This window comes from Labrus bergylta, chromosome 9 (genome assembly GCF_963930695.1).
Source record: "Labrus bergylta chromosome 9, fLabBer1.1, whole genome shotgun sequence".
Classification (NCBI taxonomy): Eukaryota; Metazoa; Chordata; class Actinopteri; order Labriformes; family Labridae; genus Labrus; species Labrus bergylta.
The window spans coordinates 3,668,771-3,957,128 of NC_089203.1; the positions used below are offsets into that span (position 1 = coordinate 3,668,771).

Sequence of the window (288,358 nt, forward strand, 5' to 3'; positions counted from 1 at the left end):
CTCCTTCAAGAAGTTCAAAGTCCACAGACTCTGACTCTAAATTTCTCGTTTATCAGTCTGAAACAAATAAATATAGGAATGGACTTCTGAAGAAGAACAGTGGTGTAAAGCAGATGATCCGATGGACAAATAGAGTGTTTGTGTTCAGGCTGATGTTGTTGCCTTGCAGATTTCTATTTCCAGACCAAAGAAAAGAAGATGCTTCAGCCAGAGAGACATTTTCTGACTTGCACTGCTTCATCAGAAAGCAACATTTACTTGTGTTTATTTGTGTTCTTTTTTAATTCTTATTTTTAATACTTTATTAATCCCTGAGGGAAGTTCTGGTTTTCACTCTGTTATTGAGAGACATGCTTCTCACACACAGGTATGAAATACACACATGCACAATCAGTACATGCATTAGTGGAGAGATGTCAGAGCGGTGCTTCTACACACCGTTATGCAGGGAGTGCACCAGGGCTGTTGGGGGTTTGGTGCTTTGCTCAATTACACCTCTGTAGGACTCTGGAAGTGCTCTGGCACCTCTCCAGGTACCAGACCAACTTCCATTTTATGGTCTGCACTGGGACTTGAACCGGCGACCCTCCAGTTCCCAGTTCCAGACCGGAGTTTGCAGTTTATTACATGAAACTTTTACAGCTATTTCAGAGTCAACATGCCTGATGTTATTATTCAAATTTCTATTTTTCTAATAACATTATGGTGTGGTCAGTTCATACAGGTAGAGACTCTGCACAGGACTTAAAGGGGACATATTATGAATAATTCACTCTTACAATGTTTTTGAACATATATTTGGTAACCTGAGTGTCTACTGACCCACAACATGTGAACTAAACCCATCCAGTCCTTTGTTTGTTGTCTGCATAAGTCTTACAACACAGAGAAAAATGTTCTGTTTCAAATGTGCTCTCCTTGGGATGTCACAGTGGGACAAAAAAAAAATCCCCTCACCTCCCCTGACATCTCCAGCCATTGACTCCATCCTCAGCCTAGAACAAAACTTTTGGGCAGGTCCGTCATTTTTATTCTCACTACAGAGGAGTGATGTCTACTGGGAAAACTCAGGGGGGGCTCGTTTCATTTAAAGAGACACACACACCAAAACGGAGCATTTTATACAGGGTTTATACAGGGTCACAAACCTCCTCTGGTGCTTGATTCATGTTATATTTTGAACAAAGCACAGCACAGATGTTTCATTTAGACCACAGAGGACTGTTTGAAAAGGTGGAGAAGGGGGATGGTATATCCTCTTTAAGGCATATACTGACAGCTTTCAGGAAATGTAAGAACAAGGCGGATGTTATGTGCAGTTAGAAGTCTTTTATTAAAGAGAGGGTTTTTTATTATTTCTCTTAAATGTTCTTTTCTTTCTTTTTAACAAAACAACAGAACATTCAGACCAGACATGTACAACCCTAAAGCTGCATAATGCCACAAGGACAATAATCTGTAACCATCGAAGGCATGCTCAATATCTTTAGTTTTAAATCAATATAATGAGAGTAAAATCTATAAGCACTATAAGTAGATGATGATGACTAGTCATTTGTGTGAGTTTAGTTTGGCATCATCATATTTGACTTTAAACCGTATCAGTTTATAAGCTTTCTGTACTTTGTCCTGACTGCCTGAGGAAATGTTGTGAACGACAGCTGCATGGTCTCCACAGCTCTTCAAGAGGACAATCCTCTACACACTGTATGCACCCCTCAAATAATAGATCTGATACAGTCTTTGGCCATGACTTGAATATGTCTAACATGATTGGCTTTAATTGTTTTCGGTGGACTCATCAGCTAGTTTTGCAGCCTTACAAAACACCTTGTTTAAAAAATAATGTAGAATTTTGCACTGTGCTTTTTAAAGGCACTTAACCAGCAGGATTGTGCGTCATGATGAGCTCCTTTTTCCTCCCACTAATGGTAGCACTCTAAAAGAATATTACCTTCCCTGCCACACTTTTTTGTCTTCCAAATCTTCCTCTTCCAAGGTAGCCTTTAATTGTTGCTCTTTTGTCATTTTGCCTTCTAGCTTCCTCCTAAGTGAGGGACAACAAGTTCGGATGCTGTGCTGTGCCTAACCCTCTGCTCTCTGTGTGCATCTGTGTGGGCATGTCAACCAGGCAGAGCAACAATACAGGTGAGGTATGAAGAAAGAAGTGAGTCATCTTCATCCTCAGCCCATTTTGCAAATCAATTCAAAGACACAGCTTGTAGGAGGGTTTCTTTTTTTCTTCTCCAACAAAGCAATCCCACAGGATAGATCCCTGTCAAAAGGTTATTTATCTATATATAAAAAACAATATAAACTGTATCATGGTTTTACTAATTGAATGTCAGTTTTTCTCTTTTCTCTCCCATGTGTGATTTAAAAAACACCATAATTGAAACTGTTCACCTCACACAGCATACACACTTTATTTTATTAACCTCTGAACAATCTGTGTTTGCTCTCATTATTATACTGTTTGAACTGTCTCATGCTATAATGAGAGCAGCAAAACAGACTAGCCATCGGCTAGTTCCCATCATTAAACCTCCGTCTGAGACACAAAAGAGCACACAGGGGCGTTATGGAATCAAACACCCACATTAAACTAAACTTTCTCTCTTTATGACTCATATCTGTGCGGATGAACACATCTATTAGGATAACTTTCTTGCACTAAGTTTTAAGGTTGCTGCTGTTTTTTTAATAGTTGTCATCCAGGGAACTTTTTTTTTTTTAGCTCTGTTTGTTGTTGAAAGATCAATTTATGTTGAATAGAAATGCAGGCAATTTAAGACTGCCTTGTGTGACACCTGCAGGGTAAAGATAGCATGTTGTAAAAGAGCATCTCCCTAACGCAATTACTGGAGCACTCTCCAATTTGAGAGCTTCACTCAGGCATATATTCATAGTTTGCGCATTAAACAAGCTCTCTGATTCAGAAACTGAAAGTTGTTCCATAGAATCGGCAGGTGTTTATGAGTTAAGAGTGATGTTATGTCTCAAATCCTTGAATTTTGCCTTTATACAGTCCATGCTAAAAATGTACACTATGTACATGAGCCCCTCTGACCTACATACACTCATCACGTGTGCACACAGGAGCATTTTCCTGAGGTGCTGGTTACCTGAAAGTGTTGTTGTATAGTAGTTCATAGTTTAGTTTCAGACAGCAGGAACTCAGCAGACCAGCCAGACCTGTTCACACCTTTCTATTCCTGCCTGCTGGCTCCTCACATTCTGTTCCAGGTCATAAAGCTGAAGTGGAGCATTCAGACAGAGGTGCTGACTGACAGATATATTCAAGTCAATAAAACACTGAAGTCAGACTGTTGACTGTTGGATCCGCTTCTGTTGTGGAAATGCACGTGAACAGTGTTAAATTACTGCGTCTCACTTTTAGAGCATCAAAGCACTTCAGTGACCAGGTGCTGATGTCATTGCTGCATCTGAGGACAACTATTCCTGTTAGACATTTCCGTTTACATTATCTGGCCTTTTTAAAATACTGTAATATAAGGACCCTGAACAAGTTAAAATAGACAAATGTAGACAATGTAATCAGAGAACACATTTTAGTCACAGGGCCTAGTTGTATTTTTTCACTAAAAATAAACCGTTAAACCTTCTTCTAAAACTATCCTCTAAAAACTGGCTTTCAATTCTCAACCTATGCTGTTTTTGTACATTTTAATTCTACTGTATGTTACTGCAGAGGTTTAAAAATGTAGAATGTAAAATCATGTGAAACTAAATTGAACTAAAAACTAAACATCATGAGAAACAAAGCAAATAGGACGCATTTATACCCGGAGAAAAGTATACAGTCATTGTCGTTTGTATCATGTGATACCCGGGAAGTAGCCAAAGGTATAAATAGTCTGTCGGTCGGTCGGTCTGTGGGTCATTTGGGACCGTGTTGTCCTGCCATGAACTGCCAACTATCACTGGAACACTCATGGGTGAACAGGGTTTGATTTCATCAAAATGCATACGGTGTCTGCGAGTGACGTATTGGAATAATGTGCTCACAGGAAGATAAGTGCTACGCACCACTCAGATGCGCACATGCAAAGTCATAGACATACCAACACCCCGGACACAAAGCATGTGTGCAGGATTTGAATGAGAAAAAACAGACAGCTCTGTGTTTCTGAGTTTAATATGACTTATTCAGCTGCACATGCAGATCTGGTTTTTAGTGACGGTTTTCCTCCATCGGAACCCACTGGATCGGTTTCTGAATTGTGAGCGCAGCCAGACTGAATTTGTTTATCTGCTTGCTTGATCGGCTTCCTAGTTTAAACTCCATTATACTGTAGTTACCCAACATGAGCAGTTCCTTCTTTGAAACCAGCCGGACGGTTCATCATATTCACTCCTTCTTCCAGGAACTGAATGCACAGCATTTGCCCCCTGCATCTCTCTTTTTCACTCTGCCCTTTCTCCCTTAACAGAGCTTCTTTCTCCTCTCTTTTCACACCCAACTGGTCCCCTTCACCCTTCTCTCAGACAAACTGTCCATGAATTCCCTGAACAAAACCTGCATAGACACCCCATTACCAGAGAATTCATTAAAAGCTGCCCATCCATCTGCCTTTGTCCTTGTTAATGCTCTATGGCACATCGTTTTCACCAAAAGTTCCCCCTCATGTTCAAAGGGAAGACTGATAAAATAATTCAGGCCGGTAGTTTGACTTCATCCCAGGTCAAATGGTGGAAATGTGTCATAAAACTGCATTATAATGACATTTAGTAGTGCTGCAGAGATGCTCTGATCTGCAAATGTTGTTCTCTGGATAAAACATGTTGGTTTGGTAAAGACATCAAAAAAATGTCACAATGCCTCATCCACTCTAATTGTGATTGCAATCATAAAATCCATTAAAAATAAGTGTGATATGAGTTTTTGACCATATCGTGCAGCCCAAATACAAACTGTGCATAAAGTTGGAAATCTGGATTTCTGGTCAGATATAGCAGTAGAAAAACATTCCACCTCTGAGAAACAACAATATTTTATATGTAAATGTTAGTTTTTCATGTTCTCATAATGTGCATCATTCTTCCTCACGTCCAGTGTTATAATGCTGCAGCAGATGGGGCTGTTGATCCTTGTCATTGATCCCAGAAACGTTGTGATGAAGCTACTGATTCATTAATTAGCTGTAGCATGTTTATGCACTTTCATTAGCTTGTGCTTTTTTTTTACTGGTTGAAACACATTGCCTTCAATGTTTAATGATCGCTCTGTTGCACTAATTATTTGCCATGTTTAATTCACCCACAGAGAGACGTGCTCACTGTGTAGCCTACGGACAGTTTTGTCTCACTGTGATTAGCCAGGCTACTAAGCTAGCCATGCTAAGTATGCGTAGACTAACCTGGTCCCTCAATGCCGAACTTGTCACTTGTTTTGAAGCATTTCACTGCATCTGTGGCGAGGGCCTTTCTCGCTCTTATTCTCTCTCTCTCTGCTTCACCTTCCTTTTTCTTGGGTAACTCCATTTCACCTGGTGGTAATGTTGTCAGTGTCATGTTGAGGAGCAGCAGGTAGATGGTAAGTATGTGCGTTGTGAGAGACGCTAGACGTCATTTTTTGCAAACTGCGGCAAGTACGCAAAACCAGCTGTGAGAGTATCACTAGTATATGATGATTCGTGCATTCAGAGAGGTCTCTTCACTCATTCCTGCTGTTCACATTGACATGCTCACGGCTGCTAATAGACCCTCAGGCCTTGGAGAAATGTCCCGGTGATCCCAAATTACAATCTGTGCCTGCTCATGTTCAGGGTGCAACTACAGAACAATGTCTATCTTGTGTGTAAGTATCTGTATCTCTAGTTCTGCCAACCTTTCTATGGAGAAAGTAAATGTAGTGGGATGCAGGGTCATAGCTGTGATTCAGCCAAATAAAACAACCCTACAGTGATCCAATGACTCACTTTAAACCAGAATCCAATTAGTGACGGACCTTGTACTCTTGTCATCGTGTAGGTTGACAGACACGACCGCACACTTACTTCATGTAAGCGAGAGCCATATTACTCTTCTTTTCTGTTCAAGGTTCATGTGTTCCGCTAATGGTGAGCATCCATGGGAAACCAGCGTCACAGGGACCTAGTGAGGTATTCAGGGGCCAGTTGAACACTTCCATTGATGGCCAGGGCTGTTGTGATAATTACATCTCCAGCTTGGACAATCTGGAAAGGTTATTTCCTTCTGCTGAAAGGGCCTGTGGGCGTACTTCCTATTGGCCGGGAAAAAAAAGATAGAAAGATTTCCAGAAGTGACCCAGTGTAGAGAAAAACACCACAATCATATGCCCCTCCAATGATTACTGGTTTGTGACATCATGGCATTCAAGGAGTTGTTTTAAATAATTTAAACTAAAAGGTCTGAACATGAATCATCTTTAAACATGTTTACAAGTTTCAAAGCAATCAACTGACATTAGCATGACTTAATAACTAGTTTAGATTACAATGCTACTAAAAAGAAAGCCAATACATGAGCATTTAGTTTAACCATATTAGAATTATTTGCTAGGCTTACAGTTAAGTAAAATTTGTTTTAGCAGCTTAACATTGTTGTTAATGTTGGAGCACCGGTATACCTAGTGGTTAGAGCGTGACCAATGTACTGAGGCTATAGTCCTAAAGGTGGGCAGCCCAGGTTCGAATCCGACCTGTAGCTGCTTTTCCGCATGTCACCACCAACTCTCTCTCTCCAAAGTCGTATCTCTAATTGAAGGCATAAAAAGCCCAAAAATAAACCTTTAAAAAAAATGTTTGACTGCAATGTGAGCAAAAGAGCAGCATGATATCCTGGACATCATTTGAAATTATTCTGCAGGTTTAATTACATTTTTATTCAGGTTAAACCAATTTCTTTAAGGAAGCTTTTGGACTTCTGCATTGGCTTCATTATTCAACACTTGAGGTTGCAGCTTGGTGAAGAGCCCTGACACTTAAGAGTGCCTCTTGTTTACCAGCTAACATGGATCAGTAACTTACAGAAGATACTGTTAGAGAAATGTGTAAGGTTTTTTTTACATTGAAGTTGACATTTTGCAATAAAGTCAGTGAGACTGGGCAGATGGTTATAAATGGTTGTCATGTTCTGATAATAAATGTAATGCCTAATTCTTTCCTGTCAATATGAAGTTGACTGGCTGTTTGACCCCTACAGGCCTGGACCTCTTTGTGATGTATGTACTTTCATTATTTTTTAATGGGTTAATGTGGCTTTTTCTTTGCATTGCTGATGTATTTGCAATGCATTTCACTTTTATGCATTGGTTTGAGCATATTGCATGTGTTTTTGTGTTTGAGTGTTTTCTTAATTAGCCAGCCTGTTTCTCCTAATAGAACCCTTCTGAGCTATTGAAGCACTTTTCTCCTGCTGGACACTGTTCTCAGTGGATGGTCAATTAGCTGCCTTTTCAAACCCTGAAGCAAAGGTTGGAATGAGCCATGCTGTGGGCTATAAACTGCTACTAGTTCATTTAGTATTTGGGCCTCTAATTGTCCACCTTTTAAAAGCTACAAAACCTACAGCCAGAGGTCTATACTCACTACCTCTTCAAATGTTGTTTGTTTGTTGTTTCTTAATATGCACCTGTGGAAACTTTACAACCCAACATGAGTTTGGGTTGTATATATGACCACAGGCTATGGAGTAAACATAGACATAACAGGCCCACAGTCCCACTGACAGGACTGACCAGCAGCACATTAGACATGCAAGTTGTAGTTTTATTGACTAGGAGTCATAATGAGTTCCCAGACTAGCTTTTATTCACATGAACGTTAGCGTGCCAGACGAACATACTCAAGCCATCATAACTATTACGTTCTAAGTCCCGTTTGTTCTTACCAAGTCTCACGAGACTTACACTGAGTATGGCAACACTCGAGGGTCACAACAGTACAACCGTCTACACAAGCTAACAGAGGACATTCATAATTTATGGCCATCAAACCTAAAATGTACACTACAGAAACTGAATGTGTATGTATATAAGGTCTTTAATAACACTCCGTATGGTTTAACAACACATGGCTTTGAAATCGGATGGCTTCTTGTGATCCAACAGTTACAGCAGACAGTTTTAAATCAGGCAGCATTGAGACAACATGCTGACCTCATGAATAAAAGTAGAAAAGGTGGAGGAAGGAAATTTGCTGCCACTTGGGGTTTCATGGAATGAGCATAGGAACCAGGTACATTTTACAATTCACCAGGCAGCAACTGCTGCTTATCACCTTAATCAAATCAACTACCAAAATTAGGCAAGACAAGACAAGACAATTGATATAGCGCCTTTCAGACACCAGGCAACTCAAAGTGCTTGATACAGGCACAGACATAACATTTTAAAAAATTCTAAGAAGGCAATAAAAGTTAAGTTAAAAACAGTAAAAGAAGATTTAGATACAAATATGTTTAATAAATAGTAACTGATTCAATGAATACAGTAAAAAGTTATTGGTAAAAAATAAAGTGTTTCTACTTAAAAATCTTTGGGTAGGAGAAATCAAAGTCTGTAATAACGGACATGGTGTTTTACTCAAAAGCCAGATTGACCAGAAATGTTTTGAGCCCTGATTGAAATGTTTGAACTGTTTTAGCATTCACAGTTTCATTAATGCAACATGAAGTCATCACAATCATTCATCCATGTGTCCTATCAGTGGGATGTTACTTATTGAAGCTGGAATGAAAACTTAAAGACTGATTAACTGATTTCCTTTTCAGGATCATAATAATAATAATAAATGTATACTTTATTGATCCCGCGAGGGGAAATGCGTTTTTTACTCTCTGTCTAGTTAACATGCTACACAAACATAGGCTGAAATACTCAGAGTGAGGGGGCTGCCCACAGAGGGCTCTCCTGAGCTGGTGGGGGTTAGGTGCCTTGCTTGAGGACACCTCGGCAGTGCGCAGGAAGTGGACTGGCACCTCTCCAGCTACCAGGCCAATTTCTGAATTTGGTCTGTGCCTGGACTTGAGCCGGCGACCCTCTGATTCCCAACCCAAGTCCCTACAGACTGAGCTACTGCCGCCAGTAGGTGTACAGTGTAGATGCTTGAAACCCAGTCTATTTTATGATCACTTTTTATTGTCAACATAATGGTATTCATTGATTAACTATTTTAATTAAGTACATTTTCATAACATCTCCCAATGATAAGTAAGTGTAAGGTCTTAACAATAAACTTCTTGTCAGCTTGACGACGGCTTCCTATGTTAGAATATTCTGGTGCTATCAGTCTTCACAGGTATTGATCAGATAGTTCCCTCATCATTGTCCATCGCCATGCTGTGACATTTGCTGTGAGCGAGTGAAAAGGTTAACGACTCATAATAGAAATTGTGAAGTACCAGCCAACCATTTGATCGCCCATAACAGTGAGACAGTCTGAATTTTCCATTAGGCTAAAAAAATAAATAAACTGTAGTATAGAAAGAGATCTAAAAAGTCCCTGGTGCATTTAACCGCTTCATAATAATATATCATCTCTACATCAGAAGACAAGTCATGTCTTTTATACCACTGACATAAAGGGTTTGAAGGCAGTCATTTTCGTTTTACACTGGTAGTTTCCTTCTGCACTCTTCCTCCTCACAGTGAAATTGTCCATACATGACTGTACTTGTAATTCAGTGTATCTGATGCAGTGGTGCAGCTAGTGGATAATTGATTATAACCAGATTATTCAGAGTTTTCATTAACAGATTACAGATCTTCAAGTGTGAGACAACTGCGACAGATTTATCACCTTCCTCATTTTACATAAGTGTCCTGTTACCATGCCAGGGGACAGTCCCTCATTCTCAGCTTTCCAAGAACCCAGGGGCTCCGTTTGCCTCAGAACATTGTGTTCACACATTGTAAATTTTGGTTAGTTAAGACAGGGACTGTGATTCATGTTAACATGTCAAACATGGCTGATCAGACAAAAGCCCTGACATATGAGGTTGCATGGATCAATCGACTGTGGTTCTTGATGTGGCCCTCTAACTGTTTTGATGTGGCCTTTTTAAGGGACAGCATGAATTGAAAAAGCCCTCCTGGGATGTTTATAAGGACTGATGGATGGTTCACTAAAACCCAGGACTGTCATCAAGGATTTGAGTCCCAGATAGTCATAAATGAGTTCTTATAAGAAGCAGGCCTTTGTTAGTATACTTTAGTTACATAAAACATGCATGTTAGTTATGTCATATATAACTAACATATAAACATATATAAACATATATATATATATATATATATATATACATATATATACATATATATATAAATATATTCATTTCAGTTAGTTTAGTAAATACACAGTTTCAGTTATCCTATCGTTTTTATGTCCAGTTATCGTTGCTCATCCAAAACGCTGCATATCTATTACCTGCTGACCACTGCCAAACTGGCATGACATACTAGGAACTCGGCTTGTCATATTTTGAAGTCCAGGCTATCATATTTGCTGTTCCTGTGAAATTAAGTGATTAAACAGCCTTTTGTCTGGATTATCCAAACCCAGCTGCGGCTTTGAGGAATCAAAGCATCATGATTCACAACATTTAGCTGTTACATCATATCATGCAGCTGCTTCTTGAGCTGCCAGAGTTAGTCAAGGTTCATGTTGTGTTTCTCTCTCACAATGTCCGAGCAGACAGGAAGTGCGACCTGGTTGTTGAAGGCCAGAAAACAAGAGAAGAGGGTGGGTTAAGGAACTGACCATGGCCTCCAGGAAATAAGGTTATGGAAACGTTGATGAGAGAAAAATGGGGTCAATAACGGGGTGCAACCTGTTAATGTCGATGGGATAAACACACTTTAAAAGAAATATAGCAGCCATCCTAAAAACCTGAATCCCTAACTTTACATCACTGATAGGATAGATTATGAGTTTTGTTGATATTAATGGTGTCATTTGAGTTGAAGCATTCCCACATGTGCTGAGATGTTCCTACTCTTTCCATCCCCCAAAAAATATTTTGAATGATTTGCTTAATTTAGTCCTCAAGGATGAGTGGCATTAGGATGAATACATTGATTGGGAGCTGTATCAGTAAATATGAGGCTGTCACTTATAACTGAGAAAATATGAACAGAGTTCATCATTGTGATTTATTATCTGCGTATATATATATTATTTTTAGACATGTTTTGTTTTAAAAACAAGTTCACTTTTAATTATTTTGTGCTAGCCACCTTGTTCAGAAACTAGTGAAATGTTATTTGCACAGAGGCATGAAGTAGTTTGTTCCACGAGCTAACGTGTGGCCGAGAGTGTGTGACTGACAAGCATAATCTTTCAGACAAAAATGCATGTTAACAGCAGCGGCAAACATTGACACATCCAAATGAGGCATGTACCAGACTAGAAAAGGTAGACGCAAAGTCATTATGTTTTTTTCTGCTCAGGCAGGAAGTAGCACATTTTCTGAAAAGTACAGAAAAAGGAATACAACTCTGGTCACAGGAAGTGAAAGTAAGATCATGTCTTTTATAGTGCAATCAAGCTAGCAAGCTGTCACATTGTAAGGTGAGTCAAATATTGTAAAAAAAAGTTTTAAAAATAAATGGCTTTGCAAAAAAAACTTAGAAGTTAAGATCCTTTTCTTTACTTTGCTGGCCTCAGTGGTAAGACAGATGTGAATGGCTGCATCGCCATTCCATCAATCTGACTTAACCAAAAGGTTATTAATAATATCTTCCTCTGTAAAAAGTGGGTGGTTGGGGTGGGGTGGGGGTTTCAGTGAAAGAATGTCTACACCTGTAACACCCACTGGTGCGACGTGAATACAAATCATCACCACCATATATTTAAATCTTCTTCAGGATTCTCACAGATCTTCCTCTCTGTCACATGTTGTTGTGGTGTTTTAAGAACCTTAACAAATAAAACATACAGGTGCAGCTTCTCACAGCTCTGACATTCCCCAGATTCATGACCTCTAATGTAACTGTAAGGTCTTCATTCCACAGTCACACAGAGTGTCTGTGGGGGACAAAACGTGAAAGATGACATGCTTGGATAGTGTGAAAAACATGAAGAACCTGCTCCAATGAACTATACGTCCTGTCCAAACCTCAGATTAGTTGTCAAAGCTCCCTACTGTATTACTTTACAATAACCTAGACAGCATATATGGGTATCAACTACAGTTTTTGATTTTACTAAACACTTTGGATTAAAATGTTATTTTCCATAATTTCTCTGTAGGTGCCTTTGAAAGTGATTTCATACAGTTAGGGCTATATTCTTATAGATATGGATTGTTATCTTGTGTAGTTTTTCTAAGAAGCACTGATGTTATAAGTCGACGTATCTGACAAAAACTGCCATCATTGAGTCCATCCTCTCCTCCTCCATCACAGCCTGGTACGCTGCAGCCACAGCAAAGGACAAGTGCAGGCTGCAGCGTATCATCTGCTCTGCAGAGAAGGTGATTGGCTGCAATCTACCATCTCTCCACGACCTGTACACCTCCAGGACCCCGAGGCATGCAGGTAAGACCCCTCTCGTCCCGCACATGGACTGTTTGAGACTCTCCCCTTTGGTAAGAGTCTGCGGTCAACCAGGACCAAAACCACAAGAACAGTTTCTTCCCCTCTGCTGTCAGCCTGATGAACAATGTCCCTGCCCCCTCCTCCCCCCACATAACACAGAGACTCTCATCACCCCCACAGTCAGAGAGCATTACAGTAATGTGACGGCTGAAACTTATGTGTAACATTAACGCTCTAGATTAACACTGGAAGTTATCTGTACTGTAAATCATGAACATACCTGCACAACTCATCCACTGCACCTTTTGCACATTTTGAGTTTTTATATTTTTATACTCTATTTTATATATTTTTATAGTTTTTTATATTTTCATATTTTTTTATTTAAGTTGTCAGCAGGAGTACTGCTGTTGTCATATTTCCTTTGATAATTGTTTTGCACCAAAACACTGAGTCAAATTCATTGTATGTGTAAATATAGTTTGCAATAAAATCGCTTCTGATTCTGAAAAAACAGAATGATGTGTGTGCCCACATCTATGGTAACTATAACATATACAAACACAAACCATGCTACGTTTTTAAAATCTTAAATAATACTGGATGATCAATTGTAAAAGGGCTTTTTGGGGCTGTTTATGATAAAGATCAATGCTACAACCAATCAATAGAAACGTGAAACTTATGCAGGAGCTCAATGAGGAGGGATGATTATTTTAATAGGAGAGGGGAGGATGAAAGACCAGTCTCTTGTATCAAGGCTCAGTCTCACAGAGCAGTATTGATTGTGTCAGCATGGTATAAAGAATGATTTCTCGTCTCTCAGTGGTAAAACCACTTTACTCCACTGTTCCTTACAAAACCACACCAGACCAATCTTCAGCCTGACCACTCTCAGTGTGGCAGAGCGAGGTCAGAGGAACCAAACACAAGTGGGTTGCTTGTAATTAGTTGAAGCTCTGTGTCTCGTCTACAGCAGGAGGATTCCTCTTTGTTAATTAACATCAAAATGTAAATCAAACCATAAAGGACATTTTCTCTGAGTCCCTGAGGAGCAGTCAGCTACTCAGAAAAAGGGATGTAGAGAACCTCTTACTCTAACAAAGTGATTGTAACACACTGCACAGCGTGATGAATGGTGTGTTTGAACAGCAAGTGCGACTTCCTTGTACACAGTTGTGACAAATGAATGTCTGAAAATTACAGTGTTTTAGAATCTGCTTTAGAAGCATAACTCTGTAAGCTACCAATTACTTCACGCTGAAAGGAGAAATCAAACTACAACGAACCATCAAACAAAGAAATGTACATTTTTTGTTAAATACTTTGTTTTTCTATACTTTATTTTTTTTATTTTTTCCAAGAGTTGATTCATTCATATAGTTAACATTTCATTCCAACAAACATGTTTTCAACATAAAATGTAGAAATGTGGAAACCTCAGATTTGCATTGAACATTATTGTTTTTGTTTGTGTGTATGCCTGTGTATGTGTTTCTAAAGATGTTGCTGCTTTTTTTTTGGTAGTTTTTTCCTCCATTCGACATTTTTGTTTAACAAAAAAGAATCATGTCATCTTCAGATGTTGCTTAATTGAAGTTATTGCAAAAAATTCAACACGAGTTCAAATATTTTAATTATTGTTCTTCAGGCTTAGATTTTGGAGATTTCTGTTTTGCGGCTGTGTGAGCAACACACAAAGGTCAAGTATAGTGGTGTTAGTTTCAGCAGCTCAGAAACAAAAATAGCAAAACAAAGATTCAGTTCTTGAACTTCCTCACAAACATGAAAGTCGCTGAACTAGAAACATGATATTGCAGAATGTTGTGAACTGCGTGTTGTGGAGTTCCACAAGAGGCCAATTTAGTGTCTTTAAATATTGATATTTTCATTATTTAATTTTTTTAAGTTCCTTGACTTGGTGTTTATTTTCTGGATGAGTACATTTATTTAACACATCAACATGCCAATACATCAGCAACATCTGATGGAAAGTTAGCTCATGTAGGTAAAGATGTATTCTCAATTCATCTGCTCATCGATGATTTTACAACAGGATTAAATATGCTACACAAAAGTTGTCTTACTTGTTCAGAGGTAGTAGGGCATGCAGTAGATGTAATTACTTTCTTTATGTGCGTATAAAAAAAGACAGACTGACCGAAATCCTAATCTGTGTTCCTCTCCAAGCAACACATAACATTTAGGATCACTTATAAGGTCCCTGAGGAGGATTTACTCCTGTGTGTGTGTGTGTGTGCTGGCAGTCGTGTGAATATTTCCCACTGCTAGGCCAGTCAGCGATATATACAGTATGTGACCATTCAGCTAAATGAGGTTTCCAATTACACAGGCTGTTGGCTGCAGTCAAAGTTTAGCGTGTGGCTCTTGCCTGCATCCTATCGCTCTGCAAACAGGAAGTGTAATCAACACTGTGACCAGCATGCAAATGGGAAGGACAGAGGAAGACAAAAGGGGTAATACAGTTAAAGTATGATAAATGTACAGAAAAACACAACTATGACAGGTATTCTCTTTCTTCCCCGAGGAGTAACAATTCATCACATGCTACCCCTGAGTATAAACACCTGACATGGGTCACAAGGCCTCTCTGTTTTTATCTTTGCAACTCTCTTTGTGCTCGCCCTACACACACACACACACACACACACACACACACACACACACACACACACACACACACACACACACACACACACACACACACACACACACACACACACACACACACACACACACACACACACATTATAGCTACACACTTAAGCCAAGAGTTCCCAGGCTTCTTAGTCCTCTTGTAATGCCAGGGAACATTTCTCTGCTGATTAGAGAAGGAATAGTTGTGCAGAGCTGTAGAAACGATAGTGACAAAACTAAATGGGAAGCTTAAAAACCCAAACATCTTCCTAACAGGAAGGAAGACACCAAGAAGAGATTGCAACAGGAGTAGAATTGCTCAATTTGAATGTTGTTGGAGATGTTGTCAGATAAAACAGCACAGAGTTAATTGAAAAGTTGTCTGAGACTGAATAAAGTTACAAAGTGTATAATCTGATATTCCCAGTTGACACTACAACCTGTGCAGCTCAGTTCAAGTAAACTGTATTTCACTGTTCTCCTAAAAGACTGTTTTTCTTGCAAACCTTTTCTGACTCAATGAAGTGCGTCTTAATTAAAGAGAAAACTTCAGAGACGCTAAACTTGTCTGTTCATTCTCACTTTTTATCTGAGAGCAAATTTGTGCAGTTTGGAAAAATGCACTGCTGAAAGAAGATCAGTCAAAAAAACACACAAATTCATCGAGCATTTGGCTCTACCGCCTCTCGTACAGAACACTATATGGAAGAGAAGAGAGAACTAAAGGAGAAGAGAAGAGATGCTTTGTACTTGATTTAGTAGCTCATTTCCATCTGTTTTTCCTAGGCAGGTGATGGAAAAAGTAAAATACAAATCAACCAGTCATGCACACACAGATATTAAAACATTATGTACAAGTTTCCCTGAGTTATAAAAAGTTGTTAAGATGACACATTAATGCTGACGAGGACAAAACGTTCAGTTTAATACATGCAGAAACACACACACTCACATGATCTCATGCAACAGGATTGTATTTCTAATAAATCGTATCCATAACTATGTGTGCTGCTGACAATAAAATCCACAGATATGAACACAGACAGCCCAGTGTCCATTACGCAGGCATTAGAGAATATAAACAAGGATTCCAGTTGAGAAACCACGGACATAAATGTTCATAGCCTGTTTGATGATGAGCACACAGAACATTAGTTATCCACTCTGATCCTGTGGATGTGTCTGAAGATTTGATTTAATATTGAGGATATGCTTTTGAGCCTCAGGCAGAAATGTTAACTCTGTCTTTCTGATGTTTCGGGAAGAACTTCTGTAACTGCCTCTCATGTTTAGTTTTTGTTTGTCCAACCTTTTATTATTGTAGTTCCATTCTGCAGTCATTGAGGCGGAACTAATTATTATTGATTGTTCCGCACTGTCAGATGCACCTTGACAGACATGACACAGGATGAAGAGTGGAATAAAACTTAAGAAGTTAACAAACATAAAAAGATAAACTTAAGGAGAGTAAAGAAGAAGAAGCGGTCCAGGATTAGCCCCTCTTAGATAATAAGCAGCCTACGAGGTATGTGTGAGTTTTATTGCTTTGTTTATGTCTGTAAATTAGCGATGACACGCAGGAATTGTTATGCTAATTAGCTTGTATGAAAGTGTGTTATCTACGTTGTCTAAATGTAAACTCTTTGATTTCCTCTCTCCTTTCTCAATCTCAGTTCAATCAAGACCTCGTGATTCGTGTTGTTATCTGAGGGAGCTATAGTGAGAACTCGACTGCTCTGCATGAGTAGATGAGGAGAAGACCGTAGTGCAGCGATCCATTGGTGGAAGGAGCCATTTACGGAGAGCAGCCAAGCTACCACCGTCCACACAGAAAGGTTGAGGTGCAGCTAAGAGAGTTGTCAGCACAAGAGACTGAGATGTTTTATTTTCTTAAACGCATTTAATGTTGTTTACTTGCCTGTTCTAATGGAAGTTTATTAAGGTTGTTCGATATTTACATTGTTTATAGATATGTGTGCTGTAGATATTCATTAAGAGCCAGTGGTGCTAAGAGTTATGCTGAAGAAGTAATTTGTGTATTTAAAGGTACATACCTAAAAGTGTTTGATAGAAGTTCAAATAAGAGTGATTCAAGAGTTAATATTTCTGCTAAGTTATCACTTGTAGTGAGGTAAGTCAAATTGACATTTAGACTACAAAGATAGGTAAAATAGCATTACTTAAAACCATAAAAAAGGGTTTACAACTCATCAAAGCTTAAGCTACATTTAAACTAAATTAAGTAGCTATTCAGCAAAGAAACAGGTTCAATTTAAACTTACCTTAAATAAACTAAGGAAAATGTCAGAGTTTGAGTCTTGCCATGGCAAACAGGAGGTTGAAGAAGACATGCAACCACAGGCGTTGGAAAACGAAGAAGCTGATAACCCCACTACCTCACTAATTCCACGAAAAAGCCAAAGAGTCCGGAAGTTAACGGAAAAGGGCCAAGAACTGCGCGATGAGCAAATAAGAAGATCTGCACATCGTTTCAGTGTGAGCTATGAGAAGTGGAAGGCTATTGCTAAGGATGCCAAACAAGCAATACGTGGGTCATGCTCTTCCAGCCTGCTTCAAGAACATGCCACAAAGGTAGAAAATGCCTCAAAGGATCTGACCGCTGTTTATGAAGAACTTAGAGAAATCCACATTCCTGATCATGACGTACGACGCAGGATTGACACGTGCGAAGCAGTAACCAGGTCTGGATTGCCTGGATACAAGAAAGGACAAAGAACAAGATGGTAAGGAGACAGAGTCTATTGTGAAGTCTACATCCTCAGACAAAATAAGCATCCCATCTCACCGCTCAAAGTCTTCAGTTCAATCCCTCTGCAGCTCAAAGATTATATCCAGACATTCAAGCATATCTTCTGCTAACAGACAAGAAGCCGCTGCAGAAGTTGCTGCAAATGAGGCCACCTTAGAAGTTTTGCTAGAGCAAGAACGTCAGATTGAAGAGCTCCAAACACTTGAAGCTGAAGCTGCAGAGAGACAAAGAGTTGTAGAAGCCAAACAGAGACAATTAGAAAGATTAGAGACAATTAAGAAGTTGAAGGCTGCTAAGGCGCGACAACAAGTTTATGAACACAGTAAATGCTCTGATGAAGACATGAGTGAGCTTCGTCAACTCATCATACCAAAGGAGAGAGAGGGTGTCAAGCATGAAAATCCATCGCGCTGTCACTCTCCACCAAAATCTGTGACCCACCTAAAGCAAGAAGACAGCACTGCAGTGCTTGTCAGAGCACTTGCAGAGTCCATCAGTGCAAGTCGCCTTCCAATACCCGAACCTTCAACTTTCACTGGTGATCCACTAAAATTCAATGACTGGAAGCTGTCATTTCAGACACTCATTGACAGGAAAAACATTCCATCTGAAGAAAAGATATATTATCTATGAAAGTACGTGAGTGAAGCTGCTAAGAAATCCATAGAGAGCTACTTCCTGCTAGCCACTGAATCAGCCTATTATGCAGCATGGACTATCCTCGAAGAGAGATATGGCAATCCATTTCTCATAGCAAAGGCCTTCAGAGACAAGCTTGATAGTTGGCCCAAGATAACTTCTAAAGGCAGTGTTGAACTTCAGGAACTTGCAGACTTCCTTCGTAGTTGTGAAGCCGTTATGTCTGAGATCAGAGGTCTTGAAGTACTCAATGACTGCAACGAGAACCAGAAAATCCTTGCAAAACTTCCAGACTGGCTGACCTCAAGACGGAATAGGAAGGTCATTGAAGTTGAAGAACAAAGTCACAGGTTCCCGAGCTTCAGCGAGTTTGTCCAGTTTCTCACACATGAAGCTAAAATCGCCTGTAACCCAATCACATCTCTACATGCTTTAAAGCCAAGTGAAAGTGAGAAGTTAAAGGTTTCAAACAATAGAGTTCCTGGAGCTAAAGTGTTGGCAACAAACTTAGATGAGAAACCTGTTGTCACAAGTTGTGTCTTTGGTGAGAAGAAAGGTCATGGTCTACACCAATGTCATAAATTTATGAATGATGCCATTTCCGAGAGGGTGAAGTTCGTTCAAGAGAAGAAGTTGTCCTTTGGATGCCTTAGGTCTGGCAATCGCCCCAAAGAATGTGAAAATAGGCAGATCTGTAAAACATCCAACTTGCCTCCATGACAATCGCACCAAAGAAAAAAGGATGTCTACCAGGTCTGAAAGAGCAAAAAACAGTTACAGGTCTAAAGAAAGGTGGGTGGATCGCACACAAGATAGAGTACTAACAACATTGAGTGAGGCAACATCCAATAGAGTCATTCAAGATGTCAAGAACACACACACATCCACAATTATTCCTGTGTGGGTCTCAGCCATAAGCGAGCCAGATCGTGAGGTTCTTGTGTACGCACTCTTGGATACACAAAGTGACAGAACCTTTATTCTTAAAGACACAGCAGGGGCTCTCAATACAAGGAATGAACCAGTTCAACTAAAGCTGTCTACAATGGCGTCAAGAAACACAATTGTCTCGAGCCGGAAATTGACTGGTTTACAAGTGGGAGGATTTAACTCGGACAGAATAATTTGTCTACCAGTGACATACTCAAGAGAGTTTATCCCTGCAAACAGAGATCACATTCCCACTCCAGAGACTGCAAGGGCATGGCCTCATCTTGAACACATCACAGATGAGATTGCTCCTCAACAAAGTTGTGATGTTGGCCTACTAATTGGATATAACTGTCCTCAAGCTCTCTTGCCACGACAAGTTGTACCTGGTGAAGAAAATCAGCCCTTCGCACAGAGAACAGACTTAGGCTGGAGTGTAGTTGGCTATGGAAACCCACGTCTTGACTATGGAGATGAGTTTGGAATAAGCCACCAGGTTATCGTGAAGCAAGTGATACCAGGTCTCCTGTCTTCTTCAGATCTCACAGGTGAAGTGCACTATGTCTGCAGAACCCAGGCCATGGAAGCAGCCACACCGACAGACATCATCAAGGTGCTGGAGTCTGACTTTGTTGAAAGGACTTCAGATGATGATCACATTTCTCAAGAGGATCTCCGATTCATATCAACAATGGAAAGTGGCATCAGACAGAAAGAGGATGGCCACTTTGAAATGCCACTTCCTTTCAAGAAAGAAAGACCAAACTTACCAGAAAACAAGGTTTGTGCCATCAACCGCCTCAAATGTCTGGAAAGAAAGTTGAGAAGAAACTACCAGTACTACAAGGACTACAAGAAGTTCATGGACGAGACCATAGCACGTGACGATGCAGAAAAGGTTTCATAGACAGAAGCTGGCAACACTCCAGCATGGTTCATCCCACACCATGGGGTGTATCACCCACAAAAGCCTGGGAAAATATGCGTCGTCTTTGACTGCTCAGCAAGGTTTCGAGAGACGTCCTTGAATGACCATCTACTAACTGGTCCCCTGTTGACAAACACCTTGGTAGGAGTCTTATGTCGTTTCAGGAAGAGCCTTGTGGCAATCATGTGCGACATAGAACGCAAGTTCCATCAGTTCCATGTGAAAGCAGAAGACCAGGATTATCTACGATTCCTGTGGTGGGAGGATGGAAACCTTGAAGCCCAACCTTCAATCTAACGGATGAAAGTCCACCTGTTCGGTGCAGCCTCTTCATCAGGTTGTGCAAACTACGGGCTCAAGCACCTCGCTGCGGAAGGACGAGGACACTTCAGTGAAAACATTATCAAGTTCATCCAGAAGAACTTTTACGTTGATGATGGCTTGACAAGTGTGGCATCTGTAAGTGAAGCAATCCAGCTTGCAAAGGAAGCAAGAGAGCTCTGTAGCACTGGGAAACTGCGACTGCAAAAGTTCACCTCAAACAGCAGTCTTGGCAACGATTCCAAAAGAAGAGTGTGCAGATGCTGCAAAGAATCTTGACATGGCATTGGGTGAACTACATGTGGAAAGAGCACTCGGTGTACAGTGGTGTGTGGAGTCTGATGAATTCCAGTTCAGAGTGGTCGTCAAAGCAAATCCACTTACCCGAAGAGGAGTCTTGTCAACAGTTGCTTCAGTGTATGACCCACTCGGATTTGTTGCACCGTTCATCCTTGTGGGAAAGCAGATCTTGCAGCAGATGTGCCGTGATAAGCTCAGTTGGGATGATTCCTTACCTGATGACCTTCGACCCCTTTGGGAATCTTGGCTCCTAGATCTGCAGAACCTGGCTCGTGTTAAAATCCCAAGATGTTACATTCCATCAGGCTTTGAAGTCCAATGTTATGAGCTCCACCATTTCTCTGATGCCAGCATGTCAGACTATGGAGAGTGCTCATACCTTAGGATGGTCAGCACATCAAGCGAAGTACATTGCTCCTTAGTTATGGGAAAGTCAAGGGTGGCCCCGACTAAGGTGACAACCATACCAAGGCTGGAGCTATCAGCAGCAGTGGTAGCTGTCCGCACCAGTGACATGCTCAAGAAGGAGCTGGAAATGGACTGTGACCAAGAATTCTTTTGGACCGATTCCAAAGTCGTTCTTGGATACATCAATAATGAAGCGAGGAGATTTCAATTCAATTCAATCCAATTTATTTGTATAGCGTCAACTCATAACAAGTGATATCTCAAGACACTTTACAAAAAGCAGGTAAAATACCTTACTCTTTGTCTGTTAACATCCCGGCTCATGATGAAACAGCCTTCACAGGCTTAGACTGCGCCGGGGTTGGAAAGGGATAGGGGGAGAGATGGGATAAGATGCAGGAAGAGGGATAGGGAGCAAGGGGGTGGGGGGAGGCAGACCGTCCATCAACAATCTGGTGGGGGGGGTTGTTCTGGCAGGCCGTCAACCAAAGATCCGGTGGGGAGGGGGTAGGGGTGGGGTGGGGATTGTTCTGGCAGGCCGTCAACCAACGATCTTGAGGAGCCTAAGAGAGCTCAAGAGCTCTCAGGAAAGTAGGTGGTTAGATTGAGATTTACAGATAGATACATGCAGTAATATGATGTACTGTATATGCACAGAGAGAGAGAGAGCGAGGAGCTCAAGGTGCCAGTTCCCCCGGTAGTCTAAGCCTATAGCAGCATAAGTAAGAGCTGGTCTACACCAGCACTAACTATAAGATTTATCAAAAAGGAAAGCTGGACCCCGGCTGGAAGGCGGTTCCAGAGGAGAGGAGCCCGATAACTGAAGGCTTTACCCCCCATAGTACACTTAGAGACTGTAGGTACCACCAGCAGGCCTGCACTCCGGGACCGCAACACTCTCGAGGGACAGTACGGCACTAGTAGCTCCTTAACATAAGATGGTGCCTGGCCATTTAGAGCTTTGTAGGTGAGAAGAAGGATCTTGAATTCTATTCTAGACTGTATGTAGAGCCAGTGCAGAGAAGCCAAGACAGGAGTGATGTGGTCCCATTTCCTGGTTCTGGTCAGTACACGAGCTGCAGCGTTCTGGACCAGTTGAAGAGTCTTTAGAGACTTGCCAGAGCACCCTGACAAAAGAGAGTTACAAAATTCCAGTCTGAAGGTAACAAATGCATGAACTAGTTTTTCTGCATCATTTTGCGACAGGATATTCCTGATCTTGGATATATTACGAAGGTGAAAATAGGCTGTTCTTGAAACTTGTCTGATGTGAGAGCTAAAAGACATATCTTGATCAAAAAGAACTCCTGGATTCCTAACAGTGGTAGCTAGATGTCAGGCTCACTAAGGACAGTCAAATCACTAGAAAAAGTCTCTCTGAGATTCTTAGGGCCTAGCACAATAACTTCAGTCTTGTCTGAGTTAAGTAGCAAAACATTTCTGGTCATCCAGGTCCTAACGTCCTTAAGGCACGTTTCTAGCTGACATAACTGACTGGTGCCATCGGGCTTCATTGATACATAAAGCTGAGTATCATCTGCATAACAATGAAACTGTATGGAGTGTTTCCTCATAATATTTCCCAGAGGAAGCATATATAATGTAAAGAGAATTGGTCCAAGCACTGAACCTTGTAGGACTCCATGGCAAACTTTAGTGTGCATAGAGGACTCATCATTAACATGTACAAACTGAAATCGGTCTGATAAGTAGGATTCAAAGCAACTTAAAGCAGTCCCTGTAATTCCAAGCAAATGCTCCAGTCTGTACAACAGGATCCGATGGTCAATGGTGTCAAAGGCAGCACTAAGATCTAACAAGACGAGCACAGACAGAAGTCCCCTGTCTGAAGCTAGAAGTAGATCGTTTGTAACTCTAACTAGTGCAGTCTCAGTGCTATGGTGGACTCTAAATCCTTAAATAAACTGTTGTCATAGAGAAAGTCGATTGGAGAAAAACAGTCAAGACTAATATCTGGTCCTGGAACTGTCTCTGCCGTATCAGACGTATCCGCACCAGGTAAGGGCAGGAGGTTACCAATTTTGTCTCTGATGTCTAGAATTTTGTTATTGAAAAAGCTTAGGAAATCATTACTGCTGAGGGCTAGAGGAATACAAGGCTCAATGGAGCCATGACTCTCTGTCAGCCTGGCTACAGTGCTGAAAAGGTATCTAGGATTGCCTTTGTTTTCCTCGAATAGAGAGGAGTAGTAGGCAGCACACCTCTTCCAAGCAGAGATAATTCTGGTAGGGCAAAGTCGAATGTAATAAAAAAATGGTCTGATAGAAGAGGATTTTCTAGGAAAACTATAAGGTTATGGATTTCAATGCCATAAGCTAAAACAAGATCCAGGGTGTGGTTGAAACGATTAGTAGGTTCGTTTACACCCTGGGTGAAACCAATAGAGTCTAATAGTGACATGAAAGCTGTGCTCAGGCTATCATTATCAACATCCACATGGATACTGAAGTCACCTACAACAAGAAGAAAAATTCAGCTTTGGTCGAGGGTTAACTGGAAGTCCAGAATTAAAAATAGCTGCTACTCCACCACCTCGTCCGGTGTCTCGAGGTATATGAGTACAAAAATGACTGGGAGGAGTGGATTCATTCAAGCTAACATATTCATCTTGACACAGCCAGGTTTCAGTCAAAAAAAGTAAATCAATATGCTGATCTGATATCAGATCATTCACTAAAAGAAATTTGGATGCTAAGGACCTAATGTTCAAAAGTCTACAGTGAATCTTTTGATTTTTTAGCAAAATCGTATTCGTAGTCTTGATTCTGATGAGATTTTGAAGATTTACGCCGTTTGGATGACTTATAAAAACGGGATTTCACGTGTTTGTTACAAACCGTGTGGAACGTATCAAGCAAAGCACAAAGTCTTCACAATGGAAGTACGTGACATCTGAGGAAAATCCAGCTGATCACACCTCAAGAGGGCTCTAAGCAGAGCAACTTGTAGTTTCAAACTGGTTCACAGGTCCAAACATTCTTTGGCAGAAAGAGCTACGAAGCGAAGAAATCATGGTGGGAGAGATTCCAAGCAGTGACCCAGAGCTGAAGAAAGTTCACGTTCTTGAAACAAAGGCAAAGGAAGTAAGGTCACGTTAGATCATCTTCAGAAGTTCTCCGACTGGTCCAGAGCTGTGAAAGCTATTGCGAGGCTAAAGCGACGGGCAAGGGTGACTAAGGGTCTCAAGGCAAGGTCTTCTGAAGCCATTAGCTTACAGGAGAGGAGAGAAGCAGAAATCGCTATAATTAAGATGGTTCAAGAAACCACCCTCTCCAAAGAGATTTGGTGGCTCCAGCTGCACAAAGAGGTGCAACACAGAGACAAAGCCAACAAGCTACACAAGTTAAGTCCCTTCCTGGATGACCAAGGCGTCCTCAGAGTGGGAGGTCGTTTGACTCATGCTGCTTTACATCCACATGTGAAGCACCTTGCGGTTCTTCCAAGAGACAATCACGTCATCGCTTCTTGTCAAGCACCATCATGAAAGAGTACTGACAATGAATCCATTATGATCAAATGGCATATGGATTCTGGGATGCAGCAAGGCAGTGTCATCTCATATACACAAGTGCGTTAAGTGCAGGAAGTTCAGAAGATGCACTGAAACACAAAGGATGGCAGACCTCCCAGAAGAGCGGATGGAGACAACCCCCCCATTCACGTACTGTGGGATGGATTGTTTTGGACAGTTCTACATAAAGGAAGGAAGAGCTTAAGCGTTATGGACTATTGTTTACCTGTATGTGTTCCAGATCGGTGGACATTGAGATGCTTGATGACTTGAGCACTGATGCTTTCATAAATGCTCTACGTTCATTCATCGCCATTCGTGGAACTGTCCGCCAGATAAGAAGTGATCAGGGAATGACCTTTGTCGGTGCAAGACACAAGTTTGTGGAAGCATTGAAAGAGATGGATCAAAGGGAACTTAAAGGACTTGGATGTGAGTTCATTCTGAACACCCCAGCTTCAAGTCACATGGGTGGAGTCTGGGAAAGGCAGATTCGCACCATCAGAAGTGTCTTGACGTCCATTCTTGAACAGTCATCCAAACAACTTGACTGCTCCTCACTGCAAACATTTCTGGATGAAGTCATGGCAGTAGTGAATAGCAGACCTCTGACCACTGACCATCTCACTGATCCATCAAGTCCAGAACCCTTGACACCAAACCACATACTTACCGTGAAGTCGACGATCATCTCTCCACCTCCTGGGAAGTTTGTAAGGGAAGATCTCTATCTCTCTATCTGCGCCATCTCAGGAAAAGATAGCGCAGAATGCAACTCTTAGCCAACAACTTCTGGTCACGTTGGAAGAAAGAATACCTCCTGAATCTTCAACAGAGACAGAAGTGGACCAAGGACCGCAGAAATGCGAAAATCAATGATGTTGTTCTCCTGCAAGATGATGCTACGCAAAGGAGCCAGTGGAGGCTAGCAAAGGTTGTTGAAGTGTTCCCTGGAAAGGATGGAAAAATAAGAAGACTCAAGTTGCTTATCAGCAACTCAACTCTGGATGGAACAGGAAAGCGCATATCCATACCTGTTTACCTGGAGAGGCCTATTCAGAAGACAGTTACACTGTTGGAAGCAGACTGAAGATTTCATTATACAACACTCACTCTGATAGCACAAAGTTAATTCATAGTTGGATATGCTTTTGAACCTCAGGCAGAAATGTTAACTTTGTCTTTCTGATGTTTCGGGAAGAACTTCTGTAACTGCCTCTCATGTTTAGTTTTTGTTTGTCCAACCTTTTATTATCGTAGTTCCGTTCTGCAGTCATTGAGGCGGAACTAATTATTATTGATTGTTCCGCACGTAGCAGTTTAACCGACGCACCTTGACAGACGTGACACAGGATGAAGAGTGGAATAAAACTTAAGAAGTTAACACACATAAAAAGATCAACTTAAGGAGAGTAAAGAAGAAGAAGCGGTCCAGGATTAGCCCCTCTTAGATAATAAGCAGCCTACGAGGTATGTGTGAGTTTTATTGCTTTGTTTATATCTGTAAATTAGCGATGAAACGTAGGAGTTGTTATGCTAATTATCTTGTATGAAAGCGTGTTATCTACGTTGTCTAAATGTAAACTCTTTGATTTCCTCTCTCCTTTCTCAATCTCAGTTCTCACGGGTTGGTCTGGAGGACTAAATAAACCTTGTATTTTAATCAAGACCTTGTGATTCGTGTTGTTATCTGAGGGAGCTACAACTTCAATCCGGCATCACCATATTTCATGCAGAGTCCTGCGTTCAGTGTGTTCAGGAGGAAAGGCACGGCACAACGAAAGGAGAGAAGTTAAATGATCTGGCTTGATCTTTTGGTCTATTGAAGAATAAGGACTGAAATCGACTGTGTAAAAGTCAAGGTCCACCGATGTGGATTTTGTGGGGCCTATTGGGGAGAAAACAATCAGATACCGATATATATCAGCCGATATCTTTCTTAGATCTATGTTCGATTTGTAGATATAGATGAACACATTTATTACTTTGATCCCTCAAATGTTGTAATCAAACACTTGTGGAAAAGATTTATAATGAAGACAAGATGGTGACTCAACTGGAAAGTAACTGAGCATGTACACCCGTCACCGCTCAATACTGCAGCGATAAAACTTGCTGTAATCCATATAGCGCCCTCTGCTGGTGAAAGATAACGGCTAGAGTAATACAATGAAACTCAAATGAAATGCTATTTGACTGGTGAATAAATCGAGTAATACTGTGACAAAATGGGTGAGATGCTCTTTTGTTATTCACCACTTGTCACCTAAATCTTCATTTAATATCAAATCAGTTTATTCTTTAGAGTTGTGTATTTTGCTATAATGTATTTTTTTGCTTGTGTAACATTGCAGCACTTACTATCCTGGGTTTGTGTGTGTTAGCATTAAGTTACAGGTCACATCAAAGTATAAATCAACTTAAAGCAAACACACAGTCTTGATTTAGTTCAGTCATTTTTATTTAGTTTCTACAGTATATCACTGTTTGTCTCTTATCCATACTTACTTTTGTTTGTTCTGTTGTCCAGTTCTCCATGTGGTCCCATGCAGTTAAAGGGGCTGGCCCAGCACTTCCTGGGTATTCATAGGGTTAATGATGTCATTGCTGACATCACTGGGGCAGACCATCTGAAATACCGTATTGGCCCGAATATAAAACGGCCTTTTCCCTCATCAAAATAGGTCCGAAAAAGTCGAGTCGTCTTATATTCGGGGTCTAGTATTCAGAGCGCAGCTCTAATTGTTTGCCTGTCCCTTTAAATGTCACTACACATTGTGGCCCCAGATGGCGCCAAAAATCTGTCAAGCGAGTGTTCCAGGAAGAAGCAGTCCAGCGTCCTTAGCAACCTTAGCAAAGATGGAGAGAAAGTCTGATCATTTAGAGAAAAGTGGCTCAAAAGTAGGTCAAGTCAATCAACAGCAGCGGAGGAGTTATGACGCTAATTTTAAAATCATGGTCGTCAATTCAGCCGAGTCAAGTAACAACTGTCAGGCTGCTAAGAAGTACGGCGTTACAGAGTGTAACGTAAGAAGATGGCGAGCACAAAAAGAACGTCTTAAAGACGCTAACAGCCAGCGGAAATCGTACCGTGGTCCTCAAAGTGGCCGTTTCGGCGAGATTGACCAGAGAGTTTTTGAATATGTGAGGGAAAAAAGAAGTGAGGGAATGTCCATCACCAGAGCTGTTATCCAGCTTAAGGCCCTGGAAATCGCCAGAGAGCTCAACATCAGCGAGTTCAAATCCAGCCTCGGCTGGTGCCGTAGGATGATGTGGCATAATGGACTGGCACTGAGACGGAGAACAAGTTTAGCCCAACACCTAGACTTCGGAGAGAAGCTTCTGTCATTTCAGCGCTTTGTGATTAAGCTGAGGAAGAAGCACTCTTACCCGCTGCATCAGATAGGCAACGCTGATCAGACGCCCGTTTACTTTGACATGCCAACGTCAGTGACAGTGAATAAGAAGGGAGAGAAGTCAGTGTTGGTGAGATCAACGGGAAACGAGAGGAGCCGTGTCACTGTCATGTTGACATGTCTCGCTGATGGCAGCAAACTCCTCCCATATGTCATTTTAAAGCGTAAGACAGTGCCAAAGGAGCCAATGCCAGCTGGCATTATCGTGCGCGCCCAGGAGAAGGGCTGGATGGAGACAGGGCTTGTTGTGGACTGGCTAAAGGTTGTGTGGGGCGGACGGTACGGGGGACTGAGGAAGAAGAGGAACATGCTAGTTCTAGATGCGTTCCGCGGACACCTCACTGAGCCAGTAAAAAGTTAGGTGCGGGCGATGAACAGTGATCTTGTGATCATACCGGGGGGGATGACGAGCCAGCTACAGGTGTTGGATGTTGTGGGCAACAAGCCGTTCAAGGACAACCTGCAAAAGAGCTACACAAGAGTGGCTCCTGTCTGGAAAGCACGTGCTCACACCGACCGGGAAGATCCAGAAGCCGTCAGTCCGTCTGCTGTGTTGAATGGATCCTGCAGGCATGGGATGCAGTTTCCTCACAGAGCATCATCCGTGGCTTTAAAAAATGCTGCATCTCAAATGCCTTGGACGGCAGCGAGGATGACGCGCTCTGGGAGGAGCAGGGGAGTGATGACAGTGAGAGTGAAAGCGAACACAGCGGGGCGGAGGACGTTTGCGAGGAATAGGAGACATCAGGAGAAGTTTGGCAAGTTTTAGTTTAGCAGTTTAGTTAAAAATGTTACCTGTATTTCCAGTTATTTAAAAATGTTAAAACATGTTGATAAAATATAATATTTGTTAATCGATTTTAATTTTGAATCATACTGTACATAGTTTGCCCTTGTGAAACACTTTGTTTTGAAAAGTGCCATAATTCAACATGTTTTTAATATTGTTATTTTCAAATAAAGTTCTTTAAAAAAAGAAGATCTGGTCTGCAAATCTTTTTTTCTAAATGTGAGTGTTGAAAAATGGGGGTCGTCTTATAATCAGGGTCGTCTTATATTCGGACCAATACGGTAAATGTTTTCTGTCTTATCATTTCATTCAAATGTAAGTTACAGGTAAAATATAATAAATAAATAAGTATTTTAAGTTCAATTAGTTGACTAAATGATCTGATGTTAAAGGTAAGGGTTTATTTGTATTTCTTTGAGGTAAGAGAAAAGTGAAACTCTCTATGTGGCCACACTAATGGGGCAGTCTATAAAACCAGGAGACATTTGTTCCTGCGGGGAGAAGAGGTGAGGACGTGTTGCCTTTAACATGGTACTTAATCTGATTTAGGTAAGCGCTAATTTACCTGATTTTTCATTGAACTTTTGTTGTTTTTATGAAACAGGCCGTTGTATAATCAAGTGACATTGTCATGATTTGGTTTCATATTTTGTAGATTTTCAGAGTTTAGATTTTCTTGTTTTTAGTTTTCATTCTTACCTGATGGTGTTTCCCTTGTGTGTTTTCTAGGTTAGTCTTTAGTGTTTCATGTGTTATTTTGTGACTTCGTATCCTAGTGTTCATGTTCTAGTGTGTTTTGTTACATTCTTGAGTTTTGTGTGTCTTTAGTGTTTCATGATTTAGTTTGTAGTTGTCCTCAGTGTTTCTTGTTTTCTTGCCTCTGTGTGTTTCCCTCCGTGTTGATTGCCCTCCTTGTCTTCACCTGTGTTATTAGTGTCACCTGTGTTTGATTATTCCTGTGTCTATTTAGTCTCTGGCTGTTTTTGAAACCACATACTATACTACTAGTACATACTGATTTGGCCAAAATGCAGCATGCAGTATGTGAACAACTGCGAGATCTGCAGTATGCCAAAAATACCAGGATGTCATACTGATTCGGGAAAATTGTACAGTATGCATCGGACCAGTCTACCTCGAGTACTGTTCCCCACAATGCAAAGTGCCAGGTCAGAGATCAAAATGCCGGAGCGCAGCTGTTTGAACTCGTCGGTGACAGTGACTGAATATCTTGCCACATTATGAACCATTAACAAATATGACATGTTCGTATATTTATTAGTCTTACCACCTCGGATTTTCCTGCTTTGTAGACTGTACAGTGCCACAGATGGACAAGCAGCTGCAATTACAGGGTCCTTGGCTTGCTCTATTACTACAAATTATTCACAGCTGAGTAAAACCAGTTTAACCGGGGCCAAGCATACTGCAAAATAACTGACGACTGGCAGTCATACTACATACTACTGTTGAACTCAATATGCAGTATACAGTATATACCGCATACTGATTTAGATTGTAGTATGCGGTTTCGAAAACAGCCTTTGTGTTCCTTCCCTCGTGTTGTAAGTAGAGTGTAGTTTGTCCGTCTGTCAGAGTTTCTAGTGTTTCCTCGTGGCTCCTTGTTTTCCCCTTTTGGATTTTTGTTGAACATTTTGAATTAGTGAGTTGTGTTAGCCTTTGGCTTTTTGTTTAATAAATTTAGTTTTCTTTGTATCTGCAATTGGGTCAACCTCTGTTTCTTCAGTCAATCGTGACAGACATATTCCAAAGAGCAGATTGTACACCTTGTAACTGGAAGAATGTAGATGGACACGCCCCAAATGACTGTGTGCCACGGTACACATCAAAGTAGGGCCCTTAGTCTCAGTCAGGCAATAAGAGAAAACATTTGATCAATTTGAGATTTTCTAGCACCAAAACTGTAAAGATAACACCCTTACCACAAGACAGCAGCCGTTGAAAACCTACAATACAAGAAACACACATTTCATACCATAATATCTCTGTAAAACCCATGCAATACATCTAGACTTCTATGATACTTCATGCCCCGCTCACCACTAACGTAAGTTAACCGTACCTGGACACAAGTGACCGAGCAACCTGATGAAAGTTTCCATGGAACATGAGGTCGACATCTATAGAGCAGCAGATTTAAAAAAAAAAAAAAACATAATTTCCTTCACTAATACTTCACACAGCACCTTTAAAATTGGACTAACACTCATGTATATGAATTGTTTCATAACTTTATTCTTATAAAACGTTAAATAGAGGTAAGAGCAGAGGTCCTTGTGCGTCCGTGTGATGGCATGCATACATTTCATTCTCCCCAAGTGTCCTTTAGAAAGACGTTAAATTCTCATCAAACAATGCCAGTCCTTTGTCTCATCCCTGGGCTTCGACCATGGAACCTGACAGGACAGGATGTCATCATGGGATCAATCGAGCTGTGTTTCAATGTTCCAGAATGTTCAAAGTTACATGAGCACATAGCACATTCAATAAGATTATTGATGAGGAACACCAGTGATGCAATAAAGGAACGAGTGTGATCGTCTCTGTTTTAATAAGAAAACAGAATTAATAGATATTGGGACCTGTGATGTTGGTAGTGTCCGAAAAAAAATGACTAACTGGGATAGGAAGCTAAAGGTCATTTCAAACAGAGAGATGATGCACAGACACTCCTCTGACAAGCAGACCATTTTTAATACTTAGTATTAACAACTGTTAACTGTGAGCTTTAGTGCTCTATAAATAAGAGATTTCACAAATCGACTTCACTTAAATGCTTTTTTTTTTATGAGGGGATGTTGAACTCTAATAAATTTTGAGAAGTGCATGCTTTGTAATTGAGGTCAGGGTGTTCCTGTTGTGTGACATGTTTTATTCTTCATACAGAAGTGTGTAAATGATCTTGCATCTTTATTTGGGTGAAGAGCACAAAGTCCAGATGCTGAATTTGTCAGACTCCAAACACTCAAACCAACTTCAGAATGTCCCCCTAATATATATTATTTAACATCTATTATCAGTTTTTACTCAGACCTCTCAGATCTACAATGCAAAAGAAAAATGGGTGATCGAGACTGGGCGGGTAGCCAGTCACTGACCTCGATCATGCAATCATCAAGTGGTTACGCAACCTCAATTTTCTTCTTCCTCTGGGTGGTATCTGATAAGTGCTGAACAGTGTGTCTCTTGGCAGCAGAAAAGAGGAACAAGAAGTAAAGGCGAGAGCAGAAAACACCAAGAACACATCCCAATGACACGATTAGGCTGCCTAAGATTAGCAATCAACACTTCCGGAATTTGCTTTTAGAGAAGAAAAAAAGTTTATTTTTATTGCTATGTTATCAATCATACTGCTGACATGTCAGATCAGAGCAGAGTTTAAATGACACTGAACCCTGAGCTTAAGCCAACTCTGGTCATGATTAATACAAAAAAAGTCAGCAAAACTAAAAGAACATCCAACTAAAATCACTTGTCCCTGACCCATCCTTAACTAGAACCAGAAGCAGGAGTTCTGAGATGCACCCTGGATTTTCTAGTCCTGGTCTTGCACTTTAAACGTCCATCAACCACCTTGACCATCTTCTGTATCTCCAGATTGATATTTAAGTGCTTCATTGACAAAAATCAATGTTGCCCCTGAACATAGTCCACAACATGATCAGAAAAGCAGTTAAGTTCATCACATATGCAGTTTCTAAGGGACAGGGTTGCTCAGTTATACAATGCTCTTATTTTGTTATTGTCATTTACTGTTCCTCTTTATGTTGGCCTACTCATTCTTTTAAGACTTCCTTAAACCACCTACCACTAAGAGAGTGCCGAGTACAGCAGAGAATTACTTTCTATAATGCCTTATGTTATTGCTTTTCTAAGAGGCCGTTATTATAAATCTTGCTCCTTAAGTTTATTGTTAATTAAAAAAAACAAAAAAAAAAACAGGTTCAGACAACCATGTACAAAGACTTTGTATGCTCCATTGAAGGTAGAGTAAAGGTGTCACGCTTCTGTTAACGTGTGTTGTAAGCTCTAGTCTTTTTTTTTTTTTTTTTTTTTTTACAGATGTGATGAATGCATTTGTGCTACAGCAGGATAATAAATCACAATTTTGTTTGGCAGAATGCAGAAAGTGGCACCCACCTGTGTCAGGAAAGGGGGAAGTGGGACACGGGTGTGGACCCAAGGGTGTTTTAAAGTTACTCAGGTACGACAACCACAAAAACCCCAAGCGATGGATTGGAGAGAGGGAGGGACTAAGAAACAGTATAGAGCCAAAACCCCCTTCTAAACTAAATAATGCACCAAACATGATTAACAAACCACTGCCGCCAAGCAGCTGACTCAGAACTAGGCCCTTTCCGAATAGCCACAGTTCAGTAGGCAGTACGTACTATTCAGTATGGAGTTTCAGTATACTGAACTTTCGTGGTCATTCAGTATGCATTTTTTATGTCCACCTCAGTATACTGAACATTTCAGTATGGATACTAACTCCCGGGTTTCATGCAGTATGGATCGGATGCGTGCTTTCAGGAAATGAATTGTATTTTACCACACACAATGCTGTGCGAAATTAAACTTAAATCGTCACGTCCACCTCCAAATCAAAACAAACGAGCGTGGATTAATTTAATCAATTTTTAATCTAGAGTTAATGTCCCGACTGAAATCACTACTTTTAATTAACAAATGTATACAGTATAAAACCTTTCCCCTTCTATTTAAATAATGATTTCACTATTTAAATGCATCTTTATTTCACTGTCTCTTATTTGTACTTTTCTTTATGAAGGCTACTGTATGTTATTTAATCTACCTTTTACTTGATTTACATTGTGATATTGTTATTTGTTTACCTAACTGTATATGCGCATTACTCTTCTTGAATAAAGCTAAACAAAACCGGGTGAATGCGGCCGGTTCGGGAAACATAAATGACGTCACTTCCATACTGAATGAATTAGAAGAATTGGGAACAAATATCTGCCTACTGTGCGCGCCTACTAGGTACTAAACACTATACAGCATGGATAGTAGGTACTAGGTACTGCCTACTGCCTACTGACAGATAGAGTAGGTACTTGGCAATTTGGATTGTCCAGGAGACCCAGAAAACAAGTCACAAATAGAAAGGCTGCCACGGAGGCCTTACCATGCAAAACAAAAGGCTGGGGTATATCAACCAAACGACCCAGCACCCAGAGTTATTTACTGAGAGACCAGCAATGGACACAAACACACAGACAGTTATTGGTTTGTGTTTATGAACACACAGACAACAAGCGCCACCACAGGGAGACCAGCTCACTACCTCTGAAGGTGAGATAATGAGTCAGCACAGAGGACTGATGTCCAACAGTATATATAAGCTCCCCACACCTGGTTTTAATCACGGCCAATCAGCCACAAACACACCTGACTCCTCAGTGAGAAGCTGGAGAGTGTGCCCTCACAACCTGTGCCACATTTGTGTTTGCTCAGTGTTCTCTATTTAATACCATGATACGTAAGGTTGTAAGATGAAAACACATTTATGGTTTTCTCCTCTAAATAGCGAGTAAGGTTATTTGAGACAGAGATTTACCCTCCTCATCTCTGGTTCAACAACTTTTACAAAAAAAAAATCAAATCCTCATCAGTGCCACCATAATCCAAGAATGAAAGCTTAGTGAAAAGGTTGTACAATAAGAACAGTTTTGTATAATTTACCATGAGTTATACTCATAGGCCCTTTCCGAATAGCCACAGTTCAGTAGGCAGTACGTACTATTCAGTATGGAGTTTCAGTATACTGAACTTTCGTGGTCATTCAGTATGCATTTTTTGTGTCCACCTCAGTATACTGAACATTTCAGTATGGATACTAACTTCCGGGTTTCATGCAGTATGGATCGGATGCGTGCTTTCAGGAAATGAATTGTGTTTTACCACCCACAATGCTGTGCGAAATTAAACTTAAATCGTCACGTCCGCCTCCAAATCAAAACAAAGGAGCATTGATTAATTTAATCAATTTTTCAATCAATTTTTCAATCTATCCCGACTGAAATCACTACTTTTAATTAACAATAGAAAATATAACAAATGTCTGCCTTATTATAAAACCTTTTCCCCTCTGATTTCACTATTTAAATGCGTCTATATTGGTTTATTTTACTTTATATTCTGTATATTACTGTCTTTCATTTGTACTGTATGTTATTTAGTTATTTAATCTGTCTTTTACTTGATTTACATTGTGATATTGTTTTTTGTTTACCTGACTGTATATGCGCATTACTCTTCTTGATTAAAGCTAAACAAAAATACAAAAAACAGGTGAATGCGGCTAGTTTGGGAAACGTAAATGACGTCACTTTCTTACTGAATGAATCAGACGAAGTATGAACAAATATCTGCCTACTGTGTGTGCATACTGAATAGTAGGTACTAACAGAATACAGCACAGATAGTAGGTACTGCCTATTGAAAGATTGAGTAGATACAATTCGGATACAGCCATGGTAAATAAATCTTCTTTACAGGGACCTGGTATCAACACTAGCTGTAAAGCATAGCTTTTGAAAGCCATGTTTCCATTTTCCAGAGGCCCAGACGGTCTTTTTGTCCTTAGAATAACAGTGCAGTGAGTGCACACAGGTTCGTCTGTGTGTCCACTGGCAGATTTGCAGAACAGGGTCAAAGATTAATTGTTGAAGTCTGTGATGTGAAAGACAACGCACTGTTCTCCTCTTTAGCACCGAAGACCAAATGAAAACAAGTTGACTATTTTCCAGACAGGAAATATTAACATACATTTGCACAAATTAACTGCACTTGTGTGAAAAAAATAAATAAATCCAAGGACACGAGCTCTGCTCAGTTTAACCTGTGATTTTTGTCCATTTGCGAGGTTGTGTTATTGTCCCATAAAGTCATTAATGTGATAACGACCGCTGATTAGCCTCATCCTGCAGGCTTGTCCCATCCCTTTCAAGCCCAGATCACAGAGACTCATCACTGGGAGAACAGTTCCCTTACGTTCATCTCCATTAGGTTTTACAGACAGAGATCTAGAGAAGGATCCTCAAAGACAATATGAGGCTGTAAAGTCTGGCTCAGTGTGGATTTATGCAGGCTGACGCAGGATTCCGACTGCTTTGAAGCATGAACGTGCATATCTTCTGTTAACCTGGTGCTGGTGAACATGGAGTTGGTAGTCAGCTGAGGACAAATGATCAATAGTGCAGAAATCATTTCAAGATTTAGATTAATTCAAGATGACAGTAGCTGTAAAAGCACAGATGCACAGACAGATTGTCTTAGCGGTTTTGTCTTACCTCCTCACATAAGAATAAATATCACACAATGACTAAATGTTCTTGTTGCATTTTTTTTCTATTTTTGCTACCAGAGATTATTACACTTTTAGATAATATTTTAAATGACATTTTGCACAAGTTGACCAGACTCGAATGACAAACTGTGAGAGTTGTGTTATTTCACACTTTCACGCTTGTGTTAACCACTTCTTGCTCTGCAAACGACAAAGATAAACTCCTGTCCCTGTGATCAGCACCACGGTGAAAACAATTCATCACTCAATCATCACAGTGTTTATGGTATGATTGATATTTCTATGTTGCTCAAACAGACATCATAAGAAGCATGTCTGTCAAGAGGGGGGTCGGAAATGGAACATTTCACTTTATAGCACAACAATCTCAGTTCTGCAGCGCAACTTTGGTCACTAGAACAACTGAACAATGAAATGGTAAGGCTAAAGTTTAGTGAGTCCAACACATGAAGAAACCTTTATACAGTATATGGTACAGACTCATGTGGTATTAAAATATTAGATAACACTTTACTTTACAGGTCCGCAAAGTTCGTTGTAATTAGGTGCTAATTAGACGATAATTAGACAAACTTTTTTTTTATTTCTTTGAAATTACCCCCGAATTGCTTGACAATTGGGTAAAAATTAGTACGTAACTTCTTATATAATGTGTGAAGTGAAACATAACGATCCTCTCCAAATGATTAGTGTTTTGTCCTTAACATGAACCTTATCCATAGATCAGTTTCATCACTCACACATCCTCCCTTTAGCACAGCACAACTTCCTGATCTGACAGACAAGTTCCATCACACTGATCCCTTCAGTCGTCCTCAGGAAATCCTCCAAAAGCAAAACGGAAAGTGTTGGTTTGAATATTATTGAAAACTGATGCACAATAACTTCATGATGACCAAAGGCTTTATACGACACGACTTCCAGAACATCAAAGAAATGTATGTTACGTTTAAGGAGACTTGAATTAAATATTGAAGGTCTCAGCCGTATCTGCATCAGATACCGAGGAACAAATGTTTTATGACAGTCTTTGGGAGCTTTGAGAGAAAGAAAAGTCCTAATCTTCCTAAGACAAGAGTTAGAGATTCAAATGCTTCAATTTGATTGGACAATTTAATTTGGATTAAGTTGCTGTTCCTTAAAGGCTTTATATGTAATTTTTCATACTTAAATGTAATATAAATCAAGTATATCCTCTGAAAATAACTCTGTGAGTCATGACTGTCTACAATGGGTGTAACACCCGAGTCCCACTGTCTGTGATGTTTTCAAGCCGTATCTACATCGTTTTTACATCGCCAGGACGGCTGGCTGACTCCTCCCCTCGTGTATAAAAGTTGTTTAATTGAGGGACTAGAGAAAAGAAGAATAACATACTGTACTCACTGCTTAACTGTGTTTCTAGATCACGCTCATTTCAGGTCAATTTAAATGCAGTGTGAAGATACCAGCATAATAAAGATCGCTAGCATTAGCATGCTAACACAACAATGCACCGCAAGTTGTTTTGGTTTCATGCTGGTGCTCAAGGGCGACATCTGCTGGATCAAAAAATCGTATATTCTTCCTTTAATGTTGAGTATTGCTATCTGTGTTATTCAGCAGTGTTAGCATGCCAAACGGCTTCCACGACAGCTGCTTAAATCGGTTGGACTGATCAGATAAATGCTCACAGTAAAAATGTCAAAACTGAACACAACCTTTATGCAGGTTGTACTTATCAGACAGAAGACTCATCTATGATTCAGTCAGTGTTGCTCTTGAGAAGAAGGCTTACATCCCTATAAATTTACGAGGTTCATGCTTCTTTTTGATGCGTTGCTCTTCATTAAAAATAAATGAATTGACCGTCTGCACCCAATTTCAGGCTTCACTGGTATGAAGTGCAAAGTCAAAGGCTATACGTTTACTGCGCTTTAAAAAGGGGAAGATATCAGTTCAATGGCTTCTATAGAAAAATGCAATTGATTAGTGTTTTGTCCTTAACATGAACCTTAACCATAGATCAGTTTCATCACTCACACATCCTCCCTTTAGCACAGCACAACTTCCTGATCTGACAGATAAGTTCCATCACACTGATCCCTTCAGTCGTCCTCAGGAAATCAAACCTCAGACTCACAGAGTCTTGATTACCTAGAAACTAAACTAGGCCAGAGATGAGGAAATAACATTTTCAAATGATTGAACATTGAAGCTGATGATGCTTAACAGATCAGTCCATTAAGATTTGTCGTTGTAGTTGTTGACATGTACATGTTTACAAAGCAATATAGTGTTATATGAATTCAGTTTAATGTGTGCTATAGGTCACACATGCACATATACTCGATCATTTATTGTAAGAGCCAAAAAATGGACCCAAATTGGCCCTGGTGGCCTCGTGGTTAGTTTGTGCAGAGACAACAGTCCTCAAAGCAGACCTGACATGAGGCTCCTTTGCTCCATGTCATTCTTCACTCTCTCTCTCTCTTCCTGATTTCTGACTCTACTGGCTGTCCTGTACTCCAATTAAGGCATAAAAGCCCACAAATTGACCTAAATGTTGTGCCTGTTCATCACTTTAAGAATGGTCTCACATGAAAAGCATGTTCAAACACCCTGCCTCACGTCTCGTCATGCAGCCCTCTGAATTTGAAACTTGAATAAGCACAGAAGTGTTTCCCCTCACATTCTTTGGCCACAAGGTTCACACTCTGCTCATATACAAAAACTCCCACTGATACTGATTTTACATGTATACTTTTATCTTTATTAATGGGGTTTATTCTAACAGAATAATACGTGAATGAGCTTGTTTAATGTGTATCCATTTATCTATTTTCAGATGAAACACTGCCAAATAAAAAGCCATCCCTCCTTTAAAGTGTTATCTTCCAAACACAGGGATCCCATCGTGACTTTTAAACTGTGTCCCTCCCTCCCTCCCTCCCCTACAATAAATACTTCTTGTGTCTCAAGGCAGACACAAACCATTCAGGACTGCAGCTATTTATACAGGCTGGATGTCTGCCCAAGTCACGGCAAATAAATCCAGAGACAGTCATTGGTGTCAGATCTCTTTCTTTGTTGTGGAAAGGGTCAAAAGTTGAGTTTTTTTGCTCCGACTAATTTCTTTAACAGAGGTCTGATGTTGAAACAGAAAAAGGCGAGGAGTCCAAAGAGGAAGTGAGAGAGGATGTTAGAGTTGGTAGTTGCTTCCTTATGAGGCAAAGGGAAAGAAGTCAGCCCATGCCCTGTTTATTGTCACAATAATTAGTGCAGTGGTGGGAAGGAACAGGGACTGTAATTCCATCCAGAATTTGTTCTTTCTTCATATCAGTTTTTAATAGCAAATGATCTGGGGTCATTACGATCACACATAAAGCATACAGTGTGCAAGAAAGAAAATGCATTGTTATTAAAATTCCATAAACACAAGTTGGTCTTATGTGTACATTATTTAGTCAGCTCCTGTCAATCAGTCTGTTTGGGGAGCTGTTAATTTATTTATATCTCTATTAAGTGTACAACCATCACCTGACATCCTCACTGCCCGAGGCCATCAACAGAAAATGAGACGACACAACAATTAGGATTCAAGTGGAACCAAGATCCCAGAGCCCGACCAACAGGATGCTGTAGAAACTGAGCATTAGGCAAAAAGAATATATATTTTTGTATTTCAGGGTGAAATCAGTGTTGTTTTAAGGCAAAGATGGATTCTAATTCCCCACTGTGCTGACTGGAGGACCACAGGGACTGTTTTTTTTTTTTTTTTTTGCTGAATTAGACGGATTTGTTCACACTAATGAAATCTTCACAAGGACAGTGTTGCATTAGTTTCTTCCCATATGATTAAACACAGGTAATAACTCAGCTCAGGCCCTGACCAACTACAGTAGTTCACACTGTAATGCTGCTGTTAAATCCAGAATCAAGGCCGACTTGAAATGTAGTTAAATTAATAGGTGGTTGGGTTTAACTGGGCATTCAACCTTTTGCTCCTCACAGAGGAACGTCCTCTATGAGTGTTCCTCTTTAATCAATAAGACACCCAAATAAAGTCCTTCCTAAGAGACCTACAATTTATTCTGCAAGGCACATAGTGTAGAAAAAGCCATGTTTGTAGAGATTACAGTACCTTTGTATGGACATTACTTTCTCTTTTCATTAGCATGATCTCTCTTCCTTTGTTTTGAGAAAAACGGGAAGAGATTTTGGGTGAAAATAACTTAATCGTCTGAAATGCGATGATTTACATTCTACACTAAAACTCATGAACATCAAGTGTGATCTACTGTAGGTGTTTCAGTGGTCAGACCCCCATAACAACATTTTTTTATTTATCTTTTGTATCTGTTGAGCTCTGCCTGGAAGCCACAGCCCACAAGTTGATTAATAGCACAGTGGAGTGTTTTTACAACCTCTTCCTCCATCTGAACTTTATCAGCAGCAAACTGAGTGAATAATGTCTCAGAACCTGCTGAGTTCATATATGGTCGGATAGATTTAAAATAATAATGTCTGAAACACACTTTAATTACTCTCCACTTTAAAGAGTAACATATATTTCTCCATGTAGTATAGCAGTGCAAACAGATTTTGGTATTTTATTTTGGGGTGGACCTCACTGTCCCTCAGGGGCCTTTACCACAAACCAATCAGTGGTTCAGTTTCTCGTTTAATCCCAAGGGGAATGTCTTTGTTCCAGTGGGTTAAATGTGAGGAGTTAGACAAATACATTTGCTGTTTCCATTCGTTTTGTCTTTATTTTCCTCTAAGGTTTGTAGAGTAGAGAAAATGATGGCTGCAAAGGCATGCACCAATATTTAAAAGACACATGAAAGTATAGAGCAGTGGTTCTCAACTGGTGGGACTCATGAATCGCAGTTCTGGTTTCAGTGAATCACTAATGTGTGCATGATAAAGTTCTGTTATATGTTTTGTACTGTCTGAGATCCAAACTGCACATTAAATAAATCTGATTGGTTGAAAAATATCAGTAATTTTGGTTTGATTTTGGTCCTGAGGAGATGAGCTGGTAAGAGGTCTACCAAAATATTGGATATGAATATAACAAGTAATCAACTTTATAACTTTGCCCCAGGTGCAGAGAGGCCAGGTTATCTTATTATATTATCTAAACTGTTGATGTGAGCAAAATCAACTCCCATGCACTTAGTTATTGTTAAGCTGTGATGCGCAGTCTTCTAGTTGCGTATGGAGAATAAGCAGACTTGACTCTGTGTCTTCTCTTTAGCCTTTAGGCTTGTTTATTCGATGAACACATGCATGCCACTCATCCAGACTGAAATAGAACAACATTCATGTCATCCGACGACTGACACGCTGCGTACTGTAAACGTGATGACATCATAGCAGAATTTACTGTAAATACAGTGTGTAAAGGGCGCCATCAAATAACAACATTTAACACTCCCACTCGCTCTTAGCTCACTGAGTTACCTGAAAACAAAACAATAACAGAGTTTTCCCCTTTTTGCTTCAGCAATGTAAACAAACACACTTTTACACTTTTAATTACCAAACATGTATTGAGCAAACCTCTTTAACTTTAGCTTATTGGTTGGCTTTGTCATGACACACCTTGATCCACTATCCACATTAAACATCAACAAAAGAATTACTGAACCATACAGTTCAACATTTGTAACTGACAACTCATTTATTCATGAGTCAGACGTAAAAACAATTCTAACTTTGTACTTAACACCCAGGGTTTATAAACTCAGTCCATTACCAAATGTTGGCACACTATTGGAGATCATTTGAATCCTATTTTTATTGTTCGTCAGTACTCAAGGCTTCTTTGAAAGAGGGTTTGTAACCGGTTCAAGTGTTCCTGCAGCCATCCTCTGCAGAAACGAGTCCTGTGCTTCACAGCACCGTCATGGCAGGGCAGCAGATCCAAGCGTTCTGTTCAACTTCTGCACATCCTCACTCAGATATTCACATGAGGTATTTTTATACACAGTCCATACTCACTCAGAAACTCCTGCAGAAGTCTAGTTTCTTCCGTACACACAATCCTCTCCCTATGCTAGCGTCTGCATTCTCTAATTAGCATCAGCTCGTAACAGGGTCAAAGCGTAAACTTTACGAACGTAACTTTACCGATCAAAACGGATTCCAAATAGCTGAGTCTTCAGTACAGAACAAAAAATAAATTATTTAGTCAGAGGTACTTCAATAATCATCACAAACTTCACATATTTAACTCTCTCTGTTTCTTCCTTGTGCCAATCTCCCGTATCTCTTCTCCTGTTATTCTGCCACCCCACCCCCTTATACCCGATAGGTTAGGAAAAAGGCAGGCGACAACCTCAGGTCTTGAAAAATGAAGCCAATGTGGAAAGTGCGAAATCCTGCAGTTTGTTGAGTGTCCACTTGAGGCTGGCTCCAGGAACACCTAAAGTCACATACACATGACTGTCAAAAAAGCTGTTTTTAATCGCATAAATAAACATGTTTACAGCCTGGTTAAAAAAACAAAATAGGTCTGATTATGTTATTGTCATCACTGGAACACACTGTACGGCGGGTGAATTTATTTTTAACAGCTCTGTTTTGATTTCAAAAACGATACGGCTGAGATGATTGACAGGTGGGCGCGATGTAGCTTCAAACCCGCCTCAGCTCCAGCTCTCAACCTGTCTTTAGGTTGACTGAAAGTTAGACTGAGACAGGATTTCCAGCATGGCGGCTGCTGCTGATGAGCCTCTTTCCATTAGTATTTACAGTCTATGGGAAAAGGTAAGTGACCACTCTAACCTAATGAATGACATCTGTCTAACCCAGTAAATAACTGTAAGATATCTCGGAATTGACAGCTTTTATAATTACTTCACAAGTATTATTCCTAACTGATATAAATGTCACAATAATATAAAGAATACACTTTGGAACTTGTTTTGCACAAAAGTATGCATTTTAAACACGTAAATGCAAATAAGGAAAATAGAAGCAAAATGTCGATTGGCAAATGACTAGCTACATTAAATCATTTGTTTTTTGGTTCTGCACATGGGTCCTTAATACCCTTTTTTTTTTTTTTTTTCCCTAACATGACAGACAGAGCCAGGCCATATGTTTACACATGAGTTTGTCTTTATACTAAACTAAGCTTAATATCCACCAGTTTCATGCAAACTACTCACAGACCCAAGAATGAGATCCATCTTTTCATGGAACTCTCACACTGCATAAATGTTTCTTTTTCTGTGTATTATTGCAACCTTTAACAATGTGTCATAAGGCCTTTGTAAGAGACTACCACTACAGCAATTTGACATTTAAGAAAACAAGTGAGGTAGACTGTTTGTTAGCGCTCTCATTTCCTCTCATGCTCCTGAAACCTCTCCCTATAGAGGAACAATGCCTCCAGGTATTGTTCCTCCCAGATTACAGGAAAAATATAGTGCGGGGAGGTGGAAGGCCGGTGCAGGTGGGGTCATCAGGTCAACGTTTTTTATGAAGAAAAAAAAGGAAGGAATCCCAGAGGACGTGGTGTAGAGGGGAGACAGTTTTATTATGACATGTTTGACTTAAACATTGTACAATATCTAACTGTGTACAGAATTCAAGACGCTTACAGGGTTATCCAAATGTGAATTGGCTCTGTCAGAGAGTGACAGGATACAGGAAGACAGATGTCACAGACTGAGGAAACCAGACATGATTAATCGAACACGCAGACAATCGGTTTCCAAAACAGATCCACAGAACTGAAATGTAATTTACATACCATTCAGGGGGTGAAGCTCTGAAACAGAGAAAACAAGTGTGAAGCTAAGTTTTATCAGAGATGCAAAGTCTTCACAGGAGGTGATCCACAACCTTCAAAGTATGTGCTGCTGAGTGTAGATAACAGAGCTTATCAGTGGGTGAAACATGTTCGATTAGTTCTGTATGTTGTGCAAGAGTCACATTGTGTAATGCAAATTTCATATTTAAGTTTATAGGTGCAGTGTTGACATATTCACCAGAGGTTAGCCATTTAAAAAATAGAAAAGTGATGTGCTCAGTCAGTTTCAGGGCAGTATTAGGAATTTAACATATACCGGACACAAGTGGAAGTTGCAGCCTGACAGTGGAGCTCAGTATCAGTAGAGTAGAGTCTAGAAGTCCTCAAAATGTTTACACTTATTCTGAGAATATGAATATGCTTGTCCATGAAACAAAGGGTTTAACTCAAACACAGGATTAGAGCATCACATAATTTGGATGAAGCAGATGATATGAATTATATCTGCTGCAAAATGTACAATACTCTCCTCTTAATAAACATGTTCCATGAACTAAATGGATACATGGATTTATCTCAGTGCGGAGGGCTACAGATTAGAATGAATGCTGAGTATTGATGTTGATTACGAGGCAGTTTGTTCTACGTCATAGGGTCATGAAAGAAGGCTCACAGTGAAGTGCAGAACATGGATGATGCACAGTGCCTGTGGTGTCAGCATTCATTCATGGTCCTAGCTCTGGAAACTTTCATCTCTCTTCCCCTGAGGTGGTGACAGACCTGGTGACAGACCTGGTGACAGACCTGAACACACAAACATAGAAACACTTGAGATCTAAACACATCTTCTTTTCTCATGGCCTGTTTATGACCCACGCAATTATAATGGTTTTATGATTCACAAACCCACTCTGACTTCTTAGAGAACTGTTTTATGCATCTTCATGTGATATGATGTGGAGAACTCCTCCAAAATCAGTGAAATACTGCCTGAACAATGTGTTCCTATTGACCAGGTGTGTTACCTGAAAGAGCACTGATTATTTCTCTCTAAGACGCATTAAATCCAGCATGACTCCATTCTGTAATCAGTCAATACTGAATCAAAAGATACCACCTATAGAAAACACCTATCAGAGTCTTGTAGTGTCAGGAACTGTACCTGCCGTCCACACTCTTCAATGTTCCTGTTTTTAAAACCCTTGCTAAAATTTGACTGTGATGTGCAAGCTCTCACGGGCACTCTGACTTTTCTGGATTATTATTAAAGTTTGTTGTGTCCAGTAGGGTACATTTTTAAGGTCTCAGGTCCAGATTGATATAAGAAATATTGGAGGGTTTGTTTTTTTAGGTTTAATCTTAAGATATTCATAAACGCAGCAGTGCATAAACCCAATTTATTTTATTCCTTTTGCAAGGATTCAACTCATTTTTTTGTTTATGCTTTCATTTACATTTTTATGTTTTCATGGCAGGTAAAGCAAATTACCCAAACACGCTGAGGTTTCCTCAGGACAAAGGAAGACGTCATGCGTCAAACTGCATTATAAAACACAGACTATACAGTTTGGTTCCAAGTGTGGTTTAACTTGCCAGTTGGATTACATGCACAACCAAAATTCTCTTCTTTTTACAACGACTCAAAGAATGTCTTCACCTGTTTTTAATCAGATCCAGACTTACAGGCTGTTACAGCTGCAACATCCCATATTTTACTTATTTTAAATTAACACACAGTTCTTGCATTAAGAAAACTTTTGAGATATTTTATGCATTGTTTTGAAAGATGAAGAAAAAGGTCTTCTTTAGTGTCTGCAGCTCTTCACACATGCAGCCCTGCAGCAGGGACAATGTGTTCAAACTCTCCGGAGCTCTCAGCACCCTCTGCAGGCTGGCTGCCTGATTGGCTGAGCACTGACCATGATGTCATCACTGCACGTTATAAGGGCTCTGACAAATAGCTTGGGAGAGCATTAGAGGGAAGACGGCTCAACTGAAGGACTAAGTGAGTGAGACACACGGAGATCAAGAGGAGTAGACAGTACACAGAAAGGACATGTGACAGTGAATACTTTTCAGGAACTCGGTGAAAACTACTTTGTATGGGTGGCAGGAAACAAAAAAACAACCTGTGGAGGTCTGTACTTTTATTTTTATTTGGAGTGTTTATGTTATTGTTTAGTGTTGTTTGTGCCTTTTATTTAACTTGTTTATTTTTCAAAATAATATTAGCAACAGACTCATTAGTGCTATTTTGACATCAGTGTCATATGCATACATTATATCTCTATTTATTTATTTTCTTATCCGGCAAATGTTAGATTTAAACTGTGACTTTTTGTGTGTGTGTTTGTGTGTATGTGTGTTACCCATGAATGGTCGTCAGATTGGTAGTACAACCCCCCCCCCCCAGGAAGCCTCAATGTGAGCGCAGGGATGAACAACTCCTCCTCAGACAGCAGGGAGGGTTACAGCGAGGCAACAATGGTCCTGCTGGGCATGGTCATGTCCTTGCTCGTCTTGTGCATCGTCTTCGGAAACATCCTGGTCATAACGGCGATCGCCCGCTTCCAGCGTCTCCAGAATGTCACCAACTGCTTCATCACGTCCTTGGCCTGCGCCGACCTGGTCATGGGTCTCATCGTGATCCCGTTCGGCGCCTGTTACATCATCTTTAAGACCTGGCACTTTGGAAGTTTCTGGTGCGAGTTCTGGACGGCGACCGATGTGCTCTGTGTGACCGCGAGCATCGAGACCCTGTGCGTCATAGCCATAGATCGATATCTGGCCATCACGTCTCCCTTCAGATACCAGTCCATGCTGACCAAGTGCAGGGCTCGCATCGTGGTCGTCCTGCTGTGGGTGATCGCCGCCTTGATATCGTTCCTGCCCATACACATGAAGTGGTGGATATCGGATGATAAAGAAGCCAAGGACTGCATGAACAACAGTACCTGCTGTGAGTTCAACACCAACATGGCATACGCGATCACCTCCTCCATCGTCTCCTTCTACATCCCGCTGGTCATCATGGTGTTTGTCTACAGCCGGGTTTTCCAGGAGGCTAAACGGCAGCTTAAGAAGATTGACCAAAGTGTTGGACGCTTTCACAACAGCGGTGACAACAGCAACCTCAAATCTATCGAGGCTAACAACGGACGCGGCCAGAAGAAGGCCAAGTTTTGCTTGCGGGAACACAAAGCTCTAAAGACCTTAGGCATCATCATGGGGATCTTTACTCTGTGCTGGCTGCCTTTCTTCCTCTTCAACGTGATGGTGGCCATATGGAAGGAGCTGCACCACGACCTCACCTTCAGGATACTCAACTGGATAGGTTACGCCAACTCGGCCTTCAACCCACTCATTTACTGCCGGAGTCCTGAGTTCAGATACGCCTTCAAAGAAATCCTCTGCATGAAGAGGAGCCACCTCAGTCACTCGGGGCCTGTGAACGGCTACGTATACAGCAGGCACAGCTGGCAAAGCGAGCAGCAGGGGAGGAGTAAGGGCAGCTCGGAGGACATTGACGCCAATGAAGGGTGTCTGGGGAAGGGGGCGGGGGTCTGCAGTGCTGTGGACAGATCAGTGGACCCCAATGGGAACTGCAGCAAAGGCTTATCCACAATAACAACTGCCCTTTAGAAACTTGGCACGCTGAGAGTTGGGCAACCCAGACATGTTTACACTGCTATCAAAAACTCTTTTTTTCCAATTGAGTAATGTGGGTAGAGCCAGTCTGACTGACTGGTGGAATCTCTACAAACTGCTTTGAAGACGCTCAGCTGAGGGAAGTATTTCTCTTTATCTTTGACACAAGGACTCAACACTGTAGGTAGATCACTTTTTTTTTGTGACATTTCTTTTTGTGAGTAATTTCCATCTACCTCATTACTTCCTGTTGTTTCACATTTGTTTCTTAACTGTCTAAACAAGTTGGCGTTTACTCTCTGGCCCCAGGGAAGTATTGAAGCTGTTTATTAACTCTACTAACTGTCTGTGCATTATGTCACCGTTGATCTTTCTGAATTCCCTGGCACAATTTTGTTTTTAGCTCAGAGTCTTTGGCAAAATATCACACAGCTGGCTTAAAAACATCTTTTGAAACTCAAATAAAACGCTGTTGGAGGCTTTACAGTAAATTATATTCAGGCATGCCAAGCAAGCATGGATACTGAGTTCTTTCAGAAAATGAGGAGATTGGATCTGAGTGTCTTTTTGGTGCTTTGTTAAAAAGTAATACATTCCAAATTAACCAAAGTTATAATTTGGCTTTTTTTTTGTTTCCCCTTTTTTCTGATGGATTGCCTCGGTGTCAAAGATGATTTACAACAGGTTTAACCGAACCTGTCTCGCTTCTTTTTTCTCTCTCTGTCAGCCTGTCGCCTTACTGCTCAGAAATGCTGTGAGGCCCTGTCCCCCTGTGCTTTTACAGCCAGTTTCAGGGAGTTTCTAAATACTAGAGATATAAAATTATCTTTATCTCCCTGCTGCATGCTGAGTAACGCCTGAGGCCATCCAATTTAGGTTGTATGAAAAGCTGGCAAGTTTGTACATGTTGTAATAGCCAGTTTCTATTATCAGCCCTGAATATATTTAATATATTTAAGTGCAGAGCAGATGGAGTTATTGATAATTGGCTTAAACTTTGGTATTGACCTTCAAAGCTTACAGCTGATTACATTCAAATATACATTTTTGCTACTGTACAGTCAATCTTCATTCCACAGGGTGATTTGTGTGACATGTAAAACAGTTGTTGGTACTTTTTAAAAATATTTTGTAAGTGTAAGGTTTTTCTATCTTGCCCTCAACGTTTCTGTCAGAGGCAACAAGTTGTTATACAAGCCTTGTTTATTTACCCGGTTTTTGTGGTTGCTGTGTGTCAGTGTTTACTGAAACCAGAGACGCCGTTTCCTTAGCCATGGCACAAGCGGTACAAACCACCCACAGTAATAAACAGGGCGTTTTAATAACCGAGTGATAACATAGTTCCAGACTCGGGAACTTGTTGGTGGCGACTTCTCAGGCCTATAAACTGAGATGAGAAAAACCATCCTCAGCTGCACCTTTGTTGGCGCTCCTTGACATTTCCCAGAGTCTCCTCACTGTAAACATAGATGTGTATCTTTATGAAATCTCTCCAAGTCTCCTCACTGTAAACCAATATCTGTATCTGTATGAAATCAGTCTAACATTAGGATTAGTTATGAGTCCACTGAGCAGGCTCTCAGCTGTGACAGTTTTTTTTTTTTCTCACTCATCTTCTGCTGCCTGCTTCAGATGCTGCTTTGTGTGTAGCCTCAGCAAATGCAACACATCCAGCTGAACAAGACCCAATAAACACAAATCAATCCACCGTTAAGCTGTAGAATTCGATAAACCCCTGATCAAAGACAGCAGACAATTAGAAAGTATACATTTCTAAATTCTAAGTTTTAAATCTAAAGGGGCCAACCTGAAATGAACGTAAGGTTCATCTTTTGACTAATGGACAGTTTGCTCTCAGCATGCAGGGCTTGAATGGGGAAAAGTCACCCACATGTATCACACTAAACGGCTTGCTGGATCATTATGCTCAATAGCAGCATTAAAGATGCTCTGCAGACGTAACCACATCTCAACAGATTTGGCGTTCCCTCGTGTTTCTGATCAAAGTGACAGCATGCTAAATGTGGCTCCTGAAGGCAGACAGGGAGGGGGTGACATGGATTCTGTGCCCGTCTAAATCGGTATTAGTGACCTGTGTTTTAGTGCATGTAACTTCGCCTCTGGAGTTCAGTCAGCAGACTCTGTCAAAACTGTGAACTTTGTTCCCTCAGAGGAACCTCAATGTGCTGTACTGTATGTGTGGGTTTGTTCTGTGCTGTTGTCAAAGGCCTTAGGAGTAGACGTAACCACAGTGTCATCCTACGTCAATGTTTGCCATGTGAAAAACAAGCTCTTCACGATGGTGATCTTTCTTTCTGTTTTTTCTTGTTCATGGATTTACAGCAGTGTAAATCCAGGGGTTGAATGTCATTACAAATGTTCTCCAGGGAATTTATTTTTCAGCACTTTTAATCAAAACAAGCAAAAAGCACAAAACAGATAAAGATTCAAGATTTCAATATATGACCATTTTTTAACTGAATCCAAGCAGTGACTTTGAATTAATGAGACAATGCTTGATGGATAAAAAGGGGCCAGAATTCAACTCATCTGTCTAGGGTTAGGGTTAGTAATTGTTTGCATGTCTTCTAGCTGTTTGTGGTTGATGTGCTTGTGGCATGTGGTGCCATTTCCTTTTCATAGTGAGCTCTTTACGTCCAAGTGGAGCAGGTTGTGAGCTATACATCCACACTGCTCCCTCCTGGCAGTGGCCTCTCCCTGCACCGTAGCTGCCTCTGAGTCATGACCTCTTTCATGATACACCTTGAAAGAATGAGATTTATGTCTTCACGCTATAGGGACAGTTGAAATGTTTAGCTGACACGACTACATTCCAGGCTCAGCTGAGGGTTTGGGACCATACATCACATCTGCTGATGCATTAAATGAACATTCAGTTCCCTGGACAGACGTTCGACTAAGGTTACCAATCAAAGTAAAGCACTTTCATTCGATTTCATTGACTATAAATAATTTATACCTTGATGAAGAGTTTTTCCTCTTCAGATGTGCCATAATATTGTTACAGAAGTTCCATTTCCTGTTTGCAACTAAAAAAACGAGAAACATGAATGTGAGCACAGATGTTGTTGAAGGTTCTGAACAACTGATGCATGTGTATGTGCTAAATACTGATTCATGGTTCATACATCTATGTGAGGCTGTATTTTATTGCCAGAGTGAAAACCTGAATGTTTACTAAATGTCTGCCAGCTATTTTTCGCACAACTTTTTGTCACTGTTAAAGTAATGCCTGTTACAAAATGTGGTGTCTTGTGGTATTTATGACATGAAGCAAGTGAATGTGCTGTAAGATTTGTACTGAAATAAATGATGTACATGCTGCATGTCATGTCCTCAGTGATGTTTTTTTTTAAGAGCATTCAACAGCACTTCACTGAATACTAGTAAATATATGAAACGAAAGAAGAAGGTTGGATCTGAATGCACCGGTTTATTTCAGTATGTGGGGGGAAAAAGTCACCAGCATGTGATCCACATGAGTTATAACCAGGGGAGGGATTTGGATATTATTTCAATATTTTCCCAGAGCTCCATGTAATCATATTTTACAAAGAGCACTTAATTAAATCACAGGATCTAATAGAGGTGGACATTTATAATACACAGAGCCATAAAAGTATCCTATATATGGTACTTATCTGGAGTCTAAAGGATTTTTGATTCATCTGCTGAATGAAGATTAAGAGCTTTAAAGTGTAATGCGCGTTGAACACCATGACCAGGAACACACATTTAAAAGGTTTGGTAAGTCAGCACATCTGGGATTTCGTGATAAACAGAGACGTCGGACACTCACAGTATTTTTGAAATTAGATAATGTGCTTATAAATCAGGCACAGTCCTGTTTTCTCTTTTCCTTGTGTGACAGGGTCGGGGGAAAAATCAGGTCATTTAAGAACACATGATACATATGACAAGCCAAAGGCTACTTTGTCCTTAGTTTGACTGGATGGATCATATACAGGTTTTTGAAAGAGATATATGTTGGCCCCCCAGCATCCTTTTCTTTCACCCTTCATTCTGCCTGTGATGTCTACACACTTATTAAAACATATTACATCCACTTAGGAGTGTTTATTGAATGTGTGTGAGTGGTAAATTAAACAGCTAACATTAGCAGCTCTTTGATGCTGGTTGAAGGATTCAGTGTTGCATTTAACAAAGATACGGGTGCAGTTAAAGCTCATGAACAACCTTTCTATTTCAATGAACATTCTTTCTAATCATACCTGCACACTAACTAATTTTTCACTGTAACACAAACCATTGTAATGGATCACAAGCTTTTTATCTTGGGACCTGTTAGCTTTAGTTCTTCAGTCTGTTAGGCCGATATGAAGAATGTAGCCATCCATATTGAAGACCCTTTCACTTGAGGGGCTCAGCCAACAGTCTATTGCAGAAAGCCTGTGCATATGAACTCTTAACTGGAATCAGCCCTTGAAGCACTTCTGATTATCTAAACAGTTTAAGCTCATACTTTTAAATCCTTATCCTTGCCTTTATCCTGCAGGTGAATTCCACAGCCAGACATCAACATCAAGGCGTCTGAAGTGTAAAGCCATGGATGTTTGCACACAAGAACCGCCGGGTCCTCCTCTAATCTTTTAAAACTCAAGTTTCTCCCTGCAGCATCAGATTGTAGTTTCAGTTTAAGTCATGTCAAATGCTTCATGTCTCTCAGGGTTTGAGAAGTGCACGGAGGGCAATCCACAGGGATGTGTACTGACATAATCTGCCACATGCTCACTGGAGCTCGATGACACATTCTCTCAGACTGTTAGAGAAACTGCTGGAAGTTTGCACCCTGTTTATTTGGCCTACAGTCTGCTCAGCCTTCATAATTATAACAATAACATTTACACAGCACTTATCTAAACAGTGTGCTTCACAGAATCCATAGAGTAAAACAAAATTACATCATAGGCTGATTAAAAAAGAAATATTAGAGAAAAACCTGGGGAAATTACAAAATGATGAATAAGAGAACTAATTAAATAAAACACAGCAGCACATGAATTACCAATCAATCATTTCAAAAGGCCTCCCTATAAAAAACATGTTTTAATCAGAGATTTAAGAACAGGTTATGAGTTTGCCAGCCTAATTTCCTCGGGCAGGGAGTTTCAGAGCTTTGGGGCTCTGATGGTAAATGCCCGGTCGCCCTTGGTCAGCAGCCTTGACATGTAAGAACAAGTAATGATGGTACTTTTGAGGAGCCCATGCATGGTCATCAAGCTTTAATAACTGGGATCCTGAAGAGAAAAAAAGGCTGCATTTCCCATATCTAGACTAAGCATGTTTTTCTGAGTCACTTTTTTAATGCACCAGGGAGAGGAAAGGATCTTTTTTTTGGTGTGCCACGAGTATTTTCTCAGATATGTAAATCATGACAGTGATGTTCTGAATACAGAGTCTGAGTCCGTCCCTGATAGATCGATAAGTCCCCTGGTAGTCTAGTGACTACAGAGACTAAGGCACCATAATGTCTGCAGTCCCTCTCCATCCCAAGGGCCTCACAAGCATGTGTGTGTGTGTGTGTGTGTGTGTGTGTGTGTGTGTGTGTGTGTGTGTGAGTGTGTGTGTATATGAGTATGCTTTGAAACGTCTCAAATCATAGTTTGTGAACTTTTTGAAAAACTAACTCTGCTCGACCTGGGGTTGTAAAAGCAAATATGAACTCAAGAGATGCACTGATTCTGTTTTTAAGGCCAAAGAATATGAAATAAACCCAATTTAAATGTGTAAATATGTACTTCCTAAACATGCCATATTCTTCTCACATGTTAGCTTATCTGAACCATAAACTGAGCATAGCCTTCTTCTTTCTGTTCTCATGTTTGACTGTAAATCTATTTTGTTGTCTTTACTGCAGCTAACAGTGTAAGAGAACATTTCCGTTGATCTATATACTGTTCTATAATTATCAAACATTAAAGTTGAAGATTGTGGATTCTGCAGTTTCAGCTCTTTTTCTAGTACATTGGCAGGGAAAGAAGTCCATGTTCAAATCACATGAAGTGCAAATCCACATACCAAGAAGACGTAAATGACACAAGTGGTGTTACAGTAATATAAAGGTGAAGGGATAACAGCATAATGAATGACCACTCAAAAGCCCCCTCACTCACACAGCAGCCCACATGTGTTCCATGTTTGACTCCTAGGCTAATCCTTCTTCAGGGGCATTCACATCAGGAAGTGGTACACAACAAAATGTAAGTTTTCACACTGCTGTAGGGCTAACTGGTGAACTGTTTTAAGCTAATGTTCAACATGCTGCTAAGGAAGTCAGTTACAACAGCTCTAATAGGTCTGTTTACAAAGCCCAAAGGAGTGCTGCAGGAATTATATACTCCTGTAGGCCAAAGTTGAAATAGACCTGGTATCCTCCAAAAAGGCTCAGTTACAAAGTTTTCATTGAATTTTCTGTTGTTATGCGGCACAAAATGATATTTGTGATATTATGATAATCTCCACATGTGAAAAACACTCTTACAATAAAAAAAAATAAAAAAATGTAATACTCTTACCCCCCAACCCAAGTGACCAGACAGTATATTCGACTAAACAGAAAGAATTACAGAATAATATAGAAAACAAATTAATAATAATTTAAAAAATTGATATGTATAAAAGAAACTAAAAAAACCTTTATACATATATATATATATATATATATATATATATATATATATATATATATGTATTTACATTGTCTTACACTCTTGCACATATACATGTATATACATGAAAGGAAATAATAAGATTAATAATAAAAAGAGATATCAGACTTAACTTAAAAAACAACAATAACATAAAATATCATATGAATTCAGAAAAAATGAATAAAAATAGCTTCCAGCCCACCGTATGTAGACAAAAGAGTAGGATAACCAGTCATCAGCAGCCTCACCACGTTATGCACACTCTTACAATTTTTGATGCTCAAATAAAATTCATGAAGTAAAAAAACTAACCTACAAAAATATAATCGGTTAATCAAGTTCGACTGAATTAAAAGTCTTCCCCACTAAGTTTTCATCTTATCAATGTTCAACATGTTGAAGTTTAATGTCCCATACAACCCCTGCCTTTATTAAGACCGGTCAAAGATTCAGAACCCATCAGTGGATCTTTTCACATTTTCTACACCAAGGACCAAACAGAAAAATAATCACTGAATTATTTAAACCTTATTTCAGGCCTCTGAACCCATTCAAACATACCATTAACTTTAATGAATACATTGATTGGAACTGGGATTGCAAAAAATGATTATCCATTTCCAGGTTTAAGAAGATTCCTGCAGCAGCACACTACCTCTACTGGGGATGTAAGTCCTTGAAGTCAAATAAAAAGCCCAAAACAAATCTTTCTGAGCTAGAGAACCTGCTGCCATCACACCTCCTGACATGAATAAACGTTAAATCCTCCAACATCACTCCCCTTTGATACCCCAACTCTCTGTTCCCAAAGGTCAGCACTTTCAAGACAGCTTGCTAATGGGCAATTACTGGGAATCCAAGTGTGGGAGTGATTACTATGACTAGATTTTGTCATTTTAAATGCCACTGCTGGTGTGATCCCCATGTTCTTGTGCCTGCTTCTTCTGTCTCAAAACAGAAACGACTGTGATGGGTAAGTGGCCCTTGACTTTTTTCAATCACCCTCAGACCAATGGATGATAAAGCACAAGCTGTACTGTGTGCTGCTTGTGTACATCATGGACACAGCAGCTACAAACATCTGTTTGAGGTTTTCTATGGTGAAAGATTCATTCTGGCTTTTTGTTTACAGGAGGTCAAGTTAGCTTTTTTTAGTGAACGCAAAAGTGGTCGCACAGTCAACAGCTAGTGCTGTAATATTTAATTTCAATCGTCAGCCTCTGATTAAAGTTGTATTAATCTTCATCTGGAAGCTGATGGTTTGAATAATTGGGAACAGTGACACAGGCCAACGAGGGAGCAGTGTAATAAAACCATTTCTAATGTTCCTGCTGTCGTTTTCAAAGCTAATGGCACAATTATCTGATGAAATAACATTCATTATTGTCTGCCAAGTAATTGATTTATACTCTGAGCCAGCTGAAGCACATTGTATTCTTTATAGTGAGCTTTTGTTAATGTACTTAGAAAGTACCTTCATGCCTTATGTAATGCTGCAGTAATGTTCAGTTTGGTTTAAGTCCTCAGGGAAGATGAAAACATAAAGGGTTGATCTGTAATGTGTTCTTAGCTGCGGAAACATGTAATGACCAACACCCTCACTGCAGTATAACAGCCTTTAACAGTAAAGAATGTAAAAAAAGGAAACTTGGATTTAACATGTTGTCCTTCTTATTAAAACTCTGCTCTGATTGATTTTTTTGGAGCATCTTGACAAGAATTTGGCTTTAAATAGCATGTGAGTGTATTTTAACAGGTGGCTTCCATGATATCATGTTTCTCTTTTTTTTTTTCACAGGGTTAACATCATCCAAAAGAAACACAAACACAGGAAGGAGTGAGTGTCACAGTTTTCACGATGTCCTAACTACAGTGGAAATTCCCAGTTATGTCCTGTCAGGCTCTCTTTATCCTTTTGACACCAAAACACCAGCGTTGACTTTCAAGGTCCTTGTGTTTGTGAAAGATTTTGACAGAGATGCTTTTCAGTGGAGTAAATGGTAAATGGAAAGCAAAAGAGTGCAATGACTGAGTGCGGAGGAGACAGTGTGTGTTTGTGTTTAAGTGCAGACAGTCTACAAGGCTTACAGTATGTTCATGTCCAGAGGCATCAAGATCAAGATAAAGTGCAAGTGTCAAGGCATATTACAAAGTGAACTGCTGTGAGATAAGGCCAGTTCAAATGCAGGGAACCTCAAAGACCTGTTTTTGGGGAGAGAAAAAAAACAGATATGCATGACATTTACAACTTCATGTTTAGGTCATGAGCGTCACTGTAAGATGACAGCACATGAAGCTCCTCTGAACGGAGAGAAACCCTGAGTCTTCATCTTGACCTCACGGAGGTTACGAGAACATATTGACCGAGTGCATCACATCAACATGTTAAAATATGATTTACAATACGGCTGCAAAGACGCTTCAAGTACATTTACCCCTGGGTGGTGTCATCAGGAGGCACGGAATCTCTTTCCACAGCTATGCTGATGACACTCAGCTCTATGTGGCCGTGTCTCCTGATGACACCAGTCAAATTCACCACTCACTTTTTAATTGTATTTTAGATATAAAATCCTGGATGTCACAGAACTTTTTGCAGCTCAACCAGGACAAAACAACCAGGACAAAACAACCAGGACAAAACAGAGGTTTTAATCATCGGTTCAGAGAGAGAAACTGGCCCCCAAACTAAAAAAAAATAGGTCAAGTCAAGAAGCACGGAATCTTGGGGTGATCTTTGACTCAGATTTTAATTTTAAGGCCCACGTATAGGGTGTCACAAAGACAGCATTTTACCACCTGAAAAACATCGCCAAAAGTGAGGCCATTTGTCTCTCTGAGCCAAACAGAGAGACTAATGCACGCTTTTATTACTAGCAGGCTGGACTATTGTAACGCTCTCCTTTCTGTTCTTCCAAAAAACACAGCAAATCGGCTTCAGCTACTACAAAACTCTGCCGCACGAGTACTGACTAAGACCAGAAGGAGAGCACACATCACACCTGTTTTAAAATCTTTACACTGGTTGCCTGTTAGTTTTTGTGTTGATTTTAAAATTATTTTATTATTTTATAAAGCATTACATGGCCTTGCACCAGACTACCTGTCAGATATGATTTTAGCTTATGAACCAGTACGGCCCCTCAGATCCTCCAGTTCCTCTCTCTTAGTTGTTCCACAGAGCAGGACAAAAACCTTTGGCGATACTGCTTTCAGCTGTTATGCTCCGAGACTGTGGAACAACCTTCCTGAGGGTCTGAGAGGAGCCCAGAATATCGAGTTTTTTAAACGCAGTCTTAAAACTCATTTATTCAGTCTGGCTGAGTTATATCAATTCAAATCTTAACATTACTGTATTGTCTTTTTATCCTACTACAATTTTAAATATTTTCCTCTTATATATTTATTTTAATTTCTTGTTGCTTTTATGTGTTGTATTTTATTTTATTGTATTTTATTTTTATACATATATTTTATTTTTGTATTCTTATTGGTGTGCATTGGTCTCTCAATGATTTTATAAACTACTTTCTGTCAATAACTTTTCTGCACTCTTGTAAAGCACTTTGAACTGCAATTTAATTTGTCTGAAAGGTGCTATATAAATAAAGTTTGATTGATTGATTGATTTGAAACACACGTTTAGTTTTTCACAGGAAATAAAAAAACCTTTAACTTAATCTGGCTTTTTTTAAAAGGTGAAAACCACAAGGCACAAAATTGTAGATGTTGAAAAAAACCTCAAACTTTTATAAATCGTTTTGCACTTAGTTAACAGGACAAATATTTTTTTCATGTTTTAAATGAAGAATATTTCAAATAGTCTGTATGTCTCTTTCTTTAAAACTTGAAATGAAGTTTCTCTGTGTCTCTCATAATCTAAAAGCTTGACTGTGTGCCATGGTGTGCCCTTGGCTGACAGCGGCAGGATCAAAGTGTCTGTAGGGTTTGCATACTCCTGAATGATTGTGAAGTCTGTGAGTCCTCATCATTTATAAGATGCTCAACAGTACTTCAATAGTTGGGAAGCCTCACTGGTTACCTCCACATGTACTAATGAACACTTGAGACCCATTGTTTGTACATGAGAGACATGAAAGTCAACATGTTTATGTTCTACTTTATGGTGATATAAAAACTTCACCTCACATGCTCTCTGTTTGCACATACTGAATATGTTTGTGTTGCCTGTCACAGTAGAGGACTATGTTCCTCAGAAACAGCTCCCAGTGTTTCACACTGCTGCTTTTTATACTTTTAATCTCTCAATCTGATGAAAGGGCAAAACTCTTGATAATACGATTGGGTTTTCCATGTAGGGTAATGAATGAACTTTAGTTATTTGCTTGCTTTGCTCTCTATTTTAAGAGAGAAACAAAAGCCCAGCGCCCGTATTCACAAACATTCTGAGAATCTAAGCAAAGGTTTTTAGTCATTTAGGAACATTGTCAGGCTCTGAGCTCGGTAGAGACCGAAACTTTAATCTTAGGTCTAGTCCACACGTAGGTGTTTTTTTTTTTTTTGTTGTGGGTTTTGGTCTTTTGTAAAATACAAACAACGTTTTGGGTCACTGAAGACACAGCTTTTGTAAAACTCCTTCCAGGGTGAAGATTGTCAGAAACTCTCTTTAAAGTGTTTTTGGGTCATGCTGTGGGTCATGCTGTGCTCCGTTGGACATCATTGTGCGACGCTGTCACTTTTTGTTTACATGAGATTAGAACGACAGCAGACGTAAACAAGCTAGTGTTCACGCTATGTTGACGGGCAGAGGCGCCTGAATGGACAACTTTGTAAAATGAAATGGTCATTGCAGAGGAATAGTGAGAACATTTCAGCCTGTCCAGGAAGTCGTCTTTGACTTAACGTGCTCATGAAAGCTGTGACAAAGATGTTTTTGGGAATTTAGGGTTTGTGGACAGGATTACTTTTTCTTAAGGTGGGAGGAAAACCTCCACTTTATAAAAATACCCGCCTACGTGTGGACTAGGCCTTAGTGAGGAGGTGTGCTATTTTTTCAGAAGCTGTGATTGGTTGATCCAAGAAAATGGAGGAAAAAAAGTCAGACATTGTGTAATTATGAACACTATGGAATGAACATATTTGTGATAATTTGTAAGACGTCTTTTAAAGTATATAGCCTACAACATGTTTGAAATCAGACGCTCACTGCTGCAGCAGCTTCTTCACATGCTTATAGTTACATCAGCAGGTAAAGGGTCTTAATTAGTTATTGGATACACCTGTGGAGGTGAGCACATGGAGACAAACTCAACATGCATGTCTTACTATTCACTGAAATAAATCATAGATGCAATGACATTTTTGCATAAATCATTTTTGTCTGTTTGGCGCAACTTTGAGTGAAAAAGATGAATGGTCATGTAGTGTTTGAAGAAATTTTCTCTGTTTTCTCCTCAGCTTGAGAAACTCTTCATCCTGTTAAAAGTCCTCCTCACTCCTCACAGTTTGTCACCTTATGAGCTCTCTTTAGGGCTAGAAGCTGTGTGAATAACTTTCATCTTTACAGGGATCTAGTCCTGACTTTAAGGGGAAGTTCTTAGAAAATGTCCTGATTCTTAGAATTTTCTTCACTTTTTTGTCACTAACAGCTTTTAGTACTTTGGAGGCTTCGTGAATACAGCCCCAGGTATAATTACCTTCCCGAAGGCAATTGTATTTAATGCATTCAGAGTTATACATATTGTTTGATTTGAAGTTCAAGGTCACATGAGATCATTCAACCTTATGTTTTTATACTGTTGATACAGTTGAGCATCTGTTTTTTCACAAGTGAATATTCAGTGGAGTAATAAGACTCATAAAGTGCATTAAGAGTATTTGACCTTAACCCTATAGGAACAACAGCTCAGTGCTTGTTTTGTTACACCTGAACCTGTTTGAAACTTGTGCTAAACTCATGCCTGTGGGGGGGAAGGAAGAAGCCTCGCAACATTATTCAGCATCCAAACATTCCTTCTTCTGGCTCATAGCTGCACAGCAGTCTAGTTTGTTTGGCCTCACCTGTCCTCTTTCTTTAATTAACCTACTTTTCTTTGTATTAGTCCTATATCGTCCACTTAAAATTATTCATATCTTTTTTATTTTCATTTCAGAATGCTACTATGCGTGCTGTTTGCTTCAAACGAAGATTTTAATTTGAGCTGAACTACACGTGCTGATGACTCTATCAGTAATTCTAATTCAACATAAAATCAACGTCTCACTCTATCTCTGTGTCATATGAGGAATATTCCTGGACGTCATTATTAGATTTGACATGAACACAAACTCTAAATATGAACTACAAACTCTTTTCTAAGCTCAGTTTGCGCTGCGTCCATGTTCAGAAACATGAACCTATACGTTTGTTTCTTTCTCTCACCAGTTTAAAGTTTCTGCAGCAGCTGCTGAAACACAGCTGCAGACAGAATCTGTCCTTCACTGCCCTCTATTGGCTGCTAGAAGGAATAACACAACAACGTGTTGGCATTTACAATAAAGCAAAAAATCAAGATGATAGCTCCCTTTAGTGGTGGCTTGTAGAGTAGCAAGAGTAGCAGTGCACTAAACAAATAACACGAAAGAATCATGAATCCTTTACAAAAATCCAAAGTGTTTGAACAAAGGCTTCTTCATTCAAGAGTTGTGGCTTCAGAGGCACATATAGTATATATAATATAAAGTGGACACCATGGGAATACATTCTAATCGATTTCATAGATCTGTGATGAACATTTTCTTCTTCTTATTATTAGAAGAATTGTTCAGGCCTTAACATCATATTTATTGAAAATGAATATTTGTTTTATTAATTCCTACAATAAACATGCTAGCTCACCAGATGCCTGTGTTATATTCTTCTATTCACAGAAGAATAAAGTTCCAAACAAATGCAACATTTTAAAGTGTCAGGACTTCATATAAAGAAGTGAACCATTTAATGAAGTTCCTGAGACACTTAAAAATAGTTATTCATGGGGTGCTGGTATCCTAGTGCATGTCCCCCTTGTACGGAGGCCATAGTGGCTCCCCCCCCCCCGCCTACCCCCTGATTTCGGACTCTATCCAATGTCCTGTCTCTAAATGAAGGCATACAAATCCCCAAAATGTGTTTAATAAAAAAAAAATATATATATATATATATATTTACATCAAGGGACGCCTCCCTTTAGAGGTTTTCCAGGCACGCCCTGGGAACACCTCGGAATCCCCCAGGAGGAGCTGGAAAGCGTTGCTGGGGAGAGGGAAGTCTGGCTTGACTTACTGCACTTGCTGCCACCGCGACCCGATCTCGGATAAGCGGAAGAAAATTGATTTTTATTTATTTTAAAACACACAATTCATAAATATATTTTTGTCTTTACTTTTACAGAAAATGTTTTATTTTAATTCGTCATTGTGTTTTTTAATTGTTCATGTGTGCTTTGTGTCATGTTTTTGTGCTTTCCATGCACCCCAAACAATATTTTTTTGACCTAATCACAAATAAAAACTCAGCAGTCATATAGCATTCTTTATTCTGAAGTTTGTCTTCCAGAGATACAAAATACACATTTAAAAACATATAATACACACACAATGCATCAAACAGTGTCATATCCTCTGAAGTGACTGTACAAAAAGGCCCATGCTGCAAATGTCATACATCTCAGTATTAACATCTTTTATACAATAAGTGCTGTGTGGCTGGAACGTTGGAGTCGGTTTGCTGGTCGACAAACATGTGACCAGACTGAGGAAAGTCAGCGAAGAATACTACGTGTTTCTGGACTTAACTATGAGTGGACATGATCTAAATCCATGTGTGTGTCATCAGATTGATCTTCATCTGTGGTTACAACAACAGTCTCTGTGTGGTCAGTATCACACTGATTGTCCTTAAGACTAACATCTCTTTCAACAGAGTCTGCATGAGTTTCTCTTGTTGCTGTGTTTTGTTCATCCTGTAATTCAGAGTGAGTGTGTGTGTCCTCGCTGTGTCTGGTAATGTCACCTGCATGTTGGACAGGTAAGTGACTGTGCACTCTGTGTGCAGTGTCAAAGCTTTTCCCGTCTGTTTGCAAAGTGTCTGTGGAGCTGCTGGAGTCTGATATCTGCTCCTTAGCAGTGTCAAAGGATTCAGTCAAAATACTGTCACTGTATGAATGACTGGCCACGGTTTCCATCTCGGAGGCGTCAACGAACGGGCCGTCCACATCAGGAGGATCACCTTCAGCACCTTCTTTATCTGCAGTAAGTCCTGAAGTAGTGTCCATACATCTATCATCTGTGTTTCCATTGATTAGACAAGGTTTTGTAAATGAGTTTTCTTCATGTTTCTCATCTTCAGAAGTCAAAGGGAAACTGCTTCTTCTCTCTGTACATTCCACATCAGAGTCTGTTTCCTGTCTTTGGCCTGGCTCCGTGTCTGTAGCGTTTTCCACGTCTTCCCTTCCCACAGCAGCACCTTCCCCTCCAGCCAGAACTCTCTTCAGACTCCGGGCTCTGTCTCTGTAAACTTGGCACAGCTGAGCGTCGGGCATGTGGTTGCCGTGGATCTCGGCCAGCTTCATGTACACCACGTAAAGAGCCTCGGGGTTGGCCTGGTCCTCCATAGCTGCTGCGAGAGCCAACTGGAAGTATCCCACTGCATCGAACGCATCCTGGAGAGTGCACAGAGCAGAGTTTAAGAACAGGGATCATCCCAATTAAGTGTACTAGACTAAATAATGAACATTAAAAAGAAACATGAGCAGATGGTTCCCATGAGGAACAGCATTTACCTTCAGATTGTGCAGCGTAAGATTGCCCAGTCTGCAGTAGACCTTGGTGTAGAAGCGAGCCTCCATGGGGTGCTGCAGGACGAGTGGGCAGAGGGACAGCGACTTGAGGTAGTAGTTCTCAGCCATCTCATACTGCTGCAGGCTGTAGTAGACTGTAGCCAGCCGGTGGTAGGCTGTCCTCTCGTTCACAGACACAGCTTCAGAAATAAAACAAGTCATCATGCTGCAACTGCACGTTGGACATTGAAAAACTGATTCCACCAAAAGTACATGCTCATACTCTGCACCTGTTTTGTTGGCGATCTGAACAGCCAGTGTCGCGTACTGCAGGGCCTCCTCCTGCTCTCCCAGGTTCATTAACAGCTCCGTCAGTTTACTCAACAAACGGAACTCTGAGTCAATGTCCTTGATGCTCCGTGCAAATGGCAGACTGCCATCCTGACAACAAACATATGATAAAAGATCAGATGATAAAAAAATCAGGCTTGAAATTGTAGAATTGCAGATATAATATGAAAGTTGAGATTCTCATTTCCCACCCCCCCAAAAAATAAAAAGATAACCTGCAGAAAATAGATGAGTTTGTTGTTTTGAAACTTTCTTAAGACACAAACCAAAAGACACATTTGACAATAAGTGTTGTGCAGCTTTTAACAGTATGTGTTTCAACTCTCTGAGGGACTGCAGTCTGAAAGTAAACACTTCAATCTGTCACTGTTTGGCGAGTTACAAAATGCATCGCTATGCAAATCAAAGTTAGCTGTTAATTTAAGCAGGAAATGACACTTTTGTTTTCAAAACTTTGAATACAAATGCTTAACGATGACTTTGTATATGTGTGTACAACCGCCACTGAAATTAGATCATCAACATAAAGATCAGAAACTAAAACCAGCTAAATGAAAAACTTAAACAGCTGCATCCATCGTTGCCTGGCCCGAGAAGGCCGCTATACCTCTGGATGTACAGAGTCACAAAGCTGCCATGTGTCTTTCTCCAATTGCACTATAAAGAAACTACATCAGGTACTTTGTGTCGTCTCACCCTGTAGAAAGGAAGTGAAGCCATCCTGTTCCTGTGGCCTTTAAAGTAGACGTCTCCCGCCTCCTCGTAGATGCTCATGGCAAAGTGAGGATCTTTCATCCTGAGCGCTGTCTTCACTGCTGCCTGTCAAACACATGATGTCAAACAATATTGATTGAACAATGGCCGCTTGGGTGAGGATTTGATAAAGTTGTAACAAGGAACAAGGACTATACCAACCCAGAACAAATGACTGTTTGGCCAAGGTGCTCAAAGCAGAAAAAAGAATAATTGACTTACAGTAAATTGTTCAAGTCCCTCATGAAACCACTCTAACCCTAATTCTATACTGTAGACCTTTCTTCTCACCTGCAGATACATGTCAGCCAGCTCGTCCTCCAGGATGAGGTAATAGATGCGTCCCACCTGCAGCCACGTCTCTGATTCCTCTTCTCTCTTGCCCAAGTCAATAGAAATCCTCAGGCTCTGCTTAGTGTAGTCCAGAGATTTACGGGATGATCTGTGAACCACGATACAGAGGTGAGAAGAGAAAAAAAAGAGTTATTATAGAAATATGGACGGGGAATAAGAAAGAGTGGGACATGGAGGCAGAGACTGACTTCTCAGTGTTGAGAGAGAGGTAGAGGCTGCTGAGGATTTCCAGATACTCCCCCTCCAGCCTCTTGTCCTTCAGCTCTCTGGACACAGACACACAGTGCTCGTAGTAGACGATGCTCTGACCGTACAGCATTATGTCATTATACAGCCGACTCAGCACTTTGGCCACCACCATCTGACCTGGGAGAGAATACAGCGGATAGAAATACTGTCATACATGTATGCTTTTTCAGAAAGTAGGGTAAAATATTCAATGTGCATTGGCATGGCTAATACTGTTGGGTAATTGCAGCTTAGCAAAGATTTACTGGCAATGATGTTAGAATAAAAAAACACACATATGATATATTTGTTGACAGTATGACTACTGCTGTTTGAAAGCCCCTCACTTCCTTATACTACTTCTACTTCCTTATTCCACCAAAATACCAAATCAAATTCCTTGTGTTTGTAAAAATATTTGGCAATAAACTTGTTTACAAACATAATTGTCTTTACATAATGAATCCACCAGGGGGAACTTGGAAGAATGGTTAGGCTCTAATCACGGCAAACCTCTCAGACTTTTGTAACTTAATCAACATGCTAGCAGCCGAAAGCCGAAAATCCAGTTCTGGTCATTTAAATAAGTTTGATTAGAAGAAATGAAAATCTTTTTTTTAGCAGTATTGTTTTGTAGTTATTAATTGAAGATTATTCTATTTGAAACATTTAAAAGAATACGACAATGTTTTGAGAATTGAGCTAAGTCGCACTTTTGTCCAAGAGTAACATGAAAGACTGACGACCACACTCATGCCACAGTCGAGCTGCCAGTTAGCTTAGCATTGCCTGAAGACTGAAATAAAAGGGAGAGCAGCTAGCCTGAATCTGCACTAAATAACAACTTGTGGTTTTAGCTCTTTAACTTTTTGTTTGGATTAAAAATACGCAGATAAAACATGTTGATAACTAAATGGCCTGAAGCTTTGTTTGGACCATGTGAGAAAGTTGGATCCACCATTATTCCTCCTTTTCCAATCTTTGAGCTATTAGCTAGCTACCTGTAGTTAGCATGTGGTAATATAAGAGCTGATGTTCTCTTTTCTTCAGGAAAATGAAAAGCTATTCTTTTCAACCTGTTAATGTGTACTCACTGTGTAAATTTCTGGAATGCAGTGCAATTAGTAGCCCCATTTCATAACAAGCCCTGATGTCCTGACTCCTCCCTCTATCTTTGTAGCTCCGCCCCAGCCAAAGGTAGGTTTGAACATGCTCTTCATCTGTGGGGCTTTCACCGAGATCCATGAAAAGATGAAGGGATCTGATGAAAACAATGAATCAAGATGAATAACTTTCAATTTAAAAAAAAAATACAAAATGTCATAAGTTTCCTTTGGTGGAAAATGTTCAGTGAGAAGACAAATATCTGACCTGACCAGGAAGCGTTCTGCTAACAAAGACGCCCCCACATCCAGAGCCAAGCAGCCTAGGTTGGCCAGTGCTAGCGCCTGGTTCCTCTGGTTTCCACTCTCTCTGGAGATTACCAAAGCAGAGTGGAGATGCCTGCCTGCCTCTCGGATACAACCCTGTCGCCTCAGGCACAGAGCCAAGAGGTTGTGGATCACGCCTCGCTGCGTTGGACTGTCTGTGCCCTGGAGAAGCACAGATTTCAAATTAACATACGCAGGCATGTTAAAGCAAGCTCAGCTTTACTGAAAGTGGATGATTTATCAAGGTGAATAGCATTGTGTTCTCTTTACCTGTAGGGATGTGAGCAGTGGCTGCAGGACACTCTGAGCCCGCTCAGCCTGCCCGGTCAACACCAGCAGCCATCCGAGCAGCACAGACGCCTCAAACCCCTCCTCCTCGATGATGTGTCCTCCAGTTTCAACAGCCTGCTGAGCACAGTGAACGGCTTTATCCAGAGCATCATACTGCTGATAGACTGAAGCCAAGCCCAGGCACAGGTCCCTCTGCGTCTTCATGTCCTCTCCTTGCTCAGCTATAGCCAGAGCCTGCTGCAGGTAAACCACAATCTGAACAGGGAGCAGGGAGGTTCCTTCCTTCCAGCAGGGGTTCAGGCGTACAGAGTTTCTGATAAACAACTCGATCCTCTGGAAGTGATCTTGGAGGGAGTGGTCTTGTCTCGAGTCCAGGCTTAGGGAGGCTAGCACTAAGTAAGGCATGTATTTACGATGATAGAGCCAGCTTAAGAGCCAGTTGAGGTCGAGGAGAACTATCGGAGGCTCCTCAGCCGCCAGGAGAGTCACCGAGAGGAACTGGAGCCGCTCCACAAAGGGAAGAGCATCATCAGTCTTTTTAAGAAGCAGCAAGAGGCTGGAGATGAGGTAGCAGACACGAGCCTCCAGGTGTTTGTCTCCCATCACCACCGATCGCCTCAGGAGCAGATTGAGCAGCTCAGCCTCATCCATGGAGGTGAAGGTGTGGCAGGGCAGGCAGAGGAGCAGAGCGCTCGCCTTCTCCAGAGTCTGAGGCAGCTTGTCAGTCATTTTCTGCTTCAGGTAGACCGCAGTGAGGTTTGTGAAGAGAGCGACCAGGAGGGGAGTGTCAGAGAAACTGTCCACCTGAACACTCAGGGACTCCTCATAGTACACACGGGCCTGAGGAGAGAACAAACACACTTAACATCGACTATCTAATAATGTTATGATGGACATTTCAGATTCTTCACACACAATCTGCATATTATACAATTTATTATAATAGGTGAGTTAATGATAATAAATTCAGTAATACTAAACCCAGAACACAAAATGTATATTCTTATCATACATTCCTCTAAGTGGGTTTATTTGAACAAAACACTAGGTTTTGTGGGCAATTTCCTCCTTGTTTTTTTTTGTTTAAATTAAAGCTAGGTTTCCTTTTAGCATTAGCGTGAAAAAGAAAAGAACAAGAGTACTGTTTTCAGGCACAATGATCTGCATCTTAAAGAGCGGGAAAAAGGAACAGACTCTTCTATGACACATCATCTGTTGTGCAAATTTTTTTTTAAAGTTTTTTATATATATAAATACTTTATTAATCCCTGAGGGGAAATTCTGTTTTACACTCTGTTATTTAGAGACATGCTTCTCACACACATATAGGCACTAATCACACACATGCACAAACAGGACCTGTGGACATGCATTAGTGGAGAGATTCAGAGTGGGGCTGCTACACACTGCTATGCAGAGAGTGCATCAGAGCAGTTGGGGGTTCAGTGCCTTGCTCAAGGACACCTCGGCAGTGCTCAGGAAAGTGCCCTGTCACCTCTCCAGCTACCAGACCAACTTCCATTTTATGGTCTGCACCTGGTCTTGAACCGGCGACCCTCCGATTTACAACCCAAATCCCTACGGACTGACTAGCATTTTCAGCTACTAAAGATCAGCATCATTTTGCCTGTTACAGTCATCATCAGACAATAATGAAGTCAGATGTCACTACAGATTGAAATAGTAAAATCTCCATTTTTAAGTCAGAGGTCAGAGAAGATATACAATATTTGAAGTACAGCTTTGCAAATTTAAGATATATTAGGGTCATCTTTCAAAGGATGCTGCCAACACATGCATGCAGGCTTTTATTTGTCCCCCTGGGATTAATAAAGTATTTCTGATTCTGATATGTCTTATTTATCACATGTTGGGGGGAAACAGTCATTAAACCACTGGAGTCTCTCTGTAATCAAACCTTAAAAGGTGTTAATAAAACTATGCACTACCAACATTATAATGACATCCTTGTTAGTTCTAGTGAAGATGTTTGGTTGTTACCTAGAGAAGAATGGAGCCCGTTTGCATGCCAACAACCTTCATATGAATGCTGGAAATAAAAGACAAACCTGTGACAACTTTAACTTCCTGGCACAGAGTCTTCCCAGTAGGAAGCATGCCCGTCGATGTGCCCAGTGCATGCCCATTCTCTTAGCGCCCTCCCTGACGCTCTCTAGGTGCCCTGAGAGCTCGTCCTCAGTCTTCCCGCTGAAGGTCGCCCACAGGAAGGAGTAGTGCAGGTCGTACAGGGGCAGGAAGTCCTCCTGAGGAAAGAAGAAACAAAAGATTTGGCACGTCTGCTTCAACTTTTAAACTTTAGTTTACATAAAGGAATGTGTTGAGGTAGTAGTTGTGTTATCATTTCATGAAACAGTAAAGTAATGCTAAGATCTGGAGTTTCATTTCTGGTGGCCTAAACTATCCCTTTTTTGACAAACTGAAAACATTGACACCATTAAAATTATTTCAACCTGTTCTACCCAAGGAAGTCAGAGAAAAAAGCTTCTGTTCTTAGTAATCAATGATTAAACCGGGTCTCTTCTGACCTGAAAGTGTTCCTGGTTGAGCAGGGTCAATGTGGGGTCACTGGGCTCAGAGTCGTCCCCCTCCCAGCTGTTGTCTTCTAAGAAGAGAGGTGGGTCTTCCTGGAACTCGTCCATTTCCCTGAATGTGTCGTCCAGAGTGAAGGACAGGTGCTCTCCCTCCTGTGGCAGAGGATTGTGGGAATGATAGAGGGACAGACGAGGATGGGACTGAGAGACGGAGGTGCGGGGGGAGGAGTGGTACGGGGGCGTCCCTCCACTTGCTTCTGACATGACACTCAGACGTGTGCTTGTGGAGACTTTGTGATCTGAGAAAGAGTCAGATACAGTAAGTTGTCTTTTAAGCCCATTAACATCTGATTTCTCAATAAACTATAAACCATTACCATGTTTTGGCCGATTTCTGATGTACATGAAGTCAGTCTCATCCAGTCTGTCTGGAAACACACAAGGTAAAACAATTACAGTCTCAGATTTCCAGCTCAAGATGGAAACATACTTTTTTTCCAAGAACAACAAAGTTCAACTATTTAGGAAAAGGCTCGGCACATGAAACTAAACATGACCTACATTTCAGTTATGACTCCTAACTGACAAACGGTACAAATATCTCTATATCAGCCCCGTGGTCCGTTACCTAGCCTGTACACAGAGCTGATGTCAGATGAGAAGAGCCTCTCCAGCAGGCTGCTGTCACTTGGCTCCGAGCTGCAGGGGTTAACCTGAGCCAGGCCGGCCCGCTCCTCCTCAGTCAGAAAGACCAATTGTCTGTCTCTGTGTGGGCAAAACAAAGGCAGCATTATCTCGTCAGCTGTCTACAGCCTCCTCACCACATCCACCCTGCAAAAAACACTAAATCAGATTTCATAACAGCTCATCACAAAACTATAAACAAGAGGTGACTCTGGGATATGATCAAGATAAAGAGCATTACAAGTTCAAGTGACACACATCATTAGGCCTGTAAGTTCAAGCCACACCTTAGACAACACAACATGAAAAGCTGAATTTCTTACAGGGGTTTGATGTCCAGAGGTTTGACATGGGCCTTGTGTACAAAGCCAGTGTGACCAGTGGAAGTGTGTGTTCCTATAAAGACGCCCAGTCCTCGGACTAGCAGACCCTGGATCTCCACAATATCACCTTGACTTAGCTGAAGCTCATCTGGGCCCACTGGACTGTAGTCAACCACGGCTACACAGGAACCCGTCACTGAGAACAACAGAACAAGACACAGACATATAAACTATACATAAACAAAGTCTGATTATAAAACTGATCACACAAAATAATAAAACTGCAAAGCTTATTTGATGCAGTTTTTTTATATATTCTGCAAAGGGGTTTGACAGGATATAAAAGGTGAAAAACTCTCATTCACAAGGTGCATACCGAGCATGCTTGGACGAGCATAAACCTCAGCATATAAACATTGACCAACTGCAAGCTGTGCACTGCCCAATGTTCTGGTCAGCAGAGAGTGAAACAGCTAGATTTAATCCTGAAAAACTGTTAAATGACCGATTTAACATACACAATATGTAACTCTCAATATTTAAATTTGTCTTAATGTATTTCCTGATGTTTGTGAGGAACTTCCCTTTATCTCATGATTCATCCAGGGATTTAACCCTGTTCAGTTGACCTCAGCATTTAGCATTAGTTACTGTCATAGGTCATGAAGAAGGATGAAAGTCATTTGACTGTGAATAAGAGATGAAAGTACAATACATACAACCACCAACGGGGGGGGGGTCATTGTATTTAAAGAGACACACAACCCAAAATGGAGCATTCTGAGAGAGCTGGTTTATACAGGGTCACAAACCTCCTCTGGTGCTTGATTCATGTTATATTTTGACCAAAGCACAGCACAGATGTGCATTGAACTTACCTATAGAGTCCTCAAACGGTTCCTTTTCTGTTGGTGTGCAACCAACATTGCCTGGGTACTTCCTCAGGAACCACCTGACCAAACAAGAATTTAGATTCATAAAAACGTGGGAACTTAAATACATCATTGCTAGCAATAATCTGTGTATTTAAACAACAGTAAAAGAATGCTGTTCCTCTCATTGCATATAAAAGCATCTGTAACAGAATTTGAGGAACACACAGGGACTCACTGATAGAAAGGGTAAGGCAGAGGTTGCATGGCGTTGACTGGCACAAGTCCGTGGTTTCCTGTGGAGAGCATAAAGCCCTCCCACATGTTGTCCTGCCCCGTGTCCCTCACCATCAGCAAGTCATTCTTTATGAACGACAGCTGCTCTTCGTCATCCTCATCCTGATCACTCCTTGTGAAAAGTGCCTTAGCAAAGAAGGATCCTGCAAAGAAATCAGTGTATTAGTTGACAAATTCAAGCATAGCAACTCCATAGCCAAACATGTAGAGACAAACTAAGTAAGTAAAGTGTGCATCCAGACATGCAGAGTGACTCAGTCAGCGTTTTTGTTTTGGTAAAAATCAACACACTTAAGTTTAAGATCAGCAGAATTGCTACGGCTAGTGCGCCCTCATTCAGTCACTGGAAAATGATGGATGTTTTATTTCCCCCTCTATTACGTTAATGTAATTCTCATCACTATTTGCCAGCGCTGCAGTACCATTATGTAATTCCATGTAGCTTTCTGCCTGGGGGAAATGTCTAGTAGAAAGTAGAGTATACTTAGCTAGGGGAAATCAATATGCATTCCTGGAGGGAAGTGCAACATTCATTTTGCTTTAGCAGAGTATTTTATGAAGCATAACATTTTGACCAATGTGCGTAAAATCAGTGACATCCAAGTCCTACTTAATTCACTTTTAGGAGGAGTAAATTGACATTTATGGCCCTAAATAGACATGGGATTATAATTCTGACTTGTAATTATAAGTCCATTAAACTTAGTGGCTGTGTACAGTGACGCACATGAGCTCTTCTTATGGAAATAAAGAGTCTACTGCTCTGATTTGTTCAGTCATTTGGCAGCTTATTCCTCCGGCTGTCACAGTGTTAATTGGGGTCAGTGAAAGGGGATTAAAAGTAGTAGGAACAAATGGAGGCTGCCATTTGCTGCTATATAATTAAACAGACAAAATCCAAGCAATCCAGGCTTTAAACATTCTAACTATCAATCGAGGATAACATACTACATTTTGTATTTGAAGGATATGAAGATAAAGTAAAATAACTGTAGTCATATGCCTCAACGAGCCCTTACTGACCCTCCTGGAGTAACAGGCCCAGGTAGAGGGTGGCCAGATGTTCCTCGTCCACAGTGACATTTATCTCCAGGTCACTGAGCAGCTCGGGGTCCAGCCACACGGACTGATCACACAGGAAGTTCTCCAAGCAACGAGCCACATAACCTGTGATGTAGAACACACGCAACCTTTACTCTTCATGCTAACATCACCGCATCCTCAACACCAAAACCTTATCATCCAAATGTGATGCAAATTGGAGTTACAGTAAGCCAATACATGCATTAATAGGAAGATGAAAACTAGAGCCATTCATGTGTCTGTGACGTTATGGTCTATGTAAAACAGAGTCCTTGATGATAGTTAGGACGGTGTGTCTTCATGTTAAAATTGACTTGAATTTGTTTCTCTTTCTCTTAAATTTCATAGACTATAGCCACTGTTCTTGTCTTTGTTTGTTGGCCAGAATAACCCCTTAACTTCAGTGGAGATTCTGAAGTCTGTTGGGGCTCTAAGCAAAGATCACTAGGGGTCCATCCAAATCGCCATTATGTTAATCAATCTAATCAGAGACCAAGTGACTTGAATTGACAAACTTTAGTTTTCACAGGAATATTGAGAACCTTAGCAGTGCATTAACAGTGAGTGCTGTCAGATGGAGCCCCCGTAAAGAGGTTTCCTACTGTCATTGTAAAATTTGCACAGTTTGAGCCACTGCTTCGGTTTAAAGTTTAAAGTTTGTCAGCCACTTGTGGGCCCCCTGCTGGCCAGAGGCCCCAATCAGTTGCTTGCCTTGCCTGTTGACAAGCAGCATCTCTGCTTAACTTGCAGAGAACAGAGAAAAACAGTGTATTTCTTACCCCGGTAGAGTCTAGTGGAACCAGTGTTTATTTTTGCCCTATTTCTGCCTTTACCTTTATCTGATTCCAAGTATATAATTCTACAATTCATTTAGCTGATGCATTTATCCAAAAGTGGACAACATCAGAGAGTAAGTACAACACAAGCAAGAATCTAGAGAGGAGAAAACAACGTCAGTAAGTTCAGACAAACAGCTTTAAGTCTGATCAGACACACAGGTGCTGACAGGAAGTGACCAGAGGCAAAGCATTTATTTTTTTCAAATAGTAAAGTTAATATATCACCATCAACAACATCAACAGCTGTTCTTGAGAGTTCTAATATGCATCAATACCATCCCACATATCATCATCATCATCATCATCCTCAATATCTTGAAGGTTGCAGGTGTTCATAATAGAGTTGGATCTTTAGCTTTTTCTTAAAGGTGCAAAGGGACCTCAGATGAAATGGAAGCTAGTTGTTGTTGATAGTTTTGATTCAGGAGACAATGACTGAATCCTGATTGATGCCAAAATTAAATTGATTTTTTTCACACAAAGAATACACACACTTCTTTTTTAAATAACATAGAAAACACCCAAAAAATTAAAATGACTTTATTCAGAAGTTAGAACGAAATGACGTATTCATGTTGAAACCAATCAAGAATATAATTAAAAATATTCAGAGTGTCTTACCTAAAGCTAGGTATGTTGAAAACTTCCAGATCTCCTCGACAGTCTTGAATGTGAGTACGAAGCTGTCCTTCTCAGCATGGACAGACACCAGACGTGCAGACAAGTCCTGCAGAAACAAAGTTTTATGTTTCATTAACAAAACATCGTCCATGTGCCTTAAAGTGCACCGTATATCTATATCATTTAACAAAATATATTCAATTATCTGGACCCTTAATGCACCTTGTGTTTCCTTTATAAAGGTCTGAGTAGTGCATCAATGCCTCTGCAACGTCTGGGCTGTCAGCTCTGACTGTCACTCACTTTAAAGAGTTGGATGACGTCCTGGCTGTTACTCTCCACCACTCGCAGTCGGGTACGCAGTGCCTCCTGTAGCGCCCGGTCAGGATCCACACTGGAGCGCCTCCGCCCAGTAAACAACAGCACAATTTCTAGACAAAAGACAAGAAGAATGCTATGATAAATCACTCTTAGGTTCAGTTGCTGTAGATTAATAAGGATTTATCTAATCCAATGCAAATGAGCTAAAAAGAAAGATTTGACAGTAGCTTAGAGCGGACTTGGCATCCATTGTCTGCCAAAATGAACCAGCGAATAAATGGACAAATAATTCATTTATAATCCTTCTGCTAATTCATCACACTTGATCCAATAAGTTGTATTTGTCTGTCTGTAGTCAGTGATTAAATAAATACTAAAACTGCAATGAAAGGGCCTGATCTTATGCAAAACTTTCAAGAGTTCATTAAAGATTTTCTCCTAGAGCTCATATTTCAGTGAGACGCTCTGTGAGCACAACCTAAGTCCCCAGACTTAGCGAGGCAAAGCCATTACGGCCTCTTATTGGACTCTTAGTGTGGCCTTTTAAATCCATTCGAGAGGAAGAACCTGGGGAAGTGTGATAGATGGAGCCAAACTGCTGACTGAGTAAAACAATAGTAGACGGGGAATTCTGCCTCATCAGTATGCATGCATATAATATGCACAAGAAATGCTTCTCTGTGTAAAAGACAACTAGTCCAGACTGGTTAACGTGCAAACTTAACTTTCAGTAGTAATACACGTCAGGTAATGGAGGAAAAGATCATCAAAGGTACCTGAGGAGAATTTCTCTCCCAGCGACACTTTACTTCCTCTAAGGAAGGCCTCTTTCTTCTTCCAGTAGCTGTCAGTCTCCACTCCTCCATCAGCCGACTCCACCAGAGGACCATCCTCCTCTTCCCCTGAACCTGGAAGACGACACAAAGTCAGGACGAAGTGTTGGATTAAGATGAGATGGTCATGATTGATCTGATGTTGCACCAAAAGGAGATTATAAATGACTTTTCGTTCTTTTTTTTTCAAGGGCAGAAAACTAAATCAAGCGTTTTTTAAACCACTGTTTCTAAAACATTTTATTGTATTTTGGGATTTCTGTGTGATAAAGACAGGTGTGTATATGTGGAAAGAACTGAATCAAAAGGGTCAAAAGGTTGCTTTAAATCAAGCTGCTATCACAATGTGCATCCCTGCTGCTGACACAGGATGATAACCACTGTCTTGATGATTAAGGAGATTAGTCTTAGTTGTGATTTAAAGATTTGTGAACTAAAGCAGGGAGCTCACAACCTTTCTAGACTAAGTACCTCAAATATCCCTTCACTGACATCACTCAACATATTCTTAATGTGTTGTATTTAAGTCTTAACGAGCAGTGTGTTAATTCACAAACCCCTTCATATTTCTTTCACTGCTAAATTAAAATCTCTCGTCTCACCATCTGAGTTCGAGATGCTAATTCGTGCTCTTGTATCTTCCTGGCTTGAGTATAGCAATTCCAATTTCACCAGCCTCAACATGTCCCCCCCTTGACCGTTTACAAATTATTCAAAATGCTGCTGTCAGATTGTTAAGTAGGTCCAGCAAGGTTACTCATATTACAGCTATCTTATTGTCTCTGCATTGACTTCCAGTGAATTCCCGGATACATTTAAAGATCCTTGATTTTGACCCTCCATGATCAGGCACCTCTGACCTGCTCCATCCCTACATCCCCCCTCAAGTCTTCTGACCAGGGTTGTTGTCCCTCGTGTCCAACTGAAAACCAAAGGTGATCATGCCTTTGAATATATCCAACACTTTGAAACTCCCTTCATATGCACATATAATCTGCAGCTTCTTTGCTTAAAAAAAGCAGCTCCAGACCTTTTCAAACTGTCTTTTGACAATCGTTAATCTGGATGTATGTGATGTTATTTTTTACAAATGTAGTTTTTCTGTGTTCTTTTATGATTTTTACTGTTTTAAATACTGTTATGTTAAATACAGTATTTTGTGGAGGGCTAGTGCCCTCGCTCTAGTGAAAGGTGCAATACCAAATAAACTTTTCTTACTTACTCATTTAATGTAATCATAAACTGGATGTTATTTTACAGTTGTTAGTTATGTTTAAGTATAGCACATTTCATTCACCAAACCAGCAATTTAAAGTGAGTACAAAAAAAGGGGAAACCCTGCAATAAAAATGCCAATTGAAAGAACAGAAATGAATACATTTAAAAACAGAGTCTGCTTACAGGAAAGGGTAAGGATGGTTCATGGTGATTATTAAAGAGTGATAGTCAGTGAAGACCATACAAGTTTATAACCTGATTTCAAAGCTGGGTCAAAGTTAACACGTTTAATGTCTTCTAGGAGTGTCTGTGGTGCAAAGTTATTAAATGCTGCTTCTCCAAGTTTTGTTTCTCTCTGAGGTCATACTGTGACAGACCTGATGATCTGAGGGACCCAGTGGGCTCAAATGGTAAAAGACAATCAAAGCTGATATTTTGGTGCTTAGCTGTAGGACCTGTACATTAAGCTTGCTATTTTAACCCAGTACCCGTACTCTCATTTTTTCCTGAATAACCGTGCACTCAAAACTTCAAATATTCATCAAAGCTCTTTAACCATGTAGGGAAAAAAGTAGGTAATTATTTCAGCTGTTTATCTCACATTAATACACATGCGGATAATTTATTACTGATAGCTGTTCAAATTATCAATGCAATTAAAACTGAAGTGTACTTCTGAATTATTTTTTTTTTTAACTAAAAATAATTTCACCAAACCCATTTTTTTACTCTGTACATGTAAATACCTACTTGACTGAAACCATTTACTAAACATTTACAGTAAGTTATCTTTATAATGGCACATACGCAATAGTTTAGTGACCTTTTAATATCAGCCAGATGGATTCATAAAACAGCAGTAAAGTGGTGACGGGCTTCCCCTGGTTTGTTCCATTGTGCAGGGAGGATGTCCCCAACATTTCCTCCGTGTGTGACCACACAGGCAGCAGCACAGCTCTCTTAACAACTAGCATGATGTTGTTTGCCCTCCAAACTTACAAAGCACTCATGATAATAGATTATAGATTGATAAAGACAAAGTAGTCTACCTTGAGTCATGATGTCATTTCCTGAGAAGTGTTCACCCCCAAGAGTGTATGGAGGTTCCCTCCAAAGAGCATCCAGCTCAGCAGGAGAGATGTCTGATGAAAGGTGAACACATCAGTTCATGGATTAGAAAACAATGTCTCCTTGTCCCCTTTAAGATGACTTTTAATCAAAGGTTATCACCAACTTCTCAAACAGTTTGTTTAATCCAGCTCTGTCTTCACTTTCACATACTATTTCAGAACATTATAATGTATATAATGTTTGTCATTTTGAGCAATGAACTCATCAAGAGTTGAATGAGATTGATATGCCTTGAATGTGTGTTTGATAAAGAGAAAAAAGATGGACCTAGCCACTGGTTAGCTTAGCAAAAGACCAGGAACATGGGAAATAGCTAGCCTGGCTCTGCCTGCATTTTTTTTTTTGAAGAGTCAAGCAGCATTTTAAACCCTTCAAATTAACCTTAGTGATTAAAGTATTAAAACTAAATCAGGAAATGTGGGTCATGTGCCAGACTATTATCTTAGCTGAGAGGTGATGAAGGGAACCAGCAGAGACTCATTTAAGTCTACTTCTAGCTACTTCTAGGTTAGGCTACTGATGTAGGCACTTTTTTCTTGGATTTTTGTGAACACAACACAAAAAGTACAGTGCTTAAGATGTGCTTGTTTGACTTGATGGCACTCTAGCCGTAGTTTTTAGCTTATTTAAGCTAGCTGTAGTTTTTAGCTAACTTTCCACTGGAAGCAGTTGCACTCTACAAACTTGAAAGTGGTATCAGTCATCTCATCTCTGCAGAAGGCAAAATAAGAATATGTCACAAAAGGTTAAAAAAATCAAATCAAATCCCCAGGCTAGGGGAGAGTTAATGTCGCGGGGTGGGGGGTGTTCAAACAGTGAACATTAAAATGGTTAAGTTGAAGCCATTGGTTATTGAGGGAGTTATAAGGGGGGTTCAGGGGCAATACAGTGAACGTTGAACAGACACACACACAGCTGCACTGACATCAGAACAGCCTCAGGGCTCACACAGCTGCCCTGCCCCTGACTCCTCTACTTCCATGTCAGCACAGACACATGTTTTCAGACAGTCAGACACCACTTCAAATCAACAAGGAAGATACTGGGGACCAAATGGTAACAAAAAAAGTTATAAGTTTGATTAAAGCACACATCTTGTCGTCCATGCTTTGTCAGTGCAACAACATAGAAAAACAGTATTATCTTGTTGCAAAGCATTTCACAACAGCACAATAGGGCACACAACTTAGAAACACAATGCAATATGACATTAGGCCAAAGAGAACAAAAGCCTTTTCTTCATCCTACAACACTGAGCACAGTTAGCACTAACAGACTAACAGGTCTGCTTGAGTCGACACAAGCGTAGTCATGCTGGTACAAAAACAAAAACACTCCATGCCCTTTTTTACCTTCATGGCTAAGTGTGTTACCCATATTGTGTCTACACCTACGCTCCAGTCTATCTGAATGTATCGGTCCGTCTCATGACGGTGCAGAAGTAGTAGTAGCACAGAGTGGGCTGGGACAGACCTGTGAAGGAGGAGAGGCAGACTTTGATGAAGGGTCCACAGCAGCACGAGTTGAGCAGCGGTCTGCAGCAACAAGACGCCATCTGGCTCAGGAGCCGGCAACTCCCAGAGATCAATGCCATCCCATCAGTTCCCCCCCAAAAAACCTCTTTAACAACAACTCACTCTCTTCCTCTCTGCTGGACAAGCCCTGTTTCCCTTCCTATTTCTGTAGTCTCTTTCCTGCCTCTCTCTCTCTCTCTTTACACCACCAACTCTTTTACAGGATGTGTCTCACGTGTCCCTCTGAAGGCTTTATCTCTTCTTCTTCTTCTCTATCTGTCTGGGACTGCTGCTCTTTTTAATCCTTCTGTCTATTGCTGTCTCCATCTCCCCCCTCCTATCAGCCTCTCGCTCTCTCTCTCTCTCTCTCTCTCTCTCTCTCTCTCTCTCTCTCTCTCTCTCTGTCTCTCTCCAGTCTCTGCCCAGTCAGTCAGTGAATGCACAAAGCACTCTCTGCGATTGGTATGAGTGTGTGTGTGTGTGTGTGGGGGGGGGGGCATAGGCCTCCTTGAGAATATAGTATGTGTGTGTGAAAATATGCACAGAATGTGTGCCACCAAGACAATGAATGCATCTCTTTTGTGTGTGTTGCTGGTAGGATGGTTTGCTGAGCCACTGTAAGGCAATGCCACACAGGGACAGGCTGCAAGGTCACACCGAGGGGGGAAGAGAGTGGCCCAGTGGCATGGATCGAGGATCACTTTATACACAACACACAGTACAACACAACTATGCTCCCTGCCATCAGAGGGATGAAGGACGGATGATATGACATGCACAGACACTGATAACACCATCCTGCACCACCAGGTCACCGTTAAGTTTACAATGATGATCTGATAATAGATATGGAGGAGGTCCATCAAGGTTTTGATTATTCAAGGAAAGGTCAGGAACATTGACCTCTTGTGAACCATAGCATATGAGGGATAGATAGGTGATAATGGAGATTCAATGAGTGCATTTTTTAGACTGCAAAACCATTGGGACCTGTGTTATTGGCTTGAAATGACTGGCCCATTGCATACAATTATAATAATATGTGAAAGTTGTGTTTGCTGTGTTGTTCTCAATTTGTTTTACTTACAAGGCTACAAAATTTGAAGTTCAATCTGAGGTAAAGTAAATATCTGCCAAAAAAAAAAAAGGCAGCTATAGATAAAGGCAATTAAATCAAAAGAACAGCATGCCTTACCATGACATGTTAAGGGAACACTGTGTACTCAAAGAGAAGGTTTGTCATAGGATAAGATGTGTGGAAGGATCCCAAGAAGGAACTGAAATGCTGTACCTAATCTTTCAAATTCCTCTGCGTCATATAGTGCCACAAATGTGAAATTACATTCTAAAATAATACTGTTAAAGGCTAGTGCAACAATAGCTTATAGCCTTACTGTCACTCGTCGTTATTTATGCAACAATATCAAATACATATTGAGCTTCTAAAAAAATTCAATTTAAAGAAAAATATTTTTTTTAGTTATCACTGTAACTTTAATGGTTTTTCCTAAAACCATGACTTCATTTGATAAGTGTACAAGTTACTGATGATAACATAAACTGGTAAAGTGTTGTGTTAAGTGACACCTCTAGAACTGTACAGCTGATAGAAACTAGAGAATATGTTGTTTTTGTCTTTTTCAGATCAGTCTTTAAAAGGGGTACTGCAGAGATTTAGTAGTGCACTTCTTTAAAGCTATTTGTTAGAGAAACAACAGAAAATAAAAAACAACGGTGAATTTAAAAGATAGTGGGGACAGATGTCCTGGACAGGTACACGTTTCCCATGATGCAACCTGTTTGCATATTTTACCTGCATGCAATTTCCAAAACTTTTTTTTCAAGGTTTATTTTTGGGCTTTTTGTAACTTTATTGTAGAGATAGGATAGTGGATAGAGATAGGAAATCAGGGACACAGGTAGTGGGCAATGACATTGGAGAAAGGAGCCACAGGTTGGATTTTAACCCAGGCCGCCCGCTTCAAGGACCATAGCCTCTGTACATGTGACGCGCACCCTAACCACTCTGCGACCGGCACCTAAAAAAATTCCAAATCTTTGTAACTTCACATCCCATGTTTTTATACAGCCATCTTAAAACTGGAGGTCATTCAAGAGATTTTTCACTTTGGGAGGATTTCACTTTTTATGCTCACTATACACGTGACAAAACACAAAGCTCTGAATACTTTAAGAAAAGTGATGTCTCTTCCATGACCAGTAATTGCATGAGGGTGAACCAACTAACTGGATGTGGTCATTTGATATAATGACCAATCAAGGAAAACAGACGCATGCAATTTTCCTCATTCTTGATGCCCTGATCGTTCCCCTTCTTGGAGACCAAGCCTCTGACACATTGTGTGTTCATCTTGTTTATGTGTCGACTGAATGGTCAGGATTGAGTGTGTGCATGTGTCTCTTATGAAGCAGAAAGCTATAAACAAGCTAAAAGGCGTGTCAGGGCATATCCTGATACTCTTTAGACTCCCCCGCTTGTTTCTCATAGCGCAACAGATTCTGGCTAATCTAATAAACACAGGCTGCTCAAGGCTGATATTTGCTGTCACATGCTAGGTCTTTGTTTGCTTTGTGAGCTGCAGTTATCTCCATTGGCATCCACTTATAAAACATGCAGAGATTGGCCATAACATCTGATTCCTGGTGATGCTGTTGTTGTGTAAATATACTCTGTGCTGAACACCTGTTGATTTGTGTCCTATCAGCTGGACCATGGAGCCTATTCCTCATGTAAAAGACAACACACTGCAGACAGCATTCATATACTCTCATGTAAATAAAACACGTGCTTAAGAAAAAGTTCAGCCACAAACATGTTGGGTGTTGCCTTTAATGACAGGGGTTGAAAAGTCCAATGACCACATACCATAAATGACCCTTTACTCCCCGCACAGTCGGAAACCACAGCAAAAGCCTGAACTGCAATTGTGACACTCAGCGGCCCATGACAATAGCATTCAGCCATAATGAGAAACATATGGTGTCAGCAGTGTCTGGCTATGCTCAAATTCATGACAAGCAGGGGTTGTTTGTAGCTGTGTTTATGTGTGTGTGTTTGTGTGTACAATCTTAGCATGTAGATTTGGAAAATGTGGTAAAGGAGTTAGCAGTGTGAGAGTAACATGAGACAGAGGTTTTGGGCTCTAAGTTTAGCATAACCCCCTGTTAGCTCTCTCTCATGCCTGTGTCTGGGAGAGAGATCCCTGCAGGGAGATTCCAACACTGGTGCATAGCGGCATTTGTACAACCATGAAACACACACTGTGCTAGGGATAATTATAAATGTGTTTTTGGATAAATTAGGTTTAAGCTCATGTTCTGGGGTGTTTTATAAAATTCAGAAAAAGGATACATAAATCAGATGGATATGTTTATTTTTCTGCTCTTTGGGAGACTTTAGAAGTATTCACCTACATTATCACACCACTAGTGAACAAAATGAGGAACTGAAATCACTGCATGACAGTGAAGCTCCACTGCCCATGCTGTACCCTGTGGGCTGACAGCAGCTTTATGTGACTAAGTACAAAGTACAGCAGTGTTTGACCTGATACACAGAAGTCTTTAGAGCAGCTATAGACGTATGTTTAAAAAAGTAAAAAGAAGTCTTACCTCTGTGTTGCTTCCAGCTCTCACTTCTCAACTCATTCCTCATGTGCGATGAAGAAAGTGTGTCCTCATATGTATCTCTCAGTGTGTGTATGAGCGTTTTCACTGTTTCACCAGTGAGTTGAATCTCATGACAGCTGCTGAAAATGCCGTCATTCTCCCCTGTCAGCACCAAAAGCACAGGAGAGGAAAAACAGAAAAAGTGTGTAAGCCAGTGAGTGTGTGAGCCTTTGAGCGCTACAGAGGCTTTCCCAGACAGCATGTCACTGACTGAGGAAGTTTTTGCTGCTGTTAACTCCTCCCATTATTTCTTTGGGACAAGGGCACACAGCCTCCCCCTTTTCTCTCTCTCTCTCTCTCTCTATTTCTCCCTCACCCCTTTCCCCACACACACACACTCACACACTCTCTTTCTCTTTGAGCTCATAAGAGGGTTAAACCAGTATAAGGGGGTCAGGTAATAATTACATTTAAATCTATCTTTTAAAAGCTCTAACCCTGGTGTGACACCTCAGCACATTATAAGTCCTGTGTTTCCTCATTCTACAACACCAGTCACACCAGTTTGGTTTGACTGCACCCGCTCTCAGAAGATGACAGGCAGATTAAATGATCAGCTGGTTGGAACAATGCCTGAAAATCCCTCATCTTCATTTTAAAAGCCTTCATAGTCCTGCTCATACACTCACATAGCCGGTATTCCTTGAAGTGTACTTTAAGTGTGAAGTATTTATCGGCATGTGCTATGTGACTATACAAAAACAGGGCACATAATAGTGACCTGTTTATCACTGGCACATTATCACTTTCTGGCTCGTGTCATTTCCTATCCGTTTAAGGGGAGTTTACACTCCTCAGGCCTGTGTTGCTTTGGTTGTTTTTTTGTTGTTGTGCCTGCTTAGTTAAATATAAACTCTGAGACTGATTGTGTATCCCCCAGCCCCCAGTGCACCTTGACAAAGTCACCCTGAACACAGAATATCCACCCTGTGCTGCACATGTGATCATGTGATTTGCTATGCAAGACTGCAGTGTGTGTGTGTGTGTGTGTGTGTGTGTGTGTGTGTGTGTGTGTGTGTCTGTGTGTGTGGTCAGACAAAAGGCCAGAGGGTTACTGAAGAATGCAGCACACGACTGATCCCTCCAAAGATAGTGGACATGTGGCTTTACCGTGATTTACCCCATAAGAAAAACACTGAGTGAAAGATTCAAATGTACAATGGGACAACACATGAAGACTGCAAAAAAAAAAAAAAACACTAAATCATGTCTTCATCATGTGTTCAGCAGTTGGTAAAAAGCAGAACTTGTGATCTGTGTTGTTGTTTAATATCGCTCTGTTTGCTCAAGGAAAAGGAACAACGCGTGATGTCATCGGCGTGAAGGTTTATTCCAGTAATGATAAAGTACATAACAAGGGATGTTTGCTTTTACTGTCGATCAGAGGGCACTGACGCCTTTGCAGTCAGTGACAACAGACTGTTGACCTGACGGCTGCCTGCCCCGCTGCCTACAGTGTATGGGAAGGGCAGCTTCCTGTTTTTCTGCCCCCATCAGTTTGGAGCACAACACGGGGTTGACACAGCAGCACAATCAGCACCCGGCACACTTAAGGCGGACTTGACACCCACCTACATAGTGTCACACCAAAACCACACAAACACACACACATGATAGATACGGTTCATTTAAGTAAATCATTATCCTCCATAACACTGATAGTGATCACATTAAGCTATGACCTGCGGGCCGGATCAGTAAAGTATTTAGAGTGTTGTGTTTCATTCACAATTAAAGAAAGATACATTTTTGTCATTGAATATGAAAAATAAAACCTTTTACATGTAAGATTACATTATGATATAAAGTTTCTGTACAGAAGATAGATAAATGAGGTTATTGGGTTCAGACATTATGCTCTCTTTAAGTTTCAATTCCTCATCATTTGAGTAGTTTCTCTGTACTTCTACAAAGCTCTCTTTTGATACTGGGGTTTGTGTAAGGGGGGAAAGTAGATTAAAGGACAAAGAGAGAACATCTTGTACAACCGTTAAGCTTCAGAATTAAAAAGTTAAGACTGTGCGGAGAAGAAGAAGAGGGAGAAATAGAGAGAATATGTGGCGCCTCTTACATCCCACCATTGTCTGGCTTCCTCCAGGCTTCAAGAACCAATGCTTCCTCCGGGCAAGGGACAAGGCAGCCTCTTACTTTAATAAAAACAACAGGACACACCCAGCTCAATAAAAAAACAGCACAAATATACACATATAGTGCAAAGGGTCAATCATAACCAAAATATTATAGAGAGCTCGGTCAGACTCAGCCCTCTAAAGTTGAATGCTAACATATTATCATAAAAGGACTACAGTGTTTTTATTCAATATCCTTCTCTATGCTGGATTTTTTTAAATCACATTTGATCAACCTTATTTGCCTCTAAAGATAATTTCTATGACTGACACTGGAAACAGGAGGGTTAAATGTAGATCTTTCCACATATTTACGTATTAAACTATTGAAAGCAAACAAATAAAATGTGTCAGAGTGCATAGAAGCTCGTCTACCATTCACACAGAGTCAGAGTGATAGAAGCTGTGTGAGCTGTGATGTCTTACTGATTTACTTTACACGCCAATTAATGCAATTACTGTGTTTCTGCAGCTACACACAGCAGGTACCTCTGTCAGCAGATCGACAATTAACCCGTCGCCCTGAACACCAGCTCCACCGTAAATAATCCAATTAACTAATTTGCTTACGTCGACTTTCCAGAAGAGGGCGGTGTCATGACAGTTTTAGCAACAAGCCCAACCAGACACTACAACCAACAAGTCACACGAGTCGTAAATCCTCTCTAGAGACTTTAGATCAAATGCTTTGAATACATTTTTTTTGGTTCCATTAAAGGTTACTGATTCTGATCGGACTATTTGTAGGTCTAAATGACGCTGGCTTGACTTGACTTGAATTCTGAAATTAATTTAAAGCGCGTAACATGTTTAAATTCTCTGTCTCAGCCCTAACCTCGCGTGAAAAGTAGCTGAGGCCGAGAATAGTGACTTTGAAACATTTACCACTTCTTGCAGTGTGATGTAGGCTACAGGGTCCCCTGAGCGTTCACAGCAGCTCACAGTGACGTCGCTTAACCCAGGATGAAAGAGAGAGAGAGAGAGAGAGAGAGAGAGAGAGAGAGAGAGAGAGAGAGAGAGAGAGCGAGCGAGCTGTCAAGTCACCAACAGACAGGAAGAGCAGTACCGGAAGAAACATTGTTAACTTATACTTGGCATGTCTTTACTAATGTTCTTACTGAACATCATTATAGGACATTACAAGGCCAGCTGGTTGGTAACATGTATGTATATATGTAGGCTATAAGAATTATTATATCCTCTGAGTTTTTTCCCTGAGCATCTGCCTACAATCACAATCCTTTAGGCTTACCTTCAACCTTTCACTCGTGTTTTTATTTATTTTTATAAATTATCGGAAGATAATTATACCTAAGGATTTGACACTTTTATAAAAAACAATGGCAAATAATGTTTAGTTATTGTGATATGCGTAAAACATGAAGCCCTTAAAATCGAGGCTATTCGCTTTTAGAGGCTTGGGGAATAAGTGTACTTTAAAGGGGATTTTTTTTTTACATTTATTTAGGGACTCCATAGGTCCCTAATGAATACAATAAGTTAATACGATTTTTCTCAGATATATCAAAATAATGTTTAAATAAAGCCACAACAAAAAAATCCAATTTAAATATATTTAGGCTACCTAGTTAATTAATTGAGGATAATGTATTTGAACAGTTTGAATTGTGAATTCTTAATCACGTCAAATGAGTCCCTGGGAGTAGTGAGATTTGTTCTATTTTATTTTGAAAGTATAGACCGGAACGGGTGTGCTGTTGCTGTGGTGACAGAGTGTTTGAGAGGCGCGCGGTGACAGCAGCAGCAGCACACGGGCAGGGAGAGCGCGAGGGAGCTGGAATCAGCGAGGAGCGAAAATGTGAAGGTGGAATCCGACCGAGCAGCATAAATAAAAACACAACCGGCAATCCTACCGAGCAACACCGGGAGCTTTGTAAGGAATTAAAAAAAAAAAACCCTGGAAATATCCTCACTTTGTATTTTTTCTAGGTTTTTTTTATCTCTATTTCTGGCTCTGTATACCTTGACAGATAATTGACTGGGAGCAGTGTTGCGGAGAGTGAGAAGCATCTTTTATTTTCTCTGGATATTCTTTTTTTTTATGGACACCATTTGGATGGAGTAAAGTGTTCTGTGTGAAGATCTCCTCTCGCTTCATGGGATTGTTCTCGACGAGGGCGTTTTGTTTGAAATAAGAGCTCATTGGGCATCATGAGTTCCAGTGGTAAGTCCTTTCTTGTGCGCTTCATCCCCACACTTGACGCGCGAAGACAATACTCAAATGAGGTGAAAAGAACAGAGGGATAAGTGAACTACGATACAATATAATAGTAGCATGTATCTTTATGAAGTGACTACGACAGTGTCAAGTTAATTTTACTTGATGTTTAACCCATGAAATTTGACTGCAACCCAACTAATCATTGTATAAAAATGTAATGCTTTATTATGAAGTATCTCTAATGTTCATACAGGAGTCAAATGACTGAGAAAGAAGCCTCTGTAAAAAGTGTTAACCTAGCTCTGAGAATTAACTTAAAGGAGGTTTACACAGGATGGATAAGCTAATTATATCTAGAGGTCAAAATAGCATTTGCCCTGAGTTCATCCTTACAGGAGCATTTTTCAGATTCTTCATCCACATAATAACAGCTGTTGTTCAGACATTTCCAAAGTCTGTTTCTCTCCTGTCACTATTCTTCTCCTCGTCTTCATCCTCTACCTTCCACCAAAACCACAACTAGTACTTCTGCCCTCTCCTGGGAGACCACACTTACTCGCAGCTGTCCCCCCCCCCCCCCCGCCTGTCCACCTGTCTTCTATACCACGTCTACAGCAGGGGCAGCAGGAAACCCCTCGAGCTGGAGGTTTTGCGCTCTGACCCACAGGGCTGGTCTCGTGGAGTTTAGTTCAGTGTGATGCAGCACATGACAAACAAGTCTGACAGCCTGAGGGCTTGTGTCATACTTACAGTAGACTCAGGGCTCAGGGGCTGCTATGATGCTAAGCTGACCTTGTGTCAGCTGACTGTGACCCTGATCCTGTGTCAGCTGAATCAGAGCTTTTCCTTTGGGGCCTGCCGGATCAGCTGTGGGTGTGCATGTGAGCTTGCGTGTGCCTTAGATTTGTTTACAAGATAATACTGGTTGCTTAACCATGAAGACCACTTCAACAACAACGACAACAAAAAAATTCCCATCATTCCCTCAGCTGTCAGTGAGGCCTGTTGAAGTTGACGTGCACCACGTGCTCTTTGAACTAGGAGGTGTCATTTGCTTCCTGTCCTCCTTCCCCCTGTCCTCCATGTCTACATAAGGAACCGGTGATTACTGCATCATTCATAATCCGGCCTGTCATTGTGTGGCACTACATTATTCATCCACTGCTTTTAACCCTCTGGTACCGAACCTCTCCTGAATGCCAGATCCAGATCCAGATCCAGATCCAGATCCAGATCCAGATCCAGATCCAGGGCTGTGCTGTGCTGTGCTGTGCTGTGCCATGCTTGCCGGGAATGGTGTTGTAGCTGCTCGCTTACAGAGAAATTAGTAGAATTCTTTTTGTTAAGCTTGGAAATGCCTCTTTCTCAGGTGACAGGGAGGGGGGGAGCACATGGGAGCAGCATGCGGAGAGCTGTCACAATCCTTTTGTGATTTTATAAAGCATGTGGTCAAACAGGAGTGAGCACAAACATACACGTCGACAACATGTCAACCTGTGGTTTGCATGTGAGAGAACCTGTGAGTGCATTTAAACATGTGCATGTGTGTGTGCATGTGTGTGTTCGTGTGCATGTGTGTGTGTGTGTGTCACAGCAGGCAGATGGTGGTGTGACATGTGTCAGTAGTCTGGCTGTAGGCATAAAAACACAGCTGGCTTTAGAGCTGAGGAAAGGTTGTCTCCTCTCCTCCTCATCCTCTCATCCCTCCAGTCAGTCAAACATATGCTCCCCTCCTCTCTCAACACTCTCAAGGTTCAGGACATGAATGGGCCTGTGAGGCTGGGCTGTGCACACTGTTTTCCGCTGCATTGGGTGTGATAGCCCAGAGGCCAGCCGCACACTCGGAGTAATTACACACAGCTCTGACTGTCTGTCCTGATCTTCTGGGCCTTATATCTCTCATGGTCACTGGGTTTTGTGTGTGTGTGTGTGTGTGTGTGTGTGTGTCTTCATGTAAGTATGTGTGTGGGCAGACTCCTATTTTCTGCCTGGCTGGCAGACGAGTTAGGACTGCGGGTGCAGCAGGTTAGATGCTTGTGGAAAGGACCTTGAAATTTGTTTCTAAAGAGAGAGAGAGAGAGAGAGAGAGAGAGAGATATATATATAGTATATTCCCTCTCAGAAAAAACTGAGAAATGAGAGTATTCCTCAAGCTCAAAGAGTCAGTTTTACAAAATGTTCCTCCTAACTGAAACATCAGGACGTTTCTGAGATAGAGTGTTCACAGAGTGTGTGTGTTTCCAGGGAGTGATAAAACACATGTTGATCAATATACTGATCATTGAGCTCAGGGACCTAAGGGATCTGCAGAGCCATACATCACACACCTCTCCCCAACTCGCTCTTTCTCTCTGTATGGCAGTGAGTTCTCAAGTATCAGACAAACACATCCTCAGGGTGTCTTAACTTTAAATAAAAGATATGCAGCTTCACAAGATGCAACCTAAAATAAAGACATGTGATTTATGACATATGATCAATTTGTTCTGGCCACTGCCAATGAATAGAAATCCTTGCTGAAAGTTCACCTCTTTGTTCCAGGCTGATATATGATGACAGGTGGTTATATTTCTATGAAATTTGCCAGTACAATTGCAAATATGTTGCAAGATGATTCAACTATACAGGTTCATTTTAATCTGCAATCTCTGTATGAAGTCTAAAAACATTCAAACAAAGCGTAAAAACATAAAGATATGCAACAACCCATCAATGACTAATACGGATTAGCAAATGTAAAGCTGAGGCAAAGCTAGTACGGTTGCTTTCTACATATCAGCATGTTAATTCTGTCTGTGTGAGCATGTCATCATTTACCCAAGTGCTTTTAAAGATTTATTTTTTTGGGCTTTTCATGCCTTTAATGCAGAGAGAGGACTGTGGACAGAGCTGGAAACCAGGGAGAGAGAGTGGGGAATGACATGTGGAAAGGGGCCATGGGTGGAAGTGAACCTGGACCTACTGCTTGAGACGAGAGCCTCAACACATGGGACGCATGCCCTAACCATTGCGCCACCAGCGCACCCCACCCAAGTGCTTTTAAAAGATGAAACCTTATGTACATTATTGAGTTGCAATAGGTGTTCGGAGATGTGTCCAAAGCAATGCGAGAGAATCAAGTGGATTTGACCACTTTTGATAAGGAATTCCAATTAGAGTCAGAAAGGTCTTGAAACAGAGTGATTTGCTTTACAGGACATTTTGTGTGCATGCCTGTGAGCTTTGGGATTTGGAGCCGACTGGCAATATCTTAAACGGAACCTTTAATAATTATTTAAAAGTCTACTTTAAAGTGTTGGCAGTAATACAACAACATTTAAAAAAATATATACCAATTGTCTTCCAGGAAGAATGCACACAATTAGTACAATATTGGTCGTGACCAAGTGGAAACCTTCAGCGTTAAAAAATGTAGCCAATGAGGTAGTGCAAAAATCTGCAGTGTCCACTTGAGGCTCGCTGCAAAAGTCCCAGAAGTCACATACTCAACATATGTAAAATTCCCATTTGTACACCTCAGCTCCTCTTCTTTGTCTGAAAACTGGTTTTGGACAGCATTTTCAACATCAACAACAACCACAGTGGTTTGGCTTCAAAATTCACCTTCAGTAACAAATGCTTGACTTCTTTGAGACTGCGTCCATAATTTATAGAGTCTGTGGTCTGGACCACAGTGTATGAAAAGAGATAATCCAATCACCTTCTGGGACTGTTTCCTCGTTATTTCTTTAGAAGGGAAATACACAACACTCTACCAGATTACATGATGGATATTTTCTTGACATGTGTTTTTATTTTATTTTATGGGAGGAACAAGTCTGACAGTGTGTAAACAGGGAGGGGGGGGAGCTGTATCATATATGATTCCTGCTCTTCTGCCTCATCTGGTGAGCAGTCCAAACCAGAGCCTAAACCATTTATCACTCCTGCTGCCAGACTCCTCAGTTCAATAACATGGAGAACAAAGGTGGGAGACAAAGATGCACAGATGCAAACACAGATGCTGGGGATGCACACATGAATATTCAGCTGGGTACACCGTCAGGTACAACTGCTCTATATTTAAAGACCAACATTCAATTACTCACATTTTTCTTGTTCGTTTGAAGCTTTTTGGTTGATTTCTAAAGACCTTGTGGAAAAGAAAATAATAGACTGTATGGAAAAAAGAACTGTCAGTTGCCATTAATCTAAAAGCCTCAAAACCTTTTTAAAATGTTATTAGAGTGAATAGAATAATATCATGATTCATTCAGCTCAAAGCTGCACATGGTGGTTAGATTGTATGATGCTTCTTCAAGGTTTCTGCCTTTGTGACCTTGGCTTCTGGAGGGATTGAGTGATCATTCACAGTGTCAGAAGCAGTCTGACCTCTCTCTCTCTCGCTCTCTCTCTCCGTTGAGTGGCTGTATGTTTGTGATACCACTGGACATTATCATTGCTCTGATGGATGCTCCAGGCCAAGGTCCTGACAGAGACGAGGGGTGATGAAGGGAAGGTAAAAGAGGCAGAGAAGGTGGGCAGAGACAGGAAGTCGGTACATCTGATCATTGGCTGTGTCGGATTGCTTACAGTGGTTTTTCTGCCAGGCCCCCCTTTGGCAGATGAAATTATTTTCAAGCCCCCTCCACCCCTCACCAGACACATTGACACCTATTGACACACACTAAACACACACTGTCAGTCACGCTCTTTGCCAATGAATTCCAATGATATCCCTTAATAATCCATGTTGGCAATCATTGGCAACATTTTGAAGTTTGTTGATTACACTTACAGCTTTGCAATAGTCCTTTCATTATTTTGCAGTTGTCTCTGCATTTGTTTTCTACCTTTGCAGCAGTTTTCCTCTTCTTTGAAGCTTATGCACATTTAACCTGACATGAAGTTGTAGCTTGGTGTGACAGAACTTACTCAGACAAGTCTAAAGTGAGCAGTTGGTGCATACTGGATCCTGATTTTAAGTTAATGAAAGTAAATTATGCAACTGATGAGCTTGTATGTATAACTAAAAACAGCTCAAGGATTTTGAACCAATACAGTTGACATGTATAAATTCATCCTAATAGACATTGTATTAGCAGTTCTCCTCATTGGTTCCTTGACTTATTCCTCACTCTTGATCTCCCAGCATTCCCTGGGACTGAGCTCTCGGCGTGTTGTTCCCGGGGCTGTCAGGTCAGGGGCAGAAATAGCAGCAACCTCTCCATCCCCGGGGACACTGTCAGCCTCTCTGGCCCTGTTCTTATCACCTGTCTGCCAGGGGGGCAGTATTCTCCCGAGGCCACTGATTCAAGAGTTAGTGGATTACACCTGTAGTCTGGTGGCTATCATTAGAAGAATGACTCCTCAGCATGGGAGAGGATGGAGGGCTGTTTGAGAGCGCTGTAATGGGTTTAGATGGGGACAGCTTGGCTGCATTCAACGAGAATGAACGCTCTGACACAATTTGATGCAGTTACATAACTATGCTTCAGCTCCTGAGCTGATTGTTCACCTCGATTGTCTTCCAAGGTGTGGCTTTTCGCTTTGCACATTCAAATCTTCAATCACCATTCATGTAATCATACTAATGAGAAGGAATCTTTACAATTTACATTTCCTCTGCCACAAACAATTCAGACCCTGTATAATTAAAATGTCTTTAAAAACAGTGTGCCAGAGGTTCGTTTTGGAGCATTTCCAGAAGGTCAGCACTGTAACTAATGTCCTGTGTGTGAAAACCTGGTGCAAGCTTGCATGTACACTGGCCACATTATCTCCCACTCACAACTGATTGGATCAGTGTTGCTGATTTTGTCTTATGACAAAATTGCTTTCCCTTTCTTTGGCTCGCACACAAATGTGCAACAACCTACTTCTAAGTGAGTGACATTATTTGAACTCCTGGCCGGGCACTTATCAGTCAGAGTGTTGGGTCCCAGTGGTGCTGCCAGCATTGTGAACAAAACAATGAACTTGAGTGTGGGAGACTGGGATTGAGAATTAATCATGCTTGCATATTTCTAGTGCCCACACTCTTGTCCCAAGCAGGAAAATATACCACAGTCATGCATACATTATTTCTTGCACCCAAGGATGTATGTATGTCCTCACACTTGCTGGTACACACATGCTGCTGCAGCATACACTATGCATACACTGTTGTCAACTCCTGAGCATGCAAATGGTGCTCAGGCTGTGAAGCGTGCAAGTCTGTTGGACTTTTAAAGTGCTGTGAGTCCTTCGGGATTCTTCCAGTGAAATGGAATCAGTGGCTCTGTCACGCCAGCACATATGCTCTGACTGAAGCTGCAAGGTCCTTCAGTGAGCTATTCAGGTAGGCAGGGAGGCCAGCTGGTTAGCCCCCCCCATTATACCCTCCACAGAGTGTAGGGCCACTCAGAAGCTCCTTAAGGAAGATGGAGCAAAATGAGAGAATGTGAAACCAGCTGTTCTGGCACATACCCAGTATTTGGAGGGCGGATATCTCTGGTTGTGGATGCAGAAGGATGTGTTTATAGCCAGATGGACTTTTAAAGAGCCTCTAATAGCCGGAGAGGCCCTATATAAATTAATGTTCTTAACTCATTCAAGATCTAATTAATTTATTATTTTGACCTTCATGCTTGTGATAGCATTTATTAATTTACTGTTAAGTATGTAGTGAGAGACTTTGATTTCCTGACTATGGGAAACTAGCTCTCAGGCCTCCAGGAGTTTGACATGTGAATGCATGATGAGTTAAGGGGATCCTTCCACTTTCTCACCTGGTGCAGCAGAGGATGCGTGGTTGTGTGTGCATGTGTGCGTCAGCCTGTATGATGACTGTGTGAAAAGTGGAGACAGTGGGAGAGAAAGCCTGAAGCTTACCCCGCTCACATAGGTGTCAGACCTCACAGCTTCAGAACGAGTGCTGACAGAGCTACACACTGATCTTATTGTGTGAAGCGCACACAGTACAGTCTGGAGTGCAGTCTGAGACTAAACTCTGCTGAGCCATTACTGGGTACATTTGAAAAACTTTTGAATATGAAAAGCACTTTCTTTGAGCATAATGCTGAAATTCATTAAGAAGTTCAATTAATACTAAAGTATTATATAACCAAGACACTCTATCCTCTGCTTTCGAGAAATAGTGATCGCCCATAGAGACGACTGGGCCCCTGTAAAACTTGGTGAATGGGATGTCATTTAATAAAATCGATAGATGTGTGTTGGATCAGCAGCTTTACCAACCTCCTGGCCTGTCGAGGACCAAGCAGTCAAGGCTGTAAGAAAAGCAAAACAAAGTAACTCAGTTGAAATGTAGAGGGCTTGTTAAGAGAGGTCAAAATAAAATAACTCTTCTAAAAACAATAGTGCTAACAGAACATGATATGAACTCACCTAACAGACCTAGTGAAATGAAAACTGAGGGGGATATTTAAATCAACTGACCAAACCAAAAAACAGCACACAGGGGAGGACTACACCCAAAATAACTCAAAGTTAACACTAATGAATCCTGATCCCCCCCATGCTGTCAGAGCACTTGGTATGGTCCTCTTTCAGAAAGCCAGGCTCCACCCTCAGCCTCATCATTTGTTCAAAGCAGGAAGGAGAGCACATCAGCCAAGGTAACTTCTGTTGTTAATCACGTGGGGTAAAAGTTAAGTTCAATGGACTGCCCACAGCGTTAAAGTTATAAAATAAAAGGGTCATCCCATTTTAAGAACAGGGGGATTCAATTTTGATACAGGCAATACAAAATGAAATGTGTCATTTTGTTGTGTTGATGAGTAATGGTGAGTATTGTGGTTAACATAAATGCTTATATTACTTATATTTAGGACGGACAATGATGTACCAAAACTTATTGGGCCCACTGGTGCAGCTGGTGGTTCCCCTCAAAGCTTAGCAGCCATAACTTTGTAAAGCAATCCTGTTGTACTTTAATCTCTGCATGTTGAGACAGTGTGCACCGGCCTGCAGTTACACAGAAACACAAAATCTTTGAGGAATGAGTGCAAATGTGTCGCAAAATTAGTATGTTTGGCTAACTGGCTTTCTGCTTAAATTAGTAAAAGAACCAATAGCATTACTTCCAAGGCCAGCTAAATGTCATATTGCTTAATGCTGCAGGGTTTTGTTCACTGCAGGATCCATTCATGACCAGTGTATCCGACCCTGAAAGACACTTTATCAGAGTGAGAACCAACATTATTAACTGTGTTTGGATTTATTTGGTGAGTGCTCCAGCAATAGTTAAAGTTGTTTTTGAAGTATTATGCTGGACTAAAAAAAACTGGGGAGTGACATTTAAATTAACATCCCTTTTTTCTTGCAAGTGTAAGTCCAATTAGCAAAGCAGCTACTATACGAATGCTAATGACTTTGTAGCTACTACTGCTTAAGCAAGTTTTATCAATTCAATGTGGCCATCAAGTGCTTTTGAGGTTGTTGTGAAGACTTCAAGTATTATAAATTAAGCAAAAGACAGTATTTGCAGGCTAGTTTTGTCTTAATTGCCTTAGCAGATGAAATGTGCCACATATTTTGTCTTTTCAAGCGTTAAAAAAATGTTGCAGGCCAGATATAAGAAGTGTTTTCTCTGTGAGTTGTGAGAAGGAACTCATTGTTTCTTGCATCTATTTATAAAGTTAGTTTTATTGTTCTGCAGGATATGCAGAAGAAGGGAAAGCTTGAAAAGTGAAATAATAGCATAGCGAAAGTTTCCAAAAAAGTTAATTGAACATATGAATACAAAACTAAAATGTGTCTTTTTTTTGTCCTCTGCAGCTTATCAGCAAGGCTCTCCGAGTGGTGAACGAAGCACTGGACCAATCCGGTGCCAGCGATGTCGGGAAGCATGCAAAGGAGAGGTGGTTCGAGTACAAGACACTCACTTTCATGTCAAGTGTTTCACCTGCACCGGTAAGCCGTGTGAACCTGATCCATTACAACACTGCAGGTGTGACTCCAGACAAACAGCCGTGTGGATGTTTTATAGAGTCTCAGGACATGGTGGGGGGGGGGGCTGCTCATAAATGTTGTTAGAGTTAAACAAGCTGAGAGTCAGATTCCAGGAGTAGAAACAAGTCATCTATCTTGGTCATTGCCCTCCAAACACACACACACACACACACACACACACACACACACACACACACACACACACACACACACACACACACACACACACACACACAGACACACAGACAAACGTGTACTGTATCCCCTCCATCATCTCACAGTGCACATGCTGAGTGCTACTATTAGCCTACGGAGGGGATTGGTTTGGATCAGAGACGGTTCCTTGCGGGGGACTTAGCCTCCTGCTAAGGTAGCTTGTTATTGCGCTGCCTACTTGGAGAGGATTTCCCCACGGTTCTTCGTTGTGGTCTAATGAGACTAACTCCACCAGCTTTGCCATGCTACGAGTAACCACTGCTGACCTACAAAAGACATAGCGCTGTGACATAACCTCATGTCCTCTCACTACAAAGACAGTGCAGTATGTGTTTTTACGTTTTAATGCTTTGAAACACGAAAAGTAAAAGGTACACATTTAAGAATATGGACCAAAATGATCTTATTACAAATAGCTGTAGATTATTTTTAGGCTGAAGATGCTACAAAAAGCAAACACACATGTTTAAAGTAAGATTTGATCCATTTCCTGCCTTGCTCACATGTTGGGCTGGCATAATATTCTGTTTGAATTGACAATCTGCTCAAAGAAGTTTGCATATTTAAAACAAGAGGATGCTGTTGATCTGATGAATGGAAGTAGTGTTTACTCAGCAAGATTACAGAACAAGCCAAGCCAGAAAAAGAAATTAGCAGAGTTAAAGGCACAAAAGTGTTTTTGATAGTCATGTATTTGTACACATGCTAATTAAATCAAAGAAACAAGGAACATTATTTGTCATGCTGCTGTACTGCCTGGAGCAAGCCAACGTTAATAATTCCATTTATAGAGCGAGGACAGTCATGGGTTTGTTTTTGTCATCTGCAGAAGACTTTGAAAAAGTCACCGTTAGATGTAGAGGAAATGTGTTCTCACTGTCACAACTATCCCTGTCAAATAATCCACTTATCATACTTTATTTCTCTCCCGCTTTGTTCACCAGCCATCTACCTTTCTGGTGGTCTTAAATGGATTGTTCAGTATTTTTGAAGTGGGGTTGTTTGAGCTACTTGTATTAGCCACAGGAGATGCTGGTCAGTGTGGCCCTTTTAAGGAGAAACTAGGCAGAGTGCAGGCCAGAAGTTGGGCTATACGGATATGTAAACGTGGTCATTTGCTCTACTTAATTTAGCAGTTAACTACGTTCCAGTTTATAAAATGGACAAGCAACATGGACGCCTCAAGGACTGCCTTTGTTTTATCTGACGATAACAACACACATGGTTTGCATGCAAAAGAAAAAATAAGGGCAGGACTGATATGGGATTTTGCCCGATATTGGGGAGAAAAAATATCCAATACATCAGCAGATATCTATCTTAGATCTCTGTTTGATCTGTCGAGATAGAATAATTGAGATATTTACAAATATATCTGTGATAAATTAGCCGATACCTAGGTCACTTGATATGCTGGAATATCAGTCCATTAATCTTTCGGGCTCTAGACAACATGTCTACAGATCAAACTTTCACAATACATTTGCTGTAATTGATAGATTAAAGTTGCTGATAAACACAATACTTAGAGCTGAAACTTTACTGTTTACATGGCTCCTAAAGCACGTAGGAGCCATGTTGTATTTTTTACTCTGACTACTGAAGTCGCTCCGAGTTTCTGTGTCAGAATCCGGACTTCAGGGGGCGTTCCTCATCCCGTATCAGACCGGTAACTTGAAATTTCCAACTTCCAGGATCAAATGTAACGCACCATTAACGTCCTTAAAGGGGCCACACTGACCATCATCTCCTGTGGCTGAACTACTACTGTTACCTCATACAACCCTACACTTCAAAAATACTGAACTATTTCTTTTACTAGATTCTTTTGATATTTTATCTCACAAGCGTCCTTATACAATATCTTAATCCCATGAACATATGTTTCATTTTGCAATCAGAAAACTTGAATCTATTTTGGGTTTAATTAGCATTGCCAATGGCAAAAAGTGTAATATTTGTACAACAATATAATTATAAGGATTTAAGTTTTTTTTAAGTTTCCTTTTTCACTTTTTCTAAATCATTTTTTGAACAAATTTGTTGACAAGTTGTCTCTAGTTATTATTGATTTCTTCATGATTACTTCTTAAGCAGCAGTTCTTTTGACATCCTATCAACTGCTGCTGGAGTAACATATCGAGTGTAACCTGTTTTATTACATAAACATTTCAAAAAAGGGGGGGGAATAACAGTTTTTTCAATTATTTTGAGAAACTTTTAACGCCCTGCCAAGAGAAAAAATTGACTCAGTGAGATGTACATTTTAGAGAACAAACTTCCCCGGCAATCTTTCAAAGCTGTGTTTTTAAGTCTGCTCTCCAGCAGCTGTTGTTGGGAGGTAGAAGCAGAGTATGTTGTGTTTGTGACTGTACAGGCAGCCCAAATGTCTCTACAGTAGATGAACTCATTGGAGGCTTGTTTCATGCTCTCTGCGTGTAGCCGTCACACACATGGAAACACATGTATACAGTGCGCACACAGACACACAGACACACACACACAGACACACACACACACACACACACACACACACACACACACACACACACACACACACACACACACTCGCACACAGGCACTCAGGCAAGAGCGTATGAGCGCGCACATGCTTACATGTGTGTGCACGCTCGCTGTGGTTGTGAGGGGTTGCTGTGGTAACCATGAGAAGGGGCACCCAGGCCCTGGTTGGTGGATATTCTCAGCATCTCTGTGGTGCTATTAACCAATGGGGAGGCTCTATTCTGTGCCCCAGAGAAAAAGGGGGGTGAACTCAGGAAGCGAGCAAAAAAAAAAGAGAAGAAGAAGGGGGGATGGGGGGGATATTTTTTTTTGTCGCCTAAACATTACATCATCACTTGAGTGTAATACCAATCTGATCCTCTCGTGCTCCTCGTCTTTTTCATTTCTCCCTCTCAGTCAAAGCAGCATTACAGTAATGGAAAACTGTCATGGAGGAGCATCATGTTAAACGCACCTATCAGACAACGCTCCCTTCTCATGTTCCAGAGAGCTCTCCACGTCCCATGAGGCAATGGGGCACTATTGTGCAGCTCGACTCTGCCCCATCACTGCCCACAATACATCCTGTATGGGCCTCTGCACAGCCAGCAGTTTACTAAAGCATTTATTGTTCAGCTGTGACCCCCCTTCACACACAAACATGTTGCATGTTCGTTTCAACTTCATGAAGTATTCTCTATTGTCTGTGTTTCTATTCTCTGCTTTCAGTTAGCTCTCATGTATATTTTTGCTGAATGTTTGCAAATGTAGTAGCAGGATTAAGGATCACATTTAAAAAATGTCTTCCACCTCTCTGCTGTGTTTTCCTCTCAGCGCCCCTCTGTTTCTTCCCCCCTTTTCTTTCTTTGCTGATGACAGTCACCCAGGCATGAAATCAATTTCTCATCTTGGGACAGGATGACATTGGCATGCGGGGCGTGCGATTTGGAGGCTAATGGCTAAACTGTATTATTCCAGCGCACCAGAGTGACAATCCACCACCAGCAGCCAATTGCCATATCTGTCGGATGTGTTTATGAACTCTGACTGAAGGCGTGTTTCAACATTTGATTTCATTGTTTGCTTAGATATGAGTGTGTGTGTACCCTTGGTTATTGACCTTGACCAATGATATTTGGTTTGCCAAAGCCCATTCATTTTCCACTACAAAACCAAGACTTTAAACCATAGTCATTCCGTCATGTTTTCCATCTCCTCTTTCTCAGTTTCTGTCAATATTTCTGTCTCCTTTCCTCAGAAGGGCTGACTTTGCCCCGCTGACTAGATGATGATGATACAGTCAGACACTTGCGTTCACTTAGCATTTAGCAAATCATACATCCATCCATCTCTTTAAGCCAACATTGTAACTTACCATACTATTTCATCTGGAAGCTGCCATATCATAATTCCTCTCATGCATTATTAAAAGAAGATCTGATCACTAATCATGTGCATTTAACCCCTAATCTGAACCCATTATACAGCAGCCAGTCATAGCATAAAGGAGCAATCAGCTACAGAAAGAAGTGTGTGGAAGAGGCTGAAGACAAAAGCCAGCTTGCAGGTTAATGCATCGAGTCCAGACACAGAGAACAGAGTGGGTGGGTGTTTGTGAATGTGTGGATTATGTGGATCCTGTAGCACTTCTCTCTTTACTGTATGGATGATGTGGTGTTGAATTACCAGCAGACAGGCTGACTCGTGCATACTGGCCTAATGACATAGTGACCACATTTACCCCGCTCCGAAGCTTTAATTGGCACTCTTAGATTCCAACAGAAGCAGCGGGGCCCGTCAGTGGCATGAGCGCAGGACTAACACACACAATAAATCACACGCAAAAAGGGGCTAAATGCGCTCGTGTTTCCCCGTGCAGCTGACTCACAGAAAGGCACAGAGGCACAGGCGCAAATATACAAGCGGAGACAGAGACAGATGCAAACACTCACACTTTTGCACATAAACTGCCAGGCTGCTCCCAGTAGTTATTTATTTTCCCAGACAAAACAGATTTATTTTTTTCCCTCATAAAACAGCGCCAAAGGGAATAGCAAATTCACAGCGACAGGTCAGATAAATACTTGACTGCTCCACCACCCCATCTAGCCACCGCTGTTCTCAGGGCTCTTGTAAAATCGCTGCATCTTTGTCTTTTCTCTCTGCAGACCTGTTTCAGTCAGTCCAGCTTCCCCTTTGGATGCCGTTAGCCCTCATCACTCAGCCTCCGTGTTAATAACATCAGCCGACTGTACTGTTGCAGCCATTCTGCTCTCTGAGGGCCAGAAAGAGACGGAGAGTGAGAGAGAGAGAGAGACGGATAGTGGAGTGGACTGTGAGGGAAAAAAATAAAACAAACAGCGAAGAGAGGTTATGAGGAGAAACAGAAAAAAAAAAGAGACACATAGCACTGACAAAATTGGGGGTTACAGAGAAAGGGGAGCTTCCTGTAGCTATAGCAACCGCTGGTACGCTGGTCCAATCACCACGCCAATGTCTGGTTGCTAGGGAGAGATTCGGGTGGAGAAGAGAGAGAGAGAGAGAAGGGAGCGCGGCAGGCAGCGGCGCTTTTCCCCGACGCCTCTCCAGGATCTGGGATAGATGACAGGGATTATTCCTCCGCTTGTCTCTACAAAGCGTCGCCGTCTCAAAGGGATTTCCACACACCCTGCGCATTGTCTAAGTGTGTGTTTATGTGTGAAAGTGGTGTATAGTGCATTCATGTGGAGCAGCTCATGTGGGCAAAAGTCTTGCTCAGGAACGTGTTGATTTCTGAAAGATAAGGAGGATCATTAAGCGTCTATTCTTGCTGTGATTGATTAACACACATTTAAACCCGTGTGACAGCATGTGCTGCTTCAGGATAGAGTATGTTTAATGTTTATTATAAGGCCCTATTTGTTTAACATGTTTATTGTGATCCTGGTAACACCTCTTTTCCCCTCAGCTGAGCATCTTCTCGGCCCTGGGAGGGTTAAAAGCTGTAGGCCTCAGCAGCAGGACAGGTCTGCTGGTATGAAGGGACTCCGCTGGGCAACCATCTGTCTCCATCCACAACCGCAGCCAAATTCTAGGGGAATCCTGTCACTCATGCATGATTTCTCTTTGCTGTAGCCTTCAGCTGTCTCTCTCTCTCATCTCAAAACCACATTTCCTTCTGTTTTCTGTTAGGGTTGTCTATTTTTCATTTTAGCCACAGTCATGGATCGGCCCTATCCGTTGGAATGTGGGTTGTTGAGTTGAAGATTGAAATACCTCAACAGCTCAAATGGTGTTGGTTGTACTGATAATCATGTTCCCCAGAGAATAAATCCTAAATTGAAATTATTAGTTCACTCTAGGTCCACCCAATCATAGACAGTTATAGTTGGTATTGAAATAGCCTATTGACTAGGAGGTAGACTGGCATAACAGTATAGACATTCAATGTCCCCAGATGTAGTTATAATGACTTTGATGCTCCATTAATTTGGCCATACCAGCACATTCAAGTTTTGTCCAAGTTAAAGTCCCCGTAAAACAGAGCTTTGTTTTGAGTTTGTAACTGCTGTGTCGTGACACATTTCCAACATTTAATACAGGAACACTGGATTAAAACCGGGAAAATGTATTTGTCATTTCATGTGGACTTGAAGTTTCATCCAAAATGCATCTGGACTGAAGTTCTTAAAGTCTTGCTTATCATCAGAAAGGCTTCTTGAGTTGTAAACAGATTGGAGGATGGAGGTAGAAATATAAATTAATGAAACCTTTCTTCAAATCTTCTTTAATTAAAAACACAATTAAAGCATCAAATATAAGGCGACACCTGCAAGCTATTTCAGCCAGACAACGCGAGCTGCACTGATTTCACACTGGACATGCACCATTATCCACAATCACCTGACAACACCCTCAATTGGTGGCCTATTTAAGCTGCAGTTTCCTCTGCTCTTGCTCAACCCCACCACCGACCTAACATCCACCTGCTCCGACTGGGGGGGGGGGTTAAAATATCATCTCCTCCTCAAATTTCTGCATGTAAAATAAAACTGACGGAGGCATGAGGTCGGAGCCGAGACTCCAAACACAAACTATGTTCTGCTGCATCAATAAGAATTTGAAACAAATACAAACGTGAGTTGTCTGACTGAAATATATATGCAAATAAAAACCTCTGTGGGCCATTAGTGTGCCAATCTCAGAACCCATCAAAAAGTGTGAGTCATCCCCATTAGGCCCTGTATAAAGATGCCCAGAATAAATCATTACAGCCTGAAGAAAATTCCTTGTGTTGTCTCCAGCTTATCTCCATTGATGGCTAAATTACTGTGAGTTACTCGTGTTTAAATTATATTAATGACTTTATATTTTTACTTTTACTTTATACTTCATTTCAAACCCATAGGTCCATATCATCATAACACAACACTTCACACAAAATCATTACATTTCAGTTTGTCGGTGACTGAAATACAAAGAGACATTTGCACCAGTGTTTCCAGAAAATATCCTTATGAGAGAAGGTTTGTTGAGTGTCAGGTGGGAGCTTCAAACTATACATTTAGCCATCATACTTCTCCTTTTTAGTCAGAATATCCTGTGAGAGATATCACCAAGAGTAGAACCTCGGGAAACAGTTTCTCTAACTGGCAAATAAATAAGACATGAGCACAGACTGTGGCTATTTCTATACCTTTGAAAACTTGGTGTTTGTCAGCCTATCACCTCTTCCCCTGCTACAACCAGTGGTTCAAATATTACCATTTTTGGTAAACCTTTCCGAAAACAAACAACATGCCAACATCCATAATGCCTACCTCAAGGCCTTTGTGGGTGAACGTTCACTCCTGTAATACAGTCCAGTGGTCAAAGAGTCATTACTTTATAATCAAGCCTAAGATGTATTCAGTGCTGGTAAAAGAATATTTGCAAGCAAATTAATTAATCCATAAAGCTACAAAAGCGGCATGATAAACTCTATATTTGCCAAACATCAGAATGTTAGCATTGTCACTGTTAACATTTAGCTTAAAACACCAAGCCTGAGTACTGTCCCACAAAGCTTCTAGTGTGTTTATCGACTTTTGTCCGCTCCTCTTCCTGTCGTTCTGACCGCCTCTCCTCTCATCCTGTGATTTTGGCACGACTTGAGAAAACACACTATTTACTCTTGAAGCGTTGCGTCCTGTCAGAGGGGCTCTGATCCGAGGGACAGGGGGAGGGCAGAGGAGCCTGGGCCTCATGTTGGCAGCACAGATGTGGGGGTGAATAGGTGATTACCTCCCCTGTTGGAACTTGTCACTACCCGGCTACATACATGCTTCTTCTTTGCTAAACTGTGGCTTCTTATTATCTTGAAAAAAAGACGTTGGAATTAGCATAATGTGAGCAGTAGCAGTAAAACAATAAGAATGGGCGGTCGGCTACTTTGATGTACTGCACAAAGCATGTCCATTGACTTAATGGGACATTATGAAGGCCTATCAGTAGCATAATGAGCTCAGAGGAGAGTCACAATGAGAGAGAAGGGGAAGGTTGGAGTCTTGTTGTAACAAATGAAGGTGCAAATTGAGATAAAATGAAGACCTTGTGCTCAGAGCCACAACAATTTGGAAGCTGTCTTGAAAGGGAAAGACAGAGAAGGGGAGGAGGCCGGGCAGGGGTGTGTGTGTGCAGGGTGGGGGGGGTCGGCGCTATTTTGGGGTTCCGGCCCGGGCCGACTTTGAGAAGGGAATTTTAATTGCGTCTGTTGGCTGGAGATAAATACCTAATCACGCAGACCCCCTGTGGGTGCCTAATCAGTTCTGTTCTAATGACCACAGCTGCAGAGACCAGCCTACATGCTAACCTCTAATCACAAGACTTATGATCCTCAGAAGCAAACTTCATGTGTTGCCAAAAGGGAAAAATATGGGAAAAATATGAATGAGACCGAGGCATCTTCCAGTATCCCTCATTAGGCCACCATTCAGGAAAAAGATCCTGAAATGAGAACACTGATGAAATGATGTCTTTGATGTAGTTTAGTCTTGCAAAGATGATTACATTGGCTCATTAGCTAGCTAATTAATGATAAATCTGACTTTGTCTCAATGATATAGGATATTGTTTTTTAAGTAAACAACACTTCTCATTAAATTATGAATTCTACACAACTGCTTTAAAGCTCTTTTTCTATATAAAGTAAAGTATAAATCCCCAGAGGCCAGTTAAACACAGTTAAAGAGACCAGTTCACTTCTGCTCTCGACGGGTTGGTCTGTTTTTTTTATGGGTGGGAATGGATATCCACAACCAAAGCCTTTCTTCTCAGAGCCAAGTAACCACACAGCAGCAGAGGCACCAATCTTTAACCCAACTCCGCCCGCTGTGCCTCCATCTGCAACATGTGCAGGGATAAGTTTCAAACTAGAGGTTGCAGCTGAAATGTCAAAACTACGCTTGCAAGTAAGCTGCAATAAATGAAGATCTTCAGGGATGGTCGAGGATTGATCCTTATTTATCAAGGTGCCCAGAAACACATGGTTCATATGTGATTCATGTCAATATTAATGTTGTGATGATTTCATGCAGTTAAATTTTATCAGCAATGTCATTCATCTGATTCATCACATTAACAACGAGAGCCGTACTTTAGAAATCAAATAACTGTCCTGCCAGACCATTTATCTCCAACATGTCAGCTTCTCATTGGCTAATCAGACTAATTCATGTTATGCATATCTACATCAGATGAAACCCACAGTATGTCACTTCCTCGGCCAGGGGGCTCGCAATCAAAAACAATAACAAAAGATGACGTTGTGGCTGGCGGGGAATCATGGGAGTGATTCTCTCTGATACTCCGCTTGAGTACTGACATCACTTAGAGGTGATGCCAGTACTCAACAACAAAAAATATGTAACATAAGTTTAGTCAATTTAGACATTTTAATAAAAGGTTTATTGAACCTAAAATTTGTGAATCTTACATACATTGGGCAGTCGCCTAAAATGTACCTGCATGGAGCTACTGTACTGTGTACTACATACTGTGTGTGTGTGTGTGTGTGTGTGTGTGTGTGTGTGTGTGTGTGTGTGTGTGTGTGTGTGTGTGTGTGTGTGTGTGTGTGTGTGTGTGTGTGTGTGTGTGTGTCTATTTTTTCAAAGCTTTCTTTTTAATTTTAAGAATATTTCCTATAGTGAACAGTGGCAATCAGATTTGTTTTGTTAAACAGATAAACTGTATTTGCATACTTCAGTGCATAATCTTCTTTTAATCAGCATAGAGGATACAGATGATAACTTAGCGAGTTCATTTTTCAACATTTCAGTAAAATCTCGACTATTATGTTTCAGCTAAATGATTTATGCCATCACAGCAGGATCCAAACTAATTTTGTATTCAAAGCCACCAGTTCACTCACCAAACAAAACAAATGTGCCACCAGCAGCACCACACTCCTCAGCCTGGGGACCTGTCTCTAGGGCAACTGTGGAAGGTTTACGTCTCCTATGGCAACTGAGGAAGGGGGACGTCGTTTGCAATGACTCCAGCCAATCGTCCAGTCAGAAGAAAACAGTTTGATTAGCTAGAACAGGTGAACCATCAAACTAGACCATCCAATCCGGTCTGAGCAGACCCAGTCTGCCGGCTGTGATTTGGTCAGGCGTCCGTATGCTAATGAAGTGCATTAAGCTAATTGAGCAGATTCCAGTCATTTGAAAATCAATCCGGGCGCAGATTGGAAAGCAAGTCATTTTAAAAGAGACAGAGAAGCTGTGAGGAGATAAAATAGATTTTCTCTTCAATCTAGTTTTGGAAGGTTAAAACTGATTTATTATCAAAATAATTAAATGGATCATTTTTCAAAGACTTCAGAAAATGGGAACATTTTTACTCTTCCATTCCCCCTTTCCAAGACAGCATCATATAGCCTGTGATTTTGGTTTCTGGTCAGAGTTAGTCTGGTTTTCGAGGCAGTGGAGTCACTTTTTTGAAGCTCTGTGCCATTGTTCAGCGGTTTTGGAAATGTGGTCTGCACACGCACACATTTTTATCAGTCATTTATTTTAAGTTTAAGTTACGCTTTTCCCTCATTCATCTTCCCTTCTTCTGCACTTTTGCAGTCACCTTTCCTTGGTGCCAATGAGCTGTCGCAATGATAAAGATCCATCATCATATCTCAGCAAACACACTGTCCTATTTCATCATCAGGCTCTGCACACACACACACACACACACACACACACACACACACACACACACACACACACACACACACACACACACACACACACACACACACACACACACACACACACACACACACACACAGTGCCATCTCATCGGGGATGGATTTATGTGTTTCCATCCTCCTGTGGGAGCTGAGATTGTTTTGTTTTTAAGTGAGGGCCCATTGATCTTTTATTACACCATTAAGTCAATACGCTCCACTCATAAACAGCTTGAGATTAAATGAGCCCCTTTGAAGGGTTTATGTGCATGTGTGTGTGTCTGTGAACCCTCAGCCACTGAAGGCTGGTGGCTATAAGGAGACAAATAGCGGCAGCTCCAGACTATATAGTATGGCAAGGATGAAGCCTTTTGTCAACAGAAAGTTGTTGGTACTGGAACTGCTTCATTCCTCCAATAGCAGAATGATGCTTATTCACATTAAAAATCCTAACTTCTTTATTTACTTTAGTACAACCCCCACCTCATTTTTAGGATCTTTTGGCATTGTCAGCATGTCCAGATATTGTTAAGGTCATAATGAGGAATAGATTATATTTCTCACATTTCATGCAGAGACTTCTGTTGGTGGTTTGGCTTTTAGGATTCTGTGGTATTCGTTTCTAGATGTGCAGTCTTGTGCATTTGGATCATCTTACAATATCTGGGAAGAATTTGATTCATACTGCTGAGAAAACTGCAAACAGACACGACTTTTTCTTGAGATGTTTTTATTTTTTTTAAATGTAAGCTCTGGAAAAAGAATGTAGGAAATATTGAGTTGTTTTCTTCAGTAGTCCAAAATGTAACTTTTCATGTCCATGTTTTCTGGTTGTGATGTCGACTAGTGGCTGGTTTTTTAAAACCTCTGATCTCGCTGACAATCTTTGACCTCCTGTTTCACCTGAGCTGCAGACCTAAAGGATCCGGGACTTTGAGAATCTGCAGACATGCAGTCATCTTTTATAAATCATTAAGGTTGCAGGTCTCTGTGTTTTCTTTACCATGTATTGTGTTGAGTTATTTCGCCACCTTTCTTTTATTGTTCTATTGTCGGTCTTGGTGCAGGAAGAGGCATTGAAGGAATACGTTTGGACATACACTTAGTTAGATAAGGCGATTGACACCTGTGATGTGTAATAGTAGGTCAGTTTTAATGAAGCTAGCAGCTAATTTGCTTAGTTTAGCATCTAGACCTTGGACTATGTAAAACATCAATTTAACATAATTACTGGGATGTCACCCATTTGTTTATGGACTGCCTTCCTGAGGGCACACTCAAACTAGGCCGAGTTGTCCCTTACCATGCTTAAGCACGATTATACTTCATGTCCACGTTGTGTAGCCATGCTTTTGCTAATGCATTAGCAACTTTACCGTGCCGAAGCACACCTCTTCCAACTTTTCCAGGGCCGAGAAGTGGACCATGTTGAGCACTGATCGGAGCACTCACATTAGTCAAAGGAACTGGACTTTGAGGGTGAAGCGTGCTTATGCACTGTACGGATTGCCTTGTGTGACTTTGCATTCAAGTCCCTTAGCTCCTTATCATGCTCATTCCTATCACTGCTTGTGTTCCAAATGAGAAAATTCTTCAAAATTTTCTGTCAAGTTGGCCCCTTTAAACACAAGTGTCAACGACCTACTGGCTAGAGCCTGTGTCTACCGTCTTTATGCACAATATCTGGTTTTACACAAAATGTGACTGACATCAGCCATGTCTATTAGGTCCCAGATTTTTTTCCCTGCTGGAGTTTACGATATTTGTCATCTTTCCCTGTTGGTAAACCACATAGTCTGGGAGAAACCAGAGACCAACAACAACCACCCCAGCCACTGGACTCTGAAAACACCTCTGAGCTATCCTGTTACACCCACTGGAATTCTCTCTGTCACACGGCAAAGTACTGTCGCACGTATCGTCTACTTAGGAAACAAAATATATAGAGACACACACAAATGCACAAACTGAGACCTCACCTCATACGGCAAATGATTTCCTCATCTTTCCCACTCCCCATTGGTATTTAATGAGTCTGTGTTCGATTTCCTGATGATTCTGGGAACTTGTGGTGTGTTGTTTTGTCTCCCTTTTCACATTATTAAGCACAAAATGACTCTCCGTCTGATTAAATCATTATATTCCCATCAGAACAAATTGGCTTACCACTGTCTGGAGCCGAGTAACTTTACAGGCAGTCATGCACGAAGACAAACATAAGCACACCACACACACACACACACACACATGTTAACACACAAACAGGTTAACAAGAGGGCTAAGATGAAAAGAAAGAACCCACAATATGCAAGTCTAATGAAAAACAGGCCATCCAATTGATAAAAGGCTGCTGGGTGTTTTTGCTGTTTCATTTGATTATAACAATATACAGCAGAACATTTTTAATTACAATGTTGTTTTTTCAGAATTGTAACAAACAGACATTATTTCTACACGTGTTTACATCTGTTCATGGCCTCCTAGCAGGTTTTCCTCACATGGTCCGTTCTCCGTTCTCTCACCTTTTTCTCTCCACAGTGTGTAATTGTGATCTGGCGCGATCCGGCTTCTTCCAGAAGAAGGGTGAATACATCTGTACGGCGGACTATCAGCGTCTGTATGGGACACGCTGCGACCGCTGTGACAGCTTCATCACAGGGGAGGTGGTCTCTGCTCTGGGACGCACGTACCACCCCAAGTGCTTTGTCTGCAGCGTCTGCAGGTATGAACACACAAACGCCCAGTGCTCTTCAATCTCCCACTACAGTCTTACTCAGGGTTCAGTAACATGATTCAACTGTTGCTATTGGACTTCATACATTCAGTTTGTTTGGCACTGCTTGTTCTGTAACAGCCATCTTTCATTTCCTCCAATGTGTTTTCACAGATGTTTTACGCTCACAAAACTCACATTGATGCACAACTGGATTTTGAATAATGAGTTGTATGTCAGGCCACCTTTGTGCAACAAGCGATAATCACAACACTGACATTATTGACCCTCTTGCCGTCCAGCACACAGACGTTTTCCTTTAGCTCTAGAGCGGGGTTGGTACTAGAGTCCCAACGATACGATATTTCCGCAATACTCGAGACACGATACGATTCTAGTGCGATTTTACACATTTTGCGGTATGCTGATGTCCACTACACTAAAATAAATCAAGAACTGTTTTTGTCAAATAAGATCAAATTCTGTATTTTAATCTCACTTCAGTCTTTTGATTTGTATTTCAGTCTAATTGAACTTTAACATGAATTCTTAACAATGCAACATGTTGAAAATGAAATGTGCAACCCCTTCAGCAGTTAAAAAATAAAAAAGCTAAAATATCATATTAAAAATATCGATACTTGGCCGCCATGAGACGATATAATATCGCCACACAAAGTATTGTGATACTATACTGTATCGATTTTTTAGCCCACCTCTAGTGGGTACATTTGTACTAACCTTTGTCCAATCCATTACGTGATGATGATGCAGACACGTTATTCAACAGTAAAAGAATCCTGAGAAGAGAAAACAAGACTAACTAGAAGAGAGGATCAACTGTGGAGTCCCTGTACTGGATACAAATGTATGAATGTTGTCTTTCTTAGCCATGAGTCACTGTTTACGCCCCATGAGCATGCAATCCTTCCTCAAATGAAGCTACATAAGGTACATATTCAAAATAGAAAAAGGAGTGTGATTCACTGCTTTAAAGTGGGTGTATCAGATAGAACAGCTCATGAATCAGTCTTACCTCAGCTGCTGAATGTCAATAAATGTCTGATTAAAGCTCAGGCTGGGTCTGTCGTTTTGCTCAGTCGAGACACGATTCTAAAAAAGAAAGCTGACCCGGTGTTTCACGCTGATAGGTTTTTGTAAAAGTAGGCCATCTCTCTTCTGACCTCCGTCAGTTTTCATGTTAAGCTCCTCCTGAATGAACTGAAAGCCAGCATCCCCTGTTGGCTCCTTTTCTTCTTTTATTTCACCATTCTTAGTCTCCTCTTTGGCTCTCGTGCTGCATCTTAAAGAAGCTCCTTGTTTTTCTTTGTGTGCTCATAATTTTATACTATAATAGAGCATTTGTTTCTGTTTGGCTTCCCCCCCCAGCTCCTCCCTGTTTGCTAAGACTTGTTATTAGGTTTTAAATAAGAGTGATCTTTCTCTTCATTCCCTTAAGGAGAGAACTGTTTGTCGTGTATCTGCTTGACATCGGCTAATAAACATGCAGTCATGCACAAACGCCTGAGGGGCCAGAAAAAAACTGAACTGACACCAACTGGCCGGAGACAGCCAGTGGAGCAGTCCTGGCAGTGATAGGTGTGTGTGTGTGTGTGTGTGTGTGTGTGTGTGTGTGTGTGTGTGTGTGTGTGTGTGTGTGTGTGTGTGTGTGTGTGTGTGTGTGTGTGTGTGTGTGTGTGTGTGTGTGTGTGTGTGTGTGTGTGTGTGTGTGTGTGTGTGTGTGTGTGTGTGTGTGTGGCGTGCGTGCGTGCGTGCGTGCGTGCGTGCCTGTGCGCGTGTGTGTGTGTGTCAGTGTATGGGGAGTCAACCGGAAGAGACAGCAAGAAGCCAAAGGGGTGAATCTCTTCTTTCCTGCTCCGTCTGCCCTCTGTCACATAGCTTACAGTCCTTTTCTTGTACCACCTCTATTTCTCTCCTCCTGTCTGTCTTCTCCAAGCACCCCCGTCCCCCTCATCCGTCTTCTCCTCATCATCATCATTACAGTCATCATCTTTCTTCCGTCTCTTAATCATCATTCGCATCACATCATCTTCCTTTACGTCTTCATCATCTTCCGTCTCTCTCTTGTCATCCTAATGAAGGCAGATTGCAACTTTCCAGGCAGACTTTCTTCTTCTTCTTTTTTTTTTTTGAAATGGCGGTGATCAAAGCCAGAGGGCACACCGCTAAAACCAGAAATAGCTTTTTACTTCTGTGGCCAGTCCCCCCCCCCCCTTTCCAAAAAAAGAGGAAAAAAAAAACATGCATTAAATATGTAAAGACAGTTACATTTTTAAAGCGCTGAGAAAGGCTGACAAGGCAAGAGTGTCTTGAGGGAGTGAGAGGAACACACAGGTAAAGACAAGGTCAAGCTAACACACTCTTCTGCAGCATCGCAGTGCTTCCAAATGGACTGTGGACTGGGATAGCTTTGGTTGTACATGAGGAAGATTTAAACAGTTGAGACAGGAAGTGGACACGGATACAAAACCTTGTATGTCAAATTAAACCTCAACAGTTTTCTCTCTGTTCCTCAGTGTGGTATGTTGGTTAAATGAAACTTCAGTTTGCAAACAAATGGTTAAATCTGGGACCCACTGAAGAGTGGAATTAAGATAAAATGTTAAATGTATAATGTTTTTTTAAAAGACTTCTTCTTTTTTGTGTTCACCATTTTTAAATAAAACCTTATTCTCTATCATTTAAGAGCTGAAATGTCTCCACTGGTTTATGTGCTCTGCCTGCTTTTCCTTCCTCTCTGTTTCATGTATAGACGGAGTCCCCTTTAAATAATACAAAAGCACAAAGGAGCAAACCTAGAAATCTGTATGAGCCGCGTTCCTCTGCAAATATTCAGGCAGAAACACTTTGTAAAAATCCCCCCAGCTCCTTAGAACATACTTTCCAGGGCTCACCACCTCTGCACCTGTGTGTGTGTGTGTGTGTGTGTGTGTGTGTGTGTGTGTGTGTGTGTGTGTGTGTGTGTGTGTGTGTGTGTGTGTGTGTGTGTGTGTGTGTGTGTGTGTGTGTGTGTGTGTGTGTGTGTGTGTGTGTGTGTGTGTGTGTGTGTGTGTGTGTGTGTGTGTGTGTGTGTGTGTGTGTGTGTGTGTGTATTGTCCAAACCTTTATTCATGCTTGCGTGTGTACTTCTCTTGAGTGTGTTCATGGATGTTCTGCACTCCTGCGTGCTGACTGCGAGCTCTGCTTGAGACTCTAGCCTCCCTCTGGGTCTTGGCTCCGGCTCCAGGCCTCGGCGGGGGAGTAAAAGGATTACTGTCGTCTATGTCTTTTAAACAGCCTTCCCTAAGCCTTTTAGCTTTCCATTCATTCTCACATCCGCCTCAGTCATAAAAATCAATGGCTCTGTGAAAAAAATACTACTGAGGAGGAAAGAGACAAAATGGTGCCAATATGATATTGTACATTTAATTGGGTGGACGCTGTCTAGCTGTCATGCGCTCAGCTTGTCAGCATGTCAGACGCCTCTGTTGACAGACTGCTGTTTTAGAAGCCCGTAGTTTGGCATTCTTGCTTTTGCTGACTAGTTTTTGCACGGTTGTTAAGTGACTCAATTTGGATATAAAAACTGGACCCCAGTAAGGGGTTTAAAAAGGCAAAGTTAATAAAACTAAATGGTCTGTGCTCAAGGCTAATTCATTCACTGGTGAACTGAATTATTTAACACAGTATTTCCCACTGAGTGAGATTCTATTTTTGGTAATAGCAGAGCAAAGTTGATACGATTAAGAAAATCTTAGAGGAGGAGCGCTTTGATATTAATTTCAGTGACTGGTATTAGCTTAAGTAACACCTAGCATATAGCATATTCAGCAACCACCCGTTACTTAGTTATTGCTTAATGAGGGCTCCCAATTATTCCTAAATGTATACTTTTTTTTGTATTCAACATTTTTATTGGTTTTTAAACATAGAATCACAAAAAATCCAATTTCCCATATCATACATAGAATCATGTACTTAACATACAACGTGAGAGAAACGGACATAGACAAACAAAGGAAAAAACAAAAAAAAGAAAGAAATAATAATAATAGGGCACACACTGTTTCCCCAGGTTAAATACATCTGTCCAATATCAAAATGAATCAAATTACTAAATTGACCTCTTAAGTTACAGACACTGAAAGCCAAGCAGTAAAAGAGCCCCACGTAAACATACATTATATTAATCTAGCTTAATCTAAGCTGCTAATTGAGCCACAGTAAATGTAGACTGTTGATTCATATACAAAGTCCCGTCCTCTGCAGAAGTCACAGACATGAAGCTAACTTAAGAGTCCAGACTCACTTTTTGTGTAGTTTGGCATTTCAACGTGAGTCTCTAAGGCGATCTACACGATTGTGTATCCAGCCTCTAGTGACCATTTCAAGAACTGCACTTTGTATCACTTCATTATTCTGCTAAGTAGTTGGTGTGTATTTATCTCCTTAATATTAGTCTGAAGTCTACACAAACACGATGACCTGGTGGCCTCAGCTGTGTAGGGAGTGAACCATGGCAGATGCGACCCGAGCGGAAATACTGGAGGAGGCAGTTAGGTTCAGTATTCACTCCACACAGTCTGACAAATAAGTTTTCATTCTCCATGAGAGAGCCACTTTGCCTTTCAAGAGCCTGCAGCAGTGTGGCATTATCGGCTCTTTAATCACAGAGCAGCCAGGTGCTCCTGCAACAAACAACGTCCTATTAACCCGCAGAAACACAGTTTTCTGGTTCACAGAGGACGTCAGACTGCGTTTAGCTTGTGTCGGCAGGATTACAGCCTGTCTGTCACCCAATCATGTTTCTGCCAGCTTCTATTTGTTATTACTCTGTGTACACTTGGATGTGATGTAAACACACAGGATGACTGCTGGCATTAATCTCCTATTGTGTGGCTTGTTTTCTGACTCTCTCTCTCTTTCTGCCTGGTATTTATTTTCCTCCTCAGTAAACCCTTCCCCATCGGAGACAGAGTGACGTTCAGTGGAAAGGACTGCGTGTGCCAACACTGCTCTCACAAACTCGTCAAGCCAAATGAACCCATCAAGATCCACGGGCCCAGCCGTAAGTCAGGTGTCCTCCTCACTCTGTCTGGTCCTCTTAGGGGCCACCACACAGTGTTCTCCAGTCAAGTCTAATGTCATGTCTCCAAGAGGTCCATTTAGCTCACTTAGCTAATCAAGTGTCTGTCATATCAGTGGTTTGACCTGTCACACTGATCTGCCAGCCGAGGATTACGCAACACAAACAGGCACATAATTCATTCATTACTGTCAACATGCAGACAGAAGATGGTTTTATCTGCTCACTGCACATCTGGTCACATATTCCTGCATGAGCACACACATTTTCACAAATGCACTGCTTAGTTGGTTGAGTGAATGCTGAACTGAACGTCCTGTTTTATTAGCCTATATCCCTCTCCTTTTTTTTTTTTTTTTTCAAATATGATCCCCGAACAGGGCACTAGTGATTGATAGTGAATCATTTGTTAAGTGTGGCGTACAGACAGCAGACGGCTGCTCACTGGCTGTGCAGTAAAAACAGATGCTGGAGAGGCAGTGACTAACTGTCCTCCCCAGTAGCTCCATTCAGGAGAATAAAAACTCAAACGGCTCCCCAGGTACATGTTCATCACTCTGTCTTATGAGGAGGAGGCAGTGTACGAGACGGCACACAGAGTGCAAACACTAAACGTAATGCACTTGCTTTTACAGACTGTTCCTTTGTCATTTTTATAGGTAAAAATGGAAATGTGCTCTGAGTGCTGAAGCACTTTAATTCAGCTTGTACAGGGTGATTACTTGAGGGAAAAAGGCTGCTAGCAGGCGTCAGATAAAAGTGTGAAAAGTCATTTCAGTCAGCATTTACTTATTTCCTATAAATGACCAAACTCTTCAATTAACATGTTTTGTTGATTCAAAGTCCTAGCTTAATTTCTGAAACTATCAAGATTGTGTCAATCTTGGTGCCTCATGTGGTCAAAGCTGTAGATCAACCTCTTATTATTCTCATTTAGTACTGTACATTAATAGGTAGTGTATTCGGACAATCTCTTCCTGCTTTCTACAATTCTACAATTCACTTAGCAGACGCTTTTATCCAAAGCGACGTACATCAGAGAGTAAGTACAACACAAGCAAGGATCTAGAAAAAAGGGAACAATGTCAGTAAGAGCAAACGATCAGCTTTGAGTCTGATTGGACACACAGGTGCTGACAGGAAGTGACCAGAGGCAAAGCACAACATTGAGGGCAGTTCTTGAGAGCTCTAATCAGTATAGAAACCATCTTATAAGTCGTCGTTATCAAACAAAAACCATCATTACAACCATCATCATCAATAATATGGAGACCATCATCATTAAGTTAGTAGGTGTTCATGAAAGAGCTGGCTCTTTAGCTTTTTCTTAAAGGTGTAGAGGGACTCTGCAGATTGATTTCTTTTCACTGTTCACTCGTTTCCCTCAATGTGAATTTTTGATGTGGGAAGAAAAAGGCAGTTTCTGCAGCATGCAGTGCACTGTATCGTCTTATGCCTACCCTGCAGCAGCAGTAATAGTCCGTCATGCAGTTGACGGTCCTGTTTACTTTTTTAAGGGTATAAATATCCAGCAATAGTAATTTCAGTATTTTTTTTTTTACAGCTAACAGCTCCTCACAGGAGTTTTTAATTCATACCAAGGAAGCACTCTTATCCACATGTTAGATGTTAGAATGACTTAGCTCATTTGCCAGATGTTGCCAGTCTCACACTGTCATGCTTCAAAAACCTCTCTGCATGTTGGATTAAGGCTGAGACGACGACTAGAGCTTGTCAACTGGAGCAGGTTTATTTTCACACCAGCAGCACTGTCCAAAATCAAATACACTGAGTGCAGCAGCTTTATACAACTGTGGGCTTCTACATGCACATGTCAGCGGGGTCTCAGGATGTCTCCCTTAAATGTGTATGCCACGGCAATGATCTTATACGGCAGCTTTACTTCCAAACATTAAAGGTCCCATATTCTTCTTTTTCTGGTTTTATATGCTCTTTAGTGTATTTTCCAAGTGTCCTGTGCATGTTTAGGCACATCTATGTGCAAAAATTCAAAGGCCATGGGAAAACGCGGCTTCTCCTACGTCCTCCTGTTAGCTGTAGCATTAGCTGCACGTAACACTCGGTTCTAGCCCCTCTCGTTAAAAAAATGTCAGTGTGGTGTCATTGTCAGTGTGAGATCACTGATCTAAGCCCATTGGCTCGTTGTGGTAAGCCCAGCAGCTCATGTTGAAATTTCGAAGACGCGTGCTGAGCAACTGACCAATAACGACAGAGCGGATCGGCAGACCAATCAGAGCAGACTTGGCCCACGTGGGGTCTAACAGTGTGGGCTCAACAGAGTGTAGCTGACAGACTCAGAGCGTAGAGGGAGCAAGGAGGAGCAGTACATGAAAACAGAGACTTTTTTCAGACTTTAGCTATTGTGAACGTACAAAAGTAGGAACATAGATTAAATATACAAACCCCAAAAAGGGCATAATATGGGCTCTTTAAAGGAAATAAATCACATTTCTGTGTGATTCTGATCTTTGAGATTCTTCTCTTTTTCACAAAGTCTGGCCTATGTCTAACTCAACTGTGGCTATTTTTGTGTTTATGAAGAAGTGAATTTAAACAGTTAACTTGACATTCAGATACATGGTATGTAATGTTAAAGAGAGGGCTCACATACTTGTGCAAAGAAAAGAAAAAACAGAAGAGCAACTTGACACGACTGGGTTTCTTCATGAACACCTTTAAAAGTGGACATTTTTGTCCTAAGTGACTTAAGAAAATTAAAATGTGCATTCCAAAATTTGTCAAGAGAGAGTGTTTCTCACAAAAAATGCCATATGCACTAACACAGACAAATGGCCAGATGAAGAGGAAACATTTGACCAAATGGACAAAAATGTCCATAATGATGCATGGGGTTAAACGAGACTAAAAATCAAGCATGTTTCACAAAATGCTTTGCCCCACATTGTTAAATAAAAATCACACTGTTCGGTCGCACCACATGTTCAGACGCTAGGTCCTCTTTAAGTGGACGGCCCGGGTTCAAGTCCGGCTACTTTCCCTCATGTCATTCATCTCTCTCTCTCTCTCTCTCTCTCTCTCTCTCTCTCTCTCTCTCTCTTCAATGGGTTTGCAACTTAATCCACTGTCCTATCCAATGAAGGCAAAACAAACAAACAAAGAATCCTTAAAAAAAAATCACATTGTTCTGAAGACTGCTGATTCACAAAAACGCTGCAACATCACATTGTCAGAAATGAAAAACCATACCAAAAGCATTTTCTGTCCCCTGTAATTCTCATTTTTTTTGCTACTATACCTAATGATTTCTTGTCTTGAGCGCTGTAACATCATTTTTAGATGATTGAATACTGTATTCATTTGGTTGCTAAAATAGGGAACTGTCTCATGACTCAGAGGAACATCAGCTGTGCGCACTCACAGTCTGGGGGCTGAAATCCTGACCCAGAGACTCAGCACTATCCCTCCACAAAATGACAGTTAAGATTTATTTGGACTGCAGAAACCCAACTCAATACGCCGCAGTTTTTCCTTACTGAAAAACACAGTTTGTCTTGTCTTGACAGGGCTGAGTGAAGTCGTCCCTTGTGACTGCGGGCTTCTCTCAGGGGCAGCGGGGGCGGGTTAGAAAAAGGTTAAGCTAAGCCAAATGTCTTCCAAATGGAAACAAATGGAGCGCTGACCTTTCCCCAGTATTTTGACACTCTGCTGCCATGCATCACTTGAAGCCTCTGCACTGTCCTGCTTCTCTCTGCTGGTCAATAACGCCTGCTGAGGGCGTCAGTTTGAGGGGAAGGGAAATGCACAGTTTGCTAGTATACAGCTTGTGTTTGTGGTTTTGAGAGGAAACAGACAAAGGGGGGATTCATGCATGATCTCATGTAAGGGGGGATTTTATGCAACTGTTTTAGCCCTGAGGCTGTGACGGTGGTACTTGCTTCCTGCCTGCATTCAATCATGTTTAACAGTGCTTACAGTTGAGAGAACAAGCCTCACAGCGCTGCAATATCCCGCATTAGAGCAGCTATTGATTAAGGAGGTTGCTGTGCCACAGGGGTAGACTCTACACTTAGGAGGTCTTTAAAGATGTACTATATAATATGTCTGCTCACTTTTTCTTTCTTTGTCTCTTCCTATACCTTCTTCAACGTTTCCTTTTCATCCCTCGGTCTGCGTCCTCTTCTCTTCTTGTGTCCGTTCTCATGTCCACATTCTGTTAACCTGCAGACTGTGCTGGTTGTGGAGCCGAGATCAAGCAGGGGCAGTCTCTCCTGGCGTTGGAGAAACAGTGGCACGTCAGCTGCTTCAGATGTCAGACCTGCAGCATGGTCCTCACAGGAGAGTACATCAGCAAGTGAGTGTGTGAACACAAACACAACATCTCAAAGCATGAGGGTATGGAATCTCAGAAAAAATTACGTACGGTAACACTTTATAATAACCATCATCTATAAAGGGTAAATAAGGGTAAATAGATAGTTAATTGACCATTAGTTATTTACTGTTAACAAACAATGAAATGATAGTTAATAATGTTTGCTAATGATTTTTAATGCTATAATTGATGTTATGTTAACAGTTTATTGATGCAGGAGTGTTAGTTTTATAAGCATCAGTTCCAACTTTATGATAACCATCCAGATAATGATTGTAGATGGTTTATAAACCAATTATTAATCATTGATAAAATATTCATTCAAAGTATAATAAGGGATTATAATCTTCAGTTCCAACTTTATAATAACCATCCAAATAATATTAATAGATGCTTTATAAAATATTTACAAACCAAATATCTGGTCCATGTATCTCTGTAATGTTTATAGATGTTTTATAAACCATCTCTTAAAGGTTTATAAATCATTTGGTCATCATTAACAAACACTTTATAAAGTGTATGAAATGTTATAATGTGTGCGTCAATAAACTGTTAACATAACATAAATATAGCATTATAAATCATTAGCAAACATTATTAACTATCATTTCATTGTTTGTTAACAGTAAATAACTGTTAATTAATGGTTAATTAACTATCTATTTACCCTTTATAGATGATGGTTATTGTAAAGTGTTACCGTACGTACATATAAACACACTGTATTTCACATATGTTACAGCAGTTCATTTTGTCTTAATGTTGCAGGGATGGAGTGCCATACTGTGAGGCCGATTACCACGCCCAGTACGGGGTGAAATGTGACACCTGCAGCAGATACATCAGTGGAAGAGTTCTGGAGGTGAGAAGCCAAACAAGATGGGACAGAGTTAATGAGAGATTTAGCAGCACATCATTAGGCAGCAGTACAGACATGTGAACGGGGAGTTGACTGTGCTAAATGAGTGTAATCAGCGCTATCAGAGTTGAGCAGTTATATTCTATCCTCCCTTCCCCGTAAGCCCCCGCTGTGTTTCAGGGAGCGAGCGACTTAAGATTGCAAGGTGATAACAGCTTTTTCCTGCGTTACTAACGGCAAAACAAAATCATCTGCAGTGTGTTAGCCTGGTCACACATTGGTGCACATCCACTTTTTCACTGAGTATTCTGAAAGAAAAGTTATTCAGGAAGCACTGACGGGGGGGGTAGATTGAATCATAACAATGTTTAAGGAGTTGAGAGGAAGAGGAAGTTATAAAAAGATCAGAGGGTAAAGAGTGATGGGAAGAGATAGAAGGAGAGACACAGAAAGCTAATTCTGCAGGTAGAGAAGCACATTTAGTTCTTTGCGTGATCTCACACTGGAGCAGATTAAAAAAAGGGGGCAGAAGGAGTAAACATTGGAGAGAGAAGAAGGGGAGGAGCTGAGGCACACTAAGCGAGAGGGGTTTACAGAAGAAGTGAAGGGGAGATGGTGAGGGGAGTGGGGTTAAGAAGAATGAAAGTGATGAAGTGCAGATGTTAATTACATGTTTTTTCTGAGCAGTGTGTGTGTTGTCTGTAGAGACCAGGGGAAAAAGGGGAGCAGATGTGGTGAAACTTTGTAACAAACACACACATATGTACACACACGTACACACATACGTACACACACATGGGGCCTTGTTGTCCCTGTGCTCCTTTGCCTGTCAGAATGGCTGGTGTAAAGTGCTTTGTTCCTGCCTATCAGACTCTCTGGGCTATTTATAGACATGGGGACATGTCAGCCTTTATCTGTGAATCTCTCTCTCTCTCTCTCTCTCTCTCTCTCTCTCTCTCAGCATTTATGTGTGCTAGCATGCGTGACATTCATTCTTCGCTCCTGTCAAATGTTTTCTCCTGTCAGATTTTGATATCATAATGTTTGACTCTTTAAAATGCAGCAGGCGTCTGAGTTGACTCAGAGAAAGTCAGATTCAGGAACACCAACTCTGCAGAAACGTACTTAACACCGAGAACCAGAACAACGCCTGATTATGAAGTTATTTTTTTAACAAATATAGAAGTACAATTTTAGTGGTTTGATTTGTGTCAGTATAAACTTAAAGGAGAGTTTCATATACATATCTTCCGTGTGTATCTTCAGTATTTGCAAAACTCACCTTACACTCCACTATTGAGTTTCAGGGAATTGATGTTCTGGTCTTTGAAAATAATCCTAATCAGAGTCTGGATCCACATGTGGAGAAACTTGTCATCTGTGCATGCTGCTTTGTAAACAAATACAGATGTGAGGTTGACTTTCACTGCACTTACACCCTCTTTATGTCCTGTAAGGCAGCTTGTGATCCCCAAAATAAGGGTCCCATAGACATATAATGTAGAGCAAAGCCATCTTGTGACCCCCCCTCCTGGGCACTGGGGACCCCGCGGGTATCCCACTTCTTTGGGAACGCTTAAGGCACTATTTCCTCAAACGGAGGAACAAAAACCACACAGGGTACTTATATAATCTGTGTACAGCAGATACGTTTTAAATGGTATTTTAAAAGATATCAGCCATGTGGAAGTCTAAATATTGATATTATAAATTCAGCAAACAAAAGTGATGTCATTTGTTAAGATGTATTTTGTGTTTATGATTTCTATTTCCTATTTAATCGTTAACTGTTAAACTGTTGACTGACACTAAAACACTTTCTAGTATGTGTTTGTTTTGTTGTTTCCTTTGAGGCAGAGCTAGTTTCAGGATTGAACAAGCATCTCAAATAAAGTCAGTATCTGGAGGAACATGTTGTAATGTCTTTTGAAAAATTAGCCAACAATTGCACGTCATGAAGTCATTTTCAATCATTGTTTTTTTTTTTTATAATTCAGACTCTGTGGCATATTGCTGCACTGTACCTCTCATTGTAGGCTTTCGTTTTCAACCCCAAATATTTGGGATGGTCAGGAGAGACTTCGCTTGGCAGACTTGGCAGAAAAAAATGTTTCAAATGTGGTACAATAGTGAAAAAAACATTGAGAACCACTGCTGTGATTTGCACAAATATGAAGAAGCTTTGATTCCAAAGATACCTGCAGGTCATTCATTATGACTTTATAATAATCCAACAATAAGATACATATGTTTGTACTTCTGTTTACCTTTTATTCAGTGTGTGTCTTGTCAGTTTTCCACCTATTTGTCTGTTGAGTTGCTCGGTTCTTTGGTAAGAATGGTTTCTCTTTTTCTTTCTCTTCTACACTTAAAACCCTGAATAGTCCGTCTGTTTCCGTCTGAGCTGACAATGAGGCTCATTTCACAGAGACCCCGCTTCTGTCCAACTTTCTAGAACCAAGGTTGTTAGTTTAATGAGAAGTTTTAGCATAGATAGAGAAGGCAAGAAATGAAAAGACAGGAAGAGGAAGGAAGGGATCATAAAATCTCCTTTCTTTAGTTTCACTCCTTCCTTCCTTCCTCTGCGTCTTAGTTCACCAATAAATATAGCAGCCTATTAATGCCACCAGAGAGAATGGGGGGCCTCATTAGAAACGGTAACAGCAGCTGTTGAACTGATACTCCAGTAACACAGACGGTAAACGCTCTGCTGCTTGGAAAGCACACAACTGAAAGGCTGCATCCTTTGCTGGCTTTCCTTTCAGAGAAACCTGAGACAGATAGGCAGAGCGGGGATCGCTTCAAATGCAGCTGAGATATGATTAAGAAGCATGCTGATCATTGGTCGACAGAGTGTATTCATCCAAGAGGCCTTATTTCCTGCAGATCGCGTTCAATTATCATTGTTATAAAATGACGTAAGACTCCACATACACACTCAAACACACACACACCCTGGGTGTGTTGAGGTGAATCACACACACACACACACACACATATATAAATAGAAATTCTCTAATGGTGTGTCAGGGTGTTAGAAGTGACAGGGCAGGGCCACGCCCAAACATCAGGACTGTGAAGTGGGCTGGAGTAATGCACACAGTGACATCACACTGCATCATTTCATGTGTCTGTTTCACCTGCACCACGTGTGTTAGTATGTGTTCCCTCGGGGCACTCTGAGTGTCCAAGGACATGTGTCACACTCTTGTGTCCTTCACTTACACCTACTTCCTTCAGTCTCTGCGTACTGAACACACACACACATGTACACACACCTTTTTCTCATGTGAGAGACCTACAGGGATCTTTGCTCTAATTGAGCTGTGCAGGAGGATGGGTGGTGTAAATTGCTGAAAACACTACAGGCTAAGAGATTATGTCTTAACAGAGTCAGGGGCCGTTGGCGGTCAGGTGATGTACAGTAGAAAGCATATGGAGGTAATGACCTGCTCAAGGTAGGGGCGCAATTTGTAGATTAGCCCACACCGTGTGTAGCTGTTTGTGATGATAATTTATGTTCAGTCACACCTCTTCTTCTTCTCCCAGGCTGGAGGAAAACATTACCATCCCACCTGCGCTCGATGCTCCCGCTGTAACCTCATGTTCAAAGAGGGAGAGGAGATGTACCTAACAGGTGAATCTTGATGCCAATACATCATTTCACAAACACACATACACACACACACACACACACACACACACACACACACACACACACACACACACACACACACACACACACACACACACACACACACACACACACACACACACACACACACACACAAAGTCCATGCCCATACAGACGAACACATGGCATGTGAGAACACCCAATCTGTCTTCTCTTGACTCTTCCTCAGGATGTGAGGTGTGGCACCCATTATGCAAGCAGGCAGCGAGGGCAGAGAGGAGACTCAGGGTGAGATAGAGTTTGAAATGAAAATGTTGAAAGAAAATGAAATCTGTAATTTCCATCACTGCGATGTCTCACCTCTTGCTTGTCGCTTTGTGTGTTTTGTGCCTCACAGCACAGACGCCTGTCGGAGGCCTCCATCTCTCCGCCCGGCTCCTCCATAGGCTCTCCCAATAGAGTCATATGTGTAAGTATAACTTGTGTCACTTTAAGCTGCCACTAGCACCAACTGTACAGTAAAGACACAACTGCTACACCTAAAACACAGGCACTCCCCAAAAAGCTTGAATGACCTAGCAGCACCAAAGAGAGAGGCTGCTCACTCCCTTGGCCTGTTCACTTGTCTGTGTCCTAACCTCTGTCGTCAGTGATGCAGCAGGAGATGTGAGGATATTATCTTGCTGTTAAAACACCATTATAATATGAGTCTTTTGCATCAAGTCATCAGTTCCCAGACAATACCCATAATGTGGTTTTTTAAATCAGCGTCAAAGTCAGAGCTTAAAACAGATGAAAATCAGGCTGGAACTGCAAAAACAGAAGCTTAGAAATCAGTGTTCTCTGCCTCGAGTAACAGCTGACTTTTTATTGGCTTAACTAGAAGTTTAAAAGTTTTGGATATGATTTGGTGATGATTCAAAATAATTTCTAAAGATGGATAATTTGACACAGCATATAGCATAGTGATTTCAGCATATTGTGAATGAAGTTGTGAGAAAAGCTAACTACCACTTGTTTCAATGTGGACTCCAAATCTTACTACAGCTTAGAAAGCATCCAATCCTAAATCACAAATAGGCTAAAATACTGTCCTCAAGAAAGGCGAGGAATCGATATAAAGTCAAAGCACTGAAAGTTGCTTCAAGTTAAGAAAAAATATGACTGCACTAGCCCAACACAGACTGACTTCAGGATGAACTTCCTCTGGGTTTAGGCCCCGGGCTTTTTCCTTTTACAATTCCCCCCTATGTTTTGAATCCTGCAGCTTTGTGATGCACAGGTATCGTTTAAATTATGAAGCAATGATATTACAGGCCACCCTATTTTTGAAACAGTGTACCATTTATTAGAACATGTGATACATATACGCATACAAATAGTAAATGTAATCAAGATGTATATTTAAAAAAATATATATATTGTACCCATATTAACCTAAACAACAGACATGTTTCGAAGTGTAAATCACCAAATCATAGCTTCCTGGTTTGTGATTAAAATTCACATAATGAACAAACAAATGAAAAGTAATCTCTTAAGGCTGATTAATATGAATAAATAAAGTGTATGCAAAGGTAGCCACTGTGTGCATTTTAAAGTTTGACCAGTTCCTTTTTAAAATAAGAGACTTTGGCCTGATTTGGAACCATGCTGCTTGGCAGTCTGCTGAGTGTTGCTGCATGCCGGCTGTATTAGCATGTCAAAGGTTGTCTGCATGCAAGCAGGAGTCACCGCTCTCTGCTAAGCCCTTGCCCTGCTCTGCTCTCGTCTCATAATCAATGACCTTTCTGTTTAAGGTGATGGATGAGGCAGAAATGCAGTGTAAGCACGCTTCTCGTCCATACTGTCTCCTCTCTCTCTCTCTCTCTCTTTAGCTCCTCTGCTCTCTCTCTCACACATGCTGAGCTCCTGAAGGTCAACAACTTTCACCGCTGTCAGGTTGTGTGGTATAAATGTGTACTTTTGATGAGCATGCACACACAGACACACACGATCATGTGTGGGTGCAGGCTTGTGTGTGCTTCATCAGCTCTTTCTCACCCTCTCACCGCTGTATGATCTGGTTTGCTTTGGCTGATGTTTTTTTTCATTCTACTTTGTTACTGTGCTTCGTCCATGTGGTTGATGTTGTGTCTTGGTTGCTGTTGTCTTTGGTGGTGTATGTGTGTGTCCTCTCTCCAGGCCAGAGTGAAGAATGAGATCCTAGGTTATAAGGACCTAGCTGCCCTGCCAAAGGTCAAGGCCATATACGAGGTCCAGCAGCCAGATCTCATATCCTCCTCATACCAGCCGTACCACAGATACACCTCTGATGACAGGCTAGACTTTTACTGCTATGGGGAGGTACTACTGCTACACACTCCAGGCCAGACTGAGGATTGGACTCCTCATTAACGTCACACTTTGTTAAGGTTTTTAGATGGAGCTGTGCTGACAAGAAATGTGTTTTATCATTCCAACTTAATCATGTAGTAGTTTTAAGACTCATTATTTAGATTTTTAAAATATGAAGGATGCAGTCATTTTAAAGGTCACATATTATGCAAAAGACACTTTACCATGTTTTTCTAACACTAATATGTGACTCTAGCCTGACTATAACCCCCCCTTCCCCCCAATGATGAGAAAAGTCCATCCTCTCCATCTTCTGCCTGCTCCACTTTTCAGAAAATGTGTGCTCAAACAGGCCGTTTGGAGATTTTCCCTTCATGACATCACAAACCCCTCCCCCAGTTGGGTGACACGCCCACATCTAGGGGGTTGTTTTTCCCTTTGATAGGGCTTCACACTTGCAGAAAACTCCTGCAAAACTCTTGATATTTCCAGGAGGAGCAGTATGTGTGAACACGAACAGCAGAATTTTTAACTCAGACTTCACCCGGAGTTTCTCCTGACAGACCCCTAGTATTTTGTCCACAGCAAGTCCGAGTGAGCTGATATGAGAACACTGCAGGATATTCCCCGGAGAATTCACCTCGAGTCAATAGGAGGGGGAGTGACATTTATATCCTGTGACTGGTGTTCGTGCATTGGCTGTCTGCCCACGGCCGCTATGATCTCATTGCAATGTGACTCTGCCGAACCACACTTAGCATTGATATAAAGGCAAATATTCTCATTATAGCATCGTATAGCAGACTCTGTTGCTACTTCTGCGTCTTTATTTTAAACGTCAGGTCTTACCCCTGGAGACCCTGCGCCCCCCTTCCTGTCTCACAGGGATACTCTCCTGCTGTGAGGAGCATATGTGAAAAGCCAGGTCAGGAGAATATCCTGAGCGGTCCTCCTGAAATGATCTAGACATTTTCATGAGTGTACTGTATATGTGAAAACGGCTTGAGTCGTAAATAATAGGGCATGGTGCAAGAAAGCCAACCCACATCCCCTTCCAAAGAGGGGGCGTGGTCAGACACAGCTCATTTGCATTTAAAGGAACAGAAACAGCCTGTTCTGATCAAGGCTGTAATAGAGGGATTTATAGACACATGATCAAACACAGGATCAGAGTGGATTGGCAGCAAGAAGCTTCACAGACATGTTTTGGAGAGCTCTGAGACTTCTTCAAACATGGATAATATGTGACCTTTAAACCAAACTCATTTTAAAAGTTCTGGTGAGTTTGTATGAAATAGTTTAATTAGAAAATGATGAGACATAAAACTGAATAATCTACTTTGTAGTAGGTTTTATTGACACAGTGTCTGGTAAATGTCTTATATCTATACCATACATGAAGAAATATTTTTTTAGGAGATACACTTGTTTGCTTTGTGACTGAATTATGAGAAAAACAGTACTACTTTCATATTTGTAATTATTATATGAGCCAGCATAACATCTGCTAAGTATAATTAAATAATAGCGTTGAATTGTAACTGCCTTCCACGGCCTTGTAAGCTCACAAGACTGACATCATTACATTTAGACATTTATGAATCATGACTTCCCTAAATGCCAACTAAACTGTCTTCAACATAGCGTCTGCTATATGGAGTAGGTTGTCCCATGTAGGAAACCCCACATCACCTTGAGGGCTCAATCATAGCATAGATTCAACTACTGACACTATCTGGTATTATCTTGTGTTTCTGAATATGTATGATGTTTGACATAGTGTTGGTTCTTCATTTCTGTGGTACAGTACATATAATAACTCTTTTTTTTCTGACTCTTCAGTCACTTGGGACACTCTCCCCCTATTCTCAGGTGAGCACCCCCAACCCCCCTCATTTTAGGACATGTTGAAACATGTCAACAAATTGTCATTTTGGTCTGTCATTAAGGTATTTGTCTCCTCATTTCCCCGTTTGCTTCTTTAACCATAACCTTTCTCCTTTGTCTTATCAGGACTACGACAGCCTGGACATTAAGCAGAGGCGATGCTCTAGCCCAGGTTTTATTGACTCGCCCACATATAGTCGTCAAGGCATGTCACCCATCATGCCTCGCTCTCCGCAGCACTACGGCTACCCTGGTGAGTCAGATGGTATTAAATCTGTGGCCTCTGCTTATAACCTCTGTTTGACATTAGTTCACATATGAAATGCACTTTACACATATTGTTATTTTCTCAATGTATGAATTTATTCTACTGAACATGATTTAATAGTTTTTTCAAACATACTTATTTGTTCTCTTGCTGATAATGAGAGGAGAAGAGTAATACCGCTCTCATAGGGCTCTGCTCAGTCTAAAGATAACGTCAGAAGCCGTTAGCTTATTGTAGCATAAGAAGCTAGCCTGGCTCTGTACAAAGGTAACAAAATCCACTACTGTTGGTAAGCTAAAGCCTTTTCTTCACTGTAACATTAACAGACAACCAGCAGAGACTTGAAGGAGTCAAACCTTCTGGCCAATAAATATAACATTGTAAACAAGTGTATCATCATCTTTTAACATTATTTTTCATACAAATAAAAAAAAAATCAAGCAAGCTAAAGGTATAAAGGGGCTGAACGGCAGATTTTGAAATTTGAATACAGCCAGGTTGTCTGCTTCCGCTTTTCTGCTGTGCTAAGCTAAGCTAAGCTAACCAGCTTCTGCTTGAAGCTTCAAAACAAATATGCATACCAGTATCTCCCAAAATGTCAAGCTGTCCCTAACAGATTGATCAAATTGCTTGTCATTTCCATTTGTTTATCATCGTCATTCCGAACATACTATCCTAGAATATCAGTGGTGACATAAGTTTGACAGGTTCGCCGCCTTAGGCCTGGATGTCATTCCCGGCTCTCCAGAATAGTTGTTCTGCGAGCTTGTGTTACATTCATCTCATTTAACTCTTACACATGTGCACTGACACTGAAACGACTGTGATAAGACCACAAGTGAACTGTCTTTGTCATCACACAAGTGGAAAAGTTATCCTACTTTTGTAATTAGAAAGATTGTTTTCATCTGCATGGATGACACTTGCCTTGAAGCCTTCCTTCATGCTCATGTTTCCTTTGCTGTGATTGGCTGTGGCTGGCTGCAGGCTCTGAGAGTGGCAGGAGTTCTCCTTATTACGGCCAAGAGGGGCGGTCAAGCACACCCACCACAAACCAGCCCCCTAAACATTTTCATGTACCAGGTAGGACTCTTCATCTCCTCATCCCTCTTCTCATTATCTCATGTTTTTTTTTTTAATGCCATAGGGAGGATTTCACTCACCATTATTCACTAACACTGATCATTTAGAAAAGGTCTTGTTGAGTTTTCTGGGAATGAGGGTGTGTGAAAATGTGACTAAGTCGTATTTTTATACCACACATATTTGATCTGGCATACTTCACCCTGCATTTATACAATTATTCCAAACTCCACCTTCTCCCTTCCGATCATCCCAACAGACTCACTCCCCCTCTTCACTTTCACTCCTCCACTTTTCACCTCTCCATCTCCTCTTTCTCTCCTCAGCCACAGGGGACCCCAACATCTACAGGAAGCCTCCCATCTATACGCGAGCGGGTACAGTGCAGTTAGCCCCGCCTTAGCCTGCCTGTCCTCTTGTCAGTATAGTCATGCTGTGCTTGAATACTTGATGTAGATGCTTTTTTACTGCCCTCTATCGATGTTTTTACACCAGCCCCTTGTGATTTAGTGGTATTGATGTTCCAATCATCATGAAATTGAAGCCATCAATTGAAAAACTCAGATAAATGGAAAGGATTCAGTCTGTGCTCCAAAATGCATTAAGGAAATAGGGTTGTATGACTCTTTTCAAAATGCATTAGTTAGTGGCTGAATGCAAGAGTAAAATGTTAAATGTGCATGCTACAAGCACACACGTCTGCTTCTGCGTGCAGCTCCAGCAGCACAACAGATTTTTGTCAGTGTGTAGGGCAGGGGAATAGACCTTGAATGAGATTCAGGGTGCTCATGCGTGACAAGTGTTGAGTACATGGGACTCTCAGGAAACACAATTCACCAGAACATAACAGAACAATGGAACAAGCACAGGAAAACACAGCCTCATAACTTGAATTTATACTTTCTGTGGAGTCTACTTTTATTTCCCAGCCTTGCCAGCAGTCAGTGTGATTTAAAGCCATGTAACTCTAATTGTTTGACTCTGGAGACAGCAGTGTGGTTACGTTTTAGTTGGTGAAAACAGAGCAAGGATGTGACTGGGGACGTCTGGATTCTTAAGCGTGTGGATTTATGTTGTTGTGCGGTGGAATAGCACAGCAGTGTGGTTGAGACAAGATGCTATTTTTGCCTTTTAACAAGCCATTAAACTTAAATGCACTTGAGCCATCTGAGCAGCGTGCTCCAGTGTAAACATTCATAAGAAGAAGATTCACTATCCCCTTGTCAAATTAGAGTCTGAAAGGCCTTTCAGCTGAGAGTCACAAGACCTCAGATCTCTTGATGGAGGATAGTTTATCTTTGTTGTTGTCCTGCATGTTTCTTTGAACGGTATGTGTTTGTATTTGTGGGGTGTTTATCCAATTGTGTCTTCCTATGTAATACACTTTAAGTCCTCAGATATATGTAATTAGTACATCACTGGCCATATGTTTTTTTCCATAAACAGTCACTGAATGTGAAGATAGCTGATTCAAAAACATTTGAGCTTGACTTGTAACAACACTGACATTCAGCGTGCACTTCAACATCAGTCACATTGATCCTTCTCGTTCGTTATGTCTTCCTGAACAGCTATTGACGATCATTTTCTCTTGTTTCAGCACTAAGCAGGATTGATGTCAATCCAAAGACACATGTGAACGTGTGTTGCTGTACACTACACAGGCCTTTTATGTACTATTAAGTTGTCAAGTTTGCTACTTGTACAGAACAGAGGAGATGTAAGAGGCTCAGTTGTTGGTTCTGTCCCTGTTCTCTGTATGCGTAGCAAAGCTCTCACATTGTCACTTCTTCCTCGACAAAGGCCCAATAATGTCTCCCTTTTCTTTTTCACCTCTTTCTTATCGCATCCAATCCCTTTATTCACTTCCCTCCACCTCCTGCACCACTTTACCTGATGACCTTGCTGCTGTAAGTATCTCCCTCCTCTCCTTGTTTCACTCACTGTTGGTACAGTGATATTATTATTTGCATGTCAGTGCATGTCAATACTGGACATCCAAACTTCCTCTGACAGAAGTCAGAGTGTAGCATCTCGCTATAAGTGTGTGCCTCAAAGATGAGAATGTCTGCCATTGGAGTCATGTGTCATGTATATAGGAATTCAATGGATCATGGATTGGGGGCTGGCATTGCTAATGGCTAACAGAGTGAAGAGCGATCTATCTGACATTACGCTGCATGTCACCCCATTGACTTCCATTGACTGTGCTTTAGTGCAGAGTGTCATCAATATCACCTCCCTCACGACTCGTGCAGCGACTGCGTGCCTCAGGCTAAGCAGTAACTGAACTCACTTTGATGCTGGTTATTTTCGTGCTGTTGGCTGAAATATTGATTTCCTCTGACAGGAATGGTGTATATGATGACTCTGTGGCGTAAATGTTCTCTCTCGCTGTTCATCTTTTTGAGATTCATTAAAACATTTTCACACAGCTACGGCATGACTTAGTTCAGTACAGTTCAAGAAACACAATGTTTTAACTGTCTTGTCAAGAGCTGTAGAAGAGTATTCAAACCTTTCTGATAGGCCTATTTGTTTTCAATGTAAAGGTGGAGCTATAGGAGAATTAGCTTAGCTAGCCTAGATCTTCCAACCAGCACCTCTGAAGCTGTCTTTATAAAATGTTATATATTTTATTCCCCTTCAGAAACTGAACACAGTGAATAATCATCTGCAGTTAAACCTGTGTAAAGCAGATCAGTTTTTCCACCATGTCTTTCACTATACAAACCAGAATAACAGTCTTGGGTTTAGCTAGGTGGCACTCTCTGATTTGTTCTTGGAATGAGAGGCTCGAACACAAGACATGCAGTCTGGTATAAGACGGGGGAATGGGGAAACGACTAGCTCAGCACTGTCCAAAGTTTTAAAAATAAAATCTGCCTACCATCACCTCTAAAGCTCACCAATTAACCCTTTAGATCTTATCTCCTGGTCCATTAAATACTTGGCACATAGCCCCACATCAAATTTAATACTTTTTACACTTTTTTTAATGCAGATTAAACACATCAGAAACAACTTCTTGACTGGTAGGCTCATAGGTGCTGGCATATTTGGTTTTTTTTTTTACCTTGGACAGGAACAGACTTTCTATTTTCCCATTTGACGCTAAGTTATAAGCTTAGCTAACCAACTTGTGGTTTTGGCTTAACATTTAGGATACAGACGTAAAGCTCCTGTGAGGAGTTTTTATCTGGTTATGAAACAGACTGAAAGTAGTCCTGATGCCTCTTAATGACCTACACAATCAAACCAGACCGCCAGCAACAAGAGTGATTATTATTTATATTGTGTTAATTTGAATTTGTGTTAGTGATGTCACCACAGGTCGTTGTCAGACAAGGAGATTAACAGCACACTGCAGAAACATAGTCACACAGTGTCACAGTGAATGATACGTTTGACTGTTTAAAGACAACAGAAGATTTTATGTCAGAAAAACTACTTCGCCTGCACAAGTTTAGGACAGGATCACTCAAAAAGATGGAAGGTACAACTTTGTCCACAGGGGGTCGCCAAAATCGACACAAACTGCAAGTTGCTCAGCTTTAAGACTCCAATTCTCGACATAAATAGTTAATAGGTGTTTGTCTCCAAATTCCTAACAGAGAACCCATTTACTTTTGTTCTGTCTGTTTTTCTTCTCTCCTAATTTGATACATCTCTTCACAGATATTCATGTGGACGCAGCAACCAAAAGCCGGACCAGCGAGGACATCCTCAGGTCCTCCAGACTGTCCACCTACTCTCCTGAGCCATATTCCCAGTCGGAGTCGGACTACTACCCCTACACCAGCTCTCCTAGGAGTAAGAAACTGAGTCATTTTACTGAATCTGGTTTAGCAAGCTGTGAGCAAGCTAAAATTCTTCCATTTTTGGCTCAACGAAATGCATACAAACTAGAAGTACAGTATAGAAACTCTGTTTTATCACATTTATTCACCCACCCACTCGTTACAAAATATTTTGTAACTCTGTGATGTCATATTTATTCACACACCCACTCTGATATTGTGTTTCTCTCTGAGATCTTAAAACGTCAAGATCTATATTCACACATGGAGATCTCTTTCATCTGTCTTCTCTCTCAGCCTATCGGGTGCAGAGAAGACGCTTTTCGACGGGAGGAGATGAAGAGAGTTGGAGTCACGGTCTTCAAAGAGTGAGAGCTTCATTATTTTTCATTCTCCTTTTTCAACATCTGGTTTTAAGAAAGTCACCTACTAAGAACCCCCCATAAATAATGCTTACTGTATGATGCTTATTTGTACTGCCTTGTATTTATTTGTTTTTCTTCCTCCATCTTGCATTCACTGTACATTTAATTGTCAGTTCTCCCTGATGACTCCTCTCCCCTCTGCATCCTTCCTCGCTCCTGCTCAGATTGGGAGTGGCATCGGGAGGTTGATCCTGAAGGAGGAGATGAAAGCCAGATCTGGTTCCTATGACAACGACCCCTGGGGCAGTGCGAGGAATTCTCGTAGTGGGAGCAAGGAAACACTCAACACTACGGGCTACGGCACCACTGCGTACAACAACACTGTCAATGGCTGTAAGGATCCACCCTGCCCCCTATGCATCCCCCCCCCTCTTTGTCTCTTATTCTAAAAGCGTACAAGCAGCCGTGTTCTTTGCCCCTCCCAGTGTGATCACATGTGTTGCCATCAGGGCTTTTTTTATGGGCCTCAATATCTGCTCTCATCAGAGTTTGTGGCCAGGGCAGTGAGGCTGTGGATGCAGGTCAAGAAAGGTCATGGCTGCTGTAGGTGAGGCGGTTTGATTGAGATGGAAAGATGCTAAGATGGCTTAACAGCTGCTGTAGAAACTGTCATAGGCCAGCAGCAGATGTGGCCTGTCATTGATGGGGGCATATCTTATCACACTGATTCTATAGTGCAGAAATGCCAGATGTGATAAAGCTGGACCTGAAGCTACCACACTTATTTATTTTTCTAAGGACCAACCTTCAATTCTCACGCATTAGATCCAGAGTTTTATTTTAGCCCATGACATTTATACACCAGCCCATCTTCATCACCATCAAACAATTCTCTCGTCTTTCCACTTCCTTGCGTAATCTTTTTGCCATCTTCTATTTCAGTTTTCTTCGTTATTATGTTTCTTTTTTCTCCTTCTCTTTCTTTAATCACCTTCTCTATATTCTGCACTGATAACTGTCCACGTCTCTATCTTTCCATCCAACTATCTGTGTGTCTATCTCACCCTCTTGCTCACACAGCTGGTGTCCCATATCCTGGTTTATTTATGAGCTGTAAGATCTCTCATTAAAGCTGCTTCTCTGAGGGGAGGGGACAAAACTGAACAGGACTCCGTTGGCTACAGTTGAAAAGCAGCAGAGGCTGTGTTGTGTGATTTAATGTTGGCGTATGCAGTGTGTCTTTGTATGTTGTTGTTTTTTAACACCCCCCACTCCTTTCTTGAACCAGTCCTTCCTGGCCTCTTTCTGCCTTCTTGCCCCTTTGATGTTTTGTATGCCTCCCAGGGCTTCATGGTTACCCAACTTGCTCCTTCTCTTTTTTCTTTTTGTTTCTTTTTGTTTCTGCATCTAACTAGACAGATGGCTGTCAAATCTCTGCAGTGATTTTCCTTGAATATTTTTTACCAAACTTCAACGCAGGAGGAGCGGCAAGCTTCAAAATGTTGCAGCATGTCTGTCTTCACAATAAAAAGATGTCATTTTACAATATTATCTATTTATTTCACAGCTCCTAGATCCCAGTACAGTGCTGATAGTGGTGAGTTTAACATTTAGATTTGATTAAAAAATGTCTTCAGCTGAACAAACCAGCTGTGTTCATGTTTGTGTTCATTTAAATCAGAACTGTTGTTTTAATACTCAGTCTCCGTTTTGGCGTTGTCATTAGTCCATTAATGATGTGTTCATGTCTAGTTTAATGACCTTACATCAACAAAGCTCTAATGTCATGTGCACACATCTGGAACTTTGGAGATGTTTTGGTTGGTCATCAGCGCCATCTTCTGGCACAGACCTGACACTGCTTTCAGTGTTTCAAAATGCATTCAAACTATTGGAAATCAATGCAAACAATGACTCACACTTTTTTTCTTTTTTTTTTTACTTCTCTCTGTTTTTAAAAAAAAGATTTTGTTTGTAAATCGGCGTCGCTACCAGGATATGGACGCAACGGCATCCAAAGGGTGAGACAAACTGACATTACATTTTATGAAACTTTGGAATCAAGGGGTTTTTCTGGCCTGTTGTTGACTCCAAATATTGACTCTGACTACAAAGCCATGAAAGGATTTGATAATGTTTAAGTACTGTCCCTCTCTACACCTGCAGCCTCAGAGTGCAGACTGCTACCAGTACCGCTACGACAGCAGCAGTGAGGTCAACTGGGGAAGCAGAGGTAATTTGATTCACATTTAATCACACACATCTTATTAGATTCAAGCAATTATTTCAATGTTTTTTTTTTACCACTGTACTGACTTCTATCTATTTTTGTCCTCCCAGCAGAATACAAGGTAAGGTATTAAAACCATTATTTAAATAATTCATTTCATGTGAGGTAGATGTTAATCCCAGTGTTATTGTACTGAAAAGTCTAAAGGTTAATACATCAGGGCTGCTTTTCCTTCTGTGCAGGTTTATCCATATGAAGCGCTCGTTGTTACCACAAGAGGTCGCAACAGGCTGCCCAAAGATGTAGACAGAGCAAGACTGGAGGTAAATCTACCATTAAAACAGATGTCAGATCACCACTTATCTTTGTGAAATGTTCTTAGTGTTTAGAAAAGTTGTCATCTGTACATTTGTGGTTTCTGTCAGTTCCCTGAACTGAGGAATTTATTTATTTTTAAATTGACGATTCATTCAGTTATTTCAATCTTATTTTTTGCATAAAGGTAAAAAAATGTTAGTCTATAAGAGGACATATGATCCCCCTTTTCCACCTTCCATAGTCCCTGTGGTCTAAATGAAACATCTGTGCTGTGCTTTGGTCAAAATATAACATGAATCAAGCACCAGAGGAGGTTTGTGACCCTGTATAAACCAGCTCTCTCAGAACGCAACGTTTTGGTGTGTGTGTCTCTTTAAATGTAATGAGCCCCCCCCCCCCCCCCCCCCCCCCCCGAGTTTTCCCAGTAGACATCACTCCTCTGTAGTGAGAATAAAAATGGCAGACCTGCGCAAAAGTTTTGTTTCTAGGCTGGGGGTGGAGTTTATGTGTTGAGCTACCAGGGGAGGGGAGGGTATTTTTTTATCAGATTCCCACTGTGACGTCACAAGGAGAGCACATTTTTCTCTGTGCTGTAAGACTTATGCAGAGCACAAACAAAGGACTGGATGGGTTTATTTCACATTTTGTGGTTCGGTAGACACTCAGGTTACCAAATATACTGTATGTTCAAAAACACTGTAGAAAATATTTTTTCTTAATATGTCTGATCCCCTTTAATATTTTAGAAGCACTATGAAAGTAAGGACTTACTCATATGGACTTTGTCATCACTTTGTCTTGATGGCCTGAATGACATCTAAGGCTTAATTTAAAATAGTAGCCTGTATTTGAATGCATGTGATAACGGTTTGTCTTCTTCTTCTGTTCACAGCGTCACCTTTCCCCAGAGGAGTTTGTACAAGTGTTTGGCATGACCGTAGAGGATTTTGACCGGCTGGCTCTGTGGAAGAGAAATGAGCTCAAAAAACAAGCCAGACTGTTTTAAACACAAAATGATGGACAATTATTGAATCCTGCCACATCCTCACTGACTGTAGGAGGGGAGAGCTGGGAAGACTGCGCTACAGCTTCACTGCCATGGCTGAGAACCTGTTCTATATCTCCTTAAAAGACAAACCAAATTCTGGTCGCACCAGTGTGGACCCTTAAGATTCAGAAGAAGGCTGCAGAGACATTATGCACAGATAAGACGGACTGATAAATTGATCCATGGTTGTGGATGCAACTGTGGACTTGTGCTTGAGTGGCGTGTAAGCAATAGACTGTAGCACAGTAGCTCTGTGCTTTTCTTAGCCTGACAGATGGAGGAAGGCATAAGGCCCGGTTGGAGCAGGGGGTTCGTGACCAGAGCCACAGTACTAATATACTAAGAGGAGATTTTTGGCTTTGCCTTATTTGTTATGCTCTCTTAGTTATGAGTGTGCAGCACCAGCATTCTGAATGAGTAGAATGTAGATCAGTTCATCATTTCTGACACTTTACGGGTGTGAATGATTAGATGGGAAGAATGATTGAGCATACAGCACCCATTTGCTTTGGTTTATAAGGTTGAATTTTGTTTACTGTTTTTTTCTCTTTCACAAACAATGCTGTGTCCCTCTTGTTTACACCGATTGATACATAAGGAAACAGGAAACAGTCTGAGGTGGGCACAACTTTTTCAAATGTAATGTAATACCTGTTTGGCTTTGTGTGCAAATGAAAACCAAAGTGAGAATGCAAATATACAGATTAGCCGATCACCTCCATGTAATGTTCTGATTGAAAAATTAAAGTTCACCATTATGTAAGCCTATACAGTTCACTGTGCAGCTGTGGGCTAACCCTAAATAATGTGCAATTCTGTAGATTAAATAGATAAAATAGACACAAATGAAGTCCTCCAGTTCCATGTTTTCCAGTCCATTGCAATAGAATGATGACTAAATGTTTTAGTATGTGAACTGTAGTCATCCATCAACTTCAAACATGCATTAGTATTTATAGCCTAGGCTTTTCTTTGAGATTAACCCCATATTTTGTACCTCAAGAGATTATTCACTCACAATGAAATGCTCTGCAAGGTTTTGACACGCTGACAAAGATCCAGGGTTGTTGAAGACTTTATTTCTTTTGAATACTGTTGTTTTTGATTTTGTCACAAAAAAATAAACTCTAAAAAAAACTGTTTGTTTTTTCTTGAGGCCCCAGAGGGCTGACAAACTTTGAACCAAAGAAGCAACCCAAAATGTGCAAATTTTGCAATGATGGTAGGAAACCTCCCTAAAGGGCCCCATCTGACAGAGTTCACTATCATTGCCCTGCTGAACACTGGTGGGAGGGCCCCCGAATTAACTTTTGCCTAGGGCCCCAACAGATTAGAATCGCCATAGAATGTTTGTAACTATATTTGACGCTTTTGTTATATCATTCTTTGTGTCAAAATATGCAAAGTTGGCTAGTAGCTTAGCATGTTAGCCAATACAGATGGCCTCTTGGATCTTTAAGCATAAGGTTAAAAAAGAGCTAGCCTAGTTGTTCAAAGGCAACCAAATACATGTCAGCACCTCTAAAACTCTGTAACTGAAAATATAAGTTACTTTACTTTTCTTTAACGAAATATTTAGTGTTAAGGTAAAAACCATAAATCTGTTGCCAGGCAACCAGTGACGACCATACAGGTGAGCCTCTAGCTCTGCATCACGTAAATTCCCGTAAAACATCTAAATTTTCAATTCTGTTTTCTATTTCTTTGCAAGAATTAAGATAACTACATTTCATATGGTGGTATTTACTTTGGGAAAACTGCAATTCTACTTTTGCTTTCCTTCAAAAATGTTGTTCATTGTTTCGCCTTTTATTTCCATTAGCTAGGCTATTAAAGCTATTATTAAAGCGTCTTTGAGTATTTAGAAAAGCGCGATTTAAATCTAATTAATTATTATTAGTAGTAGTAAAGCTAACTGACTGCAGGCTGCTGCGAGCCAAATTGCTCACAGTTTGCCAGCGCCACCTACAGACCTAGATCCACACCATAGATTGTTTTATTAAGGTCCACACAAGTCCACAATGTTAAAATCCCACAGCTATGTCCCTCTGCACATAGTCATAGCCTACAGCTCTAGCATCAGCTGACGCTAGGACCCAGCAGAGAAGACAACTGTCCGGCTTTCCAGATCTGTAATGTAGCGACAGAATCTGTCAGCAGAGGCCCCACACGCCTTTACACACTCACAGTCACTCATGGCCCCACAGTGAAAATCTGCAACTCTCTCATGGACAACACCAGAATGGACCCAAAAGGCACCAAATGTAAGTTTCCCTTTTCTAAATCCTTGACCGATGCTGAAGGCTTTGAGTGCAGATTTTGCGATCTTATGTTCAGGTTGTAGAGTTGCATGGTGAGTCTATGGGTGCAGGTTTGTTTTATATGTCAAAATGTAATTCTAGGGTTTTTAAAAAAACAAAAACGAAGGGGACCACTCTACTAGTAGGCTATCTTCTTTCCTCACGCCTGAATGAAAACTTGACACGTTTTACAGGGGGCTACATGATTATTTCTATATTAACGGCAAAATGTTTTTATTTTTTGTTATTTATGTCCTAATTTCTCTATATTTGCTGTATTATCTCCAAGTCTATGTCTTTGTGACTCTTACATCTATCAATTGTTTGAGAACACCCATACAGACAGGACACTCCCCTTTCCTGCTGTAATTCTCCCTCCTGATGTTCATCTAAAGAAGACACAATGGTAGAGCACTTTAAAAACAAATCATAGTCCGTTGGTCTTCCCCCCAGCTGCTTTCAGAGGCAGAAAACCAAGTTCTCATCTGCAGTTGGATTGTTGTTACAGAAAGTGAAACTCTCTCATCCTGAGTCAAGTCAATTATCTGGATGTTGAGATGAGATATTTGGAGATAATGTGGCCAGGCATGGTTTGATATGGGACACTACTGGCAGGGAGCTTATCTGCTCTGATACACTGCTTTTATATTTAAAAGTCTAGAAATACAGCATGTGTTTCTGCCTGTGGATATTTTTTCCCTGGGAGGGATACAGTTGCCCCCTGCATAGCACATTTTTCCACATTGTAATTGAAAACAAACACATTTGCTCCCCGTGTGAGTTTAGTGTGATGTCAGATATGACAACATAACCAGATTTAAGTGTCAGAAGTGCCAGCTCCGAATTTTAAAAAATAGTGTTACGATTCCCTTCTAGGTTGACATCTCTTTTATTTGTTTCACATTTTAGGGGGTGTTACTCTTTCATGTTACTGCTTTTAGAGAGGTCTTCACCGACTTGTTGCCAGCTGCCATGTTTTAAAACATATGACAGTGATTACAGCATTAATGAAATTCAAAAATTTCAGGAAATTGACCAAACTGCACACATGATGTCTTTAAACAGCTGTTTGCCTGCAAGGAAAAGACCTTTTTCAGCCACTAATGTAACTCCTGCCTTCCCCATCCATACACTGCTCTTTGCATCTTTCCTCACCCTGTGAGTTAAGTGGATCTTGTGGATGTTGTTAACAGCGTATTTGTACACAGATGTTCTAAGAAGGAAGTGTCCTGGTAGGGAGAAGTCCCTGCCTGTCACTTCCATCCTTGTCAGCAAACATGGAAACACAAAAAAAACACCCCAGCAAACACACAAATAAATTAAGCTAGACTTACCGTCTATCTGAGGTTTGTGAACACCACAGGAGAAAACACAGTGTGACGGCTACTGATCCCTGAGGATCTCCTAACTGTATATGTTGTCTTTGAATCTCCTGATCTGCAGGCCCGCTGCTAATTTACACTCAATAATCCTAAAAAAGATACAACTAATGGTAATTTATAAAATTTTGTTTATCACAAACTCTGGTCTGATTCCTGGTAACTTTCAAACGTTTTGAAGGAACAATTAAAAAAACAAGAACAAAGAGATTCAGTTTGTAATCCTTTCCATGAAGAGAGTGATCAATTGATCAACTCATTGTCATTAAAGTTATTTTTCACTATTTCTGAATGTTAAATCTTGCTTTGTGGAGTTCATATGAGTTCATATCTCAAGCACAGTAAGATTGATGAGAGGCAGGTATCAGCATGAAAGGTTGAAGCTTCTTAATATGCAGAATCCAAGCCAGCTGGAGCAAACAAGTGTAATACAGATTTTGTTTCCACTGTGGGAAGCAGAGCATCAGGTGGGTGTGAGAGGGGAGAGGCTGTCCCTGCAGAGATGCATTGAAATGGTGGGATTGTCTATGATTTAGCCCAGCTGATAGGATGAATTGCAGCTATTGTCAGGCTGGTTTGAGCATATGGAATAACTTGTGGACAAAATAGTAATCTGCTTGGATTTGAGCTCAATGATGCATAAATTAAACAAACTTCTTTTTTAAGCTCAGTAGTGAAATCCCTTCTATGTCTCTGTCTTTCCTGTGATTAGAGAAATGTGTGAGAGAGTGTGTTTGTTGAAAGAGTGCCTTTGATTAATTTTTCTTAGATTTGTTTCTTTACATAAATAGTGTTCAAACTTTTTCATGACTCACATCAATAGAGGTGTTGATGGTTGTGGAGGAGGTCCTTGAGAGAATTAAGAAGTATGTGCATTGTTAAAAGCTAAATTAAGTCATGGCTGCAGGTCAGCTGGGTGAAAGAGCCCTTTTCAAAAGCAGTCTGCTATCGTCATATCCAGATGTCAGACACTTCACTGTGCATTCATTAGTCCTGTAGCTCTCATTATGTATAGTGTACTGGTGCATTTTCACATAGCAAAAGCAGACTTTGTGGAAGCCCCACAACTCCAAAGATTTTGCCTATGTCAGCATTAAACAACTTCTTTGGTCAAAGTTTTAGCGAATGCAATTGAAATGTAGAGCTGTCATGGCTCAGATATGAGACACACATGCTCAGTCAGTTGGGCGCAGCTTTAAGATGAGGAAACAGGAGCCTCAAGGCAATAAAAGCTCATCCTGTGGTTCAGGGTGATGTCAATGTTTTACTGTTATAAGTTAATGTTCTGGCAACAATTGTCCTTCATTTTAACATCTCATATGTCTTAGTTTTGCTGGAGTCTTGGTACATTGCAGCACTCTTAGTATTTATCTGCATTTCATCGTTAATGCATTGTTGTTCTAACCAGTTGGAGCAGCAGCTAAGATAATATGATATAAAGAGGTGGTCTCCCATATACATTTTATTTATACATCAAAGGTTATCAAGCTCCCCTTATTTAATATGCTCAGTCAGACTTTATGTTGTTTTTTAACCGAAAGATACTGTGCAGACATGCTGACTGATACTCATGTACAGTATAGTATGATATATGTGTGCCCCACCATGCATGAGCTATAAATCATTCATGATTGTGGACCAGCCGTATAAGAAGTGGAATTCCCCTCTGTAACCCTTGTGAGATGAGGAGATCTCTATGATTCATTTGGCTGAGATATGTGCAGGCTATTTTGCTGTATGTGCATGTGGGGGTGTGCACATAGGCAATGGTCATTCTCTGCACAGATGTTTATACGGGGTTACCATGGAGAAAATCAGAACAACATTAAGTAGGGGACTATGGAGTATACTGTGTGAACAGACACTTCCAAGAATGTGCTTCACTTTGTTTCAGAGGGTACACATGTGACTGTGCCTGAGGTGTGCATGCATATAGAGCATTATAACAGGTTTATAGGAGAGACTTGGCAGATTATAAAATTCTCAGTGAGAAAATGACTCACATAACCTGTTATCAGTGTCACTATATGTTTTTTTAACCAGAGCCATGATTTAGCACTGATTTATGAAGTATGTTAATGTAGGGTTATAGTGACATGTTTTGCCTATAGGGCTAAATTCAGATTAAAAGTTCAGAGTGTACAGATTCGCAGGTACTGAAATCAATAAAGTTGTGATATTCAGAACAGAGTTAACCTGCAGCCTTGGAGTGCCCTCTGATGATCGGCTTCGCTCAACATTAAACACCCCCGAGAAATTACTTTTAAATCACAGGTCTGCCTTTAGGTATAACAGACATTAGAAATGTAAAAGAGAGAATACAAATTATTCTGATTTTATTCCTATAAATGAGATTGTACTTCATTTAGGCTTATTAATGGTCTTTGGTTGAACACATCAGAAACTTGATAAATCATGACTTTACTTTTTTCTGTTCTTGTATCATCATTAACAACTGACCATGTCAGGCATGAATCATTATGTCACTTGTAAAATTGCATTTAGATTGAATTCATGTCAATACAGGAAATAAAAAATACAAACTACTATTCTGTAGGGCATTATTTAAACCATAGATTTTCCAAAAGCAGCTACAATCACTATGACTGTTGACTTTTAAAAAATCTTCCTAAAACCTTCATTACCCTGTTATAAGCTGTGGGGGAAAGAAATTAAGATTTGAGGGTCAGGAGCCAGATGAAGGGTTTTCAGCCAGGACTTCAGGAGGAAATCAAAACCAGCCAACCGGGGAGCAGCTGGAGAACAAACTTAACCAATTAGATTTTTTTATTTACATTAAATTACTTTTGAATGAGATCGGTTCTTTTTTCCCTCCATTTCGAGAGTAACTTCTTCACTGTTAGTAATATTCATGGGCCAGTGGATACAATGGTGGGTCCAGTGCACAGACAAATCTCAAATCTTAGCAAGTGTATGTCTCATTTCTGATCACACTGGTTTATCTTAGAGTTTTTGCAATAATCTTGTAATCTTGAAAAGCTGGGCCAGCTAATGGAAAAAGTAACTTAATGTCAACTCCTTATTAATGCTTATGTAATGATTGTAAGGATGTGTACTGTTTTTATATAAAGTGTATACCGGTATATTGTGTTTATTTAAAATAACTTTTCACATGATTTTACAAAATAAAAAAAATAAAAACTTTGTAACATCCTATAGCAACATAATACAATTTGAAGTTAATGTCACTGTCAGGGAGATTTTACCTTGATAATAACTTTACTCTATGTGATAGTTCGACTCGGACAACAGCAACAGACTTTGAGAATGTGTCCTAGTTTCTGGGGGAGAACTGAAGACAGGGCTCTGCCCCGGTCAAAATCTCATTAACACGAAAAATACCAAATGGAGACAAAGCAGCTCCTTCTCCTCTTTTGTGTATGTGTTACTGCAATTCTCTCTGTGAGTGTGTGCGTGTGTGCGTGCGTGTGTGTGTGTGTGCGTGTGTTTTGTGTATATTACCCTTGTCTGTGCAGCATCAGTAAAGCAGAGCTTCCACTTGCAGAATAGCATCTTTCTCAGTGTGTCAATAGTTTTGTGTGAGGGAGACATAGCAGTGTGGTGATGTCATAGGACTCAGGGCAGATACAGGATCTGAATAATACTGAGTGCACTGTAGAGCCTTTGTCTCGCAGCAGGCTGAGTCAAGCCCTCTGTGCCATCCCAGACCTGAATAAATCAGAGGGCACAAGATGAGAAATGAGAGAGAGGGGAAGGAGGTTTAGCAGACATGAGACATCTCCTAAATAATGGTCAGTTCTTTGAACTTTGACCCTTGACCTGACTCCATTTTCACTAACATGAGATGCAAATGTTACAACCACAGCAGCCATCCTATAATTGGACAACTTGAAAACTGTTTTTTTTTTGTTTCTTAGATTTTCTCTCCTTTATAGTTTATTCTTGGGGAAGTCCCCTCCAAAGCTGGACAGTTGGGGTGCTGATGCCAGTTTCAGAAATGCCCCTGATTCATCAGAGGCATTGATATTGGTAAATATACCTCGGATTAAAACCCAGAATGAAACAATGTCTGACCAAAAAAAAGGCTTATTTTTTCTTATCCAAGACAATAGCACACTCAGCAATTGTATCTGCTACTAGCAACACCTGTTTTTGAGAAGGGAAAGAAAAAACACATTTCTGTTAAATAATAATGTGGCAACAGCTGAAAATAAAGGAGTGGTGCTAGGAGAGAGCACCAAGCAGCCTCAGTGGGTCTACAAGGCCAGCCAGCTGCTGTTAACTTTAGTCAGCTTGCTTTGAGGTTAGGATGTCATCAGTGTAGCCAGACCCCATAACATTTATGGCAATCATATCACATCCATACGTGGTTTGAGGTTTACAAATATTAAAAAATCAATAATGTGTTTTTTTTTCTTCAACTATATTTTGGTTTAAAAAAATAAAAAAAGGTCCAGTTAATTGAATCTAGGCTCAACAGATCTGATAGGATTATAAGTAAAGAACACTGTCACATAAAGAAAAACACTCTTTTTGTATCAGGACAAAATGTGTGAAAGATTACGTATCATTAGTTTTTTCGTCCATGCCTCACTATGAACATGTTGCAAAGCACTACATATTCTGCCATGAATGAGCTTACTGTTTAAAACTGTTCAAAAGCTCAGGGAAAACAGTAGAAGGGAAAATGAGCAGCAGTGCTTTACTAACCTGACCTGTAAAGCCCTTGACTCTTTCACTGCTGAGATAGCAGCTTCCTGCTATCACCACTGCTTCCCAGATTACTCAGCTGCAGTGAAACCACATGAAACCACGGTTAGTGTGTGTGTGTGTGCATGTGCGTGTGTGTGTGTGTGCGTTTGTGCACGTGTGTGTCTGAGTGTTTGTGTGCCTGAACTTCAAAAGCTGGAGTGCTCCATTGCTGCCCTTCAAAAGCAGTTAATGCTTAAACAGGTGAGTGGGAGTGCAGCAACCTATAATTCTCCCTCTCCATCACCATGGAAACGTCCTGAGGCCTAAAGACTTTGAGAAGATGTCTCCCTCTGTGTGACAAGCTCAGCTCATTACAGTGGCCTAATTAGAAGGAGTTAGAAGGGACGTTCAAACTAGAGATGTGTTTTGAACATTGAATGCAGGAGAAAGAATAGTTTAAAATATATTTGTAAAGACAGGAGAAATGTATCCAAAGACCTTCTTTAGAAAGAGAGACCTTGTTGTCTCTTGGTTTTAAATCCTGGATCTGTTCACTGTGTCTGTAATGTGTTTGAAAGGTGTCCAGCTGACCACATGGATTCAGATTTTGTTCATGTCCTTATTTTTAGTACACAGTGTTTATCATACAAACAGTTTGTGGTCAAAATGATCTCAGACCACCTCAGCAAGTGGATTGAGTGTTTCAATCAAAATGTGTCTGCTTGTTTTTACACTCATATTAAGAACTGTCCAACTGTAGTTAGATTTGGTGGCGCAGTGGTTCGTGCGCGCGCCCCATGTATGGAGGCTTCAAGCAGACGGCCTGGGTTCAATCCAACCTGTGGCTCCTTTCCTGCACGTCATTCCCTACTCTCTCTTTCCCTAATTTCCGACCCTATCCACTGTCCTATCTCTACAATAATGTCATGAAAAGCCCAAAAATAAATCTTTAAAAAAAAAAAAAAACTGTAGTAGTTAGTTTTAAATTTCACCATTAAATTGGCAGCCAGTATTCTGAGTTAAATATCTTGAGTCTTATCTGATTTCCATATAGTGTGAAAACATGGTCATTATTCCCTGGCCTGTATATTACAGGTAAATGTCATGTTTGTTTGCATGAAATATTATTTCCTATTTATTGCGATACAATTTACAGCTGCACCTCTTGGTTGTAGGGGGGCCTACTGCTGCAATTCCTTTCAACAAGCATTTCTTGTAAGGAAGCCTCAATGGACAACTTAGTAAAAATCAACTCTTTGTTGTTGGAGGGGGGGTATAGGGGGCTGTTGCCCACAGAATGCCCTCAGAGACACCTGGTGGATATAATACATTTATTATTCTGTAGAATGTGTGCTTTCATTAAGAAAGATTAGGCTTTAATTATTGAAATAAAGATTCAGTTGTATGTCAAAGAACCAAAAACAACTAGGACAAAATACAACATATGCTGCAGCTACAAAGAAATCCAAAGCATCTACATGTATTCCCCTGCACTCTTTCCATCCCTTGAGTACTAACTGTACTTGTGTGTACACTTGTGAGTATCGTGGCATGTGGGATGAGATCCTTGCTGTATTTTATGATAACCTGAAGCATCTACTTGTGTGCAATAAAAGCAGTGGGGAGAACATGTTCCCCCCCTCTGCCCTTAATTAGTATACCTTTATGGCTCCTTTAAACCACATGAGTTTTTCCACATGCATGCTTCCCTCACCTGCTGCTACATGCAAGTCCAGTGTTTTTTTAGTAGGCTGATTGTTGTATGTTTTTCTGAATTGTCCAGCCACATGATGAATGTCCAAAGTCATGAGAAACACATTCTGTCTCTCAGGGGGGGGGGACACCTGCAGCTGCTAAATATAGGTTATGTTTTATACCATAATACACAGCTCCATTATATTGTCAGTCCTTTGAAAGAGGCAAGCATATTCAATGCTATCTAGCTTAGCATCTAGACAGTGAACCGAGAATAGGGTCACCAGAGACAGTGCAGTAAAAGTGGGAAAGGGGCAGCTGACAGGAAGAGGAAACAGAAGGCCGGAGGTGATAAGTGATGTCATCAGTAGAGGGAGGAAGTCCATCTCCATTGGGGGCACATGGGGAATCCTAATACAGTTTGTGAGCCCATTAACGAATGTAGGACAGGAAGAGTGTTTGGTTGGCAGCATGTAGAATACAAATCTGTTTCATTGGGTCTTTAGTTTCAAGCTTATCAGAGCCAGCAGGTTCTTTAACTGTGGGCTCTGATGATTTTCAGCCTCTCTCTCTCTATTTGACAGAGTGTGTTAGGCCTATTTCTTACAGTATGACTCCCATCTGGTTTCTGTCATGGTGTCACCGAACTTCTTGATTTTATTTTTGGTTTTCAAGTTGGCGTTGTCAATGGATCAAAATATTCTGTATTTTTCCTCTAGTCAGAGACACAAAGCATTATATGTATTTTGCAAGCAAGTTCTAATTTCCATTTCAGATGGTTTCTTGTTACACACATGCTTGGTATGTCATCATTAAGAAGCTGACACTTACCATTTCAAGTAAATTACTGTCTTTCTGTTTCTCCTACTCCACCTTCTCCAGTGGCTTCCTTCAGACTTCCATCCTTTCTGCATGTAGACAACTTTTCCCACTAGTAATCAGTCCTGCAGTAGCCTCACTTTCCTCATTGCCCTGGCTACCCTCCCCCTATCAGCCCCACTCCATATATACCACTACATTTCCTAAGATTGTTTTCCAGTTTAGTTCTTTGCCCTGGTCTTACTTTGTGTTTTGCTAAACACATTTTTGTTCCCGTAACACCTAGACCTGTCTATCACCTGCCTGTTGTCTGTTTGACAGTTTTCCTGACTGCCTTCATGCTAACTGCCTGATTCCTACTTTCCTGATTCCTTATGGTAGTCCTTGCTGCCAGCACTCCTTACAAAGACCTTTCCACTTCAAATCATTTTGACACAACAGTGGATTCAAAATGTTCCACATGAGCATAAGCATCTTGTTTGTTAAAGGGCACATATTCTGCAAAATGCATTTTATTATGGTTTTCTAACACTCCTATGCAGCCCTAGCCTGTCAAACCCCCTGAATTATGAGAAAAGTCCACCCTCTCTGTTTGTGTGTTCTAACAGGTCCATTTGAGATTTTCCCTTTATGACATCACAAAGGGCAGTAACCCCTCCCTCAGGTGGGTGACACTCCCACAGCTAGGTTTTTACTCTGCCCTCTGAGTCCGCCTTGTACCCCTCTTCCAGAGAAGGCACAGCTCATTTGCATTTAAAGCTATAGTCACAGAAACAGTCTGTTCTGCAGGGCTGTGATAGAGGGGTTTGTCTGCACGTTAAGAAAAGTGGATCAGAGTGGATTGTTGGCAAGAAACTTCACAGACTTGTTTTAGGAACCTCTGAGACTCGTTTAAACTATTTGAAAAGGAGCATAAAAAAAAATCACATAATACCACGCAGTGTTTCCCCTAGCTTTACAGCGTTGGGGGGGTGGGGACAAGCCGACATGCCGACACAGCGACACGCCGACACAAACACTTGAAGAAATCTTGATGTTCATGTGTTACTTTTAATGACAGCTGTCCTTTTCTATCAGAAAGGTTTCCTTAAATGACTTCTTTCCCTGATTTCCGACTCTATCCACTATCCTATCTCTATAATAAAGGCACAAAAAGCCCAAACATAAATCTTAAAAAAAAACAACTTGACTTTGGGGGGGGGGAACACTGCCACTAAATCATTGAAACAAACCTGTCTAACATGAGATAAATGGTTCGGATTGGCTTGACCTGAATTAGGTCATTTGGAAATTTGTATGAGATGAATCGGACACATCTTCCAGAGTAAATAAAACCCACAGATCAGTCGGGTTCCCAGGCTAGGCTTTTTTTCCAATGATCTTCAATTTCATTGTTTCTCCCGGGAATCTTGTAACATTTCCCAGACAGTCAAATGAACAAAATAAATGAACATTAATGTTCTTCCTGAGAGTTTGACAGGCAAAGGGCCAGTAATAATAGGTTAGGATAAGTAGTACTCAAACCTACATGTACATTGTTTTTTTAGCACTGGACACAATATAAGTCCAGTTGAAAGTCTCATTTAGCTGACTACTTCTTGCTTTTATAAACAAACTGTAAACTTGTCTACTTTGTAATTCCCTGTGGGTCCATCACTTTGACCGAGCCCTTTCACAAAATCATTGTCCTTGTATTTACTTTTCTAATTCAAATGTTAATTACAATATTACATGGACAGCTATGAAAGTTAGATCATAGTTGTAGTCATCATCCTGATTTGTATCCTTTTCCCAATAGACCAACACTGTCTGTGTTTATCTATCATGGGCTTTGGAGATGTGACTGCCCAGGCATGTTTTGAGCTGGGGAGAGGAGAGCCGTCAGACTTGGGAAATGCCTGGAATCTGAGGAGTAGAGTGGGAGGAGATTTCATCATGATAGGGCACACAGGCTGGTGAGAGAAGTCATTGTTGGCACAGCTCTTAATGCAATTAAAAAAAAAACAAGCACATCTGGTCATGGGGTTTACCTCACCTTTGTTAGCGTGCACTGGTTACACACACCCCTGTGTTCTGTCTAGAAATACAGATGTGACTTCTGATACTTTTTTTTATCTTCTTCTAATATGTTATGATTCAGCTGTTTTCTTTAAACATGTATGTCCCAGCTTTAGACGCTGAGTTGCATGATGGTATTTAGATAACCCTCACATGGCATGAAGATAACATTCAAACCCTGCTGTCTCTCACCTGAAAAACCTCTCCAATGACTCACTTAGCATGAGATAAGATTTTTGCTTTTTTTGCTTTTCTTCTCCTCTCGTAAGTTGCTGGGTCATATCATTCCGCTGGTCTTTGTAATGAGACAAAGAAAATCTCCCACACTATGTTTTCTGGACACCTCAAAGTCTTCAACCTGCAGAGCTCTTTCATGTCAGATCAGGTTGGGAAAAGGCTGTATATCCAACATGTCCAAAGACAATAAGGAAGAGGCCACTTCCAAGAAACACCCAGCAGTTTTCATTAGATTCTGATCTCTTGTGGAGCCACAGATGGTACAATCGTTTTAGTCTCTCCAAGCAAGTTTGTCTGGCAGGAGCTACCTCTTTGTGGTTTCAACAAATTTTTGCACTGGGAGCTTGTAAGGATGCTCACTGTTATCTGGGAAATGCATTTGTTTTTCTAGATAAATTGTGCATCTTGTTTTAGCTGTAACTTGAATAAATCTCTTATACAGTACATGAGAGCTTTTGTATCCATTTGTAATGTGAAGAAAAGTCTTGTTTTACAACCTTGTGTGCCTTCCCTTCCCTCCTCTGGCATCCACACTCCTGTGTGAGTTTACAGAGGTGGTCAGAGGTCACATTTAGTCACAGTGAGGAGTAGTTTGAAAAGCCATAACCATACCTAGTTGGGTGTGTCTTTGGCATTTGTCACACCTTAAAATACTTTTTGGGAAAAGATAAAAAGAAATCCTCTGGGGGAAGCTCTTAAGTAGTAAGCTGGAAGAAAAACATCCTGTCTGGAGTTGTAGGTCAATTCTTTTCCATTCTTCTCCATTGACAGCCTTTTCCTTGAGAGTGAGTGTTATTAGTCCAGGAAAACAAGACTCAATGTCATCTATTCAAGAGATCCTGAGAGGCTCGAGAAGGAAAAACTAAGGTGTATTTTGATTAAAAAGTGGGGGATCAAATTGAACAAACCAGGATTTAAGAAAATAGTGCTTTTGAGTTCTACTAGAGATAATAAGAGATAATCGTGCAGTCTTGTGGCGGCCTTACATCCAACTGTCAGTATTCAAGATGTACAGTTAATCCTACACTTGTTTTGTCTGTGCATGTGAGTAGTAGTTGCATTGTTGTGGATATTGTTCTGTGTTCTCTGTGTGTGTGTGTGTGTGTGTGTGTGTGTGTGTGAGTGTGTGTGTGTGTGAGTGTGTGCTTGAGGGTTTGTTTGTGCAGCGTCTTAGTGCCCGTGTGATTGAAGGCAGCGTGTTGCATCGTGTTGGGGTGCATGAGTCTGCCCCAAGGCAACAAGTCATCCACGTGTAACTCTGAAAAGTCTCAACTTGCCTCCACCTCTTCTCCACAGTCTTCACTCTATCCCTCCTGTTTCTTTCACTTTTTATCCTTAAATATGTATATATTATTATTATATATATATATTTTTTTAAATGGTTTAGTGTTATGTTATCAGATGAAGATGCTCTCATGTGAAGTACAATACCTCACTGTATGTGGTGAGTCAGTGGGTTCACTTGCATCCTCTGTGTGGCTCTAGTTAAAGGTTAATAATGTGTTGAGGGAAAGAATGTGAAAGAATAAAGAATGTGAGTAAGCTATTAGTCGACATGTGTGTGTTTACACAGCAAGCCTTTCCCAGGTGCTATACGATCCCTAGGATTACAGCTGGGGGGGCTGCATCAGGGCACACACACACAAACAGAGCACCCCCCCCCCTTAAAGAAAAGAAAGGAGGGGGAACAGAGTGTGGGGAGGGAGATAACACATCAGAGGGAGGAAAGGAGAGGTAAGGGGAGTGTGAGTGCAGCAGTAGGCAGACTTCAGCGAGGCAGAGGACACAGGGAGCCTTCCACTCTGGAATATCTTCTTCTTCTTCAGTATCTGATTGTTTATGAATAAACTGGTCTCTCCTCAACCTTGGGTAATGGTGGGACTCTCATCCACTGCTGTGGAGGGTAAGTGTTTGAGGGATGTCTTTGTACTTAGTTTATGAACATAGAATTTTTCCTACACTTTTTTTATGTTGAAGAAGGTGAAAGTATTTCTAATTATGAACAGAGACTGAAGCTGTATAAAAGAGGAGACTTTAAGTTAGACATGATGATGATATGACGATGATGATGTTTACCCCATGCCGTAAGCATCGTGCCAACCTGCTGAAATATTTTGAATTCTTGGCAAAGCGTCATAATTCCATCCAGACTTAATAATGAAACATTGCTATTTTTGAGCCACTAGAGAATCTTTGTGGGATACAAATTCTTGTGTGATGAGCCTGAACGTCTGCCATGCAACTAAACAGTGAAACAGATTTGTGCTTAATAATTCAATTTAGTCACTGTTGATAAACTATGAAGGATTTTTTTTAAACTGTGAGGGTGAAATGAATAGCACAAAAGAAGGAAGTAAAAAAATCAACCTGTGCCCCCGATTGAGGTCACATTATTCATCATATCAGGGTTTGTTGGACATGTTAGCACAGGTGCACAACCTGCTGACATCATTCATCCCAACATGACACACATACCCCCCTCCCCCCCTCCCTCTCTCAAAGAGTTTGTACAGAAAGTCTGCAAGTGTAAGCGTCTTGTAAAGGTCTGAGTGTGCACTGTTAAACAAACTAGTCCCGTATAGCTTCACTTCACAATGCACACACAAACACAACCTGCAGAGTCTGGCACTATTAACAAGGTGAGGAATGTGTCCTGTGTTTAACAGCGATTGTCAGACTAGTGTGAGGAGGTAAATGTTTAAGTGTGTAGCAGAGATTCCTGCAGGCATGCTTTTGTGCCTTTTTAATGATCCACTATCAAGTTTTTTGTCATGGATTTTAATGTTTGTTTGCAGTTTTTAGTCAGTTCATCCTTCCTGACGCTGCAAATAGTCCATCCATATGTTGCTTAAATTAAACAAAAACTAACTTGTTTTTCTGCACCCTTGTGGTCTTAGCTTGTTTGTGGTTTCCCTCAGGTGGTGGGCTAAAGAAAGGTTTTATCTTTAGCTTTTTAAAGACATCAAAGTCTCACACGACACACACAGGTTAACAGATGAGGCAGAGATTTAAAGGATCATGTGCTGCTTTGGCTGTGCAGTTGTAGTGTGGTGTCAATTATGAGGGCACGACTGGAGACTTAAGGGTGGTCTTATGTGCCTCACACGCCAAATACTATGTAGTAATTCCTCTCTTGCACATTTTGGAGCATGATGAAAAACACTGTAATCGTCAGATTGGATAATCAGATCTTTAGAAGGCCGGTCCAAGTGAAATAGTGAAATAGTTTACAAGTGTTTTGACGCCAACTCCTTAAAAGTAATGCCTTCATTTCTGTATATTTGATTTAATGCTGACTGGTGTAAATTTCAGTTTCTCTCGGCTGTGAATGAGTCATGTCGGTATAAAGTTCTGCCTTCCACTCGATTAGGGGGAAGCCCAGTGTGAAGCTAGAGCCAGAATCTAAACAGCTGGAACCTCTGGCAGAGACGCAGCTCTCACCAGGGCCAAGACTTCCCTCTCTCATGAGTTACCTCTTCATCCACAACCTCCTCTTCCTCATTTGCCCCAGGGTAAATCAGATCCTATAACGAGGACACATTCCTAGTCCCTCCATGAATAAATTCCTTCTTGGAATGCAAGCGTACTTTTGTGACAATAGACGGAAACCGCAGTAGTAAAGAAGACAAAATGGTTAAACAGACCCAGAAGAACACACACACACACACACACACCTACTGTAGCTCTTGTTGCTCTTTACTGTAGCTGGGCATTGTTTAAGCCCATAGGAAGACCCACCTCAGGAAAGTATGTTTGTCTTTAAGGAGTGGGAGTAGTCAATGAAACACACCAGATACGTCCTCCAGCCGATCAAGCTGCTCTGCTTGTCAGTGGTGATTACATACAGGATTTTTGTGTCAGAGTGAGACATCCTAGAGTTCAAACCTGCACACAAACACAACAGGTTGACTTGTGTGTGCCTTTACCGAAGTTTACTTTTAAACCAACCCACACTTAACACACACCATGCAAGCATTTCTTTACATTTTTGTGCAAGTTTTTGTGTTTGTTTAGCAACAGGTCTTGTTGCCATATGACTCGCCATGCTGAACAAAGACTTTTCTGGCTCAGTGGCTGTCCCGTGGCTGACCTCCAGCAAGATGCACGGTTCAGCAGGTCTAATGTGGCTGGACTGTGCAAACAGAGCACGGGGGGGAGTGAGAAGAGATTAGATGGGGGAGAGGGAGGCTAGTGTGCAGAGTAGTGACTCAGCCAGTTGTCAGTGACTGTCGGGGTTTTAGGATTATTAAGGTAGAGAAATGTCTGTTAGGGTGCAACAATACTGACAGAAAGTATTAAAAAAACAAAAGCTTGTTAAATAACAGAGGATTGGTGGCATTTGCTTTTGTCTGTAACGAAGGAATCCAAAATCCAGCAGCAGGTTGTGGACCTGTTCTCAGACTGTCCAGCAGCTGCAGGATTCAGACGGCTTATTTAATTTCTCTTCTAAAAACAGGGAGTGGAGCGAGCAGTCCCACCTCTCAGAACAACATGTGAGGTGTAGTTTATATCCCTATAAGCCACACAGTGTTAGAGAACCTGCAGAGAGCCCTGAAAAGAGGCCGGCCTGTCTGAGCCAGCTCTGGCTTTTGTGATTCTATGACTTAAATCCCCCCAACTGTCAGATAGAGATCAGGTCCCAGTGAGCGCCGATAGATTTGGCCTGCTCTGGCCTCTGTTAAGTGGTCCTTCAGTAACTCTTGTCAGAGGTTCATTTACTTTCTCAGCATTCAGAGTGACAGACGATTGAAATTTGGGTTTGTGCCCAGCCGTGTGTGAGCCAGCAACATCTCAGAACTGCTGCAAGACAAAAAGTAATCCTAGTTTTCTCTGCGGCTTGTGTGGGGTGCTATGTTTTTGATCCTGTGTGAGAGTTGATATTTTAGCAATTTTCACTTTCTTTCTGGGTTAATGAGAAATCAACAAAGCTGTTTCCTGTCACTTTCTTGTTGTTGTTTAGTCTGGTTGGTTAAAGAGAGAGGAGGAGGAGAGGACAGCTGTCTGCGTGATAAGATGGCAGTTTGATATACACAAACTATGAAGCAGAGTGACAGAAGACTAAAGAAAGAGACAGGGAGAGAGCCTCTCTGACATAAACCTTTGAGTTTGTTTGGACTTGTCAGTCTGACCTTTGCCCTCTCTGATGATATACTGAATTTGTGTCCCTCTGACCTTTGCCCCCCGTGCAGCCATGGAGGTGTTGGTGAGTGAGCTGGGAGCTCTGCTGAAGATGCTGGACCAGGAGAACCTCAGCTCCTCCACGCAGGAGAAGAAGACCTCTGTGTGGAACCTCCTGCAGCAGATACAACCATCAGGTCAGAGATATTACTTTGAACTATCAGAGGGAATTTGGACACATGATAAAAAGGCAGACACAAAGAAAAAAAACACTGCTCTGGAATCACCTTTAGGGTTAAATCTGTTTCTTACCATGCTGTAAGTGTGTATATTTTCTCTCTTTCAGTTTCGGGAACAGACTACATTTACATGAACTCATCAGTGTACAGGAATGGTACCAGCTTTGTGGAGTCTCTCTTTGAAACGTTTGGTGAGTTTGAGCTCAATGTAAGCGCTGGAAAAGTCAAACTTATCTCTTCATCACCGGCAGATTCCTTGTTGTCTTTACACAAGGGTTATACATGAGTGTTGTTTTCTCTTTTAGACTGCGAGATTGGAGATCTAAAGGATGTTACAGACGAGCTGAAAGATGACAAGAACATTCAAATGGACACCTTAACTCAGGCAAGTGGTTCAAATACAGTTGATTTATGGCATACTTGTTTCCATAAATATAATTTAAAAATGAATTATTGTCTTAAATCCTGAAGGTAGGTTACTACAGTGTGTCAGGGGGGTTATGTTGTTTTATATATGTAACTGCATCCATCTTGTGGAGAATGCAGTCTGTCTTTGCAGCACTTCATTTCCAAATCCAACTTTCCAGAGGACTGTTGTGCCTCTAAATTACTTTGAGAAACAGCAAAGAAAACAGAGATTATATTCCACGTTGTGGGGGTTTCCCCATGCACACATGCTCATCACTCTGCAGGCTGTTGGAGGAGTGAAGATTTCAGGATCCGCCCTGAGCCCATGTGTCTAATTTATGGATATTATTTTAAGAGTTTAATTCTGTGTCTCTTAGATGATGTAGTCCTAAAGGCTGTGAACTAAAAAGTCTTTCATGTTTGTAGAGGAAATCTGATCCTTGGGTTTTGTGCGCCTCATTCAGGAAAACTGTACAGACTCCCCAGCCCCGCACTCAGCTGACTCTCCCCCACCTCTGCCTACAACACCTCCTCCTGAGGAGTACTATGAGGAGGCAGTGCCTCTCAGCCCTGGAAAGACGCCAGAGTACATCATCACTCGAGGTCAGCATCCTCCCACTGTGTTGAACTCAGTGCCCTTTAAAGTCATTTAGAGCAAGTGCTTAGAATTTAAATGACACAAACATGGTCATACAGCATTTTTCCAAGCATAATTATAGTGTGCAAGTCGTATTAAAGTGCATGTTAGAATACACTGTAAGGACTAATTAGTACTTTTTTTCCCTCTCTGCAGCACGGCCTAGCCCTCCAAACTCTATAGAAGATGGATATGAAGATGCTGAAAACAACTACCCTACCACCTGCATTAACTCACACCGCAAAAACTCTTGTGAGTGGAGTGCAGAAACTTTAAAAAGTGCCTACAGCTGCCTTTGAAATACAACAGAGCATATTTGATCTTCTCTGTGATTGCTCTTACAGACAATGACTCGGACGCTCTGAGCAGTTCCTACGAGTCCTACGAGGAAGACGAGGAGGAGAGGAACCCGGGCATCCAACTTACTCACCAGTGGCCCTCTGATGAGAGCTCCATGCCTCCCGCCAGAGACTGCCGCATCTGCGCCTTCCTGCTGCGCAAGAAGCGTTTCGGCCAATGGGCAAAACAACTCACCGTCATAAGGGAGAACAGACTGCAGGTGAGAATCTCTAAAAGTCGTCAGCACAACATGCAGTCGTGCATTCAGATACATTAGCAGCTTACTGTGTGTCCTCTTTTTGCAGTGCTATAAGAGTTCTAAGGACACATGCCCCTATGTGGACCTGCTGCTGCCCCAGTGCACTGTGGTCTATGCACCCAAGGACAGCAAGAGGAAGCACCATGAACTCCGCTTCACCTTACCTAATGGAGACGCCCTGGTGCTGGCAGTACAAAGCAAGGAGCAGGCCCACCGATGGCTCAGGGTACATCACACTATAATATAACGTGCATGAAAGCAGCCTATTAACACAGGCTTTAATCAATGAGTGTAGAATGATGACATGGTTAATACCCCCAGGTTGTCAGAGAGGTGAGCGGTCACAGCGCTGGCCCTGAGGAGTCTGCGTCTCCTGTCACTCAGAGAAAAACTGAACTTGACAAAGTAAGTGCAGAAGAGATGATGTTGTTTCTGCAAGTCTGTTTTTATTCTTTTTTTTTTTTTTTACCTTTTTAAGACTTGATATGCAGTCGCAGCCGAGGTGAGGAAAAGCACCAATTGAGTTGGTGTTTAGTGCCTCACAGTTCACAGTGATCTCTGTGTTTGGCTCACAGAACAAAGATGAGATCTGCGTTGTAATTGGGTGATAAAGACAGCATTGATAGTGGTGGTGGTGAGTCAGTGTTGTTACAGGCACATCCTCTTTAAGTCTTACCAACCAGTCAGAGCATAAACTAACCAAGACCCTGTCATCAGTGAATGCACAGGGTGATGAGAGAGAAGAGCTCATGGGAGAATGAGTCTGTTGTCTCATTATCTCAGGAGTTCAAGGTTATAAGACAACATGTACAGTAAGAGAAGAATTCAGGAGACACATTAGCTTGTTAAAACAAAATGCCTCATCCAATGTTCTGTATCTCATAATTAAATCTGCTAAAGGAAGGTTTAGAAAGACCACATTTTGTTCTAGAATTCAGAGAGACTGTATGAATGTGTGTTTACATTCTTCCTCCTCAGAGGTTGTCTGCTGAGAGGAACACATCAGATTCAGACAGTGTGGGCGTGTCCACTGGCGAGAACTGCAGAGAAAACGGTGAGACAGAATCCTACACAGCCTAAAATCAATGCTGCAGCTACCGGCAACACTTAGCAGCTTATTTTCTGCTGCTGCCTTCTCACAGTCGTCATTATAGAACATGCTCAATAGTCATCATGACTTCTGTACTGCTATATACGATGGATGAATGATAGAGATAGAGAAAGGTTTTTATTATCTTTAACTCTCACAAAATCATTTCACAATGTGAAAACAGCTGTCTGATTTAAGAACTGACTCATGAGTGTTTTAGATATTTGACAAAGAAACATAATCTTTAATTCTAGGGATTCTTTGTTTTTCTTAACACTTCTGCATTATAGTTTTGTAAAATCAGGGCTTTCCTAAAAATATGACTAAGTTATGATTATGACTTTGATTTTGACCAGGGACTCATACAGACAATTTAATCATTAGAAGAATACAAATGTTAAAACAGGTCACACTAAAGTTCAAGGCTCGTTATGACGACTGTGTTTCCTCTGTATAATGAGATGCAGATGTTAGGTCTGGATCATGTTGTGAAGCTGTCATTGAGTTATAGTATTGTCTCTCAAATTCATGTTACCTTTTCAATTAGAGTTGTTGATATAATGGTGATAATTATTTAGCTGCATGTTGTATCATGACTGAATTTCCATTTCCTAAGCCCCAAATATAAATGCATTCATTATTTTTGTTGTTGTAGGTAAGGTGAAACGGGGAGCTCTGGCAGCTGGCCGTAAAATCACACGTATAATCAGCTTTTCTAAGAAGAAGCTCCCTCGTCCAGGAGATCCCCGGACGACCTTCAACGATCCTCGACAAGGTCCGACCCGACTTCAACATCCCTCTTCATGATTCCAAGTTGTCAAACGCCTCATTCTTCTTCTTTCCTTCATCCCCCCCGCAGGATACCTATCCGTGTTGGTGAATCAGGTGTGGAGGGAACAGTGGTGTTGTGTATGCAGAGGTTCCCTGCACTTCTACCACGACAAAGGAGACCCTCGTACCTGTCTACCTTCACTTCCTCTCCACGGCTGTGAGGTGCTCCCCGGGCTGGGACCAAAACATCCCTTTGCCTTTAGAATCATACGGAACTGCGCAGAGTTGGCTGCTCTGGAGGTACTTACTTACATTAAAGCTTCAGTAATCGATCATTTTAGTGTCTTTCAGCCCACTGTTTTGGTTTTATTTTCTTCAACTTTCATAATGAAATTGTCTTGCTGCCCACAAATTGCCTAAGATCTGTTAAAAGTGTTCTGAATGTTTTAGGCTAGCAGCTCTGTGGAGCTCGGAAGGTGGCTTGGCGTCCTGTTAGCAGAGACAGGCTCCACGACAGACCCAGAGTCGCTGCATTACGACTATGTTGACGTGGAAACCATCGCTAACATCCGCGACGCTGCTAGGCATTCCTTCCTGTGAGTGAGACAGAGAGGGGGGGAGTTGGAATATTCAAACAGGGTCAGACCGAGGCCGCTGACCAATGCACTGATGTTAGGACCTCACACAGATTTCCTTTCCCTGTTTTCTCTGATCCTAGATGGGTCACATCCTCCAGCGGTACCTCCACAGACTCCAGAACATATGATGAGGTCCCCAACGAGGACATGCAGGTGGGTCGCACGTGCTCATACTCACTCTCACTTTCTAAGTTCACTAAACCCAAAAGTCTGATGTCTTTGGTGTGACAAGATTAAAAGGCTGCATGTCTGTGTGTGTGCAGCTGTCTGGGACTGTCATATATGACACCCCATATCAGTCATCAGACAGACAGTGCTCTGTTACATGTCTATCAATGACAGCTTTTTGCAGCACAGAGAAAAAGCAGTGTGTGGGCATGAGGGAGGGAAAAAAGACAAAAAAAGGAAAAAGCGTTCAACTGGTGACAGGAAGGGGAGAGGTCATGGTGATTTTACAGCCAGTAAACACCTCTCTTAACCCCTCTGACGTCCTCTTAAACATAAACCTCTCATCACCTGCAGCTACAAACACACACACCAGCTACAAACACACACACACCTCAATGGTCTCCAACCAATACATTTGAAAATGAGTGTATTGGATATTAATTACACAAATGTTGTTTTTTCTCTCTCTCCCTGTCATCATCCTTCTTTTGCACATCTGTCACGCCCACCCCCTCTCTGCTCCAACCAGTCAGGGGAGATCCACATACAGCAGTCTGGGAATCAAGTGAAGCGACGCTCAAGTTTCTCCAGCAGTGACTCTGACAGAATCAAGCCTTTAGTCTCCCTCAAACGCACAGGATCAAGTAAGTGCATGTACTTGGTTGTCAAAGTAATGGTCACTGTTACTAAAGTAATGGTGAGACTTCTCTCATGAACTTTACTTATGGATTAATTAAATACTTTGATACAGCTATGGACAGGTACTGGCACCAATCTCTCTTGGGAAGTACCGTTTGAAAACCAACAAATGGATGGTAATCGCTCAATTTACTACAAAGCATCACATTTTACCACTATTCAATGATCGAGGCAAATAGTGAGAAATTTCTACATTTGAACAGTCATATTTTAAGGTAAAAAATAAAACTCAATTGACAAATGAATGCTGATATTAGTCATTGGATGTCATAATTGTAATGATTTTGAAAACGAGACTTAATTCTTCACATGTGCGTTTTGAACAATAATACCTGAGAAGGTCATTGTGATATATATCCTATCAATCAATCCTTTACATAGCAGAAAATAAAGTGATATCACTACATTTTTGATTTAGAAAATGTTTACATAGTACTCTTAATGAGAACTATAAATGACCAATGTTATAGCCATACGATTAAAGAAGTGTTTCTCATTTTGAGAGAAAGTGGCTGAAGCTGATATACATAAACTAATCTCCCACAGAAGGGTCAGAGGCTGAGTTACATTATGAGAAATGTACAGTAAAATTTGAGTTTATCTTCTTAATCAGTGGGTCAGTGGGTTACCTAATAATACAGCTCATTGACAAAGTATGTGCCAAGATATAGATATAACTGTGTTCCTACTTTTTCATGTGTTAACACATGGTCACACATCCTAAGTGCTGCAAAATGAGCAGTTTATACGCACATACAGTATTTGCTGAATCGTGCCAGCATTATTGTATAAAAATGTGTCATCTGCATACAAATTGAAAAAAATATATAATATTCAGTCCTTGATCATGAATGTAGTTGAAGAAGTAAAGTGGGCCTTAAGTTGATCCCTGTGGAACACCTTTGAGTAATTATTTTTTTATTACACATCTTCAGCAACAGCACACTTTGATTTGTATTTCAGTTATTTCTTAGCCAATATCATTACAATGTATTTTGATAAAATTCTGTTATCCATCATGTTTTATGGCACAAAGAAAGATCCATAAACAGCTGTAAAAATGTAATCCAAACTATTCAAAGTCATCCACCACTAGCAAAACAGTTTAGGTTTAAATTTTTCCAAAATATTCTCTCTGTGTTGATAAATATTCATGTCCTCTGCCTTTCATCTTGTGAAAAAAAGATACCCTTGAGGAGAGCTCTAAGAAATAGATGTCCCCTCATACTATAGCTGATTCACATGAGTGTGCTAGCTAAGATCTTGTTCCACTGTAGCTTATACTTTTTTTTTATATCCTCCTAGTGGTCATAAAATTGAAGTTTTTATTTGGCTCAATATTTCCTTTTTCCTCTCATCTCTCACTCATCCTCTCACTTTCCATTCACAATACGTCCCCTCTACACTCGACTCTCCCATTTGTTCCATCCTCTCAGCTTGTGAATGACATTCAAATGAATGGGATGAGCATCCTGAGCTTGGGAAAGGGATATCGGTGTGGACGGCTGTGTCTGCGCTTTCCTAATGGCTGTTTCACTGGCCGTCACTGTGAAGTTCTGGCACATCAAAGAAGCAGCGCTCTCCTGGGCTCAGAGCTTCCGGATGTAACCTGAGATTTATTGGACACTTGCATTAGATCCGCTGTCATGCCTCCTGATCCCTCACTCTGCAGGAGCTGTGTGTGTGTGTGTGTGATAATCTTTTATGCATGCATTGTATCACTGTATCTTCTAAAAAAATTTATTGGAATCATGATGAGGACATATTTATTTGCAAAATCTCTACTGTGAGTGCTAATGGAGGCGTTATATTCCTCACATATGGCACATGACATCTGAAAGGACAGGGTGAAATATTACCATGAGATGTGCTGTCTCCTTCCCATAACCTCTGAACATTTGGCCCTTCACCTTTCTGACATCTACACCCAGACGCCAACCAGTACGGACGGTATGGGAAAACACGAGCAGACGAGGATGCCAAGCATTACCTGAAAGAGAAAGAGGAGCTGGAAAGAGAGAGGGATGGGATACGAAATGCACTTGTGACCCTGCGACAGGAGAAGAGAGAGCTGAAGGAAGAGCTGAAGTTGGCCACTGGTGAGACGATGCAAAACAAAGAAGAGGCTGCACATATTCTAGCTAATAGGGTGTAACAATAAACAGCATAGGTACAAACATATGATAATGTACCCTGATTACTGCTGGGAAAGAAATAGGACTGAACAGTTTTCCAAACAAAAAAAATCAGTAAGTAAGTCATAGTTTGCCCAGGATGGTTGAGTATATTACACATTAACCACAATGCTTGCATGTCAAATGTGAGTTAATTGTCCCTGACCCTGCACTGTGACCTCCATTATTAGAGGTCCATGTGAGAACAGAAATCCCCCACAGGGATAAATAAAACATCTAATTGGTTTTATCATTTAATCAAAATATGTCTGTGAGATTCCCTCGAGGTCTTATTAATTTCCTGTCATATTCAGAATTCAGATTTAAGAGAGTAAAAGAGTATTAAGGACAGTCAAAATACTCATCAGAATCACTCCTACCTCTGTGCTATTATTTTGTGCTTTAATTTTTGCTGTTCATTTAGAGTTCTAAATTGTATCTTCAAAGTGGAAATTAGTGCAATATTTGCCTCTGAAATGTAGTTTAACACAAATATAATAAGATAAGATAATCCTTTATTTATCCCACAACGGGGAAATTTAAATTGTCACAGCAGCAAAGACCAAAGATTGCAGAAAAAAGTGAACACAGTACAATTTAAATATAAAAGAAAAATTAAGAATGTACAAAAAAATACATAGGTACCACAATATAGAATTTAAAAAATAAATCAGCTGAGCTGCAGTTTTGACGAAAATGTAGTCAGAATATTCAGTGTAACACAGACATGCACACAGTGCACATAAAGTGTAACATGTTATTGCACAAAGTGGATTGGTAAACATAATATAACATCAATATAGCATTATTATTGCACAAGGTCAGAGTGAATTGTCTGGTTGTGTGTGTGTGTGTGTGTTTAATTCAGCATATTAGAAAAATGCAAGCAAATGTAGTACCCCAAACTGTCCTCACAGTTAGTAGGTATGCTTGGGTTCATGAACATTGTTTCAGGGCATGCTGATCTTTCAGACTCAGAAGGACATGTGTCGATTTTCTAAAACATGTCTTATTTTGTGGTATGTTTTCCTGTGTTGCTGTGGAGCAGAAAGAAGGAAGCCCTTCCTGAACAAGCGAGTGTCTCAGCTGGAAGAAGCCTGCAAAGCTAAAGAAGCAGAGAGGGTGGACCTGGAGCTGCGGCTAACCCAGGTCCAAGAAAACCTCAAAAAGAGCCTTGCTGGTGGAGCACTGGGTGCCCCTGTTGAAGCAAAGCCACCTTTGAAGGTATACATGTTGCTTACGTTCAAAGATGTTTACCCCTACTTGCATACAAATGCTTAAGTTACTTTTTTATATATTTGATTTGTTTATTTTGTCAGGGACAGCCACTTAGCTGTACTAGAGCTAGCTTTAAGCTCATTTACATCTGTAGTCCCTGTGCAGGAGACAGAGAGAAGTATCTGTTTAGAAATAACACATAGACTAAAAACATCTACACAACAAAACACAACCTCTTTACATCAGCATTAAATTCATCCACAGTGAAATTCACATATGATATTAAAACAGTAATAGGCTAAAATCACTACTCTTTAAAAACTACACATTACCCTCAAGTGTCCTCCACAATGCCATGACTTCTTCTGCTTGTGTAGGGCTCCTGCAAAAAGAAACAGAATATCTACAGTGAGTCTTTACCAGTGAACTGTTCCTCCGAGATGCGGAGGAGACCTCCATCTGTTTACGCTTCTTCTTCAGGAACTGTCATGCAGAAGGCAAAGGTAACTACATAAATAAATCTTCTTCCTGTCATTGTGGACAGATTTCTTTGTTGGGCTTCACCTAACCCAGAGCAGAATTTATCATCATTTTATGGGTTCACATAAATATGTTGTTTGTGTGTGTTGTTGCACTCACTTGCAGATATATAAAATGTACTGCCTGTTATGTGTCAGGAGGGGGTGAAGTCAGAATAGAATATCCACAATATTTTACCTAGGTCACACCAAATAACTCTGTGTGATTTAGCAAGTTAATACATGATATATATGTTAAAAAAATGTTAAAAAATATCTAAATCACTTTTCATTTTCTACAGGAGTGGGAGTCAAAGAAAGGAACTTAAGAGTCTTGTGATGTAAAGGACTGAAAGAAGAAACGGACTAGTGTGACACTCAACCCCTCCCTCTTCAATGTAGCTATTGGATGTGGAGTCTACATCTAATAGCAATGAGAAAACAAACTGCAATGAAATAAATTGGCCACCAGGTGGAGGCACATGTCACTAAATATTTACTCCTCCGGTTTCCTAAAAAGGACTGCTTCAAATGTAGGGAATACATCATCCGCTCACTGTGCGTTTCTCAGTATTTTTAAAGTCTTCGGGGACAGATATTGAAAATGTTTCAATCAGAAAAGAGAGAAGAAGATTTAGTGAAAGACAGAGACATGAACGGTATATTGAACAGCTTTGTGAATGATGAGTAAGGGACATGCAACAAATGACTGTGCTCTAATTTGGTGTTGCATACGATGAAATGTTTATTTGATAAAGTTTAAGAAATGTGATGTTAATGGACGATCAGAGGACGGACGCAGCGTGCCACAATGTGCCTTTTATATGAGATATTTTTTTCTGCCTGTACATAGTGATCCATGACTACTGTTCTGTATGTCTTATACTTTCATTCTGTTCAAGTTTTCATTTCTCATCATCATTCTGATGTAGTGTAAGTGCTGAAGGGGGCGCAGAGTGTGCATTGTGTAGCTTTCTCAGGTTGAAGGTGTGCTACACTACACAGCAACAAAAAAAAACATCTGCTGAATAAAACAATCCTGCACCCACTTGTCCCTCTTTGGCACACACTCAAAACCAGTAACAACTCACATTAGAGGTTCAGTAACTAACAAAGTGGTGCTATTAAGTGACCAAAACAAATGTTTTTCTCCACTATTATGTCATTTTAACGAGTTTTTGGCTGAACCCATGGTTGACTTTTGCACTTTACTGTTCTTCTCCCTGAAAGAGGGAAAAATAAACATGTTTTATTCTCAAATGTTTCACCCTATAATCCTTTATTACAATGCAATCATCGGATTTCTTCTTCATTGAAATTCAACATGTTCAGATTCATTGATTTTTTCTTTTAATTTCACATGAAATGCCGTAAAAAGAAAAGAAAAAAAGATGTGATTCCATAAAAACAATGTATGAGAGCCAAAACAAGATAAATACTTAAACATCAGTAACAGAATGAAGGCATTTCAATGCAGCTCAGTGTAGTGTGGTGCAGCTCAGGCAGCCTTTTGTTTCAAACTCATCCTAATTTTAAGTATTGAATTGTCTCTAAGTAGACAGACAGAGACTTTGTATCATTGTTTTGACATGCTAATATGACAGCAGCAGTTGCTCAGAGTTTAATACACAGAAGAAAATTCAGATTATTACTATCTTTAGATTTCATACATGAGATTGAAAACGGTTTTATGGTCAGTGTGGATCCAGGCAGTGGTGACTGGTATTGGGTCTCAAATGAGGTAGAGCAGCTTCAGGATGGTGAAATTAACAATGCAGCAGCTTGAAACCAGCGCTCAGAGGAAGAGGTAGTAAAGCCAGTAGAGGATATTGACAAACAGGAACGCCGTGGGGAAAACGGTGCGAGCGTGGCGATCAATGTTGTGTGGATTTTCTACAGTGAAGATGGACGCGGCCCTACGTGACGCACTCTTCACTGATGACAGGGTGCAGCCTCGTCCTGGAGCCTTCTCTTTTAATGCTTCATTACTCTTAGTGTCAGTGTTGACAGACTGCACGGCGGGCTCCTCTGCGGTGGAGGCGATCTCCACAGACTGGTTTGGTTGGGTGGAGGTGACGACAGGGATGGAGCCGTTCCCGTTGGATTCATTTAACTCCTTCAGAAGCTCCTGGAAGAAAGATATCAAACTGACAATTCTTTCATCTTTAAATCAAGAAATGTCCCCCTAATCTGATGGTAATAAGCGTCCTTACCCTGTATAGGTCCTCTATGGTGTGGTTCTGCATGGTGTAGAAGTGGGCACAGGCGTACTCCAGCAGTGCACCGAAGATGAAGGTGAAGCAGATTCCCAGATAAACATCGATGGCCTTGATGAAGCAGTTGGCATTAGGGAGAGAAGTGCGGGCGCCCATCATAAGTGTGGTCATCGTCAGAACTGTTGTCACTCCTGGAAAACATGTCACAGTGTTTGGTCAAATTGTGGCTGAATCTCTTATCCACGTATGGGGTGTCGATGTGTAGATACTTGTCGTCAAGACGCTTCTTCATCTCATTATCTGATCATTCTGATCTTTTGCTCTTTGACCTAACTGGCAACTAGTATCAGTAAATCTAATACATTCAACCTTTAGGGCATGCCCTCATTTTCAATTCCCAAAAGTACAAATACAGATAAGGGGAAAATAAACAAGCAAAGAAAGCAGAGTGCAGTTACATCCATCCTGAGTAGTTTTTAATCATGTTAAAAATTGACCAATGGTAACAGATGAATTGAGTTTAAATGTGTGTTGTAAAGTGTCTCAGGTGTGTAAAGGACAAAAGGTAAATCAGTTTTTTCCAAATCTATTGTATACTTTATTAATCCCTTAGGGAAATTCTGTTTTACACTCTGTTACTTTAGAGACATGTTTCTCACACACACGTCTCATTGCACACATGTAAAAACAGGACCTGTGGACATGCATTAGTGAAGAGATGTCAGAGCAGGGCTGCTACACATTGCTATGCAGTGAGCGCAACAAAGCAGTTGGGAGTATGGCTCAAGGGCACTTCGACAGAGCTCAGAAGGTTCCCTGGCAGACCAACTTCCATATTTTGGTCTGTACCAGGACTTGAGCCGGTGACCCTCCGATTCCCAACCCAAGTCCCTACAGACTACTGCCGCCCCAAGGATTTAGTGCTTCCTTTTGGAATTTGGAGCGAGTTTGATAATGTCCATTAGCCCAGTGTAATGAAGAGGAGCTGTGTGTGGTTGTAGATTTCCAGAAAGAGCTTTATAAATAAATAACAGCCAATGCCTGACATGTCTGACTGTTAACAGCCAGCCAACTTTATCATATAGGATGCAATTATGACTGGAATAGCTGTCCCCAAAGGAAAACGTAAATGTATAATTTCTCTGTACCAATACCCTTTTTTGTCTAAATGTTGTGGTAAATGAACAAATGTGAAATTGAAACGTGAATTGTTAATCCAATCAGACACCAAGGTATTTATACTGAGAGGCCCCTTAAATATCATGACCCTCCAGTGTTATAATGGGTAAAATACTGTCTTCACATTCTCTGGCTCAATGGAACCGCATGCATTTAGTTTTATCTATGTTCATATTCATTTCAAATCAATAAAGTGCATGTTCCAAGATTCCAAGATTATTTCAGTGGCCAACTGTGCAGTGTCTGTAAAGCAATACAGCACGGTGTCATCAGCATAAAGATGGTTCTTACAGTCTGTCAGTAGTGATGTAATATTATTGGTTCGATGGTAGTGCTAAAAAGTAAGGGGACCCAATACAGTACTTAGTAACACTCCCCTCGATAGTGGTTAATATACCTGGTGATCATTTCTGCTGAGGGTCAATCATGTTGAAGTGCTTAAATTACGATCATGGATCAATATATTCTCACAAATGTTGACAGCTGCTGGCCTCTGTTGATAATCAGTTGACCTAAGGGTGCAGTTATTGAGTGACTAAGAAGAGGTTGGTTTAGCAATGAGTGTAAAAGGATTATTTATTCTATATTTCTATGATGATTAGCCATGGTGACGCTCAAGTCTGCAAACATCACAGTCAGGAACAACAAGAGACCCGTTACTGACCTATGCAGGTCCTGGCTGGAACAGAGGACTGGCTGATCCAGAAAGAAACCCAGGAGAGAACCACCAGCAGAATGGAGGGAACATACGTCTCCAGAATAAAGAATAAGACGTTTCTGCGCAGTGCAAAGTGCAGCACCAGCTTTGGGTACTGTCCTGTGTGGAGACACAAAAAAAAGCATGGCTTCTCAGGAAGAATTTAAAGACGTGGAGAAGATGGCTTTATTGCTACAAAAAAAGTATCCTACTGTACCTGTTTCATACACAGCCTCTGACACTGTTGTATAGTAGGTCTCTACACTGTACTGAGCCAGCCGCAGTGTATCCAGACCCTTTACTGAATCATTCCCTCTGGTCCAGTAGAACACCACATCCTGCAGGTTATACCCCCCTGACCACACACACACACACACACACACACACACACACACACACACACACACACACACACACACACACACACACACACACACACACACACACACACACACACACACACACACACACACACACACACACACACACAAAGGTTTTATAATTAAGGTCTGATGAATCCGACTGTCCAGGGGAAAACAGATCATCCTCAGTTTGATACTCACTACACTGATGATGAAAATGGAGATGAAGTTGATGAAATAATTGTCTGTGTCCTTTAACACACTTGATGAAGGTTTTTATGGAGATGCCGGTGGAGCTGGCAGGTACTCACAGCTCTCCAGCTGCAGGGTGCACACCTGTCTGTCCATGGGGTACTTGGTCAGGTCCATGTTGCAGGCGATCGTAGCTGTGATGCTGTCGTGTAATAAGAGATCATTAGAAACCCTTCCCCTGAAACACTGTTACGGCTTTGATGTCGAACAAGGTCGTTAAAAATGAATCAACACAAAGAAGTCTCCCAAATGAGAGCAAACACAAGAACAAGGAATCATATCTGACGTGTCAGCATTAGTTGATTCAGTCTTGATGCATCGGTTAGATTCATGTTGGGATTCAATGAAGTAATCCCTTAGCACATTGTCATGTCCTATTTGAGTTGGAGTTGTAGCAAAATATGCAGATTTTGCATGAAAAGCTAGAAACATGGCCAACAAACTTTAACAATGACAACACAAATCTTTTTCACAATCTTAAGTATTCAATGTACAAACATAAAACAAAGAAATGGAAACAAAAGTCAGTCCCCCTGCTCAGGAAAAATAAGGACATTCCTGCACGACACTGCCCTTTCTGACCCTGAATGAAGCCGTCCAGTCACAATAAAAGTCTGTATCAGGGTGACATGACAGATTAAAAGACAAGACACATTCTTGTTCTGTGGCCAAGGGGGAATCTGCCAATCTTCACTAACACAATCTGAACTATCCAAGGAGCGCAAGAAATACAGAAAACATGGCGGCATTCCCTTCAGTTATATGACTGAGGGATGATACATCATGGATTTTTTTCTTTTTTAGGCTAGCTTAAAGGCCAGTTTACGGTTGATTACCACGCAAATGAAGAAAAAACAGCAAATTAAGAAGAAGAAAACAAGAAAAACATGTTTTCTCTTTTCTTTCTTCATCGTTTAATTGATCTTCCTCCAGCTCAATTTCCTCACACAAGCTCTGCTCAGTCTGTTTTTTTTACATCTTCAGGTGCATCAAATGTCAGTAAATGTCAAATCAATACTCCCCCCTAAGCATTTAAAGGATATAATGTACCGGAGAGCGTAGAGAACAGTTCCATTGCTGAAGATGCGAATGAGGCGGTTTTCCACCGTGACGTCATGCAGGAAGGAACGCTTGGAGTCCGGGATGAAGGTGTCAGGGATCCAGAGCAGCGAGACCAGGCGCCCGTCCACACTGACACTCTCATTTCCTGGAAACACCAGGCGAGAATCACGCCACCTCTGACGGAGGAAGATGGTTGCAGTGTAGTCCTGAAAAGATGATAAGGAAAGGAGATGAGGCCTTGATTTAACACAATATTTCAACTTAAGGCACACACAAAAAAAGCAAAAAGAGGGTAATACCATGTTGATTTCAGAGATGGCGTCAATGCTGGCGATGTCAAGGCTCATCCCAATCTCAACAGGACCCTCTGGCAAAGGAAAGATTAGGAAATAAGTCACTTTTCATGTACAAGCAAAATCGAAATGTTACTTTTGCAGGTACCAAAAATCACAAATTGAGCTTTTATCACCGTTGAAATTAGGTCTCAGGTAGCGGTTGTATCCTTTCATCAGCTTCTGAATGGTTGGCAGGAGCTGGGAGTCGTTCCAGTCCCCCCAGTGTGGGCTTGTGAATGCATAAGCGCTGGTGACGATGACAAGAATTGAAAAAGAAATTAACCAGGAGGAAGGAAATGGGCCGTAAAGAAATTGCACTTAGATAAATATACAGTAAATGTCAATATGAGCTTATGTTGTTAACCCTCTACTTGTGTTTTCTCTCACCCCTGTGTGAAGGTCCAGCAGAGGATCAGGAGCGTCTGCAGGTGGGTGGACATGATGTGGGTTTGCAAGTAAGGGGTCAGCAGCTGTGCTCAGGGAGTTGTGAAAAATAAAACACAAGAAGCCTTTAGTCCACAAATCACCTTTCCTGCACGTTGACATTTTATAGGCTAACACTGTTTCTCCATTAGGTGGCAGCGCCGTTCATATTGAGATGAACGTGATCTCAACCTCAGGGGAAATGTGCAGCGCAGCAGACATTCTCGCCCTCCTTCTGATGTTATAAAACTCAGCTTCCTTCCAGCCCTCAAACTTGCAGAATGCAGCAGCTGCGTCTATCGATCTTCCTTGTTTCATGAATACATTAGTTGCTGCTCCATTTTGCTGACACTCACACACTTTAGAAAACACAGTAAAGACCAGCAATAGTGTGAATAAAGCTACATTAAAAGCTTGTTTTTGAGTTTTCTTTGTGCACACAGATGTATTTTATTGTCTGTCACCTGTTGATTTATGTGGCTCCTGCCTCATGGTTTATTCACAAAGCCTTCAAGAGAACTAATCCAGTCTCTAGCTCATCAAGGATTCCCCTGTTGTCAGACTTTCTCGCCCCGTTTCTTCCCTCTTTTTCTCCTTCTACAGATCAGTCTCTGTCATTAATGCACTAAAGCCCTTCCCTCCTCTTAATTTATTAATTACTTTCATCCAAATAAAGTAAATCAAACATGTGCTTTTGCTGCCACCTGTTCCCAAAGCAATATAAGAAAGACACTAGACCCTGAGCCTTTGCAAAGCATGTCCATTACATATACAATGTATTATTCACACAGCACTGTCATTATAAATAATGATGCATATGAGCACTACTGATTCCCTTTTCTAACGGCTAATAAATTACAATTCAAAGGCAAAAGATGTAATTATGTCCGACTTGTTTTTCCTCACATTGTGCTGGTTGATGATTTATTCATGCCATTATGTTTTCCTAGTTTCATTCACTTTCTCTTTCACCAATTTGAAGCTTAGACTGAACTCCCAGTTATTTGGATTCAATTAGCCTCTCCTCTCATTTCTCTGCAAATTTCACTTACTTCCCTTCAATGCTTGCATAAACTGTGTGAAATAAAAACATTTAGTTAAATAGTATATCTTGTTGTTTTTGTCTCTTCATGCAAATCCCAAATTTTTTTTTTTACATTTGATCTTTTTTCACTTTAAAGGTAAATATTATTTTTAACATTTTCCAGTTATAAAACTCATTTTTATTTTAGTTTTTTGTTCTTTGTTCTCATCACTGCTCTCTTTCTCCTACCTGTTTCAGGCTTCAGCTTTTCTTTTTTCCTCCTCCGGTCACCGCTCTCTCCTTTGTTTCCTCCCCCACGTTTCTTCCTCTCTCTCTCTCCGTCCCAGATGTTGTGTGAGTGGCTGAGATTGTTTTTTTCCTCCTCCGTTATTAAATTATTTTAATCCCCGTATTTCTTCCACCTACCAGTAAACCTCAGTATCTTCTGTTGTTAAAGTCCTGGTGTGTGGGCTTCTGTTGGTGGTTGTACTGTCTGTGCATCTCCCTCTGTCTCTCTGCACAGCTGTATTCATCTCCCCACAGAGACTCTGTGCACCCCCCCTCACTCCCTCTCTCCCTCCCTCGCTTTCTCCCTCTCTCTCCTTCTCAGCTTCTCATTTAAGCTGCATCTCCTCCCCCTTTGCTCACTGCCCTCCATCCTCTACACACATACACAAATCACACCTACGTATGTATGCACACACACAAAAATACATATCGACTTTGATACCCCATATCACTTCTTTTCAATTCTCATCCTCCCCCTCCCACTTTGTTTTCTTATAGCCCCTAATCTCCATCTGCTTCCATCTCTTGCAATTTACACCGACGCTCCACTGCCTCCTGGGCTCCCATGTCTCGTTCTCTCATGCCCTCTCCACCCTCACCTCCATCTCTGTTCCTTTGCATCAACGTCACTATCCCAGTTAGTTCCCTGTTGTCTCTACCTCCCGTCTCCATCTTCACAGGACACAGTTGGACTTCCATGAAATAAAAAGACTATTTCAATTATTCTTTTTTTCTGACATTAAACTTAGAAAATAGTATTCTCGTATTTTTCTGACTTCTGCAGCTCACAATTTAAGATTCACACATGTAACCTTTTCTATAATAGCTGCTGGTGTTGTGATTTTCGTTGTTTCAATTGGCTGAAGTTACTTTTTTTTTACTTGATTGTGAAAAAAAGGGTGAAACCAATACAATTGCAAGACAATACAAGAAATACAGAACATAGTGAGGGAGGACAGTAAAACAGTTTTGAACTAATCAGACAACAGAGATTTACACAAATTAACAAGAACACTACATAAAGTGAAAACAATAACCAAAACAAAGAAACAGGTGGAAGGGAAGAAAGAAAGAAAGAAAGAAAGAAAGGAAAAAGGGGCCTAGTAATGAGAATGAGAGAGGATGTATCAATAAGCATTTCTCTCTGAATGGGTATAGGTGTGTGTGCCTCTAGTTGTGGTAAAGGGGATTTGGTGGGGATGAGGATTAGGGGTAGAAGGTGTAAGGATTTCAGACAGAGGCTTGACTGCTCATGATATTGTGGAAGGAGTGGCTGTGAATGTTAAACCGATGATGTCTTTCTGTCCAGGCCGCACCATGGTAGTCCCCAAACTGTTACGAGGGAACCTGCCAACTGAGGTTGCTGTGGCTTACATATATTATGGTCTTTAATGTACCTGGCTGTTGTTTTTTTCATGCCTGAGTGCTGAAAGTAATAGTGGAATGACACAAATTTGCCAAGCAGATATGTCTTTTTTGGATTTTAGTAAATAGTTTGATATTTAGGAAAAAGAACAGCAACAAACCTACTTTTTATTTATCTATTCTTCCTTTGTTTTTAGGTCATTCCCTGCCAAATGTTGTACTTGTAACTTTTTGTACTTGTTAATATCATCATTTACATCATACACTGTGGTACTATGGTTGGGGTGTATATTCTCCTCTTGTGAGGATATCCTCTTGGTGTAGTTTGCCAGTGACTTTTATTAAATAAGATGAGAGAGAAAAACTCCTGGGTGCTGGACTTGAATGCTGGACTGCATCAATTAATCATTAGGTATACCATAAAATCCTGGACCCTGTACAAACACCATCTCCCGACTCTCCAGCATCACTGACTTTTCATTTAAGCATCTTTGAGCCCCTTCTTCACTCGGTCCCTTTTGCCCCCCAGTCCTACATTCCTGATGGCTTTGGCTTATCACAGCAGTCACCCACAGCCGGAAGACCAAAGCTCTTTTACAGATTGTTCAGGTTGTGATTAATCCCTATTAGCTCTTTGTTCTGTGGCTCTGGAGCAAAGATTCAGCTCTAATTATATAGCCTGAACTCTGAGGGCCCGCTGCTAGGAGATCCACTTTATGTGAAAAAGCCTGGAGGGTATACAGCCTAATAACACCTGATGAGATTTCAGTGCAGGCGCTCAATTTGCAGCAACCTATTGCTTCCCAGCCTGTATTCTCCAGTCCTGACTATTTATTGGTTTCTAACAAGCTGATATGTGGCCATCATTGGTTATTAAGCAGCTCAATAATTCATGTAGTTCTCATGCTCTCTTATTCTTAATTTCATGCTTGGGTATCTGTATTCCTGAATAAACTATTTTTACCCTTAATGATGATGGGGAGGAGTGTAAAACGAACACTGGATAATCATATTTGCATCCACCCTGATAATGATATGAACCAACACTCTCTGCTCTCTGACAGTGAAAGAGACAAATGAAGACATCTGTGAAGTTCCTGAGGATAAGGGAGGGAAGGTTTGATCTGTGAGTTAAGGGTCTAGTGAATAATTATCGTCAGCTCAGGGACGACAGAGTGGCAGACAAGTCAATGTTACTCAGTATCCACTTGGTTGCCTCTGCCTACCTGCATGCATATTAATGTCTCTGTCACATCTACAATGAAAGAGTCGGGTTTGATTCTAATTTCTTTCACAAAAAAACTAACTTGTTTATCCATATCTACCCACCTGTCCATTTTTATAACTTATTCATAAGCTAGCTTACTTTACATATTTTCTTGTTTGTTGCTCTGTCTGCATGTTTATGTCATAGCACACATAATCTACCAGTTTCAAGCGCCATTGTAGCAGCTTCTCTGTGTAAATTCAGTTTGTGTCCTTTAAAATTCACAGAAGCTTCATTCGGTTCAACACAAATGTTGGAAATGTGCCAAATGCTAATGAGGCCAAACCTGAATGGGACACAAAACTCTCCCCAGTTGGTCTCTTTAAGCCAAAGAAATGTCCCTTTGGCCCAGTATGATGCACTAGCTTAGCCTACGTAGGCCTACTGTAGCTATGTCTATACAGTGGATAGTGATGATTAATTTAATCATCTCTCACCATAAAAGTCTTACAGGCCTATGGAGACTTGTTTTACAGAGTTTTTGCAATTCAGCTAACTGAATCAACTGCTTGAGTTCGCTGATTTCGAAATTAAGGGGAAATGTAAAAAATCTGTAAAAAATAAAATGCATTATAACCCCCTATGGAAGTACTCTAACTGGTTGCTACTGTTTAAGAATGATGTCCAACTAAGTATTCAAAAGTTACATTACCCAAAGACGTAGGTCAGTTCAATTCTAAAAGGTTATGCTATTAGCCTACAGGTGAAGATTAGCAGGTAGCTAGCAGCATCAGGTAGACTATTTCTACCTGTTATTATCTGCACTAGTGCTAACTCTGCTAACTGTTAACTGCAAAGAACAGTTACATTTCAAAGGAATAATCAAATTATTATGGTACTTTTCATATGATCTGTCTGTTGAGCTAACACCCTGTAGCAACAAGTTTGCTAACAAAGGCCTACAGTAGGTTATAGGCTTTAAAACTGTATACAAGGCAGACTTTTTGAAACACATACAGTACTGTTCTAAAGTACCTCTAACTGACTCATTGTTGAAATAATTCAGTCAATTGTAAATACTAAAAATGTAGTAAAAGTTCTAGTTTGAATCTGACTAAAAAGGTAGTGTCATTGTAAACAACTCTTCATCTAATGCTTGTGCTGCATCAAGTCCTTCATGTTCATTTCTGTAACTGGCCCCTGTTTGACATTTCTCCTAGTTAATATTTCATTTTAAATGCCACCAGTTTCCTGTGCTAACAACACCCACTGCCACATGGTTAACACCATCAACCTCCCATTACATGTGTCACTCATCTCTATGATTGCTCCACCTACATTTTCTCACCTTTGTAGCTCTCAGATTCTCAAATCCCCTTCCAGCCATCCATTCCTCAGTCCTACCATCCAATAAAATATGCATGCCACGTTCTCCCCTATTATCTTCTGTCCAGTCATGAACAACTCAATGCTGCACTTTGGGTCCTTTCCCATCAAGTCCCCTTTCTGTAATTGTCTTTCTCTAAATTTCATTTTTTTCCTCTCTTGGCTCTTCAACTGGATTTCTATTTCCCCGTCTCTGTTAGTATGAATTAACATTTTGACGACGGTGACGTTTCAGGTTATGTTCCAGGCACCAGGAAATGGAAACGTCACTACCCGCTCGTTGGCCTGGGTGATTTGCTGTCATGTGGCAAATGGAAATGTCACAGGACATCACATGATGAGAGGGACAGAGATAAATCTCTCTTAAATGACTTGTGAAGGCTGCCATATCTGGGAGGAACACATATAAATTATTACAGCGTAGCCTCTGAGCACTGTGCGCTAGCCTCTGCTCTGAGCCAGCTGTCATGTCTCCCAATGACTGTTGTATCTATTTAGAGCGGACAAAGTGTCTTTTGCTTTTTTGGACAACTTCTTAATTAAATGTCCTTTCACATCCTTTAAAGTGTACTTGTGCAGGCTGTTGTCTTTTGTGCTTTGGCTTCATCAATGGCAGAATAGAAGAAGTTCTTGTGGATCTGTTTGTGCTGTTTCTCATAAAGTTTATTCTCTGTGATTGCACCTGTTGATCCCAAAGTATTCCGTGGTTTGTCTCCTTCAACACCTGTCTGAAGGACTCATTTATCCTCCTTGCATCTCTTTGCTAAAGTTTTGGCTAAGAGTTTTAATTCCTTTCCTGCACATGATCTGATGTGTGTCTTTAGCCACCTGGTCCCTCAAGAGCAACATCTCCACAAAGGTATGATTAAAAACCTTGTTCAATGTTCATCGGGCATGGCACAGCATTCTGTTTGGGACTGGGAGCAGAAACCAACCTACAGGGCTTCTAACCATAACAGCATTTAATGCCTCAGTACAATACCTTATTAAAAGTACTGGCTCTCGGAGGATTACACAACATGATCAAATAATTGCTGGAGCAAATCTCATCTCCAAACAGCCCCTAAAGATTCAAAAGTGTAAAGCTAAATGCCAAACGTAATGAAGGCATCAGTACAGGCTTAAATGTGTTATAGTCTTTAAATGGACCCAAAAGCAAAACTCGGAGACAAGGGTGGTGGGTAAGAGGGGTATTTACTGCAAAAAAAATTAAACGGTTGCCGATCCACCACGGTGTAGGCGGAAATAATCTGGCATTTTAGAAGAGATGAACCAGGGTATAAATGCAGCAGCAGGTGATCACTGATGACGATCAGGTGTGTGAGTTCAGAGAGCTAAGGCCAAACCAAAAGCAGACCAGGAAATATACAGAAAAAATTTGCAAATGTAGAAGTTAATTGCCATGCTCTACCTCATGAAAATGTTAAAATACATCACACAGTTTATGTTTATGCCATTGGTTTCCTTCTGAGAATTGATTTAACCTATCAAACATGAACTATGAATGGATTTCGTGTTTATAGATTTTTTTTTGTTTTCATTCAAACAATTTAAATAAAAGATGTTCAGTTAAAGAGACAGCACTCATTATTTTACATTTTATTCTCAGGGAAATCTCATGTAAGAATAAAAACTAAGCTCTCAATCTAGAGGTGATTTGAAAATACAACATAAAACATTTTCAGGGTTAGGGAGATTGTTGAGTGTAAAAGTCCTCTCTTAGTCCCTGAAAAAAAAAAACAGCTTGTGGAAAATCAGAATGGATTTCTTTAAGGGTCATCTGTTATTCGTCTGTTATGCCTCTTGATAAAACAAATCAATATATTCCACAAGATGTTTTTTGACAAGACACATGCAGTCTTTTGAAGATGAGTTTAAAAGCGGTCCTGATTGAGAAAACGTTTTCAGTGGTCACAGTCACACCAGCATTACTTCTGGTTCACTATAAGAGCTGCTGCCTTTCCGATAAGGACTTTTGGGATTTGGAACTCAGACGGAGTGAAAAATAGAATAATCCAGAGGGACATAAACAGTTTACTCCCTCCATGTTAACATCTTATTTTATATCTTCAGTTGACTGCCACTTGCAGGGTCTCTGAGGTTATAAAAACTTCAATCCCTTTGGAAGACATCACCGCACAACTGACAACAACTCCACTTTGTTTTTGTGTTTGGGGGTTGTTTGGCCAATGATGAGTGATAATCATCTTCAGAACATCAAACTGATATCATTACCGGCTATAAAGTCAGGCATCCACCTGAAGAAGTAAGTCATTGAGTCTTTGATCTGAGTTAAGCTGGTAGGGTCGATTATATTTGCATGATTTCGACAGACTGTTATCCTTCTCTCCTGATAATAACACAGAATTATCCAATCATATCATCCAACCATATCTTTATCAGCCATGCATTGATCCTTAAGTCCTCAGGGATAAACTTGCACATTCTGCAATAGGCAAATGTTGTGTTGCTACAATAATAATATTGATTTTACATCATTAATTAAGGCTGAATTTGTTTTGGCCAAGAGCACGCTCATGGAGATTAAAGTGAGCCAAACTCTCCTGTCCAAGCAGCTCCTTTCTGCTCTGCCCTCGGGTTCACTCAGGTGGTTATTACAGCTGTCAGCAGCACAAACTGGAAACTTCTCTCTGTGGACAGCAGAAGAGGAAGGTAATTAAATATTAATTAAGAAAGTAGGCTATACTGAATTGAAGTATTTGTATTTATTTTTATTGTATGTCTACTACACATTTAACCAATGATACACATTTTGTGAAGCTTTGAACTGATATTCCAAATTACTTCCGACAATGTTTAAACCCAGAGAATCCCTTATTTTAGTGTTTCCCAAACTTCTTTCCTCCCCTATTGGTATCTTAGAAAAACAACAAAAAACAACAAAAAAAGTGATACATTGCTTTCAAAAAGTAACATCCATTTAAATTGTTTTCATTGATTCATTGGGCGGCTGTGGGTCGACGGAAAGGTTGAGGGTTCAATCCCCAGCTGAGCAACATGTCTGATGTGGGCAAGACACTTAACCCTGCATTGCTCCCTCTGCTACTGTGGCAGTCTATGAACTATGATGTATGTCGCTTGGGATAAAAGCGTCTATTAAGTGAATTGTAACATTGATAAAAATCCCACCAGAATCTGCCTACATACTTGTTCTTTCCAAAAGACCTTTGCATACATTTCCAGTGATGTAGAGGTTGGTTACCAGATTGGAAACAAATGTTTGAACATGATTTCATTTCATATGTGCAAATCTTATTTTGACAAACCTCAGAGCAGACAGAGCTGGGACCCCATGTTTGCAACCAATGCCCAATTTAATTCCTTCTTTTCATTCTTCCTGACCGCCATATCATATATTGACAAAGTCATGTGACCAGTGATGACATAAACTGTCCCATTCTTGCAGGTAATCCTTTTTCAATATGCCCACTTCATAGTGGTTAACAGCTCCTTAGCTTGTGTTAGCAATGCATGGTACTGACTGGTGGTCAAGGACAATAAGTATAGATGTAACTATGGTCCTATATCTTCTCAATGACTGCCAGACTTCATTGAAAACTATATATCTTCATGAGAATACTCTATAGGAACATCTTTTTTGATGATATATGATGATATATCAGTCTTACTATATCCCAGGACTTGTGACTTTATGATAAAAGATACTCCACATGCACAGGTTTGTAAGGGATCACATTCAGGGCTAAGTACCACCTTTTGGTGGTCACTAACCAATGATGACATCATTAAACTACGTCTCTTGTTATCGTTCTGAACTAAACACACAAACTTTATTCAAAGGAAAAAATGGTCCCTGGAGCACTGTTTGGAGCTAAAAAAGCTACCAGGAGAGTTACGGTTTAACTGTTGCAGGCCCTCCACCATAGCTTCTCGCGCAGCATTTTATCTTCAAACAGTGTCACGGACCAAATTTTCCTCTGAGGACACTTTGTGTATAGAGTTATGAACATACAGTATACCACAGAATCTGTACACTTCTCCAACTTTCACATTTCTCGACCAAAACTCTGTAGTGCACCTTTCAGTGGTGTGCACATCTGCATCAAAAACAATATAAATGTATCAAGACCTAACAGGAAGCAGACTGTAAAGTAGTTTGACACAAGTGTCTTGGAAAGTGATAGGAAGTCAAACTCAGCAGATGATGTTTTTTCAAAGGTGAGCATTTATTTACAGTGATAATCCCAACACGTGTTAACTTCTTAAAAACAACAAAAGTTAAATGAAAAATCAGGTACATTAACGCATACCTAAATCAGATTAAGGCCTGTGTTAAAAGCAGCACGTCCTCACCTCTTCTCCCCCGCAGGAACAAATGTCTCCTGGGCCGTATCCGAATTGCCAAGTACTGATTTCAGACGCGACTTTAACTCTAGTTTAAAAATTGATTAAATTAATCCACACTCGTTTGTTTTGATTTGGAGGCGGACGTGACGATTTAAGTTTAATTTCGCACAGCATTGTGGGTGGTAAAATACAATTCATTTCCTGAAAGCACGCATCCGATCCATACTGCATGAAACCCGGAAGTTAGTATCCATATTGAAATGTTCAGTATACTGAGGTGGACACAAAAAATGCATACTGAATGACCACGAAAGTTCAGTATACTGAAACTCCCTACTGAAAAGTATGTACTGCCTACTGAACTGTGGCTATTCGGAAAGGGCCCCGGTTCTCCATGGCCGTATCCGAATTGCCAAGTACATACTCAATCTTTCAGTAGGCAGTATGCAGTACGTACTATCAGTGAAATCACTACTTTTAATTAACAACAGAAAATATAACAAATGTCTGCATTATTATAAAACCTTTCCCCCTCTATTTAAATAATGATTTAACTATTTAAATGTGTCTTTATTGGTTTATTTTATATTCTGTATATTACTGTCTTTCATTTGTACTTTTCTTTATGTACTGTATGATGTTTTATTATTTAATCTGTCTTTTACATGATTTACATCGTGATATTGTTTTTGTTTACCTGACTGTATATGAGCATTACTCTTCTTGAATAAAGCTAAACAAAAAAAAACAAAAAAAAACGGGTGGATGTGGCCGGTTCGGGAAACGTAAATGACTTCACTTCCATACTGAATGAATCAGACGAAGTAGGCACAAATATCTGCCTACTGTGTGTGCATACTGAATAGTAGGTACTAACAGTATACAGCACAGATAGTAGGTACTGCATACTGCCTACTGCATACTGAAAGGTTGAGTATGTACTTGGCAATTCGGATATGGCCCTGGACAACAGAACAAACAAAAGTAAGTATGGATAAGAGACAAACAGTGATATACTGTAGAAACTAAATAAAAATGACTGAACTAAATCAAGACTGTGTGTTTGCTTTAAGTTGATTTATACTTTGATGTGACCTGTAACTTAATGCTAACACACACAAACCCAGGATAGTAAGTGCTGCAATGTTACACTAGCAAAAAAATACATTATAGCAAAATACACAACTGTAAAGAATAAACTGATTTGATATTAAATGAAGATTTAAGTGACAAGTGGTGAATAACAAAAGAGCATCTCACCCACGTTGTCACACAGTGTCATCGTATCAATCAGAAATTCTATTTGTAGCTTTGAGACTGAGTCATCCTTTATTCCTTAAGTCATCACACAGAAAACCAGCCGGGACTCTGAGGAACTTCAGTGCCAATTAGAGCTGCAGTCTAAAGTTGATTCAATCAAACATGTCCATCATGGGAGAACAATTTCAACAAGTAATGAAACAGAATGTAAAGAAATTGTCCCAATAGGGTTTTTATGTTTTCAGGGAAATGCTTTGAGAGGCACATGTTTAAACCAGTTGAGACTAAGTTACCAGATGGAGCATGTAGGATAGAATAGAAGCTGAAATAATGTGAGGATAAACTGTAAGACGTCAAGCACAAGGGTGAGAAAGCTTCATTAGTACTACTTCAGTATAAAATATAACCATCCTTTCGAGCCACTCTGGGGAATTTTAGTCATTAAAGATTAAGCAAACCTCCAGACCTTTTTTTCCAGCTGAAAACATATTCATATATATATGAATATAGTGGTTAGAGCTGTTTTCTGTCAGCGAGAAGTTCCCTGGTTAACTGGAAAGTTTAAATTGGTGCGTAATAGTGACTTGCTGTTTGTGTCTGTATGTCAGCCCTGTGACTGGCTGGTGACCAGTCCAGGGTGTATCCTGCATCTTGCCCAATGACAGCTGGGATTGGCTCCAGCTATATGCAAACCCAAACGGAATAAGCCGTATACATAATGGCTGGATATTGTGTTAGAAAATATGTACAGTGACTGCCCTCTACAGGTTGAAACTGGGCTACAGCAAAATGCTTTTTTCTATTGGCTGATCAGGAGGCAGGTGATGTTTGTGATGCCACATTACATGACCCGACGCAAACTGTGGGGAGTCAAGTGGATTGAGAGGGTTTGATTACAAATAAAAACGGCTTGCCTAGAAATAAAGTGTAAAAACAGGGCTATATGTTTATAAATGGTAAAGCCATTACATGTTTGTGTGTCACAGACTGTATGATGTCGCGACTGATGGGTGACAGCACAAATGAGTGAGTGGGCGTGGGTGTCATTCCTGATTGAGTTTATTATTTCTCCCATAAGAGCATGCATGTACATGAAGAGCTCTATCATAGTGTTTTTTTTTACATCTTTTCTTTTTCCTCTTCATAATTGAATATGCTTTAATTTGTGTCTCCTGAGTGAATTAAATAATCATTCAATATTTTGTGTTTAGTGAGGTATGATTTCCGTGTTATTTATGGCTAATTTTAATTTTTCTCCCCCCAAACTGACAACAAGTCAAAACACCTGAGCATGTGTGTGTGATAACGACTTTAGTTTATATATAAATCAAAACTCTCTTGAACAAGTAAGGGATTCAACTCTTCATATGCAGTGGATCAGATGGATATGGATACTTGGACCATATTTTAATGAACTTTCCCTGAATTGGATCATGAGCCTATTTAGATCAGATCAGATCTTCTAAAGCACAGCTGCACATCCTTTATATCGCTTTGCTCTGAAGATCTTTTTATGTGAAGATGGTTAACCCACTCTTGAACCAGAAGGTGTTGAGTCTGCTGCCATCTCAACCGCTGTGATGCTCCAGGATTCATAACTAAGTATAAAAGAAGGATACACTTTTACTTTCTACCATTGTGCAGAAATATAATCTTTTCAAACCCCCAAAAACAAGATGCTAATTGTATGTTCTTTCTGAAATGTTTTAAAACATCACAGTTACTCTACAGCTGTAGGCTTGTCCTGAACCTTTCAAAGTATGTCTCTTGGCGTCTCTATTTGTTCCTCTTGGTTGACTTCCTTTTCTAATTCTTCTCCTTTTGCCTATCAGGTGAATGTTTTATCCCCCTTCTTCTGAGAGCTCCAGTGGGTTACATGGACTAGCTGAAGTGTGAATCCATTAACCCTATAGGCAGATCCCAGGAGATCTCACACCAGTCCAGCTCTTCTAATCACTCCTCTTAAAACTAAAAGGACAGGTCAGGGTTGTAAGTACATGCAGACACCCCCAGTCGCCTACAAAGAACAGAAGTAGTGATTGTGTTTAATTCAGCTTATTAATTAAAATGTTTTTCCTCGGTCAACTGGGAGATTCACTTTATGACTAATTTTCTGTACCTTCATTCTGTTTCTTCAAACTCACATCTAGGTATTCAACATCAGCTTCTCTGTGTTATTTTCAGGTTGTATTGTGTTTATCATGGCACTTCTTACCTTCATCAAATCAGACCACTGACCCATAGTCTCTCCTGCTAGAATTACCCTCTCTCCCTGGAGCAAGTCCTGTCCCCTTTTTTGCCTTTCTACTTGAAATTCAGATGAGTGGATTGTCAGGAGTGGTTAACGTCTGGACCTGGGTGGTATCTCATTTAATTCCACAGGGAAAACGAAACCCCTGTCACCTTCATCATGCCAGCTCTGATAGATCACAAATCTCTGTGTCTGTATATTGAGTCTGAGTGGAACATCTATTTTGGTGTTTTCATTATCTTTTTTAATAACCTTGTGGACTAGCTAAGCGTTTCCATGCTCTGTCAGCTTCTTATATTATTCAACTTATCAACGATATGAAATAAACACATTTTATTTATCCCATTCCAGTTGTTTGACCTCTAAATTTGCGTCTACATCTGTATTAACATCTGCACTTCAGCAAACATCCTTAGAAAGAAATTTCAACTTGTTCTTAAGGTGGATCACAAACAAAGCTTTAAACACAGTAGCAAAGCCTTGTTCTGTGATCTCCTCTGTGCTCTTTGATTACTTAATTTTGGTTTCAATCTAGCCGCACAGCTGCTATTCCCGATAACAGCCTGATGCATCATTATAAACGGTACCTCCAACTGACGGTTACTGAGAATTTCTGACAGTCAATGACATAAAAAAGAGAAAATGTCTTTGGCAACACCTGCATTATTTTATTGGCTTTTAACACAATGCAAGTGATGAAAGAGAGTTGGAAGAAGCTCAAGGTTGGTTTGTCAGACATGCTAGCAAGCACACGTTTGAAGAGGTCAATAAGCTCCAGCAGACTCTTGCGGTATGAGGACCACTTTAATGACAAATTGATCGTCCTTCTACAAGTGTTGCTGGAGTTTATTGACCTCTTCAAACCTTTCACTCTTCATCACGTGACCTTGGTAGTTGGTGAAGTTGTGCCAGAGAATCCCACTCTGCCTCTTCAGAGCAAGCACATGTACCAGTAATGATAGTTAATGGTTGTCTACAATACAAATATGTTTCAGGTTGTTGTTGTCTTTTTTAGAAAATAATTTCCCTGTTCAGCTAAGCAAACTTTGCAGGCATCCTGAACATAAATGTGGTTAGTTGTGTAAAACTGGTGAGTGTGGTAGTGTATTTAACTTTAGCTGGTAAGGGATTAGCCTCCTGGGAGTGCCTATGTAAGCTTATGAACATTTTGCTGCTACTGGAGGAGCTAACTCATTGGCATGGTCCAGTGGAGGATTCCCCCACTCACATACACCCACACACTGTATGCACTAATGCACATGCTCGAACAGCCACAGGGATAAAGACACCAATTAGTATGCACAAGTTGATTTAGTCAGGAATTGGAGAAAAGCCCAAGAGGACTGATCAAGGTTCAGAAGGCCGAGCCTGAGTGTACGTCTCGGGTGTATACATTAGAGTAACACAGCATTTAGAATAATTAGGTCCGCAGTTGTTTCTCGGATGTGAAATGACTTTACTGGGCAATGGACATTAAGGCTCACATACACCCTGGCATGGCTTGTTTTCTCTTTTCCAATCCCGTTTCTATGATGAAAAAAAATGGTGCAAATTATAATTTTTTTCCTGCGTCAATGTGCTAAATATTTAAATGACATATCAATCAGGTGACGCATTATCTCAGCCATGTTAACAAAATGCAGGCTTTGCAGTAATATGATCCCTGACAGCTTTAATTTCTCTCCAACAGCTTAACAAATACAGGGATTTCAGAGATCTCTGTAGCCGTCCAGGAGGACAAAAATGTGTTTACATGTTTTATTCATAGTTACATTATTGGAATTAGACTACGACCTTTATGCTGTGAATGAGAACAAATCCACCACCATCTCAATACTTACATCGTGTCACACACACATTGTGTAGAGGTGTTTCAAGACACAAGCTGAAGAAAAACATGTTTGAACCTCCAGTCAGTGTGAGAGGAAAAAGGATTTTGTAAAGATTTTCTTAGATGTAGCCAATCTCAAATAAATGAACAACATGGCTGAAAGTGTGCAGCCACTTTCCATTCTGCATATCTTCTGACTGATAAAGGGATTTGTATAAGGCTCTGTAAATACTCCTTTTTGGTGTCAGCAGGCTGTTTGAACAATTTATTGGCTGGCAATCTACTTAGGTGTTCGCTGGAGTCCCTGGTGGACCTGCGTCTTGAGAAAATATATTCTGATCTGATGTTTGTCGTGTGGAAAGTGGATTCATTTATTCCTGCTATGGGAGCTTCATTTGTCCCTGGTGTTCTCCCAGTGCGGTCAAAGTCTTCACTCTCTGCATGAACTAGTGGGTGTTATAAATACTAATACTATGCAAATGTATTTAAAATGCCTTACAGTCACATGAAACAATTAACTATCTGTCAGTCAGGGTTTCTGGCCTAAGTCAAATCCTAAATCTCCAGTTATCAAAGGTGCAATCAAACCAATGGCACCACAGGACTCATTAAAAGCACAGACATGCAATACTCATACTCCATCCACATACACCCTGCCTCATTGTTGTTATGTTGATATCCCAGCTTGCTATGTCTTCATAGACTAATTAAGTAGCCATCATACAAAGGGTCCAGTCTTCCAGTGGACTGATAATCTATCCAGGTCAGCCGTCTGTGAAAGCCTCTCCAACGGGACAAAGCAAAGCAATTAATCCACCATCGATTCACACTTTGAACCTCGGAGATCTGCAGAATAATGAAAAATGGGCTTTAAAAGATGGTAAGTGGATTTTGTATCTTCATTAACAGACCTGCAGTCTGATAGAGAGGAGCTCTACTGATGAAGTGACACTAATGTTGAGTTAATAATGCCAAAGGTCGACACAAGCCGTAAAGTTAATGCAGCACTCCATATCCATACACTCCATGTCTATCTCTGCTGCTAAAATGATTCAATAAGTGTGAACTTGAACGCTTCTTTCAGTGATAGTTAACTGGACTATTTCCTTTTAATACCTGCCCCTGTATGTCAGAACCAATCTGGATGTTATTAACTTAAAGTGGCAAGAAAGCAATACAAGTATTAAACACTGATTTACTTTAATATGTTAAGAGGTGCTTCTGTGAGCTCAGGCTTTGAAGCTGATGGATCCTAACGTCCTCCACTTCTTTAAAATGCACAACACACTCTTAGAAACACTCAAGAAGATTCTTTTTCACATCTGGGTTAACTGAATCTTCTGAGCTTTTTTTCCTTTTTCAGAACGTTAGATAAAAAAATCCCTTTAGAGAATCTTTGTCGGTAAATGAATCATATATTCTATATATATATATTATACAACACACACGCTCACATAAAACAGTGTATATAATTGACAGGCTCAATATCATATGCAGAACAGTGTGACAGTACTCCTCCTGAGCCTTTTAGATTTTCATGACATGAGGGACATAATCCAGATCCACAGTATATAATAGTATATAATACTGTGGATCTGCAGCTGCTGATGATAAAAAAAAAACTGTTCTTCTGCCAAATGAACCAAACTATAGGCAGATGTTAACTGTTTAACACCAGCATGATACTCAGCAGTACTTTCATCCAAAACACATTTTATCACACAAAAAGAAAACCATTATGCCTCATACTTAGTGCAGCTTTTAAATATTTAGTTAGCTTATCATGTTAAAGCATCAAAGACTATATGTTTTTCTTCCAAGCCACACTAATCCCAGATAATATATAACCATCAGGAACCTCTATTTTTGTCATGGAAGTCAGTGCAGTGTGTCACAACAAGCAGGTCATGAGGGTTTGGAAGACGTGCCTGTCTGATGTTTCGGCATGCAGGGCCAACAGTAATGTTAAGACACTGTTATTGCCTCACTGTAGGTGTGACATATAATCCATCAGAGTTAACCTTCTTGCTTTGACGATATCAAAGTGGAGACTTTATGATTAAAAGTGATGTCGTCTGGGGTGAGATGTATTCTTTCTGACACCTTGTACATCTTGCAGATTTGTTGGCAGGAACTCTGCAGGTTCTCTTTATGGTTTGCATTAAGTCACATAAAAGAAATACAACCTTAGATAACTTCTGGTGTACTGAGTGTAGGTTTTAACAATTCAAAGTCAGTAGTTTAAAAAGGATCTAATGAGCCTTCACACTATGGTTCAAGTCCTTTAATTTCCCTGTGCAGCCCCAGTTTGTGCCAATTCAATCTCAGTGTGCACTGCATTTATATTAGTTATCAGGGAAATTGTAAAGCCTTAAAATAACTTTAAAAGGGTTAATATAGTGTCTTTGTTTGTACTTCACATGGATCACTGAGTTATCTCAAAGTCTGTCCAAATGGAAATTGCCACTCAAACATGTAATGGGCACCATCTTTATCATTGGACTTGAGTCTCCCGGTTCTGATAGTTTTTTTTTTTAATTCAATTTTTGTGTTAGTGCATGTAAACATATTACGTTTGCTGAAAGCCCTTATCTCGGTGCTGAAAAACACGATTTTTCTAACTAGAGACCTCTGAAAGAAAACAGGATACTGTGGCATGTATACGCCTCACCCTGGTTTCTGACAGCTGCTGGCTACCTGGGCAGACGTGGCCCCAGCGTATCCGACAAAACAAACATGGAGGCAGCAATGAGAGCGTCCTATTCTGGAGCGACAAAGAAACTGAGTTTTGTTTCTTTATAATGAAGAATTAAATATAACCTACAGTGGAGCAAGTCATGTGTCTGTGCAAATAAGATGCAGTAATCAGAATTCTGGATATTTATCATTTATACAGGGATATGAATAACCAGGTTTCTCTGTGTGCATGTAAACACCATATCCCTAATATGATCAAAACCAGGATAAGGCTCATAACTGGGATACCCAAGTCCATGTAAACACACTCATTCACCTAAAAGAAGCCAGTTAAAAAACCTCACAGCCTAACAGTGCGAATGAGGTTACAGTACGGACATCAGTGCCTCTGCAACACCTTCCTGTAAGGATGACATGTGACATTTTTTAAGAAAGACAACTTTCTGTCAGGTCCGCTCTTTTGATGCATCTGCCTCAGGGGAAATTGCAGGAGAGGAGAGTCCATGTCTGAAGGTTAATGGCCGTATTTGCAGACTGGAAAAAGAGCCATGTTTGTTTTTCTTTTTCTCTCTCCGTTGGTTTTCTGAGGAACAATTCATCATCTAAATTGACACAGTGAGGATCTCTCTGTTTCAGAGCTGGTTAATGGAAATAAATGTGACTCTTTTTTATGTGACATGGAGTGGATTAGTGCACACTCCTTTATGCAGACACAGTTCTTACTGTGCATGCTTCAATACAGACTCATAAAGTCTGTGCAATTTAGCTTATATCTAGAAGACCTAAATATAATCAGCTGGGTTTTATACTCAGGCAATAATGTTAACCCTTTTTTTATCCAGGAGGAATGATGTTAGATCAAGCTGTCTGAGAACAATAAAAATGCCACTTGTTTTATAATATTCTCTCTGTGCCTTTATCAGAGAAGCCAGCAGGTAACGCTGAAGAGCCACAGGATATTATCAGAGGCAATAACTCAGGTACCTAAATATAAAACAAAGAGAACACACTCTTACTTTGAACTACATACTGTATCTTTTCTCCTTTTCCTTCTGAAGGAGTGTTATTGAGAACTTGATGTGACCATTTGATATTGAACTCCTTAGTTAGGAATGCAAATGAGTAATTAAAACCTTATTTTTTTTGCTTTTTCAGAAACATAATTTTTGTGTTTAAAGGATGTTTTCACCTGCACATTATTTTCGATCACAAGTAGATACTTGATGAAGTATGACTTACTTATGGCCTACAGCCATAAAAGCAACTCAGAAGCTATAGTGAGCAAATGATCAATGGTTATCTTTGTGTTAACATTGAAAATGTTGCATTTTTTTTGCATGATTGGTATGTTTAGCATGCACATTTTAGCATATTAGAATGCTAACATTTTCTGATTTAGCACTAATTTCAAAGTTCAGTGTCATCACTTTAAATCTTGCAGAGCATTGGACAAATGAACATTTTAATTTTATGGTAGTGCTGGATTAAAGGTTTTGAGAGCAACAACATTATTACAAATACAGAGGCATTGATGTATATTATATATGTGTTTTTTAATGTCAATGAGTCATTAGTTTTTACAAATTTAGATTTATGATTTATATATTTTATCTTTATGGCCCTTTTGCCTTCACTAGGACAGCTATGGAGAGACAAATGGCGGGAGGAGAGAGTGGGGAACCACAAAGTGCCAATCCGGACCCCCCCCCCCCCCCCTCAGTTCATCAGATAATCACTGAGATGTATACACGTTATCCCCCCTTCTTCCCCCTACTCCCTCCCTCACTGCAAAGCCCTGTTCACATCGCCATGTTTACTTCATGTTGACATGGAAAATATTTTAGGGTGAAATAGAAATGATTGATATATACACACCGTCTCACTGCACTCTCTGTTTGTCTTTAAACTTCACTTTTGGCCAAATCGTGTATATAAGCTGTGTTTAGGCAGGAGAGATCACTCACTGCCTTTCTCTCTGGGGTCTGAGTCACTGGGATTCTCTATTTCACAAGAGGACCTGCTTCCTTTTTATACATCCAGAACTTGAGTGGGATTGACTGGGCAAACTGGGACTTCTTCCATGGACTAAGCATGCTGGACACTGGAGATTACAATTTGACGCTTGTCTGAGTATTAATAACATGGAGTTATAATGTTTTCATATTTTTTTCTATAGCACAACTTTCCTGTTGAAAATGTGAGAATTTTCAAAGTAAGAGCATTTCATTTTCAGTCAGCGTCTGCAAATAGCGCTGGGATAAAATCAAAGAGAGAAATGTAACAAATTCAAGTGTTTTCCATTGACCTCTAAAGAGCACAAGAAAAGCAAAGATTGTTCAATGACTTCCAGACTCAAGGGCACGGTACATGACTCCTTTCATCACCTGTATGCGTGTGTCTGGAGTGTGTGTGGGTGTTTACACATAACAGCAAGCTGGTAATGAAGAGCTGAAGCACTGGGCATGACGACATGGCTCCAGGCTTGACGTTCTCTGCTGCCGTTTACTAAACAGCCTTGATAGGACAAGACTGTTTTAGTAAATACAGAGTGTGTGTGTGTGTGCCTGTCTGTGACTAGGTGTGTGTTTTGGGTTGATTTGGTACCAGGACAGTTAGCTTATTGTTCAGGTAGCATTTATCAAAAGTGAAGTCGTGCATCTCCTCACTAAGCCTGAACAGATTTACAACATTTCAGTCTTTGTGAAAGATGTGTGATATCTTCTTTGCACTGGTAGAATCAGGACAGTTTTGTTTTTTTAAACTCACAAAAACCCTCTCATGCATGACAGCTCAGGTATAATCGTCTCTGTCTGAGTTTATATTATAAACACCACACACACACACACACACACACACACACACACACTGTAAGCCCTGCGCCTCACAAAACGCGTACACACATGCACGTCTAAACATTAGTGTGTGAGTGCGTTCCGTTAGATCGACAGGTGTGTGGATGACTGCCACGAGCCAGGCGGCAGGTGGAGATGAGGATTTATAGATTTTAATCGCATCACTCTGTTAAGCAATAATTTCTAGTGCCCGAGGCGAGGAAGGTCCACAGCTTACAGTAACTACGGTGTTCCCTGATACAAGTAGAATAGCTTGGGCTCAGATACAGCATGGCTTTATTTTGAAAATGGATGCACTACGAGTTAAAGAAAGAGAGGAGAGTTTTAATACAAGGTTCTACTGGGAAATAGAATAAAACAGATGGGTTATAAATGCCGTTTCTTATCTGGAACACTCCATCTGGAGGAGCACCTTTTTCCCCTCTGACCCTGTCATTCCCATCAGTGGTGTGATTAACGGCTGCAAAATTTGCATCGATTTGAAACTGTCTAAAGAAGATAGCAGAAGGTGAGACGTCTGCTGTTAATGAAGTCTCTGAGACAAAAGCCCTATAATGTTTCTGTTGGCAGAGAAGAGATGGGCGCGCTGGATCGACGAGGCAGAGGGCCACCCCTGTTCCTTGATGCCACATCTTTCACCTGTCAGCTTGAACAAGATATGGAGGAAAAAAATAAACACAACTGGCAGCTTAAAGTACTTAAAGTTGGCAAGACCATTTGGGAAAGCAGTGTGACATGTTGGGACAGCGATACCTCCCATATTTACAGTGCTTTTCTCCTTTGTCTCCTCTTTTCTCTGCTTATCTCCCGCTTCTTTCTTTCTTTCTCTCTCTCTCTCTCTCTCTCTTTCTTTAAGAAGCTCCTGATCCGTCCTGTAATATCTGCAGGAAAGGATGATCTATTTGCATACGAGTTTGGCAGAGTCATAATTCCCAGAAAGAGTGCTGAGGTTTATGGCGCAATGTGAGGCAGGACATTCCACACAGTTAAATCAGATATGTATTAAAACAAAAAGCAGGACTGTGTGATCTGAATGCAACCTCAACACTTGTTTTAAAATCAGTTATGCAAATTTTAACAGGGTGACCTGTTAACCTCCAACCACTAATACACTTTGTCAATTGTGCCAGATTGTTAAATTCCACTTAAGCGTGTACTCTCTCTCTCTCTCTCTCTCTCTCTCTCTCTCTCTCTCTCAGTGTGTGTTTCTTTCTGTCTTGTGTTTAGTGTAAATGACTGTCATGCTGCCTGTGTTTCAGGGTAAATAAAGGCCTAAGGCTGACACCGATCAAAGACTTAATATTTATTCAAATTACACATTTACAGGGCAGCTTGGAAAAGGAATAAAACCAAGGTTAATATTTGGAAATTTCCGTTTATGAGAGCCAACCATCTTTGGTTATGAAACTAATAAATGTAGAAAAAAAGTTACTTTTAAATGGCAAATAGTTTTGAAATTTTAAAATTAAGCCCTAATATTAACTACAGTGCAGCATCAATGGACTCATACACTTGTGTTCCAGGTCGTATTATAATCTTTATTATAACATTAGTGAATGCATTTAAACTGCTGTGTGTAGAAACGTTAATAAGAGTAACATATTATCAATTGTACGAGCTGAAATTCTTACTCCACATTTGACTTTACATGTTTTAATCACCCTTTACTATCAAACTTTAGAGTACTGTTTTGTAGTCTTCATATTTATACTACATTTTCTTCATTGCTCAACATGTTGCTTTAAGTATTTCTTCTCTCCCCCTTTATTTTTAACCATGTTTTTGGGGCCTTTTAGCCTTTAATAGATAGGACAGTTGAAGAGGGAAAGGAAATGTTGGGAGGAGAGAGAGGGCGATGACATGCAGCATAGCGAACACACGGCCTCTACGGCGAGGTCTACAGGGGCACGCTACAAAGCTGCTGGGCTATCGGTGCTCCCAAGGATTTCTTCCCCTTATTATTATTATTTTTTTAAGAATGGCAGGGTCAGAATGTAGAAAACTAAAAATGTTAAGTTTGGACCTGTTTTTATGTGAATAAGCCAATAAAACTTCACACATACTTTACATTTATTGTACAGTATGTTCTTGTTTTGCTTTCATTCACTTGAAGGTGTTTTGAGGTTGTAGAACTTTTTTGATAATTTAAAAAAAAACATTGAAAATCACACTTTCATTGCACTTTTTAAAAATCAACCTGTCATGAAAAGTGTTGAGGGGTTTTTGTTTATTTAGTTCAGGTCATGCTTCAGCATTTTTAGAGCTTTTAACAGTTGGTCCCTCTCCACTTGCACCCAGTCAGCAGTTCCTGTGCATAGATGGGGTGACAAGACAGGGATTTTAGTGTTAACTGTGGCGGAGAGGGGCAGCATGGGAATGTGGATTTTCACTGTTAAGATTCAGTTAACTATCCATCACACAAAGATCAGGTTTCACCGACATGCAGGTTCTACTCTACTGGTCATCGCTTTCCTGGCAGGACTGTTTTCTGTCAGTCGGTGCTTACTGTCTTTGTTAGTTTCCTTGTTTTTTTTTAAAAGGGGTGGGCTCTTCAAGAGAAATCACAAAGCTTAGATAAATTATTCTTCATAAAAAAATAATAGAAACTTCAACTGTAGAATTCTATAAGATTTTATTCATATCAAAAACACAACAGATTACACCATACATTAGGAAAGCATTTGTACAATAACAGAGAAATACCAACAAACCCACAATATAAATCTAACATTAAACATCACGTTGACATATTTACAAAGTACCACTTCTGTATCGGATTGTAAATTCAGCAGATAGCTTGTTTCAATTCTACAAAGAAAGTCTTCACTTTAGGTTTGGTCCTTTCTTTCAGCACAAAGGCTTCACACCTTGATGTAGTGTAATTTAACTACTCGTCTAAATGTGCTGTCTGAGCGTTATAGAGTTGATAGCATCACAGAATCACAGAGAGCTGTGTGTGAATGACCTGGTGTCAGCAGATCAGATCTGGGATCAGTTAATAATGAGTCAGATCTGATAGAGACTAGCTTAACTTAGAATAAAAGCTGACTGATGATCTGATAGCGTGACTGACTGTGGGTTAAGGGAGTGACACTTGTCGGCCATTGCTGCTGACTCAGCGTTTCCTGTGGGAATCAAAGCCTTTTTACTCGACTGTCACACGGTATAGAGATCTCCACTGTCTCAGTCAGCACAAACATAGTGTGTGTGTGTGTGTGTGTGTGTGTGTGTGTGTGTGTGTGTGTGTGTGTGTGTGTGTGTGTGTTTTGTGTCTTTCAGAGCCTCTCAAAAACTAAAGTGACCGGACAAGTGAAAAGTCATTTTTTAAAACAAACTTCCCCCCCCAAATGTCTGATTAAACCTCTGTGCCCTCACGATGATAGATGATTCCTGTTGAGCCCAATGTGGGGTAGAAATGCCCACTGGAGCCAGAGTACTGGCTGAGGATGGGGCTTGTGTAGCCTAGGGAAGAATGGGTGGGCGAAGAGGAGAGCACAGGTGTACCTGGCACTTGTGGCACCCACTCTGGGCCACCTGAGTTGGAGGAGTAGCTGCTGAAGCTTCCAGGTTGGAGGGGTCGATGAGGCCCGTCGAGGGAAAGATTGATCTGCAGGGGCCGGCTCAACCCATCACCCCCCACCTCATTAGCTGCCCCGGCTGTCACTCCAGACATCTCAGATAAGAAGCTGCTTAGACAAGGTGCGGGACCTGACGGCGAAGGGGAGGGGATCCTGTCCGCTGTGGGGGAGATGTTAAGGGAGGCAGAGTGTTTGGGGCTGCCCCTCTCGCTGTCACCTGACTCTGGAGCCCCCGGACCGCCATCACCAGCAAGGACAGAATCAGACTTCCTCTTCCTTTTGCGGCGGAAGTTTCCATTGTCAAACATCTTTTCACAATTTGGGTCAAGTGTCCAGTAGTTACCCTTGCCTGTAAAGAAAGAAAATATAGAATTGGCGAGGTTCCAGTTAAAATATAAAACAAATATATCGATTTATTATGTAAAAAAACATTCAAACCAACAACAAACACCTAAACTAAAGATGAAAATTAAATCCAAATATCTACTAGCTTGTGCAAGGTATTAAAACAGATCATAGAACAAAACAATATAAAATAGACTTTAACTTAAAAATCTTACCTGGATCATCCTCATCTCTTGGTACTTTTTTGAAGCAGTCATTGAGCGACAGGTTGTGTCTGATGGAGTTCTGCCAGCCTGCTTTACTCTTATTATAGAAAGGGAAGTTGTCAGCGACATACTGGTAAATCTGACTCAAGGTCAGTCTCCTGTCTGGTGCTCCATGGATAGCCATGGCGATGAGAGCGGAGTAGGAATACGGTGGCCTGACCAGCTTCATCAAGTCTTCTTGTGAGGGCAGAGAGAACCAGCTCAGCTCCCCTCCCGGACCCCCGGACCCAGTAGGACCTAGGTAAGGCCTCTGTATGCCGTAGTGCTGAGGGACAAAGGGCGGGCCGGGGTTGCCAGGCGGGCCGGTGGTGGCCAGGTACGGTGATGTGTTGAGGCCAGAGCCATTGAACCAGAGGTAAGGGTTTGGAGAGGAGGTGGTGTAGTCGCTCAGGTCGTAGGAGGTCGGCGTGGTGCGCTGAGGACTCGGCAGGGAGGGAGGAGGGTAATAGCAGTCGCTGTACATGCTGAGCTCGGGAGGCTCCTGGCCCAGGCTTGGGAACTGTGGGCCACACCTAGGAGGAGACTGGCCCTGGGCCTCAAATGAAGACATTGTCAAGGTTTCCTCTCACCTTTGAATGTCTCTTCTTAATCCTTTGGTTGTCCTTCCTTTCTCTGCCAAACTTTTTTTGATTCTGTCAACCAAGGAAAGTCCTTTCTTGTTCAGACCTCTTCAGGTATTTGAATGTTAGCTGCTGATCCAAATGATGGTCTCCCTGCTTCTAATTTACTCTTCTCCAACCCTTTCTTGTCTGTTTGCCCTTGCTGTATGTCAAGATGTCACCTGTCATACCGGCTTTATCTGTTTCCTCAGGAAACGCCCCCTTGCCTGTGCGATTGGTTGTTTTCTCAGGTGAATATTCAGTTCCTGCTTTCTTTTTTTTCTTTCTCCTGCTGTCAGCTAATTCAGTTCCCCCAGGGGTTTTTTACACCCTCAATTAAATAATTTTCCACTCAAGTTGTTTTTTTTTAACAATAATGGAGTTAGTCATTCGTACATTTTGAAATATAACGGTGCGTACTGAAACAGAGAATAATATTGTTGCTTGGCCATTTAAGAATATACACTTAAATCATTCTTTCTTCTGTATACTATGGACAGCCACATTGTGAACATGAATGAGTTTCTCCAACAATGAAAAGAAATAAAGTATTACAATTATGATGAAAATGTCCTTTTAATAGACTAATCCTTCTTAACCAACCTCTTTACCTCGCTTTACATTTTTTGTATTAAACACTGTAGCAGATGATTCCTGTCCAACCTTTTGCATAAAGTCCAAGGTTTGATTTTAAAAATGACAAATAGCTTTATTAAGTCCAATCATAGACTGTAAATAATAACAATGTTATACAATGCATCCAGTTAAACTGTAGACGTGAATTTATCATGTGAGAGAGATTCAAAGTGGTATTAAAGAAAGGCTATGTAACTATAAAGCCCAACCTGGATCCACTCACCTCTTTCTGGTTTTTATTGCCTGACAGGTTGGGTCTGATGGAGTTCTGCTGGCCTGCTATATTATTGTTGTCAGTGTCACCAGTGCTCCTAGGATAGCCTGGTCGGGAAAAAATAACAAGAAAATGTGACTTCGCTTGAGTCTGAAAATATGAAGCCTTTTGAATTTTTTTTAACCAGCTAATTTTTTTCCTGCGTAGTTTTACTGAAAACGATCTCTGTTTATCAAGATGTTCAGCCAAAGTGTATCATTATCATAATATTATATGATTATAATATTAATTATAAGCATTATTATGATGGAAAATGCTGTTGTATGTAAAAAAAAAAAAAATGTGCAGAATGAGTCAGCCGTTTTTCTACTGAGTCTGCGCAGTGCAGTCTCGCTTTTTTCTTTTTACAGGTCAAGCTAGCTATCGCGAGACCTAACATCCTAAGAAAGGAAGACTTTCTATCGTAAGTTTCTCACATTTTTAATTCGTGTAAGCTATAACTTGCGCTAATGTGTAACAACAACCATCTTATTTGTACAAAGCATAAAAGAAAATACGTTCAATTTAATCACCGTAACGTTACCAAGCAACTAGCTCAGAACGACTTAGCTTACGTCAGATAGTAGCGCCGCAAGCTAACGTTAGCTAACGCCAGACTTTGTTGCCATGACAACTACGCGGCAGAAAGCTGAAGGTAGTTTTACGTCTTCCTATTTGCCAAACGAAAAATAATAATTTAAGTATAAACCGGTTTTTAATTTAGATGACCGGCTCAGCTTCGCTCCCGGAGATCCCACGTGACAACAACGAAGGCGTTTTGGAGTTAAACAAGGATTTGGAGACAATGATAGAAAACGTTGAGAATATATCAGGTCTGTATCCATGTTGCACTGTAGCATTGAATTGACTTTATTTAACACTAGTGTTCAATTAGCTGCGCTTAAATCTTAATTTTCTTCCCACCTGTAGTTCAGGTGACCTGGATGGCTTATGACTTGGTGGCACTCCGGACCAGTCCAGAGCTGGGGTCTTCTCTGCAGAAACTGGAAGAGGCCTATAGAAGATGCAGAGCTGCTGTGTTTGGAGTACAGCAGCCAGAGAAGGCCGAAGTTCTTGATCCTACTGCTGCAGCACACATCTGATGGGATTCTGCTGCAGCACACATCTGATGGGATTCTGCTGCAGCACACATCTGATGGGATTCTGCTGCAGCACACATCTGATGGGATTCTGCTGCAGCACACATCTGATGGGATTCTGCTGCAGCACACATTTGATGAGATTCTTAGTTCACAACATTACTGCAGTAAAGTCAAGAGGACGGTTTGTTGACACAGTCCAGATAGGAAACTGTAATCATATTGTTTGTGTTCAAGCTAATTTTGCAATTGTAACAACTTTATTTTACTCTTCCGAGCAAGTTTTGGACTTCCATGAACTCTCTATGCATTTGAAATGATGTTTTTTACATCACTGCTCAGCTACTTTGACTGTTTGTGTGTTTATATAAGCATTCTATTGTTGTGTTCTTTGTAGGCAAATAGTTCTAATCTATTTAACTTGATTTATTGAATAAACATTGAAATAAAACAAGTTACAGTTGTGTTCTGTGGTTTTATTCATAGACACTTGGCTGGTACTTTTTTTTGTTCTGAGGTTAATTTATGTTCAACTTCCAGTTTGAGTGTTACAATAGCAAACATGGTTGTATTTCAAGTTGTCTGTTTCTTTAGTTTGGCATATGATAAAGTTTATGTTGTTGTTATGTAATGCATTTTCAGATGGAGAACACAGGAAGTGACACAGTGCGAGATGTCTCAGCTGCCTGCATTGATCTGGAACACATATTGAAAGAGCTTGACTCCTTGTCAAACTGCATGGATCAACTGGCATGTATGTATGACTGTGTATCCTACCTTCCCTCTTTATAACCCCAAAATGTCAGGAAGCATCAATTTTACCAGCATAATAACCTTGATGATCGATTTGCAAATATGCAAAGCACATGATGTAACTGTTACACTAGATCTGAAATGTGATAGCCTTAAGTGGATGTTTTCCACACCAACTGCTTTGCACCTTAGCCTTGCTTGTAGATGTCAGCGGTGCAGAGTTACATGATGCTACATGATGTCTGTCAGATCACACTTGGCTGACGGGTAGATAGGAGTAACTGAAGGATTTCACACACAGATGTCCAACAGCCAGGTGAATTGTTATGATGCATGATGTAAAACTTCTTTTTTTTTTTGCCTGAGGGGACGGTTGTAGTCAAAAAAGCAGTCAGATCTGCTTGTTGTGATGTCTTACCTGATCAGAACTATCCGTTTACTTTAATCACTCAAAGCCTGAAAACAATCAACAGATGTTGATAATATAATTATCATAAGTGGAATTATTTTTCGTTCTTCGTCAGTTGATACTGCAAGTGTTCACTTTTATAGAATTTTGTTTTGATATCACATGAAGTATATTTGACCAAATTGAGCTACTTTACAGAACAGTACAAAAATGTTAAAAGACATGCTTAAACAGATTTCAAACTGATAAGAGGACAGGTGACCAGACATCATGCTGAAGTTGCTCTCAGATATGAACAAGGGCAGGTGCTGTGATTTTAGAGAGTTATTGCCATTTTCCAATTAAAAAAAACCCATAAAAAACTAAAAGATAATTATTTTCACTGGGATTGAATATGCTGCCATAAAAATGTTATCTTCTTTATCACCACTGTCCCCTAACTGTTTTCATTATTCCAGCTGTGAGTAGCTCCTCTGTTTTCCATTTTGCATTGTTTTGCTGAGCAATTAACGTCCAAAAAGACTCACATACTCATCTAATTTAGTCTCAGTATAAATAATATTATCATAAAATTATTTTCTCAGTGATCCACAGCTATTTATATTAAAATGTTCTTCTGCTGCACAATGAGGACTTTCACTTTATAACAACAGGACAGATTAGAAAGGAATGTACATGTTGAAGTTAATCATTCAGGTCATTTCCTGTTCGGTCTTATCAAACTTGGTGTGGAACCTCAAACATACTCTGCTAAGTAACTTGAGTTGAGACATCTTGGGCCTGAGACAGTTGTAAAGGAAGAGATTTGTTTTCCGCCTGCAGTGCAAACCCAGCTGAAGCTTTGTGATCTGATCGTTTGTGTTGGCCACCCTGACAAGCTGGTGTTTCTGAAAGTCCAAGAGGAGGCACTGAAGCAGCAGCAGCAGCCTCCAGCTTGGTCTGAATCTTAGGCGTAAAGAACAGAGGTAATGCTGTGTGTCTGCAAAAACATACTTTAATAGAATATACAAAAACAATTTGCACTTTCAAAACAATCTTTTTCTATTATTCTTTGTACTGAAAGTATAATTATAGTCACTATGAAAAGGAATAACAAAACAAGGACCTCTTTAATTGTGACATATGTTCAGAGGTTTTTTATGAAATGATTCTTAGCAAGCCTCAAGTATACATGCAAACAAATTAGCATAGAGAAACACCCACATTAATCCCGATGCTGGTACTGGTCATAGTCCCGCAGGGTGAAGCAGACAGCACAGACTCTGTGCTTCAGAGCTCTGATCTGCTGCATCAATGAGCAGCAGCGGGTTGTGTGTGTGATGGGTAATCATTTCCTTCACCCCAGGGAAACTCTACAGCACAGCAGCAGACAAAAAAAGATGACAGGGACCTAATGATGCAGCGCAGCATAAGTCTGCATCAGACGCTCCCAGAGGCGTCACAAGATGTGAACTTTTCAGTGTACTTTGCCGAAGCACAGACATCATTTTCTCTCTTTTTTTAACATCTTAGATAATGACATCATCATTTTAAGTTTACCTTGTTGTTGAGTCTAGTGCCCAGGGAGTAGGAGTTGCCTTGGTTACGGATCTTAATGTTGAAAACCTTTTCTTGTTTCAGCAGCATTAGGGTGTAGGGATGATCTTCAGAACTTTTTGAGCTGTCCCTCACTATAAATGCCCCATCCTAAAGAGAAAAAGATTGACAAATCCATGAACGAACATGATTTAGTAGTGGTTACAATCCATTGAAATGTCAGCTTCATGCTTGTGAATGTGTGTGTGTGCTCCAGACTGCTCCAGTGGGGGATAAGAAGGGTGAGAGTGTGAGAGGCACCACCTGACCTTGTTCACCTCTCTGAGAGCAACTTCAGCTTGATGTCTGGTCCACTGTCCTCCATACCAGCTGGGATCCAGATCCTGGATGCACTAGATTAAAACAGGCATAGTAAGGGCTAAGTAAACTAAGTCTTTCTTCTTTTTTTGTCTCTTCTGTAATGACAGAAAGGTGTTTCATTTATTTTTTTCAAACATCGCCATCTGCTGTTTCTATTCTGAATGTATCTAAAAAAAGCTAAGTATATTTTTGGGAGTCATATTTTTGAACCCGCTTTTAATTCTCACCTGTTTTTGTTCTGAATCTGGTATTGAAATGTTAACTGGGGTTGGCTGTGGTGGCAATGGAGGGGGTGGGATCGGTGTACTTGTTCTGGGATAAAGGAGATGAAAATTAACACAATTAAAAACTTTATTAAATGCATTTCAGAGTGATGGTCTTGCTAAGTCTCATTAATTGTTGGAGTTTGCTTACCTGCTATACAGATCTGTGAGCTTTGGAGGTCTTGGTTTAGGAACCTTGCTGGTGGATGGGCTTGAAGCCTCGGCAGTGCTGCCCTCTTGTGGACATGAAATGGAAATGGTTAAACCTGTAACTTCAATAAGTTCTGACCAATCCAGACATACTAAGCAGCACATACTTGATATTTTAGGTTCATTCTTTGATGGGCCAGATTTTCCAGGCTTCTTACTCCTGTCAATAGGCAGAATGGGTTGGCCTGCTGTTGATACCAAAGGAAAAACATGTACATCAAGCATGAACATCAACATAATGATAAATTAGTTTTGTGGTTGTGGATTTGTTAAATATAAAGGCAACCTGATGCTCTCAGGGCTCTCCGAGGAACATTATTAACTTTTGGTGGACAAGGAATTGGAGGTCTTACGATCCTTTCAGCAGGCAACGGGACTGGGTCTACTCGCGTACGGAGACACATTTTGTAAGCAAATCCTTCAGGAAATATGAGCACCAGTTCTGCTCTCAAAATATATCAAATAGAAACCATGAGAACAACTGATGTGTTTTCACATTGTTTTGCTTTCTCTCACCTCTGTCTTTACTGTCCTGAAGTTTAGCCGGTCTTGGCTGTGGAGTGGGTTTTGTTGTGACTTCACCCACCTCATACTCATCTGAACTGGCCTCCTCGTCTTGAGGCTCAATCAGGGCACAGATGTAGCCATCTTCCCCTCTCGCCTGATGTTGAGCCTCTTCGTCATAATCACTTTCATTTTCCTGACCAAAGTGACATGAGTAAGGAGAGACTCAGATGGTAGAATTCAGTTTTATGAGTTATTCTTTTTGGCCGTTTGCCCTTTACTTGATCACTTAATGCTGTTTCATTTTGTTAACCGACATATTGAGTCTCAAGTACTTCACAATACTTCACTTACAAACTCATCCGAGTCCCAAACCTCCTCCTCCTGTACAAATGCTGCGGAAAATAAACAAAGAACTGTGTAAACATTTTCTTATCAATACCATAACCTCATTGTTCACACGCTCCTTCACTATATAATATTGTATTAAAATCTGGAGAAATTATCAAAGTCCGCCTCAGAACTGTCTTGATTTAATTCATTAAAGGGTCTGTGATTGATATGGCCCATTCAATACACTCAGTAACATTGACATCCATTGAAAAAGAAAATTAGAATTTGATTTGACAGTTTTCTCACTCAACTCGTTCTTTTTTAATTCCCTAAGTTATTTGTCTCTTAATGTCATTGTTGATAGATTGCATGTGCTTTGTCAGTTAGAATCAGAGTATCAGAGGTCGGCTGATGGGACAGTACATGGATATTATCAGGCATTCTCTCTGCTGGACATATTGACTCGGACTGTACCAAGGAGATTTCAAAAGAATGGCATATCTGAAGTGAGAGTCATGTTGTTGCTCTTTGATTTATGTTGATGTAAAGCATTTTGTGGTACATTTGTTGTATGAAAAGTGCTATACAAATGAAGATTGATTGATTAATACAATCACAACGGATCAGTTAAAAAAATCACCCCCTATGCAGTGTGAACAATTAAAGACATGAGCTTTTCAAACCAAAATAAGTTTTTGTAACCAGCTTTAAACGTGTGTATTTCTGCTGTAAAAAAGAGCATTTTAATACAAAAGGACCTAACCTGCGCTCTATTTAACAACAAGGGACTGGGGCTTTTGCGGTCAGCCTCAAGTGGACACTCGAGGAACTGCAGCTATTGCACATTTGCTTCCTTTTTAAACACCAGCAGCTGCTCCTTGGTTGAAACGTCCCTGTTCCTTACCTTGTTGTGGAAACTTTTGTGCCTTTGATCTTAAAAAAAAAAGAGAATAATTTGAAATATATCTGATGCGGTTTGGTTACACTCACACATTCAGTTAAAGTTGTAAAATAAAAATCTATCCTCTTACTTTTGTCCAACAGCCTTCCTCTGGTCTCCCTTGCGGATTTCACTTTGGATTTTAGAAATTACTCTTGAAAGAAAAAAATAGATAAAATAATAATGACTCAAGCTGCCACTAGATGAGGTCAGTCAAAAATAGACAACATATTGTGTCATGACAGCACTGTAACTATTCATCACCATAAATCATTTTGGACAGACTCACGGGACATAAAGGCCGGGGAACACTTGGAGGTCAAGCTCAGTCATTTTCTGAATGATGATTTAAATATCACGGAAAAACAGAAAATCAGTATCAAAGTATTTCAGAAGACATGCAAAGTCCTCTAGAGATTTAGACACACTTACCATGAACTGTGCTCCACTAATGCCGCCCTTCACCACTGCTTTGTCACAGCCTGTTAGATTTAGCTGAGAAAATGCCACCCATGAAAATACCAGTATAAGTATTTCCAGTAGGTGTGAACTTGTATAATTAAAATAAGATTTAGTAGGTCTGATTCAATTAGTTTTGTTTTGAAATGTTTTGCCAAAAATGGCTATTCTAAGTAAGAATACATTGAACGAGCAATGTAAAGTATTATATGGCTTCATTTCTTTCATATTATATATATTTCACAGATTAGATTTTTTATTTGAGCCAAACATCAAGTTTTTCAATAAACATGACGATGCAACAATGTCACATTTCAACCTCTTCTCGTACTCACCCTCCTCATGTAGTCGGCTAGACTCTGTGGATTCCACCGCATCATCTCCCTCTTGGAGGGAACATTGTTTAAACTCATGCCTGTCTCTCCTTAGTATCACTTCGGCTGTAATGAAGTGGACCTGTTCAGTGGAACTTTTTTTTGTTTTGCAGTAGACTCACAAAACGGTTTTCTCTGTAAGTCCTCAGCCAACCTTTTAAAATGAAAGTGAAGATGGACTACTTTAACAATCAAATTTGTAACGTGTCCATTTCCTGTTGAATAAGACCAAAGTGGAAAGTTTCAGTGGCTATGTAAAGCACTCAAGGAGTACAAAACTAGCGCATACACGCACAGTGAGTTTAGCAACCTCTAAGTATAGAAGCTGTTACTTCCTTTTCATACACCTATAGATAGACAGGTATCTGAATTCAATGGTCACTACTTTAGTTTGTTCTGACTTGCATGTCTGATGTTGTAAGTTGTAGATTTGTTATCAAACATGGTATTATCTGTCAGATCTTAATATTTTGGATGTTTAGGTTTATTTACCTGCATAAATCAATAGCTGCTCTGAGATATTGGTTGTCAGTCATGTAGTGATGTCATTTTTATTTTCTTCTAATTTACAACTTTGCATTGTCTGAGGTTGTGTCAGATCTTGTGTCCCAGCCTGTCCTGTGCCGGGCCTCTTGGTATCTCACACCCAGGTGAGAGAGGAGGGCAGCAGAGAGGAGGGATGATCAATCATGCTCAGATCCCCCAGGCATGTCTGAGTGAATACATGAGTCCTCCTGGGGGGTCCTTGTGGGAGATCATCCCCCTCTTGTTTTCTTCCTCTTCTGTCCTGATTGGAGAAGATTAAGTAAGACATGAGACTGCTGCTGTGGAGGTTAGTTAGAGTTTTAACTATAACACAAACCATGGAACACTTATCTTGGTATCAGATTAGCCGAAGATGATGTTTAGAAAAGTTCATGTCCAAGATAGTAGGAAAAACGCCATTAGCACAAAAATGTTGAAGGAAAATGAGTAACCCTTCCCCTTTAAATGTCAAATTAGGAGAAGTAAAGCATCAGGAGTAGAAGAACAGCACAAGCAAGCAATAACATCATATGGGACCAATATGGTAGCAATAATGTACTCAGGGGGGGAGCAGAAACAAGGGGCTGGTCAGTGAGGACTTCCAGTGGGGTGAAACCTTCATTAACACACAGCAGGGGAGCATGGGAAATACAGGACATCCCCACAAAGAAAACAGACAAATGGGAGCTATGGGAGGGAGCGTTCTGGTCTGTGTTTTGGTTGCGTTACCCTGCGTGTAAAGGTAGTTTCTTAGCTTTTCTGTCATTTCTTGTGAGACGTTTCAAAAGCAAAAAAAAGCCCTTTTGTCCCTATCTTACATTTACCCAAATGCTAGACATTTTATTCAGAGGGGTTTCTAAAGCAGTTTGGATATGCTCTCTCTGTACTCTCAGCTAAAATGTCAAATTTAAACAGCAAGCTGTGTTTGCTTAAATGAAAAATGATTACCAGCACTCTTTGACTATAACACTGATAATCTAAACTGACAGCATGTTGATCTAGTGTAAAGATAATCAGGCTGTAATTTCTCACTTATCTTGTTTACAGCCTCTACGCTGACTGCTCTGTAAAGATAGTGGAACAGCCCTCTCTCTGTTACACTACCACCCCCTCACACCCCCAGGCACTATGGAGGTAATATCCACTCCATCACTCATCGAGCTGAGATGGGGCAGATTTATGACACGTCCAGCTGAGAGGAAGATTTTTGGAGATACAGGGGGTAGAGGGAAGAAGGAGGAGATGAATGGCTCCTAAGACACAGATAGGCCTGTGGGCGGAGACAAGGCTCGTCTAAAACCTAATTACTTGCAAATTATAAGATTAGAAATGAACTGGTATCCAAGGTGGAGTGGAAGACATGATTATTTATAACTTCTCTTTCTCTCTTTTTTGTCAAACTAACGTGGAGCGTGGTCAAATTGTTCTGTTACAATCTGACAGTGCATTTCCCCTCTAAGGCTTTGATGTATTGTGAGAAATTTGCATTGCCTGTGGGATGTGACAGAGACTATAGCATAGGCAGGGGTGTCCCGGATTAAGGGGCCAAATACCTGGAAATACTTCTCTAATTTGTCTTTCAAAGCCTCCCTGCTCTTTGAATGAAATCAATACACGTTGACATCAAAGTGATAGTGGATCAACTGCTGGATCAACATCTGGGTTAGGTGTGAAGTGCACCATGTTATCCATGTAATCCTCTGTTAAGTGTATTCACTCCATTCTTATTCTAATAAATGCTTGGGTGCCCTGTCATATAATTCAAACCCCTGGGTTTATTAAGTAAAATAACCAAATTGTTTTGAGTTGTGAAATGTAAAGAAAGATGGACCCAGGAATATGTCTTTTTTTAATCTTTATTTCAATTAAAAAAAAACACAATATTCATAAATAGATATCATTATTTATACATATAGAGACATGGAGTTAGATGAAAAGTGCAAACAGACATTCAACATATTTATGGGCCCTTATTTTACATATTTACTGACTTAGACAGGGAACTGGGTCCCCGGTGGTATCTCCGTCTGAAGCTGTGTCCATCTCCCTCCCTCCTTGCACACACATGTTTCACTATAACCTGGGAGCAGTCCTCACAGTTCACCGTGCAGCACCAGTGGAATTTGCAGTTGCAGCTGCTCACTACCTCTGTGCGCCTCTCCTCCACCCTCAGGCCGCACTCATGACACAACCTACGGCAGCTGCGCCTCTCCCACTGGCTCAGAGCCTCTCCGTGCTGCACACACTCCCGGCCCTCTGTGCCGTACAGACCCAGGCTGGTGTTCCTCCTGCAGTAATCCGGGGAGTCCTCCAGGTAGATGAGGTCTGTGGGGGCGACGCTGCTGAACGCGTCCACGATAGCTCCTCTGTTGTCCGCGCTGTTTCCGGCCCGCATGCGCTTCTTGTCGATGTCCAGCTTCTGCGCTTGATTGTGCTTGAGCTTCAAGTAGTTTCCGACTTCTCTGAATTCAGACAGCTGCGTCCAGCAGGTTTGGACACTGCAGCTCTCAGACATGCCATGGCACCTACAGATACGCTTCATGGTTGCCTTCACTGCCTGTTGGGAAACCAGGGAAAGATCATTATTGTAAACGACCTAACCTGCGCTCTATTTAACAAATGGGTTTTTACATGTGACCATGACTTACCAAGCGCCCGGCCGCGTTGTTGTGCAGGTTGACGGCAGCCCTGGAGTCCTGACCAGTCTCCTGCGCATCCACGTACTGTTTGGAAATCCTCTCCCCAAAATCCACGTTGTCACTGCAGCCACCCCACAGCCAGCCACGACCGCCTGAACACAACACACCCCTTTAATGACCAACTATCACTCTCTTCAATTATTAAAGAACAATCATTTGATTGATTTTAAAGGTCTAAACCAAACGGTCCATATCAGACAAGTTAATATTATCTTTAAAAAAAATGTATTTTTCGGCTCTGTAAACCTTACCAATTTTCCCGTTCCTGGAAACATCACAGCCACAGTTGTCGAGGTCTCCGAGACTGCAGTTCCTGGTCAGAGTGTACATGACCCCCGCTGCACTGATGGCGTGGACAAAAGATGACTCTCTGGTGGCTGTCAACGAAAAAAAAGATTAGTTGATATTAATGAATTAGCCTACTCCAAAACAAAAAATAAACAAAACAAACAATGCCGACTTGTATTTTGGCTGCAACTTCGCCATTATGATTTTAACCAAAACAAACCAGTCTCTGCAAACTATGATAATGAGTGAAGCAAAAATGGGTCACGGACAACCATATTTTATACCCCACAAAGAACTATCCATTCCATTTCACTTCATGATGTGGATGTAGGGGCATTCTTTAACATTTTACGCACAGATACGGGCTTTAAGAAGCTCTGCATCATCAGTACGTTAATACATATTTATTTTGTCTTTACATTCTCGACCTACCTCGCCTCAGGCCTTTGAGCTGGATTGCGCTGTCAGGACAGTTCCATCTGTCCCACGCAAACTGGTGTTTGCACTCCTCAATGCCGCTCTGTGCGCCAATCTGCACGCTTCTTGTATAGGTGAGATAGGCCTGCGGGAGATGCAATGTCATACTCTGCCCTTATTTGAAAACAGCTTATCTATTTTATAACCCGAGAAACCAAATATTTGTATTTACCTTTGGTCCTGTCATAAGTAAGTTGCCTGCCAACCTGAGAAGAAGATTGAGTATAATTATTGCGCTCAATTTAACTGAAGTGTGAGACAACATGCAGCCACAGTGTGATTAGTCTCTTACCAAGCTTGTCCCGGACATATTGTGTGCAAAAGAGCCAGGAGCCAAAATAAGGAATGCATCATTTCCATCTGTTCCGTTACTCCTCAATGCAAAGATGCAGTTAATTTCGACCTGTGCGCTGAAACTTTCTCTTTTATTTGAATGAAGAACAACTGGATCTCTTGTTCTTTGTTTCATAGGCCCAAGACAGCTGATTGGTTGACGGGTTCAGGAAACGCCTATATGCGCACTTCAAAGGATGGCATTAAGCAGCAGTTTATCCTCTTCCCTACGGCTGCGTGAGTCCAGGGAGCCAATATACAACAAGCTGCGAGCAGTTTAACTTCTTACATATCAGACTGAGTCCTCCATATTTTATAAAAAATATTTATTTGGACAATTTAAACATAAAATATTCGACATTTTTCAGTCTTCACAGAAGACAAACAATACATCTGACCATCAGTCCCTTAACACGAACACCAGCGTGTGAGCATGCGTGGAAAGTTTGGTCTGAAAGAATTGAACTGATAGAATAGCAAAATGAAATCCATCAGATAAAGTGCATTTAAAGGCTTCAGGTGACAAGAACAAGTGAATATAAATAAACATGTTCTAATACAGAGTTTAATCAATGATGTCGCCAACGCTGAGTGTAATGAGAAGTCTTTACAACATCTGGTTTTCATTGCCGACGCTCGCGGTGTCTGCGCCTCGTTTTGTTTTGTGGTTTTCTTCCGCCGTCTCTACGTGCGCAGTAATATTTAGTAACAACCTGCATACATTTGTCACACTTGACTGTGCAGCACCAGTGAAACTTGCAGTTGCAGCTACTCACAACCTCAATGCGCTTCTCCACCACTCTGAGGCCGCATTCAGAGCACAGCCTGCGGCAGCTTTTTTTCTCCCGATGACCGGTGCTCTTACTCCCCTTCAGACACTCCCTCCCCTCCATGCCCTGGTAACCCAGGCTAAGGTTCTTGACGCAGTAATTCGGGGAATCCTCCAGGTAAATCAGCTCCGTCCGAGCGATGCTCCGAAAAGTGTGCGCGATGGCTCCTCTGTTGTCTGCACTGTTTCCGGCCCTTGCAGGCTTCTTGTCCATCTCCAGTTTCTTCGCTTGTTCGTGCTTCATCTTCAAGTAGCTCCCCACCTCCCTAAAGTCGGCCAACTGCATCCAGCAGGTCTGGATGCTGCAGCTCCCGGACACTCCGTGACACTTACAGGCTTTCCTCATGGTAGCTTTGATTGCCTGCGCAGAGAATAAGATATTTAAATCTAATACCCACTTTGACATGCAGAAATCCCATCGACTAAATGCACCACTTTTTATTCTTGATGATAATTTAAATGATTAATAAATAAATCCATGGATTCCAGTCAGAATTTAAGAACAACTTACCAGTCTGCCTGCTTCATTGTTGTGCAGGTTGACTGATGCCCGCGAGTCATGACCACCTTCTAGTGCGTCCACGAACTGTTTGGAGATCTTCTCTCCAAATGCCACATTATCACTGCAGCCACCCCAAATCCACCCTCGTCCACCTGGGGATTCAAAATCATTATACTTTAATAATTCAACTCTTACAATAAATGTTAAATCTCACATAGTCTATTTGAAACCAGCAATATAATAATGTACCTGTCTGTCCAATCCTGGAGTCATCGCAGCCACAGTTGTCAAAGTCACCCATGCTACAATTCTTGGTGAGCGTGTACATCACCCCGGCTGCGCTGATGGCATGGACAAAAGATGTCTCCCTTGTGGCTACAACAAGTGGCAAAGAAAGGAGAAAAAAATGTTAATCTTTGAGATCAAATTTGACTACAAAAATGTGCATTGGCAACTCTCAAACGTCGTGCGTAAAAGTCGCGTAAACCGTGCGTAAATGCTTCATAGAAGATTAATTATGAACAACAACAGGAGTTTAACAGTGTGGGTCCAGCAAGCAACGTATGTATGTTTTTTTTTAAATCAGGGTGCACCATTGGCAACTACCTCCTTGTAATGAAGCATACATTTTTATAAACACATATTACACTTGCTGGAATCTTGCGCATCACTTTACAGCTGCATGTCATGCCAACATACATATATACGAAAACACATGTCTTACCACTTCTCAGGCCGTTGTGTGTGGATAATTGGAGCGTGTTCTCTGGACAGTTCCACCTCTCCCACGCAAACTGGTGTTTACACTCTTGTATTCCACTCTGTGCGCCCAACTGCACACTGCTGGCATAGGTCAGAAAAGCCTTAGGACAGAAAAGGCTAAAGTTAGTTGAGTTGTGCTTTAGATAAAAAAGTCTTTGGTGGAAAAACAGGTAATACATAGTTTGGATGCCCCAGATGCGCCTTTACGCACAACTAGGTTCCAGATGCATGAAGCAAAAATATATTTACCTTTGGTCCAGTCATGAGGAAGTTATTCACTGTCCTATAGAGAGAAAGAAACAAGACAGCAACATTAAAATCTGGTCATCATCTCACAAAATAAACATGTGTAGTGTTTTTTTTTTTTTTTAACGAATTCATCCTAAAGTGAAAGCGACATACCAAGCTAATGTAAACTGGACATGACAGCACATGGATAGAACCAAGGCTGGAAGAAAATTCAAAGGTCCCATAGCAGCTGTAATCCACACCAAGTCCTGTTAGTTTGTATCCAAGAGATGTGAGTACCACGAGAGAAGAAGGCAACTGAAGCTGTAGCCGGACTCCACGCTGATGATATTTATATGGTCATGCCCCTTTGATTGACAGATTTGTCCTGCAGGTAACGTTTCGCTGTGAAAAGGATTCAACGACGACATTGATTGCTGCGTCCTATAGAGACAAATAGGAGCCGTCGGTGCATAAGTGCACTTCAAAGAAGTGACGCAGACAGTGAAACAGCCCCTCATTCATTCACCTGTCATTCCCAGGCCTTAATCCTCATACTCTCTTCCCACGAAATAAAACACATCAAGCACATTTTAACAGCGCATATTATCTCAGGACATTACGAAAAAAATGAACACAACATAAAGTTATAAAAAACATTTTATTGTTCGTATTTATTTAGATGTAACTTAAAATGAAAACGGTGCAAGGAGACAATTTGGTGAACAAGAATTTGGGCATAGGGTCACTGTAAAGATAGTTAAGAGTAGTCGACATATTTTAACCTTATTTTGTGACGATAAAAAGGGTACATGTGGAGTTTGAATTTGGGAAATGGCACCAGTGTCCCAGTGGGAAAGACAGTGACTACAAAGCCTTTCAGGAGCTGTTGGTATATAGTCATGTAAATACTGCCTCACACTGTGGCGACATTGGCATCGCCGTGATAATAGGATAATAGATGTTTCCCTGGGAAGCAACTTGGTGTGAAAACAGTCTGGAATTTACACAAATAAACAAATAGGAGTTTTAAAGTTTTAACAAGCGATTTTAATATCGTATTGTCACTTATATCGGTGTAAAAATGATTGTAGCCTGTTGCAAAAGTAAGTAGTCTATATGGATGAAAAGCATGTAGAGCTGTTATTATAGAATTGTAGGATTATCCATTAGTCAACTCAGTCCCATGAAATCACTCTTAATTCCGCTGATTATCCTCCTTGATTTAGGCTTCGTGATCACTGCCATCATCATCATCAACAGTCATCACTGCAGTTTCTGTCATTTCATACTCATTTTGTGATTTGATGAGAGAGAAGTTAGTGGCTTAGCGATGAACATTAAGAGTTTTTTTTTTTTTTTTTAAAGAAATCGTTTACACTTGTCAGATCCTCTTTAAACCACTCAAAATCCGCTAAAACAACCATTCACTGTGCGCGCCAGACAATGGCCGGGCAGCTGGGCGAGGTCGTGCACACAATAGTGGAGAGGTGTAGGTGAGGATAATCCCTACTAATTAGACATGACCCCTCATTCATACTGCAATATGACTGAAACCTAGAGCCCCCTCAACACCTGGCTGCCAATAATTCAGGGCGATCAAAATGCTTCATAATATGTCTCTTTAGCGATTTGAATGGGTTAATAATAGCAAACAATAGGACTGTATGTCACTGGGCGTGTTTCAGCGTGGGTGCTACATCGAAACTCTCGAGGGCACCTCACGTGGGTTGTTAATGAAATATATTTAATTTACTCTTCATTTGTCTTATTCAACAATATTTATGTCACTTTTTAAGTGAATCATTTGATACATTTATGACCACCATTTATCGCACAGCCTAACGGTAGTAGTTAAAGTGCTCGTCATTTCATGGATATACACTTTCTTTATTCAAGGTTGGACGATGTGTATTCCAGCTAATTCTTAAGAGAGGAAACTGCAGGGTCTGGACCTTTACGCCTAAAATAACATGGGGTAAAAATGCGCATTAATTAAAGAGTTCTAACAGACATTTCAGACACATTAGGAGCGCTGACGGCTGATTTATGGCAGCGTGAGGTGAGAGAAATCGAGCAATAAAGGCTCAGGAGGTGGCAAGTTTGTCAGGCTGAGGAAGGGTGGCAGGACTACTGACGCCAGCCAGAGACATCACTCAGGGACGGATTCTGGGTCATAAATGACCATTGTTGTTGGCGGCTATGAAATTCAATTCAAATGTAAAAAAAAAAAAACGTATCTGTTTTAATACAGACCAAATAATAAAATTAGTTTTTCACTTATTGATTGTATGTTATTATATATATTTTTTTAGTTATAATGCTATTGTTCTCAAAGTTATACTTTTATTTCATGAAGGATTTTTTTCATAGTGTCTTTGATTGAATAATTTGTTGCGTCATCAATCCTCACTGTCTTCACTGTATCAACACATCAGCCTCCATCAGGCTCCCACAGCCAGCCCATCATAGCCACAGCAACAAAAAGAAACAGAAAAAAAAAAACACAATATTGTTATGTTTTACTTTCAGTGTGTTTCTTTTCCATTGGGAGTCTTACAACTACCACACTGATATTGCTGTTGATATTCACTGAATAAGCATGACTTCTTATACCCAACGGGTTGATTGTCTATTAGTCTGCCAATTTACTTTGTCTGGGGTCTCAGTACTTCATGCACGTCTGCACTTTTGCCTATGTACTGCATCAGTGTACAGTTTGTGCTTTATTATGCAACTCTCTCAGCAAACAAACCTACAGATACAAATATAGGGACCTGAATCTTTCCTATGTCATGATTTTATCAATGAACTGTTTGGGTTGTAAAATATCTCATATACAATCATATAATACTAACCAAAACCAATATACATCTGTTAAACTTTTATTCCTCTTTTGTGTTTCTGACGACTTTAATGGTAAAGTTTGATCCAGTTTTTTATCCAATAATAAACCCACTGAGGCTCCAGTGATAGCTGGAAACCAGTTAGCATGTTAGCATGAACTGGTAGCAGGCTAGCTACCTTGTTAAATCAATATAACAAAAGATGGAATATTTCCTCATGAGTTGAGTGAATGACTTATTCACTTACTCGTTTGCTAACTTGTTTATCGGTACATTCAGATATCTGTATCGATGCATAATGATTTTATGAGTATTAACCTTTGTGTTAATTAATTATGTTTATTCTTAATAATCAAATATTTGCTGCACGTAAGCTTAAAGGAATCTTAGGGATGAAAATAAGCAGCAGAGTGATCTGACATATGGCCCTCTGTTGAGCATTAACTTTTCAAAACTTAATACATAAAGTAACACTGTAGATGAATGTTGTGTTCTTAGGTTGTCATAGAAACAATGCATTTATATTATGGCATCATAAGATGATAAGTGCTACATACATAATAATATAATGCAATACTTTATAAACTGTATAGACCAGCTGTAGGTAGACCAGACTATTCAGTCGTATTGTGTATTATTTCTTCTTGTTCCATCCCCTCCCCATGAGTTTGTGCGTCAACTTGAAATGAAAACACGGACATAACACAGAGAGAGGAATATTCAGGAGAGTCTGGTTGAATGTCTTCATATTTATTTCAAAAAGAAAAGTAAAAAGTTTTTTTTAAGAAAACAGCCCACATGATTAGACTCCAGTCCCAAGTCCCTATCCTCCCCACCTCCCCCCTAGCCTGGAGGCCTGCCTTTCTAACTACCTGTGCTACCCCACTACACAACTACACCACTCCCCAGTTTGGCAACGATTGGGACACGCTAGCTACATGCTAACAGTGCAAGGCAGGCACCCAGGCTAAAGTTTTTCATCCCTAGTGGTAAGAGAGCCCCCATGTGAGGATGCCATATACCCCTTACAGCACCCCAGGGAGCTCAAGAGCACCCTTTTTCTGAAGACAAAGCAAGAGATTGAAATACTGTGATAATCAAAAGAAAGTGCTTTTTTTTGCTGTGGCATCTCAGCTTCTTTTTTTCTTCGTGTGCTCAGAAGTCAAGGTGTGGCATCGCCTTTCCTCTCTTGCTCGATCGCTGGAAAAAGAAAAAGAAGCAGACGGATTAGGCCAGCTAGACTTGAATTTGTTTTAGTGCATACATTAGCGGCATGCATGCTTTTGGATCCTCTGTTGCATCAGTTATCTGCTGATGTTGCAACAATTAGCTTTTTTGCCGCTCTGCTTGTCGAGCGTGTATTCTGCTGACAGCACTTGAGTCGATGAGCAGCTACTGACAGGAAAATTGTTGCAGGGAACTGAGGCTTTCATTCTGCCCAGAGACACAGACACACTGTAGACACGAGGAGTCACTCACTCTCTTTGGTGGGCAGAGGGTTTTTCTCTTTTGTCTCTGTCTTCTTCAGCTTTGTCTTGTCGAAGCGGGCGACCTCAGTCATGTCAGGCTTGTCAGACATCTTAGCTGGGAAAGATGAGAAAAAACCTGAGCATACATGTTTGACCTTTCCTGTCAGCAGTTATAAAGATAATACACTGTGACATAATAGATTTTATACACATATTCTACAGAATAATAGCAATGATTGACAATCATAACGAGGGCTCTTTATCTTAATCTTTTTATCTGACACTTAATGAGATTTTTCTGTCTTTGTATCCGACTGAGCAGCACATGTCGTAGCCACTCCCTTTCTGTGCAGACACGTTCTCATGCATGCACGCCTGTGAGTGGTGGCCGCCTCCCACACACCAAAATGTCTATGCAACTAACATGTGCCTATTTTTACCAATCTGTCTGATCTTCTTTGTCTCTACCTTTTCTCCTCTCTCCCAGGCTGAGGTCTTTGTTCTCTCCCTCTGCATCCTCTCTCTCCCCTTTCTCTCTCTCTCTGCATCCACCCCTGCAGCCTGCTGGATCCAGCCAGTGCTCCACCACAGGCTCCACTGCAGTCATATTCCTGACCTAGCCTCAGGTCTGACTGATCTGTCTTGCACAGTCGGGGCCCAGTCACGCCTCTCTGAACCATTGCTCTGTCAGAGACTGCTGTGGAAATGTGACAAGCCCACCAGCCTGCAGCCAGTCATCTGCACACCAAGCTACTGTAAAATTAAATAATCCTAATCGTGTCAATGTGAATGGGGCCTAATAGAATCAGTGCGACATAGCGCATGGCCAGAATTTCAATGCGGTTCCTGAAACAAGGCCCGTTGGATCATTTGTCATAAGCTACAAAGGTGTGCATATCTGGCTCTGCCAAGTCTTGATGATAACATTAGCATCCATAATCTCACCCTAATTCTTCAAAACATGTGCTCCATTGTTCCTTCATCATCACCACTATCAACCTCAGCATCCCGTTTCCACCGTCAGCAGCCTGCTTCTTTTCACCCAGCCACACCCTGATCCTTTGTTAGACATCGTTAAAATAAAAGCAAATAGACACACGCACACACTGAGAGAAATTTAAAAAACAACGCTCGAAGGAGAGATGATTCATTCTTACCGGTGTGTTAGCAGGGGGCTAAAATCCACCAGCGGAGAGAGCAGGGAGGGATAGAGACACAGAGATGGAGAAGGGAGAGCGATACGGAAGCTGAGTCAATCTGCCGGTGTGTGCAGGGTATCCAGGGTGTGGGTTTAAGAAGGAGGGAGGGGGGAGAGAAAGAGAGAGAGATGGGCGAGAGAGAGTGACTGAGAGCTTGGTCAGCCTCCCTTCTCGGCATCAATATTAATGCTCTCGAGGGAAAGACTGGAGGGAAACCAACCACTGATAGGAAGCAACTGTACTGTTAGGTTTATCTGGGATTGATTTTGTTTAATATTGTAACAATCTGTTTCTGCTGAGCATGTCGGAGTGACTCTGCATGAGATGGTCTTGAGCCTTCTCTTCTAGATAATCAGAATAATCTGTAAATGATTTCTATGTCATGTGACTCATAGCTATAGCCTCTATAATATCCATCACATGCTGAGGTATCAATGTGTCTGTATGAATATTTAAGACGTTGCACTGAGTCATGTAATGACTTGTTTCTTTTTATAGGCACATGTTTTTTATTTCAATACTTTTTTATGTGTCATGTTTATTTTTACCGGCACCAGTAAGGCATGGACCAGTGCTGCATACCACAACAGTTATAGCCTGAGATGGTCTGCAGTGCCCATCCCTAGAAGGACACTCATACACACAAGAGCTTCACAGGAAAACGCACACAAAACCGATCAACGATTCCATCAAATGACCATCAAATCAACGTGCCTAGTCAAAATGATCTGAGATATCATACATGTATTGATATCTTCTGAGCATTCAGAATTAAAGCCGGTATTATAGTTTATGCCAGTTCTTGCTTATAGGTAATTCTTGTAATTTTGAAACCTGGATCCTATTTCCATATATTTTGGGGTCTAAATGAATAATAAATAGTTAGAAATATATTTATTTGAACCAGAAACAGCCGGTACATCTCTCTCTTTAAAGCCACCAAACCCCATTTACAAAATCATCTATTTAACAACTTCTTGTAGAAGCTTGGATCGGCTCAGCTGCTGCCTCTTTGCACAAATATGTACTCAAAAATAAAATGACCCAAGAATACCGTCACGCTTCTTTAAGTCAAAACTCTGTAGAGAACCCTATTTATACATATTTATGTTTATTTTTACAGAGACCTGATTATAGCACTGAGCAGAGCCAAACTATTCATGGTCACAATGTAATTTAGCCAATCCTTTAAAAGGCCCTTTACACAAATACACAATATTCAGCATGGAAATAAATACCAAACACCACTTCATTCATTTTGTTATCATTAAATAACCAACACACACCAGATCACTCATGACTACAGGGCTGATCTCTCATGAGAACAACCGATAAATAAAATATTATTTGATTATAAATTACTGAAAATCTTGAAGCAGTTATTTTGAAATTTAGTTCATTGTTTAAGAAAATCGGAAAATAAATGCTTTAGGTCTTAACGCCCTGTGATTATGAACTTTATTAAATTTCATTTCTTCTTTTTGAGTCAGATAAAACAATCACCATCCAACTAATTCCTTTTCAGTGAGTGATTTTCTGCATTTTCCTTTTTTTTCTGATGGAAGCAATTTATGAAACAAGAGGTATTCATGAATTGTATTAAATATACTTTATATGCTTATATTACCTTAAAAATATAGCAAATAAAAGTCTATTTCAAAACCTATTTCAGTCAAATGTTTTCTGCATTAGAGCTTTCTTTGCTGTCTCTGTGTGCAAGCTTTAAACATCATTAGTCACATCCTTTATTTTACAACTGATCAAGCAGCCCCTTGATTACATCAGGCTTTAATAAAGGCATTATGCGCAGAGCTCATGTCCCTCTGCTGACATCATGAAACCTGCTGCTCTGAACTGTTTAATGTTCACAGAGGTTCAGTTACGGCCTGCAGATGCAGCCAGGGAGGGCGTTTCTATCGGCGCTCCTCTCAGAATAGAAAAGTGATGATGAGTCAACATGACCTCAACCTTTGAAATGACCCAGGGGAGCCCAGTAATGTCCTGGTGAGCACCGTGTTAATGTGTGACATCACATTACTGGATGACTTTGGGCTTTTCTGCATTACAACGTGGTCATGAATACTCTGAACAGAGGCTGCAGCACCACCTACTGGCCAATGTCTGGAACTGCTTATTAAAGAGAAACCTTATGCAAACTAACGCATTCAACATGCTTTCCTGTTTTGCTTTCACTCTACATGGAGCTTGTTGATCAGTACAAACAACGCCTAATAAGTTAGTCCTAGTGACGGCCCAATGTAGCTAATTATGTACCAATGCTCTTCAAATCATTCTCTGAATCAGCCTTTCACACGGATGTTTTTTGTTGAGTTGTTTTTTTTTTTTTTTGTGATATTTTACGTGAGAGGGAAAGATCTTTGACCTTCTCTGAATTGGCCCTAGCCCTCCTATTAACCTTTCTGTTTGAAATGTTTTCACATTTGAAGCTTGGAGAAGTGATGCTCGCTGACAAAGGTCAGACTAAACAGCCAAATGAACTGTCAGACAGCGCTCGTTGGTGGATGGTTATAGACCAGTAAACCTTTCCCAGCTTTGGGTGTTGTTCGTCTCTGGATGGGTGAGACACCAACACAGTGCAGTTCAAGATGTTATAAAGTAGATAATGTTCAAGGAATAACAAATCGAACAATTTAGAAGATATAGAGGAGAATTAGTCTGTGCACAGTTTAAAAAAAAAAAAACATGGTAATTTGCGGTCTGACCACTTGATGGCAGCACAGGACTGTTTGACATTTCTCTGCTCTGAGACGAACAGTCAGCGAGGTACCACCAGGGGGCACTCAACCCTCAGCACTCAGTCATGGCGCCTCGTAACAGCTTGAGTCCTAATGTTACTAATGTGATTAAAACAAACTCTCTTCACACATTTCCCAACACAGTTTCCTTTCATACTCGTGTTAATGGGGAGTAGAGTTTCACGGCAGTTAGCAGTGACTAGTGGTTTAGCGTGAAGCTAAGAGACAGCAGGAGATTCAGATGAGTGCAGAAATGAATGATTCAGTTGAGCAGTGAAGCTTCAAGTCAAGCAGAACTGACAGTCCTGAACATGGCAGATAAGCATGCAGCATGCATTATAAGACCCCTTCGATTTTTGTTGATTTGTTGTGCTGGTTTATGTTCATTTTAGGAAACAGGTTTATGAAGATAGAACGTATTTCTAAATGTTAAGAGGTGAGTAAATAAACAGCAGCAGCAGTCTGTTTCATCTGCATTGACTCTACAGAGCATGTATAGTGTGCAAACCATTCACCCAGCTCCAACTTTTCCTGCTCTCTTTTTGCACCCTTTCACACTTTTTCGGTTCTGTTTTGGCCAAATGAGCAGCATGGCTGTGTGGATGGTAATGTCGGCTTCTTCACAGCTATTGGATCAGCACTTGCAGAAATCTTTTTTTTCGTCAAGATGAATTCAAACTTTTTGGTGATTCTTTTACTTTCTGATCCTGCGGCACCTTTCTGTTTATGATGTAAACCTTATTGTTAAGCTAATGACATTCCCATCAAGCTCAGCTACACTCTGCTTTTAACAGTAACTGTTAGCATGCTAACATGCTGAACTATGCAATCAATCAATCAATCAATTTGTTTAGCAATCAGTTTGTTATAGTGCCGATTCATAAAAAGTGTTATCTCGAGACACTTTACAAAAGAGCAGGTAAAAAGACCATGCTCATTGTTATGTTACAAAAAGCAGGGTAAAAGACCTTACTTATTGCTATATTACAAAGACTCAGCTTAATCCATCATGAGCACTTTAGCAACATTTAGCAAAAGTTACAGTGGCAAGAAAAAACGTCCTTTTAGCTGGCTGAAACTGAAACTGTGCCGTGCTTAAAGAATAGGATAGGGGGTGATGGGATAAGATGCAGGAAGAGGGATAGGGAACTGGGGGAGGGGGGGTTGTTCAGGCAGGTCGTCCACCGATCCAGAGGGACCTAAGAGTGATCAGGAGCTACCGTGCAGTAATATGATGTGAATGCACACACAGAGACAGAGAGAGAGAGAGAGAGAGGGGGGGTCGAGATAAGAGCTCAAAGTGCCAGTTCCCCCGGTAGTCTAAGTCTATAGCAGCATAACTAAGAGCTGGTCTACATATGATGACATGCTGATATCAGCATTTTCCTTTTTGTATACGGAATGGCTAACAGAGCCGCTAGCATGACTGTAGAATCTTAAAATCTTGTGTCGTGGTTGACAATTCACCTTGACTTTTAATAATTGTTTTTGTGACCTGGTTCATGTCGTTCTCTTTAGCTTGGGTGAAAAAGTTTCTGTACTCTTTAGGACTCGTTAGGAATAGACACGCCGATATATTTACCGCTGCACACAAGTCGAGTTATTTTGGATTATCCAAGTTGATAAAAAGATGAGTACTGGGTAAGTGTGAGTGTTGGCAGTCAGGAGTGTAATTACCAATCACATTTACCAAAAATCAAACGCAGCCAGGGACTTTTATCAGCCTTAGACCCACAGAAGGAAGGAACTCCGATATGGAGCCTCACTGTGAGAGTCCTGAGTTATCTCTCAAACACATCTGATTGTTCAAACAGGAGTTACATGTTAGACTGAGCAGAGCTCATGTGCAGAGTGGAGAGTGTTTCAGGAGAGTTTGGTAAGATTGTTTGGGACATAGTTAAGAATCAGCTGGACCAGATAAAGGCTCTATACCTCAGCTCATGGTCTCCACAACCTGACGATTCTGCATTTGATTGGTGCCCTGTGTTCCATCATCTGGCCAATGAGCTGCGAGTAGCTCGGTGTGGAGGAGTTATCTCACCTAGCCAGCTGGGGGGACAGTGACAGAGATGAAAAGAGAAGAAGGGAAAGAGCGCAGAGGGAGCAGAGGAGGTGGAGGCAGAGATGAGGGATGAGGAACCAAGAGAGGAAGAGATGGACGGAAGATAAGAGCACAGCTATAAAAAGCCAAACGTGTTAGTAGTATACCTTTTCAGGCACCCGGGAGAAATGGCAGTCTAAGAGTTTGAAGCCCAGCATAGTCAGTGTGTATGTTGTTCTTAGCGGTGTTTGTGTGCGAGTGACATAACTCTTCTTGAAATATCTTTCCTTTTAGGGTGAGCTTAAGCATTATTTACAAAGCTTAACACATCAAAGTAAATATCCTCCACGCATCTTCTCTCTTTCAACTTCACTCCCTCGTCTCCTCCTCTTGTGTTTCTCCACTTCCTCTCAGGGATAAATGAAAAACATTTAGCACACACACACACACACACACACACACAACTGTGTCATCGGTCCTTTAAATCCACACATCAGTGAATTTAATGAACAAATGAGTGACAACACAAACACGTTTAAAAGCTAAAGGCAGGAAGAGTTTAGGATGAATGAAATGTTGCCTTGAGGAATCCAGAATGAAGTGCGTCTCAATGTTTTTTATTACAGCAATTAAAATAACAATTAGGAATTAAATGTTTCTACAGTAAGGCAGTTTTTTTCCCCCTGTATCAGAGGGGATTATTTCATATATAAATAAATAAAGCACACAGCATTAAAGGAAGAATGTGCGACTTTTTGATCCAGTAGATGTCGCACATTGAGCACTAGCATGAAACCAAAACAAATTAAAAACTGCAGTTTGGCCACACCGCCGCTCTCCTCCCCCATCCCATCGCAGTTACACAAAGTAGTTATCAAATGAAATAATGAAGCATAAATCAATCAGGAGAGACAAGTCCATGAAGACAATTATTTATTACAATGAATAACATGGAGATGTGTCTTGACTGAAATACTTTGGAGCTTGGACTCTATGGGGTGGGTGATGTGATGGGTGAACAATTCTGAGCGTTGACAGAATAAATCCCCCCCCCCCCCATGGAGTCCATACTTCTTTAGGTTTCTTCGATGTATGGTTTGTATCGACCCAGTCTCATGTCAAAATGTGTAATACCTACGTTGGTCCACAGCGCAAAACGTAGTAGTTTCACAATAAGGGCTCTAAAATTGTGACATGCCTACGTTTCCTTTTGTCTATTCTTTTGTATAGGCATACCTCAGGTCACGTGACTGCCCAGTTTTCCCCTGGCGAAAAAAAAAAAACACGGCGGACATCCCTTCTACTTTCGGCGGAAAATGCAATATTTTAAGATAGTCTGAGGCTTAAGTGTCGTTTTGATAACCTTTCTGGCAACAAATGTACATTGTATTTTCATAATCTTCGTTCGGTTTATGTTTATGATCTTTAGTTTGTTCGTTTCTACAAAGATTCTTTCAGGTCTCGATAGAGAAACGTTGAACTGTTACATTTTCTACTGTTGCTATGGTGGTTGCTATGGACGCTATCAACAACAAACCGTAAGGAAGTGGACGTTCTTACGGACGGCTCTTAAAACAGGTTACATCAGACCCTAGACATCAAACTAAGCTCCTATGCAATAAATAATGATTTCTGTTACATTTTTATGGATGTCTTTCATTACAACCAAATTTAATAAAACGATTGGAACAGATCGATGCATATTAGCAACATTATAAACTATAAAATGTAACAATACACAAAGACAATGATTTTATTTAACAAAATAATCCTGACAGATTAATACTATCTTTTAAAACAGGTTTGATTTGACCACTTTTTTTTACAATATATATAGTCTAGATTATTTTACAAAACCCATTTGGTTTTAGTAAATATTTGATATAGTGGGTAGATATACATTTTTTACAACCCTAATTAAGTTCCCTCTGTGCACAACACCAGACATAAATACCAAAATTTCCGTTTCTAGAATAACAGTCAAAATATCCGAAATGAACTGATATATGTACTTTATTTTAACATAGATCATATATGTACTATGCAATAAATACTTCGGTCACACGTGATCCGTGACATATTCAGTGAATATATCTTTTGTAAGCCTTTTATAATCCTAGTTACAACCTTTTTTTGGAAACGGAAAAGACTACAATTATGGCACCATTCAGTATCAAGCTGTAGGACTTGACTCTGAGGAATTGTAGTCTTTTAGACAAATCTCAGTGTTTCCCTTACCTAAGAAGTAATATATATTTAATTGAGGGTACACAGGGGAGTTTAATTGGATGGTTAACACATTTATGTTATCAGATATTTAAAAAATAATTGATACATTTGTTAAAATGTATTTTAACCATATATAGCAGCTCCCCCTGTTGGTTTGGTGAGCTGACTACCCTCACTTGCTACTTTGTTCCAAGACCTCTCTAAAACAGTTATTCCCATATCTGTAGCCCCTTTTGTTGCTGAGGTATAAGCCTTCAAACATGCCCTTGGGTCAAGGTTCAAAGGGCATTATTTCAAAACAGGGGTCATGTTGAAACCTCATCTTCACATATGTTACTCTCCAGGATGAGACCTTTCCAACGATGTATGTCGTTCAGCTCTAAGCCCAAAACTTAAATATTCTCATTTCATAGGCAGGGGTCTTGCAGTCATACTTTCATAGAGCTCTTTCAAAGCCCAGTACTTTTTTAATCCTTCTTTCCTTATAGAAGAATTAATCTAATTTGTCATCAGTCATTGTTTTAATATTCAGTTCAATGTCTTTCATAGAGCAACAGTTGAACAGGTCAAAAGGCTTCATGTCTCTGCTAGGCCTCAAATGGTTAAATTAGCTCTTTTAAGCACCTTTAAAAGGAGTTTTTAACATCAGTCTTGTTCACAAATTATACAGCATATAGTGGAGAATGACCCTGTGTCTTTTGGAACATTTTCACACTTTTTAACACCCTTTTTTGATGTTTTGATAAAAGTGTTTCAATTGTGAAAGGTTTGGCAAATTGAGAGTGAGGCCTTAGTGACTTGTGGGCTCACAAAATCTCTTAGAAGAGACCGAGGAAATTGTTTTGGTGACAGTTCCCAATCTCACGAACAACTGGTGAAAATTTGTTCTAGGTCAAACATAAGTGTATGAAAAAGGGATTTAAAATTTGAGTTTACGGAGAGGAGGGAGGGAGAGGGGAGGGGGGGGGCGTTGAATCGATAGTGAACTCGCCCTCGGCCTTTAAACCGACAGTGGGCATGACTGCACGATTGCAGACCATAGCATAATGGGCTTTTTAAATGGGTTTTTGCTTAGATTCCTGGAATGGGATCTTTGGTTAACACAGATTTAAAATGTGTTTTTGCAACCAACCTTAAAAAACATCAGTAAATACCCCCTGAAAGATCTATTAAAGAGGTCAATCACAAGTGACGATTATCAATACATCATTATTTGATGTCAGTGTCATGCGCCCGTTTGTTGTTCTTATCGCCGGCCGTTTACTTTATTGATTGCATTTTCTGGTATTAATCTAATCCGTCAGGATTATTTTGTTAAATAAAATTATGAAATCATATAAATCACACAAACTGTACAGTATTGTCTTTATGTATCAAGGATTGTTACATTTGATAGTTTATAATGTTGCTAATATGCATCGATCTGTTCCAATCGTTTTATTAAATTTGGTTGTAATGAAAGACATCCATAAAAATGTAACAGAAATCATTATTTATTGCATAGGAGTTTCGTTTGATGTCTAGGGTCTGATGTAACCTGTTTTAAGAGCCGCGAACCAAACGTCCACTTCCTCATGGTTTGTTGTTGATAGCGTCCATAGCAACCACCATAGCAACAGTAGAAAATGTAACAGTTCAACATTTCTCTATCGAGACCTGAAAGAATCTTTGTAGAAACGAACAAACTAAAGATCATAAACATAAACCGAACGAAGATTATGAAAATACAATGTACATTTGTCGCCAGAAAGGTTATCAAAACGACACTTAAGCCTCAAACTATCTTAAAATATTGCATTTTCTGCCGAAAGTAGAAGGGATGTCCGCCGTGTTTTTTTTTTTTCGCCAGGGGAAAACTGGGCAGTCACGTGACCTGAGGTATGCCTATACAAAAGAATAGACAAAAGGAAACGTAGGCATGTCACAATTTTAGAGCCCTTATTGTGAAACTACTACGTTTTGCGCTGTGGACCAACGTAGGTATTACACATTTTGACATGAGACTGGATTGTTTGTAAATGAGGCCATGTCTGTGATGTTTTCTGAGCCGTATCTACATCGTGTTTACATGAACGGGACGGCCGGCCGGTTCATCCCCTCGCGTATAAAAGTTGTTTAATTGAGGGACTAGAGAAAAGAAGAATAACATACTGTACTCACTGCTTAACTGTGTTTCTAGATCACGCTCATTTCAGGTAAATTTACATGCAGTGTGAAGATACGAGCATAATAAAGATCTCTAGCATTAGCATGCTAACACAACAATGCAGCACAACTTGTTTTGGTTTCATGCTGGAGCTCAAGGGCGACATCTGCTGGATGAAAAAGTCGTATATTCTTCTTTTAAAGCATTTATTAAAGTTTTATCTCTGCTTTGAATCCAGTACAGTGAAAACACATTCTTCCAATAATTCAGGCCGTGGTAGCGTTTCTGTTTTTTGACCCTGACTGTAATTTATCTATTTAACTTGATATGAATACTGTTTGTTAACTGATCTAGTGTCTTGAGTTTGTAGTTTGAAATGTTTCCAGATTTGCAGAATTCTTACTAATTCTTAATTTTTATGAAGATTTGAGCTTAATTTGCTTTTCATCAAACGTTTTCCTACAGAACCATCTATGTCATGACATGTGTTGAGTATTCATGTTTGTACAATTGATGATGTATATCCACCAACAGGCCTGACACACACACACCGCATTCATAGTAAGTTAATAACTCTCAGAGTTCAAGGAAATGTAAATGAACAGAAGAGAGGGATCTGTGAGTGACATCCAAGAGGTGTGCCATATGATCTCAGCACTGCTGCATTGAATTGTTATAAACATGTTAATGGAAAAGGGAAAAAAGAAAAAAAGGTCCTGAGGGATTGACTGCCAGCCTCAATCTGACAACCAACTAGTTCCCTTAAGAACCCTGCTTGTGGTGAAAACTTTCATTCGTCTCCCTGTTTCACCTCTTTGGGAGACGCTGAAGCTAAAGTAATGCATTAGCTAGAAGTTGAACAGCCTTTGTATTCAGAGAGAGTCCACTCCCTTCTTTGCAAAGAGTTCAGAAACTCTAAACATTATAGTATAAGATTCATAAAGGGAGATGTGACATTAGCAGTGTTGCGGGGCTAAACTAGCCGGGAGCAAGAACTGTCAAATAACATCCGAGTCAGCCATCTTTCAAATAGTTTTGCAGTTTCTGCAGAATTCATCAAGAATGTGAAAAACTGAAAGCTCATCTTAAATTCATCTCAGAAACTCTTCACTGCATTAATGTTTAATGTTGTCTATATGATTTTCTCTTTTGCAGTATTTGGCTAATAGCAAGTTTCTGATTTTTGTAAGAATCCACACAAATGCTCAGTAAAGTGTTTTCTCCTGTTAAGGGCGTAGATAGTGTTAGTGTAAGGGAGTGCATTATACTCTAATGATGTTTCCACCAGCCCTGTTGCTATAATCTCGCTCATAAATACCAAAGAAGAGCTGTTGTATCATTATTTGTGAAAAAGAACAAAACAACTGGAACTATTTTGGAAATGATGATCATCTTGGTTCAGCAGCTGCACACACAATCACACACACATTCATCATAACAAAGTCACCACTTCTCCATTTTCACAATCCTTTCCTAAAAGAAGCCCGAGGAGCAGCACACTGTCTGGTCTTTAAACTCAATCAGAGTCCTTGTTATATTTGAGAGTGGCTGCTCTCATAATGCAGACGGTAGCTTAGTGTGTGCTTTGGAGTGACTAGTTCAGCTAAAAGTTTGGGATTTTAAAAAAATGACAGGGAACTCAAATATTAAGGAAAATGTAAAAGAAATATATCAAAAGTATTCCTACACAAACAAAAGCAGCACAGTACAAAGTGCGCTGCATCCATCTGTCCGGATACATCAATTTCTAGGAGAAGTCCTTTCAATATTTAGTTATATGCTACATTTCTCTCTTTATTATAATCCTGCTAAAAGCATGTTATTTTCTTGTTCTACTAAATCAATCAGAAAATGCATTTTGTTCTCGGCCTTCCCATTGGGTTTTTCTCTATCAATACCCATGGTGACCTTATACAGTAAGAGGACTATAATGATTAACTGTAACATTGAAATAAAAGCTGTGTGGGCTGAGTGAGTCATAACGGCTTTCAAAGCGAGCATTATTTGTCAAAGGAGCACTGAGTTATATATAACTTTCAGTCCAATTGTCTATTGGGGACTTAGACGGTAACAGTCTCTGGTGCACTTTTTAATGGAAGGAAATGCAGCCAGGTTGCTGACTAATTTGAGACCCAACAGAAGTAAAATGGGCAGCAGTTAGACACACATCACTTTTAGCTCTGTCTTCTATCTGTCTTTGCTTCAAAATGTGAGTCCTGGTTATACACTAACAAAACAGGTTTCTAAAATCCTCCCTGCTCAGTGTGATGTGTGTTTAATTCAGCCGTGATGAATCATGATGACTGTCAGCTCTGTTGCCCTGTGTTATGGAGCTTTTTGTAACAATAGATCTATACCGAGGTCGGATACCAGGTCTGAAGTGGCAAGGTTGGCGTGTAGACGTGGTGTTGGCAAAGACAGCCAAGAGATAGAGTACACAAGAGAAACGTTTCTTTAGTTATGATCATAGAAAGAAGCTCTCCCACGGATACAGACACACAAGCATGCACACACATAAATACTCTGTGTCATTTTTAAATGTTCTGATCCTAAATCACTGATGACGGGGCCCAGTGGATGACGAGGCCAGTGGATGATGGGCCCAGTGGATGATGGGCCCAGTGGATGACGAGGCCAGTGGATGACGGGGCCCAGTGAATGACGGGGCCAGTGAATGATGGGGCCAGTGAATGACGGGGCCAGTGGATGACGGGGCCAGTGAATGACGGGGCCAGTGGATGACGGGGCCAGTGGATGACGGGGCCAGTGAATGACGGGGCCAGTGGATGACGGGGCCAGTGAATGATGGGGCCAGTGGATGATGGGCCCAGTGGATGACGAGGCCAGTGAATGATGGGCCCAGTGAATGATGGGGCCAGTGAATGACGGGGCCAGTGGATGACGGGGCCAGTGAATGACGGGGCCAGTGGATGACGGGGCCAGTGAATGATGGGGCCAGTGGATGATGGGCCCAGTGGATGACGAGGCCAGTGAATGATGGGCCCAGTGGATGACGGGGCCAGTGGATGATGGGGCCAGTGGACGATGGGGCCAGTGAATGATGGGGCCAGTGAATGATGGGGCCAGTGGACGACGGGGCCAGTGGATCACAAAGGAGACGGTCAGGTTCTTGTTAACTTAACAATCAGGGAGTAAATAAGGGCATGTGCACATGTGCTTCAGCTTATCATTTATACCACTCTGAAAACCAAGACCACAAACATATAAACGTGTACCCATTCACTATCCTCATTAAAAAAGTGTTCAGCTCTCACATCCACTCGGCTCACGTGACCTCACAGTCAGCTAACATGGTCAAACACAGCCTTTATACCATAAAGGAAGCATATCTGAGAGACTAGGAGCAGTGGGTGGGGAACAGAAAGAAGCAGCCTTTGTTTACACAAATTCTGCAGCAGTAGCAACAAAAGCAAACGTTGTTTGGTTTTGTTGTTGCAGTTGCACACTGTGTGGAAACCAGGTGACATCTGTTCTGGAATCCCTGCTCATACACCTGAAAGACTTTGGCTCTCTCCTTCTGAAATAGAGAGATTATTAAATGTCCCTCTGACTGCTTTGGGAAAGAAGAAAAAAAAAACAGCAGATGATTGTGTGCGTGCGGGCCTCTGCACAATATGCTGTACGTTATCTGCACACAGCCACCTGTTTATATGAAGGGAGTCAACAAACGTCACATGAATTCCAATAAGGCTCACCCTCGGAGTACACACACTTCATCATCATGAAGCTATGTGACGCTTCACTGTAATCTAAATCCCGTATTTGAAAGCAGCATGTGTGTGTGTGTGTGTGTAAACGAGACGGGAGGACAGGGCAAGGATGGAGATTAAAACTGACAGTTTTCAGTGGTTTTAGGGTTAATGTGCAGACAGGGGTTAAGATAATGGGTCCTCGATGTCAACAAGGGATTGATTTCAGGGTTAATTAGAAAGAAGTGGGCTCCTCATCACTGACAGGTAGAGCAGAGATTTAAAGGTAAACGTGTCCAAAACATTCTGACAGGATACTTTGATTCCAGTCCTAGACTTGTGGTCATGTTTTTTTCTCCAGCACAGCTCCTTTTTTTTTCCAAACTGTGTCACTACAGCTTCAGTCTGAAGTTTAAACAACCCTTTTCAGCTCAAACAGGGCGTAAATCTTTTCTGCTGCTCTCCACATAGTCTAACATTCTCCTCACGTGCTGCTCCCATTTTCCGTTAGGAAATAAGACTTTTCAAACTGTTCAGAATTAAAGCTGCTAATCCTGGGGATTAATACAATTGAGTTTGCTGGATTTTGGTAATGCCTTCTTTCCTAAGCTTTGCCCATTAGGCACCTGCTGCTGTCACACTTAGATGCCCTCACAGGGAAATTGCCTGGTTTCACGAGGGCGAGACTTTTTGCCAGGGTGTTTGAACTGCAACACTGAAAACCACTCGCACACTCCGACGCCGCACAAACACAGGAGGTTGAAATGTTTGCTGTTCTTGTCCTTCAGCTTCATGAGACCAATTATCAGCTTTGGTGTGTGTTTGTCTCTGTGTGTGCGTAAATCTTTCTGCGAGTGTCAGCAGACCCTGACAGTCAGATTTCATGCACCACAGACTTTGCCATAAACGGACACACTCTCTCTTAGAGTGGGGGGGAGATGATTGGCTCCTCTAGAAAGCTTTCACAAACATGGACGATTTTGAGGAGCCAATTGTAAGCAAACCTCTGGCAGAAGATTAGCATGCCTCTCACCTCCTCATAGCATCATGAAACACAGCTACAGGGTCTGTGCTACCTGTGAGTTTAGCATCCTGTTAGCATGCTGTGACACAGATACAGCCTCACCAGGTACATGGAGCAACTGCTCAGATTAGTGTTTGGACATTTAAATAACAATTTATTTATTTGTATGTATTCATTTATTTGACATGGACATAAAATAACATCGGTGCCTTGCTTAAGGGAACCATGGCAGTGCTCAGGAAGTGATCTGACACCTCTCCAGCTAAGATAAGATGAGATAATCCTTTACTGATCCCCAGTGGGGATGCTGTGCTACAGCAGTAAAAGACATCAGGAAGAACATGCATATGAGTATTAATAAAAAATATATATATTGGAATAAATAAAAACAAAGATAAAAGTACTACATATTTACAACTATTATAAGAAAGATGAAGAAAGACTACCTGATCAATTTCCAGACTTTGTCCAAACTTCCAGTAGCAAACCAAAGTCCCGACCCAATGCAGTAGGTCAGACACACTGACCTAAAATACTGACCTAAAATACTGCTTCAAACTAACTTTTAACCTAGTAATAGAGCTCAACAGTAGCCGTCCACCTTTTCAGCGGTTCTGGTACCTGAAGTAAATGTGCTTATTAAAATCCTCCATTGACATTTCATAAAATCCTTAATTTCATAATATATTTAATCCTGGAACCAAGCCAACCAGCTACCAGAATATGTCGGCACAAAAAAAGATTGGTAAATGTAGAAAAAGGCAAAGGTACAAGACTAGGTATACTAATGTTGTAATATATCATATTTCATATATAATATATCATTTTTAAGTCTAATGCTTCTGTGTTAGTAATAACCTAGCCAAGGACAAGGGCTGCAAATTAGCCACAGCTAGAAACCTGTATGTCTACTGTAACGACATAATGGCTCATAATCAAATGCGCTCTGGAGAAAATGAATGGGACATTTACTTCCAGAACCACACTGTTGAGCTCTTTAGGCAAAGAGCTGGACCTGAGGCGGGCCTTAAGCCTCCTGACAAACACTTATGACGCATCCGTCCATCATTCAGATCAGCCTCGCACCTTATTAGGAATAACTGCTGTCCTTCAGAAAACCAGAACGAACAAGTTAGCAGACAATAAGATGAAAAAGAGTTTTGACTTTTATTTGGACTTAAGAACTGTCAGCTGCTGGCCACTTTATAAGTCTTCACAAATGTAATTATTGCATATAGTTGGAGTGTTTATTTTATTTCTAAAAGCTTTGTTTTGTATGTCTGCAGGATTTGCAAAGATTTAAATTATGACTTGGCTTTGGATGTCTCATGTGGATCTCACCACTGCAATGCCTAACAGATTTGTTTTGTGATAAGTGATGAGGTGGGGAAAGTATCATTCCCTTTGTCCTTTAAACTGTTATTGCATATCTATCAATCAGCCTCCTAGCTGCAGGTCCAAACTGCTTCTGCTCATACTCTAATTTCATGAACGTGTGCACAAGTTACAACCTTTTTCTACTGGTTTTAAAAGAGGCTACAGGTTTGTTAAATTCCTTAGTGAGTGAACTTGATGTCTTCGTGCGTCAACTGAGCCTTCCCCTCAACAATGGATCGACTAAATCATCCTTTAATCAGAGCTCTTAAACATGTCCACCTGTGTGGCACCCTGTAATAAATCAAACACCAGACGTCTGGTATATAAAACACCAGTGACAACATCACTGCTCCAAGGCCGGTGAAAAACAACAGATGTAATACTCCATACTTGAGGTAAACAAGTTGCTGAGGAGTTGGAGCAGCTTTCTGACCCACTCCAATGCCTTTCCTTTCCCAAGCAGTCTCCAACACAGGATGTCATGTACTCATGTGCGTTGCTCATTCCTTCACACTAAAACCAATACAGAAATAGGGCAGCAAAAGTGGCTATCTCCCTTTTGTACGCCCGATGCTTCTCTCTCATGTTGCTCTGCCATAAGAAATTTGCAGTCACTTCATTATTTCTATGGTGATGCCTTTACTGACCCCGTTCTTGCCCCCACCCCCCCATACTCACTTCCCAACCACCATTTCCATGTACAGTGCCCTCAGGGATGAACAGAAGTAATTAGTATGCTGCTACATGAGCCAGTGGTGTTGCCATCATTTGTTAAACATGTATTTCCACCTCTCGATAGGTTAACTTAGCTCCAAAGAAACCTCTGATGTGCGCGTGTGTGTTGGGGTGTGGGTGTGTGCGTGTGTGTGTGCTCCAGCTTGTCTCCTAATGAGGCTGAAGTATCACAGCGGTACATACTGTTCTTGTCACATTGAAAGGTATAACGTTGATGACAGATGCTCCCACTATGTGGTCTACCACTGACTCACTCGTCTATCTGTCTGTCTGTCTTTTAGTCTGTCTCTTTATCTGTGCGTGGGGTTTGTACGGTTACATAAGAATCCACACAGATTCCTGGGATCTGTTCATTTGTGTTAGCAAAGGAGCGAGGGAGCGTTACCATGACGATGGCATTAGAAACCAACCTTGCATCAAACTGTGTGTATATTTGTGCCTTCCTCTGGTATTTTTCGTTGATTTTTTTTTTGAGCGAGTGTGCCTGCTTTTGAGAGTGCTGCATGAGAGTCAGACTGGAGGAATATGGGTCTCTTTTTTGCGAAGAAAAAGAAGATGGAAAAAAACATGGGAAGGGGGGAGTGAAGAAGCACAGAGGAGAAATTTTTTGGCGAAAAAGATGCATCTTGGAAAGGGCAGGATGGAGAAGGAATATGAGGATGCAGGGGGAGTTAATTAGAGGGAGGGAGAAGCTGATTGTGGACCCAGATGTTTCCAAATGATCTGTTGACAACCCCCTCCCTTGCCCCCCATCTCTTCCTCCGTTTAACGCCTTGAAATATGTTGTTTTGCCAGAGCTATGAGTAAGCCCTGTGTGGGCTTGTGCATGGGCCTGCCGGAGTGTACTTTCCTGTGAGTGTTCCTGAGAGTGTTTGCATATATGTGTGTTGTTGTTTTTCAGCCAATGCAGCAGGGTGTGAGTCCACATTTGACCCCCTGCATGGCTAACCTTCCCCTCAGGTCCCCTAAATCTCTGTATTTCTTCCAAGTTAAGAGTTTCCATGTGAAATAATACATATGGATCTCTGCAGATGCTTTCTTAGACTAAGTATCAGCCATGATGGGACACAACCATATAAATTACAGTTTTGTCAATGTCATCGTAAAATTCCATGCTTATTATACACTGCAGGCTGGGTTTTTCATTTAATCTTTGCCTTTTTGAGACTGATACAGGAAGACCCTATACTTTGCTCCTTAATGAATTAAAGAAGAAGCTCATTCCTAAAAAATAAAATATTTTCATGTTTCTGAATCAAATCGTGACCCCAAGAATCGACAATCAAAAGATTCCCAGCCCTACTGTTGACAATTTGATAGAAAATACTTTTTGAAAAACATTATTCCCAAGAAAACAAGTCCATCAACTTGATCAGGATGAAGTGCAGCTCTCTTTTTATTTACAATATTTCCTGCTGTCGAGAACACCCGTTCAGAGCTCACAGAGGTTCTTGGGACACAAATATTAGCGAGCCATCTTGGAAAATTGCAGGTATAGAGCCCTGTGTCTCTCCACCAAAGCAGTGAGCTGAGGAGTCTCGCTCATGTAGGTTTGCATCTCTTGAATTCTTCCGCAGTTGCTTTTGCCACATTACCGTCTTCATTTGCTGATGGTCAGGTTATGCTGAGAGCGCCCTCTGCTGGATCAAACTGCTGCCTGATGTGCTGATAGACTATACATTTTGATTTTGAACATTCAGTCCAACTTCAAATAAAAAAGTGACATCACTAATGCATGTGATATTTAGGAAAATATTTAGGAAAAAAATTGTCTTTCAGACAGGACGCATTGTGCGTTGAGCTGTTTTAACTTCCGGGCGCGAAAGAACGTCAAACGGGACCCTGCGCTGTGTTCAACTCTGCGTCTCGCAGATACGCTCTTGTGCTGAGCAACACAATAGACAATGATTGGGCTTGACATCAGGGTGCAGCATCCACTGCGTCCTATCTGAAAGGCCCTTTAGACAGTCTTTTGAGATGTAGTTATTATCATGTTATAATAATACTCTCAGTGCGTTTACATGGGATAGCTTGATAGGATTAAGCTATACACCGATTTGCTACTCGAATGGACAGCTGTCACTGTCCTGAGTATATATGCCGATACAAGAATCATATAAATGGCCAAAGCACGACTGACTCCGCTATGCTATGTGGCGCTGTACCCCTTTCAACAAGTGGTTATAGAGCCACTTCCGGTTGACCTAAACATCACAGCAACAACAAACTATCTGGTGGCATTCAAACAAAGATGGCGTAAGATGAGATAGACGACGCTACAGCTACATACATTTTGTGCATTATTTACATTCTAATAATGCATATTAGAAGAACAGCAGATCTTTTGACTGCGGCGATAACAGCAGAAGGACGCCGTTTCCAGCAACAACACTACTATTTATTATGTCGTCTCCTTCCACTTCCGGGTGAAAGCCCTGGCGAAAATTCTCGAGCATGCGCAGAACACAAAATCCGATTATGATACGATGGCTGAGTTTACATGCCGTTAGTTTGCCGACTATGAACGACTTATATAGGTGTTCTTTTCCGAATATGAGATGTCCGTTATGGTCGGATTTTGGCCGATGTAGGTCGGACTAAGATGTTTACATGCATTTAAAAAGTCCAAACAGTGTCTGATACGATCAGAAATTTGAATATCTAGCGCCATGTAACCATACTGACTGATTAATCTTGCAGCCCTATTGGAGCATTAGATCAAAGGAACTAATGTCAGTTTCACTAAGGGCTGCAGTCAAAGTACACGTGTTTGATTTGCACCTTGATAATACTTGGTATTTGTTGAAGTCACATGAGACTCATGTAACAGTTATCAGATTGACATGTCTAGATGTGCAAATTGTTGTGAAAGATATCAGAGGAGTTAATCCCTTTATTTTAACCATTGCAGCCCTCTGTGAGCATGTGCACGTCAGCTTAACCTCTGCTATGATCATGTAATAATCCTTGTAGATAATGTGATCATGAGAGTGACAAAAGTTGTGACTTTTTCTCTTTGTAGTTTTTTTCACTCCACGTTACAGAGGTTGCTCTTGTTTTTGGAGTGTTATCCGACTCCTACGGGGCTCCGTCCTGATCTCATCAACCTACTGCTGTTTGCTTCTGTTTCCTACATCTGGGAGCCGAATGTTTATTTTCTAACTCGGCTTACTCCTAGTGTTAAAACAAACATTCGCTTGTTGACATCACTGAGGTGCATCATGTGGTACAATTCCACAAAATGTCTGTAGCCTTCATTTTTTTTTTACTTTCTTCAAAACAACAAAGTTTTCCATGTAAGAAAAAACAGACAGATGTCTACATTTGAAATTAACAACAGGAAAAATGACAACATACAGAAAACATTACAAAACATTAACATCCCCTATATCAAAGGTGCAAAGTTTTATGTAACCCTGTGTCAATACTGTCACTCAGCTACACACAGCTGAATGATTTAGAATTCAGCCAGAGCCTCTTGTCCTTTTAACCTAATTTAAACTCTCTCCTGATAACACATCCTGGCTATCTCCACTCTGCTATTACTCAGCTATCTTTCACTGAAGACCATCGAGTGTGCGTCTTTTAGCTCCGAGTGTATAGCTCCCTCCTATTCCACTGCATATCCCTCAGAGGCCAAAGGGACAATCTCACATCCTTTTATTTCCAGTTAAAAAGTTGAATGAATTGAGAAACTTTAATGTGGTTGGCATTCATAATTTTTCTTTTCGCTGATGGTTACAAGATCATTTACATGTGTGGAAAAAGACCAGCTGTTAGTTAAGACTGTGTCAAAAAATCTGCAAGCCAATGATGCGACAGGATGACATCTGTGCCTCTGCTGCGTGAAAAGAACCAAAAGTGACCCAGCTGAGCCCCGAGAGGAAAGATGGATAAATAGATAGAGTTAGAAAAGAACAGCAAAAAAGACTTAGAAAGTGTGTGTGTGTGTGTGTGTGCATGTTTTGTGTGACTGTGTGTGTGTGTTGTGTGTTCTTAAAGTGCTCAACCTGTCATTCAAGCTTTAGGGGTTTATCTGCAGGGAGCAAGGGCACCTGGCTTAGCTCGGCTTGGCTGTGGGGACGGCAGATATCTGTGTGCACACTCACTGAAGATGTGACAGCAGGTATCCACGAGAGGGGACAGATATGACACCGTGTCATTATGTGTGATGCATAAAACATTCACAGCAATAAGCTCTCCTGTTTGACGTTTGCCTCTGTGTTGTTCTCTCCATACACTACACACACAGACATACACACATAAACAGTGTAGGAGCAGCAGGCTGGAGCGGTTAGATAGAATAGAGCAGGGATACGTATGTTGGCCTCGGACACTTTATCTTCTCCCAGTCAATGCACCACATGATGACTCCCCCGAGAGGCTTGAAATTACAATCATGTCCATGTGAAGTGAAAATATTTTTGGTTGAACAAATTCACCAGCTCCAGCCTCTTTTTTTAAATTTTTTTTTATCTTTATTGCTCTTTTGCGCTGACATAGACTTAAAGACACACACACACACACAACACATACACAAACAACACACTAAAGTCCATATGTTTGCAGTTGGCTGGATAAATCATTTTGACAGCTGAACACAGATTATGAGTCCCTGAGCTGTCTCGTCAAACAGAACGATGGCAGAAATCCCCACGAGGCGTAACAGTGGGAGGTGGAAGTGGCAGAGGCAACACAAATTCTTATTTTAAGAAACACTTTGGACAAAATATGAGGAATCTGTAACACACAATGCCTAAATCATGAGGAAGTAGAGCACATTATACATTTATGAATCGCCAACTTCATCAACCTCCTGAGTCACATAAGTCTTACCGGTAACTGCTATAATGGAGCAGTTCTCTGTTAACCGCTGATAATTATTATCATTGTGAATTATCATTAAGTAGTGAAAAGCACTGATTTAATTTCACACAGGGGTATGCAGTTAAAAAAAAAAAGTATGCCCTCTCTCTTCAGCATCATATCGCCTCGTACTCCTCTGGATTAACATGAGAAGATGATGGTCAGAACGTGGTCAGAACGTGGGGACAACTGGACACACAGGCTCCTGTTCATTTCTATTAAAGCTCCATGTGGCACAAGCCAAAGAAGTGTGATACAAGTCTCTAGATTTTGGGTTGCTTATGCATCTAGGGGCCTTTGAGCAAGCATAGTGGCCTTCTTTTGACCCTGCCTCTAAACTCAGTTATTATTGGGTAGGCCATATATAGATATATCAAATATAGAAATATCATAGACTGTAAAAAGAATAGGTAGGCAAAATTTTCATTCGGCCCCAAAAGCACACTATATAATGATACAGTGAATATGGGCAGGCTAACAGCACTGTGATGTGAAGCGTCGCGGTTTTAGGCTATATTCACTTGGAGGCAGATGGCACGGAGAGCATAATAGCAAAATGTGTGTTTTATGTAAACATATCAGACATTGAAAAAGAAACACACATACAGCAGCTGTTATTGTGTTACCGTAATATCCAGAATAGAAGTTGCCCCAGTGTCTGATTTTAGAGGTCTCCCAGAAAGAAAAAGCTTTAGACTGTCATCCTAATTTCTCTTGTGTTCAAGTGAAAGTTTACCATGTGATGTTTCTGTGCAGATGTGTCGCTCTTTTTTGTGAAGTTTGGACTCCTACTAGCTACATTACGGTAGCCGAGCTCTCAACCTACGCTGAAAGTTGTGATGTACAGACCCTTGCCCCTCGAGTCCCGCTGCCCACCTCAGCTGGTCTCTCTTAACTTTAATTGAGGCGTCTTTACAATCAGTCCACCGCTACACAAGCTTTATTTACTGAACAGTATACCACCATTTTCTTTAAATGCACCATTATGACCTCTTGACAGAGACAAGATGTTAAAAAGTGGCGCTGCCAGCCTGTTCATCATTCTATGTATCCCAGCACAGCTTGCATTATACAATGAATGATGACATTAAATGAATTTTCAGTTGCGTCGGGTTGCAATGGATGCAGGTAAATAGGACGCAGCCAACTTTTTAGACCAAAAAAAAGATATCAAAATGCGTCTTATACACTTGATTTGTTTACATTTGTGGCAAGTCAGACAATTATTTTGATGGGTAGGCCTGGGTCATTTTACCCGTGCCTACACGTCTGATGCACTAAGCCAAGATAAATGTACAACTTTTGGACCTAACTATTTAAACACGATGCATTTAACTATTGGAATACTTTTTATCTATTGTACCTCCAGAAGATGTTTCACTGACATAGTCTGTTAAAATGTAAGTAGGAATGCCAGTGTAGGGGTGGCTGGCAGAGCAGGTCGTCTCTCAACCGGAGGGTTGAGGGTTCGATCCCCATCTCCTGCAGCTACATGTCCAATGTGTAAGCAATGGCGTGTGAATGTGTATGAATGGATTACCATCAGTGTGTGAATGTGTAGGTACATGCAGTGTAGAAGTGCCTTGAGTTGAAAGAAGACTAGAAAAGAACTATGCAAGCTCAAGTGCATTTACCATTTGAAATTACCAGTCACCATCACAGAGTGTTAAAAAATAATATCTTCATTCAGACACCAATAATGTGCTTGTTGTTGTGGGATAGGTAACTTAACGTAACAAGTAGGTTCTTCTTATTCATTTTAATTCTTATTTACTGGTTAAGGTATAACTCTGTTTTCTGTGTAGTCTCTCTGGCCCTGAAATATCAAACGACTCTTTAACTTCATCCTATACACCTCAGTCTCTTTCCCACTATAAGTCCTGCACTCACATGTTTACTCTAACTGCACTTATTGGGTCATTTGAATAAACTTTTAACAACACCTACTAAACAGCCACTTTAGCTATTGGATCACTACTTCGTATGTTTTTAGTAAATGAGGATCAGATTGAAAGATCAATTGATTGACATTAAGAAATCCTCTGACTGATTGCAGTTCTCACAATAATAAAAACCTCATTGGAGGGAGTATCAAATGTACTTTGAAAATATCTTAAATTTAGTTAAACTCACACAAATCTGACTGTGAAATAAACCTCAGGGGATAATAGCACATCTAATGGTCCTAATGGGCATAACCTGCGGGCATTACACAGAAGAAGTGATAAGGCTGTCTCGTCTGTGTCCTCCTAGGCTTACACAGCTGAGGCCAAAGGCTGGAGACAAGCTGTATTGGCTGTAAGACTCCCATCTCCTCTTTCACAATGTAATTTTCCTCTTGATGCCCTAACAGTGGTCACAGTGGAGAACACAGGGAAGCATATATTGCAGTGTAACTGTGGGTATACCTAACAAAATTGATGTTAAAATTTGGTTTATGCCTGATCTTTGTCTCCTTTTATTACTCCTGCTACCCTCCATACAAATTGGTTTTTCACGCTTTTCATACCTGGTTGGAAGCAGAAAGGATTCTAGTTTATATTTAAACAGGAGGAGTTCAGTTAGAGGGCACACACACACAATAAACCTTAAGTTTCACCAGCCGGCATCACACAGGTCTCACAAATATATCCTAGGCATGCTGATAAGGGCGGGAACATTTCCAGAGGAGGAAGCACAGCTTTCTACAACAGCGAGGAGGTGACCTTCTAACAGCAGGGTTAAAACCAACAAGGCCCTGGGAACATGTGTACTCTGACAACCTGACTGCGTGGGATCTCCAGTATGTTGAACTCTGCATGGGAGACATTTGTGTAAAATGGGCGTTCAAAACAACATCTTATATAAATGACTCTGTAATGTTTGCTTGCTTGATTGTGTTAAAGTCTGGCAGATGACATTTAAAAAAAGATATTGACAGCAAGTTGCAGTATTTTTACACACATCAGAGAAAGGACAATGAATGTGGTCTTTTTTGAAACCATTATTTTTCACAAGTAGGTAAAGTGAATGTAATAAATAAATTTAAAGCATAGGCCATGGAATTCATATCGTAGTAAATTAACATAACTCAGCATTAAGACTAAAACGAAGCAAAAAAGCTTGCAGAGCTAGTTAAAAAAGTGCTATTGTCCTAAAGGAATTAGCCATGGTTTACAAAATTACTGACTGAAATGAGAGTGTAATCAAACATATTGCTTCGCCCTAGGAAATTAGGCAAATTTCGAAAAGTCGAATTATCTTCCTAAATATTAAAGGTCACATATTATCCTCCTTTTCGACCATAAGTCCCAACACCCCTAAAAACTTGTCTGTGAAGTTTCTCTAAACCTGTATTTGATCATGCCTATAAACCCCTCTATTTCAGCCTTGCTCAGAACAGACCGTTTCTGTGTCTGTATCTTTAAATATGTAAATGAGCTGTGTCAGAACACGCCCCTCTCTGGAAGGGCTCAGATGGTTTGGGCTTTCTCTTTACCTATTGTTTACAGTGAGAAGGCAGACTCAGAGGGCAGAACAAACATCTAGCTGTGGGAGTGTCACCCATCTGGGGGAGGGGTTACTGCCCTTTGTGATGTCACAAAGGGAAAATCTCCAAATGGCCTGTTTGAGCACACATTTTCTGAAAAGTGGAGCAGGCAGAAGACGGAGAGGATGGACTTTTCTCATAACTTGAGGGTTTGGAATACTAGCTAGGGAGTAGGGACACATATTAGTGTTAGAAGAAGTAAACTGTATTTTGCATGATATGTGACCTTTAAGTATTATTGAATAAAATGAAGAAGGCTCTGAATCTTTCCTGTAGCGGGAAGGGGAAAAGGTTTATTCTAAACAAATAATTTTCCGTATCTTTTTATGGTCGTATCTCATACGAAAAAAATATATCAAAACTATTACCTTGTATATTTGTCCACAGACATTTCTTGTTTACATCAAGGCTACAAGAGCTTTTTGTGGTTTGCAGAGTGTCTCAGCAAGAGGCTTGATATATTTCCAACAACAAAAAAACATGAAGAAGGTGCTTTAGAACAAATCTTTTCTTGTAGACGGTAAATGTTATTGAACATAATCTTGTACCTGCAGCAAGTGGTGAATCATCATATTGTCCAACAGTACAGGAGGAAATGTTTTCCAAGGAAAATCCTTTTTTTTCCCCATCATTGCAACAAAGCCCTTCAGGCAACACGTTAAACCACACATACATTTAATTACAAACAAGGTGTGGGCACAGCACAACACTCCCCATCTTTCCATGAAGGCCATTCAAATCTCCCATCTGCTCTCGTGTCTTCTTCCCCTACCCTCACCGACCTCTTCAGCCAAGCCCCTTTCCTCTTGGCCCATTACATTTCATCATCTCTGCTATCCCTTCTGTCATAAGTGGCCATCGGCTCCTAACAAGACGCGGGAGGCCAGTGAAGCGAGCATGGTTAAACGCTCTCTGCCCCTCCATTTCCCTCACTTGAGCGCCATAGTGATGGAGTCTCATGTCTGGAAGCTTTATTTCCCATGTGGGCACTCTAGCATATTGTGGGTCATCTGTAGCACTTAGATGACTGAGCTAGCAAACAGATCTCAGCCTAAGCTCGTCCACAGAGTGCCCCAGTCTCTGACTTAGTCTGTAAGCCAGCAGACAACAAAGACAGGGAGGAATCTCAATGCATGATCACTTTTTCCTTCATGGTGAAGGTGCTGCTGGGCGACTGGCTCCGGTGGTCGCAGCTGTTGAGAGGTTCTTGTGCACACGGTCATGAAATATTCTCTGTATCATATGAACAATACATATCTGCCTTTAGCTGGTGACTGCAGCGGTAAAGCTCCCACTTCTGAAACCTTAATTCAAAATGATTAATGGAGTAGACGGAAATCTATTTTCCCCATTACAGCCAGAAAATAAACAATCGACTGGGTACTTGGCTCAGCTAGACTTAGTTACTGTTACCATGCACATCAAGCTTCCCTTTCTCATACCGTACACGTTCGATTTGTTGTGATAACAGTGGCAGATTGACCACTTGATATCAGCCATATATTAACAGCAGGTCTTCAATTTAGTCAGTGGAAAGCAGATGCATCCTTCTTATGCTAATGCTAAAAGAACCATGAAGAACAAATAATATGGTAATCAACACTGTTTGTGTATTACAGTCAAGATCCAAATGCCTTTATTTTGAAATAACAATAAGAGGAAGTTATAAACCCTTGTTAACTGTTTAGCTGGCATACTCGCCCACTTTCTCCATCAGCAGTTTGTTTGACAAAGTCATCCAAATAACACAGCTCAGGTTCTGGATTTGTTTCACCTGTGATCTGGTTCTCAACACAACAGGTGGAGGTGATGGATGTGGAAGAGGGGGCGTGTTGTTGATAGCGTATAGAAGTGATCCTAAAACTAACATGGTAGTCGATTACATTTTAAATCCAAGCACATGCAGTAAATATCTTTTAAAACAGAGGTTAAGACGCTCCATATTAAACTTGTGATTTCACGTCGATAAATGCATTTACAAAAATGACATACTGGACGCCTCTCTCTCTATGTTTTTGTTTTGTATGGTGGCTGATAAGAGCAATGGCCATGCAGCGGCCAAAAAGATTTACATTTAGATACACGTGCGGCATATTCAGAAAGAATGCAATTTCAAAAGAACATGCACATTCTGCTAAGTGAATTGTTGTAACATTGTAACATGCCAAAGTCCAAAACAAATGCAATGATGGAAAATTCCCTATATGGAATAAACATACTGCACAAAGCAGAGATAACTGCATTAACATCAAACACACGTCAAATACATTTATGATGCATGCATGGTCAAAAACAAGCAAATACATTAATATACTGTAAAAGGAAAACGCTGCAATGCCAGAAATCTCGATGGGAGCGGTGGGGGGTGCTCATTGGAACAGTTTATTTTTGAGAGGAAAAAGTAAAGGAGGTGACGCCGTGAAGGTATTATCAGACCAAATAAATGGTGGCGCAGTGGTTAGTGCGCGCGCCCATGGAGGCTATAGTCCTCCAAGCGTGGCTCCTTTACCGCATGTCATTCCCTTCTCCCTCTCCCTGATTTCCAACTCTATCCACTGTCCTATCTCTCAAATAAAGGCTCAAAAATAAATCTTAAAAAAAAAAAAATGCTGTCCATTTGTTTGTTCATGTGTGGAGACCCAGCATTTGACAGGTATGCAAGGAGACACAGCTGACTAGTTTACAGATCCTAGATGGTGATGTTACACAGATAAAAAAAAAAAAAAAAGCCTAATGGTTTACAAAATATGTCTTTGCTGCATCCATAGGCATAGTGGTTGGTAAACACTGACTGGACTCTTTAACCTTATGATGGATAGTTAAAAGGTAAATTATAGAAATCCCTAAATCACCATTGGTATCCTTCAATATGATGTATAAGCATCCATGACAAACTTCCACACAGTGTCTATATACGACTGTTAGTTGAGAGGGCTTTTTTTGTTTTATGTAACCCGTCTCCTCTCAAAAGTAATGTTGTGTGAAATGTGCCTGGCCTCAGAACTAACACTGTTAAAATAAAACTGCAGGTAAGAAGCTAATGAGCTTTTACTTTGCAGCTTACCTCAGAGCAGGAGAACAAACGCTTTAATCTGTTCCCTACACTTTGGCTCTTGTATTTCCCATTTTGGAGAGAATAAAAAAAAGACACAGACCAAATCCAGAATATAAAGAGTAACGCTCTGTTCACTGCCTCAGCGTGTTGACAAATCCAGAGCTTAACAGATCTGCTCTTCCTTGTTACCGTGGCCCAAACTTTGACTGGACAATAACTGTTTGGAGAAAGAAGTTTAGTCAACGGTCAATTTCATGTTTCACAGTCAATTATGTTTATAGTCCAAACACTGTAACCGCAGCGTTTCAAACAAACAACCACAGTACAAACCAAATGTGCGGTCGCTTCCAAATAGCTGTTCAAACAGATATAGGCGAGATAAAAACCAATTATGAACAAAACAGGAGATTAAGCCACAGCATGGAAACAATTTTCTGATAACATTTAAAAACCGTAGAAGGTTAATGGTACTAAATCTCCAGTGCCTGAGGTGTGATATTCTGCGATAGAACTCTTAGTTGCTGTAATTTTGGCAAAATGTATATTTGGAGCCGGGACAGAAGCCCATTTGTTGGTGTGAGCAGAGTGAGATAACAGAATGAGAGCCACAGAGAGAAAGCTACTTTAACAATTATCTCCAAGCAGAAAACAAATGGGTGCATGAGAGTTATCAATGTAATCCAATGGGTATATACCAGAGAACTTAAGTGCAACTTCTTCCAGTGTATAGCATAGACAGAAATCAAGACGGATGAACCTGTGTCCTCTTCAGATCAGAGAAAGCTTTGTGATGCGTTTGTTAAGTGTTAAATAGGGTAAGTGAGACGTCTTAGTGCATTTTAAGATAATGAGAAAAAAGATCAAGAAATCTGTCCTCACAGGATATGTCAGGAAGCATAAGTCTTATTCTGTCATTGATCCTGGCTCTGTTCATTACTGTCAGATTGAGTTCCTTTTGCTTTTCTTCTCCCTCTAATGACTTTATCGATCGTTGTGCAGGCAAAGCACAACATTTCTTTTTTATGTTCACGTTTGTGCAGCGATATGCATGCAAAGGCAACAAAAAAAACAACACATATGCATTCCTATGATCATTGTGCAGAAAACAGATTTTGTGTAATAATGCTGCAGCCCCGGCGGAGATGCAGAGAGTGGTGTGGTTTGTGTTGGAGTGGCACCTGCTCTGTGAGTCTGTTCGCTGCAGCCTGTCCTTTGTGGTTTCAGCCACACTCATTATACGGCCCAGAGCTGCCTCCACACTGATTCAGCCAAAAAACCCTAATGAAGGATAATGAGCCACACAGTTCCCCCGCTGCCTAGCAGACATCGAGCAGGGACTCAGTAACCACTGAGTCACAGTGTCGCAATCCCTGACAATCCCCCCTCTATAGAGGGAGTAAATCAGAGGAGAAAGATGTGAATTGCTGGGTCATGATGTCTCTGCATTTGTGAGACTTACTCACATCACTTTGTCATATAGTCATACATTTTTTTAAACCGAGTAGCACAAAAGAGTTGAGCACCTGCATCACTTGTCTTAAAATTGCAGAAGTAATAAATCAGACCTTGATTTTGGCTCTTACATCTTTAAATAAATCAATCAATATTTATGTAGCGCCAATTCATAACAAATGTTATCTTGAGATGCTTTACAAAAAGCAGGTTAAAGACCTTACTCTTCGTTATTTCGGGATTTCTCCTTTGTATTCCTGGCGTTCCTGTTGTCCACACTTCCTCGCCGCTGAGGTGGAGGTCAGAGCAGGCCGTGCATGAATGAGGACGAAGGTGGTTGTGGGGACGACACAGTCCGATGGCTGTGGCTGGGGCTTCAGGGACGTCAGGTGCCACAACAGACGGCTCTCATCAAGCTTCCTCACTGCCGGAGGCCAAATTGGAACAAGTAATGTCAAAGTGGCACATAGCCTTCCTGTCATATTCTCTTGCTCAGATCCAACATCAGTCAGGCTTCTGGACCTGCAGGGTTTTTTCATTTTCAATTGAGGCACCTGATCTGAAAGACTCAATTTGGCTGCTGATTAATCCCCCAAAACATTGCATAATGCAGGATATAGGCAGTTTGAAGTGGTGGATGGGAGTTTGGGAGTGTTTCATGGAGGGCAGACGGATACAAACGCTGACAGAGACGGACAGAAAATGGTGTAAAAATCGGCAAAATGTCAGAGAGATTCCAGGAATATTTGCATGTCCACAGGAGATTTGTGCTGTAGCCGCTTCAAAGGCCAGACCCACAGACTTTTCTCCTGTGGAAATTGCATTAAAATAGACTATTTCCCTCGAATGGCCACCTTCTTACAACAGAGAAAAGATGGTCTCTGCAGTAACCTCACGGACAATGATAACTGTTTTTCTATCCTCTGACTTCATGCTTTCCCTTTTTCTTGCATTTCGGATCTCATGCTGTTATTTAGGCTGCGACACATTTCAGATTCTCGCTCTGCACCACAAAGCAGGAAGCCGACTCCCCTATCAGTCAAGTCATTCTCGACGTGTTGCGTCGGCTTGGTGTGAATAGGAGATAATTAGAAGCTGTATCCTTTTATGTTTTGGGATCACTATAGAGACCCAACAAGTGGCAGCATACACTCCTCTCTCTCCAACAGATCTGCCTCACTCACTTTTATTGCCACCGCCATAGGCTGTGTCGATATGTACGCGTCTGTGTGTGCGAGTGTTGTGCTGCGAGGAGGTTATTTGTGGCAGACTACTGTGGGGGTCTTTGTTTCCCCTGTCTCTTTGCTTCTGATGGAGGGGAGGAAAGAACTTCAGCGCACTGTGCTTTGATCACGCACTGGAACAGCTTCATACAGAAGAGGGAGGGGAGGAGGAGGGGGAGATGGAGCGATGGAAAAAGTGAAGAGAGCAGAGGTGGATGAGAGGGAGAGACTGGTGATTGAGCAGAATTAGAAATACAGTAGAAAAAAGTGCAAGCCTGAGCTTCTGTGGCTGATAAAAAAAAGTCAGTTTTGGTGCCACTTCCATTAATGAACAGGAATAAAAAGTAATGGAGGGTGTAAGAGGGATGATTGTAAAGCAGAGAGTTTACAAACTTTTAGAGACTACTTCATTTTGTGACATCTCACTTACTGTGTATTCGACATTAAAAAAAAACAAGCAAAGCTTTTTGGCTGGACGGTCGTTTGGTTATTCATGCATCAAATCAGTCTTTGCATCCTTGACTGAGCAGCAGTGCTGACATGGTGCTGTGTCGTTCATTTAGGAGTGTCAGGTCACACTTTGTGAGTGGCATGTAAACCTTGAAGTGATGTGCTGTGTTGTCCTCTCCCTGACGTGGAAAACATTATATGTCAAAAGTCACCACAGAAATCAATCCAGTCTTTAGTGACGTTTTATTACAGGCAGGCTGTGGAAGTTTAGGTTTGCATGTCGAGGCTGCTGACAAATAAATGTTTTTTCAAAAACAAAAATCACTGTTTGATGAGCTGAGGTGGAATCAAACTACATCACCCATCATGTGCTAAATGTGTTTATTTAAAATCAAATATAGTAAACGTCTCTGGTTCTGAAAGTAAATTTCCCCATTCAAATCCTCCTTGATTTTTCACTAAATCCTTATATCAAGAGATTGGCACCTGCAACCAAGACAACCAGCTACCCCCAATACTCATGACTAAAGTGCTGTTTATTTGGAGCCAAAACAGCATTAAAATATGGAAAAAAAGGCAAAGGTACAAGACTGTGTACAAAATGTTCCTCTGAAGTCAATGAACTACCCATCCCACAATCCATTGGGAATGATAATGTTTCTTCTTAAAAGTAACTTTAGTCGTTGTTATCGTGTTTATACTGTTAATGTAGTTGTTAATGTATGTTGTTCTATCTTGTAGTTTGTGTTGTGTAAAAATATAAACTACATTCACTGCTGCAAGGTTATTAGTACATTTACTGTTAGCTAACTAAACTAACTAACTAACTAAACTTATCTATCTTGCATACGGCATTGAGGGAAACATTGCCATGGCAACAGCAAGTTCAACTAATCACAGAAGTCACAGCGACACTCTGTGATTGTTGGTAGTGTAGTTCCCGCGAATTTTTTTTTTTTTTTTTTTTTTTTTAAACGAGGTTGATATCATATGAACTCATGTCTCCTACAGAAGCATAAACTATAATGTCATAACCATAGTACTACGGTTATGACATTATGGCTGATGATCAAATCAGCTGTGGAGAAATTGAACAGGATTTTTACTTCCAGAAACACACTGTTGAGCCCTATAACAGACTGAATACAGACCTATGACAGCCAATGATATCATATCATAGATACCTTTTTAGGTCAGAGTATTTGATTCATTAATTGTCACAGACATGAACATTTAAAAGAATACTACAATAAAAGCTTGAACATGAAATTACCTCCTCACTTTAAACTTTCTCTACAATGTATCCATTACATTTTGATAACTTTCAACGCTATTTATCTGTAACTTGCAGCTTTAATATGTCAGCATTTTATCCATAACAAGAGCTTTAATACTTTACTCGGCTTCCTTTTGACACTCTCTCATCATCATCATCATGTTGATTTCAGAAGTTAGAGCAGACTCAATTAAATAAGTTAATAATGCTCTTGTGTTGCCCCTGATCCTGAGCGCAGGTCATACCCTCTACAAGTACCTGTGCTTTAGTGTTATTGTTTTCAAACATTACAAACATAAATCCTTGTTTTGTATCCTCTTCACTGGACTCTAATCGTTGTCTTTGGCACTTTTCAGGACAGAAATTTACATTTTTGATTGCATGGCTGTTTTTGAAAAAGAACATCACAAACTGACTGCACTGAGTTTCAGCAGGCAGCGGCCTTCATCATGGCACTACACTGAACAAAGAGCTCTTTGAATTTTTGTTTTTATTAAGCAACAAACAAGCCAATCACAAGAGCACTTTAAGCTATTACACTGACAGAAACCCAAATCAAGCCGACTGGCCTTCATCTTTTCTTTCTTTTGTACGAACGCTGTATTGTTTACACTACTTGACCACTGGTTCCAGAGAAATATTGTGTTTACACATCCCTCCTTCATTCCTCCACAATGGTCTTAGTAAACACACAGCAGGAAAGAACTGATAGTGGAAGGCGGATGTAATATGTATTAATAAATTATGTCCGCTCTGTCAGCAACATCCTGAAAGCTTTTTCTTTCTCTACCCTCTGTGCCAGGTTTATTCTCATTGCTGACTCCTCTGCTTGTATGTAGCTGTGGGGTTATACAAACACAACCAGGTACTGATGAAATATATCAATACATGTCGTAGCTTGTGGTCCAGATGCCTCTGCATCCTTTGCATGATCAGTCAACAAAACACCTCACAAACACAAAGAAAGAACACACAGATTTCATACATTTTAAATGTTTATATTTTGGTCACAAAGCTCACATTTAGTTTCAGGGTGCACTCAGGACGCACTCACACTAGCACAGTTGTACAGTACCTTGCTTAAGCATGATTGCCCCCCCCCCCCCCCCTTCCTCATTCCCCCTGCTAGCCTGCACTCACACTGCTCCAGGAATAATCGGGCCTAAGCACGGTTACCTCTTGTAGGCTACATAACATCGTAATAGAACACAAGTATGGCTTTATGTTATTATGAAGCGTGGACTTGAGACAGGCGGACTTGAGATACAGAGAACATGACAGCTACTTTACTGAGTTTGAGGCTTATTTTAAGCCAGTTTTAATCAGGTACAGCCGTAAATACATTTAAAAGAAATGAAGAGACACACGGTCGTGTCCACGTCCGCATGACTGATACTTTGTGTCTTTATTTTGAGTCATGTTAGTCAGATACAGACAGAGCACTCAGGGATTTCTCCATAATGAAGGCTGTCAGCGTTGTTTACCCACGTGCTTGTGCTCGTGCATGAACTGTGCTGAGCTGAAACAAACCTCTCTGAAGCGTGCCTGGGCAAAAGAAGTGTATCGTGCTGGATCGGAGGTCTCACACTACTTAAACTAGCTGGACTTTATTACGGATTGCCCAGATGCGCCCTAAGTCATATTTTTATGTTTGCACTATCTATGTGTACAGTACATTAATGTGTTGGTTGATGTTTGTGATACAGTAGTGTAACTTGTTCTGGAGACATCAAATTAAAATCAAACACAAAGTGAAAGCTTGTCAAATTAAAGTCACACTTACCTGCACACATATCAGAACAGCCTCTTTCTTCCTGCAACATTTCTCTCCAAAGCAAGTGTTAATGTCAACGACGAGGTGTGAGGAGTGTGAGGCGCTTCAGGTGCTTCAGGTGTGGGAATGAACTGATTTGAGTTTGTGATGTAATCTCCTTTTTGAAAACTCGTGCAGGTAGGGGATAAAACAATCAGACTGAAAAAAGCTGGAGATGTTTGAGCTGTTGTGTGAGCCAGAACTGCACTCATTTTGAGCTCAAAGGACTCTGTTCATGTTTATTTGACTCAGTTTTTTCTTTCTCTGGATAACAGTTAAAATCCTCTATTGGTTTAGTTGAACCAACGGTATAATTTTGACGGCCTACTGTAATATTGCTGTCCTCGTCTGTGAATTTCAATTCCGTCTGCGTTGTGGAAGCACGGCACAGCGGCACACCCCTCTTTCAGTTTGTCTCTCTCCCTCTTCATCAGTGTTTTGTGAGCCTCAAAAGTTTATTTTTTTCCCTCCATCAGTCTTCACAGCACGTGAGCCACGCACGGAGGAAGCTTCTTGTCAATGACAAAAATAATCGATCGAAAAGAACGTCATTTCTGCACGGCATAGGAGTCGATTTTCTATTAAACAGAAAATATTACTCGTCAATAGATTGAAATCAATGGTTGGACCTGCCTTGATTCATCAGACCTTAATTTACAACCTTTGTGTGTGTGTGTGTGTGTGTGTGTGTGTGTGTGTGTGTGTGTGTGTGTGTGTGTGTGTGTGTGTGTGTGTGTGTGTGTGTGTGTGTGTGTGTGTGTGTGTGTGTGTGTGTGCATGTTTCTCAGTAGAGGCAGACAGGTACAGAATGAGGGAACAAAGGCAGACTGTGTTATTAATTGTTCCCTGATAGTGTTTCTCACTCAGATGGATAAAATAATAAAATCAAACGGCCATGACGTTTTTTGTTTGTATGTGTTTTCATCAAGTTAACAAGGCTGCTGTGGACAGATGTATGATCAGTGATGACCCCCTCACCCTATTTGTAAGGCTATGTCCAGCCACTGTGGAGTAAAAACATGGCCGCTCAGTTTTCAGAATCTACATCTTTTGGTCCCCACCCTTTGCCCCAGTGGTCAGTACAACATGTGCATGATGCCCCAAAAAACTAAGCATTGAGCCAGTTTTTGGCAGAGCAACACATGTATGATAACATTTGTATTATTATTTTTAACTTTTAGTTTTGGTGATAGTTGTGGTATAGTAGCTATTTAGGCGCTTGAACTCTTAAAAGCCTGTGTTGAGGATCATACACACACACACACACACACACACACACACACACACACACACACAAACATTAGGAATCAAATAAGTCCACATCAGAGCAATAAATTATTGAGACATAACAAATAATATAATTTCCTTGGAGGGAAACATTGTGAGTTAGAGCACAGAAATAGAGGTTTGCTTTATGAATAGAGGCACCAGATTTAGCTTTCAATAGAAAGTCTGCAAAGTGGCTCTAAGCATGGCATTGCAGATTAAAACCAGATAGATGAGACATAAAACACATAACAATAATGACTCATTATTATTATTATTAAGAGCTCTACTCCAGTTAAGCCCAGTGACTTTTCTTTGACTCTAAGCGATGCTTAAAGCCTCCAGCATGTAAGTATCTCCATGCACATTTAATATCTTTAACCCCCAACTAAATGTAATCTTGTGATTAAGCACCCAACTCCCATATATCCAAAATGACTGTCTGGAAGACTTGTACAACTTTTCTCCCGAGGCCGAGGATCAGATGCATCAAACTCTGTGAACATTTGTTGTCAGGCTGGAGTTTGGTGTCTTTACTCTGGGGTGAGGGGAGGGATGGGTCTGCTGTCTGAGTCTCTTTGACTCCGGGTCTGTGGGAGATAAAGATTTGTTGCAATCAGTTGGTTTTATGTTAGGAAGTTGTCTCAGGCCCATGCTGTCAGATAAGGGCCTAACATGCCTTTGCTCAGATTGCTTCAACAGCTCTGAGCTGCCAGAGCACCAGGGGAAGGCAACACTTTTTTTTTAGTTACATAAGGAACCCGGGCTGGAGACAGTTACATCTGCAGTTGTCAGTCAGGGTTTCACTGATTTAAGGTGAGATTTTGAGGCTATGCATTTGCTAAGCACATTTCCCACATTGGGTAAAAAACTACTGAGCTATGGTATCTGTCCAACTCAATTTGTGAATTTGAATCTGCTTTGGATTCATGTTATTAGTAAAGAAACCGCTCTGAGATGCATTCATGTTAAATCCAGTGAGAAATAAATATAGAGACTCCAAATGTTTACCTTAGGTCCAACCCCACAGGATGTTTCTGTGTAGAGCACCAGCACTTCACTCGATGCATTTCCAACTAAGTACCCTTGGACGGCAACAACAGAGGCAAACAAGGTTAACAAGACAAGTGGTAGCAAGCAGGGGAGGAAGCATCTTCTTTAATACAAAACAAATTACTGCAACATCTTAAAAGCAGAAACACAGAGGATAAAACTCCACACTGAGCAAACAATTTGTGCCGAGATGTTTGGAGTCAAATTGCCAATGGGTTAGCACTGGATGTGAGAGAGGAGGGGAAGACACAGGAAAATTTATCTATGATCACTCGCTATTACTGACAGATGGAAACCAGCCTACGCCGGATCAGACAATGCTCAACTCAGATCACTCCCACTTTGGCATCAGGCGATGACAGGAAGCACAGAGTAATGACAACCGCTTTTAAATGTAACAAGCTTTTGTCCTATTTAGGATAAGATGAAAGCACACAGGATAGTGGAGGGAAATTTTTGTACACAAATGATGAAGAAACACATGAATTATACAGCGGATTAATGCTTTAAAACTGCAGTACATCTGAGAATATTATTATTTCATGCATGTCGTGGTGAAAATGGTTAAGCATTATGTTGCTTTTCTAACCTTGTTATTGCTCAGGGGAACCCACAGGCACCGCACGAGGGAGGATTTATTTCACTAATATTGATTACACTAATTAAACATTACTGATTATGTGCTAAAAACGACGAGTGGCCATGCATCTTTCTTAGTCAAAACAAAGGAGTCAAAAATAATGTTCAATGAAACAAGCCCAGGAATCAGGAAACATGATCAAATTAGGCATCAGGAGAATTAGACACACCATTAATTCCAGCATTAAAAATAACAGATCAGACACTCATCTCAAAAACAAAACACTTTGTTCCTGCTCTAGCTGAAGCCTACATCAGATGGCATTCAGTGAAACATCACTCCATGCAACAACGTAATGCAGTGTTAAGACAGAGGGAAGAGGAAGTAAACTTGGCTGTAATACGGTGACCCCATATCTGATCGCTGCTCTCTTTCCCAACGGTGTCTCTGGGAGTCTCATCAAAGAGCCTAAAAGCTGTCTAAGTGTATTATTTGACAACCTATGGAGAACCAATACAGAATGTCAATGCCTACAATTGGACTATGGACATTAGTGTCAGCTTGGATGGTGATTTAATTGACAGAGTGACACTTAAAGAAGAAAATTCAGACCTGGGATCAATATCACTAAGAGGGTGATTTGCTGCTGCCTATGTTAAACAGATGAAGGAAGCTGGCACAGAGTCAAACCTGTATTCTTAATGACTCAATACAACTCACAGAGCGCTGACAGGAAGGCCTTTTAAGATCTGTGTAACCTCCTGGGTTAATTGAATGAAGTGCAATATCATGCATGCTTATGGTCTGACTTATGGCCTGACTACGTTGTCTCATACTATAAAATATCGATGGTGATTTTCTGTTTGCAGTTCTAAGCGTCATTGAGCAGAAGCTGCTTCAGTTCATTGAAGCAGCAGCAGCTATTTACAAAAAGAGAGAGACTGTGGTTCAACTGTGAGTAAGCACACTAAAACAAGTCCCTCAATAGTTCTTTATGCCTTCATGATGTGTAATTTGTTTCTCTAAAAATCTTTTTCTACTCTTAAAACACATTTTTAATAATTAGAACAAAAAGAGGACTTACTTCTGCAAACAAAACACCCCAGCATTGATTACTCGTAATTAGAAAATCTTTATGACCTTCTTGAAAGCCCTTAGCTTTGGTCAAAATGTCTTATGTACATTTCTTCCACTTTTTTCAACTAAAACCTACTGGGGAACAAGAGCATGGTCATTAATACACATCAGTGTCAACGTTCAAGAGTCAAGATTTAAATTATTTATAATTTATCCTATGTATCTCCATACATGAAAAAAAGACAAAATGCTGTTCTCCCAGCCCCCAGCAGTGTGACGATGAAGAACATATACATATAAATAATATACCTAATAAAAACCTACTACGACACTGGTCTATTTTTACAGTCTATGGTCTCAACTGATTGGTTAATTAAACTTGGCCAATGGAAACTGTTGATTGGAGGTCATGTAAGAAAGAATAGTGTAATGTGTTGATAATTTAGCAGGAACAAGCCCCTATAGTTATTCATCTGACCTTTAATTACATTCTCCCTTTATTCTTGAGATCTTTGATGACTTCTGAAGATCTAAACTCAAACATGAAGGTTACTGAGCTTTCCTGTAAAGACTCAAAGGTGAAGTTCACACTGCAGCCAAAAGTGTTTTTGCTCCTATGTGACTCTGATTTGATTTTTTTCAATGTGAACAGCACAAGTCACGTGGAATGTGATCTTTCAAATCCGATTTGGGCTACCTTCATATGCGTATCTCATCAGGGGTCTGATACATTTAAAAAGTCATGTTTAAAAATCAGAATTGAGCATTAAGGTGTGACGGTGTTAATGAGCCTATGTCTTTTGAATATGCCTGAAGAGGTGTGCTCAGTGAAAAAAGTTGAATAACTTTTAAGATTATTTCTTTAAGAGATATGCATTTGATGTCTTTTTGGTAGCTTTGATTTTTTTTAAATAAACTAAAACCTTTACAACTCAAGACTGATAAATAAATCCCAGTGAATGTTGGCATTACACAAATTACTTATTTAATAAGATGAGCAGAAGAACATGTGATGACAACAATGTGTTGTGTTTGGATGGCATCAGAATGCTACTAATGCCAGCCCAAACCAACCAGTGTCATGGCTCTCTCACTCTGGCTCCCTCCTGATTGAGGTTCATTCCTTTCACCTGCTCTCACCTGCACACCAGCTCTCCATCTCCTCATCAACTCAGCAGTATATATACCCCGGCTCTCCATCCATTCATCACCAGATTGTTGTTTCAACTACTGGGGTAAACTATGTCTCAGGCTAAATTAAGATTTTGAAAGCGCTTTGAAATTAGTCTGTTGTGCTTGTTTTTTTTTTTTTTGAGTCTCATCCTGTTTTTCCTTTGCTTCAGGATCACCATTCACCCACCTGCCTTCCTGCTCAGCCATCTGCCTCAACATGCTCTTTGGACTCCAAACTGCTCAGCCACACTCACACCCCTACTCTGGTCTGGTCAGCCTTCGTCCCCTTCACTCTGCTAACCTCCAGAATCTTCAACCCATCTTCATCTCCATTTGCCACAATAAACCTCATTACCAATCAGCCCCTCTGTTTACGTGTCCTGCATCTGGGTCCTAAATCCACTGGTCGTAACAACCAGACTAACTTTACATCATTTGAACCAAAAGGTAGGCTCAATGTGAGAGCACCTTAGGTCTGCATGTTGGGGTCAGGAAGTTGTGTTTTACATAATGTACTTACATTGAAGAGACATTATTTTGTAACCTGTATTATTCTGTCTTTTATTGTTGGCCTTGTTAGCTTCTGTTTTTTTTATGTTCACGTGTTGTTGAGTTTGATGCTTTTTAACGGCCCATGTCGAGGTGGGCATCAGATTATTTTAGGCTATAAATGCTGTGGTGTGTAGCATCAGTTGACTTGCTTCATACTGGTCCCTATAAATATATATGTAGATTCCTCCAACAGGGGGCTCTCAATTAATACTAGAATTACAAAATGATGTAAGTCTAGTGGGGAGTCATGGGAGTTCTTTCTGCTACTACATCAGAATCAGAATTGGGTTATATTGCCAAGTACATTTACACAAGGAATTTGACTTGGTGTTTTGGTGCTAAACAATTAACAAGGAAATAAAACAGAACTAGCAACAACTTAAATAATACAGTATAAGAAGATATTACAATATATACAATAGAATTTAAAAATGTAAAATAAAAAATATATAAAACACAAAATGTACAAATGGTGCAATGTAGGAGCTGTGCAGTTGAAGTCCAGTGGGCGTTAATGTAACACATAAAGAACAGTTTCAGCATTCGTATTACATTACATATTGCATGTTTAAGATAAACTTAAAATAAATAAATAAGTTTAAATTGAATTAAACATTGGTGCTAAAAGAAGTGCACATTTTTTTTAAATCACTTTGGTGATTACATATTTAGGTCCTTCTTAGATAAATGTCACTTTATTATGATTAAAAGTCATTGTTCTTTCATAAGGTTTCACAGGGACATGTATGAGCTGAATAAACCAGTAGACAGTTTATTTTCTGAAGCTTTGCTGATTCTTGGAAAGAGAAACAACCAAGTTTTTTAGAGGGACTCAAAAGTCACACATTACTACAGAACTCTGAAGTTCTGCAGAAAAGAGGCTTGTTGGAGGGCAGGAGTGTAGATGTGAAGATCTGCTGCAGAATGAAAGAATCTGGTCTCCCAAAAAATGTTTGAGAAATGAGCACAGTGTTTTAAAATGCAAATTTAGGGTTTGTATTATGATAATGTAGAAAAATGCATTTCCCTACCACAAAGGGATTATGTGAAGGAGATCAGCCAATTACGTGTTCACACCTTGGAGGAGATGAGGACCAGCGAGGGAGAGAGACTGAGGAAGGAATAGAGAACAAAAGAGAGAGCAAGAAAAAAAGGAATGCTGATAAAATGAGACAAAAACAGGGCTGCTGGACTGGGGGGGTAGATTAAGCAGGAGGTAGACTGTTTCATTGCCACTACTGGCAACAAATCCCCCAGTAATAACTGCACCCAATTTCAGTGTTGCAAAATAAAGAAATAAAGGAACGCAGCTTAGGCATCAAAGCGTGAAAAATCCCTCTGTGGCTGAGAGCTGGATGATGCCAGTGGTCTCCCTGCTGGTATTATGGCAGATCTTATCAATGAGGGGGGCATTTTGTTGGCAGGATTACCCCGGCTTTGAGAAAAGGGATATTCATTAACTCCTGTTGACATCTCACAGAGCGATCATAATCCCACTGAGGAGCAGAGGACGGAGCACGTGAACCGGAACAGAAGCTCTTTGCTGCTTGGTGGCGTCCCCGTGTTAGCGCTCTTGCTCTCTGCCTCTCTGGTTCACGTACAGAAGAGTGCTCTGACCCAACAAATACAAATATCACTTAAGCGATAAATAAAAGTACATTCTGAGCAGAAACCATAGAGCGTGATAAAGCCCGCACGTGGCATCCTGTAGCTTGCTGAAGTGATCTTTGAAGCTTTGGATGCTTTCTGCTTGGCACCATCTGAATCAGTATCTGATGCTGCTGAGGTCAGGTTCCTACAGTCAAACAAACAAGGCACAACCTGACTGAGGATGACCCGGCTGTCGGGTGAAAATGTCTCTGGGCGTTAAAGGCTTTATATGCAATTTTTCACACTTAAATATAATAGAATATAATATATATCCTTATAATCCTATAATTATTTTCAAAGTATATCCTCTGAAAATAACTCTGTGAGTCATGACTGTCTACAATGGATGTAACACCCGAGTCCCACTGTCTGTGATGTTTTCAGAGTTTTCAGAGTCCTATCTTCACTTTGTTTACATCGCCCGGCCGGCCGGCTGACTCCTCCCCTTGCGTATAAAAGTTCTTTAAGGGCACGGTCACACTGGTCATCTGCACCGTGCTGTACTCAAGTACGATTGCCCCCCCGCTGCGCCATTCCCATGCTGGCCGGCACGGCCCATGGTCACACTACACAGGACTATCTGTGCCTAAAAGCACGATTACCTCTTGAACGTAACGTCTTAATACAACACATGCACGCTTTATGTTATTATGAAGCATGCTCAGTTTACAAACAGGCGGACGAGAGAGAGAGAGAGAGAGAGAGAGAGAGAGAGAAAGAGACACCCAGTCGAGTCGCCTTCTGAACATCAGAGAAAAACACAGAGAGCATGACAGCTACTTCACTGACTTTACAGCTTATTTTAAGCCATTTTAATCAGACACATCCATAAATAAAAAAAATAGACGTGCGGCCAAGTCCACACGGACGCCCACACATTGGAGAACAACACAGAGCACATGACAGCTACTTTGTGTCTTTTATTGTGTCATGTTAGTCAGATACAGACATGAAACTCTGGATTTCTCCTTAATGAAGGCTGTCAGCGTTGTTTACCCGCGTGCTTGTGCTCGTGCATGAAGTGTACCGTGCCTGAGCACGATACGGAGCGGTCACACTGGACAAATGAACTGGACTTTAGCGTTGAAGCGTGCTTGGGCACGGTACAGATGGCCAGTGTGACCGCGCCCTAATTGAGGAACTAGAGAAAAGGAGAATAACATACTGTACTCACTGCTTAACTGTGTTTCTAGATCACGCTCATTTCAGGTAAATTTACATGCAGTGTGAAGATACGAGCATAATAAAGATCGCTAACATTAGCATGCTAACACAACAATGCAGCGCAAGTTATTTTTGTTTCATGCTGGTGCTCAAGGGTGACATCTGCTGGATCAAAAAATTGCATATAAAGCCTTTAATATAATCTTAAGATGTCCCTCGTTTGTCAAACATTCCCTGAAACCCCTTCACTCCTACTTTTTTGTTGGTGGAATTGCAGAAACAAAAGAAGAATTTTTGTCTTTTTTTTTTAAAACGGATAACTCAGCAAGCAATCTGAAGCAACCTTAATCAGTGCTCAAGCTTTCTGAAATGAATCAGTGATACCAAGAGCTCAATCAAGGATTCATGTTAATGTGTTCAGTGCACAGTGGATTTGCTTCTACTAACAAACAAGAACAACATCTACCTTTACTGAGAAATGTGCCTTATGGTAACTTCAATATTTTGATTGTTGCTGTTTTTCTAGCCTGGTGGTCAGCGTTTGTTCTGGTTTAGCCTACACTCAGGAACCACCTGCTTTTTTTTAACTGTGTGCCGTGTAGGACTTGTTGTGATGTACTCACAGGGAAACCATAGTCCAGCTATGTGAAGTTTACAGACTCCTTGGTAAACATGAATGTCTTTTTTTTCCTTTTTTACAAACAAAAAAATACAGGATATGCGTCATATGGAAAATTCAAGGTATTTCATCGAGCTGCGCTGAGTGATGATAATGTTTGCTGATGAGTTATTAGTATAGGATGAAATGGCTTTTCATATTAGTTACAAATACTGAGAATCATATAACATTTTTAAGGTAACGTACCCTGCTATAGTAAGAGACTGTAATATGTTGGATGAAGCTGCATTGTGTTGTCTGGCTTACCTGCTTTACACATATTACTCTACCATGACTCTATGTCTGCTGTATATTTCATAGTGCTGTGTGTGGTTTTCCTATTTACAGTCAGTCTGCCTGTCAACAAAGGGAGCATGGTTGTGGTGGTGCTTTCAATATGAACTAATATTTGCATTGAGCAAAAGGAAAAATGTTTAGTAATGCATCAGTAATTAGTATGAGCAGGTCTTGGACTTTGAGGAATTGGATTATTTAATTTTAATGCATGTCAGATTAACACTCCTGATATGAAACCACATCACTGTCGAGCTCTCCTCCTCCCCCTCCCTCAGCAGGCATACCTGCAACACCTTTATGAAATATGCAGCAGCTGTCCCCCTGTTTGTCTGTCCTCCCCCTTCCACCCGTGGCCGAGCAGAAAACTAGACCACAGCCAGGTGAAGTTGTCAGGCTCGACAGACAGCCTTGCCATGTTTAAGCACCAGGGATCTCCTACCTCACCGAGGTGTGCCTTTCCCCAAATAATTCTTCACAGTGTTGGCAGGTGACAGAAACACTGACAGGAGTGGAGGTAGAGAATACATACAACATCGTGTGTGACTATCTGAGGTATGACTGAAAGAAACCAGTCATTTCAACATCGTTGTGACACACTGTGTCCCAGTTCATATATTTATTATCAGGGTTATCAGATATGATTGTACACACTATGGATGATAATCACTGTTTTTTTTGGTTTTGGTTATTTTTCTAACCATCAGCTTAAAGCACTTGCTAAAGTTGTGGAGTTCAATGAAATATGAATGAATCAAAACAGGAAGTAACTATTATCTGTTCCTTTAAATCTATCCGTCAGCCTGTATCATAAGACTGTATATGAACAGGATCTCAGTGATGTCACCCACATGTTACTGAAGCAGACTTTTGCAGCCCAACAATGGCGGTCACCACATTGGAAATGCTGTCTCAAACGAACTTTTGATCAACCTTTAAATAGATAAAAAGCTGTAGAGCTACAGCAACAACGTGCCCTCTGTCAGTCAGATCAGCCACCCCCCTTATTATTCATAGAATCAAAATGAACGAGTTATAAAAAAAACAACATACAGTGTGTGCCTATAAAGACACGAGCTATTCAGACGTAAAGCTATCTTTGTACCAGGCTGTAAAGACATTTATTTTGGCTGCTTAAGTTGACATTTTAATATATGGTGTGTATGTGACGTCCAGGTGCTTTGTAGCCAGCCTCAAGTGGACACTGCGGAGCTGCAGTGTTTTTCACTTCCACATTGGCTTCATTTTTCATCACCAGAAGTTGCTGCTTGGTCTGCACAAATCCTATAGTTGTGTTACTATAGAGACAGGTGGCAGCTCAGTGTGATCAATAAGGCAGGTTGTAAGTCTGGAAAGAGTCCTCAAACTCTGACAGACTGAGAGAGTTAGGAGTCTTCCTACACATGGCTGCTCTTATGCGGACACTATAGTACATAAAATTTAAAAACACTTAAGATTTGTGAGATAATTAAAGTTTAACAGCTTCGGACCAAAACAGCACCTAAAACCTGGACACAGAATCTATGTCCATATTTAGCATTTAATTAGCACTTAGAGAGGGAAATCCAATCTACCTGCACACCTTCAAGATCAACAAAAGCCTGTCAATCATCTTTAAAATGTCCCCACGTATGAAGGGTGAAGTCACAACACGATCTCTTCTTACACAAATCTGTTTAATTGATTCACTATTCGCCTCCCGCCTCAGTGATTAGGAACACTAAAGCTCTTTTAATGGGACAATCTCATTCAAGTGATTGATATTTGGCGAGTGGAAAGTACAGCTCCTTAGGGGCCGGGGCTGCACTGGAGTTTGCAAAAAACCTTGCAATTAAAAAACGTCTCAGCTCGACTTGGACGGAGCGAGAGGAGAAAAAAAAGGGGCCATTAGCACAACCAATTATGAATTAAATCATCAATACTTTTGAAAGCAATTAACACATTTTTAAAAAGTAATTACTCGGTTGAAAGATGTGTCTTGGGTATCATTTTTTGTTGTTTATACTTTTTTTTTTCTAATTTTGTAAATCTCTCTTTTAACTCAGCGTTATTTGGCTACAACTTTTTCTCAGAAACACGTCCTCCTATACGTGAAGATTTCATTTTTTGGGGATGGGTAATATGATTTTTCCACTGTATTAACTTGGGAGGTTCAGGTAGTATAAAAATGATCAGTGTGTTGGAATACTGAAAACTGCTTCAGGCTATAGATTCAGTCCGCCTTCCACTAGTTTTCATGCCTCTGGGTAAGGCCTCGGGCAAACCCCATTGGAATAATCCTCAGAGGTTGTTTTGTGTGTGTGCAGGTGTGTGTGTTCATGCAGCTACATGTTTACTATAATCAAAGCCATCTCTCATTCGTTGGGTTTATGCACACTGCACGGCTCTCTGCAGCCATTTGTGTTTTAGTAAAATTCAACACCAGCGTCATCCATCACCGATGTTTTCAGCAGATTAGCTGTTGGAGCAACAAACAATTCATATGCCACAGAGTGCAAGTTAACTCTGGATATATAGATATTTTAAACTTTTGTGCTGTACATGAAGTATTTCAGCAGACAAAGAAAAAATCAACAAAGTTAATGTGACACAAATCCTTCTGGATCTTCCTTCTTGCACAAAGACACGTCGCCATGTGGACTGCAGGAACTGCCATCGGACCACCAATCTTCTGACTGAAGGACGACCGACTGAGCCGCAGCATCTTATCATAGGATTAGAGCTGCTTAAAAATATATATTCATCATTGCATTGTGGTTGTGGTTCATGCAGACCGCGTTGCAATGATTGACTGCAGGGCCCAGAAGTACTTTATTCAGACCGCTCTGAAGTATCAAACAACTCGACGTTTGCAGGGGCTCACCGGCAGCAAGAAGCATGACAGCTCGCGTCATAGACCCCGAACCCCCCCCCCCCCCCCCCCCCAAACATTTTTATTGCAGATCTAAATGAATCACACAAATGACCTATTTGGGATCCAAAACGGCGAATTTCGCTGAAAGGTGACAAGTTTGCACCCCTGTCTCTGTGAATCTTTTCATGGACCTCTAGAAGTAAGTCAGGTATTTCACTGTGAGCCAAAGCTTTAAACGCATCCCTGCTGCTCTCCTTCTATTACACCAGCAAAATAGTCCGGTGACTGCTTGAATTTTCAACACCTGCGAGACATGAAATGACCTTTGAAGTGTTAGCGTAGAAAAGCACATGAAGGGTAGGGTGTCACGCTGCATTACAAAATGTTTCCATGCTAACCTGTTAACAGGTGATGAAGAGAAAGCACGGATGGTGACAGAGACGCAGCAAGCAGTTCTTTTCTAACTGCAGCCATGTTTTGTTTTTTTTGGTTTGGGAAGGCCTCATTCTGATAATGATCTTAAAATGCAGAGTATGGCTGGAAAACTTAACGCATGTAAACAGTGTATTTCGGATTTACCACCATTAGTATGGGCACAGCCTGAGCGTCTTCCCAGGAGGATATACAAATTGCATAAAGTGAGAGAGAGAGGGGAGAGAGTGAGTGTCATGTCCTACTTGAGTAGGTGGATTAAGAAGGGGAGTAAAGAGAACCCCTCGGATGATTCCTCATGTTTATTTCATGACACGACTCTTCAGTAAATAATCTCTCCCGCACTGTTTACCGCCACAACATCCTGTCCACGCTGCCTTGTGTTTCTGTTCCAAAGATCTCATCATATTTTATCGCATCAATGACCTCATAATCTAGGCTAAAAGCTCTCGGAAGGATAACAAATCAATCGGCCTGGGCTTGTTTTTAACCTCTCTACATTATTGAGGTTTGTCCTCATCTCCTCCTTTTCCTATACCTCCAGTGTTGATTCCTCGGAATCAATTTCTTTCTCCTTGTTCCTCTCACTCTCGTGTCTGTTTCTCTCATCGAGCCTCCTCTTGCCCTTGGTTTGTTATGTAAGCAGCGCTCTCCTCCTTTCATCTCCCATGCGCTCATTGTTTTCTATTGCCATGGCAATCTGTGACAGACATCAGGGCAATGAGTTTCAGATCTCGTAACAATGTAATTAATCTCTGGGATGGATCAAGTGCGCACAAATGATGCAATTTACTCCGACTGCTGACATATCAGAGGATATTTTATCTTCATTCCTGTACTATCCATCCCCTCAGCAGCTTGATGCTTCATGCATAATTTTTACATTTCATACCACCATGAGCATTGGGTTTAAGAGGATGTGCTTGCACAAGTGCTTTGATGTCAACAATTTAGTTGGATCTGTGCCTGGAAAACTTTGTGTATCCCTGCTGCTTTTACTTTCCACTTCCTCCAACATCAATACCCGTCATGGAGCTGCGTGTAGCGTGAGGTTTTAGGCTTTTTTTTTGCTCTGAGCTAATCTCTCTTGGTGTTCAAAAGCTGAAGGCCCACTGACTCCAGCATGCTGACTCTCGCTCCACTGTCTCCCAGCAGCCTGTTGCCATGGTTACTCCAGCTCCGTGGCAGGCCGATGCAGCAGCAGCAGCAGCATCAGCATCAGCATCAGCCTAATGTATGATACAACCTCCTTCACTAGACACTGGTTCCTTTGTGTGGCTGTCATAAGCCACCTCCCCAACGCCTTCTGCTCGCCCCTTCAGCTGTCACCAGGCTTTGTGGGTTCCTGTCTCGGACTGTGCGCTGAAAATGACAGATGTGAATTAGTTTGTAATGACAAATTCACACGTGGTTGTTTGCAATGGGATGGGAAAAAAAAGCAGGGGCTTGGGCTAGGCTAGAGGAATGACCTTTAATTTAGCTCCATTTGACTTCAATAAGCACATACCCTTGGCAAAGAGAGAGAGCTCATTTGGGTGTTTATGTTTGTGAGTGTTCTGTGTGGATATGTTTCAAATTGATGTCAGCGGGACACAGATGATGACCGGGTGGATGTGTCCTTGGAGGGATGAATGAAGATACTGAGGGGGAAGAGAGGAAGGTGGAGGGAGATTATGCAGGAGATAGAAGGTCATGAACAGATGTTTGTGGTTTCAGAGTAAGAAATGCTGAACGTTGTACGAGAAAGAGAGGAAACAGAGCAGAGAAAAAGTCATGAAAGGCACAAAGTGCAACAGTTTTATGTTTCACACCCGATGGATATGCTGAGCAAAGTTGACGTATATATTTTTGAAATCAGAGGATTTTCTGAATGCTGAAGTGTTCCCCCACAGGTCCAACACTTTGAGCCTCCATTAAGGCAACATCAAAGAAAGTGGCACCAGCTAAGTATGCCCAAATAACTGTTAGCAGCTCCTGTTTGCATTATAGACATCAATGCTGCTCCCTCTGCATGGAACTTTCTCCAAAATGACTCGAAAATGGCAGATTTCATTTCGCTGGAAGCCTTTGGCTCAATCTTAAAAGACAAACAACGCGACAGTGCCAGTGTTTTAGAATTGTAATCTGTCATCACGACTCTGCACTTTATCTGTAAACCGATTTTAATTGTTGTTTTCTCTGAACTTATTATTTGTTAACTGTTTCTTAATCATGTCATATTTATCATGACGTGTGCTGCTGCCCTCTTGGCCAAGTCTATCTTGTGAAAGAGATCTTGATCTCAATGGGTTAATTACACAGTTAAATAAAGGTTCAATAAAAATAAATAAAATATATATGTTTCTGTAAGCAATAGATTTATGTGATGAAGATGCCCTCCAGAGTTACAAGTCCCTCCAAATGTTTGTAAATGGTTTTTAATGTTTGTGTGTCTTTGAGCTGTGACTCAAAGAGGCAGTTCAACATTTAGCAACTCTGTAAATATTCACACAGTTTGAACACGTTTTCTTAAAGCAGTCTCTGGGAACTCATTTTAAATATGACAAATGATCTCTAAATTCATCATAGGGACTAAAAGAAAAACAGATTATATTATTCCTTTGCCTTCCTAGCATACATGAGATCTATCTGTGTGATGTCATCTTGATGAAATGTTCTTTCAGGATGCCCGTACATTTCATTGAGAGAAGGTTGCATTCAGTACTGTGCTGATTATTTCTCTGCAAAAATCTGTGTTTAGCAGCAAAACAGGATATGAAATAAATAGACCAAAATTGAATTAATTATATGCTTCTCTGTGCTTTCCCATATTTGGATAATGAGGCCATGAGTTATTTAAAGTCACTGCAATGGATGGAGGGGCAAAAAAAAAAAAAAAGTGTATCTCGCAGAGGGAAAAAAAATACTCGATGTCTCTCTGCCGCCCCAGGCTCATTGTCATCCTAACAGTTTCATGTAATATTAACATGTCAGAGCAGAGGAGCAGAGCCTATCACACCGCCTGTAATAATCGCCGTCGGTGAGGACGACTTCCCAGGACAGAGAGGAGGGGGAGGAGATCGCTCTGAGAGCATCCCTCCTTCTCACCCAGTGGCCTACATTCACAGCCAGGTGGACCTGAGGCCTGTCTGTCCCTCCTGCAGGGCCACTTTGATTTGATTCAAGTCACAACGGCAACAGCTACAATATTTCTGTCTTCCTAGAGCTCCACAGTGAGTTATCACTGCCTGGGTAACGCAATAAAAACACCTGCTATTACAGAGGATTCATAGAAACACTGCCATCAATGAATTTCTACAGGTTTGATTTACACCCTATTCACACCTTATTGGGTTTTTCCATGTTATTGCACATCGAAGAGGATATTTTTCATTTGAGTCTGTGCCCTACTGATAGGCGAGAGAAAGGCGCATCTTATCCACCCACAGTCTAGTTCAATTCAACAGCACAGCTTTGTTCATTTCCCAGCACAGCAAGTCAAACAGAGATCCCTGATGTGGTTTCAAATACATTTTCCCGCGCCTTACAGCAGGTTTCTCTCCATTTCTGTGCAGTGTACCACAAACAGCAGCCCTAATGAATCCAAGGGAGCACATGTTCAAAAGGTGTAACTCTCAGCTGTGATTAAAATAAACCTTTGTCAATAGAGCAATCACCAATGAGCCATGACAAAGTGACAGATACACTACAGGGACATTTTCTTGGTTCAGTGAGGCAGACAGCATTTTTAGACCGGGCCAACACCAGAACAGGACAACATTAGCTTCTCTCTCTCTGTTTCCCTGACAGCACTCGGGGAGCGTGTTAAACAGCTTGAACAATGCCTTCTTTATCTCAGCCATTCGGCTCCACCAGGTGTGAGCTGACCTCTTGGTCATTTTCGCCTTAATTACCCTGCATGCCACCATTTATGAAGCACATGATGTAATCTCCCATTGCTCTCACCAAAGGCAAACTCATATTGATCAAATCAAAGACTTATTCCATTCAACATTTAAAAAAAAAAAAAAAAGTTATTCGGAATTGGCTGAAGCTTTCAAGCATTACAAAAACAAAAAGAAGATAAAATATAAAAGCTGCCCAGGTTTTATAAATGTCACAGAACATACAGAGAAAATTGAAAACCTCTTCAATTTCAGCCTGCTCACTGATGTAAGACTTTCAATTTGCTTTCACACTTGATTGAAGGAGTGTTTGTGTTATACATATGAATTTTAAGACAAACAAACCCAAGTAAGTATGAGGGTATGAGTATGAGAGAAATACACTTATAGAAAGTCAGAGTGAGACAAAGGACTCCCTCATTCTTTTATAGAAGAGAGAGAAAAATACCTCATTTAAAATCAGGTTCATGTTATTTCTAAAAAGATCCAGACTTAAGAGGACATAACCTCCCTCAACAATACAACATCTTGATCACTTCACACATCTAAACAGAGAGTATTTAAAAGTGGGATCGAACAATTGTTAAGTATTTTAATTGGCCTTTTATGAGCACCACTTGCACTGATTTTTCAGCAAAAGCAAAAATATGGAAGAAGAGAGCAGAGTGAATGTCACTAGTTGGTAGTGTTATTTTAATGTATTGTAATGTGTAATAGTCACTTTTTTCTATCTTCAGCATTAGTAATTACATATGCTCTAATCAATCACAGACCATGAAGTAAGATTACATTGCAACATGGAATGGGAATCAAGTTTGGTATGAAAGAATGTGTGGAGAAGCTTTACTCTGCTCTATCTACCCTCCATGGTGTGCTTTTAGCATAGACTGTACAGTAAGTATTATGAAAAGTATCTTAAAGGCAGGGTTGGTTAGCTCCACATCCACTTTTTAAGATTTTAGTTGAAATTGTCTTTAGGTCCTGACAGAAATTAATAACTCATGTTCTCTGAAAAAAGAATGACGGAAATCCGTCATCTGTATCAGTTGTAAGTCTGTAAAAACTTTGACCAATGTCTGCAACGAGGTACCAATCTGATGAACCAATCATTTATCTCCCTGTCTCCCTGCTCGTTCTCTACCTATGGCGTGCACTAGCCCACACTCAAAGTGCGCCTCCAAAGACAGAGTTTATACTGTGAGTTTGTTGTTGGCCGTTGTGAGTAAAATAGTCATGTTTTTTACAATATGTAATATGATAAAGTTTAGTGTTTACTTACCGCTGAATGAGACATGAAACAACATAGTTTCTAAACCAAGAGATGAGCTGAGGTCCGCTTCTGAGCTACGGCACTCATGCATGTAAGTGAGGGGGCGTGGCTTTTGAGGGAGCACAGAGGGGAGGGGGTGGCTGCAGACGGAGCACTGAGGGAATGCTAGTTTTCAAAAATGACCAACCCTGCATTTAGTATTTAACATATAATTGGTACGTGGCTAACAAGGTGACTCGAGATTAAGTGTTATTTTATCTGAATTTTTAAAACGTAAATTAACAAACTTTAACTTGCTCCCTTTAGACCTTTAGACCTTTAGACCGGGACGTGTAAATGTTGTGATTAAAACTCTACTTACTCTGCCAACAAATGGCTTCATAGATCCCTTATTGCAGGTCTTCTTCTTTCATCCTTAAGGTTTCAGCCTCTGATATCAAGGGCTGCAGCAGATGCTGACATTAGAATTTAAAAAGTAAAACCAAGAAACCGTTTTTCATTTCTCACAGAGACAGTTCAAAGAATATCCGAACGAGAGATTGCACTCGTTTACAAATGCTAGCGGGTTGCCCAAAGGTGATGTCAAGACTTGAGCTTGCTATTGCAGCATTTTTTTGCACTCTTACTGGAATCAAACAGAATAAATAAATGTAATGAACCTGAGCTCGGGGGCAAGGGAAGAAAGCAGTAATGTCCCATTGCATGTGTTCACTAATAATTAGTACATGTCTTAACAGGATTCCTGACCCAACCCGTTAACCTGATGCTTGCACTCAGACATGCGTTAGTGGAACCCAAACTAAAACATCACTTTATCTTGAAAGGCCGTAGTTCTACTTTGTAGATTTTGTAAAACAAAAGAAGAAGAAGAACGTTGATTTGGAGTCCTGAGAAATTTACACTTCTGAAGACTAAATCACTCTAAAACAATTATTTGAATAAATATGTAATGAATAAATTGATTAGCCAAAGTGACTTGACTTGATTTCCCTGAGTCAACAGTGTTAGCGTTGTAGCTCAGCTTCTCTGTGAAGGCAGCTGTATCGTGGTGCTGTTAGCAGGTGATGTGCTGTGTTAAATAATAATCTGATGAGTGCAGTTTGTCCCAGAGCTGTAACAAGATAAATCACAGTGGTTGGACACACGAGTGCCTTTAGGGTCTCTATCTCTACCTATTCCCTCCCACCTCTCTGTCTTTGGCATGCATGCAGGGCGCCATGACAACAGCTTTATTAATCACATCAATCATCTGTAACGCCATGGCGACCAAAGGGAGCTTTAATCGCTTCTCACCAAGCTTGCTATTTCTTTCCTGAGCGGCTCATTGCAGTCTGCATTAACTTGACGTTTGTGTGTGTGTGTGTGTGTGTGTGTGTGTGTGTGTGTGTGTGTGTGTGTGTGTATGTATGTGTGTGTGTGTGTGTGTGTGTGTGTGTGTGTGTGTGTGTGTGTGTGTGTGTGTGTGTGTGTGTGTGTGTGTGTGCGTGTGTGTAGGAGGAAATCTGATTGTTTGTCAGTGCATTCTCTGTGTGTACTGAGGGCACATGGGAAAAGAAGTTGTTTCCTTGAACTTGTTTATTACGATTGCCCTCAGAACTTTGTTATCCCTCCTTCTGCAGAGGCTAAAGTAAAACGTTTCTGCCAGCTGACTCGATATCATCTATACAACACCTATGGACTCCTTTGCTGAATTTTCTGCCTCTTGCAACTGGAAGTTTCCCATGAAAATAAAATGTTCTTTCTGCGAGAGGTTTGGTGAGGTTTGATGTGTTTTGGCTCTCACAGATCTCTTGGTTTCATCTGCACAGTTTACGTGTATTACTCGTCCCCTTTATGAAGGAACCTGCTGGAGTGTTGCACTTATGATTAACAAGTACCTCAGACAACACCACTTAAAAAAATCAATACTGAATAGCCATGCTGTTCAAATAATCATGTCTGTCTGTCAATCCAATCTTCTAGTCCAGTGATTAGTGTAGCCTCGGGACCCACCACCAACTGCTTCATGACAAATCAGGACCCAAAGTGATGATATTTTTCAACCAGTCAGAGTTATTTAATGACAAATTGAGCAGTTTTTTCCTTGAGACGATACGAGACAAGTGAAGAAAACAAAACAAAAAAGCTTCAAAATAAATGTATAAACTTTGATACAGTTTTATTTTTCCAGGCAAACATTCGGGACCCACTGAAAACGGTTCTGCGTCCCACTTTTGTGTCCCGACCCACCAGTTGAGAACCACTGATCTAGTCAATGAAGTTAGCCTTCGACAAAATGTGTCAGCGATAAGCTGGAGGCGTCACAATGAGCTGTCTGTATACACTCAGCTTCTGAAACGCACGACTCCTTTGAGTGAGAGAATATCGAGGTTACAGACAATTATTCTGGAGGAAAAAACAGACTCTATCAATTATAAACATCCATGTCATTTTCTACCCCCTCCGCCTGCTGTGTTTGGAAAGCATTGGTTTTCTTTTGCTGTTTTGTCCTTCTGTCTTTACGTCGATATGTCTGTCCCATTCTTGAGAACAGAGTATCTTAAAAGCACATTAAGGGACTGTCTTATTGACCACAAGGTCTCAATGGTAATAATCAAAGGTCAAGGTAACTTTGGCCACTAAATCATCATCATTTTGTCCATAATTTAGGAATACACTCTGACTCGATTTCACAAACATGCCTACTCAGATGAAATAATTGAAGTTATGAGGATTTTAATCTGAAAGGTAAACAGTCAAATTCATTGTAACATTGTATTGTCCTGGAAAATTTTTTTTTTTTTGTCCCGTCCTTGTGAACACATTTTCTCAGGACCGCCTGGAGGGAAAATCTTCTAAGGCGTATTCATCCACTTGGATTTAAAGATGGACAGATTTGATTTTGTCAGTAAATGTGATGTGAGGTCCTTGAGACCTTACGTCCTTTCTATCTAACATCTCATTTATTTTAATATTTGTGTCTGCCTGAGAGGACGACAGCCTCTGCGGTTAACTAAGTTTAATTATAGGTTAGTATACTTTTTTGTTAGAAGGGTCTACTGAGCGAGAAATGAGGTGTGAACATGGAGCGTGTGAAAAGTGTCACAGTTTTTTCAGATCTCCATCAGGTACCAGATCTTATCAGTTACTTCTGTGACTGCTTAGTCATTTGAACATACAGGTGCAATAGATAGCAGCACCCCCACCACACGCACAGACAAACAGACACACACACACACACACACACACACACACACACACACACACACACACACACACACACACACACACACACCCCCACACACACACACACACACACACACACACACACACACACACACACACACACACACACACACACACACACACACACACACACACACACACTTTCCTTTAGCACTAGAGAAAAGGGATCTCAAACTTTGATTGACTAGATTGTTGTGCTCTCCAGTTTCTGTCCTGGACACTTTATTTTCTGGTTTCTTGGAGGGGAAGAAGAAGTCTTGAGCAGGCTTCTGATACATTTTCTCATGCTGCATTGCTCTGTCATTCACTGTCATCCTCTAGCTGTATCATCCATCAAAACTGTTATTTTCTTGAAATATCTCTGCATAACACCTTCTCTGCCTTTTGAGCAGCATATCTTCTCTGCTCCTGAACATTTCAGCTTAAATATGAGCCAGTCTATCCCAACCTGGCATACAGAAGTGTCCTAAAGTTCCCTTTTCACAGAAACATGGGGGACATTTGCATAATATTTTCTGTTTGAGCTGCTGTGATTCTTTGGCATGAATACAATGCCTCATTAATGAAGCATGCCCTGATAGGCATCCCTCACATCATGTACAGATTCAGCTGAGCAGGCAGATGGCTCATGATTTCTTAATGCAGGGAAATACTTGCTGCTCTGACAGATCGGTGGTAGGGAGGAGGTGGAGCTCAGTGTTTCGCTGTGTGTGCGTTGTTTTTTTTTTAAATAAGGCTGTTTGTCAGAGCACCACAACCTTTGCAAGGTGTGTATCACAAAGTTAAGACTATACATGAGACTTATTCAAAGTCAAGAGAGTTTGTTTCCTGTGAATAATAAAACGAGATTGCCTTGTCAGAGTTAATGCCCAAAGGAGTCTAGCTAAGTCATATGAGGATGGGGAATGAAAGGAATAAAACGGTTATACCTGTAATCTGGGGGTAGAAATCTCTTTGTTTCTCTCCTCAAAGGCTCTGATCAGAGAAGGCTGAGGGCAGGCCAAGGCTGCAGGCACAGCTCCATTAGATAGAAAGTGTGTTGGAACTGGCAAAGTCTCAACACGTGTCTCTCTGACTCGCATAGAGAAAAGAGGTTTAGAGCTCCATATGCACACACACACTGCAGACACACACACACACACACACACACACACACACACACACACACTGCTCATTCTCTGTGATGACTTGGACTCTTTTCAGGCATTCTTACATTTTTAAAAACAGAATCTGAAGATGTTGGAAGGAATGTTGCCTCAGCATGTGCAGTGATTGACTACTGTGGATTCTGCAGGTATTGTCTGTTTTTCATAATAATGCAAAGGTTTGCAGTATTGTATCCAGGTTTTTTAAGAACTAGTATGAGGTGGATGATTTTCAGACAAGGCTTACACATGACTCCAGTGATGACCCTAGTGCTTTGATAATGGATCTGAGGGCATAGAAGAATTTCTTGTTTTCTACAATTCTACAATTCACTTATCAGACGCTTTTATCCAAAGCGACGTACATCAGAGAGTAAGTACAACACTAATCCATTCATACACTACCACCGAAGCAGGGGGAGCAATGTTTTCAAGTCCAAACAGATCCTGACTTATATACTTGCATAAGATATTGTGTATGGCCCTGAAGTTATATCCATGAGATGTTGCAGTGCTAAAAAAGGGTTTTATTGCACAAAAGACTGATCAACAAAACCGTTTGAAAATCTCTCCTGTATTAGCGCTTTCACATTTGCAGAAATCTCCTGAAAAACTCTGGTTATTTCCCGGAGTAGATGTATATATGTGAACGCAAACAGCTGAATTTTTTGCCTGGACTTCATCCGGAGTTTCTCCTGCCAGACCCCTAGTGTTTTTTGTCCAAGTGGGCTGATGTGAGAACTCATTATTCACCTCGAGTCAATGGGAGGGGAAGTGACGTTTATATTCTACTGCACGGTGCATACAGCGTCTTCACGCGGCCGCTATCATCTCCGTGCCTGTAATTAAACAGCTGCATAATGTTTTCTGTTTGTCAGTATGTTCTTCTCAACTCCTTTGTGGATAGCATTGATAAAAAGGCAAATATTAGCGTCATATAGCAGACTCTGTTGCTTCGTCCGCTACTTCCTCATTGTTTTTTAACATCACGTCTTACCTCAGGAAATCCCCAACCCGACAGCGATAGTCTCCAGCTGTGAGGAGCATATGTGAACAGCCAGGTCGGGAGAATAGTCCTCCTTGAATGTTCTAGATATTTTCTCGAGAGCAGATGTGAAAACCTCTGATGATTTCCTTTTTTTGATTACAAAGACTTAAATGGTATGAGCACTTTTGATAGGCTGGATAGAAAGCTGCACTGACTGACCCAACATTCAAGTATTTATCTAGATCTTTATTTTATTTAAATATATTAACTAAGTTGTTATCGTCATGAAATAATCTAAAGTCTATAAACAATAGTCACATATATATGACATCACAAATGCTCCTGTAACACAGTTTAGTAATTTCATTGGAAGCTCATCCATGTTGATGCATGTAGCTCATGCATGTAGCATTGATGCAGTTATAAAACAATGAGCCAAACAAACCACAAATTAAAGCACATATGTACACTTAAATGAAGTGGAATGGCAGTGCATATTCAAATGTTGATCTGCCAAGCGGCTCAGCCGTTTGAGTCTAATTAGCAAACATTGGCATGCTAACATTTAGTACATATGTTAGCATGCCAAGCATAAACAAACAGGGTAAACAGTACATCTGATTAACAGCAGATAAACAACAACTTTTAGCTTTGTTTGTATGGTCCTGTTAGCAAGTTTATGTTGTACTGTATGTTTTAGATCCTCCTGTCCAGGGACCACAGATGTATGTTAGCTTTATAGCTAACTCTTCCTTTCTAACAGTGTGTTGTGCATGGTCAGTCCTGTCAAATAAAATAACCACTCAGAGCTGTTAGAAGGGAAAAAAATGCCCCATCCTTATCTGATATGCAGTTTTTTACGTTTGACAAATGTCAAATATGACATGAAATTTCAGATCTAGTGAATTTAGATGTATGTTATGATAAACAGTAAATTACTGTAGTTACATTATTAGATTTTCCTCTGTTGTTTAGCTCCATTATTTTCTCTTCTATTGGCCGCTTGGCCCGCTGTAGGGCTCAGTGCCAGTAGATCTAATGGAGTTTGATTTCTACCCACACCTCATTGCTTCAGGGGAGTCTCCAGGGTCGAAGTATACTCAGACACACACTCTCACACATGCACACCTCTTCCTTCTATCGCTGCCATGTTTGACAGCACAGAGAATGAAAGACGCCCCCCCCCCCCCCCCAGTCATTCATGCTTTTTACATTAAGATACCATAAATAAAAGTGTGAGATGATTTGTCTGGAATGATCTGACACTCTCACAAAACATATATTGTCTCACTAACCTATTCACATCACCTGCTAATGAGGCAAAATGTCGACATATCACTGTCACTTTTTCTTTGTATGAAACGTATGTTTTCCTGCGCCGGTGCTTAATCTTACTCCCCCCCCTCTCTATTTTTCCTACTTTTGATTCTAACAGCTCTAATAAGAGCCTTATCTGCTCCCCTCCATGCAATTCATCACCACCAAATGGGCGCTATCACACAGCAACACTGCTTGGAGAATCTTACTGAGACACGTTAATGAAGGTCAGCCGGCCACTCCTCACTTTTGCTTCCAGTGGGTTCTCACACACCTGATACCCTCCTCACTCCTCCTGCCCCCCCCCACTCCTCCTCACCCCTTCTCAACCCTCAGACAGGCCTGCTGCAGGGCTCTGTGACGACTCCCCGCCTCACTCTCCGATCGGGTTAATTTGGGCCGCAGTCACAGAGGAAGTCTGTAACTTGATGCTAATAAGTTAAGACAGTATGAAATGAATGAGAAGTTTCTTTTTAAGCTCTCACTTTCAGGTTTGAAATGCTGAAGAATGTGACTTCAGCTCAATGCCACACAGTGATGAATTATTAAAAAAAACATTCAAACAATAGTAAAATGATTGGAAGTTTCAGGAAAAATAGAGGGGAATCAAATGAAGGAGATGTACTCATCTGTACAGAATACACATTCAAAGGAAAGTACACATTAGAAGAAGAAATGCATTACTTATTAATCCACCTTTCAAAGCTCCTTCAAAAAACTTCAGTTTTTAGTCGATGTCGGCGCCCCCTGTGGACAAAGCAGTAATTTTTATCCCTATTCTATTTATTTATTTTTATAGTATGTGTAAGCAGTAGAGGTCACTCCAAATCGTGACCGTGCAAATAGGTGTGAAGTGATAGTTGAATAAATGATTTAAGTTGTTTGATAAAAACACAGTCACCATCTCTCATTTAGAAATTACAAAAAATGATGTATGATGACATAGATCATGTCATGACTTCCAGAGCACAACATTTCACAAGGTAAAGTATGATTTTGGAGATTTCAAGTTGTCATTTTGGACACCATTTCTCAAACTTATTATTATAACTAATTATGACTGAAGAACTTCAAAATCTAATGTGTCATACTTTCAACATAATTAGAGATGCACCGATACCACTTTTTTGCAAACCAAGTACAAGTACAAGTTCTTACATTTGGGTACTCACCGATACCAAGTACTGTTACGAGTACTTAATGCCCTGATCCGCGTCTGTTTCTTTGGTCAAAAGTCTCTGAATCATGGTCACAGCAGGAATTATGCTAAAGCAAAAATTCCAGAAGTGTCCACTGTAAGATTGTCGGGGAGTTCATATTCGGAGCCAAATATTCCCAGAGCCCGCTTCTGCTCGGTGAGAGACTGTAGCATGTAGTACATGCTATTCCAGCGTGTCTGCATGTCTTGCTGGAGTCTTCTTACAGGCTGGTTGACACTCAAGGTTTTTAAGACACAAGGAAAACATTGGCTGAAACTGAAAGTCTGAAGTCTGTGAGCATCGTCTGTTTCCTCTTATAAACCTGATTTTACTGTTTGGTCTTATTTAGTCTCTTATTTGTATTTTGAGGTTATTTATTTATTATTTGTTTATTTGACATAGACATACAGTAACATTTAACCATGCACTCTTCTCAGACGCACTGCTTTTAGTGTTTTTAGCACCATGCTAATTTGCACACCTGTCCACAGGAAGGCCTTTCGATAAAACAGATAGAAATAAAGAAAAAAACAGTTCAGTTAAAAATACACTGCAGTTATGAATGCAAAAGGGATAAAATAGAATTACAAAGAGAAGGCAGGAAAAATATACGAGAGACATTTGTGATCTCTTGTTTGTTTACGTGTTGGAACAAAGTTTCTCCTTCAGCCAGGATTTAACACCTTTGTTAAAAACATTCAAACAGTGTTGCAATTTTAGTTCAGATGTCAGACTTTTCCAGAGATCAGCTCCAACGACAGAGAAGACTGAGTGTCCAAATGAGGTTTTGTTCATTGGAATACAACAGTTACCGCTTACTGAAGCCTTTGAGTTGACTTGACGAGAATCCTGACGTCTTGTTACAAATTCATCAAACAGAGAAGGAGCCGGACCATGCAGACATTTAAACATTTGAGATTGCAAGCTACACATATTATGTCTAATAAGCGACAATGGTAATGTCTATATTTGTTCAGTATCACTGTTTCAATATTTATTTTAGTCTAATGATTCTGTTTTAATCCTTAAAGGCTGAATGTGCAACATTTTACACTTAAATGTAACAGAAATCAAATATATCCTCTGAAAATAACTCTGTGAGTCATGACTGTCTATAATGGGTGTAACACCCGAGTCCCACTGTCTGTGAAGTTTTCAAGCCGTATCTACATCGTGTTTACATCGACGGGACGGCCGTCTCCTCCCCTCACGTATAAAAGTTGTTTAATTGAGAGACAAGAGAAAAGAAGAATAACATACTGTACTCACTGCTTAACTGTGTTTCTAGATCACGCTCATTTCAGGTCAATTTACGTGCAGTGTGAAGATACGAGCATAATAAAGATCGCTAGCATTAGCATGCTAACACAACAATGCAGCGCAAGTAGTTTTGGTTTCATGCTGGAGCTCAAGGGCGACATCTGCTGGATCAAAAAGTTGCATATAAAGCCTTTAAAGCCCAGGGACAGGGGGTGCACATTAGCCACAGCTATGACCTGTCTGCATGGTATCAATCTATGGTATTTATTACAAGAAGCAATGTCCATTGCATGTGTCCCTGTTAAATCAACAAAAAACATTTCCTACTAGAGCATTGCAAAAGCTGCTAAACAAACAAAGTGTAAGACTCATGCTGTTGATTGTATGATGTGATATAAAAACATCAATCTTTTCAGTGTTAAACTGGGAAAACAACAGCCTATTAATCCAATCACTTCTACATAGTGTTTCTAAAATCTGTAAACAGACAGACTAGGTTGTGTTTAATGATGAACCTAATGTACAATATATTTTAATATTTCATATTTTCATTATAGTCACGTCTTAAGCACTGCTGATACTGTACTTCTCACAGTGGCCTCCACAGCTGGTGACGCTGCTTTACAGCTTCTATACGTTCCTCTGACTGTATACATTGTCACATGCTTCAGTGTAATCACATGACCTTAATTCATCTGTAGTCGTGTAAGTGGGGCTGAGTGGCTTTGTTCCCATTACTATACTGCAGATGCCCGTGGATGTTCTTGTAGTAATGAGGTCTTATTGGATGAATGGTGTGTCACTCATACTCATTTATTATGTGAGGATTATCGGTGCAGCGTGGGAATGTCCACTGTATTTTTTGAACAACTCTGACCTGATGAAAAGAAAAAAAGAGCCCATAGAGGAAATCCTGAGACCTCCATGTTACGCCTACTACTCCACTTCATTCCATTCAAGCTTTTCAGACAGAGACTTGTATCCCATTAACACAGGCTCGACCTTTTCCTTTCACCACAACACCTCAGGGAGAGAGGGCTGAATGGGGTGTGTTTGATTTAGCGGTGGTGACAGCCCTGGATTCATGTACTCTTTAAGGATTTTCTAAAAGACAACAGAAAGTCTCTTAAAGCCTGAAGCTAATCCATGATAGGTGAGCTTGTAGCACCATCTCCTCGTCTTCAACAAAGATTGTAGCTCACAGGCGACTGAGGGAATGTGAAATGTTGTTTTTTTCAGAGAAAACCTGATTATACAAGACTCAGAGATGTTTAGTTCTCTTTCATTTTTTTATTTTCTGTGCTGCCAAAACTCAGTAAGACAAAACTTCTCATCACATTGCTCTTTGATTTTTAATTTTCTCAAATCTTTGTACATGTTTGTCAGAGCGGTGTTCGATGTTCCCAGATGTGGCATGGTGTGCACATGGCTTCATCTTCAGATATAAAAAAAAAGAGTAAAAATAGTTTAGCTAGACAAATCAATAGTGTGTTTAAGCCTCCAGGAGGCATCCTAAAAAACAAAATATACTGAGAGGCAGTAAGCATAGAGTCCCCTGCCAACTCTTAACCACTCGCATAAACATGCATGCACACAAACACATACAGTAGAAAGTCCTCCCTCGATGCTCCTGCAGACTGTGGAGGCTATAGGCACAATAAATCAAATGAGGTGTGCGTCTGGTGAAATGGTGGTGATCTGTTTCTCCAGTGACGCAGGGTTTTTATTACAGGAACATTAAGGAGAAGAGTACGTATTTTCTTCAGTATAAAGAAGGTAAACAGCAGAACTGAGTTTGAAACAAATACAGCCGGAGTCACTATAAAGCCTGCCTGATTGCTAATCAACTGTGATTCATGTATCATCGCTGTAACGTCTCAGGATTATGACTTTAAAGCTGCACTGTGTGTTATCTTCTTCCTTTGACTGCTGTATGAACCTCCAATCAATCCAAAATAATATTTCATACAAAATCAAAACAAGCAAGCCTTGATTAGATAAGCATATAAAAAGGATTTATCTGGCCTATTTCATCATGACTGCTCCGTTTTAAATAAGCTAATTTCTGCACTTTGTTTGTACTTTTAACTGTGTTGATCTGGAAAAAAATTGCCTCGTTTCCACCAAGCGGTCTTGTTTGGTTCAGTACAGTTTGGTACAGTTTGGTACATTTAACCCTGATCTTGCTTGCGTTTCCACTGCCAACTGTACCCTAACACATCACTCAGTCACAGCGGTGCGACATCGTGTAGACAGCCAATAAATTCAACAAAGAAGGAGAACGCGACACATTCTACAAAGATCAATGATTAGGAAGGTTAACATCTCCCAGGTCGTCAATGGGGCGGTGCTACATGCTGACAATAGTTTTTAAAAAAAATAACAGTCCTGAAATGACTCTCTCCAAGTCCACAGGATATTAAAACATGTTGCGTTTCATGTTTGTCCTTTATTACCGCTGTCCACCACAGGAAGTGAAGATTCTTTTGCCCAATCAATGGACTGCAGTGAGTCTAGCTCCAACCTTTTAGGGTCTGATCAGTACGCTAGGCACCCCAACAGAAGGGTACCAAAAATGTAGGACGACATGGATCGGTTATTTTAGTACCATTCCCAACTTTTGACAGTGGAAACGCCAAAAAACGTGTATCTTACTGAACTGGTCTAATCCGGACTGCTCGGTGGAAACAGGGCTTAACAATCCCTGCATATCAATTGTTGCTGTTGCAGTTTCAGTTTAATGCCTATGCTCACTGTTTCATGCAAACCTCCAAAAAACTCATGAGCAATACAGCATTCACACGAGACAAAGACTCCAAATCTGTGATCTCCAAGAAAGAAGAAGCTGTTTATTCCACACCTGTGGGGGGGGTTGATATTCTGGTTATTATGAGGCTGTTGTTTTGTCTTTACCGGTCTTATTTAGCCTCAGGCCAAAAGTTCTAATACTAGCGCAATGAGGACATTAACAACTTCAAAACCTGAGATGACTTTTTAATGAGGCGGTGATGATCTGTGGGAGGCAGTCATGGTATAGTTAAAGTCAGGGGAAGTTTGTGATTAAGGCATTAAACTCTCTTTGATATATCACTGTGGGTTGCTCCCGTCTCACAAACTACTTCTGCTTCGTCTCAGTAATGATAGAAATGCTCTCACCAAGCACCGTAAAGGGTTCAACTTTCTGTCTTTCTCTGTGACTCTATATGGCAACACATCTTCTGACTACCCATAGCTCTTCTGCTGTATAACGAAAACATAGATATCATGTGGTCCTGTAATTATCACAATAATTCCTGTGCTGTTGGCATGTTATGACCCCTCTAAAATGAAACTAACCTTGTTTGACTCGTGGTTCGGGTTGTATTGATCCTCAGGAACACTTTGGAGCTGTTGGTGTTTGTGTTGAAGTTTTCACTACACGTTTATAAAGGTTAAATATTAGGTATATTAGTCATTTGTTCATGAAGTAAATCTGACACTTACATTGAAATAACAAAAAATGTATGTGTTGTTCTTAACTTATTGGTATTACTCTAAATGGGTGTATTTAATGGAATAAAGGAAGACATGATATGGTGGGGACTGAGATGAAAAACTCCACTTTGAAAGTAGCAATGTTCAGCTGAAGTTTTTCTTTTGACTGTTTCTGCTTAGTGGTTACAGTGTACCAGCACTTTTAGTGGAATAAGCACCTGTGGCTGAGGGTCTAAATGTACACTCAGTATCTATTTGTGGATTGATTTGCAGAACATCTGCACATAAAAATTCCTTACAGGTCGCTTTCACAAGAATTTCTGTGGACTCGTTGTAATTCAGAGGTGAAGTTGTAACATTGTTGCTTTAGTTTCATTTGGTTGGTTTGCTTGTAAAATGTTGTGTACTGTAGCCAGCCACCACTAGTTGGAGGCTGTAGCACCGGTCAATGGCTACTGCCATCCGATCTAATGCTGCACTGTGACAGGAAACAACATGACAGAAAAATAATGGCATCCCGTAGCGCTACATGGTTATTAGCATTTTGATCTATAATGGTGATAAAGTTATAGTGTCAGTTTAAACTGGCATATCGACCGGAGTGATGTGTAACCACACTTAGCACAGGCAAGTGGATGTTAACCTGCAAGCAGGACTGAAGGCTTGTGTTGTTAGAAATGCTAATGTTAGCAACGCTCTGCTAACCTAATTCAAATCATCTACAGATGGCCAAATTCAACCCACAGTGCACTGCATTTTGGTTCACTTCCCTTTGGTCTGGAACGCCTTCTCACCCATGGCGACCTGAAACTCTGGAGCACTTGGAATCGAATTGAGACCCCTGTTTTAAAGCGGTTTGTGAATGCACCCTTTAGTGGTTATATTGTGGTGGAGCTGTACATATGTTACTTGAGCTCTAACATTTCAGTGTCTGACAAATGTCCTTAAAGGAGCATGTTAAAAGCACCAGTATTTGCTTTCCCCTCTGTTTACATAAGAAGTGTTCATAAAACATTTTTTCCTGACCTAAGGTTTATTCATTTAATCCTGCCTGCAATTGTAATGATGGCGAGGTTCTAAACATTCCCACAATTCAACCCCATCACAGCACACTTTGTTCAATCATGAATGTTGTTTCACTGTGAGACACAAACATAATTTGCCCAGGCAGCCGCCACTCCTGATTTGTGAGAGCCTCCTCTGGCTCAGCAGTTCTGTATGTCAACACTCTAATTCTCCGTTGCTCCGCCTCAGGTCAACTCTCTCTCCCATTAAACTCACATAATCCATGGCCACTGAGACTCTCACTCCATAGAAAAGTGCTCTACACTTGTGTAATTACCTGCCATTTTTTTGTCCACGGTCCACTGTGTGTCCCAAGGGGTCTCCCTCTGTAGCAAAAGGAACAATTAATTTTGGGTCAGTGCTGCGGGGCATTTGGAAATTAAAACTGCCTCTCTCTTGGATTATTCCTGCTAAAATAAAACAGCTTGATTACTCCCTGCAGAACTTTTAACTCGACTCATTTCCCTAACCCCCCATAGTCTGATAATAGACGACAAACCCCTGGATAGTCCTGGACTCTGATGTCCCTTTTATCAACAAGAAACAAATCCTGTCTATAGTTTTTTAATAACCAGAAGAAACCAAACAGAAAGTAAACTATGATAAGGCTGAACATTATGTTTCACGTTTCTAAAAGTTCAATCAATTCATTCGTTCTTCATTTTTTTTCGAGCTTCCTATTTACTTGAAAAACTGGACAAACCCTCCGACCATGAACTCTGAGTAGTGTAACAGGGCTAACTGGGTCGTTTATCAATGAACAATCCATAAAGGAGAAGCATAAAAAAGGAAAGCAATTACAATCTTAATAGAACAATCATTTACAGAGCACACAATCTTCATGCAAATTACAAGTATTATTTAATTTTCCAAATATTCCAGCCACATACTTTTAGTGAGACTTGGGAACTGCAAAGGTAAGCCCTTTGTTTAAGGGATCGGAAATGTGCAAAGTTCAATTTACAATTTTAAAAAAATAAGCCCTGGTGGCATAGTTGCTAAGAGAATAGCCACCAATTTAGCTAGTGGCGATTCTAGAGACTGTTGGGGCCCTAAGCAAAAGGTAATTCCCACCAGCGTTTAGCAGGGCAATGATAGTGAGTGTTATCATGAAGCCCCGTTAGGGAGGTTTCTTACTGTCATCGCAAGATTTGCACATTTTGAGTCACTGCTGGTTAAGAACTAGGGGGCCCCCTACTGGCCTGGGGTCTTAAGCGGTTGCCTGCCTTGCCTGTTGACAAGCAGCATCCGTCCCTGTCTTGATGGCGTCTCATATTGCCATTTTTGGCAATGACACTGTGGCGGCCGCATCAGGTGCTGCCACCCTGTGTTAGTATTTCATTTTCAGCCATTTAGTTTCCATTTAAATAATTCACACCACACATTTTCCTTTGTCTATATAAATCACACTTTATTTTGGGCCCTATTTTTGTATTGTTCCTCCCTTTTTTGTTGCATGTTAAATTGACTCATTTTGTAACAGACTTTTTAAACTTAATTAAATAAAATTTGGTCTTTTTTACACTTTTGCCCTGATTGCTTGGTCCCTAACAGACACCTGTCTCCCACCAAGCAATAGCATGCAGTTAAAGAAAAAGACAGTCAGCTACTGTCAGTTCCAATACCAAAAGATTGTAAGTTATTGATTCTAACATTGTTACGATTAACGACAAGTTATAGACTAGAACACTGACATAATTTCACCTTTATAAGAACTCCAACCCAAGACTGTCTTCATTCACAATATCTAATGAGAAAATAGGCTGAGGCAGACTGACTGCAGTGAAAAAATGCTTTTATTATTTTGATGAGATCTCCATTTTGGTGACATGCCAATCTAAGATGTCTCAGTTTTAATCTTTGGGTCTGAAACAGCTGAATCGTTTCCCCAGCCACCTGTATACTCTTTGGCTTCTGGTCTTCTTGGCCTTCTCCTGCTTAATGTTGGGGTCATTCTGCGTTGTTTCATGGAGGGTCTGAAGATCTTGTTCTCTGCAGGGCATGACCTCACCCACCAGGACTGACAGGGTACCATGAGATGATGATTTTGTTGCCACAGTAGAGTCTGGTTCTGGGCTCTGTAATGGCTCTTCTATTGTAGCCTGAATGACTTTCAACCCCATCTCACCAGCAGCAATGGCAGGAGCATCATCAGTAGGAGTTACAGGAGATGGTGAAGCAGGCACCAGAGGTGATTGAGCATGCAACTCAGCAGGTTCTTGATCTGCACTGGACTGCTTATTTAAAACATCACCCTTCAGGAATGAAGCATGGCTAATGCTGTCAGTCTGCAGGGTTGAGGTAGGTTTGGGAGTTGAGTCTGGTTCACCGCTAAGCTTTCCATCCATAACCTCACCCTCCAGCACATGAGCACTAGCTGAAGCTTCAGCTGGCAGGGTTAGGGGACAGGACATCATCTTATCCATGCAAACGTCCACAGGAATTTCAGCGGTAGTCAGAGGTGAAGAATGAGAGGACACGACAGCCGAGGCTGGTTCCTCGTAGGGTTGAACATCCATCACTTTACCCTCCAGGACTGACACAAGGACAGTAGCTTCAGAAGGCAGGGTTACAGATGGTACTAGAGCTTGCACAACTACAGAGTCCGGTTCACTGCTGGGCTCTTCATCCATAACCTCACCCTCCGGCACTGGAGCTATAACTGATTGCTCAGCTGGCAGGGTTACTGGAGTTGAATGGCTTGGTATAGCCTGGCATTTAAACTCTGAACCCTGAACAGCCGTGTTGGCTGGGTGTTTATCGGCAGGTATGTCCGTTTGAGCTTGAGCCTCAAACAGCCCACAGATGTGCCCAACTACAACATCAGTGATGGTGTCCAACAACTGTGCTTCAAAGCAGTTCTTCTTCTTCTTTAGGATGTCTGGAGTGTAAATCTGTCTCACCTTCCCTGTGATAGAGAGGACCATGTTGTCTCTCATGGATCTACAAAATGAGATCTCACATGGATTTGTAGACAGAGCAGTGGACACACGATCCAGAACAGCCTTTGTGACTCCGACAGCCATCTTACTGAGCTGCTGGGAGGGCATTTCACGGGAGGTGGTTTTTGGAGGGACCCATAAGTCCTGCACGACTTTGGGAACGACATCCATCACCATCCCTTGTGGGCCCAACTCTTTGGAAATCTCATGTCGTTGTTCTGCAAGTATCCTGAAATATTCATGCGCCTGGCTGATGATCCTAGAGTGTCGAAAGGACGGTGGCATCTTCTCTGGTGAGTTGAGCAATCTTTTTGCTTCAAACTCCACATCTCTTATCTGCAAGCTGGTGTTCACCTCCCACACCAGCTTGAGAAGAGGCTTGACGTCCACGTCATCAAAATCCTCCAACTCAAAGTCCCAGAGTTGCAGTCTGAGAGACTTCTTGCTCTCCATCACCAGTAGGTCTGTCAGGTCTTCCACAGTAACCTCGGCTGGGAGCTCGTTCTTCTTCTGAAGACATAAAAATTCAGCCACCATTGCGATCTTAATCTTATATGACTGGATGTGCCAGCAGAGCTGCATTGATTGTTCATAGATGGGAGTGTCGAACAAAACCCTGATGGGTCTGTAGACGCCTCGGCTTCCTTCAATGAACTCCATGGACATTCAATTGAAGTGTATCCAAAAAGAAGAAGATCATTTGGAAATACACTGACAAAAACTTTCAAAATGGTTTAACCCCGAACAACAGACTCAAAAATACTCCAACACGATCACTCTCTAGGCACAAATGAGCAGGCTGGCTGAAGGCAGAGAGGGTTTAAAATTCGGGTCTATGTTGTCACAATGAAGACAACGTTCTAGAACACATTGTTTTTTTTCAAACTGTTGTTGCCATGACGCCACAACTAAGAAGATAAACAGCTGACATTGTGTTCTGGTCAAATGTACAATGTTAAAATCTTCATTAAGCCTGGAACACACTAAAAAAATCTCATGAACAATTTTGAAAATGTGAGAGAGCCCACACATGACGACATATCAGGCCAGATTAACAGTTTTGTTTTCATAGTGTGTGGTGTGCAACGGGACGACCAGCTCAGCACACCACACACTAACCGATTCATTCACCAACAACCAGAGTCTCGACTATCACAACGTGTTATCTGGCACGGTCAAACGTGACTTAAGAGTAAACAAACATGATGTTCAAGCTAAATGTGGCTAGCGGTTAGCTGGTACATCCAAAACATTTTGGTCCAACTCTTTTCCTTGTCAGTTGGATTATGGTTTGTTTTAAAGGACACATTGTACAAACACTTGTGTTGTTGCCACAAATCAACAAGTTGGTCCTGAACTACAACAGCCATCTAACTTTATGCTTCGTGTTTAGTGTCGTCACCATGGTAATGTGTGTTGTGCTTCCTACTTCAGTCAGTTTGCTTCCCTATTGGCTTTTAATCGGCCCCATGTGACAATTCACAAAGTCTGTGCTCCTACGGCCTTGGTGTTCTGCCCACACAACGGGAGGCAGATCGGGAGGTTAAAATCACTCTTAACACACCCACACAACAGGAGTATCTGGCAATAGAATCTGACCTTTTCTGACTTTGGTCGGAAGGGGAGAATCGGGCCCAAAATCGTCCTGATTATCTTCTAGTGTGTTCAGTGCCGATTCTAGAGTCTGTTTGGGCCCTAAGCAAAAGGTAATTCCCACCAGTGTTTAGCAGGGCACTGATAGTGAGTGCCATAATGGGGCCCCCTTAGGGAGGTTTCCTGCTGTCATTGCAAAATTTGCACATTTGGTTTTCTGCTTTGGTTAAATGTTTTTCAGCCCTCTGGGGCCCCCTACTGGTCTGGGGCCCAAAGCAGTTGCCTGCCTTGCCTGTTGACAAGCAGCGCCCCTGAATTTAGCATTGCGCTGCTAAATCATTGTCGTCTCTTTTATCTTGCACATTCTTCCTTCCAGTTAAGACTTTCTGCCATGATGAACCAACATCAATTCAACTAAAAGAAAACCTCTTCATTTAACACCCAGCCCCATGCTGAAATTTGTAAACAGTCCCTAAGATTGCAAAGGAAACCAAATGATTTTGACAAATGATGCTAACTTGTTGGTATTATAGTATATAACAAACCCGAGTTTGTCACAGCTTTTTATTGCACAGAATAAATCCCTACGACATGAATATGAATGTTTCTCCTCAATGAAGGTAACGAGTGACTTTTAGATAATTAGTTGAATCAAATTGTCAGTGCAGGTTTCTAACAGTTTCAGAAAAATTAACGTGTATAGACATTTTTGTCCAAGAGACTACTCAAAGTCATTAATTGAGGTAATCTAATTTAACGACCAATCCAAGGGACGGGTGCCTTAAATCTATTTTCAGAGCTTTCACTTCCTCTTTCTCATCAATTATTCCAGCAGTCCCTTTCGGTCTTTTCCTCCAGTGTCTTTGAAAAGTACGGCAGGAGGTAAGCTGACCAGTGCTGGTGTATATCACGAGCATCCCTCTCGTTATTTAATTAGAGCGGACCTGATGGCAAGGACATGCTCTGAATTCTATTAACCTCACCAGAGAGCAAGGGAAACTGTGCACAACCCTGATGAAATATTTACTGGTGAGATTTACATGATGTGGAGAGCAGCGGGCATGAGGAGAAGAGTTGGAGAGCAGAAAAGGGAATGGAGGGAAGAGCCAGGAAGGTGGCTGACATTGTGTTAATCATCTCCTGTACACTATTTAACAATGAAAAATTATGTTGAATAAATGCTAAATGTTTTCTTTTGGCTTTCTGTTGGCTGCATCGGACACAGTTATGGAACAAGAATTGTAGCTGCAGATTAAAATTAGGAAAAAAAAAAAAACAGCCATTTGGAAGAAAGATACTTACATTGTCAGAAATGGAGACGTTTAAATATAAGTGTAAAACAGTCCTCTTTTATGTAACTGTAAAACTGATCTTTAATGCAAACATCAGTAACATGAAAGGGTTATATCAGAAGCTGTGTAGGCTTTGGTTTGCCATCTGTAGACACAAAGGACATTTTTCGCCAAAGGCAATGACTTTTAGCTGGGCTTGTTAACAATGTAGAAAATGTCATACTCGTGCTTTTTTCTGGTTCAGTGATAAAAAAACAATGCCTCTGGAAGGGCAGAAAGGTGCGGTTTATTTGACTCTTTGGCTACACTTCGGGGATTACAGCAGGATGCGCTGAGCGTTTAATTTCCTCACGTTAGCAGCAGAGAGAGTATTTAGAGTGCCATCGCATGAGGGGAAATCTCGATGCGTTGACAGTTCTCGTGACAAAGATAATGGAATTTGAGCTCAAAGGGGAAAATGAAAAATACCAAGATAAGTATTCCAATTTAGCTATCAGACATTTAATTGAAAATGTCCCGTTTTGAAGGTGCAGATGGATTTGTGGTTAAAATGAGGGGAGGGTGCTGAACAAGGTCAGTCTTAACATGGAAGGCCCATCAGAAGAAATCTCATTATGGAGACATTCTTATTAAGGGAGGTTGTCTCTAACCCAAAGGAGCTGAACTACATGTTTCCACAGGTGATGATTCAATTCTCTGCAGGGGTTAAAGCTTAGTGTGCGTACACATAAATGTTCAGGTGTGAGGACATGTGCACTATATGTCAAACACTATATGTGCACTATTGAGACA

At 40.7% G+C, this 288,358-nt stretch overlaps 10 protein-coding genes and 2 long non-coding RNA genes across 24 annotated transcripts; 5 read left to right on the forward strand and 7 right to left on the reverse strand.

Moving 5' to 3' along the window:
• Window positions 1-46,273: 46,273 nt before the first annotated feature.
• Window positions 46,274-51,314, forward strand: adrb2a (adrenoceptor beta 2, surface a). The gene is made up of 2 exons (XM_020629731.3): window positions 46,274-46,456; window positions 46,706-51,314. Exon 2 carries the CDS (start codon window positions 46,756-46,758, stop codon window positions 47,959-47,961), a length of 1,206 nt encoding a protein of 401 aa, XP_020485387.1. The 5' UTR covers window positions 46,274-46,456; window positions 46,706-46,755; the 3' UTR covers window positions 47,962-51,314.
• A 10,845-nt stretch (window positions 51,315-62,159) lies between these two features.
• Window positions 62,160-83,015, reverse strand: sh3tc2 (SH3 domain and tetratricopeptide repeats 2). 3 transcript variants are annotated; one of them, XM_065958830.1, is made up of 23 exons: window positions 82,747-83,015; window positions 78,952-79,072; window positions 77,518-77,610; window positions 75,194-75,325; window positions 74,400-74,527; window positions 74,097-74,202; window positions 72,577-72,720; window positions 71,495-71,696; window positions 71,263-71,336; window positions 70,385-70,580; window positions 70,006-70,142; window positions 69,755-69,805; window positions 69,372-69,676; window positions 68,895-69,089; window positions 66,805-67,665; window positions 66,476-66,696; window positions 66,199-66,365; window positions 65,065-65,242; window positions 64,814-64,964; window positions 64,466-64,588; window positions 63,709-63,859; window positions 63,422-63,618; window positions 62,160-63,301 (listed from the first exon to the last, which is right to left on the reverse strand). In XM_065958830.1, the coding sequence occupies exons 2-23, from the start codon at window positions 78,974-78,976 to the stop codon at window positions 62,435-62,437; spliced, it is 4,704 nt and encodes a 1,567-aa protein (XP_065814902.1). In that variant the 5' UTR covers window positions 78,977-79,072; window positions 82,747-83,015; the 3' UTR covers window positions 62,160-62,434. The 3 variants fall into 3 exon arrangements, with proteins under 3 accessions (XP_065814902.1, XP_020485389.3, XP_065814901.1); XM_020629733.3 differs by lacking the exon at window positions 78,952-79,072; XM_065958829.1 differs by lacking the exons at window positions 78,952-79,072; window positions 82,747-83,015 and adding an exon at window positions 79,073-79,401.
• Window positions 83,016-84,114: 1,099 nt separating this feature from the next.
• LOC114920132 (uncharacterized) lies at window positions 84,115-85,895 on the reverse strand. The gene is made up of 3 exons (XR_003808434.2): window positions 85,818-85,895; window positions 84,875-84,950; window positions 84,115-84,374 (listed from the first exon to the last, which is right to left on the reverse strand). It is a non-coding gene; the product is annotated as an uncharacterized lncRNA (long non-coding RNA).
• Window positions 85,896-86,700: 805 nt separating this feature from the next.
• On the forward strand, window positions 86,701-137,877 carry ablim3 (actin binding LIM protein family, member 3). 8 transcript variants are annotated; one of them, XM_065958760.1, is made up of 24 exons: window positions 86,716-86,826; window positions 86,924-87,117; window positions 95,875-96,009; window positions 109,502-109,685; window positions 114,629-114,744; window positions 118,969-119,095; window positions 119,888-119,981; window positions 123,528-123,615; window positions 123,842-123,900; window positions 124,010-124,081; window positions 125,797-125,958; window positions 127,792-127,821; window positions 127,963-128,089; window positions 129,092-129,187; window positions 129,514-129,564; window positions 132,884-133,000; window positions 133,285-133,355; window positions 133,577-133,745; window positions 134,920-134,949; window positions 135,318-135,373; window positions 135,519-135,585; window positions 135,693-135,703; window positions 135,825-135,905; window positions 136,793-137,877. In XM_065958760.1, exons 2-24 carry the CDS (start codon window positions 87,105-87,107, stop codon window positions 136,904-136,906), a joined length of 2,070 nt encoding a protein of 689 aa, XP_065814832.1. In that variant the 5' UTR covers window positions 86,716-86,826; window positions 86,924-87,104; the 3' UTR covers window positions 136,907-137,877. The 8 variants fall into 8 exon arrangements, with proteins under 8 accessions (XP_020485351.2, XP_065814833.1, XP_065814834.1 ...); XM_020629695.3 differs by having other exon boundaries at window positions 86,701-87,117; XM_065958761.1 differs by lacking the exon at window positions 129,514-129,564 and having other exon boundaries at window positions 86,701-87,117; window positions 132,866-133,000.
• A 1,220-nt stretch (window positions 137,878-139,097) lies between these two features.
• On the forward strand, window positions 139,098-165,646 carry afap1l1a (actin filament associated protein 1-like 1a). 2 transcript variants are annotated; one of them, XM_065958895.1, is made up of 19 exons: window positions 139,098-139,212; window positions 155,300-155,425; window positions 155,575-155,658; window positions 155,773-155,852; window positions 156,340-156,478; window positions 156,669-156,764; window positions 156,857-157,071; window positions 157,157-157,336; window positions 157,432-157,515; window positions 158,089-158,164; window positions 158,856-158,975; window positions 159,060-159,271; window positions 159,422-159,567; window positions 159,690-159,762; window positions 160,307-160,421; window positions 162,408-162,575; window positions 163,699-163,874; window positions 164,246-164,371; window positions 164,689-165,646. In XM_065958895.1, the coding sequence occupies exons 1-19, from the start codon at window positions 139,176-139,178 to the stop codon at window positions 164,713-164,715; spliced, it is 2,280 nt and encodes a 759-aa protein (XP_065814967.1). In that variant the 5' UTR covers window positions 139,098-139,175; the 3' UTR covers window positions 164,716-165,646. The 2 variants fall into 2 exon arrangements, with proteins under 2 accessions (XP_065814967.1, XP_020485376.2); XM_020629720.3 differs by lacking the exon at window positions 139,098-139,212 and adding an exon at window positions 151,847-152,013.
• Window positions 165,647-165,729: 83 nt separating this feature from the next.
• On the reverse strand, window positions 165,730-172,491 carry gabrp (gamma-aminobutyric acid type A receptor subunit pi). Its single transcript, XM_020629735.2, has 10 exons — window positions 172,186-172,491; window positions 170,877-170,959; window positions 170,624-170,736; window positions 170,454-170,521; window positions 170,143-170,360; window positions 169,152-169,234; window positions 168,696-168,833; window positions 168,446-168,598; window positions 166,600-166,793; window positions 165,730-166,514 (listed from the first exon to the last, which is right to left on the reverse strand). The coding sequence occupies exons 2-10, from the start codon at window positions 170,927-170,929 to the stop codon at window positions 166,182-166,184; spliced, it is 1,353 nt and encodes a 450-aa protein (XP_020485391.2). The 5' UTR covers window positions 170,930-170,959; window positions 172,186-172,491; the 3' UTR covers window positions 165,730-166,181.
• A 21,526-nt stretch (window positions 172,492-194,017) lies between these two features.
• On the reverse strand, window positions 194,018-196,358 carry foxi3b (forkhead box I3b). The gene is made up of 2 exons (XM_020629645.3): window positions 195,541-196,358; window positions 194,018-195,329 (listed from the first exon to the last, which is right to left on the reverse strand). The coding sequence occupies exons 1-2, from the start codon at window positions 196,139-196,141 to the stop codon at window positions 194,758-194,760; spliced, it is 1,173 nt and encodes a 390-aa protein (XP_020485301.1). The 5' UTR covers window positions 196,142-196,358; the 3' UTR covers window positions 194,018-194,757.
• Window positions 196,359-197,421: 1,063 nt separating this feature from the next.
• Window positions 197,422-198,637, forward strand: syce3 (synaptonemal complex central element protein 3). The gene is made up of 3 exons (XM_020629663.3): window positions 197,422-197,503; window positions 197,804-197,912; window positions 198,010-198,637. Exons 2-3 carry the CDS (start codon window positions 197,804-197,806, stop codon window positions 198,180-198,182), a joined length of 282 nt encoding a protein of 93 aa, XP_020485319.2. The 5' UTR covers window positions 197,422-197,503; the 3' UTR covers window positions 198,183-198,637.
• Window positions 198,638-200,317: 1,680 nt separating this feature from the next.
• Window positions 200,318-204,474, reverse strand: lcp2b (lymphocyte cytosolic protein 2b). Of its 2 annotated transcripts, none has more exons than XM_029276584.2 (14): window positions 204,282-204,474; window positions 203,920-203,982; window positions 203,777-203,823; window positions 203,579-203,641; window positions 203,452-203,480; window positions 202,569-202,609; window positions 202,227-202,410; window positions 201,997-202,092; window positions 201,818-201,898; window positions 201,652-201,736; window positions 201,465-201,549; window positions 201,186-201,260; window positions 200,881-201,027; window positions 200,318-200,693 (listed from the first exon to the last, which is right to left on the reverse strand). In XM_029276584.2, the coding sequence occupies exons 1-14, from the start codon at window positions 204,357-204,359 to the stop codon at window positions 200,568-200,570; spliced, it is 1,200 nt and encodes a 399-aa protein (XP_029132417.2). In that variant the 5' UTR covers window positions 204,360-204,474; the 3' UTR covers window positions 200,318-200,567. The 2 variants fall into 2 exon arrangements, with proteins under 2 accessions (XP_029132417.2, XP_020485412.3); XM_020629756.3 differs by having other exon boundaries at window positions 201,186-201,269.
• Window positions 204,475-206,782: 2,308 nt separating this feature from the next.
• LOC109981042 (protein Wnt-8-like) lies at window positions 206,783-208,714 on the reverse strand. Its single transcript, XM_029276594.2, has 6 exons — window positions 208,602-208,714; window positions 208,482-208,515; window positions 208,265-208,394; window positions 207,796-207,921; window positions 207,494-207,636; window positions 206,783-207,402 (listed from the first exon to the last, which is right to left on the reverse strand). Exons 1-6 carry the CDS (start codon window positions 208,667-208,669, stop codon window positions 206,821-206,823), a joined length of 1,083 nt encoding a protein of 360 aa, XP_029132427.1. The 5' UTR covers window positions 208,670-208,714; the 3' UTR covers window positions 206,783-206,820.
• A 266-nt stretch (window positions 208,715-208,980) lies between these two features.
• LOC109981113 (protein Wnt-8a-like) lies at window positions 208,981-214,976 on the reverse strand. 2 transcript variants are annotated; one of them, XM_020629760.2, is made up of 6 exons: window positions 211,138-214,976; window positions 210,985-211,018; window positions 210,698-210,836; window positions 210,223-210,348; window positions 209,983-210,125; window positions 208,981-209,832 (listed from the first exon to the last, which is right to left on the reverse strand). In XM_020629760.2, the coding sequence occupies exons 1-6, from the start codon at window positions 211,206-211,208 to the stop codon at window positions 209,266-209,268; spliced, it is 1,080 nt and encodes a 359-aa protein (XP_020485416.1). In that variant the 5' UTR covers window positions 211,209-214,976; the 3' UTR covers window positions 208,981-209,265. The 2 variants fall into 2 exon arrangements, with proteins under 2 accessions (XP_020485416.1, XP_065815071.1); XM_065958999.1 differs by lacking the exon at window positions 211,138-214,976 and having other exon boundaries at window positions 210,985-211,122.
• Window positions 214,977-254,704: 39,728 nt separating this feature from the next.
• On the forward strand, window positions 254,705-255,671 carry LOC114920135 (uncharacterized). Its single transcript, XR_003808440.2, has 2 exons — window positions 254,705-255,370; window positions 255,479-255,671. It is a non-coding gene; the product is annotated as an uncharacterized lncRNA (long non-coding RNA).
• The last annotated feature ends 32,687 nt before the right edge of the window (window positions 255,672-288,358 follow it).

What these genes read in the sequence shown, in the direction of transcription:
- LOC109981042 (XM_029276594.2), bottom strand. Translation starts at nt 208,669, where the DNA reads ATGGAAATGATGCATTCCTTATTTTGGCTCCTGGCTCTTTTGCACACA. An exon ending in GCTCAAAGGCCTGAGGCGAG is followed by an intron (nt 207,922 to 208,264) that starts GTAGGTCGAGAA and finishes TTTCGTTGACAG; the next exon opens with CCACCAGAGAGTCATCTTTT. An exon ending in ACAACGCGGCCGGGCGCTTG is followed by an intron (nt 207,403 to 207,493) that starts GTAAGTCATGGT and finishes GTTTCCCAACAG; the next exon opens with GCAGTGAAGGCAACCATGAA.
- adrb2a (XM_020629731.3), top strand. Translation starts at nt 46,756, where the DNA reads ATGAACAACTCCTCCTCAGACAGCAGGGAGGGTTACAGCGAGGCAACA.
- sh3tc2 (XM_020629733.3), bottom strand. Translation starts at nt 83,005, where the DNA reads ATGCTGTCTGGGAAAGCCTCTGTAGCGCTCAAAGGCTCACACACTCAC. An exon ending in GGGAGAGAAATTCTCCTCAG is followed by an intron (nt 74,528 to 75,193) that starts GTACCTTTGATG and finishes TCTTTTGTCTAG; the next exon opens with AAATTGTGCTGTTGTTTACT. An exon ending in TTCAACATACCTAGCTTTAG is followed by an intron (nt 72,721 to 74,096) that starts GTAAGACACTCT and finishes TCTACATCACAG; the next exon opens with GTTATGTGGCTCGTTGCTTG.
- lcp2b (XM_020629756.3), bottom strand. Translation starts at nt 204,359, where the DNA reads ATGAGTTTAAACAATGTTCCCTCCAAGAGGGAGATGATGCGGTGGAAT. An exon ending in TTTGGGACTCGGATGAGTTT is followed by an intron (nt 202,411 to 202,568) that starts GTAAGTGAAGTA and finishes CACTTTGGTCAG; the next exon opens with GAAAATGAAAGTGATTATGA. An exon ending in TCAGGACAGTAAAGACAGAG is followed by an intron (nt 202,093 to 202,226) that starts GTGAGAGAAAGC and finishes GTACGCGAGTAG; the next exon opens with ACCCAGTCCCGTTGCCTGCT.
- gabrp (XM_020629735.2), bottom strand. Translation starts at nt 170,929, where the DNA reads ATGTCCACCCACCTGCAGACGCTCCTGATCCTCTGCTGGACCTTCACA. An exon ending in TGCTGGACCTTCACACAGGG is followed by an intron (nt 170,737 to 170,876) that starts GTGAGAGAAAAC and finishes CATCGTCACCAG; the next exon opens with CGCTTATGCATTCACAAGCC. An exon ending in AGAGGCTGTGTATGAAACAG is followed by an intron (nt 168,599 to 168,695) that starts GTACAGTAGGAT and finishes GTCTCCACACAG; the next exon opens with GACAGTACCCAAAGCTGGTG.
- foxi3b (XM_020629645.3), bottom strand. Translation starts at nt 196,141, where the DNA reads ATGTCTTCATTTGAGGCCCAGGGCCAGTCTCCTCCTAGGTGTGGCCCA. An exon ending in AAGAGATGAGGATGATCCAG is followed by an intron (nt 195,330 to 195,540) that starts GTAAGATTTTTA and finishes CTTTCTTTACAG; the next exon opens with GCAAGGGTAACTACTGGACA.
- LOC109981113 (XM_020629760.2), bottom strand. Translation starts at nt 211,208, where the DNA reads ATGGGACCTTTGAATTTTCTTCCAGCCTTGGTTCTATCCATGTGCTGT. An exon ending in TCCTCATGACTGGACCAAAG is followed by an intron (nt 210,837 to 210,984) that starts GTAAATATATTT and finishes TTCTGTCCTAAG; the next exon opens with GCTTTTCTGACCTATGCCAG. An exon ending in ACAATGAAGCAGGCAGACTG is followed by an intron (nt 209,833 to 209,982) that starts GTAAGTTGTTCT and finishes TTCTCTGCGCAG; the next exon opens with GCAATCAAAGCTACCATGAG.
- syce3 (XM_020629663.3), top strand. Translation starts at nt 197,804, where the DNA reads ATGACCGGCTCAGCTTCGCTCCCGGAGATCCCACGTGACAACAACGAA. An exon ending in AAACGTTGAGAATATATCAG is followed by an intron (nt 197,913 to 198,009) that starts GTCTGTATCCAT and finishes TCCCACCTGTAG; the next exon opens with TTCAGGTGACCTGGATGGCT.
- afap1l1a (XM_020629720.3), top strand. Translation starts at nt 151,950, where the DNA reads ATGAATAAACTGGTCTCTCCTCAACCTTGGGTAATGGTGGGACTCTCA. An exon ending in CTCACACCGCAAAAACTCTT is followed by an intron (nt 156,765 to 156,856) that starts GTGAGTGGAGTG and finishes TTGCTCTTACAG; the next exon opens with ACAATGACTCGGACGCTCTG. An exon ending in CAGAGTTGGCTGCTCTGGAG is followed by an intron (nt 159,272 to 159,421) that starts GTACTTACTTAC and finishes TGAATGTTTTAG; the next exon opens with GCTAGCAGCTCTGTGGAGCT.
- ablim3 (XM_020629695.3), top strand. An exon ending in TTTGTCTGCAGCGTCTGCAG is followed by an intron (nt 109,686 to 114,628) that starts GTATGAACACAC and finishes TTTCCTCCTCAG; the next exon opens with TAAACCCTTCCCCATCGGAG. An exon ending in CCAGTACAGTGCTGATAGTG is followed by an intron (nt 134,950 to 135,317) that starts GTGAGTTTAACA and finishes TTTAAAAAAAAG; the next exon opens with ATTTTGTTTGTAAATCGGCG.